The following is a 242632-nucleotide window of genomic DNA, read 5'->3' on the forward strand; positions in this document are numbered from 1 at the left end:
TGCTGTGTTTCCTCACTCCGTGTGTGCGGAGATGAGGGGATCATTATGGCCTGGGAGGGTCATTCCTCTCTTCCCCGTGCACGTGCAGGCCGCATGTCAGCGCAGAAAGTGGGGAAATGGAAGCGGGGTTGTGGATTACCATACAGTGAACAGATACTCCTGCAGCGGACAATTCTTCGCAGTGCCCCTCGAAAAAGGCGGGAACCGGTGCTAAATGCTCAGGAATTCTGCAGTTTCCCGCTTGAATGTCGCTAATGACGACACGACACCCAGGAATGGGCGCGAGCCCACTCGCTGTACGTGCTGGAGAGAGCGCACGCGGGCGCGCGCACTGTGCGTACGTGCACGCCCCCTCTCGCCTCGCAGTCCGTCGCGTGTCGCGTAGCTGAAGAGCGGGTCTCCAAAGTTGGTGGCGGCAGTTTCCTTCGCGGGGAGGGTGGGGGGGGAAGATATATTTTTTATTACTGAACTCACTATTCACGCTTTCACCTGGAATCATACATTTTATACGGGCCGCCTGAGGTGAGGCGACAGTTCCAGGTGCAGAAGAATAAACTACCTGACTGACGGACGTACGGAGTCACAGCGCTAGTCTGTTAGCAACCCGGCATGTCATTCAAACAAGCCAACCTGCCTCGCGCCACTACTGCTTTTATAGTTTTTGCACACCACTAACTTGTGATATTAATCTAAGTTAAAGTTTGAGGTAACTTCTTACTTTCTTTGAGAGCGTTCTGCATTAAACTTCAAAGGGAGTTTAACAGCTAAGTGAGGAGTAGGGAATCGTTCCGGGAGACCTGCCAGCCTGGCTGAAGGACTTCAGCGTGTCACTTCGGCGAAAAGGAGGTGAATGAACCGGCTGATGTTGAAGCAGCACCAGCCCAGCTCCAGCGGCAGGAAAGCTCTGAATGGGACTTCAGGCCCTGCAGTAATGTCTTCCATGGGCACCGGTACTAACGCCAGCAGAGTGACAGCAGGAAGGTAAGAGACCGCCGGTGTCGACTATCAGGAAAGCCCGGTGCTCTCTGAGGCTGGGCAGAGGCCTACCGGCCCGAGCCGGTAATGTAAGTGGGTGTGTCATGGAGGCGGGGCGTGGTTTTCTTGTTTGACGAATTGGAACAGTATCTTCTATGACGACCGGACATTCTAAGCCAATCCGATTCCTGAAACGTAGTGGCGTAACAGTGGTGAAACTGCATGATAACCTCGGTGCGCGAGAGCCGTTTTGATTGAAAGCTTCTACAAGCCAATAAGAAGAGAAGTTAATATAAGTAACAGAAATTTTGTCCAGTAGGATTTTTGGAGGAGGGTCTTGAATGGATTACCACGGTTTTTTTGTTGTTGTTTTTCGAACCCTCTGAAAGAATCGTGTTTTTGTGGCTGAAATGTTGTATGGCTAGTGAGCGACACGTAGAACGAGAGGGATGCAAACACCAAATAAGTATTTAACTTTTGTGTCTTCTCGTGCTTCTGGAATATCTTTCTGGTTGCCTTGCGTTTCTGTTGCTACTTATTTCTTGGTGCTGAGCTGCGCTGTGCTCGGACGGATGCTCGAATCCTGACTTGCATCTCAAAGGGAGTCTTGAAAGGCACAGTTGAAATTCTAGTGGTCAGTCTTTGTCGAAGATGCCCGAAGGCTTGCTTTAGCTCCACGGTGTTTCACACAGTGCCCATCCATTGCGACTATTAATAATGGATTTAACAGTGTAAGTAAAAATTATGTGATCATGTTTGGAGTGAGGTTTTAAGTGATGACAGCGGGTTGAGAGTAATCGCCGCGGGACCCATCGTAGCTGACCTTCTGCTTGTGGTAATGGAAAGCAGTTTTGGTTCTGGTTTGTTGCATTGGATTAGTTTTTCCACTTGTGGTTATTGTTCTCCATAAAGCTTCAGTCTAAAAAAAAAAAAAAAAAAAAAAAAAAACTTGATTATATAACATTGACTTTGGTGTGTGGTCTCCTTTTTGTGTGACAGTGTAACCCATTGTTGTGTGTACACCTAAGTGATTCAGTTCTTTGCTTCAGTCGTGATTTTTTTTATTAATTTCAGGAGCCGAAACTCAGTGAAACCGCCCTCCCAGGTGTCTCCGGTAAGTCACTGCTGGCCCTTCTGTTATTCGGTGTCATACAGTGCACTCTCTGGGGCAGTAAGAGGGAAAAGTCCTTTACCAAGAAAGGTACTTAACCTAAGCTCATTCAATAAAATATATATTCAGCCACTCAATGTGAGTTTGAAATGGTTGGGGCTTTTCAGATGAAAAGATTGCATTAGAAGTTTACAGCAGTACATACGACACATGACGGCAAGTCCTCCAGTCTTTTCAAGAGAATTTGCTCATACTAGCTTCAAAACGGAACATGTCACTTTGATGTGATGTAGTGGTGAAGGACATGTTTAGTTATTCCTCCCCCCCCCCCCCCCACCATTTCCCTTGAAAAAGGCAGGTTGTATGACTTGAAGTACCCTTTAGTTACAATGTTGTATAAATACATTTAACATCTATTGATTAAATAAATGAATAAATTTAAATGTAATTCCATGCTCATGCTGTGTGACAAAAATCAGTGTGAGTCCACAGACTACAGGTGCTGATCAGGGCTTGTCAAAGTGTTGGACAAAGACTGAAGTTTTGTACTGCAGTGAAGGCAAACATACTTAGAGTGTTCCAGATGGGTGCTTTTATTGTTGGTAATTAAAACCGCCAGGCTGATAACTAAGGCAACACAGTCTGTCATTTGTACCCCTAGAGTGTGTCAGCAAGCATTTGCCAGCTTGTATGCTCACTTATGTGTGGCGAATGTTCCAACTGAACAGTGACGTTTCCTGATGACTCGGCAGGTGTTTGATGGAGTCTACAACAACGCCAGGATGCTGCACTTCCTCACAGCTGTTGTGGTGAGTGACTTGTCACTCTTGTACCGTAGCCATACCATTCTCAAACCGTGACAGTTGGTTTGAATGTGTGAAATGAAGAATGGGTTGACAGGAGTCAAACACAATTATCCTCTGTGTAGTAGCTCCACATGTAGTGTATATGCATAAAGTCCCGTCATTTTTATGTCATTCAATATTATTATTTTGTTGATGAGGGGGGTGTGGTGGCACAGTGGGTTTGGCCAGGGCCAACTGTGTGGCAGGTCCGGGGGTTCGAGTCTTGCTTGGGGTGCCTTTTGGCAGATTGGTGTCCTGTCCGGGGTGTGTCCCCTTCCCCTCCAGCCTTGCGCCCTGTGTTGCCGGGTTAGGCTCCAGTTTGCCGTGACCCTGCTCGCAACCATCGGTTTCAGACTCTGTGTGTGTGTTCTTGATGACTGCATGGCTGCTTTGCTGACAAAGTGCAGTGTTCTGGAACAGCCCATGTAACACAAAGAATTAGTGCTTCCTCTTTAGTTTGGCTCCAGCAACAACATGACTCACCTGTGTATGCTGATGCCGGCAGGGCTCTACCTGCGACATCCGTGTGAAGAACGGAAGTGTTTACGAGGGCATCTTCAAGACCCTTAGCTCCAGGGTAACTCACATTGTTCTCAGTGGCTGTCCTTGTCCTTCATTCAACTTTATGCTTCTTGTTTCTGTGTGATTCTGGTGAAAGATTGATTCTGTGAACTTCTACCCTGCAGTGTGAGTTGGCTGTGGATGCAGTGCACCGCCGATGTGAGGAGAGTGGTGGGGACATTTCCTCAGGGCCGCCTCGGAGAGAGGAGATTACTGATACCATGGTGTTCAGCCCCTCTGACCTGGTGACTATGACCTGCAGAGATGTGGACTTGAACTTCGCCACACGAGGTACAACAACCTGACAGGCATAGAGCATCCAGCAGGGGGCATGTTAACTTAAAGTACTTTGGAAAAAATGTAACACCTGAGATCTGGTGTTAAATCCATGTATGTTTGTGTAGATTTGTTGTTACATCCATGTATGTTTGTGTTTATGGACGTATTTCAGTGCTCATAACCTTATTGTGTTTAGACTCCTTCACAGATTCCGCAATCAGCTCATCCCGAGTGAACGGTGAGCACAGAGAGAAGGTCCTGCAGCGGTGGGATGGCGGTGACAGCAATGGGGACAGCTACGAGCTGGAGGCTGACGCTGTGAGTGTTGTCAGTGTGCTGCGTGTTTGGTTCTGCCCGCTGCCACCCATCAGTCACACATCACATCTTTCTCTGCTCAGTCAAACGGTTGGGATGCCAACGAGATGTTCCGCTACAACGAGGAAAATTATGGCATCAAGTCAACATACGACTCCAGCCTCTCTATGTACACGTGAGTGTTTTTACTGACACAGGCATGTGACAGTGGTTAGGATCAACATCTACGCTTGACTATTGATCTCTTACTTGCTTCTTTGTCAGGATGCCTTTGGAGAAGGGCAACTCAGAAGGCTACCGCCAGCGGGAGGCCAGGGCCACCCGCATAGCCAATGAGATTGAGTCCAGCCCCCAGTACCGGCACCGCCTGGCTCTGGAAAACGAGGATGGCAAAACTGAGGAAGAGAAGTACAGTGCTGTAGTGCATGAGCGGGACAGCGGGGAGAGGGAGAGAGGCCAGGAGAGCCCCAACACAAGCAACAGCAGGTGAGCTGGCTGACTCAGTGAGAGGAGTCCTGTCTTCCTTCCTTCTTTTTCTGCCTTAATTCTGTTTCTAATTCCTGGTGGTTTTTAGCTGTCTGGATAACCAGCCTTTCCTTTACTCCCCCAGGGAGGGCAAGTATGTCCCCATACCCCAGCGTGTCAGAGACATGGGGATATCAGCAAGCAGTATGAGGACAGATCGCGAAAGGGAAAGGGCCAGTGGAGGAGGGCATCCTCCTGTCCCTAGTCGTGTAGGCGGTCCTCATACCAGTCGGCCCACTATACCAAACTCCACCTCCAAACATACTCCACCAAGCCCTGGCTGTCAGCCTGCAGCTCCTTCAGAACGGAATAGCCCCCACCAGAGGGGAGGTGCCAGTGCGGCTAGCCCTTTTGCTTCTACTTCTCAATCCCGATCCACAGAGGCCCCCATTGCTCCTGCTACCAGTCCCCCTGCCTCACATCCCCTTGTGAACCCAGAGCCGTTGTTCGAGTCACCCAGGCCTGTAAATGGATGTAAGTAAAGCTTAAGTCAGATACAGTTCAGCTTTCCACTCTTTATAGTGTGTGTATATGTGATTTTGTGTGTGTGTGAGACTCTCTTTGTCTCAGTGTCACCTAGAATGTCACCTAAAGCTCAGAGACCCACAGAAAACAGCAGGAACCTGAGGGCCTCTAGCACTCATGTGGCCTCTGCAGGTACCTCCTGCTCTTCTCTTAATTTCCCCTCTCATTCTGTTTGTGGAATGCTTGGATATTGAATAATACTCGTAAGTTACCAAGGAATGTTATATAATACCATGGGTGCATATTTAGCTGTTTAGATCGTATAAATGCATCAAATTCCAGTATTTATACTGAAAGTCGAATTAGTTTTAAACCCCTATATGTATACTTTCTTTTATTTAAATTCCTTAGCCTCTTTCTGCATACTGGTAGTACTAGCCTCACGATCTCCAAAATCCACTATCTCTTCTCAAGACTCCCCTCCTGCTCAGTCTTACCTGGACACCACGTCTGTCACCATGGCAACCGCAAAACCTTCTGGCCCAGCCCCTCTCTTCCCAGTGGATGGTGAGCGCTCAGCCCATATCTCCCCCTGCCAGTGCCTTTGCATTTTCTTTCTTCATCGAAACCTGCACGTTCTGAGAGTGTGCATATTTTCTGTTTTGTGTTTATTTAGTTGATTTTTACAATGTGTCCAAATCCCATCCCTCCCCCACAGTGAATGAGATCCTCAGCTCTGCAGGACAGGAGCGAACAGCAGAGTGTGCGACGAGCCCATCTGATGCCAAGAGCAATAAAGGTGTTTCTTTGCTCTCTCCCTCTTTCTCTCTGGGTGTGGTGTGTTCTGGAGAGACGTGCTGGACCGTAATGTGTGCTTTGTGTGTCTCTGTTCCTTCAGTTCAGCACAGATCCCAGATAGAAGAACTTCGGAAGTTTGGCAAAGAATTCAGAGTGAGTTCCACTTGCCCTCCGTCTGCGTGTGTGTCTGTGCTTTTGCTCCTTGTTCTATCATTGGAGTATAACCATGACTAATCCGTCTGGTGTGTCCATAGCATCATAGAAGTACTCTCAACTACCTTTTTTCATTTACTTTTTAAATACAAAGAGTGAAGGGGCCTGTGAGGTGTTATGTACCGAGCAGCATTAGGAAAGAGCTGCTTGCTTCTGCACACCTGTAAAAACCAGGTCTTTTGTTCCTGTACAGCTGCAGGCCAGTGGTGGGATCCCCTGTGATCCCAGCAGCAGTGCAGCCACACCCAGTGACACTGCCCCACTTGGCCCCGTTGACTCCACCTCAGCTACAGACTCCAAGCCAAGCGTACAGCCGGAGCCTCCTCACGCCCTGACTGTTGAGGAAGATGTTGCAGTGGGAAACGAGGAGACTGTGGTCGTGGCCTCAGCCTTAACACAGTCTGTTGTTGCAGACAGGCAGTCTCCATTGATGCTTCAGCCAATCAGGACCCCAGGTGGTGAAGAAGCTAGACAGGAAGTGGCAGAAAGGGCAGAGGAAGTGATAGAGTGAGTAGAGGAGGTTAACGATTGGAATTGGGCTCAGCAAGTTGTGCTCCTTTGTGAACAGTTATTTGAGAGCTGGTCTGGAGCTAACTGGTGTGTATCTGTGTGTTAGTCAAGTGAAGAGATCCACTCTGAACCCCAACGCCAAGGAGTTCAACCCCAGCAAGGTGTTGATGTCACTGGTGAGCTCATGTTTGTGTCACACGCTCAACTTTTATGTAATGGCTAACCATTAATGACGATTGCCATTCTGTGTCCTGATTGCACAGTTTAAGCCCACCTCAGCCCCGACGCCACCCCGGCACACCCCGAACAGCCCCTCAGTGTTGTTGCAGACTCAGCCAGGCCAGGGGGCAATATACAGCTCCCCATACCTGTCCTACATGTCCCCAATACAGATCCAGAGCCATTCTGTACAGGTACTGCCACTCGTAGCACGGTCACCTCTGTCACCTCTCCGATTCAGTGACTGTCAGTTATTTGTTATTTCTTTTGTATCTTTGATTTGTGGGAACATTGCGCTGTCTGTCTCAGGCCCCCCAGGTATACCATTACATGTCCACAGTGAGCCAAGGAAAATACCCCAGAGCCAAGGGTAAGTGCAGATGGGTCTGAGCCTGTGCTGTCTTTGCTCTTGTTTTCATTCATTTGCATTAATGTTGTTCCATCCTTCACGCTAGGCTCCGTGGTGACTCCACGTCCTGAGCACAGTTCCTCAGCGCCCCCTATGCTTCAGGCCGGCCCATCTCTGGTGGCTTCACCTTACCCGCAGTCCTACTTGCAGTACGGTCCCCAGCAGTATGGGCAGCAGGTGCTGCCAGCCATGGGTCACTATCCTGGGCAGGTAGGCTCTTCTAAGTGTTGTTAAGATGGGGGGGGGTGTGTGGGGGTGTGTGTTTGTGGCACTACGATTGTAAACTTGACAGTACATTCTCCCTTTCTCCCTAAAGCCCATGTACTCCATGCTGCAGAGTGGGACTCGCATGCTGGGCTCCGGTGGACACGCTCAGGCACTGGGCCCTGCTGGGCCTCCGTACCCAGGGCAGAGCGAGGGCCCCCCTGCACCACAGCCAGCTCTGTATGGTACGTTGCACTGTCAGATGTGTAGGGGTGGGGAGTTGTCCTCTGCGCCAGTGTCACTCTGCTGTGGATGTAATGTTCAGTGACTCAAGGTGACTCTTGTACCCCCGATTCTCTCTGCAGCTCCTCAGAGCTTCTCGCACCACCCACCACAGCCCTCCAGCACCCCAACAGGCAGCCAGCCCCCCCAGCACACAGGCCCTGCCCCTGGCCAGGTACATACCAGCAAGGTGGCTACAGAAGCTGTTGTTCAGCAGCTGAGACTGACAATTGATCACCGATGCAGCTGATGAGCACTTGGCATGCAGCTGTTAACACTGACGTTTGCCCTTCCCAGTCTGCGCAGGCTGGCCCCCAGGCCCAGTCGCTGTATGGGCCTCTTTCTGCACCCACCCCTCCCAACATGCCCCCAGGACACACTTCCCCCCAGGGTTCTTACCCCCTGCAGGGCTACAGTCTGCATGGACCTCAGCCCATCCATCACACATACCCCTCACTGGGGCAGCTGGCCCAGGTAAGGTCCTGTCCCGATGAACCGCTGAAGCCCTCTGCATGGCTTGCGTGACCTTTCTGTGAATCTGACAGATTACCCCCTCGCCTGGCAGGCTCATGTGCCTGGCACTTTGGCTGGTCCCCACCACTCGGGAACACACGGTGGAGTGATGCTGCTTCATGCTCCTTCAGCCCAGCAGGCCCCCAGCTCTGGCCCCCAACATCCGCAGCACGCCCCACCCCCACAGCAGGGAGCCCACCCTCACTACGCCTATATCGGACCCCCCTCAGGTACGACGCCCTCCTGCTGGGCTCATGCTGTTGTCAGGTGGTGGCAGGCGAAGATGAAAATGGAGGAATCGGTTCTTTCTGTGTTCCATTTCTAGCTGTGCAGGTGCAGGCCCATGCCCCGCAGCAGCTCCCTTTCCATCCCCCAGGGAACTGAAGCGCACAAGAGGGGGCATGAGACCATTGCGGAGGGACCAGAGTTCTCTCAGCAAGACCACCGACCACCCCACCCCCCACCCCCCATCCCGCGCCCCTGCCTTCCAGCGGCCTCAACATGTGTAGTTTCCAGGCTTGAGCCCAGCAGCTCTCAGATCAGCACAGTGTGTAAGCTTAGCATCACAAATCCCCAACATACACACACTCAGCCACATGCAGCTCGCTCTCATGTTCCTCTTGTTGCAGAGGGGAAAAGTGAGTGGAGGTAAAACTGAAATAAATAGGGTTTTTGTCTTTTAATCTGTTAATGTGTTTTTAATGGGCCAGAAGCAAACGGACAGGCTGCTGTCCAGTGTCCTTGTTGCTGAGAGGAGCGACCGTGTTTCAGTAAACAAGGTCCCATGTGGACAGGAGCAAACTGAACTGTGTTGTCTACATGTGAGAGGGGAAGGCCAAGGAATTGAAGAGAGATGAGTTTGTTTTGGGTTTTTTTTTTTTTTTTTTTCCCCCCCTCGCTTCCCAGTCCTCATTCTGTCTCTCCTTCTCCACAACTCTTTTTTTTCTTTCATTTTTCAAATAATAAAAATAAAGGTTTTAAACTACAGAACGCTGCTGCATTTGCTGTTGGAATTGGTCTTGAACCGTGTGTCTCAGTTCCTCACACTACATGGAGCCTTTAGTCCCTTGTGAGTGTATGTGGAGCCCTCTTGTGTTCAGAGTGACTTCATACCTGCTGATCGCCTTCAGTTGAGCTACAGAAAACCTTTCGTTTTACATTTAGTAATTTGACATTTCTCTCCGAAGCAACTTAACGCTGCTAAGCTTTTTACAGTGCTTATCCCATTTCCACGGAGGTGTAACTTTTACTGGAACAATTTGGGTAAGTACCTTGATCAGCGGCACTACAGGAGCAAGTGGTATTTGAACCTGGTTCTTTCAAGTGGAAGGCACCAGCTCTAACCAGTATGCTACTTGTTGATCCTATCATAGATTCGTGAGGCTGCTGGAGGAGCTGTATTACAGTAAGGCGCTGGCCAGGCAGACCACGAAGGTGGCTGGAGAAGACCGCATGTGTGTAACAGAGGAGCTCAGCTATCAGGTATAAAGACACAGGAACCAACAGGCGCAATGAAAATGTTTATTTAAAAATTCGAATGACATCCTAACAAAACAGTCCTAAAACCCAACCTGTGTTCAGTGTTCGTACCCTTGTGTGCTTTTCGACCGGAGCCAATCAGGGGTCATCGACACACCTCCCCGCGATACAAAGCCAGAGCTCCCAGCTTTGTACGCGTGCTTTTGAAACATATACGTATGCAACATGTTAATCCTGGAATGACATGATAATCGCATAAATACAAAGGAGCACTGGTAATGTAGGTAAAGGGCTCAAACCAGTCTGAACTTGAAAGTTATTTGACTCAGCGCAAGGGTATTTACATTTATAGCAAAAATGTTCTGTTGACATGGTACTAAACATTAAATAGAAAAAAGGTGAAAATGACCCATTGTAATAATCAAGTGACAAATCATAAAACATTCTCAGGACTCGTCAGCAATTCATGTGATTTAAAAATAAAAAGGGTAGTTGCCAGAAGCCTCTGTGTCAGCTGTGAAATGTACTGTTGTATTGGGAAAGGCTGCTTTGTTCTCGGTGAAACGTGGTCTCAGTGGTGACCCTTCCAAGGTATCTCAGGGCATCTTGCTGTGGTTCCAAACGCAACTCCGTTTGCCACCCTGCAGCCTGTGCGAGAAAAGCCTAAACACACCCCTACACTGTCATGCAGCTCGAGGCCCACCCCCCTCGCTCGCTCTCGTCTCAGCAGATGGAGGCGGGGACGTCGATGAACTGCAAGAGAAGAGTAAAGGGCTTGAAGCCGCAGTGCTGCTGCTGGTGCTGCCGCTGCAGGTGAAGGTTGTGTGGAAAACTACGTAAGAGCCAGGAAGAGACTGTGTTGCTTGTGTGAATCATCACATGCTGAACAAAGATCGCAGCTGGGGTGGACAGAGCCGCCTCGAGCCAGGGGTGGAAAACCACGTGGGAGGCTGCGTTTTGGGGAGGGGCAGGCACGCTGTGGGAACATTGCTTACCACGCTGGTGTTGACGTAGTCGGCGCTGGTGTTGCCCTCGCTGTCGATGCTTTCGTGCGACATCCCTGGGAGCGGCGGAGAGCAACAGTTAGCGACAGTGAGCCACTGCATCGGCATCCGGTAGCAGAGCGCTGCTATGCTGACGGATGGGCTGAGCCCTGGTGGGTGGGCACTACTGAACCAGGGAGGGGGCAAAGTTACCTGTCCATGGAAACAGCAACTGAGAGCGACCGGTGTCCGGACAGTGTCTACAAACTACTTAATGGCTCGTGTGTCTTATTCGTATCGAGCAGTTTCAGCTCTATCAGTTATCGATAACTGCTTGTCCAGGGCAGGAGCACAGTGCTCTGTGCACAGCACAGCCTCTCCTGCAAGCACAGGCTGTGTGGCTGAGTGCTCACTAGACAGGATGTTGCTACGTCGCAGGGCAATCTCTCTCTCTCACACTCGCACACACACGCAGTATAGGTACCTTGGAGGGACCAGTTCACCTGAGAAACATCTTTGGACTGTGGCAGGAAGCGTGAGCACAGGGAAGACCTTCGAACTCCACAGGGACTAAACCGCACTGAGACGTGCAGTAGCGGTACCCGCTGAGCCACCGTGCAGTCCATCATCATTCCGTAGAAGCAAACGCGTCTTAATTGCGCCCGACATTGTAGCATTGCAGCAGTCGAGTGTGCAGAGCAAAGTCCCGTGTTACATTATGTCTTTCCAGCAAATTCAAAAGTGTGAGTTCGCTCCCCTCCCCCTGCCCAGCTTAGACAACAGTTTCAGAAGCATCTAAATGTGGAAGCTGCACTTAAGTGGCGGGGGGTATTTTGACTGACCTGGTGTTAAGGCAGGGGCATTGCGGTCTGGCATGTTGATGTAGTTCTCGCTGTTGTTGTCTGCAGACACACAGCACAATCAGTGATGTAATAACAGCGCAAAGCTGGGCCCCCCCCCATGCCCACTCTGCTTTGTGGACACATGGGGCTGGAGCTCCTCACCGCGTGCCAAAGAATCCAGCGTGAAGCCACCGCTCATCACGCCTAGCATGTGGCGCGAGAGTGGAGCCCTTACCAGAGTTGTCATCCTGAACGTTCACGTAGTCCTCGTGACCTGTGGGACAGGCGAATGCAGCAAATGAACGATAAAACGAGCGTGTCCTGACACGGGTAAAACGGTGTGACGGCACACGTGCACCAGTAGCCTACCTGAGCTCTGCACGGACAGAATGCTGTTTTGCGAGAGACTGACGGAAACGATGGGCACCGAGTCCGGCAGCACCTCTCTGAGAGGAAACGCACACACACACAGGAGAACAAGTTTTTTTTAATTTTTTTATTTTTGAAATGTATATTTAGGTTCTCTTGTGACACTAAGGTGTGTGAACAAGACCAATTTTTTTTACATTTAGAATGAAGTTAATTGTGGTGATGTGTGGCCTGTTTTAGATGGACATACAGTCAGATAAAACTTAGTGAACTTTTATGGAACAAAAGTACACAGCACATTTACACTGAAACGCAACATGCTGGAGTCACGTGACCTGTGGGCGCGCTGTCTCGACACATGCTGACAGTCCTGTCCAGGGGACTCGCTGCATATGAAAGCTCGTTCTTATGGAACGGAGCTCATTTTGAGCCCAGTGTATTATGGCCGTTATTAGTATATTTATTCACGGACAGAGGAATGCGGTGTGGACTTTTCATACGAGTCCAAAAACTCACATGTAGTTGTCCGGGTTGTCGTCCGGGTTGTCGTCCGGGTCTTTGTTCACATAGTCATCTGTGTCAGGTGCACAAAGGAAGAAAAATAATTGGATCATTTTCAGTGTATGTGTTGAGGAATTCTGAGTCACTGCGCACCCTAACCCTCCACCCCGTTTCCTACAGGCGAACTTTGAACGCCCAACTCCGGGATGGACACGGTACCTTGATCGGAGCCAGGATTCTCGTAGCTGGGAATACTTTCTCCTGCAGGGAACAAGATCCACGTCAGCGAGCGAGTAAACAGCAGAAAATGAGGGAAAGGGACGGAGAGGACAGAGAGGGCAGCGAGGCGACGTGCCGGTGACTGACCGTCGTTCGTCGGCGTGAAGGAGGAGTGACGATTCGCCTGCAGTGGAGAGCTGAGACAGATGGTAAAAGCTGTTAGGACACAGGCTCGAACACTCGTGTAGCGTTTCGGTGTGTGCGCGGCAAAGGCGGGAGGGACCCACGTGGCGTACAGTTGGTTGGAGGACTGTCCAGACCCTGAGCTGCGGATGGGCGGCTGGTACATCACCGTGGCTGCGGGACACAAGAGCGGAGAGCGCTGTAACTCTTTGGGTCACATGTACAGCATCACACAAGCGCCCCCATTATTCACCACCGCTCATGAAAACTGAAGAAGGACGACTTCAGATAGTTACGTGCTGGTCGTACAACCCGGAATCCCGGCGTCGGCTGGTACCTGGTGGACAGGGAGAGGGGGGTTATGTGATTTCGGCGGGACCTTTGGCCGACCTTTAGGGGGCCCACTGAGAAACAAGGTGCTGCTTACTGTTCGTTCGCGTCTCCGTCACGCAGGTTTTGAGGGATGGAAGCTGGACGACGACAACAGCAACAACAACATTATTGAGCACAACGCACGGCGCGTCTCACCATCGGCCCCCAGTTTGCCCCCCTTCCCCCTCCCTCCCTCTCTCTCTCTCTCTCCCCGGCTCCCTCCTTACTGCGGTTCCAGGGGCCTCCGCAACGGATGCACAGGCCGGCCAGCATGGCCACAGACACGACGAGCAGGGCTCCGTTCATCAAGGCATTGAGGAGTGCTTCTTCCATCGCAGCAGGGGTCTGTGGGCCACGAGAGCAGAGGGCTGTGTCAGCGCTTTGACCTTTTTCACAGAGGCCAGAGTGACGTTCTTGCCCGAGCCTTAACCGCCTCCTTCGGATCCACTTGCGTGCGCTCTCTGAACGTGCGTCACCGTTAGCGTGATTCAGGATCCACTGTCTTTGTCTAAAGCTCTTCGTCGCTTGCTGATGCACTTCGGGACACTGCAGGCTGGAAGTCGTTTTTGGGAAAAGCGCCAGGTGCGTAAACGTAAATATGCTTTTTGCACAGGGCAGAGATACCATGTTCATATTCATAACCATGTTTCACACACAGGGTAAAGGGGCCCGTTCACATCTGAGCCTGACGCATGTTTCTTGGATCATTTCTTTCGAGTGCTCCAGTTCCGAAGACCCTGTCAGTGCATCACAAGCTGCTGTTTGACAGGATTTTTCCACGGTGAGATGTTTCTTCTGCTTGCTCTCTCTCTCTCTCTCTCGCTCGCTCTGTGCGGTTGAATTCAGTTCTGAATTGTCAGGAAACGGATTTCCTGTATTTTACAGCGAAATTAATCCAGGGCCTTTTCTCATATGTTGAACCCAAGAGCGCGCATAACAATACACACCATTTACACACATGTGCGAGCAGACACTGTGTTTCTGAGCCGGGCTGGACGCGTGCAGCTGTGTGCCGAGCTCCGCTGGCATCGCCGAGGCCACCTGAGAGGAGACGCACCGAATGCCGCGCAGCTACCGTTTCAGATCTTCTCGCTCCCCACACACTCGCAGAGATAAAACAGCACCTCGTAAACACTTCGAAATGGCGGTGCTGCCCTGCCGCCGGAGCACACACCCTAACGGGAGGTTCGAGTAACGTTTTAACCTGGAAGCCCACTACTTCTCCCAAAAATCCTCATTTCACACTCAGGGATTACATAGAGCCTGTAGGTGTGAGGACAGGGGACACTGGTGTGTGTTCTCCTCAGCTGTGCATACCTGTGTGTGTGTGTGTGTGTGTGTGTGTGTGTGTGTGTGTGTGCTGGGTGTCGCAGCTCCCTGCAATCCTCCATCTCATACTGCAGGTCAAGTGCAGAGGCCTCCAGGCCGCGAGTGCAGCGTGACTGTATTCCAAAGGTACATCGCAGGGTCTCCTGGGGTTCCTTTCTTTCTCCCCAAGGCTGTGTTCCACACCTAAGATGTGCGTGTGAAACAGGCGAAGACACAGCGGAGACGAGCAGGCATGGGGGCGGGAGGGGAAGAACAGTCACGCACACAGAGAGACCGTCCACAGTTAGGAGGAGCAGCCCTCGAAATGCCTCACCGCACCGACGAGGCTCGTGTCGAAAGGACACATTTATACGTGTTTTGTGCACCTTGAGATCATGAATTCAGAGCGATGTACGTCTTACTGTGTCAGTCGAGGGAAGTACCTTGATCATGGCTACCGCAGTAGTGAGCAGGGATTTGAACCCGCGACCTTTCCATTGCAAAAGTTCTAACTGTACACTTTACATACCAAAGACACCAGAGTAAAGTAGGACACACAGATCCTGAGAGAGTTGATATTGAGGCCAAAGTGACCCTCCTGCCCAGCGGAGACACGCGATGCCCGAAGATGAACCCCCAGCCCAAAGGGCGCGGAACCTACCAGCTGCTGGAGGCGCTGGTGCCGGCTCGTCGAGGTGTCGGCGGTACTCACGGGTTGCGCAGGTGGTGGCCGGTGGTGCTGGTGACAGCAGCTGGGAGCGGAGCAACGGCGGTGGCGGCAGTGGCGGTGGGATCGGGCGCTAGCCGTCCACACGGGCTCTCATAGCGCTGCGAGCGCACGGTCAGAACCTGAGCTCCGCCATCTTGGATGGCGCCAGCAGCGTTGACGGTGGGCCTCTCTGCTTCGCTCGTCCTTCTCTCTCCGTACACCTGGGCCCACGCCTCTCCCGTCTCGCATCCGAGCTGCTCTCCCTTGTCCTCGACTCTCCTCTCTGGGTGTCTTCTTGCTCCGACCACCTCCTGCCCGTCTCTCCGCCCTCGCATGTAGACGACTTCTGTCGTTTCCCCTCCCTCCCTCGCTTGCTCGCTCACTCGCTCCCACCGCCACTCTCTGCCTCTCTCTCTACCCTAAAACCGCTCCCTGGCTCCTTTATCGTGCCGATCACAGCAAGTTCTTTCAGCATCTCCGAGCTGTAACGTTTTCCCGAGCAGGCCGAGCCGCCAGCCTCCAGGAGCACCAGTCCGCCACCAAAAGGTGCTTTTTACACACGGATTTGGTGGGCTTTCATATTTCATAATGTGCAGAGAGACAACTTCTCACAGCTGCATTTAGTGTGTCCAAGTGTGTGTTTGGGGACAACAGGTAGCGTAGTGGTTAGAGCTGCTCCCTTTGGACCCAAAAGGTGACAGGTTCGCATCCCACCTCTTGTAGTGCCCGTGAGCAAGTACTTTCCCTAAATTACTCCAGTGAAACTTGACCATGCTGTACGAATGTGGAAATAATTATGAGGAGCTGGACTTTAAGTTGCTTTGGAGAAAAGTGTCAGATAAATGTGTCTGTGTGTGTTGACCTCTGGCCCCTTTTCAGGTATTACTTTTTTACTGTTACAGTGTTTTTCACCTTTACCTCTGTTCAGCAGAGCTGCTGACATGGTTTTATCATGTTTACCGCACTTGCGCTGGCTGCTGTGACCACAGTGGAAACTCCAGCGCAGTGCCGCAGCGCCGCAGCCCACCAAGGAGCAAATACCCCTTGACCGCGGGAAAAGGGCCACCTGCTCCACATAGACACCTCCTCCGCTACCATGGCTCCACCGCTTCTCACCGGGCCACAAACAGGAAGTGAGACACAGCGGAAGGAAGTGATCCGTTATCCCTCAAAGACAGAGCACAGGAAGCTCAGCAGAGAGACGACGCTCGAAACGGTGAGGTTCTCTCGGGCTGAGCAGCTTCTCCATTTCAGGGCAGGTTGTGTGCTCGGCCCATCCACAGAGGCATTGGACAGCATGGAGGGGATGGGGGCACCAGCTGTCTACACTCCATGCGCACAACACACACACACACACTGTTGGTGAGCAGGGGGTGCCAGGTGGATCGCAGGGTCTGCCCCCCCACAACAGCCACACTGTCGCCATGGTAGCGGCAACAAAACCACACCAAACAGCGTGAAAGAAGAGAAACCATCCAGGAACACTCTCGCCATTTATTGTGCATGTATATAAAACATTACATGTTAGGATTTAACAAGCATTGTAACAATCATTGACTATTGCTTCTCTCAAAATAATGCATGTGTTAGAATGTACAGTTAGTGTCCCTGCTGGAAAATGACGTGCGGTTTCTGCAGGTGTCGAATGTCACCGCAGATGGAGCCCAGAAGTGACGTGAGAATTGAGGGATATCGTCAAAATCATCCGATCCATTAGTTAGAGGAAACGGAGCTGCTTCCTAAAGCTGGGGGAGCAGCTCCACGTGACACGGGAAAAGCGAAGGCCCCCAACAAACTGCGAGCACATCGACGCTGCTAATGAAGAAACACTAGTGTTAAAGCAGGCATTACGATTATTCTCAAAACGTCGTTGAAACGTGACTAATGTATCGTACCAGTGTGAGCCAAACAAGTCTTAGTTCACAGTACGGTAAATGTGCAACACAGACTCTCTCTTCAAGCAGTGCGAAGCGGGACTCACCGCAGCGGCCCGGGCTCCCACTTCCACAGCGAGTGAGCCAAGACACCGCCGACGACCTAAGACCGTTAAACGAAGTTATGCCAAGAGGCCCTGAAGGCGGGAGATGCTCCCGGCCTTCCCCGAGCGGTATAGCGACAGTGTAAAACACGGCACTGGGTGGCACACGCCAGCACTCCTCCTCCTACAGAGTGAACGCTCAGGGCCGGGGGGCAGCGCTCCCTGCGGAAGTTCATCCGCCGCGTTCTTACACGTCTATGTGCCTCTGCAGGGGGCCGACGCCACTGGCTCTCACTCAGCGTGGTTTGGGGAGTCGAAACGGCATACAAGCCAGTGTGGAAAAACACTTCTCCGTACGTTGCTGGTCACACACGCTATGACAGTCGGCCCATCGTTCCCTACAGCTCAGGCTGACTCTGCGCAAAAATGTCAGTTAACAGTTCAGTTATCCAAGTGTCACCCGTTTCAAATCTGTTTTTCGCACTCAAGTTGAATTGGTCCAGCACACAAGGTTTATTAATAGTAATTGAAACAAGCGACCAAAGTACAATAACAATAAATAAAAATCTGGTCTACACAGAAAACCAAACAACCTTTGACTTCATACCAGCGTCACTGCCAAGAACTCGGCTCAACTCTTCACCAGTCGCGCACGCAGCAGCCAATGGAATACAGTTCTCCTGGAGGGGGCGGGGCATTCCCTCGTTCCTCTCGTCAAATCAGAACGCTCGACACCGGCACCTTCGTGGACCTGCCTCTCTTGGGCACGACTATTGGTTCATCACCTGACGAAGGAAGAAGAGGACGGATGTCCCAGTCAGCAGTCGCTTTCTGCTACATACTTGCAGGGAAAGAGTGAAAAATGAGTCTCGCGACATGTGACACGCTTGTTCCTCTGACCTTCTGCTCACACTTTTTATTAGGGAGGCAGCCAGCCAAATAATTCATGACCAGAGCTGCACGTCCTGACGGCCCAGGGACCCCGGCAGCGCTGCCAGAGAAGGAAGGCGTCACTCACCCGAGTGCGTGTACTGCTCAGCGAGGTCCCGGTCTTGCTCGATGAAGAGGGCGGTGGCTAAAAAGGAAGCGCCACCCAGTACCGCCACGAAGCAGCAGAGCAGGAGGGAGATCTGAAGGGAGCGGAACTGCCACAGGTACGACTCGGAGCGACGCAGGGCGTCAGACACCTGAGGGACCGCCGTGTTACTGCAGCACGTGGCAAATGAGCACCTGCCTTTTCAACATTTCCTTCAACACACACTGACATCGATCCACTTAGCAGATGCTTCTCTCCACAGCGACGTACATCTCAAAGTGAAACACTAAGAGCGCATCGCATCACATCACCTCCCCCTATGGACTGAGTGTGGTTGAGATTGAGGAGTCCTTTAACCACTGCGGTACCTTTTGTCCATCCTACATATGTGAGTGGCACGGCGGCACAGCGAGTAGCGCTGCTGTCTCAGCTCCTGGGTGGCACGAGAGGACGTGGCTTCGATCCCCGCTCGGTCTGTGTGGAGTTTGCATGTTCTCCCCGCGCCTGCGTGGGTTTCCTCCCACGGTCCAAAGACATGCTGTTAAGTTTCCCCATAGTGTGTGAGTGACAGAGAGAGAGAGTGTGTGTGTGTTCCACTGACGTATGGATGAGCGACCCAGTGTAAGCAGTGTATCTAGCAGTGTAAGTTACCGTGGTGAATAAGGTGTGCGGGCTGATAACACTACATAGATTTCATTGGAAGTCGCTTTGGAGGAAAGCGTCTGCTAAATGAATAAATGTAAATGTGAGTTACCACTTACCACTCCGATCAGATATGGGCTTCCCGCATCGCCAAACAGGTGGGAGAGAACGATCTGGAAGGCCTCCGCAGTGGACCGGCGCGTGGGGACAACTACATACTGAGAGAGACACTCATCTTAATCTCTCCGGGGCACTGAAATACGAATCACGAGGCATCACTTGTGTCTACGGCACCCCTTTCGTCCATCACCGCTGTCGTTCCAGTCCTGAACCTTAACTGTTTCACTCTATCCCATGGGATTACTAGAAAAGCAGCTCTCTCCCCAAATCCAACATGTGCCTCAGCAGAGAGCTCTGGCCTGTTACATGGGACACTCACCAGCAGGATATCAGCTACGATGGCCCAGTTCATGGACAGGAAAGTCTCTCCAAAGAATATGAACACCTGGAAGGAGGGGGAAGGGCGGCACGTTAAAGATTCGGCAACGTTTACCATTTCCTGCGAGCAAAACACTCTTAACCAAAGCGAAAGTAAAAGAGAAAGTAGGGAAAGTAGTAGGTGGAGAATGACAAATACTGGGGTTCACAGGCAATGCCCCCAATGTGCGGTGGATATTATTTTCATCCCCTTACAGGAAGGGAGGGAGAGCGTCTTACATAGGTGGCGATGATGCTGCCCTGGGCACAGATGATGGACAGGAAGAGGAAAGGAGCGGCCAGCAGGAGTCCAGCGGCACACACGAGGGGGTCTGCCCGTGGGTTCCGCTTCCTCAGCCACCCGCTGAGCGCCACGCCGCTGGCCACGCCCAAAAAACCCGTCACACAGGTGATCACGCCGAAGTACAGGCTGCCGGAGGGAGAGCACACGTGTGGCACAGCGCATCAGCATTTCACGAGTCGGTTACTGCAAGACGAAAGCACACGCACATCTCCCACACCAAAGGAGCTTCTCTACAGCCAACGTATGCCTCCCTGTGGCTTTGGCACCTTCTCGCCGCAGCTCACGTAATGAAGAAGTGACAGTTTGACAGGTCGCTCTCGCGGCCGTTTCTCGTCACCGACAACATTGCTTTCATGGTGTTTTTCAGCCCCAGCTTCAGCCACGTTAAGTTCTCACACGGCCTCCCACCTCTGCAGCTCCAGCAGAACTTCCAAGTTCTAGTGCCACACAAAGACGCTGGAAGCGCTACAGAGAGCAGGGTGTCTTTCGCCTTTTCTGTCCCTCTCCTTTTCCTGCCTCTTTTTGTTCTGCTGGTCCCGTTAGAGCGACACCAGTGGACTTGATCTCTTTCACTGGCTCGGGATACAGAGTGGCTGCGGGGCCTCTTTACTGGTACATTCGAGTGCTCCGTGTCCATAAGGATCAGCGTCAAGCCCCGAAAACGTGGCCAGTGTTCAGCGTGCAGAGGTGAGATACTCGGCTAAATTAAAAGGCAGTGATTGAAAGCCCATCTTTCCTCTGTCATTACTGGACGTACGCATGACGGGAGAGCTGACAACAAGGATGAGGACGCAGAACAAGTGCTGGGAATCTGCTATCACAAGCTTCACGGAGACCGGATCGACAGGCAGGTTTCAGACCGAAATCTCCAGTGTGACTCTCCGCCGCGTCAGTAAATTGAATAGACGACCGAGGAAGTGTGGCCCGGCGCTCAGAGTTGGCCTGCTCTCTCTGGAGGAAGTGGTACAGAGAAGGACCCTCGACAGAGAGCCACCTGACATCGTCACTGCCGACTGGCTCCAAAATGTGTCTCTCTCGCTGACGGGGTGGTACTGACCTCATGTTGTCCAGGGGGTACTGAGCTATTGCCTGCGCTCTCCTTTACCAGTTTAAATGTGATCTCCTGCAGTGTTGTAGGCGTGTGGCTCTAGCCTCGTGTCATTTACCTTCATTCATTCATCTGACGCGTCTCTCCACTGCACCTTGCCCTGTAGAGGTGCCTCCTTGCAATTGTTTACCCAGGAATTTTTCCTGAAGAGCTTCCAAGGAGCACCTTGCTCCTTGGAGTTGGAGTTGCGACCTTTCGGATAAAGCAATAGATGAGAACGTGATTTATAGAGACACGCACCTGTCCGAGTTGTCGCAATTCTCAGAGACACAGGGGGCCTTCTCTCTGGTGAAAACTGCCGCTCTCAGGAGGAAGGTGGGCGCCCAGAGGGCCAGCGAACCCGTGACGAAAGCCACAGCGGTGAAGCCCAGGGTTGACAGGATGAAGCTGCGACTGATAAGTGAGAAGCAGGACACGGTCACCACAGTAACACCCACAGTGCCAACGTGCCCGTTTCTGACGCCACGGAACCCACTTCTTGCCGAGGGCCTTGATATCCACCAGCCAGCTGGTCCTCTGCAGGCTGTGTTCGGGCCGCGCTTCGACAGCGCCGCGCTTGGGCTCCTTCACCACGATCAGCAGGAGCAGGACCGCCACCAGCCCCAGGGCTGGCGTCACCTAGTGGAGGGAGACACCAGGGCCCCGCTGAGTGAACAGAATAAGCGCTTCAGCAGGTGTGTGTGATCTTCTCCGACGGGTGCGAAGCCTACCCGGAGCGCCCAGTGCCAGTCCTGTTCAAGGTCGTCCACTTTGGAGCCCACGATGTAGCCCAGGCCACTGTAAAAGGCAGTGAAAGGGACAGCTGGTACCCTAGTGCTTAGTGCTACCACCGTTGGACCCAAAGGGCGCATGTTTGAATCCCAACTCCAGCTTTAGTCCCCCCAGAGCATGGTACTTGGCCTCAAAATTGCTCCAGTAAAGTCAGCCGGCAGTACAATTGGGTAAGCAACTGTATGTACATTAACACTGCGAGTCACTTCAATAAATGAAAGTGAAAGTGAAAGTTCCGTCTGCTCGACGCAAACATGGCGAGCGCCCCTCTGTGTCGGAGACTGCTTCTCACACCTGCCCACCGGGATGGCAAAGTAGAAGATGGACAGCATTTTCGTCCTTTTCTCGTTCACGAACAGGTCGGCTATGATGGTGGGGGCGATGGTGGAGTAGCTGGCCTCACCCACTCCCACCAGGCCTCGGGTCAACAGCAGGGCCCAGAAATACTGAACAGGGACAGATGGCAGGGGGTGGGGTGCAAAGGAACATCAGAGCTGCCGAGACATCGCAGCGCATCCCCGCCAGTAAGGAAATGTGGCCAAACACACGGGAGCTGTAGTTTAACGAGGCACTGCATTCACTTCTCGTTTGTGCGCAAACACACGGCAGAAGAGGAAGCGCAAGCGCCAAGTGCAGGGATACGACCGTGGGACGGGGCTTTCCGAGGCCGAGCCGCCGACAGCGACACGCCCACACGGATGGGGGACAGGGGGGACACAGGACGGCGGCACTCACATCTTTCGGGGTGTACGAGCTGGCAAGCGTGACCAGAGTCCAAAAGGTGATGCCCCCACACATGATGAACTTCCTGTTGTACCTGTCGCCCAGGTAGCCGAAAATCGGAGCCAGGAACATGTAACTGCAGATAAACACTGGAGAAGGAGGATAAGACGGTGGGGAAGGAATGAAAAAAGAAGCAAACCAACAGGGAGAAAAGCAACGTCCGTGGCCTTCCGTATCTGTCTTGACCTTTGCCCTTCGTTACATCCCCATCTATCGTTTGACTTTTCTCACAGATCGCTCTGAGCGTGGCTGCTGCGGACTTTGCTCAAAAGTCACATTTCAACGATTCTTTGTCCAAAACGGCGCGACGCCGGAGCCGACCCGCCGCGCAGACGTACCGGTCTGCAGCAGTCCCGACTGGCCGTCCGCGATGCCGAAAAACTGCTCGATGTCGGGGAGGACACCTAGGAGAGGGGACGGCGTGCGGAGAAGTTACGAGGAGCCACGCGTTCCTGTGACCCGTGACCTCCAGCACGGGTCGCCCAACACGTGAACGCGAAGGAGGGAGGAAGAGCAGCGCGGTACCTGCCACGGTAAACCTGTCCATGTAGTTGAGCAAGTTGATGTAGCAGAGCACGGCCACAATGAAGCCGGCTCTCCTCGGGCTCACTCCGCTGGGACACTCCCCCTCCGCCGCCCCTACCCCGTCCTCCTCCGCCGCCCTCCGCCGCCGGCCCCCCTCCGACTCCCCGGCGCCCTCGTCGTCATCGTCGTCGTCCGAGAAGAAGGGCGCCGAGTCGCAGCTGGGGTCCGCCAGTGACATCGCCGTGGAGCTGAAATGACAACGGGGTGGGGGTTGGTGGTGGGGGTGGGGGTCAGATGCCAGGGGACTTTACACACAGTGAGTGACAGCGGGGTCACTGCGCCACAAGGTCCCGGCCATGTGACACAAAGCAAAGAGGCTCCCAGTCACTGGAGCAGCAGCCAGGAACGAGAGGGAAGCGAAGCGGCGGCGCTGCGCACGAGGCTCCGGAGCCACCGACTCAGACTGCACTTGGATTAAGCTCAGAAAAACCACGTGACCGTCGTCGAATCCATCCGTGTAAACAGCAGGGTACCGGGCCCTCCGACACGCGCTCTTTTCTTTACCTCGCTCGCACGATCCGGATCCGGATCCGGTACCGATACCGTTCCTGTCTGCGCTCAGCCGCGCAGGACTCGGAGACGTTCGCTCAGCGTCTCCCCTTCGCTCCGCTTCGCACGAGCGGCGCCGCCGCCATCTTTGACGCTCCACTTCCGCCTCGCTCACGTGACCGCAGGCGCGTGGCGCTGATGTCAGAGTGCGCGTGCGTGTGTCCCCGCGGTGCCGTGAGCTGTCGAGCGTGTGCGTGACGCTCCGTCAGCGGCACGTGAGCGCCGCCTTCCACTTAGACACGGATCAAAGATGCATATTATTGATCCGCGGACTGATGTGCCGCGGGGACAGATCCGCGCTTGCGCCGCTGGGGGGCGCACTGGAGCCACGATCGCCGGAGTTGAAGTACAGTGTCTGTGCGCTCGGTGCGCTGAATGAAAGGGCTGCGTCGCTCCGGCGACGTTTGTGTTCGGAGCCCCTGAGAAGCTGAAAGAGCCCGAGAAAGAGGAAGAGAAAGAGCGGGGCGGAGGCACAGGGCACCGCCAGTCTCTGACCCCCCCCTCATGGACCCTCCAGGAGGAGGCAACACGACAGCTGGGTTCGAAGCGCAATCTGGCACCTGCATCGCCCGCCCCCACCTCCCCCCCCGCCCCATCTGCACCGTACAGCGCTTTTCGGACACCGAAGAAGGGTTCGGAGCAGCCGAGGGTGCAAAGGGACCGCGGTGCCTCCGCCTCCCATCACTTTTCTCCGTTGCACACCTCTGTCTTGTGTGTGTCGCGAGACGTCGCTAGTTTCTGCATCCGCGTGTTTATTTCACGCGCCGTACTAGCGTAGGCAATCAATGGCAGTGTGCGCGGGGTGCGCACCTTTCGGATGACTTCACCTGTCCGCGGTTCCATGAAATAGGTAATAAGGTGAGTTGGGGACACTTCTTCAGCGCTCATTCGGGCACTGCGTCGTGTGCGTTCCGTTCGTCTCTCACTGATCTTACTCCGTTTGTACCCGCTTACCCCCCCCCACCTTGTGAACACGTCGGCTCCGCATGTGCACGCGCGCGGATCCTTCAGGATCTCCATTGCGGGGTTCGGGCTCTGCTCCCCCCTCTCCCCCCCCCCCCCCGCTCTTTGTCTGAGCATCAGCAGCACGCGCGCGCGGGACGAGGTCTCTCACGCGGTTCGCCCGCCGCGACTCAGTATTGATGATGAGCGCGAGCCTTCGCGAACATTATCATTGTGAGTGTGTGCGGACGTACACGCGCTCTGTTCTGTTCCAGGTCACTCTGCGGCAAACACAGACGAGGCGACTTGTGCGGCCATCATGGCTCTGAACACCAACGGCACGCAGCCCCCCGCAGAGCCTCGCGCGCTCCCCACCACACTCGAGGGGGTCGAGCAGCCTCAGCAGGAACCGGGTCCAAACCTGCAGCAGGAGGAGGAGCCCCGCCCGTCCGTTGTCGCCTCCGAGCCAATGAGTGGGGAGCAGCAAGTCCCGCCCCCTGCACCTGGCCCCGCCCCCGCCCCGCAGAAGGAGATCTGGTCCGGCGAGCAAGTACTTGCGGTCAAGGAAAACATGGAAACCAGTAATCGTCCTTTTGAATGTTTCTCCAGTACTTCCGGTGCTTGGTTGTCTCGTTGCCCTGTGATTAAAGTGTGGCTGCGAAGCGTTTTCTCTCCTTTCGGCTTTTTGTTTGCGATGTCTGTTGCATCCGGTCGGGGGACGAATTCATCCTCTTGCTCCTCTCCGCAGGTAACGGCACGTGCCTGATACCTGCCGACTCCCCAACTCTATCGTCCTGCTCGTCTCCTCCAACGCGCCAGCAAGCCAAGTCTCAAACCCTCTCCCATGCTCACCTCCCCAACGGCGGGGCCAGAGGGGGCAGCCGGTCGGGGTCACTCAGTCACGTGACCACCTCGCCGCGCCCATCCCTCTCTCGGCACCCCAGCACGGCCACGGACTCCGGGCTCCCCGGGGCCAAACCCAGGGACTACCTGTTCCTGGCCATCCTGTCCTGCTTCTGTCCCGTCTGGCCTCTCAACATCGTGGCGCTGACTTTCTCCGTCATGGTGAGCCGGGCGTGCGTATGCCTGTGTGTGCGTGTGTGCGCGTGTGTGCACGCACCCATCAGTGACCCTCTCTCGGTCGGTCTCGTTCAGTCCCGGAACAGTCTGCAGCAGGGCAACGTGGATGGCGCTCGACGCCTCGGCCGAGTGGCCAAGCTGTTGTCTGTGGTCTCGCTGCTCAGTGGCATCGTCATCATCATCGCCTGCATCATCATCAACTGGGGAGGTGAGCGTCCCTTTGCTGTCGCCTGCGTTCTTTCTGCCGTGTTTGCCATGTGGCCTGTGTGTCGCCAGACTCCCGGATCATCGCTTTCTCGGCTAACGTTCGCCTCCTCCGTTTCAGTTATCCTGAAGTCCTGAGCGCCATGAGCACGAGGCCGACCGGTGGTCCCAGGCCGCTCCTCCGAAACTTCTCCAAAGCATTTTTCCATCAGAAACCCAACCACTGTGGATCACTGGGAGCCGCCACGTTCCACTCGTATCATCCGGTAAAAACACTTCTGTACAAAAGGTGCTCGGATTTCACACGCTCTCTGTCCGAGAAAGGTGAGAGCTTCTGAGTTGTGGCTCTTTCTCCATCCAGCAGTAAGAATCGCGTCGGTACCGATAGTCCACTGGCTCCTTTCTGCTCGCCCATTGAGACGAGGGTCTTTCACCGTACAAATCTGACTTTCCAACCATCTTCCACGCACCTCTGAGCGGAGACATGAACCGTTCCTCTCGTGTCACTTTGCACAGACCCGATTTTCCTTTAAAGACACTCTATATGTAACCTCGAGCATGGCATGAGTAAATAATCTCAATATACTGATATGAGGAGAAATTCGTCTTGCGGAGACCTATATAAGCTGGACGTTTCCAAGTTTTGGTCAGTTACAAACGTTGCATGAGGGGAAAAGAGAGCAAGGGGTGTGTGCACGAGGGCTGAGGACTGACTGACCTTAAATGACACATGAGGGGACAGTGTAGGGCAGCTCCAGCAGTGAAGGACAAGAAGGAGGTGACAGAGTTCATCCCGCTGGGGGAAGGACCCCACCTCCTGGAAAAGGGGACTGGTTTGTGGGAGGGGAGCGGAGGGTACACTCTCTGGCCCTCTGGATCGTGCGGGACTCCTCTCCTGAGACCGCACTCGCACAGATACGTTTCACTCCGCATCAGCACAAGCTCATCCACGAGAGCTGCGGTCAGGGAAAGGCGCGAGAGTGAAAGTGCTGCGCGGGGGGGTCCTGGACCATCTGCCGAGTAACCGCCGCTGCGTTTTTAAAGTCTTCCCACGAGCCGTCAGTGTGCGCGTGTGTATTTTGACGCCCCTCCGACACGGACGTCTTCTCCGCAAACTGCGCGAGCAGTGGCGCGCGGCAATATGTCGCTCTCTCGCCCAAGGTTGAATGTTTCTCTGAACGTCGCTGCAAGTTGTAAAAGTGCCGCGGCCTCGTTCACTAAAAATGAGCGGCGGAGAGATACTTTGGGGGCGTCCCTCTCGGTGGGGGGTCGCGGGCCCCACTCGCCCACCCGCGGAGGAGGAGGAGGAGGAGGAGGATGAAGAGAACTGCTGCACGCGACAGCAGGCAAAGACGTGCAACCCCTGTGAATGACAGCTTGTTTTTCCTTCCCCAACAGTATAAGGATCACTTATCATATGTAACTTGCCTGCACTGTCTTGTGTCCCAGACATGATGATGAAACAAAAAAGAGTGTTTGTATACTATATGTATATCCATGTTTAGAGCTGTTATGGGAGAATGACTCCGATCATTACCACTATATTATATACTACAGTAAACACAGTATACATTATGACACGGAGTAAGTAGGACGAATTTGTAGGAGCGGCGCTGTGCGCGTTTTTCCCGCCACGCGCGTCGCCACGTGTTGATCTGTCGGAGCGGCGCTTCCCGCGCGCGCTCCTTCACCCGACACTGAGCCCGTGTTCTTTGCGTTTCCGACAGAATCCGAAAATGGAACTTATTCTCGCACCACACACACACACACATTATTGGTGAGACTATATAGCTATGGCGGGAGTTAATTTCGCACCAAGCAGCTGTGCATGTCTGAGCTGAGTGCTGTAACGGAACGGAATGTGTTGTGGCCCGTTTCTCTGCACAGGACGGTCCGGGGTCCGAATTCAATTAGCGCTCGCAATAAAAAGCCAATGAAATTGAAAGCGCGCTTGTGGTGTCCATTGTGTGCATTTTTCTCCCGCTTTACATACGAGGTGTGTGTGTGTGTGTGTGTGTGGGGCAATTCGTTGCTTATCCTTACCATCATCTCTCATGCGCTCGTCTCGTGTCTGTGTGTGCAAGGGGTGTTTGTGCTGCAAAAAAAAAGAAACAAAAAAAACTATTGGCACAGAGAGACGAAGGGAAAGGAAAAGATTGCTGACTTTCGCTATTTAAAAACGCAGTTAATTTGAATCTTCAGTCTGCATTAATTATTGAGGCTCTTGGTGGCCCAGCCAAGGGGGGGAAAGAAAAAGCGCCGTTCTCTTCCCTGGACGACCCGCACATTGGCATACAGTGATGGTCACGTGCTGGATGGTTCATTGATCCATCCATTGATCCACTGAACATGTTCAACCAGTTTCACTGGGCTTCTGCTCAGTATGATGCAATTTCAGAAAGGGGGGTTGAGGTGGGACACACTCGTTCTTGGACGTCAGCAGGATGCCCACATACACATGTCCACTCACACAATTGTACCGTAGAATGAAAACAGCTCAATCCACTTGGGTTTGGGCCTGATCTCACATCCAGCTGGCAGTTCCCAAAATAAATGTCCCAGACAGCAATGGGGATGGACATTAATTGTCCCTCCTTTGTAGATATTGCAGAAAGGAAGGTGTAAAGGCCGGTAATTCAATTGAATTAATTAAGTTCTTGGTACCGTTGCCTGATCTCATTTTCTGTGGAGGATTTAATCTGAACACTTTAAATATGGCAATGAGCTTTACCTTTCATCTTAGCAGTTATTCATCAAAATTAAATCCCTTGTTTCAGGGAAGATGGCCATACACACTGACCCAGCTTACGCAAGACTATGGTAAATCAGCTCGTACTGTAGTTAGAGCTACTGCCTTTGGACTCAGAGGTCGCAGGTTCAACTCCCACCTCTGACTGCAGTACTCTTGAACAATTTACTTGCCCCGAATGGCTCCAGTAAATGAAAAAATGTAAATCAAGGTAATTTCCTACACGCAATAATTCACTGAACAGGAACATTTGTGGTAGGGTTGGAAAAAGTATAAACAAAAACGAAGAGGCAGACAAAGACTTCGGAGTGATACGTCCTAAGTGCTCATCGCTGGCATGGTGTTAGGCTCAGAGACTCACAGAGACGTATTGTTGGAGAAGTAGAAAAAGATCACTTCCGAAAGACAGACAGAGGCTCAATGTGTCCCCCGGGGCTCCAGTGAATGGCCTGCGTTACGAGATGGACGCTAAATCACGAACCAGCTGGCCCAGGGCGAGACAGTTAACCCTGGAGCTCTGTGCCAGAGCGGGCAGCAGTCCAACGGAAGGACTCTGTGTAAGAAAGCCTTTGGCTCCTTGCATTGAAAGACTGATTGAGAATTCCAAAATAACCCCTAAATACACAGTGAGAAAAATGGAAGGGAAAAGACTTTCTTATGAAGTACACAATTCCAGACACGTGTTTGTGTTCAAAGGAGGCTTTTACTAATATCATGGCAGGATAATTAACATAAACTACGGGAAAATTAATATACCCAGCCAGCCTTCACCGAAATGTGCCATATATATATATATATATTACTTTTAGTGAATACTGGGCATCTGATGACAATATGCCCGCGTTATATACATTCATGTTCATTACACGCACCTCAATTCGCATAAATAGAGGATGTTAAAGTATTTTAAAGGGTTAAAGGCTACATTCCTCCATCATCAATAACATGTTGCCAGAGCAGGTTCGCGGTGCTCCGGAGCCTATCCCACGAGCGCCTGGCCTGCACCTGGGACTTCCACCCCGGGGCTTCCACCTGGTCGAGACCGTTTCCATGACAACCTGGAGCGCTCGAGGAGCGTCATGCGGCTTTTTCTGCTCTGCGCAACTCATGATGAGGAAACTTGCCGTTTTAACAGCGAAAGTGGACTTCAACGTGTCAGAGTGAACAGAGATTTACACCGAGGCCGACATTACATTACATCTACATTTTTCTCCAATTCGAGAGCTTCGCACAGCGCCGCCGCTCCCGTCACGTGACTCGCGGCAGCGGAACGTCGGCTTCCTCCGTCCGCGGACACGCAGGAAGGGGCGGAGCTCCGCGAGGCTTCATTGTTCCGTCCGTGCATGCGGGCCTCGCCGTAGCGACTCAAAATGACTAAACTGCAGCTTTTAAACCAGTATCTGACGGAGCGCCTCATGGAGGCCGTGCGCGAGATCCTGGAGGTGGTGGGAGACATGATTTCCGAGTACCAGGAGGAGACGGCGCGCGCGCAGCGCGAGAACGAGAGTCTCCGCCGGAGGCTGCGGGAGGTCGTGTTCGTGGCCGAGGCGCCGTGGACCGGTGAGTGAGTGAGTGAGTGAGTGAGTGAGTGAGTGAATGGGCCGGCGTCCGGTGTCCGTCCGGTGTCCGCTGCGTTACTGCCTTACTTACTGTCACCTGTCCTGTTAGTGTCGCCACGCGTGTCCTTTTTTTCTTTATTGGCACCTGTTCTTTGTCACACTTCACTTCACTTGTCTTCTATTATTGTCAGCTGTCTTAGTGTCACCTGTCTTTTTTGTTGTCCTCTTATTATTGTCACCTGTCATTTATTAGTGTAACTTGTCCTTTCTATTGTCCCTGGTCTGTCCTTACTCCAGGTGACAGCGTTGTAGCCGTGGTATTCAGTTAGACACTGTAAATCAGTTATTCATACTGGAATTAGAAAAAGTGTGTTAGTAGTGATCACTGCGCTGCTTATTTGTAACTTTGTGAAAAGGGGAGCATCTTCATTCCTTGAATGACAGTGAAGTTCATCTTTAACACACTTAGCTTTGGACTGCGAAATACACTCAGATCAGTAGTCATGTCGTGCGATTGTACACATGGACGCGCACACACACACACACACACACGGGCTCAGGCTGGTGCTCACACTAACATGTGACACGCAGTGTGGCACAACGGCTGCATGTGTGGCCCGTGATGACTCCCTTCACATGTGAATAATTCACCTTTTGCAGTGTGTGTGAAGCGTGACTCAGCTGTGTGCCCTGTTGCCCCATAGAAACTCAAGAGCCGGCTGCCCCTCCTGTCCTCGGGGGCAGGTCTCCCGCCAGGCAGGAGGTCCCCGCGCTGGACTGGGACGCCCGACAGAAAGCGGACGTGGAGACGGCGGCCGGTGACGGGAAGCGGGAGCCCTGCAATCATCCGTGTGCGCTGGACAGGCTCCCGGCGGAGGAGGCGGCGCAAGAGGCTCCAACGCCGGGACTGAAAAAGCTGGCACTGGAAATAGCCTTGTCCGTCGTTTCGCCGTCGTCGAGCGTCAGCGCCGTTCACTTGGCCGAGGGCGTGGTCTCCGGGGCCACGCGGTCCGCCGCAGCTGCCGAGCCGGAGCCGCTGCCCGGCCTGAGGCCCGAGCTGGTCAAAAGCGAGCCGGGGGATGTGGACCCGAAGCCCGAGCGGCTCTCGGAAGCGCACGCGAATGACGGCGTGCAGGACAACCCCGGTGGCGCTCTGTGTGACGCCGGCGCGAGTGCGGCGTGTGACACGAAGGGCGCTTTGTTCGAGAGCGTCGAGCAAACCGGTAAACCGGATGAGGCGTGCGGCGACAGCTGCTTGGTGACCTTCGTGGGCGATAAACAGCACTGCTGTTTCCAGTGTGGCAAGTTCTTCAGCCAGCGCTTCAATCTGAAGACGCACCTGCAGATTCATTCCGGGGAGAGACCGTACAGCTGCAACTGGTGCGGCAGGTCCTTCACTCAGTCGGCGGACCTGCGGCGCCACCAGCGCATCCACACGGGCGAGAAGCCGCACCGCTGCACCTGGTGCGAGAAGAGCTTCACTCAGGTGGGAAACCTGAAGAGACACCTGCGCATCCACACGGGAGAGAGACCCTACTGCTGCAGCCTGTGCGGGAAGTCCTTCAACGACGGGGACACTCTGAAGAAGCACAAGCGAATCCACACGGGTGAGAGACCGTACTACTGTACGCACTGCTCCAAGACGTTCACGGCGGCGAGCAGTCTGCAGAACCACCTCCGAAACCACACGAGAGAGAGCAGGCAGCCGCTGTAAGGGGCTGCGTTACCGTACCGTGTTTCCGGTGCGACGAGTCGCTCGATTCGTGCGTACTTGTGTGTGTGGTATCTTCAGTGCTTGTCTTGGAATAATAAAATGTAATAAACACAATGATGTCATCCAGGTGGGTGAACAGAAGCGGCATCTCCTTACTGCACCATGCAAAGGTCCAGCTTCAGTTCCTTCCGCTTGCTGTGTAGTGTAAAAAAAAAAAAAGGAAAGAAAAAGCACACATTTACATGCATGTTTTACACAGACAGGTAAAAACTGTCAGGCCCAGGGGAAACTGCACACGGCTACAGCACTGTAAAGTACAGCAGCACGGTGACGGGGACACAAATAAGCGGAGAAAGTAACAAGTATTGCAGACAGTGCTGAAAGTTCCATAAAATGCATGGGGTGCGTTGAACAGTTGCGCAAGTCGTGGCTCGGCACCGCTCGGGTTTGCCTTCTGCTCTTTCTCCGATTTTCAAGCCGAAAGGAAGGCCAGTGAACGCGTCGCGTCGCCCCGGGGGCAGTCGGCGGGCCTGGGCTCAGATCCAACCCACCGCTGTGGCGTCTGTCTCTCGTGGGCCAGCGTGAGCACGCGTCCCTCGCCATCCTTGGCACGTAACTGCTGTGCCACCTTCCCTAAAGGAAGGAGACCCCTGCTGCGCTGGTCGTCACCTGCCGTTGGGATTTCGTCCCTTCTCGCGCCCGAAGAAACGCCCATCTTTCCCGAACACACTTGAGCTCCGGGCACGAATAAGGTGCTCCGCTTTTCTTTGTAGATGATCGCTGTGTTTCCTGTCCCTCTGCTCCAATAAACACACTCTTAAAACACCGCCTGCACGACTTGTTGTACAGCCGTCATCCCGGCTTCGGACACGTCGGTATTTTATTGCCGGCAGCCCGTCTTCAGTCAAGGTACTGTTGAGAGAGAGCGGTAAGAAAAGCGACCGAGCTTTGAAGGGAGACCGGAGAGACGGTTCACCTCCTTTAGAGAAAGACTCGAATGGAAAACGTTCACTTTTAATCCCAAGTTCAGGCCACTGTACTTAACTCCACCGAAGGCCTCAATTTGAGCAGGCCTCGACCCCACTCCCTAAAGGACACTCTCACATTACACTTAATTCTCCAACGTAAGGTGCGGAGGGGCCACTTTTGTGCATTACACGAATATCCTGAAATCTTAGGCTATTGAAAAGGCCGTTTCTAGGATCACTTGGAACTACTGACGTAGAAACGAGCTCGGACATCTTTACCGTAATACCTAGGGTACGGGACCCACATGAACTTCGTCAAGCTTACTTCAGTAGTAGAGTGTGTGATGCAGTGTTGGGATTAGTACACCTTTGGAAGTATTTTGTGGAATGACAAGTAAAACCCTTAACGGCGAATATTTAACAAGTAAGTATGACAATCTCTAGCGAGCACAGCGGTGACGGACAGGGAGTTTTATCCCGAAAGCTGGACGTTCAAGCAGCAATTTACTCTCTCGGATTTGCTCATCAATAATACCCAGCAATCCCCAAGTGTAACACTGAAATGGTGCGAGCCGTTCTGGATAAAAGCCGGCTGAACGAAGAATTTAAACACTGTTGTCGTATATAGTCAAGAAGAAAGTGTCGCCGATTCTCTGTTGATTACGGCAATCGTCAGTCGCGAGCTCTCCGTTGGACAGTCGCGCCACAAGGAAGCGGTAGTGCGGGCGCGCGCGCGCCAATGGGCTGAGCCCCCTTCTTCCTACGAGCTCCTGCATGAAGTAGCGACTGAAAACATGAAGAAATTGCAGCTTTTGAACGAATACCTGACGGAACGGCTCATGGTGACCGTGCGGGACATACTGGAGGTGGTGGGAGCCACGGTTATGGAGTATCGAGAGGAAACGGCCCGGACGCACCGGGAGAACGAGCTCCTGAGGCGGAGGCTGAGGGAAGCTGGACTGCGGGAGCCCGGCGGTGAGTGTGAGTGTGAGTGTGAGTGTGTGTGTGTGTGTGTGTGTGTGTGCGTGCGCGCGCGCGCGCGCGCTCGTCCTGCAGCACGAGCCCGACGGAGCACCGAACCGCCCGGGCCGTGACTCCTCTTGTGTGACCGTAGCGTAGTAGTTGCACGGTTTCGCGCGCGGCGTCCCGTGGCTCCCCCCCATGACCCGATCCACGCACGCCGGGACCGGCGTTATCATCATGTGTCCGATGGGAAGAAAGTTACTCGTAGGGACGCAGAGCCCTTCGCAGGGGGTCTGTCTATGTTGAGTAGGCGTGTGGGCGGTTCCGCTGAGCGATGATGAGCCCGTGTGACACACACACACACACACACACACACACACACACTTCAGTTCAACACTGTACCGCGGTTGCATCCCAAGGTCACTGCCAGTCTGAGTTCTACATAAGCCTTATGATAAGGAAGTGATGTCTGCGCCCGATGTTTCGTAGTCTAGCTGCTTTTAAACGATTTAAATAATAAACTTGTCGTGGCCCTTCGTTGACACAGGAAGAGTACAGGGTTAGTGGTGTGGAGAGCTGTGTTCTCGGTGACACTTCTCAGTGCGAGGCGACATCTTTAATGCCGGTCTCACTTTGCCAACACTTCAGTTGTATCTGAACACCAGACTCCAAAAGTCATTTCACTGATTGCTGCCTTCACTGATGAACTTGTCACCCACCTTTACATTTGTGGTGGTGGTGTGTGAGATGTTAGCAGTTCGGAAAGCGGCGCAGACAGCAGACGGCTTTGCGCGAGCATCACCTGTGTCCTCTGTTCCTATTCAGAAGCGGACCAGTCCATCTTGCCCCCTGTCCCTGGCACAGGGTCCCCCACGAGACGGGAGGCTGCCGGGCTGGATTGGAACTCCCTGCGGGAACAGGACACCGAGACGACACCTGTCGATGGAAAGCGAGACCTGCACGGTCACGTTATTCCTCTTGGAGTGACAACGAGGCGAGATTCACGAGAGCTGCCCGAGTCTGACTGGACAGCGGGACGCAGAAAGCTGACTTCTGGTGGTCCGGGATTCAGACCTGCCTGCCGTAAAAATGACCAAGGTCAGGATGCTGTTGAGCTCTCGGATCTTTTTAAGATAAAAATCATGAGTCCTGCAGAAGTGGACTCTCAGCCTAATGTGGAGTCAGGCCCGTTTAAAACGGAACCGAACGGAACGAACTTGAGTGGCGCCGATGAGTCTGGCAACCTGAGAAGCGCCGAAGAGCCGAACGTCAGCGAGGTCGTAGGTGAATGTACGTCGTGGACTGAAACCCAGTCGACTCGGGGCCGTCTGAGGCAGGTCAGGGCGAAGAGGTCGCACTCCTGCCCGCAGTGCGGGAAGACGTTCAGTCACGTGTCGCGCCTGAAGATACATTTACGCATTCACACGGGAGAAAAACCGTACAGCTGCACGCAGTGTGGGAAGTGTTTCAACAATGACGGCACACTCAAAAACCATCAGAGGGTTCACACAGAAGTGAGGCTGTTCAGCTGCGTCCAGTGCGGCATGAGTTTTAAGGACGCATATACCTGTAAGAAACACCAGAGAGTGCACACGGGGGCCCGGCTGTACTGCTGCTCCCTTTGCGGAGAGCAGTTGAATGATGCAGTCTGTCTGCAACATCACATTAGAACACACACTGAAGACACACCGTATTCCTGCACCTTGTGCGGAAAACATTTCACTGATGTCAGCAAACTCAATAAGCACTTCAGGAGTCATGCAAGAGAGGACACTTACAGCTGAATACCCTGAAAATCAGTCTGGAGCACACTCTCAGCTTCATAACAAGAATAGTAATAAGAATGAGCTTAGTCATCCTTCATACCAGATACCTAAGTTTAGTACGCTGATTGCTCACAAAGATACATTTATTTTTATTCTTAAAAAGGCTTTATTAATAATCATTTTTATAGTTGGAAAGAAGATGTCACATCCTGCAAGCGTTCTCTGTAAAGTCTTGCGGAACACACACGTACTCTACTTAAGGCGAAAAGGGGTGTAAGGCAAGTGCTGTTGTCATTTTTAAATCTTCAAACTACTCTGAATCAAACACACACTAACCTTTTACAGACTTTATTTTGTAATGATTATTAGCACCTGAATGTCTGATGAAAAGTCCAGTTTTGCTAATTATGAGGATAATTCGGATGCTGACAGTACTTGTAATTTATGTTGACGTTGATTTTTCAGATGTGTGACACTTAAATGTAGGTGGTCAAAAGGGAACTAATTATTACTTGTCAAAATTGTTGTTTTTGGCGAGGCAGGATGGGAATGTGTGGCAGCATTTGAAAAAATGTGATTTGGAAAATAGCTCCTTCTGTTTTCGAGGACAACTTATGTAAAAAAAATTTTCACATTAAATATGATTGGAATGTTGCTTGGAAGTAAGCTGCTGAATACCATTTAATAAATGGGTGTAAGATTTCAGTGCCTTGAAGACTGCGCATATATATTAAAGTGTTTTAAAGAAAATTCCTGATTAATATTCCACATGAAATGACCCGTGGGAAGCTGACTCTGATACTACCCTGCACTGATCTTTGAGCCACTTGCATGATCGATACCAGGGTCACAAAATGTGATTAAACTTAGTTTGGGTAGTTTTGGTCATCTTTAGTTCAGTTTTTTCCTGAGGCCCAACTATGATTCAGGCAGCACTGTTAATAAACAGCCTTGAGAATCCAAGACAAGCTGATATAGCACATACAAGCAGTCCAGCATGTACTTCTTTCTGCTGCTTGCTTTCAAAAATGTCATTTTTTTTTGCTTTTATTTCCTGTCACGACACCCTTTGTGCCTTCAGTAGTTTTTACAAAATACCAGCAAAGACCCAGTGGACAGCCATGCAATCGCTTTGCTCTGAAATCAGGGTGAACACCTCATGACCAGGAAAGAATAAACTTGTTCTTCTTCTCATTGCAATGTGATTTGAACCTTAATAATTTCACAAGGGATGAGAAGAAAAACCACTGGGGCCTCTGGAGAGTCATGTCAAAGGCGTTAATGTAATGAAATTATTCTGGCACTAAACCAGAATTTTCTTGCTTGTACTCAAAATAACCTATAAGATAACAACTGCAAGAAATTTAATGTATGGCCAAAACTGAACGGCATAGTTTTTTTGGGGCTCATGCTTGGTCAAACACTCATGTTGTCTGTTATTTTAGTTCTGTAATGTTTGCATTAAATACCTGTATGTACACAGTTACAAATATCTGGATCTGAATTTTTTCACAGAATGCTCTTCATGCCATATCACACTTCTGATGCCTTGTCTGTATTATTAATGGATAAAATGCAGCTTTCCTTGCTGTGTGCTCTGGACACTGTTTTCGAGCTCTGCTTTCCACTCATTCTTCCACCTGTCCTTCCCAAGCTGGCTGTGAGCGCTCTCTAGGCTTACAGTGAAAGAGCCAGTTGCGGTGAGCAGACGCTTCCACGGGCACCATGGCTTGCAGATGCTGCCGAAATCTTGGTATGTGCCTTTCAAAAATCTCTATATTAATTAATTAATTTTTGAGCATCAGCTAAACCTTGGCTCTGACAGTTAGGACATTTTTGAACTGCCAGAAAGTAAGAATTCTTGTGTATTTCCAAGCTTGTAAAGTACGGTGTAAGTAAGTACTTTTCACCACGAGGGGGCAGAAGTGTTTTCACCTGGAAAAAATACTTTTCGATGCTTTTTAATATGACTGCATGCTTGCGACGGACTGGCGTCCCGTCCTGGGTGTGTCCCCTCCCCCTCTGGCCTTACGCCCTGTGTTGCCGGGTAGGCTCCGGTTCCCCGTGACCCCGTATGGGACAAGCGGTTCTGAAAGTGTGTGTGTGTGTGTGTGTGTGTGTGTGTGTGTGTGTGTGTGCATGTTGAGACCCGAAGAATGCATTCTCTGTGAAGAAAATAGCTGACTCCAGAGCTCGATCAACACATTTAACTGAATAATTTTTCTCTTCAACATAAAATGCTCCCCTGAAAGCAGTGTTTTTGTTGACAGAACCCAGTGATGAACTGTTGAGCTTCACGTGGGGGTTGGATGACGCAAAGTGGCTCCTAAGCGTATTGCTTTCAGGCCCTTGTATGGAGTCATCCCACAGGCAGCTTTCTGCATCCATTTCTAAAGGACCCGTTTTCCCCACCTTTGAAAGGACCCTTTGGAAGTTGTGTTTTCCTGGAAAGCTGATGAAAGCCGCGGTACGTGAGTGTTTAAGTTGCGTGCTGAGGTTTGCTGTATGCACACAGGATTCCCCTGCTAGTGTAACTGCAAGAAGTGATGCAAAGAAACTCACTTGGTCCTGCATTCCAAATATACTTTATATATTCAACAATAGCATTCCAAATCCATTTATGTTTCATAAACACACACACACACACACAGATAGAAATATAAACATCACTGTCTTCCAGAATGGAAACCATAGCAGTATGAACAAAGAGGCATTTTCCGAGATTCACAGTCATACACGCAGTCAGCACTGAAATCACACACAGAATCACAGCAGGACCCAGTAATGCTGAAAATGCCCCCTTTCATGTGTCGCTCGACGACATAATGAGCACATGCTTTATTTAAAACATGAAGCTCTTGTTATGTCCTGTTATCATGGTAATCGGACGACTTAAACCAGTGTCAAGAAGCATCCCTCTCAACCTTTAAGAGCATCATAACCAGCAAGTGCAGCAGCACAACAAATGAAATACTGACCGGAATGTGGCAAATATCGAGAGTACACCGAGCATCAGGACAGGGATGGGGACCGGGTTAGTTAGTTCATTTTTACCACCGAGCAGAGGCAGTTTTCCGTACTTTACACGCACACGTCCACATGGAAGAACTGGCTGATATCCTTTTGATCGTTAGCGAACTATTGATGTACAGCATTTGATGTCTATTATTTGTGGTTTCTGGAAGCATTGCTGAACAGTCTTCACTCTTGGGGAGGAAAGGGTCGGTCAGGTAAACCGGAAGGTATCACTAATTAGTAGTGATAATATGGTATCTATGAAAACAGACCTGGAGCAGTGCAAAATACTGCAATGGTTGCATTAGTTTTGACTATTTTCGTAGCGAAATAAACATGACATAATGTGATAATGGAGCAAAAAAGAAGTACATTTTTGCCATTCCTTTGCTGCCAATAAATGAAAATTCCTCCTCCTTTTTCTTGGTGGCTATACATGAGGAGCGCATAGAAATGTGTAATTGTTTCATATTATTAAAATACTTGATTTCATATTTGTACAGCACAGGGGGTGGTGTTATAGACATTCATGATTATAATTTACATAACTGATTTGCTTGGGCCTGTCCTACATCAGGTTGATTGGTATTCATGCTACTGAACTGAGTAATCTGGGCAAAAGCAGTGAAAAATATTACAAAACCTTATTGCTGATGTGCTGTCAGTTTTGCTTCATCTTTAAAATTTCCATGATGTTGCCATTTTTAAAAAGGATTTGGGCGAAATCTGATTTGACTGCGTTGGATTCCCTCAAAATGTGGATTCGTCGTTGAGAGGCCAGTAAACGCAGTGTTACATCGTACCCTCATGTGACACGCACGCAGAGCACGCCGCCACTCAGTCATGAAAGGTGGATCCTGGGAGCTTGTTGGTGAGCGTGTGCCATCGCTCCACGCGGCCCCCTCTGCTTTTCAGGCAGTCGAGCCAGTGGCGGAGCGGCTCTCCCTGCGACTGGCAGCCCAGAGACACGCCACCTGCAGCACGACAAATGGGAGCCACGGTAAAGCGCTCTTTGCATCTAGAACATGAAAACGGTGCAAAGTGTGCGTCGCACCTGGTGTCTAGTACTAGTTTTTGCTCGTTCGTGATCTCTGGTTCTCACCAGTGGGGATGAAACCATCTCTGTAAGTGCCGATTGGTATCGATGGAAGCGCTGATTACACACTTAACCCTCATTGGACTAAAAAGAGGGAATGGAACAAGGGCTGTTGGAGAACGCATGTGTGGGAACTGTGTGATTGTGACATGGCCATTGAGGGCATTAACGCCTTTCCATGTCAAGAACAAGGTGCAGCACAGTCTCACCGATGAAGTCGTTGGATTTGCCCAGGTCGTAGTCCCACACCGTGATCTCCAGGGTCTTCTCGGACAGCTCCGCTAGAGAGATCTCGTAGAAAAACTCCTGGGAGGGATGCAGGAGGACGTGAGACGTACTGGTGAGGACACATGTTCATTTACTGACGCACAGGTAAATGAACGAAGTGAGGCACGAGCACACTTTGGTGTAGCTCCAAGCACACAGGTGTAGCTGTGCCCTAGTGGGGAGCTGGAGATGGTGCTCATTCACTGAGACCACCTACCTCGTTGTATTCTGGGTTCAGGGTCTTTTTCATGATGGCCGTTTTGTGCTTGGACTTCTTGTGCACGTCTGGCTTCAGGTAGCTGGGGAGGCGAAGGGTCAAAATGAAGCGAAGGGGTTACTCAGTTTTTCTGCCCTTCCTAAAGCGTACACACACTCCTTTTATGAGGGTTTTTCACGCGTTTCATGAGATTTTGATTATCTCCTTTGGACGACAGTAAACAGTGAGAGCAAACATATGCGCGCTCGCTCGCCCACCCACCCACATACCGAGGAGAGCACAAGATGGAGGGAGAGACAGTGAGAGACAGCCTCACTTAGAGGGTTTAAAGAGCAGGATCCCATGCACGTAAAATTATTATTTCCACTGACACTGTACCTTTTTACCTTTGTTTTTCAAAAAGAGCCTTGTGCTTTACTAGTTAGTTACTAGTTCGCCCTTCAGTCAACAACTTCCTTCTAAGTACTGAACCTCAGTAAGAGGCTTCTTTGTATTGTCAAAGTGACCTCCACTCGTGCATCTAGCCGGTTCCAGATGTAGCCCGCCCCATTACACTCCCACCACCTCACATCTTGACGTAGGGGTCCGAGAACCCGTTGACGTCCATAGCAGCCAGGTGGGCGCAGCGCACAATCCCTACGCGTAGCCCAGGGCGCCACCCCTCCGCCTCTTCTCCTGCCTCGCTGTCGCCCTCTCTGGACGGGGGCTGGAACTGCAGGGCTAGCAGCAGGCGACCACGCTCCTCCAGTACCCCCTGCTGCTCACTTTCCCCCTGAGGGCAAGGATAGAATGAGAGGGAGAGAGAGGATGACAGCAGGAGAGAAACACCCTTTGTGTTTTGGTCACAAAGCAAATGAGTGAAACATAAACCCGCTGGGTTCAGACACAGTATGGCAGAAGTCATCAGAGCAGCTGACAGGGAGTGACAGGGAGAGAGAGGAGGATCCCTAACGAGAGCCGCCATGGCGAAGGACTGACGTGTCAGTGGGCAGCAGTGATGCGGACGGACTTTACCACCACAGAAACCCGGGAGCGGCTGACAGCATGAGGTCACGCAGATTGTGAAGCCTTTCTCTGAATGCAGGTGTGTCCTTTTGGCATGTTGTGTGCATGCCATGTGGAGCGTGTGGGTGCCGCGAAAGGGATTGATCATGTGTCTCTGAGCACTCCGGCCTTTCTGCAGAGTCCGGCACGATGACATCCGGCTGCCCGTGATGGGACCAGGATGCTGCACGCTACCTCCGCCGCCAGTCCTGCACATGTCCCCAGCAAGGTGCCTGTAGAGTGGGGCGCCGCACACACAGGACACGTGGAGACGGAGCCGTGCTTTTCCTGCTTGCTGCTTTTCTGCCGTCTGCCTTATCGGCACTGCTGCTCAGTGCTGAGGGAATTCCCAGAAACATGCTGTGGGCCTTTAGCATCCCCATCAGAGCTTCTGCTTCTCGGTCCACTGAGGGCAAGTACAGAACGAGGCCCCTGTTCCTCCCTCACCTTCCACGACCAGGGGCAGCAACGTTAATTTGCGCGGTGACTGTGATCGCTCACGGCACAAAAAGACGTGACTCATTCGGTGTCGATTAGCAGTTCCTGGGCGGCTCTCCCCCATTTGCTCTCTCTGTGCTGTGTTGGCTATGCGATGCGTGACGGAGGTGACCTGCATTGTTGCCTGCGAGGTGCCCTGGAGAAGGGAGCCCACTCAGCCGCTTAATGACCCTGCTGAAAGTGCTATTAATCCTGTTGTTCAGCAGCGGTGCTGGGGAGCAGAGGGGGGCGGAGCAGGAGAGAGAAGGGGTGCGATAGAAGGAAGAGGAGCCACTCAGACACTCGGAGGAGGAGGGGCGGGCGAGAGCCTTGTGACGAGGGCTTACCTCGCGAAGGTAGCAGGAGATTCCCCGTAGGGCCGCGCTCATCGTGGTGGGTGACGAGAGCTGGACGAGTCAGGAAACAAGAAGAAGGAGACAGTACACGGAACTTGAGCTCTTCTTTTTTCTCTGTTCCAGGTGCAGCACGGAGAACCTGAAGGCTCCAGGTGAGCAGCAGCTCTTAGGGGGACACGGACATGTGAACGACAGCTGGAGGACAGTGGAACAGGCGTGTTGGGGAGCGATGCTCACGCTATTCTACAGTACAGGCACGTCAGCCTCCTCACAGACTAACACTGGGCTCATCAGCCAGCAGTCCTCTTCCCCCCAGCCCCATGCCCTGCCCTCTTACCGGGGGAGGGTGCTCCAGGCACACGTTGTAGTGCTTGGCCTGGTCTGGCTTCACCCGCCGCAGAGCCACCCGCACCTCTCCGATGAGCTCGTTGTGGGTCAGTCGGTCCTCATCACACACTGATATCCTGCCAGAGACAGAGGAGGGGGGTTGACAGGTGGGGACTGTGCTCCATTCTCTATGGAGTATGCTGGGACAGATCTGATTCAGTCTCTAAATGGCTCCTGCTGGGCAAAATTCCCCTCCGAGTGAAATGCCGAAGAGCTTTTAATCTGGCCAGCAGTAGCTGAGTGTGACCAAGTGTAACCGGGGTCTCGTAAATACAAGATGTATTTCTTTGAAAATACAGTGAATTTCCAAAGAAAACAGAGTATTCCGCCCTTGTTCTGCTCTCAACACAGGAACAAATGATAGTGAACAATTGAAGCCAATGGAAGTGTGACTGAGAAAAACAGGAAATGATGGAAAATTGTGAGCAAACATGATAGTGTCACTTACTCAGAGGATAATGTGCAATTGGCAGCAGGGTGTGTTGTGTGGGCACCAGAAAAGCGTGCTGTCAGTACAAGGCTTCCCAAAGTGACACCGTCCAAGACTGCAGCACGGTGGACACAGCAGGGCCTTTACTGCCTGTGTCTGTGTGACGCTGTCTTCTGGGGATACCTGTGGGCCCGCAGCGGTGCGCAAGAGCAGGACAGCAGGCCCACGACAGTTGATTACGGCGTTAAAGTGAGGACAGCAAGCGAATGCTGGCACGCTGTCGACACACCCGAGAGGGTGTCGGGACGAGAGATTTCGACAAAACAAAAAGGAATAAATAAACGGCAAGGAACGAAAAGAGAGGAGGGGCACGTGATCCGGTGGACAAGCGCTGGCGTGTAAGAGGCGTGATGTGAAACGCACATCACGCACATCAATAGCACTTGACCTTTAGGGAGCAGAGGAAGAACCGGAGACCCAGCGTGTGCACAAAAGCCCAGCACGAGACAGTGGTGTTTGCTGCCAAAAAGAAGGATGGACAGAAGGTAGGACAATGTCCCATGAGGCCATTTCAGAGTCCAGAGTTAAAGAGGATGTGAAGGGAGTCCCCTTTTGGAGTCCACAGACAGTCTGGTCCATACGTGGAGCCATCCAGAACAAGGGAAACGGGCAAAGTGCCATTCGCTCGCAGGAAAAATGTGCAAAACAAAGGAGATCCTTGAGCTGTTGCCCTGGGATACCATTCATTAGTATTTTAGGCACAGCTGCCCATCTCCTGGCATTGCCTTGTGAGCCCCGGCACAGCAGAGGTCTGAAGCAGGAAGACCGGAGCTTCCCGCACGCTGAGGGGTGTGGGGTGTGGGGTGTTGGGGGAGAGGTGACTGACTGAGCAACGGTGGAGCGCTCCGACACTGAGGATCCCAGCAGGGTGGAATGCGATCACACAGTGCCTTCTGAATGCTAACGTGCCAGAGGGAAAGGCAATGTAGACAAGGCTGGACATCTGTCTCTCTCTCCTTCTTTCTCTCTGTCTCTCTCACACACACACAGACAGACACACACACGCACACACATTTCACTTCACTTACAGGGCATTCCCAAGAGAAGAGCCCTGTACAGTGTGAACGAGGAGCAGGCATGTGGAAACACGAGCAGCAGGTGGGTGTGAAGCACCACACACACTTGGGAGAGGAAACAGCACTGTCTCTCATTGCGGATCTGAACGTTCAAGCCATGGGAATTTCGTAGGAGCTGCATCGCTTTTCCACACCAATGCAGTGCAGATGCCCTGGTGTTCATCATACCTCATATGATCATCAGCATGTGTGGAGTGCGCTTGGGGAGCCTCTCCTAAGCGATCCGAACGCACAAAGGCGCGGTGAACGCACAATCCCTGAACACCACTTCCGTACTTGGTACGCCCCTCGCGGCGCATTCGCACGCACAGGCAGTGGGGCTGCAGCGCGATCAGCTGCGACACCTACCTGAGGGTCCTCCTGTGCATGTCGTCCTCGGTGATGCCGCAGTAAGTGAGCGTCTCGTTCCACACCGGGTTCAGGCAGTTGCGCACAGTGCGCGTCTTCAGCTTGTTGGCCTGCAAGAGAGCGGCGGGCGCAGCTCCTGTAACGAGAAGTCCAGCACCCTCCCCAAACCCCTCCGCCGACCCCTGCTACTCTCCACGAATGGCGTCGACCTCACCTTGCAGGCCCCGGGGAGGAGGTGCAGCTTCACGTAGGGGTCCGCCAGGCCGTTGAAGTCCATCGGCTTGAGGCCCTGTCAGGGAAGAGCAGAGGCGATGAGCACCAGGCGCGTCACAGGGCTGTGCTGGAGGACCGCAGAGAGCACTTGCACTAGGGCTCCCCCTTTACGCCTGAACATGTTCTACAGGTTTTCCCATCACACAAACTCTTCTCGATGCTCTTGAAGAGATCGAGATGAGTCGTGAGGAACACTAGAGTTGAGAGCTTCGTTCTCATCCTTGCCACATCGATTCCTTAATTGCAGTCTTTCTTCCTCCCTTCGTCTAGTGGGAATTTAACTGCGCAGAGCAGGACCTTGTCAGCAAAGCCTGGAGGCAAACCTGACAGCAGATCTGTGTGAAATGAGGCCAGACATCTGCAGAGGAGACGGCTCCTTTCTCCGAGAGAGGGATTCTCGTGCTCATTAGGCTTTTGACGCTCCCCCTGTGGGGGCCGGCCACCTCGCTGTGCACATTACTGCGCATTTCAGCGCTCTTTGAGGGGATCTCATTTGGGGCGCCGTTGGGGGCCGTGACGCGCGCCGTCGTCTCGCACCCGAGTAGCACAAGAGCGATTGGCTGCGTCGGGGAACAGGAGAGCAGCTTCAGCAGACGAAGTGCAGGCAAAAGCGTGAGCGCCGGACCTCCCCGACTCCTGGCCTGCGCCACGGAGCGGGAGCCGTGGTGGAGACGAGTACCTTGGCTCTGAAGACGGTGCAGTGCAGGGAACTCGTAGACCTGTCGTAGAGCAGGCTGAACTCCAGGGTGCCCAGGGATGCTGAAAATCAATAGCAGGAGCTGCGATAAACAACACGCATCATGGTATGTTGCACAGTACGGGAGGTAAAGCAATGATGCTGCGCACGTGTGTGTATGTATGTGCGTGCGTGCACGCTCCTGTCCTCCCTGCTTTTTTGCATTGCTCTTTGGAGTCGGTCCCATGTGGACACGTCCAGACACACTGACCACCCATTTAATTGAGAGAGAGCCTCCGTGAATTGCCGCCATCTTTCCTGTGGCACCACTTGTCTGCCACTGTCTTACATGAAGTCATGAATCCCGGCCCAGATCCACTGAAACTGCGTGTGTGTCACCGTGTTTTTCTAGGGTGTTCTACGCCGGACACGGAGCGAATGTCTCACTGCTGTCGTCACTGTCGCAGCTCTCGACGTCCTTGGGCGTGTCCACCAGTGAAATGGTTCCGCCTCTGCTGGGGGCTCCTCCCATTGGGAACGACAGAAGGTTGCCGCCCTGCACCGCAGAGGCTCCGCATGCGGGACCGAGGGCCGACGGGAAACCGGCGGGGTTGGCTACACGGGGCTCCGAAACACAAGAGGCGGGTGAGAGGCGAGGGAAGTAGGCAGAAATTTGTCTGATGGGCCGGATGGGACCGGGGGACACGTCGATGGCCATGTGCTCCTGGATGGAGATGGTCAGTCGTCGTCCTTTGTGCTCCGACGGGGAGCTGGAAATGGGAGAGAGAGGAGCGCTGTGGAACACCAGGCATCAGGAATGCTCATTCATTGCATACAACACAGCGCGCATACACACACACACGTGAGAGGCCGAGATGCTGGTTGGTAATGAATATTTCTCTGGAAATGATTCAGTCCCGGCACATTTCCAGGTGGTGGTGGTGGTGGTGGTGGTGGTGGAGGGGGGGCAGCATCAGCTCAAGCTAATCCCTCATTTTAATGTCAACAGAGAGCTGTCAGCCCTCAAAGTGTTCACTTGAGGCATCTTTAATCCTATGACAACGGAGGCGATGAGAAAAACAAGGCGAGAAGAAAAGTAATAAATGTGAGCAACAGTGGCAGTCGGTGCTCAGACTGAGCTCTGCCTCAACGTCAAGGGCCTCCGTACCACAAGTTGGAGGACAGACAAGTTGTGCCACATTCGCTGTCTCGGTGAACACTGGTGTACGCACGCACGCACCCACGCGCACACACAAATACGCTCTCTTTCTTGCTCTCACGCTCTGTCCTGGTCCTCGTGCTCCTCCATCACCAGCTCCGGTCTCTGGAGATCAGCTCCCTCCCAGTGGCACCTCTCTCCATCCCTCTGCCAGTGTCTGTCTCACCGGCACCGGTGTTGCTGCTCACAGAGAGGAGTACCCGTTATGTTACCTGTGAAGCAGTCAGTCCGTTGGCTCGTGATCGTGCCTCACTGTCGTTCGCATTTTCGCTTCTTGATGTAAAGATGAAAAGAAGCCAGGAGAGGCGGCACAGGCAGACAGGGGTCTTTCATGCAACATTTCCAGCTGCAAAGTGATTATCATTTAAACCTGAGTCCCAGGTGACAGGTAAGGCAACGGAGCAGAAGAGGATAAACCCTTGTGCTCTAGCATCACACAGTCTGGCTGCTGTGCTTAGCTCTGAGATGCTCTGAGAAGCTCCAAGAACACCTGAGAAGCTCTGAGACACTGAGAATCCACGAGAAAAGCTGAGAAGCTCTGGGATGCTCTGAGACATTCTGAAAATCGCCCCAAAAAAACCTAAGGAGCTCTGAGAGGCTTCAAGATGGTCTGAGAAGCTCTGAGATGCTCTGAGACACAGTGAGATGCGCCGAGGGTCACATGCAAGTTGCAGACACAGATAGAGATAGAGGGAGAGACTGCAGGGAAGAGAGGGAAAGAGGAGGAGGGAGAGGTTTGGGTGTGGAAGGAGAACACTGATCGACTGAGAGAAAAGGTAGCAGAAAGATGACTAGAGATGCAAAAGGTATGAAACAGAGTAGAGCGAAGACAGCAGTAAAGGTGAACACAGAAAGGCTTCCGTGATCATTTAAACATCTCTTTCTTACCTGAGCGACAGGCGCAATGTGAAAAAGTCCGGTGAGAACGGATGGATCCTAGAGCAGGCGGAGCGCACTAACAGGTGGCTGAAAACACAGCGCAGCGCAAGAGGAGGTGGAGGAGGAGGAGGAAACGAAGAAGAAGAGAAGCAGAGCAGCTGTCAGAGAGTATGGAGAACTGAATGAAGGGGCCAAAAGACAAAGTTGCAATGGAGGCAGGAGAGACGGAGGACGGGAGATGAGGGACAACACAGGGACGGTCTTCTCAGAGGGGAGCAGCACAGTGTGAGATTTTTCCTCGAGAATCTGTTTTGTGTGTGTGTGTGTGTGTGTGTGTAAGAGAGCGAGGCAGTCTGCCTGCCCCCCCCTCCTCCCCCGCCCCTCTCACTCGCTCTCTCTCTGTCTCTTTCACAAACACAGCCCCTGCCCCCCACCCCCTGGCCCTCGCTCCCTCTCCTTTGCGGTTCGCACATTTCGCAATATCCTTTCGGCGCGCATGCATTAATCCTCACTGTCAGCGGTAATGAGCGGCCCTGGTCGAAGCGCACCTTTCTGTCACACAGCCCCTTCCTCCTTCCATTCCCACGGTGCCACGCGTAATGATGTCAGTATGCCGTACCACAGTCATCTTTTCTTCCACTTTGACCACTTTCTCCGTGTCATGAGGACTTGAGACACCTCTGTGCTGGAAGTGATCATGTTGCATCGAACCCTTGCGTAGGGGTGAGGTTGCCATTACGAGGGTCTCCTCTCCTCCACTTGTCTCCTCCTGTGCCGTGACAGCAGTCAGCGAGGGGACATCTACCAGTCACTGAGACGGTGGGGGCTTATTCCCTACTTCTGCATGCTCCAACTTCTCTCAGTTCTCATCCCCCCCCCCCCCCCCACATATGTGCATACGCACCTTCCCTCCCATTTCCGCAGGCTTTCGTCATGGTTTCTGGGGGCTTCTCTCTTTCTCACCCAACTCTCCTCACTGCGCCACCGCAAGACCTGGGAAGCGTTCGCTGCCCATCAACATCATGATTTCTCTCGAAATCACGCCAGGAATTTAAGTAGGCAACAAGAGGCTGATGCAACAGGAGCAATTTGAAGGGAGAGCAATGCATGAAAGTGGAAAGGGGCAGCTGGAGCTGTGGGGTCGCTGACTGGCCCGATCACGTGCGGCGTCTTGCCAGCACGCCAACTGACCGCAGAAATGGGCGCCGGGAGCAGGCGAAAGATGCCATTGTGAGAGCGTGAAGGCCCCGGCGAAGGTCCGGCACCCTGTTACGCACCCGCTCAGCTCTGTCTCGAGTGTTTGCCGAAGAGCCCACAGGAGAGGCCGTTGACAGAGTCCATGTGGGGCACAGTGCTGAGCTGTGAGGCGTCGCCACAGTGTGTTCCCGGTCCCCTCATACACACATGCAGTCGGAGCCTCCAAGACCTTAAGCAGGTGAAGAAAGGCAGAGAGCGCAATGCCGCCCATACACACACAGCCGTGACACCGCCGTGCTCCCTAGCTGTGTGTATGGCCCATTTCTATGGCCCATTTCTGTGCCCCCCCCCCGGGATGCAATCCATGCTGATCCCCATGCAGCAGCGCTCATGACTGACACCCAACGCCACGGAGCTGGTCCACACATCCCTGCACACCCACGACTGACCGAAAGTGGTCAATCTCTATGGTCTCTCAAGGAATTCTGTTGCTGGTTGCTAAGCAACAAGGGGAGCTTCGAAATCATTGGTAATATAATTGGGTTGGGTTGGGTTGTGGGGCTATAAAAGAATGAAGTCATTACCTAGAGGGGGGAATAAATGGATTACATGTAAAATGCCACGAAAATCTCTGATTGTGGCTATTGTGACTATCTGCTCTCTGTTTCACGTTTTGAATCTCTGATTGCTTGTAAGGATCAAATCACGTCGGACTGATTTTATTGTAACCCTTCGTTAAATACTCAATTTACAGTCTTTTTTTTAATTCAACTGTTAGCAATCAATGAACCTATATGACAGTGGCATTATTATTATTATTACTACTACTACTACTACAGTCATTCATATTAAATTCTGTCTTTGGCAAAATGTTTCTCAAAGTCATTTTGTAGCAACTTTGAATATGCGATGTGGGGAAGTGAGGCCTCAGAAAAGGTAAAACTTAAGTAGAAACTGACATTAAAACATGAGCATAAATGTTGTGCCGTTGCCGTGTTCTCTCACTCTTGGCTTCTCGGCTTGATCCAGAGGAACCAGAACTCCCCACCCATACCATGTCCCACCTTCAGCAATTTAAAAAAAAAAAAAAACAAAAAAAAGGACAATGTGGTAAAACAGGGTAAAGAATACAGGATGATCTCAGCCTTGTCCCCTTCTGATCTCTGATCTGTTCACTTCACCAGTCTTGTTCTTACCCATAATTCTCTCTGTCTCATCCTTTGGGTGGCTGCATACAGGGAATACAGCTTTCTCAACAGAAAATTCAGAGCAAGTTCATGGAGCAGTGAGGAGATCAGGGGAGAAGTGGCTCTGAAAAAGATGTATTGACTGTTGAAAGGGATTCAGCAGCTCTGAGGGACACGGAGCTCATTCCGCCACATTGTAGTCAAAAGTGAGAACCTACAGACTTTTATTTTGGACCCTTGTTCAGTGGATAGAGGATTGAATCCTGCAGGTTTCCGGGTTCAGATCCACTGATGGTCCTGTAGGCCGTAAGCACAGCGTCCAACATGATACGGTGAAAAACAGGAAGGAAATGGAGAGAGACGAGGAGGGGAGACGTGCGAATGCTTTGGTAGGTCAGACGCAGACACGGTATTGTGCATCGGTATAGGTTTGATGGCGGAGACTGGAAGGCCAGACGGGCCAGATGGTTTGGAGCAGGGCCGGCGTAAAGTGTGGCGTGAGGTCAGGGTGGATCCTGCGTCTCGTACCATGTTATCTGCAGGGCTGACTTGTGCCTTCGGTGTTTTGAGGGTCCTAGCTGTCATCGTGATTCCCGGGATCTCAGTCGATGAAGTAGAGGGATGGGTGAGTCGTCCACTTCAGCGAAGAGCTCAGGACATGTGCACAGACCAGCGGGGAGGCGAAGGAACTCGATCTCGGAGACACCGAGCTGTACGTGGTTGAAAAGTGCGAGGGGTGAGATGTTCTGCACATCAATGTAAAACGTGCTACCGGGTGCGTGTTGTGTGTGTTCTCAGATCATGTATATTTCTGTAACTGATTTGAAGGGGAGGTTTGTGTGTCCAACGCGCTCAGTTTCAGCTGGATGGTTGGTCAGAAAAGAACACAAATGCAGAAAACACACACACACACACACACACAGAGGTAGGTGTAAAGAGTGTTTATTTCAAAGTGAGCATGTATTTCACTGTAGTAAATGTGGGCTTGTTTTTGCCCATGACAAGCGCATCTCCTCCTCCTCCTCTTCTCATCTGTTACGCAGTCAGGTTGACGGTCCGGCTCTCGAGTCGCCGTCTCCACCTGCGCAGCGGTGTCGGCTCTTTGGGTCCAAACCCTCCAATCTGCCAGGCTCTTCACCCTGTTTCACCACGTCTCAATCTGATGGGCCTCTTCTGTAGTCTCCAGTCCGCATCTGCTCTCTGTCCATTTTGCGGTCCATCTCCAAGGCGGTTGTGGTCCTTTACCATGTTTGTCCGTCCGGGGTCATCTGGAATGCGGTAAAACGTGGTTTCAGAATGACGAGGGAACATTGACACTAGGAAAAACTTGAAGGCAGGTGGAATAATTGAGCTTTGGAAAGAAGAAGCGCGTGCGCGCGCACACACACCTTGGTGAGTCCCCCGCTCACTCTTTGCCCCTCTTCTCGGACCTCTGCAGCTTCTCCGTGATCTTGCGCTCGTGCCCCGCGGGACAGTGTCGGTTCGTGTTGCAGCTGGCCTCGCGTTTTGTGCGGCCCTTGCGGCTCGCGCCACCTGAGACGGCAAAGCCAGCACCGGGGTGAAAAAAGACACACACACACACACACACACACACACACACACACACACACACACACACACACACACACACACACACACACACAGAGTGTTTCCAGGCGACGTGACACTGTGCCATACATGAGAACACACTGTACTCAGTAGCCAGTACACTGGGGGAGGAGGGTACAGCAGGAGTAAGAGATGTGGTCTTACCGCAGTACCGCTCAGTCAGGTTGTAGTACTCGTACTGGTCGTAGTAGTTCTCCTCGAAGGTGGTGGGTTCTAGTTTTTTCACGTCCACAAAACTCATGGCTGGAAGACAGAGGCTCACAAAGCAGCAAAGACGATGACTGATGACCGAGGACTGATGACTGAGCACTGATTATATGCGCAGTGTGTTGTGTCTCTCCGACCGCACGCCTGCTCCCCGCTTCTGTTCCTGTTGTTTTCCAGTGCAGCTCGGCTCTCGCCTCATTTATAGTCCCGTCTCCATCCCCCCGTCACACCCCCCCACCCTTCCAAGGGCGGACTTTCACACTGTAAACAGTGAGTCAAAGTTGCATCAGCCCTGGTTACAGTGTGTCCAGCGGGCGGGACAGCGTGTGCAAACAAACACACGGCCTTCTCTCCGCTGCAGGACACTCTACACTTGTCTTTTTCCCCTCTCCTTTCTTTTTTTCTTTCTTTCTTTCTTTCGACAAGGATTCAGCAGCTCTGAGGGAACTTTCTCTTTTCTAAATTACTTCACATTTGCACTATGTGTGTGGACAAGCTATGTTTTGTTTCATGTTTGTCCTTCTCCTTTGTCCTTCCTCCTCTCCACTTATGATTAGATTACAGTCCACGTTTATCTTCGATGTGAAGGTGAATGTTCAGGAACACCTGATCAACGCTGGGCTTTTTCTCCCTCCGCACTCCAGGCTCCCAGCGTGTGAGGGGGACTTGAACCCTTGTTTCCCCTCGTTTCCCTCTCGTACCCTTCACTTGACCTTCGTTTGAGTGAATGTGAAACACATCAATATGTAAGTGAAGGAGGAAAGCTCTGTAATTTGGCCAGAGGAGTTAGTTCACATGATACATTATTTTGAGTTTCCATAAGTGTGTTTTTACAAACATGAGTAATTGCACCTTGAGAAGGATCCAAAATCTTGTAAACGTTGTTTAAAGGCTTTGCAGATGTCATCATTTGTCACGAATATGAAAGTATGTAGAGTCTGTAAGGCTTTTGAAGTACAGTAATGATTACATACTTTCATATTCGTGACAAATGATGACATCTGGAAAGAAGCAGAAGGTTCCAGAGAATTCCAGCTGTCACTGGGCAAACTGGCATATTTCAGATCTCTGTGTGTGTGTGTGTGTGTGTGTGTGTGTGTGTGTGTGTGTGTGTGTGTGTGTGTGTGTGTGTGTGTGAGAGAGAGAGAGAGAGAGAGAGAGAGAGAGAGAGAGAGAGAGAGAGAGAGAGAGAGAGAGACACGTTCCCCATGATCTGCTCAAACCAGGTTGTTGCCACGTGGCCACTGTTCTCATTACTTTGTTTTACTTTGTTTACTTTGGGTTCAATGCCCCTTTGTGGCCCGGCGTTTTGTTCCTCGCGGAGTGTCTGTGTTCAAACCCATTACCGATAATGAAATAAAAAGTAATAAAAAGGGAAAACAGATTTTATTTATTATTATCATGAAAAAAACGTTTAGCCCGCGTTCGAAACATTCACTAAAGAAGTACATAAACAATCACAAAGAACTTTCACTTAGTAGCGCTGAAAAGGGTTATTACATTCATCGTGTTATGACATTCTTATTTATGAAGCTGTTCGTATCACGTGACCCGAAAATGTTTTCTCACCTTCGTGTTTATCTCTCGTTTACCGTGCTCTTAAGAGAAGAAAAAGCAAACAATAATGAACAAAATGGGCTGCGGTTTCAAAGGCGCATTTTCGCTTTGTATGTGAAAGCATCCACACCTTTGCGTTGTTTATTTTTAAACCTTCGATAATAGGAACGCCAGATGTGTGGCGCTAACAACAAGCACGCGACGAGGGAGCGATCGGTCAGAAAACGCGTTTCCGAAAACGAGCGCTTCCTTGCAGTTCGCGGCACTGTTTGTCCCCCCGGGGAGCCCGTAGCGAGGAAGTGGAGCGAAAGAGAGAGAAACCGCGCACATCGGTGCGTTCGAGCTACTTTACTCAAGTGGTTACTGTTAAATTAACGGTAATGTGTGCCTTTCGTGCGCTTCGTTGTGAGTAAGATTGATATTGTGACGCACGATCGGTCGGTCTTGAGTCCGTGTGTAACGGGATGAAATAGAAGTTTAGAATGAGGGCGTGACGTGTGTGGGTAACTAACTCACAGTCACTGGATATAAATAAAAAACTGTGTGTGTGTGGATGTGTGGGGGGGGGGTACTGCACTGTGACTGTGTCATTCATAGTCAAGACAGGTGTACTTCACGTGGGCTCTTCGACACGAACCAAACCTGTCCTCACGCTGTCTCTGTCTCAGTGTCTGTGTGTCACTGTTTGTGCTTCACCTCAGAACACACACACCCCCCCCCCGGGCTCCTGCCTCTCCCCCCCCATGGCCCTGGTATCGGCAGACAGCCAGATTGCAGAATACCTCACCGAGCTGCACCAGCTCATTAAACAGACACAGGTGAGACATTGCGGGCCTCGATCACACATCCAACTGGCGTCCAGTCCACTGAGTGTGGAGCTCCACGTGGTGGGACACGCGTACACTTTGTTGACATCAGGTGAACATACGTTCTGCAGTAATGCACTGTGTGTGTGTGTGTGTGTGTGTGTGCGCATGCTACCAGGAGGAACGTTCTCGCAGTGAACACAACCTCCTCAACATCCAGAAGACCCACGAAAGGATGCAGACAGAGAACAAAAGTGAGTCTCCGTGCGTTCGAGTCTCTGTGCGGGGGGACCATTTCCATCGTTGCCGCTCTTGCTCACGTCTTCTGTCGTCTCTCGTCCGCAGCCTCTCCGTACTACAGAACCAAGTTACGCGGGCTGTACACCACGGCCAAAGCGGACGCAGAGGCAGAATGCAGGTGGGTTTTGCATCTCGTCCCGTTCGGTGTTTGTGCCCCAGTTCCACTTACAGTCGAACGCCCTCAGATTTGGTGTGACTCAATTTTAAAAGGAAAATAAAAGAGAAAGGCAGCAGTGGCGCTTCAGCTGAAGGGAATAATGACATTCCTCTAATTCCTGTCCTCATCAGCACGCAGTAGTATGATGCGCAGCAAAAGAAGTGTTGCTGTCAATGTGCACACTTGTGATGTGCTTCAATACTCATGTAGAAGTTCTTTTTACTTCCCACACTGCAGCCATGTCCTCTTAAGGAATCATGGCATTAAGTAGAAGAGCGAGCTTAAAAAGTCGCGCCTGTTCTCTTAACACCATCTCGGCATCACTGGGTGCGGTACAAACAGTGCTGTGATGAACGTGGTGTGTGTCGCTCCTCTTCCTTCAGCATCCTTCGTCACGCTCTGCAGAAGATTGCAGATATCAAGAAACTTCTGGAAGAGAGGCGCATTGGTAAGTGTGTGTTTTGTTTCTTACCCACGCTTGGTGTTTGTCTCAGTTGTGTGTGTGCGTAGCCCTGCAGCACCAGTGTGAATAACAGCGCTGTTGACAAAACGCCCTTCGTCTCATTTCCCCCTCTTCTCTGTGTTGCCGCTCAGCGGCAAAGATGGCGGGGGTGTACAGCGACAGTGACCCCCCGAGGAAGACCATGAGGAGAGGAGTGCTCATGACGCTCCTTCAGCAGTCTGCCATGACGCTGCCGCTGTGGATCGGCAAACCGGGAGACAGGTGATCAGTGACCTGCAGGAGGCGCTGTGCCAGGGAGTAGCGCTGGTCAGCAAAGAGTGTATGTTTACACTTACGGTGTGACATTTACACTTTTTTTCTCCAAAGTGACACACAGCTCAAGCGTAAACAAAGGAGCATCAACAACAGACAGAGCTCTAGACACAGACACAGGATTATGGACACACAGCTTGTGTGTGTGACACCACCATGTCGCTGGTTCACATCCCTCCAGTAGCTCCTCTAGAAGTGACATTCAAACAGCAAATGCACAGATAATCGTAGCAGTTGGTGATGGAGCTGTCAGGAGATCAGAGGAGAAGTGGCTCCCAAAGAGATGGGTTCAGGACCCTTCTTCAGTGTGGGAGAAGTTCAGGTACTGGAGAAACTCATTGCACCGTGTTGGAGCTAAAACTGAGAACCAGCAGGCTTGAGGTTTTGGACCTCTGTGTGCGACCTGGGTTCCACTTCCTTTAGAGGTCCACCGAGCAGCAGTGCAGCCCAAATCACCCCAGGTACCGTGATGTGTAAAAGTGTGGACGGATGCGGAGTGCTCAATAATAGCGAACGCTGAGCTGCCGGGACGTGTCGTTTCTGCTGTGTCGTGTTCGTGCCCTGACTCCACGCTCCCCCGCCAGCCCCCCTCCTCTGTGCGGAGCCATCCCGGCCAGCAGCGACTACGTAGCCAAGCCAGGGGACAAGGTGGCTGCCAGGGTGAAGGCGATGGACGGCGATGAGCAGTGGATCCTGGCGGAGGTGGTCAGCTACAACCACTCCACCAACAAGTAAGTGACCGGTTCTAGGGCCAACGGGTCCCCAGTGCGAACGGACAGCGCGTCAGCAGACATCCTTCTTGCGGAACATTTGCAAAACTGGTTGTTCATTTAGGGCATTCTTCCGTTGTCGAGAGATAGGAAAGCTTGAGACACGCACACAAGCGCACACACAGCAAAAGCTGGTTTGGAGAGCTGTGTGCTGGGCAGGAGGTGCAGAGGCAGCGGCAGCCAGATCAGCTTCAGAAGAGTCTCAGAGCAGATGGCAGCATGGTGAAGCGCAGGCTGTGCAACGGCACAAGTGAATTGGGCCGTTTGTCCCGTCAGTCTGTTTCCGCTGAGGTGCCAGGGCGGGGGGGGGGCTGCACACCAGCCTAACTGTGTGTTCAACCCAGCGAGTCGCTGAGGTAACGCTGGACAGGGTTACTGCGGAAGAGTGAGCTGCCGGTAAGGAAGGAGGAGTGCAACTTGGTTCCAAGGACCGAGGTCACTGCTGATTCTGTCCTGTGTCCTCAGGTACGAGGTGGACGACATCGACGAGGAGGGAAAGGAGTGAGTATCGCTGCTTCGTTGCCCATGTCTCTCTCGTGTGTGCGCGTGCGCTCCTTTGCGTGTGTTTGTTTACCTCGGAACTGCTGTAGATTAATGAATGGGTCGGGGATTTGGGGCAGGGGGGAGTATGGATCTGTTCATCTGACAGGCTGTGGGAACCCAGCACCATCTCAAAGTAATGCTCACATGCAGAACGGTTGTGAAAGGATCGGCTGGATTTGCGCGACTTCATCACTGGCAGCCGTGACTCTTTGGATACATGTGGACTGAGTGTTTCACAGAGAATATGTGTCACCCGCTGGACTGAAAAAGAAAGACGGAGCTTGGGAGAAAAAGCGCCATACTTTAGGTGAAGTCACTGGCTCTTGAATGGACAGCGGTATCTCGCCGACGTGCGTGAGCCGTTCGTTCCACACAGAGGTGCCCGACACTGAAGAAAAGGCCAGGAGGCCGTTCCTTCGCTTCCTCAGGGCTCGCATCACAACATCATGGTGTCGCCGAACATCCCAGAATGCCCAAATAATCGTGTCATTGGTCGGTGGGTCTTGGAGCGCTGCTCAGAGTGGTGCAGATGGCGTAACGAGTACCCCACCCCCCACCCAGCACACCGCTGTGTTTGTGTGAGTGTCACTCTGCGGAAAGGCAGCTGAGCGCAGTCATTAGGCAGCTCGCCGTACACGCACCTCGTGCAGCGTGTGCGCTACCTGTACTCCCTGTACTCACACGCCCCCCCTCCCCTCCTCAGGAGACACACGCTCAGCAGGAGGAGGATTATTCCGCTGCCGCAGTGGAAGGCCAACCCAGAAACGGACCCCGAGGCGCTGTTCAGCAAGGACCACCTGGTGCTGGCTCTGTACCCTCAGACCACCTGCTTCTACAGGGCTCTGATCCACACCCCCCCACAGCGGGTGAGGTTGCCAGCGTCCTCTCATCCGTGTCTCCTATGTGCCGTACAAGCAGGCGCAGACAGAGATTGTAATACGTGCAGGGTTTCTGCACACACTCAGCCTGTCTCGCTCAGAGTGTTTTGTCCCGTTCATGCAGACGCAGCTGACGCTTATGTGTTTTATGGTGTTCTGCATTACCCTGGCAGCCCCAGGATGACTATTCGGTGCTGTTTGAGGACACATCCTACGCCGATGGGTACTCCCCTCCCCTCAACGTAGCTCAGAGGTATGTGGTGGCCTGCAAGGAGAACAAGAAGAAGTGAAGAATCCACCCAGGAAGCAATGTGTGTATCACGTGTTCATGAGCTTCAAGTGACGGAGAACACTGGCAACGTTTCTGACCTCTTTGTGCATCCTAGTGCGAGTAATGTCGTGTCCTAATGTGCATCTGGGCTTTGTACCTTTGTCTTTGCATATTTTTTCTATCATGTTGTGTGTGTTAGTGTGTAAAACAGTGAAGTAAAACAGTGTTTTTGGCGATTTTCCTTCTCCCAGTTTCATGTTTTGCTGGCAGAAATGCATGAGAGACACGGAAAGCATCAGAGCAGAATTGGAAACATAAAGAAAAATTGCTGCAGAAATATACATTTTGAACTGATTTTAATAGATGAATAGGTTTTTTCGCATGTTAAAAAAACTAAAATGTAAGAAGCTCAACTACATCAAGCTGTTCTTGTTTCCCATATTTCTGAGGTTTTATATTTCAGCTTGAGCATGCCATATGGCGTTCATGACTTTGCCTCTCGAGGTGTACAAAAGGTACGCTCTACATATTGTAGTTAAGACATGTTCAAGGTCTCCGCATGAGTGGTGGGTCTTCCCAGACACGATGTAGTCCTCAGTCGCCAGGCAACTGCAGCGAGAACAAACACGTACATACTCCCCTCCTCTTGAAGACCCGGGGTGTGCAGGAGGCAGACACTGACAGCTGTACAGAGACATTGAGGTACAAAATATTCGGTATACAAGGAAAGAAGCTTAAAGGTTCCCACTGGCTAACAATTTGTCCTCTCTTATTGCAAACTAGTACAGCAGGCAGTAACCATATTGGGCATTTCTTTAACTGGACACTGCAGAGCAAAGATCACATAACGACTGTTGGAGTTACACGTAATACATATAAGTGTATGTAATGTCTTAGGTAAAATGTATGTTTCAGCTTCCATTGCTGTTTGTGGCTCCCTTGATGCTTTATAGTCACATTTTACATTCTCACCTTTGTTTCAGGGATCTCCATTTCAGAGATTCACGTATTAAATCCATTTCAAAACATTACATGTACTTGTTTCGCTGACACTTTTTGCCAAAGTGACTTACAATGTCAGGCTACCCGCAACTGTTTATCCATGTATAGAGCTGGGTAATTTTAACAATTTAGGGTAAGTACAATGCTCAAGGGTATTACAGTTGGTGGTGGGATTCAAATGTGCAACCTTTGGGTCCAAAAGGAGCAGCAGCTGTAATCACCGTGCTGCCAGCTGTCCCTATCCGTGTCAGTGTGGTCTTAAGCTTTTGCATAAAACTCTTTTAGTCATGTGCATTACTGATAGTGTAACTCATCATTAATGTGTCACTGTGCTTAGAGGGTCACCTACAGACTTCAATACCCAGCATGCACTAGTGAGCAACCGGAAAACTCATTGCGTTTTCCGCCTCTTTAAGCTAGTTGACCAATGAAAACCTACATCTGCCATAACGGACTTGTGTTTTCTCCAATAGCGACGGGCATAATTAAAAGTTACTTCATGACGTTTCATGATTCCGCGAAGGCAAGAATCTGAGCTTCCGGCGTCGTTCTGGAAAATCATGTCTGAACCTGTAAGTTATTCGTAACATGAAAAAACTAAATAAGTGTAAGTAAAGAAAGCGTGTTTGCATGCGAACGAAGCGGTTCCGTGTTCTTACACAGAGGTGTTAACTTAGAGCTGTGAAAAGAAGTGTGTGTTTATGTGGCACTAATTACGCGCCAAATTTGTGCTGAGTCTCTGTGACTGAGCGCAGTAAATAACTGAGTAGCTGCTGCTTGCATTCGATTCGAGTCCAGCGTCCGGTCGAAACGAAAGATTCTCACTTCGTGGGTGGAGCCGAAAAACTCGCAGTTTCTGTCTTTTATAAGGACTCCGGATTATGGTTTGAGGGGTCTCGCTTTCTCCGGTACTCACAGTCACTCCCTCTCTCTCTCGTCCTGCAGGAGACCGACAGTGACAGCGACTATGGCTCTAAGAGCCCTCACCTCCCACCCTCGAAAAGACGAAGAATCATCGATCCCTCAGCGGTGACAACAGTGCCCATCTACTCCAACAAGGTGTGTGTGTGTGCGCGCGCGCGTGCGTGGGTTTTTTTTTTTTTTTTTTTTTTTTTCTTTCTTCCCCCTCTCTGTCTATTATATTCGCGTAGCTGCGATTTAGGTGCGAAGCGATTGTCAACCGGAAGTCTCGTGCGTCGTAGTAGAAGTGTCCGCATCGCCACTAGAGGTCGCTGTATCCCAGGTTTACGTTACACCTTCTTAATACTGTATAGCATGTGAAACAAGTGCAATATAATGAATATTGTGCACTTACATGCACTGGACACACAGTGGACGTTGAAGTTTAGTAAAGAGGACCCATGTTTTTGCTCTTACTGGCATGGAGGCAGGAACAGTAGCTGAGCTGAAACATTGCTGTTTTCCATCAGCATGGCTCTTCTTTCAGTAGAGCAACACACCCCCAAGGAAAAAAAAAAAAAAACGGCAGCAGCGTATGGAAAAGGACCGGAGGCGGGTGCTAAGCGGAGCGGATTAGCGGCGGTCGACGGGCGTCGGGTCACGGACGGGACTCGTCCCCAGCGACGGTGACCTCGTTCGCTCTCCCTGGGTGCTTCGGTTCTCCGGGTGTCCTCTCGGCGAGGCGCTGCCGTCCTCCTCTGGCTTTCGTTAACTTCGACTAGCGAAGGAAGGGGCGTCGCGAGGTATCGTCCCGGTGGCCGCGCTCGCTGAGAAGCGCCTTCCTCGGCGCGTGTCTGCGCTTGGCTGCCGCGAAGTAGCTGCGCCGCAGGGTCAATGAAAAGTAAGCGCCGGTTAAAATCAAGCTAAATTATGTCACTTGTTGCTAATGAATCTCATGTAACTGGTTAGTATTGCAGTTTAGCTAAACCCCTGAAATAGTTTTAAACCTCAGTTGAGCGAATGACACAGCGATCGCCCCTACAGAGTGTGTTTGTGTGAACTTTACCTCACTTTACCTCACTTTACCTCACTTTACCTCACTTTACCTCACTTTACCTCTTTGCTCCAAAAGGTGTGTTTTCCGTGTTGCCGCGTTTCAGCTTGCATTGCGATCGTACGTGACGGCGTAGGGAGGTGACCCTATCAAATGAGAGAGGACGCGTGTTGGGAAGCTTGCGTCGCGCACTCAACTGCACTTTGCTCCTCTTCCTCAGGTCAGCACAAGTTTGCAGCTGAAGCCTTCCATCTTGCCCGACAGCTCAGGTAACGTACACGTTCGCACGTTCGCGCTCGCCGAGGTTTACGCGGCCACCTCAGCAAAACCGCATCCCGTCAAGTTATGCTCGTTCGTAACGGCATCTAAACGGACGCGTTCCGTCGGCGCGAGGTCCGAGCGACTCGCCTCGCCGCAGCCGGAGCGTAGGCTGGGCCGGGAGCAGCGCGAGTCCCGGGTTCGCTTCTCTTCTGGAGAGGCGACCGTGACGTCGGCTCTTCCGTCCGTCCGCACGGAGACGCGTGCCGCTCCTGCGTACGGCGCCGCGGAACCCGTCGCGTGTGCGGAGATGGGCCGGCTCGGCGGGGGCGTTGCGCGCCCACGCTGCCTTGGAGGCACGAGTCGTGCGGCCAGCTGGAAACGTAGCGATGAATCGTGGGTTTAGGAAAGTGAAGAGTGAGAAAGTGTCGTTTGCTTTTCAATGCAGCTGTGAAGTGAGATACTGCGGTATGTGCAACTGTAACAGTTGGACCAGGCGGGATTGTGGTGCTGTATCTAGGACGTGTGGGCCTTCAACATTTTCTTGCAGTCAGTGAAGATGCAGGTGAGCTCCCTCTCTGGCCTGAGTCACAGACTGCGCCCAGAGCGGAAACCAAATCCATCACGGTGGCCCTCTCGGACTCGGAGGAAGAGCCAGAAGAAAACGGAGTTCCGTGAGTAACGTAACTGTTTGCGTGCTCCGTCGCCAAAACTCAGCGCCGCAGTTGCACGGCTATAATGCGCAGAAGTCCGACTAGCGATTTAATGGAATGTTTTTGCTCCAAGTGGTCCATAAATGGATTAAACAAGTCAGCGCTTATTTTGATAAAAACAGAGCTAAAGATGTTACTGACAGTGAAACTTTTCAGGTCAAAGCTGTTCGCCAGCAGTCTGTGTTTTTTTCTTCTTAGAGAAACGATCCATTCGCCGTCTCCACCCCCACCACCCCGAAGACATATTGCTAAGACCACCAGACGAGCAAACCAAAAGATTAAGTGAGTTGATTTTTTAAAAAAAAAAAAAAAAATGTAAATCACATTGTTACTGTTAAAGAATTCATTAGTGCCACACAAATGTACTTTCACAATTTGCACACGTACACACTGACTGCAAGCTGCAATCTTTCCTTGCATTTCTAATAATACAGTAACATTCTGTGATAGTATCGTAAAACATAGTTCGCTCATGATTCTCATATCGTCTATCTCCATCTGTCCTTGTCTTTTGTCTTCCAGAGAGATCAACAGGAAATTAAATGCTATTGATTCGCTCCTGTCACCAGCACACGAATTCGGGGCAAGTGGTGATCACCGCAATGGCTCTGGTAACCATGACGATGACGACATCATTGTGGTGTCTGATGAGAGTCCTGTGTTGGCGCGCAACCGGGAGTCAAGGGACATACAGCTGAAGTTCCGCTGTCGCGCTAACTTGTACAAGATTCCCATGCAGTCAGTAAGAATATTACGTGTTTTATTTGCTAGATTTGACAGCAGTTTTTTTTTTTTATTTCCCAACTTTATTTAGTAAAGTTATCAATACAATACACAACCAAAAACAAAAAAAAGAAACAAAAAAATCCACGATTAACCAAACCCAAAACCATTTTTCCTACAGTTGGTCAACCAAACTTACTAAATAGCCATTACATAAAATACATTGTCAAGACAGTGACAAAGTCTTTCCCATAACAATCCCCCTTCCTGGCTTCAAAAATATATAACTGACCCATGTCTTCCCCTCACCAACATACCCACGAAAGGACTGAAAGGATTTGACGGCAGTTTTGAAGGCTGTTTTACCACGAGCCTTTGTGAGTAAGTGCACAGTCCCGGTCAGGGGTGGGGGGTTAATAACCTCCGTCCATTCCAGACCGCGCCCTTGAGGATGGCGGTGGACCAGCTTTCGGAGAAGTTAAGAGTGCCGCCTGCGCAGATACTGCTCTTAAGGAGGGACAGCGAGCTCCCCGTGGACAGGACTGCAAAGGAGCTTGGCTTGGGCATTGCGGACATCATCGGTGGGGCTTTCTCGAGAATCATTAATTAGTCAAAATGAGAAATCCCCCCCCCATCGTGCTGGAGGGTTTTCCTTTATGTATGTATGTAACTTTAACAACTGGTGTATTTTTCAATCACCACCAGATTTTAAGTTTATGTTGTCCTGTAAACTAATCGTAGACAGTTAGATAAATAGCTACATTTATATTTATCAGATGCTTTTCTCCAAAGCGACTTCCAATGAACTCTATGTAGTGTTATCAACCCACACACCTTATTCACCAGGGTGGCTTACAGTGCCAGATACACTACTTACACTGGGTCACTCATTCATACATCAGTGGAACACACACACACTAGGGGTGAACCTGAACAGCATGTTTTTGGAGTGTGGGAGGAAACCCACACGGACGCAGGGAGAACATACAAGCTCCACACAGACTGAGTTGGAATCGAACCTATGTCCTCTTACTCCACCCAGGCACTGTGAGACTGCAGTGCTACTCGCTGTGCCACCATCCGCTACACACATAAAACTTTATTTCTGAATGGACTACCAAGGCACCGAAAGTGTCCCGTAACACAATCTGTCACACAGGACAGGTAACAGGTATTGTCTATATTGATCACATGACTGCGATTCGCTTTGGAGTGAAGTGTCAGCTAAAAGAAAGATAGAAAGAATGAATGAATGAATGTAGAATATCCTGAGGAAAGTCCACTTGAATCAAGATCCAGCTGCTTTTGAGGTGCCTGTGTTGAAAGAGCACTGTAACATCCTGCTTTCAGATTGTGTGGTGATACAAGAGGAGGTGGAAAAAGGAGGGAAGAGGGACATGATCACTGTGCGACTACAGGGTAAAGAGAAGGGCTCCTCGCAGGACTACTCCCTTCACAAGGTGAGCGTTGAACACTCTTTGTCCCTTTTGCACCATGAACATTGTGGCCTTTGGGATGTCAAAGAGACTAAAATGTGCTGTGCCTCTCACAGCGGTAGACAATGAAATCCCCATCTGTGGTTAAGTGAGGAAGCCTCACCAGGTCTCCGTTTGCTCCCCAGGATGCCCCTCTCGGCTCGGTCCTCTCTCAGTATCTCTCTCGGATGACCACGGGCTCCAAAAGCAAAGTGCGCTTTCTGTTTGATGGGTCAAAGGTTGCTGAGAGCCAGACCCCATCACAACTGGACATGGAGGATGGCGACGTCATTGAAGTGTGGGCCTGACGGAGCCGAAGCCCTGAACGGGATTTCGTTTCACGCACCGGTTGCAGCAGATCGTTCTCAACAGATTTCAAGTAACGTTCTGCGCTCGGCAGCGCAGGACGTGTTGTTAGCGTGTTGTTTCTTCATACAATACACATACCCGTTTAATACATTTTAAACGATTTGTTCTGTTGCAAGAATTTTTTTGTATTTTCTCTTTGTATCTGTCCAGTATTAAAATGCGTTGGAGCCAACAAGCTTCACCAAGTAACACAACTTTGTGCTGGTAAATACAGTAGGTGACGCATCTGAAGGTTCTTCACGTCTTCTAGGCCTCGGACACCTTGAAGAATCCAGCTTGAGCGAAGCACCCCCTCCTCGAAAATGGAGGAAATACTGCAGTGAAAGGCCGTTCGTTACCTTTGCTCGGAATGACACCGTAGGCAGTTGCCCGTAGGCGGCGGGCGATGTGGTGCCTTTGGAGACGCACTTTATTTAAAGAAACTAGCAGCGCTGACGGACGCGTTCGCAGCGATTTAGACCGCGTGGTTGCCCGTCAGCGCCGAACACATACTGTACCCTGTGGTACTGTACTGCAGCCTCCATTTCCTGTCAGCAAATTAATAACATAAACATATTAGGAAAGAGAAACTTTGAAAAGCCGAAGAAGAGCTGTTACATCGTGGTACAGTCACGGTAAATTCACTGTTCGCGCTTTCTTTGCGCTCCCAAATAGTTCTAGTTCAACCTCTACTTATTACGTCATCGGACTGCTAATGGACAGGAGCGCGCGACTCGCCCTGTTCCTCTCCTAAGAAACACAGCGAGTTACTGTTGTACCGGTGTCGGTACTGTACTGTACTGCACTCTACTCCTGGATTATCCTGTCCTTCACTGAAGCGATTTGTGCGGTAAAGGTGTCAGAGACTCTTTCCAGGGCCGCACTCTGCTCTCTTTCTTTCCCCCCTCGGCCTTAAGTGCTTTAATCTGTTCTTTGATCATTTATTGTGTTTTCCGGGGCAGGAAAAAATTCCACATACTGCACCTGTCGCACTAACAACACTTTTCTCACAACAAATGAAAACGGAGCACCGCTCAGTCCAATAGGAGTGGAATTTAATTAGTTTTAAGTTAAGCTGCGATGGACTGGCGTCCCGCCCGGGGTGTAACGCCAAACCCTCCTGGATGGGCTCCGGACTGCCGCGACCCTGTCCGGGACAAGCGCTTTGAGAAAATGACAGAAGGTGAGTTTTAATTTAATTTAATTTAAACCCTGAGGTGCAACAAAACTTTTCAACTGTAGTTCCCAGGGGTGTGTCGTGTCGTGGTGAAGGTGCTGTGCTCTGGAGGTTCAGAGGTTTTAATTAAAAAATTTGAATTTTAAATTGGGCGGGGGGTCCATATTCACTTATGAATCATAACTCGCAGCGAAGGCAGCATGTTTGATGAAGCCACTGATGGATTATGCGTCGTTTAAATTTGTTTACATCCAGGTTGTTGAAGAACACCGCAAAATGAAATAAGTAAAAAAATAAGACAAGAAACTATAATTGAGGCATGTTTTAACTATTCCACATTTTGAGAAAAATATTGTTTTTAAACATAGTTAATTCATAACTTTTCACCCACAGGATTCATACAATATATTTTCGTTTAATTTCTCTACACTGTTCTCAATATTGCAGTATAACTGCGGACCAGAATCTGTTCATAACTCGATTTGTTTGTAAATCCAAACACTGCATCACAGTGAATGGAAACCTACAGAAATCTCTCCATAGCCACAAACCAGGGTCTGGAGAAAACCTCAGATAAAGTTAATGACAATGTTGAGATGATGTTACATTTTCATCAGCTAGCTGTCTAGAACCTGTCCTGGAAACATACGGCACGAGGCAGGAGACACCATGGACAGCAGGCATGCATGGGAAGCCAGACTGTAGAAGGACCTTCATTCTTCTGTATTGTCTCATATTAACCTTAAATAAATGTAAATGTAACTTGGAAACAACGCGTGCAACTTCTGTCAGCACGTGGCCGCTTTCAGTTTGCTTTATTAGCTACACAATCAAGAAAAGCAGGAGAGTAAATTGCTGGGAATTTTCTATGCAAGTCTTAGATATTATGATGCTTTTAAAAGCGGGGGTGCGGTGGCGCAGCGGGTTGGGCGGTGCCTGCCGCGGGGCGGGTCCGGGGTTCGAGTCCTGCCTTGCGATGAACTGCCTGAATCCCGGACCCCCCACACACACCGCCAATCATTATTGTATGCGAATTATTGGTTTCGTATTTATCTGCATTATTTCACTCCTAATATACATTTCGGTATTTCTCCTCACTCACTGCTGCAGTTCTTCGTAACGGGTGTGAGGTCCTGCAGCTCAGGTTCTAATCTCGTAGCAGCAACTGGTCAGCAGTGAAACCCAAAAGTCACTCAGTTTAAGCCCCGGATGGCAAATTGGGGTCATCAGTCGTAGTAGCAGTGGTTGTAGCAGTAGTGGTGGTGGTCATCATGGGGATATGTAGTGTGTACAACTGTGTACAGCTAACCAAACTAGTCCTTTTCCGAGTTATGAGCCTAGAATTAAGTTTCATGTTAATATTTTGTTTCTCGAGCCAGTATTTTATAAAGCGATTCTTTACTGCCTGGGTTAAACTGCAGTCCTGCTCTCCGGTGGGTCTGGGGTTCGAGTCCCGCTTGGGGTGCCTTGCGACGGACTGGCGTCCCGTCCTGGGTGTGTCCCTTCCCCCTCCGGCCTTACGCCCTGTGTTGCCGGGTAGGCTCCGGTTCCCCGTGACCCTGTATGGGACAAGCGGTTCTGAAAGTGTGTGTGTGTGTGTGTGTGTGTGTGTGTGTGTGTGTGTGTGTGTGTGTGTGTGTGAGTGTGTGTGAGAGATTCTTTACTGCCATCTTGCGGTAAAAGGAGTGAACGGCAACTTAAAAAAAAAAAAAAAAAAAAAAAAAAAAAAAAAACTCTATTAAAGAAAGTTATTATTAAATAAAATACACGACCTACACAATTTAAAAAAAAGTTCTCAACAAATTTGCAACCAGACACATTTAAAACTACATTTCCTACAGCTGGTCAACAAGGCTTACTAAAAAGCCATTACATAAAATACATTGTGAAGACAGTGACAAAGTCTTTCCCATAACAATCCCCCCTCCTGGCTTCAAAATATATAAGTGACCCACGTCTTCCCCACACCAACATACCCACGCAAGGACTGTCCCCCAATAGCAGCTTAACCCGAGTCATCGTATCATATACATGCATCTTCCAAAACACATAAACTACTGCTAAATTACAGTATAAAACTTTACCATCATACCCCCTAAAACGTAAAATCAGACTAAAAAAAAGCAGACATACACACATAATAAGTGAGTGATCGATATAAAAAACAGTTAAAAGTGCACAAACCTAATAAAACAAGACTACTAAAATCATGTGTGAATAAAATACTATACAGATAAAATCCACACAAATTCAAAGAAGAAATATAAAAATGAACGACAACTTTTTAAAGTGGACCAACTGAGTTGCGTTCATCGCGCGCACATGGATGGTTTATGTATTTTTGCCCATCATGTTTATGTACTTTTCCTCTTATCTTGGCCCTCCGGTAAGTTGTTACGACACTCCTTTCTGTGCACGATTGTTACATTTTACATCAGCCAAAAATTGTGTTCTTCACTCACATTTCATACAGAAGAGTGTTGTGTCTGAGAGAAGCGATGTCAGTGCCGTGAAGTACTGTGAGGTAAATCACAGTATATTAATAATTAAGTGTAGACAAGTCCTCGGCCTTCTACCACCGACTCATTTCAGCTGTTTCAGCTCTTGGGCAATTTACTGCGGTACATTGGAAGATGTGGAATGGAGAAGGAGAAGAGAACGTGTGATCATGTGTGAAATGTGCCGTTTCGGAGCGCCGAAGAAGGTCTCAGGTCAACGTGAGAAGATGTGGGGGGACACGGCCGTGAAGCTCAAGAAGATCTTCTGGGAAATACTAGACAAGAAGGGGTCAAGTGTGTGTGTCCGGATTCCGCGTGTCCTACTCATTTACCTTTGTATCGTTTCACTTACGTGGCTTTTTTGCGTGTGTCACTGTGTGTGAGGTGCAGCTCAAGGATCGGGAAACAAACAGGGTCAACAGATGGAAGAGTTCAAACCGAGGAAGGAGACGTTGTCGTCTCCCTCCCTCTGTGAACTTCGTGTTTTGTCTCCGCACTGCGGTGTATGAAAAAACAAAGCAAAACTCTCTCTCTCACACACACACACACACACACACACACTCTTTTGTTCTTCTCTCAGTGACTTTAGAATCCGACCCTGCCCCACCGTGATACCTTCCACTGGCGATACAAGTACCTCTTTTTTGTCCTTTTCCTTTATTAACGTCATCAACTAAAAAGGAAAAGATTACATAAATACATAGTTCATGGCCAACATACAACTCAATATACTCAAAAAACGAGCATGAAACACCAGCTGTGACATACAGATTAAAAAAAAAGTACCTGGGCACACCTCGCCAGTTTTCGAAACTCAGCGATGCGATGCGATGCGATGCGACGCCACGCGACGCGACTTTTGACTGAGAAAGAAGTTCCGACACACGCAGAGTCACGGTGCATCACACCGCAGTACCATCCCCCTCCGCTATTTCAGTGACCACGATCTATAGCTGCTCTTTGGTCCTTCCCTCACTGAGCCGGTTACGGTCCTTGACGTTCGGTAGTGATCGGGCTTGTGTCCCAGCAGCCAATCGGCGTACGACGTCGCGATACTTCAGTGTCAGTCATCCTAATGCATGACGTGTCAGAGATACGTCAAACTTAATATTCCGATACCAGGATACTTTGCGAAACACTTATTGGGTTAGTAAAAGCCACCATGAACGGGACAACTAGATGCAAACTATAAAGGAGTCCCCATGAGGCTGGGATGTCTGCCTCCCAGAGAATTTTGGAGACCTTTGGAGGTTTTAGGGGAGGTGAGACTTCCCCTGGTGCTCCAGAGGGAGGTGGCTCTTGTTAAAAGAGTCGTGGGAGAGGAACGCAAGTCAAGGGAGAAGGGGAGCAGCAAGGACCCCCCCCCCCAGAAGGGAGGGCACCAACTAGAGGAGCATCTACAGCGCTCCTATAAATACTCAAAAAAAATTTAGCTCTTGCTCTTCACTGCTTGAGCCCAGATTCCCCTCCCCCCCAGCACATGGTAGTTTCCCCCCTCCGGAGGGAGATTCCACCTCCAACCCTTTTTCCTCTCACCACCTTCACAAGTCTTTCTTTATCACCATTCTTAGGAGATGCCAACCAACACCGCACTCATTGTGGAGAACACAACCAAGCGCGCCGCTGTATAGTGTCTCCACAGGAGACTCCACTAACATCTCTCACATTCGGAGTAGGCTGCAGCTTCTTATTTATGTCCCTTCCAACGTATATATATTGTACTCATGGTAACCATGAAGAGCAGCTGCTAGCGCAAAGGTTTCTGGGATACACAATCTGTAACAACATAATTAGATGAATAGAAAAAGGGAGGAGTTAAACTGCGTGCTTTTTGTTCTTTGTATCCATCCGCGACAGTAAGAGCGCTTCTTCGCAAACTTGTGCTACCGAGTAGTATAGCGCGTCGGAGCCCCATCAGCGTGGTCCGCGTTGCCGTGTGTTTGAGCGGGAAAACGCAATAATTGTAATTGGTTAGATTTGAGTGACGTACGGGGAATTGTTTTTTTTTTTTCTCCCACGGATCAGAATGGATCACCAGCCCACCAAACGGTGTCTGGTTTCACATACTGTCCAAGTCGACAGGAAAAAATTTCTCCATTCAGCATTTACGACAATTAAAATCTTTATTCAAAAAATAGATTAATCCACGCTTGTACGCAATGACCGGGCTGCCGCACCTCTTATCGCCCGTTGGCCCGAACCGAGCTACGGACCGTTCGAGAGCCGTCGGAGGCGCGATTCTCCTCAAGTGCAGCGAGGCCCGAGGGCCCAAAATCTTGGTCAAAGTGGGAGAGTTTTTTTTCCCAGAAATATATAAACACAGAAAAGAAAAAATCTTGCACCGAAAGACATACATATGGTGGAGTTTTACATGTTGCTCATAATGATTTTTCAACGTACTGTGTTACGAAGAGAAAAACCGGTGATTTTAAAACACATGAGAAAGAAACAAATCGATGAATTAAAGCACAGCTACGTCACATTGTTTTCTTCAAACATATTTGTGTGGTGTAACAGGCAGCCACAGAAAGTTTCCTTCCTTCGTAATACTCTGTGTGTGTGTGTGTGTGTGTGTGTGTGTGTGTGTGTGTGTGTGTGTGTGTGTGTGCGCCTATGCAGGTAAATGCGGAGGCATCAACCAGAGGCTGCTACTGGGGGGCATCACATCACTTCTCCAAACGACGCTTAGACCGCCTCTGCAGTGCCAGCTCATGTACCGTGTGGACAGAAGGTTGGGTGCAGGTGAACAAAGCCAAGGTGAAGCAGCAAAGCCTGGATGTGGTGCCAGTACATAAAGGCTCAGGGAGCTGTCAAGGCATCCAGGCTGACATCAGCATGAGGGACAGGAGTGGTGAGGACACAGTAAGCAAGAGAGCTAGAGAGGGGGATTTGTTCGCTCCACCGGTGGTTCCGGAAGTAGCGGAGGGGGTCACTGACACCGAGGATCCAGGAACAGTAGAAGGAGCCGCTGAAGTTGAGGTGGATGTCGAAGGAGGGAGATCTGCCACGTTCTGTGCGATGAAGCTGTAGAAGTGGTATACTCTGTAGAAGACCTCCACCGAGGATGAGCTGGCCCTGCTGCTGTTGGAGATACCGATGGTGGTGCCGTTGATGTTCTCCATCATTACCACTGCAACCTGGAGCCAGGAACCGGCCTGCTGGCAAACCAAGGGGCCTCCTGCGAAGCCCTGTGTTGAGTGGGGAGAGCGAGGAGCAGGTTGAGAAGCTCCACTTGGGCAGCAGGAAAGACACCGAAACCTGAAACAAACACAGGAGCGAACAGAGTGCCAACCCTGCCGCTGGTGAACCTACCTGCCGGAGGTCCACAGCTGAGGTGCAGATGTTGTCCGCGGACGAGATGTTTCCGCAGGACACCGCGGTCGTCTGGATCTGCCGAAGAACCTGCCCCGCTGCGGGGGGTTCCAGGGGAAAGAGGTTTTGTTCAGTCCAGCTTGAACCCGAAACATGGGTACGTACAGTGTGTACGTTGTAAATGACATGATGAAGTCAATCAATCACTGTGTCTTTAGTAGTGCGACACGTTTCCATACTGTTAACATGTAATGTCTGACTGACACACACACACACACACACACACACACACTGTGGGGCACCTCTTCTTGTTGGTTCAGGAAACGGGGGTGGGGGGGGTCCTGCAGGTGCTCACCTGTCGAAGCAGTTGGCGGTGCTCATGACGACACTCCGCGAGATGAGGGAGCCCCCGCAGACGTGGACCCCGCCTCTCTGCAGGCTCACCTGCCATGGCCACGCCCCCTCAGTTGCCAGGTCACTGCTGCTGCTGTTGTTGTTCAGGGGGGCGTGGCCACAGACATACGCTGAAGGAGTGACGAAAACAGGAGAAACATTAATCAGCGCCCGAACATGCAACTCCCTGAGGATCCATTACTGTTCTGTAGTTCATCCTACACGCAGCAGTTTCAAAATCCAAGAATGATGAGAAAATATGCGTAACACTTAACAGTATAAATAGAAGAACATCGTATCTTATTACCCCTGAAAAAGAGAAAATCTCAACAGCCTGTGAGGCACCAGCGCTACTTACTGTTCCACCCACCAACAACAGAATCAAATGAGAAAATTCAAAGAGGAAAGAAGATGAACGATGAGAGAGAAGGAGAGAAATCATACATGAAAAAGGAGCACACGAAGGGGTCATGTGGAAGCAACTTTGAACGTGCGGCACTCACTGGAAGGTGGGGTGGTGGTAGACGCTTCGGGCTGAATGGTAGTCACTGGAGATGGTGTGTTTGTGGTGAGTGAGGTCAAGTGTGGTGTGGATGAGGTGGGGGATGGTGCAGTTGGGATGGAGGGTGGTGTAGTTGAGGAGGTTGAAATGGGGGATGAGGTGGTGGAGGATGGTGTTGATGAGGTGGTCGAGGTGGAGGGTGGTGTAGTTGAGGAGGTTGAAGTAGGGGATGAGGTGGTGGAGGATGGTGTTGATGAGGTGGTCGAGGTGGAGGGTGGTGTAGTTGAGGAAGCTGATGCAGTTGGGGTGGGGGGTGGTGCGGATGAGGAGGCTGGGGTGGGGTGGAAGAGGTTACTGGGGTGGTGGACGGTGCGGTTGAGGGGGATGGAGTGGTGGATAGTGCGGTTGGGGTGGAGGACGGTGTGGATGGGGAGGAAGGGGTGGAGGACGGTGCAGTAGAGGTGGATGAGGTGGGGGATGGTGTGGTGGAGGATGGTGTTGATGAGGTGGTTGAGGAAGAGGATGGTGCAGTTGAGGTGGAGGGTGGTGTAGTTGAGGAGGTTGGTGTAGTTGAGGAGGTTGAAGTGGGGGATGGTGCAGTCGGGGTGGGGGGTGGTGCGGATGAGGAGGCTGGGGTGGGGGGTGGGGTGGAAGAGGTTACTGGGGTGGTGGACGGTGCGGTTGAGGGGGATGGGGTGGAGGACGGTGTGGAAGACGGTGCGGATGGGGTGGAGGACAGTGTGGAGGACGGTGCGGTTGAGGGGGGTGGGGTGGAGGACGGTGTGGAGGACGGTGCGGATGGGGTGGAGGACGGTGCGGAGGCTGGGGTGGGGCGGAAGAGGTGGCTGAGGTGGAGGACGGTGCGGTGGAGGATGGTGTGGTTGTGGTGGGTGAGGTGGGGGAAGGTGAGGATGAGGTAGAGGATGTTGCAGTTGAGGTGGGGGATGGTGTGGATGAGGTGGGGGATGGTGTGGATGAGGTGGCTGAGGTGGGGGAGGGTGAGGATGAGGTGGCTGAGGGTGTGGATGACCTGAAGGATGTTGCAGCTGGGGTGGTTGAGGTGGAGGAGGGTGTGGTTGAGGTGGCGGAGGTGGGGGAGGGTGTGGTTGAGGTGGCGGAGGTGGAGGAGGGTGTGGTTGAGGTGGCTGAGGTGGGGGAGGGTGTGGTTGAGGTGGAGGATGTTGCAATTGGAGTGGTGGAGGTGGGGGATGGTGTGGATGAGGTGGAGGATGTTGCAGTTGAGGTGGCGGAGGTGGGGGAGGGTGTGGTTGAGGTGGAGGATGTTGCAATTGGAGTGGTGGAGGTGGGGGAGGGTGTGGTTGAGGTGGGGGAGGGTGAGGATGAGGTGGAGGATGTTGCAGTTGAGGTGGCGGAGGTGGGGGATGATGTGGTTGAGGTGGCTGAGGTGGGGGAGGGTGTGGATGATGTGGTTGAGCTAACTGGTAGTGTGGTTGAGGGGAAGGGTGGTGTGGGTGTGTTGGAGTTGATCCAGTCTCGATACGAGGACACCGCGGTGTACACTCCTGGCTGTTCCTGGGTGTTGCATCCACCGAACATAATCCCAGTTTGGACCCAGACCGAACCCTGTTTGACCACCAGCGGAGCTCCTTGTAACCCCTGCACATATGGAGACACATTTTCATCATGAGTAGGAAGAGTCAGACTGGAATTGAGCTCATGCGATCAATTTGGGTTACTCTCATTTTATACTGCTCCCTTTGGACTAAGGTTCCAGGTTCAAATCCAACATCTGAGTGTACAACTCTCGAAGAAGGTATTTATCCTAAATTACAGAGCTGTGTAAATGGGTGAAGAATTTTAAGTAGAAAAACATGATGCTTTGGAGAAAAGGTTCAGATAAATGAATAAATGTAAAGGTACCCTGCATGAGGTGTTGTTCCCTGGCAGCTGAGTGGTACAGAACTTGTTGTTCATGTTGAGATTAAAATTTTTATAGATGGAGAGACACACTTCGTTTCCCACCGCAGACATCTGAAACTGCAGCAGGTCGACGACGTCTGAAGAAGAGAGCAGCGAGGATTAACACGCTAAGATACGAGTGAGACGGAGATATAAAACGGTTCCACGTGATCCCATGTTGTCCGTATCCAGAGTCGAACCTCTATCCTTCCGTCATGATCCACGTTCCGTTCCCCCCTCGGCACCCGCACGTCTCTTTGCGCTAATTTCTTACCTTGGGAATCGATGGCCCCCCACCCGGTGACCCACATGTCGGTGCTGTTGTAGAAGGTGCTGCCGTTGGGCGCCAGACAGACGGGCTGGATGTAGTCGTTGAAGTTGACCGGGGAGGAGAGCTGGACCAGAGCTATAATGTTCTCATATGAATTGGTACGGAAATCCGGATGAAGGATGATCCTACTGAGGGTTCTGGACACCTCGTTTGGGTTGTTACCGCTCTGATTCTGTCGACCCAGATAAAAAAGCCAGTCGCCGGGGTTCGAGCTGCAGGAGACGGAAGGAGAGAGTGTCAGCGGGAGAAAACCAGCGTGTGTCTATGTTCCTGAGATCCGGCACTCTGGGAACACGTGTCACGCCGCACTCAAAGTTCATACAGTACCTGCCAAATACGAAGCAGTAGGCAGAAGTCAGGACCCACTGGTTGTTGATGAGGGACCCTTGACACGCGAAGTATCCCGTATCTGACATACTGACCACCCAGGGCCAGCTCCCCGGGGCGGCAACCGGCCCCGAGACCTTGCCAGTGTTCAGGGGGGCTTGACCGCATGCTGAGAGGGACGAGATGTGAGCAGGTGAACATGTGACTGACTGAAGAAGTGCAGAAGAAAAAGAAGAGAGCCGTGAACACGCTGACGCGCACGCACACACACGTTGGAGAAAATGCCGCTGCGCATAACCAAACTCCACTGCATAATTTCTAACTTTGCAGTTGGCTCTGATTTTTAATGCACTTTACAACAACGAGAAATATCATCCAGATGTAATAAAGGCGACACAGCTGGACACGTGCTCAGGATGACCTTTTCAGAATAATAAGTGTCACGCAAGTGTCGCCGATCCATTCCAAGTTATTAATGGAGAAAGTAAGACTCACCCTCAGCCAGAGCAGCCAGCAGAACCAGGGAGCAAAGACACTTGAGCAGAGCCATGGTGCGAGAGCTCCTGCCAGTGCGCGAGAGGTTCGTGCTACTTATACCTGGAGGCGCTTTCGGTTTCAGAAAACACCCATCACCCATTTATTACGAGGTTCGACACTAATAATGACAGCAAAGAATGTCCTTGTTGATGAGCTGCCACTCAAGTGACAAATCAGTTGTTGATCCACACCTTTTCTCCAAAGTAACTTCCAGTGTTAAACTACATACAGTTTTTGCCCATTCAAACAAAAAGGCATCACTCACTCACTCACTCACTCACTCACTCACTGGTTTAGGGTAAGTACCTTCCTCAAGGTGGGATTCAAACCCATGACCTTCTTGTGCCAGGGAAGCAGTTCCAAGCACTGCGCTACCAGAGCTCTCTACAGTTGTACCTGTGGTCACTAGACCACCGTTCTGTGTCCTTCTTGGGTCATCGTCGTCTCCTCTTATTTGGCCTTTTGACTATTTAATCAGAGGAGAAACAAGTTTCACAGAAAACTCTGGAAAAGGTCCTAATTCTCAAAAGTTCTGCTGTGTCGACAGGAATCCCGCCACACGACATTCATCAGTCACCTGCTATTGTCAGGAGTGCCGCTCAACAGCAGAACCTGTTTCTTCTGTGGAAAGAAGTGCGTCAAGACAGTAGAGCATCTCATCACTTGAGAACAATTACTATGTGACCCACATTTCTCACGGTGACGCCCGAGGGCCGCAGTTAAGTCCCGTAAGTTCCACACCTATTATCGCGTGAGAGAGACTGCTTCTTATTAAATTAAAATAAATGAAGACAAATAAAAACTTGCAGTCTGAATTATTGTGTGGTAAAGCTACAGGTCACAAGGACTTCACACACTTTGAAGCAGCACTACGGACACGTCACAGTTTCACACGGCAACCGGTAGCCACACATCTCGCAGGTGTCATGGCAAACAGGAGAGGTGGAGGAGGCTGGACCCAAGCGCAGGATCGTTTATTCACGATCGAAGGACGAGACGTGTTCTCCCGGTCGGGCGAACGCGACGCGGACGAGGGTCCGAAGTCGTGCAGGCGGTCGTTTACCGAAGAGCCGTGGAGCAGGACCGGGGAACCGCAAAGCAAGCTGCGTTCGAGACCACGGAAGGACCGCTTGTCTCCGGCAAGTGGGAAGAAGCTGAGAAGGGTTTTTACGGCCGAGGGCTCCGATCGAAAGCGGGTTCTGAATCGGAGCCAGGTGCTGCCGCTTGAGGTGCGGGCGCGGTCAAGACAGCGGCACGAGGCCAGAACACGCACCTTGGATAATTCTGGTAACTTCTAGAGTACGAGGGGCACAGTACGCAGGTCAAACCAGAAGAGACCTGTGTGTGGGTGTGTATGTGGTGTCAGTGCCCCTGCGATGCTGCCCTGGCTGTTGATGGTGCATCCACCCATCGGCTGGAAACCGTGAACGCACACGTAGTTTGGTGCTGCTCGGACAACCGGTGGGTGTAAACCGCACGTCTCCAACCCCCGCAGCCAGTGCCTCAGCCCTCAGCACCAGGCAGTCATGTCAACTGTGTTCTTAAGCGCTCTCCTGTGGCTGCTGCTCATCCTGGCTATCTGCCTGTACCTGCAGGCCCACCGCTGGATTTTTGAGCAACAGGAGACAATGTCCCTCACCGCTAGAGTCTCAGCAATGTGAGCTTCCCTCGTTATATTGCACTGCATAATCTGCACTTGTCAATGAATTTTTAATGGCACTCGTGAGGTTCCCCGCATTCTATTCCTGTAGTGACAGCTGCCCAGCCCTCCTGGGCATTCTAGATTAAAAAAGACTTTTAAATCAGTTTACAACTAATAATAACATGGTACATAGCAGTTAACTTGATGTCCCAGTTCACATAGATACATCTTGTTCATCATGAAACGTGGTCATCAGCGTCATTAGCACGGGGTGCTGGTTTCACAGCCGGCCGGCCACCTTATCATAAGGAAACAATACTCAGCAGGAAAGAAAGCTAGGAACTGATGACTTAATGAGATGATAAAGTTTTATACAGATAGAAAAAGCACAGTCAACAAGAATTTCACTTGTTATTGATATGTCTGGGGGGGCGCGGCAATGCAGCAGGGTTGGCCGGTGCCTGTTGCGTGGCAGGTCTGGGGTTCGAGTCCTGCTTGGGGTGCCTTGTGATGGACTGGCATCCCGTCCAAGGTGTTTCCCCTCCCCCTTCATCCTCGTGCCGTGTTTCTGGGATAGCTCCGGCTCACTGCGACCCCGCAAGGGACAAGCGGTTGTTGACATTGGTTGGTATTGATATGCCCAAGTGAACATGTAAGTCTAAAGCCTGGATTTAAAGGCTGAGACAGACGAGACATTCCTCACAGTAACTGGTAGACAATTCCACAGTTTAGGTGCTCTGTAACTAAAGCGGCACTCTCCTCTTGAGGTCTTATCGATCACAGGTACTTTAAGGTAACCCGCATCCAACGAACGAAGATTTCGTCCAGGGATATAAGAATCAACGATCTCACAAAGGTAAACCGGATCAATGCCATGTACTGCCTTATAGGTCAGAAGTAGGAGTTTACAAAAAACTCTAAATGTAACCACGAGCCAATGCAGAGATTGAAGTACCGGTGTTATATGGTCAAACTTGCTAGTTCTACTAGTGACAATTCTCGCAGCAGCATTTTGTACCAACTGTAGTGTGGATACAGTCTGGCATGGGCAACCCCGTAATAAAGCATAATAGTCCAGCCTGCTTGAAACAAAAACATGAACCAGTATTTCGGCATTCCGTCTACACGCAGGAATCGCAGTAATTTAGCTATGTTTCTTAACTGAAGAAAACACAGTCAGTTTTTTTTTCAAACTTTATCGAATAAAGTTATCAATAATACAGAACTAAAAGCTGCAGTTACTGCGCCATTGCGACATTGCTCTTCGCGCGGACTTCATTTTCGCTGTCCTTCGAAGTAACATTCCAGAGTGTCAAAAATGTATCTTTTTTCTGTCTCAGGGTTGAAAATTGTATAATTAAGACATGCTTCTTTTGGCATCTCAGGGGGACTCGTGGTAAACTGTCTGTCCTTTATAAAATATGCACTTTATTTTCAGTAGTAGTAGCTTGTAAGATTTTTCATGGGTCTTGTCCTTGACCAAGGTGTGTGTGTGTGTGTGTGTGTGTGGAGGTCTGGATCTTCCAACAAAATTTTATTTATATAATATAGGCCAGCTCTCTCTTTGCTGTCCTCTTCACTGTATTGCACTCATTGGCGCTGTTCTCAGGGTTTCGCAACTTTTCTCATTGCGAAGTGCAAGGAAAGCAAACAATTATGGCCTTTTTTTTTTTACTTTGATATGATTGTAATAGGCGTTTTTCTACAAGATAAATTATATTCAAAACTGTAAAAAAATTAATGAATTAATCCTAAAAACTGCCATGCCAATAATAAAATTTAAAATAAAACAAATTCAATACGACCAGCTAATGTAAAGACCGCACTGCAGAACCTTTAAAACGCTAAAGACAAACCCCACGTACGGGGAATATAAGGGGGTAATTGTGGCTCCCGGAGAGGAAAAAGAGGAGAAGCGCAGGGGCGCTAAGGAGGCTGGGAAGGCGGGTTTGAGGGGCATGGGCGTGAGGATAAGGGCTCCTCGGACCCGGAGCATTATTTCCCGTGTGTCGGTGCTCTAAAACACGTTCATTATGAACATTGTGTGTGTCTTTCTTCGTCCCACATATCCGAACCCAGATATGTATTTTGTGGAGGGGGCAATAAGACACAATATTTGTGCTTAAGGGGTGTGTGTGAGGAATTCCCTCACCTCATTCTACGAGTGCGGGATCTTTTTTTGAGACTAATAGCAGCATCAAGGCGAATGAGGGGGGAGAGAGAAGTGCCCCCGCCCCGCCCCGCCCCGCCCCGGAGCGTAACGCAATACTCCAACCGACTTTCACACCGAATACAGACTAAGCGCGAGAGGGTTTATTAATAAGCGCCGCAAAAGGCGACGTCGCGGTTTAAGTTGTGCTCTCAGCGTCACGTCGTTTCCTCGTTCGGGAAACAAATCGCTTGGAAATAATCGGATGATATTGAGGAGGCTTCGTATCATGTATGACTCCGACGAAGGAACCCAGTAAAGAGTGCAGATGGTAACTGTGCTTTTTGGAACAGAAGCCCGAGTTATTTTCACGACTATGTCCCGTGGTCCACACTTTTGAGATTGAACAAGTTAGAATACCTTAACAAGCAAAATGCAGAGATTTTCTCCCCAACACACTTTATTTCATGCCATAAGAATTAAAATACATTCAAAATGACAAAGACACACGAGTTTGTCATTGTAGCACCACTCCCTGCGTCACTAAATACTTTTGGTCAATAAGAACGAAAAACAAGTACTTTAAGAACCAAACCTCGAACGTTAAACTCCTTAATTTTCAAAGAAAAGGAGCGCAAGCCCCTAAAACACTGTACTCCACCCCAGCACTTAATACTGACAAAAAAAACACCCCGCGCCAGAAGTTCTTTAAACCACAGGACCGAAAAACTGAATAAAGCACCCACTATAATTCAGCACAAAACGCTGATACCCCCTAGCGGACCACCAGTGCGTTGTAAGCCGCACTAAATTCAATTTTTAGAGAGCAAAAATTAGGAGAAAGTGCGAAATTACTACTACAAGAAATTATGCAGTCGAGATTCCCACGTTTGGGGAATTCGCAGAGAACAACACAGCCAAAGTGCAATAGCTGAGCCTCCCCCTAAGGAAACTCCCTTTCTGATCATAGTATCTTCTCTGCCCGGTAAGTATAACTTGTCCGCGGTTCCCAGCGACACCTCCCTACAGGCCACATACACTCAAGTGACGGTGGGCCCGTCGGAGCCACGCCGCTGTGGACTGTTGTTCGCCCCCATTTCTTTCCAGTCACTCTTCGCTTTTTGCCGAACCTCCCGTTCGAGGTGCTGCGATAATTTCTATTCACAATCGTGTCGCTCCCATTTCCCGTGATGCCTCGGAGCTGCCACACCGATGGTGCTCATCGGACACGAGCACGTGCGCTGCGTGACGCGCACACACGTACCCCCGGTGAGCAGTAAACTGGCGTCAGAGTCAAAATGGGCGAGTAACGACGATAAGAAGAGGTTGCGGAGGCAAGTCCGCATGAACTGTGTGGCGTTTGAAGCGGACGGGAAAGGTGTCAAAACGGGCAAGACGCGGGTCGCACGAGTTTGTGAAAGGGCGCCCCCTGGTGCGGGCAGATGCGGGCCCTTTGCTCACGATATTATTGTCTTAAAACAAGTGTTCCCCTACCCTTTGAAACTTTTTAACGCAAAAGTATATAAGGAAGAACTCCCTCTTTCGCTTTCTGTTCTGCAGTATTGAAAAATGTCAAATAAAAAGCATAAAGACAAACCTGTGGCGGAGCTTCTCTTCCAAAGAAACTTACAGAACCACAGACTGAACAAAGGGAGCAGGAGCAATGAGGCACACGGTGGGAAGAGCCCTATGCACAGTGCTCCCATAATGCTTTGCATGTCTCTACACTTTTACTATATCTGCTACCGTATTACCACATGAGCCACGCAGCAGGCGGAGGCCCATTTGACCGCACAGGGACAATAACGAGCGATCATACACAGCTCACCTGGGCCCTTGCAGTTACCACAGGAATACCCTACAGCGCACACCGGTAAACCGTGCTCAAAAGCCTCGTGCTGTGGGATGAGGGACGGAACAAAGCCTGCAGAGCTCAGCAAACCGGTCATGTTTAAAATCTGCACTCAACTTCCCTTTCTAACGGAACGAGTGTGCGTGTGCGCACACCCACTTGGGTAGCATGTCAGTCTTACCTTTATTTATGTTCCTTACCACAGGTGCAGCATTGCAGTGTCAGTACTTGCGCCTTGTTTTACCCTTTGACAATGTATGAAAAGGCTCGGTGATTTACTCCTCTCAGAATGAGCTTGAGTATAAAATAAAATTTAAAAACAAAAAGTGACTCTCCCCCACCTCAGAATATTGAAGCTTGAAAACTTTATCTACACCAATTTGCAACCCTTCCGATATTTTGTTCGGGACAGCAAATTTGTTTCACAATAGCCAATATGGGGACAGCAGGTTTCTGTTGGTTACCAGTGCAGTTCATCTTCCCATGCTTGCTGAAGTTCAGAGTTTGTCCTAAAAATAAAGCTACCACCTTTGGTCAAACGTGAATTGTCATTTGAAACCATCCACACAGCCCAGAGTACATGGTTCAAAATGTAAAGGAAGCGATTTTATTCAACACTGGAGCATCTCCCGCTACTGGCATATGTACACATGAACTGAAGAAATAAATACACAAGAAAACTCAAGTAACATCCATTGTAAAAACACAGTTTCATCTCAGATGAGCAAGATGAAGAACAGGGCATTAATAAAATGGTTAAAATGTTGGAACAGTTCAGTATTAAGAAAGGGCACACATTGTCTCATGCACACACACACACACACACACACACACACACACACACACACACACACCTCTATCTTCCAATTGTGGAGAGTACATTGGCCTGTGAAGGAGAGAATGAGATTTAGAATTATGAAGTAAACTTTTTTCCAAATAAAGTATTCAAGACTGCGTGTTCCGACTGCGTACAGTAGAAAGTGGCTGCACACTGCTTTTGTGTAAAAACACTAAGTTTCACTGATGGAACCACACCTACCTTGAGGAAGGAGGAAAAACGCTTCACTGTAATTCCCTCTATGTTTTTCAAGTCTTCCACCTGGAGGATAGAGGAGTACAGTGAAGTGCTAAGTCACACCAGTTGTTTAGCAAAACACTGGCAGTTTCTCCTTCATCCACCGGACAGCGTACCTGAGAGAAGCTGCCGTGAACCTCCCTCCAGCCCATGATCAGCTTGGCCTTCTTGTCTCCGATGAGCTGCAGGGCTTTGAGCTCCTTCAGAGAACCACTGTTAAGCACCTCCAGGATGTGCTGTCGAGACTTTTCCAGGACCGCTGGTTCCAGCCGGGACTCCCAGTCGCGACCCAAAGCGCACTCATCCCCAGCCACGTTCTCCTTGCCACCCAAGGCCTGAGAGAGGAAAAACAAAGAGGAACAAAGACTACACAGAAGGTTCACACTCAAATGTCTGGCACTTTTCCATGTGAGCTACTGAAACACGGTACATTTAAAATTGACATTTTGACACAAAATGATAAGTCAATGATGTATTTTTAAGATATCTGTTTATGTAATGTACTCCATTGTTCTCTGATATGTACATCACTTTGGAGAAAAGCATCTGAAACACACACACACACACACACACAAACACACACACACACACACACACACACACACACACACACACACTTTCAGAACCGCTTGTCCCATACGGGGTCACGGGAAACCGGAGCCTACCCGGTAACACAGGGCATGAGGCCGGAAGGGGAGGGGGACACACCCAGGACGGGACGCCAGTCCACCGCAAGGCACCCCAAACGGGACTCGAACCCCAGACCCACCAGAGAGCAGGACTGCGGCCCAACCCACTGCGCCACCGCGCCCCCCCATCTGAAAACAAATAACTGTAAATGAGTGGTATGGAGTCATGACAAAGCCATTTGATGACCCTTAGTTTTTGGACTACGAACATACACACAAATATGCTGACCTCGCCATTCTGTTTACTCTTGACAGTCGAGCAGAGTACCGGCTTCTTCACCGCAGCAAGCTCCTGGGACACTGACACAGAAAGACAGCATGAGCATTAACTGTCCACTGTAAGTCTTAACACACACAACTTCAGATTGTCCCAGATGCTGCTTTCAGAGGGCGTGCATCACAACATGACAATTGCTCAGATTTCTGATGTTCTGGTATAGAGGGGAAAGCAGTTTTACCATGAGTGAGAGTGAGAGAGAGAGAGAGAGAGAGAGAGAGAGAGAGAGAGAGAGAGAGAGAGAGAGAGAGATGAGGGGTTGCATTTTGCCCTCCTGATGTGCAAATGTAGTGCTTCATGGCAGAGGCTCTGCAGTGGTGTCAGCATGAAGACGAGGCCCCCCCACCAGGGCACATCCACTGACCCAGCAGGGGGGACACCACAGCCTGTTGTTTCTTGGGCCTGGCTGCAGTAGACTGCTTCCTGTGGAGTTGGGGGAGGCTGTTCTTGAGCGCTGGGTCCTGTGGCTGTGGCCCTGCAATGCTGTTGGCCTCCCTCACCTGCAGTGCCCTGGATTCCAGCTCCTTTTGCTTCTCCTTCAGCTCCTGATGAGGGGGGAGAACAAACCAAAGACAGTGTGGTCACCAACCAGCACATAGTGCTCATTCCATTTCAGCCATGTCTACTAGTGCTACATGGTACTCATGCAGCTGTCATCCTGATGGAATCCACTGTGCGAGAGACAGAGCCTGGTCTTGGAGCAGACAACATTCCAGACTTGCTCCTTGATGGTTCTCACCTGGATCTCTTTGCGGGACTCAGCAACCGTCTTAAGGAGGTTGAGTCTTTCCCGCTCAGGAGTGCCCATCATTAGCTTCTCCAAGGCCAGCAGGCGATCCAGCACCGAAGACACAGGGGGGCTGAGAGCAAGAGGGTTACCACCAAAATAAGCACTACCACAGTGGGTCACAGGGCATTGGAGACACACAAACCTGCTTGGACGACTTCCCTCCTGTCCCTCTTTGTGTCCACCCTTCACTTTCTTATGGTGGGGCTCAGCTGTGCCTACAGATCCCTGCTCATCTCTGGGCCTCTTCCCTGGGACTAGAGGCAGGAGAGAGCAGGACACAAGTTTGCACGCATTGCCTGCTGAAATTGCACACAAGTAGCATGACAAGTGTGATGTCATGTTAGGAGGAGGCCTTTTCATTACTCACCACTACTGGACACTGTCTCCCTGACAAAGGGTCGGTTCACTATGAGTTTTGACTTGGCAGCAAAGTTGAGCGCCGTGAATGTGTCAAAGTAGTATTTGTACTCAGGTGCAATGTTCGTGATCATGACAGAGTGGGCGGAGCCCCCCAGGGAGTCCTGCAGCAGGCGAGTGAGCTTGCTGTCCCGGTAGGGGACACGGCAACCCCCGCCAGCATTCAGTGCGTCCACCACCTTGCTCAGTGTGAAGAGCGACAGGTTGATGGCTCCACTCTCTTTCAAACGCAGGCCCTGGTTGCCAGTACGCCGGTTGTCCTCTGAGCCAGCTAGGTCCACCAGGTACAGCTTGCCTGTCTGCTGTCGATGAGGAGGACTTTGCTGGGACCTCACCACCTGTGGGGAAGGGGGTTACAGGGTCCATTGAATATGGTAGTGCTGCAATACTTACTTTTATAGACACCCCTCGACTTGTGCAAATAGACTGTTCTTCAACCCCTTACATAAGTCAAAAGTTACATGTGTCAGATTCCCCCCTCCTCCGCAACCATTCAACACAGGCTAAGCTACCCTAAGCATTTGTTGCAAACACGGTATAAAAAAAATTACACAACAACTCTAGTAAATGTAAGACACATTAAGTATGGTAAGACATATCCTTCACCATTGTATTCGCAGTCAATACGGCTATACCAAGTTCCTATGCTAGAGAGCATAATCTGCCCACCTTCATACTTCCTTATTATTTTAAATTTCATCTCCAAATCGATTACTGTACACCTGCAAGATGGTTCTCGTTTTCCTTCAAGGGCACGTTTACCACCAGGCATTGTAAATATTGAAATAGGTTTTTAAAAAAAAAGTGCAAAAAAGCACAAGACTAACAAGAGGAGATGTGTTCACAGTTGAAATCACACAGGAACTGGCAAGATGCAGCTTCCTGCCTTGTCTGGCTACACCGACGTGCGCTTAACGTATTTCAGATGTCTTGGATAAAATAAAAGCGATATCCAAAAATGTGCGCCAGGAATTTTTTACGTAAATTCGGATTTAATAAATACATGGGAACGTAATCGTAAATACATGGGAACACGTCAGCAGGAGGAGAGGTTGGACGGTCTAAGCTATCACCACGGCCTGGATCAGGTGCTGCGTACAGTTTGTTGTGAGATAAGGGCAGATTTTGCAGGTGTATCTGCAAGACTGGGTTGCGGGTTCCGTATGTTGAGGACGACAGACTTGCGTCAATCATTACACCAAGCTTTTAATCAATGAAGTAGATGAAATGAAGGTTTGATAGACTTCAATAAGAGGAAGGACCAGCTGAGACATGAAGGATCTGGATGTTTTGGAGATGCCGAGTTGTAGGTGGTAGGCGATGACACATCCGGGCAGAGATGTCCGAGAGGCAAGCGGCAATGCGTGAGGAAATGTCTGTCACTCTGGGCGGAAAGAAGAGGAAGACCTGGGCATCATCAGCATGGCAGTGGTATAAGAAACCATGGGAGGCGATGACAGGGCCAAGTGAGGAAATGTAGATTGAGAACACCTCCCAGTTCTGAACTCTGCGGGTAATCGGGAGGCAGCCCCAGATCACTTCAGAGGACTTACACGATAAGTGGGACTCACACCATTTCAGTGCAGTTCCACTAATGCTAAGCTGTTCAAGAAGCAGCACCATGAGTGTAGTCACAGGCAGTGATAAACAGAATGGAAGTCAAAGCAGGACAGGACAGGTCAGGCAGGTATCTGGAAGGGGGAGCAGATCTGTACCTCCACCTCTGCCAGAGGGACAAGTGGTATGGGAGGAGCAGTAGTTTGTGGAGAGGGCTGCAGGTGTGCCTGTATTTCCTGTAGCTTCTGTCAGGGCCAAGAGGTACAGGGAGAAGTGGGACATGTAGGCCCAGAAGTAGTCAGCCTTCCTCACAGCAGACTGGCAGTTTCAGAGTCCCATGGAGAAGTTCAAACAGGATGGAGGGCTTAATGGATGAGGATACACCAGGTTGTTTTTGAGCACGAGCGCTTGGGTCTCTGATGAACATTTTGGTGCACGATCCCTCATACAACACGATGTGGACGGCTGAGCTCTAGTAGCAGCGGTGGCCTGCCTCGGTGGACTCTTACAGGTAGATTCTTGTCTTTGCACCCTGAGACTTCGCACCACAAGGCTGCTGCTATGCATCATCTGCTGTAATTGAAGCTGACCAGTTTATATCAGCTGAGAGCCAAAGCCAAAACTACCCTGTGATTTGAAGGAGAAAAAAAAAAAAGGGTACGATTATTCTAAACACCTGAATGACATGCAGTCTACAATACTATCGCAACACCCTGGTCTTTGCCATCCTGCTGTACCAATGAAAAAGGTGCAGTAAAAACGGCAACATCCTGGAAGTTATATTTGAGCAGAAATGTTTGTTTTATCATAATAATCATCAGACAGGGTGTGTTCAATATATGCAAGGAGCCATTACAGCTAATCTATACTCTCTACGAAGCTATGTTAGCCAGTGGGAGGCACCTTGATGAGCAGGATGGCGTGACTGCGGCTCGACCTCTGGTTGAGCTTGGTGGAGGCTGTAGTGCGGTTCAGGCTGGCTGGGAGGAACACCGTGTGGAAGTGGGAGAAGGATGTCAGTGGGGTGTGGGTCAGACCCGGAATGAAGATGTTCCTGTCCTTGTCCTCTCGGATGGGCAGGTCCTGCGAGCCAGGTGACAGTAGGTCCAGCACCTGGGGATGTTTGGGTAAAGAACGTGAAACACGACTGCGGCACCAAACCATTTCGACTTCTAACCGCTTTAAACCTAATGTAACAACTTGTCCCTAAAGTACTTTTAAATATTCTATTTCAGTTCTTGTGAAATTCTCTTGGTGGGCTACACACTTCAGCCGATGACAGAAACATTCTCAACCCAAGAGCGCACAGGGCAGGTAGAATACCTGGGATACTTTGGTATGGATGGCAGATGCGGAACCTAGCATAAACTCAAAAAACTGAGTACAAATAAGTAAAAAAATGTGAATTCTAACTCATATTTAACTCATAACTGGGTGTAATTATAAAACCTGCACTCTTGTCCAGGTACCTTCTCATTGTAGATCTCCAGGTAGGACATTCCTACACTGTACTCCCAGTCTTGTGACTCCTCCTCTCGCTCTCTCACCAGATGGAACACCTCTCTCACAGCCCGGGGAATGACCCCTGGCTGCTCTGAGCTGCCCAGCATTGTGTGCGTCTTCCCTGTGAATTAAGGGAACTTATTGATGGCTGCAGCCACTGACCCTCTGTAGGACATAACCTTCCAGCTGTTATTTTAAGAAACTTGAAAAATTACTCTCCATTGGACACCATCATTCCCTGTGCTGGGACAGACAAGGGATGCCAGGCCTGCTGCCGTACCTGCTCCGGTGGGCCCATAAGCAAATATGCTAGCGTTCTGTCCATTTAGCAGATGAGGGAGGACGGGCTTCACAGAGGAAAGGAATACCTCCTGCTGACTCGTCTGCTCTCCGTAAAACACATCAAACCTGGCACCGCAAAACACAAAACAACCCAACACATGCCATCACACACAGCCGGAAGCGAACTCACAAAAGTGCGCACACACGCAACCCAAATCATCAGAATTGTGAGGAGGATGAAAGAAAGAGCGAGGAACCAAGAGTGTGGTCTCTGCGCAGGTTCCAGCTGAAACACAGATCCAACCCGAAGTTGCAGAGACACGTTTACTTTCAGCATCCGCTACCAAATCCTCACCTACCTCACTGAGGCAAGGACCTGTTATGATGCTTTTGGCAGGAAAGAGCAAGAGGGGGCACAGAGTTTAAAACAGCAGCGCGGTTACACTGACTGGTAATGCAGGGTCTCCATGGCGTTCCTCCAATTGGTGATCTCCAGGCTCTGCGGTCCCAGGCCCCGGACGCACGGCCCCTCAGCCTTGTCATCGTGCGCCTCCATGTAGGGCCGCAGTCGCACGGCCACCCGCACCCGAGACACTCGTCTTGATGCGCCTCCTGTAGCTGCGTCGTTCACAGCCACACGCTGGGCCATGTCTGGGGAAAGCAGAGGCACAAATGCACCGACTCTTTGTGAAACGAACAACTTCTAACTTAAGAAGTGTCCCCAACCTCTCGAACCCACAACCCATAGGCTGGGGTCCCGACTTGTGCTGTTTAAAAAATGGGCTTTATTCATAATCTGTGAAGATATCATGTAAACCGCACGTCAATGAATGACGTCATTTAGTAAAGTAACAGCTTACTTAGTCTTCCAAGTACTTATAACATCAGTGATAGAACTAAAATATAACCTGACGCGGCGATGCGCAAAACAAGTCAAACCGTGCAGTTAGTTAACACACACAGCTGAGCTAGCAAAAATAATATAATAATAATTTACATAAGTAATATTTTTGCATAATAACACAGAAATGTCACACGCTTCCATTATTATTATAAGGAAAAAAAAAACTGAAAAGAGTCGTTTGAATATGAGTAGAGATACAAACATGCTTAACTTTTAGTTTTAATAACTCCGCGGAAGCCGCCGTGTGTGAAGCTCAGCTCAGCTGCTGGCGTTAAATCGCCTCCAACGAGTCCGAGCTTCACGAAACGAGTCTCGAGTCGAGGAACGAAAAGAAGAGTACACTGCAGCTTTCACCTGCGGACGAAACACTTACCTCTCAATGATATTCACACTAACACAGTCAAAATTTTAAACGAATTTCATGGGGATTTATCCGCAGTATCTTCCACACGTATAACTTTTGCGGCAGAGAGCTCCGCGAGCGTACGAACCGTTATCCAGGCGTCGCGCGACCACTTTCAAATGGCGGTATGAGAAACCGACCAATCAGAGCGCCTGACGTATATACGTCGCGACTGGACTTCCGGTGCCGACGCGACGCGACGCGTATGTCCGTGTCCATTCTTTTCGTGCTAAATGTGGAACAAGTAGAAACTTTAGTGTGAAGGGGAGCATTCGAGCGCTCGTTAGTATTCACAACAGTACTCTTTAAAGTATTGCTATGACTTAGGAATTGTAAACACAGGACGTTTGGCTGTATTGAAAATGGCGGGTTTCGGAACATGAAGCAGCCAGCTGTGTGTGTTGGGGGATCATGGGGGTGATTCTCTCTATAATTTAATTACAGCTGAACTACGTCTAGAAGAAAGAACTTCTCGTGAGAAGAACGCTTAGTTTTCCGCTTGTTTTGCGTTCAGACTGGTCACCTGATTTCGTAACGTTTATTTAAGTACTTGTTTCTGTGCATCCCAGGTGAATGCCTCCACGAGTCTGTGTCTGACTGTTTGCTCTCTGTCTGGTCTCCAGGTGATGCAGTTCGCAGAGGTCATCGACTCGTCCCTCAGAGAGGGCTTGGAGTCTCTGGGCACTGGAGACAAAGAGGCATCGGATACTGTGACCGAAAGCAAGGAGGACACGGTAGAGAAAGACAGAGGAGATCTGTGTGAAGAAGAGGCCAAAGCCAAGGAGGAGGAAGCAGAGGCTGAGGACGACGAGAAAGGTGGTGTGTTTGTGAAATAGTGGACAAATGGGAATAAAAGAAGAGCTTTAAATCCCATTTGTCCACTATTTCACTTGTAATACTCAGGATAGACTCATCCATGCTGTAGCAGATTTTTCCTCATACTGCTTTATTTCCCTTACTCTGATTTAGGCGTGGACAAGGAAGGCAGGGTGGCGGAGGACAGGCACGATGAAGAAATTAAGGAGGAAGGTACCAAGCAAGAGGAGCAAGAGTGGGAGGTTCCATACAGTGATGAAGAGATGGAGGATCCCAAAAACTGGACTCCACCACCAGCTGAGATCAAGCGCCTGTATGAGATCCTGGCAAAAGGGGAGACCCTGCAGCTTAACTGGGTCCCTCTTCCCCGCAGACCCCCCACCCCACAGTACACCCCCTCACCCGAGAGGGATGGGGCGGATTCCGAGGAGGAGCGAGAGGAGGAAAAGCACAAGTGAGTATCGGGTTTGGTTTGCCACATACTGCTGACACGTGCTCGTTTGGATATGGAAACTGTGGTGAATACACAGGGCCATTTGCCTCCGTGATGGAAGGCTTGTGCAGGACAGCAGCGTGACACCACAGCTCAGCTTTGATTCAAATGTCCACTGTGCAGAGGCCCGCTTTTGCATTGCACAAACCCGACGTATTCAAATGTCTTGATTTGCCTGGGGACTTGAGAGCGATGAAGGGAGACTGGGTGGTATGAGGGTAAAGGGTCAGAGAGGATGTTGGGACAACACATCTAGTAGGGTAGTGATTAGAGCTACTGCCTTTGGACCCAAAGGCTGCAGGTTTAACCCCCACCTCCAGTTGTAGTAACCTAGAGCAAGGTACTTACCCAAAATTTGCTCCAGTGAAATCACCCAGTTGTATAAATGGGTAAATAACTAAGTACCTTAATACTGTGAGTCGCTTTGGAGAAGAGTGTCAGCTAAGTGAATATGTAAGCAGCTTATTTCAAACTGTTTCTCTGGCTTTTTGGCTTCTCACTGCCACTCTGCTGTGTTGTGCAGTACCCCCACCCCTACGGAGTTCGACTTTGATGACGAGCCCGTGCTTGCTGCACCCAAAAACACGTACATTAATCGCCGTAGGACACCAGGTATGCTTTTGACACCACAACTGGTCCTATTTTTGTCCAGTGCAGTTCATTTTCAGACCAGTGCTCACATACAGACCACATGTTCACCTGCTCTCCCTTGTGGCCCAGGGTCCTCGGGCCGGCCTGCCGTGCGCAGGGAGGCCAGACTGGACAAGGTGCTCTCAGACATGAAGCGGCACCGCAAGATTGAAGAACAAATCCTGAGGACCGGCCGCGACCTCTTCAAGAGCGAAAGGCCCAGAGATGGAGAGGAGGTGCTCTCTCCCACGTCCCAGAAGGAGCGCGAGAAGGAAAGGGAGAGGGACAGTGACCCCAGCACCATCTTCTCCCCCAGACAAAGGCGCTACTGAGCGCTGTGTGAGGCCGCTGGTCTGACCTGACGTCTTTGCGAGGGCGCTGCAGCTGAGAAGTGAAATGGACCCAAAACTCTGCAGGAAGGGGTGCCCCCACCTTCACCCATAGCAGATGTTATGAGGCGGCTACAAGAGTTTATCTTGCAAATGGTTCGTCCCTGCAGCAGACACATATGCAAACATCAGCACATTAATTTGTATGGCTCAGAATCAGCTGCTTACTCTAGTCTGGAGGTAAATAAAATCTGATTCTGCCTCATTGTTTTTCAGCATGTAATCTGTGTAAGAAAGCGTCAACAGCCGAGTGTTGTTTTCTGCTGTTTCAGCCACCTCAGCTTGTACTTTTATACTTGTGAATAATTTATTTTTGTACAACTGTTTTCCTTTATTGTTGCTGTAATAAATTTATTTTGACATCACACAGCTGTTGGCAGACCTTTCAGCCTCTACATTGTGGGTGTTGCTTGATTTGGGTGTACAATGTACCTTAAGTATGAAATGTTAAAATGGAGCAGTAAGGCTGTGCAGATCATGCGATTTACTGAAAAGTCAAATCCTTGAACTAAAAGCACACATCTTTCTATGTAAATGAGAAAGATACAAATGCGAAGAGTACTGTGAGAGAGTGGGAATGTCGCTCCAGTGATCAGAGCTGTGACTTTCCACACACTCGGTGTGTTTAACATTTCACCTTGAGCGCAGGGTAGAATTACAGGACAGTACGCTCGCCCACCCACACACACACACAGGAAATCCGACCAAGGTCATTTAATTAGACACAGCAGAACACACATGGACTGTGCTCCCCTCCTCCCCGCTGTCTCCCTATTCCGACTGCTGCGCTGCAATGTCATGTACGGTTTTTAGGAGTGCACAATGGTAAACAATCACTTAAAGGCATGGTTTGCATTTGTTTTCCTTTGATCTCCCCCCCAACACATTCTTTCAGCAGGGAGTCTGAACATCATTCACACATTATACTGCCCGCTCAGTCTGCTTTGCCCTGCAGGTTACCCAGCAGCCCGTTGGCTGTGTTGAAAAGGTTGATGGGAGATGTCCCATCCGTGATCAGGGTGCACTTGAGACCCAGGGACTGCAGGAGCTTCACCTGTGGGAGAACACACATTTATTTACATTTACATTTGTTTAGCAGACCAAAGCTACTTCCAATGAATCCTATGTAGTGTTATCAGCCCACACACCTTATTCACCACGGTGACTTACACTGCTAGAGACCCTACTTACACTGGGTCACTCATCCATACATCACTGGAACACACACACACTCTTTGTTACTCACATACTATGGGTGAACGTGAACAGCAGGTCTTTAGACTGTGGGAAGAAACGGGAGGACCCAGAGGAAACCCACGCAGAGACAGGGAGAACATGCGAACTCCACAAAAACTGAGCGGTGATGGAACCCATGTCCTTTCGCACCACCCAGGCGCTGTGAGACAGCAGTGCTACTCGCTGTGCCACTGTGCCACCCCACACTCGGAGAAAGTTTAAACAGCAGACACACGGGTGTGCCGAGAGACATAGTGACAAGTGTGTTGTCCCTGCCTGTCCCTGTTACCTGCAGCTCGGGCCCCGCCCTCGCCATCTCCTTCAGGGTCTCGGCCCCCAGGCTCGCCACCATCTCCTTGAAGCGTTGCACCTCGATCTGCGCCAACTTCTGCTGTTTCTCCACCTCGAGCCGGTTCATCTCCTGCTTGTAGCCGACCTCCTGCTCCCGTGCCTTGGCCAAACGTGTGAGTTCTGCTTCCTGGGGAGGGATGGGGGAGAACGGGTGTCAAGCCATCTTTGCAGGCCCCTCAAAAGGCAGGGAGTGTACATTACATGGAAATACTCCAAGGAGTAGTGGGGGGGCAACACACCGCGTCTATCCGCAGAGCCTCGGCTTTCAGCTTAGCCTCGTTTACAGCCGCCTCGCCCTGGATGCGGGCTGCCTCGGCCCGGGACTGTGCCTCCGCCTTGGCTGCTCCGGTGCTCTCCACAGCAGCGCTAGCACACACACACACACACACACAGTAGGACACAGCTCCCCCAGCTGCTCATAGACTGAATTGGGTCCGAAAATGCTAAGCTGTGCTAACCCTGCACTACCTGAGGGCCTCCAGCTCCAGCAGCTCTTTGCGGGCTTTCTCTGCCTCAGCCTGGTCCATGATCCTCTGTCTCTCCAGGCGGCCCTTGGCCTCCTGTTCCAGCCGCTCAGCCTCGTGGCTGCAGAGAGGGAGTACGTGAGTGCGGATCATAAACCCCCAGTCCTGTTCAAGCATCTGAGGAAGGGTACAGGACAGGGGAAGGAGGGGAGCGAGAGGGCAAGAGAGAGAGCAACACAGAGCACTCTGTGGTTTCCCTGTCTCTCACCCCAAGCAGAGGGGTGGCCAGTGGTGAGCAGCAGCCTAGCAGAAGCCAGGACACCAATGTTAGGTTTGCAGGGAATTATTTTGCGCACGCAGCTGAAGCAGTTAGGGGGCTGATGGAAGGAGGTAAGGAAATGAGTCATGGGTGACACTGGGGGTCTTTGAAGGCCACAGGAAGCGAGTTTGTCAGCCATAGGACAAGAAGGAAGGTCTCACCGAGCAGCTGCCTCCTGCGAGTTGGTGGTGATCTCGATGGCCAGCTGCACGCTCTTCTGCAGCGCGTCACGTGTCCTCTGGTCCACGGGCTCCACGGACTGGATGTCCACACTACTGATGACCAGGCCGTTCTGGTCGAAGCGCAGGTTGGACCGCACAGCCAGCTTCTCGTCGAACCCGAACACGGCCGAGCAGATTATCCGGTTTGAGTTCTGGGGGAGAAGGGGTCAAACAGAGCACACACATCAAGCTTCAAAAAGTATCCAGCTGCCTAAGTGGGCAAACACAACAGCAGGCATCGCTTCACAACCCAGAGCATTTCAATATCATCCAGAACCCCGTTTCGTCACACACAGAGGGAGCGATTGAGGAGAGCGAGCACGACAAGCTGATGGGGAGGCACCTTGTGGAAGTCGTCAAACTGCACGGATGCCACGGCACCGCGGATCCTGGAGGCGATGGCCTTGCAGGCGTCGCCCACAAAGTCCGGCACAGAGAAGAGCGCGGCCGCCTGGATCGGGTCCGAGCGGGACTTCATGTCAAAGTGCCTGGGCGGGTGGGGGTGGACACCAACAGTCATTACAGGGTGCCAGGAGGCAGCCACATGATTTGAATTTGAGCCCATGGGACGATTGTACCAGTTGTAAGAGAGCTGCAGCTGTAGGCGGGCGTGATCAGCCGTCTCGATGGTGATGATGTCGGTGCAGAAGTCGGGCCCCAGCAGCAGGCAAATGGTCTTGATGATGTTGGCGCGTTTTGGCTTGTCCCCGGACAGCGAGAGGATGGTGAACTGCTCGTCCGGACCCAGCATGACGAGCTCAGGGCCAAAGAGCACCCTGAAGGGGTCACAGACAGATGTTTCATGGTGGGCCATGAACTGCAGCTAAGGTGGGGTGTTAAAGACGAGGTGCTGAGATGCACCACAAAGACGGAGGGAGACAGTGCATCACCTGGCCTTCTTCTCTCGGTAGTCGTACACCTGCACTGCAGCGTTGTGGGGGACCCTGTAGGTCACCACCTGCGTCTTGTCCCTCTCCCTCCTCTCCTGCTCGTCCCTGTCCCTGTCCCTTTGCGAGCGGTCAGCCAGGGGGTCTCGCATGGACGCCAGGAGCTTTTCCACATTGGGGGGTAGCTCCTTTTCCCACAGTTCCTCGTCTTGCGTCAGCATGTAGGTGTGGCCAATGACAGCGCGTACCTGGAAAACGCTCGATCAGCTGCATGCAGTCACGTTTTCTTTGTACTTCCTGCCACTCTGTCTGGTTTCCCTCCCATCTTACCTTCCCTGTCCTCATGTCTCTCACGTAGATTCCTTCATTTTCATCAAGCGGGATGGCATTTCGTCGCACCAACACCTCCACCGTAACTGGGGGCACGTATTCAACCGGTCCACGCAGCATCCAGCGGTCGCCTGGGTGACGGAGCACCCCTCCCCTTTTTCTGCTGTACCTCCTCTGCAGTCCCTCAGTGTCTTCCTCAGTGTCATCGTCACAGTCATCCTTAGGGTCATGCTAAGACGGAGAGTGAGGAAACACACTGAACGGGCAACCAGGACAAGTCACAACAAGGAACACCTTTTCTCCATTTTCTCCATTTTCTTCCCCTCACTGCCCTGTCACACCAACTCCCTCCTCGACTTGGTCTGACCTTTATTTCCCTTTCCAAGTAATCTCCTTCCTCCCCTCCTCTTCCTCTTACCACATCGGTGTCGATGAAAGCCTCCACAGCTCGGAGCACCAGCCCCTCCTCCTCAGAGAGGACGTACACATCCTGGATGCCCTGCTCCAGATGCTCTCCAGGTTGCAGGAAGAAGGACTTCTCGCCCTGAAAGGGACATGGGTTGGGATCGATCACAAGACAACACTGTATTGGTGAAGTGGGAAAGAGGCACAAGGTGACTGCCGTACCTTCACCACCCTCCTCTGGCCCAGCTGAGGCTTGCCGTCGGGGCCGACCGGGTCCAGGATCACGCAGTACTGGCGGCTGCTCAGTGTGGTCACGTCCACGACGCCCACCACCTCCTCAGCCACTGAGGGAATGTGAGCTTCGCGATCAGCCAAAGTCACGAGCCACTCCTCACCCGTGCGCCGGTCTCGGCTGCCCGCATCACGGAAGGGACACAGGGCACGCACGTGCAGGGCTTTCTGTGCAAAAGTACGAGCGCAAGTTCACACAACGAGCACACAGTTTGTCCCCTCAGCAGGTCCGCCTGCAAGCGGACGATACGAACACAAGGCAGAGGCGGCAGGGGCAGCGCTACCTTGTCGGTGAGAATGAAGGCGTTGACTATGTCGACGACCTCCTCGTAGACCCCGGGCAGGTAGGCGCCCACCTTGCTCACCAGCCATTCTTCCCCTGCGAGACACAGCAGCACAAGACGTTATTCAGCGCACGCACTCTCCGAGAAGAGCAGCTAAAACTGTGGCTCGGTCGCCCTCGCACCGGTGACCCTGCGAACTGCACTCCTGTCCAGCCCCTCCTTGCGGGCACGCAGGCGAATGGCCTGGTTCTCCTGGATCACCGTGGCTTTCACTGTCTCCAGCACCACCACCTCCTTCCTGGGGATGTAAGTCCCTGGAAGATGTTTTTACAGCACAACACTGATATTTAATGGCAAGTGATTCTTCCACAGACACATAATAATAATGACCCCCCCCCCACAAAATCACACACACACACTGCTCCGCCATAACACTACAGGCAAATCACACACTTACCCTCAGATGCCAACCGCTCTTTTACCGCAACATGTCATCCTGGCAACCCAACTCACCTGGGCCTTCAAAGAGCCACTCGTCCCCGGCCAGTCTCTTCTCCCCCCCCTCCTCCTCAAAGTCCAGCAGAGCCTGGAGCCGCAGGGCCGTGTTGGGGTACACGATCTGCAGGGTCGCCACGTCCTGCAGGCCACGCACAGTACAGAGGTTACACGCGTTCACACGGGGGCTACGGGAACCCTGAGCAACGCCGGAAGAGGCCGAGCAGGACCAACCTGCTGGATCTCCTCCCCCGGGTACAGGGGGAAAGGGTCCTGTGTGAGCCGGATCTCCAGGTCAGCGTGCCGCAGCTTGTACTGGCCCAGCTGGTCAAACTGTACCCGGCCCTCGTCGTCACGGCACACGGGGTTCAGCACCACGCAGTAGTGACGTGGCGGCACCATGATCATGCGCACAGGGGCAAACAGCACTCTGACGTGCGGATGTGAGGATGGGTCAAACACAAGCATTACACCTCACGGGACATTCTGAATACCACACAGCACTGTGAATACACTCGGTGACAACAGATGAGTGGCTTGTGCCCTCTGACCTCTCGTTGTCCTGACGGATGTAGGTGCGAGGACCGAGCTCCACTCTGGTGATATTGGTGTTCTGGTCCAGGACGTGAATGTAGTGATGCGGGGGGATGCGAATGATGGACTCCTCCACAACGGCACCCCCTCCGGGCATCCGTCGACCTCCGTGGTTCTGCGCTGACATGGCTGCCGGGGGCAGGAGGAGTAGCGGAGGGTCAATGCGGAGCGTGGAGGCCCAGTACCACCAGTGCACCTCGGGACGACTCGCAGAGGTGAAATTTAACTGCACCACACGAACACGGAGGGACTGCAATCGCCCAGTGGGCAGTACTGACCAGGGGCACAACGAGCGCAGCAAGACCACAGAAAGACCGTCGGCTCTTGTTTAACACTCGCAGGTGTGTCTCTCTCCTGGAACTGCTTTCTCGGCATCGTGTCTCATCTTTAACAGCAAGAGCCTCCGAGCACAAAGACATCTGTTCAATTTGCATTGGAGGAGTGTGGAAACACACATAGACACACACACACGCACGCACAGCACACATGTCCAGCAGCAGCGCAGGAATGGCTGGTCCAGACTCAACGATGTCTGAATAAGAGACGGAGAGTCACACACAGCACTGCAGTGTGACGGTGGACTAATCTCTGAACACACACTCACGTGAATGTATTTGACACACAGCGACCAACAGCCAGTCGCTTCCGAAGATAAAGGAGTGCAAATCCGCCTCCTGCAAACTAGTTTTTCTACTGTAAGTTCTTTCACAACAGCTGCAGGTAAACACAGGGGCACACGGACACACACATACACACTCTACAAACAGGGCTGGGTCCATGTGTCTCACACCCGTCACAGGCATCCAACCCTGTGAAGCGTTACAAACCAAACACTGTGTACACACACACACACAAAAATTTTCCATTTACAGCTACAAACACTTATTTTATTTAATCAAAATTTTTTACTTTCTGCAGTAGCAAAAACCACATTTTGCTTTTATTCATTTAGCAGTAATACGTCACAAGCGGTGCTGGCTCCACTACGTTACAGTATTTCAGGGCACACACTTTGGTTCGTACAACGCAAACAACTAGCACCATAGCGGTTAGAGTAACTGCCTTTGGACCCAAAGGTTGTGGGTTCAAGCCTTACCTCTGGCCAAGGACCCGTGAGCAAGGTACTAAATAATTATAACCTTAACATTGTAAGTTGCTTTGGAAAAAAGCATCAGCTAAATGTACCACCCTGGCAGCATAAATAAAAACACATTCAGAGGCAGTGTGTGACAGCCAGAGCAGCATGGGACCAATGTGAGGACACAAAGGCAGGGACAGTGCATTGTTCCCTGTATCAACTCCACCAGTGGGATGTGTACACCAGGCTTTTGGTGTGGTGCTCCTCACACCACTGACAGCTCTCACACAACAGCAAACACGCAGGCTGTTGTACGAATGGCTAATTTAATTAGGAGGTCATGTGGCCCATCTGGGCCCGCGGCCATGGCGGGGGGCAGTCAGTGCTGCGCTATCTGACGGAGTCCATCGACTCAGACGAAAGCAGAGTGGAGTAGCTGCTGGAAATCAATGAGCTACTGGGAGTGCCGCGATAAGGCCATGGACTCGCTCACTTTGAAACAGAACCTGGCACAAAGTGCAGCTGAGACAGCAGATTGCTGTCCAAGAGTCCAAGAGCGGGACAGACAGAGGATCTGTCAAGCCCCGCCCCCCAAGAGCTCCGCTAAGCCCCGCCCCCAAGAGCTCGCTCAGCCACGCCCCCAGCAAAACCATTCAACCACACACTGAGCGCTGTGTCATCACGCAATTTTACCGTGAAAGGTATGCGGTGTCTCTGAGGAACCGTGTGTTGTTAAGCTGCACTGTTTAATGTTTCCTGTTCAGTTCGAGCACTCTGAACGAGAAAGTCGGAACCGCTCGCTCGCTCACACACACTGACGAAGTGCGCGTCCGAAGGAAGTTGCCAGAAAGACTAAGAGCAGCTCTTCAGGAAGTGCTCGGCTGCCCTAACCGATGAGGCAAAAAGCCACTTTTGCGCGCACACTCACAGCTCAATTTGAGACGTGAATTCATGAGAAGAAGAAGAGAAGTAAGAAGTGCCCGCGAGGAGCACTACCTGCCTGGGCTCGAGTTGTAGCGCGCGCTGCCGCCGCTGTCCGTCTCTAACTTCCGCCTGAGGAAAAGAGGAGCAGCTGGTTCGTGAGGAAAAGACTTTCCGCTGAGAAACGCCTCCTCCTCGGTCCCCACTCCCACTCCCGCTCCCACTGCCACTCCATCGGCGCCACAGCTCTAGATCCGGATCAGTTCTCCGCACATTCAGTTTCCTTAGGAAACCGATACTGCAGCGAAACGACACCGATCCGGGATCGGCTCACCGTAGCGGTGCGCTGACTGCCGTGACGTCATGGTCACGTCATCAACCGGAACTAACCGAGAACCGCTCGTCAATCTCTTCAGTTTGCTTTATATTTGGATGAAATGTACCACGTTAACGCAGATCCGTGGTTTAAAGAGTGCCCTTACTTTCAGTGCTAAGTAGGGCGTGTTTAATGTCGACGAAGTGCTCAGACACGGTGCCAGTTCCCCCACACACGTTTATTCATGTCGCTGATACTTGTGAAGTTGTGTCTAGACCAAACTGCCTTTGCCGAAGGGAGCTATAATAAAGTTATAAGTCCCCACATTCACAGTGAGTGAGGTAACTGGGACCCATTTACGTTGCGTACGTTGGTCGACAGGAGGTGGGATTCAAGCCTGCAAGCTTCCTGGCCAAAGGCAGCGGCTCAGAAGGGGAGCGTGCGAATGAGAGCGACACAAAGCAGCGCAGCACCGCGTTTCTGAAAAATCATGAGCTGTGAGCTGCCCCAGGTGTACGGCGTTCCGACATTCTCTTACGTAAAGTCCCATTCGTCATCAGGAACGCGTTGAATAAATAAGCGGTGCGGGAGGGGGCCTCCTCTCCTGGGTCAGCGGTGCTGAGGCCTCCGGCTTCGTCGTCTCAAATATTAATAATTCCCTTTGCTTAACAGCCTAAATAAGGAAAACAGCCAAAAAGAAATCGGTGCGCAATACAGCTGAGCCCTCGCATAATGACCAGAACAAGTGCGAGGCCTTTCTCTGTGCTCCCCCCGCGGTCAGTGTGCGGGCCTCTGTGCTCGAGCGCTGCCGCATTGCCCCGTGGGAACTAACTCTCCTAGCGGCGTGCCTCGTGCGTGCAGAAGGAGCGCTCAGCACCGACGCGCACTTCTGTCCGTTACGCCGGAGCGCGTCGTTGCTCACTTGGTCATTGCTGTCAGAGACGGGGCAGCACAGGGGGTCGCCGCGTCGGCCCACCGGCACCTCTCGCTTCGGCTTACTTACGGTTGAGCTCCTTTCAGAAGGGCCCCTGCGCTCGGGTTCGAGCTACCAACAACATCCGCATTAAATATTGACCACCTTGGCAGATGCAGAGAAAACATTTTGGTGGGGTAGCCGCAGTGAGATTGCATGCAGTGTGTATTTGCACATTGTGCAGTGTGTGTGTGCGCGAGCACAGCTGGGACCTCCGCAAGGGCAGGACACTGGACAGGAGCTGGGTTCTGCTGGCCTGCAGCACAACGGAACCCATCGGGGGCTATGTGGACGGCACCAGTGGCCTACTGTGTGCGTGTGTGTGTTCGTGTGTCCAAAACGCTCCGAACGGGGCTCCTGCACCGAATAATGAGTTCACACAAGCAAGGAAAGAGAGGGCATCCGAGTATATTTTAGCCAAGAGAATATGATACGGTACAGCCTTTAGATAGCAGTCAACAGGGACAGAAGCCAAAACAGTATATATATCATTTATATATGTATAAATATGTACATTCTAAACCTCGAAAATAAATAGATAAATAACAAAAGAAAAGAGGTTATGGAAGATAACAGTACGCTTGTTTAAATACTTTTAATGACAACTGCCGGTACCATAGCATGTGCTAGAAGTGGGAAGATTTCTTCCCCTCAAATGAAAGGTACAATGCTCTCGTTGCTATCGTGCAGGAGTTACAATGTCAGTGGAGCGGGTACCGTGCGGCGGAGAGGGGCACGCGGCAGCACGTCGCTCCGCTCTCCTCGCTCGAGTCCCACAGAGCACGTGTCCGTCGACACGCCAGTGTTTCCCGCGGTACGGTATCGGAAGTACCGCTGCAGGCGTGTGGCCGCGAACGTGCTGCTGGACCGAGACACCGGGACCCCCGGACCCCGGAGACGCGGAACCGGGTAGGACACTTCCACACGGAAACAGGCCGGGAATCCAAGGGCCCGGACGGAGGGCGCGTGCTTGTCGAGTGAGTCGCTGCTGGACACACTCCGGCCTTTAAAGTATCTCGGTAGTTCTTGACCGTGCCGCCAGGCACTCGTGTCCGCACATTACGTACCGCACCTATTCACATCTCCTAAGCTACATAATACTGCGTCACGGCAGGGCGTGCGTGTCCCGACACTGGAGAGAAAAGGGGCGAAACACTCGCAACCACACCTGCGGTCGGCCGTCTGCCCCGTAGCTCATGCACGTCTAAGGAAGGAAGCCTAGTGGACATGCGCGGGGTGCTGGGAAGGACGGCGCTGGGTCTCGTGTGTCATTCTGCCTTATTTGTGGCATCCTGCGATGCCCTCTGCTCCCTCCCGCTCCCCCCGCACCCCCGCCACCGACGCACGCTAGCAGAAAACATCTGCGTCTAAAATTAAAAGAGACGACCTGTACTAAGAAAACGGAAATCACAGCTCATGAATAAATAAAAACAAATAAATACACTATGTCTACACTAAATGAGGTAATAAATTGTATCATTACATAAATGAGAACTAACACATGACTGACACTATTAAATAAAAGTACTTTTTGCTATTTACACTGGTCACACTGCGGCTCTGGAGAAACACTCCGTTGCCGTCCCCCATGCCTGTCTCTGTCCCTCTTCTGTTCCCAGTCCCTGTCCCCGCCAATCACTGTCCCTGCTGGAGGTGCACAAGGAGCACAGGTGAGGAGGCATAAGGCAGCATGACACAGTCCCAGGAAAACGCGGGCATCTTTTTCCTGAAGCAAACTCTTTGTGTGTGTGTGTGTGTGTGTGTGTGTGTGTGTGTGGGCGTGTGTGTGTGCGCGTGTGCGAGTGAGTGCACACGATACTCCTACAGCGCTACGGAGTCAGTGAAAGTCGCCACTCTGGAGTAAGAGCGCCAACAGCAGATCGACATCATGTCAAAAACAGCATGTTTTTCCTCTTCCTCTTCACTAACCCCGTACAGTATGGTACATTCTCACTCAGCGCTGCGCCACCTGTAACGGGGCCCAGTGAGAAGCTCTGCTCCTTTTGCCTGCACCACATCAGTGTGATCCCTCCAAGTGGCCCATGTCTCTCCGTCACTCGAAGGACGGGTTCCTTCCTGGTGGGAGGCGCCCTCATCCTGCGCATCTCGTCTCGCGTCGGCGCTCGCCCGCTCTAAAGCCGTGCGATGGGTCAGCGCTCAGCCGCCCAGAACCCCCGACAACCCCTCCCCCGAAACCCAGTCTCACGTGGTCTATCGTAACGGGCTGGTGAGAGACAGAGAGGAATCCAGCCCATCCCACGGTTCCCAAAGTTCAGCACATCTGCACGTCTCGTTTGTGGCGAGCTGAGAAACCGTCCTCCGCTGGTTCGGTATCAACTCAAAATAAATAAACATAAATAAACATAAATAAACAGACAAATGAACCAATAAATAAGATGAATTAAAAACAGTTTGGTACATTCCCCTGACTTCCTGTAGGTTCCTCCACAAACATCCAACCCCATCCCCCCAACCGCACCCCATCCCACCCATCCCCCCCTCAGTGTGTGTCCGTCTCTCTCTCCGATTCGCGGGGGCTGTAGCCGTTGGCGGGCGGGGACAGCGGGGCGTGGCCGGCGGACCCGGCTTTGACGGCGGGGGGTGCGGCGCGGCTCCGCGAGGATCCGGCGAAGAGGCGGAAGGCCCCGCGACAGATGAGGGAGAACCAGTAGACCTGGGGGGCCATGAGGAGGGCGGCGCCCAGGTTGCACTGCCAGGGCACTGAGAATGGCACCATGTAGAGCGGGATGGAGGCGTACCTGCAACACACGCAAAACACACCTCGCACACACGTGGGCCGAGATTCAACCTCGCATGAGCGCCGACGTACGGAGCAGAGCTCGTAGGTGCGCGCGCGTGTGTGTGTGTGAGCATGCTGAACTGCTGACGTGCAGAATTAAGTACAGTGCATTAGGGAAGTTCTGCAGCGTGCGATCAATGGGTCTCAGCAGGCCCAGTGCGGTGGGGGTGGAGCCTGCCCTCAGTCCCCAGCGAACCACCGACTCACCCCCACCCCCCACATCAATCCACTGAGGTCACACACCTCGCTGAAGACTGACCCCCCCCCCTGAGAAAGAAGGAGTGAGAGAGCCAGCGAGCAAGCGAGAGTGAGAGAGAGAGCGAGAGAGAGAGAGAGAGAGAGAGAGAGAGGAGGGGAGGGGAGGGTGTGAACGTACCTGCCGTAAGCGTAGTAGAGGTAGGGGAAGAGCAGGACTCGACAGATGAAGAAAGTGACCAGCATTACACATCCGTTTACTTTATGAAGGAGGGTGTGCTGCTGCTTGTACTGCGAGAGAGAGAGAGAGAGAGAGAGAGAGAGAGAGAGAGAGAGAGAGAGAGAGAAGGGTCAGAAACTGGGGATCGGGGCACAAGGAAGGCTGCTCATCATTAGTGGTGATTAACAGGAGGCGGAAACAGGACCAGAGTGTGAGAGCGCTGTGTCGGTGACAGGAAGTGTGATGGAGCTCCAACGACACCCAGATGTCAAGAAGAAAGGAAGCGACACTTAATAGACAATGACAGTGACAAATAGAAAGTGACACATTCCAGCTCCTGTTTTTAAAACACTGCTCTGTGCGTGTGTATGTGCGTGTGGCACAGAGAGGGCCACTCGTACCCAGAGCCCGGTAGCTCAGACTCACCCGAGGAACAGCCGCTCGCGTGCGGGTAAGAGGACGAGCGAAAGCCGAGAGCCGAGCGAGAACGACCCCCCCGCCCCAAAGCACAGCGTAACACAAGTGAGCTTCGGCCCGGGTGGGAGGGGGGTGGGGGGTAGCAGAGGGTCCCCAGGGAGCAGGGCTCCGCGACAGAGCGTTTACCGAGCTGTGACGCACCTGGGCAAACATGGTGTGCCCTTCTGAAGGCACGCAAGCACACAGACAGGTGTATGCGCGCACACACACTGGGGTGAACACGTGTTTACCGTGAGCAGAGTCAGTGATTACCTGGATGAGGATTTTTCCCAGGCAGACGGATGGAGTGCTGACTTCCGCCAGAAACATGACGCCCTGAAAGTAGTCGCCCCTCCCCTGCCGCCAGAACTGGGGGGAGAGGAGAGCGCAGTATTAGGACACACATAGACACATGCAGACACACAGAGACACACACACACACACACAGGGTACGAGGTACAAACACTGTATGGTGAGCAAAGGCCTGACTCCTGGAAAATGCCGTCTGTCCGCTACACGTGCCTTTCCCCTCCAGCTGGGGTGGGGGACGGGGACGGGGACGGGGACTGGGGGGGGTCAAAGGCCCTGTCCTAAGAGCAGCGAAATGTGGGAATCTGGGAATCACCAACCCTCTACTGTCTCTTCTCCATTTCTCCTCCTCCTCTCAATCCACATCAACACATGGAAACTGAGGAGATGCTGAAGCTGTGTTGCTAAGCAGCTCCTAACAGCGGCTGTTTCCATGGAGACGGGGAAGCAGGTGGTGGAAAAGCATTCCGCGACACGGCAGAAGGGGCAGCTGAAGGCCTTGTGGTGACGGCCGCTCGTGTAGGAGCCTGGGGGAGCCGCAGAGTGTGCGTTCGGTCGCCTAAAAAGTGACCAGCACCACCCCCACAACGTGACCCCCCCTCATTCCGACAGTCCACACACAGCTCTGTTAACCGACTCGTTTCAAGTGAACTCGTAAAACGCCATGGCGACAGTTACCACAGAGACAGGGAAGCAGACGGTGACCATGACAACGTGGTGCAGCACCATGAGGAACTCCCGGCGCAGGTAGCTGGTGAAGGCCACGCTCAGCGCCCTGGGGTTCGACTTGTCCTCGTGACCTTTGACCTGCAGCTTGTACCAGTAGCACATGAACATGGCGTAGATGTCGTAGACGAAGTACGGCACGGCGAAGAGGATGTAGGAGCTCGTGAGCCAGTGTCTGCAGGAGGGAGAGAGAGGGAGGAGAGCAGGTGATGGTCCGGGTCCCACGTGGATGCGGCAGAGATGTGAGACACGCCGTCTCACGCGAGGACTCCCTCTGCGCGGGGGGTGTGTCGAGCACGTGCCGCGGCACCCTGGGACCGCGTGTGTCAACCATCCCCGGGGGAATGAATTGGCCTGCAGTTGTGCGAAACGCTCCCCAACGCACAGCCCATGCCGGCTGCACGCACACACACACGCACACACACACGCACACACACATCCTGCCCTTGGACCCTTTTCGGGTGCAGCACAGTGTCCGGGTTCGAGTGTTTGCTTCCACAGCATCCTTAGAGCGACCGAGGAGTTCCCACAATGAATCCTTCGGAGGACTTTCCTGTGCTTCCTGCTAACACACTTCTGTCCACATGTCTCGTCGTCACCGTGACAGAAACCCTGGCATCCTGTTGGGTGTGTGTGTGTGTGTGTGTTCAGGTCTCCATTTCCAAAGTGAAACGCGAAGCAGAGAACCCCGAAGGTCATCGCTCCTCATGGGACACCTGCAAGGTTTCCACACCTATTTTGAGCTCTTCCTGCTAGGACTGAACGGCTGACCCTGCACCTTGGCGTGAGCCCTGGGACGAACACATACACACACACACACACACACACACACACACACACACTGCTCCCGCTCCCCCTCCACATGCCCTCTTAGGAACTGTGACAACACTTCCTGGATTTCCTGGATAGAAACTAATTAGGTTGAGATTTTAATTAGATTAACAAGGACGCGAGGTGAGCAAAGTGAGAAGACGGTGTCCTTTCATACAGGACACACACACACACACACACACAACAATCCAGCCTAAATCACATGGCCACATTCTGCTGCAGTATAACAGGAACATGTGAGTGTTTCATGAAAGTGAACCTTTCTGCATAGAAGGAAGCAAGGACTGACTGACTGACTGATTGACTGACTGATTGACTGATGGACAGACTGACACACAAACTGATGGACGGACTGACTCGCTGACCGACAGACGGACGGACCGACAGATGGGCCGTGACGCTCTAAACTGCTCGATCAACACAAACAGCCGAGTCCCTCTTCACCAGGCTCGGTGTGTGTCAGCGCTGGGACCTCCCTAGTGGCACATGGCCCCTTGCTGAGGGAATCTGGCTGTCCAACTGTCCCCTGGGGGAGGGGGGGTGACTGCGGTTCCCTGTCTCTGCCTACATCTCTACAGCCACACATGTGCTCTGCTTAGAGTGAGAGGCATAAAAACTCTCAAGGGTCCAGAATTGAAAGCCTGGATGTTCTCACTTTTCCCCCTAATATTGCATAACAAGCTCCCCGTGTCCCTCAGCTGAGCCCCTCCCACACTGGAGAAGGGTCTCAAACCGACATCTTTGAGGGTCACTTCTCTCCTGATCTCCTGAAAGCTCCATGAATGAGTCCAGCACCCTCTGCTACGATTATCTAGGGTTTTGCTATTTCAATGACACCCCTATAGGAGCTACTGGAGGGATGTGAACCAGCAACGTGGTGGTGTGAGACATACAAGCTGTGTGTCCACAGTCCTGTGACTGAGTGTAAAGCTCTTCGTCTGCGGCTGACGGCCTTCTCTTTACACTGAGCAAAAGAGTGTCTGTTCGCGGAATAAATGGAAATGTAACGAAAGGGGAAATAAAGGGGTAAAATGCAAAAACACCTGGTCTGCACACAGCGACATCGGACACGTCCATAACGGGTCTCGATCCTTCCTCCCCTCCACTTACTGGTCCTCAATGATGTCCTCACAGGAGGTGGCGATGATGTACCCGGCCGTAGAGGCCATGATGGCCTGGATGGACGAGACGAGCCTGAGAGGGCGAGAGACAGAGAAGCACGAGTTAGCAGAACTGTAAGTCCGAGAGCTTCGACCTTTGACCTCTGAACGCACTGAACCAATACAGATCCAACGTACGATGGGAGGGGAAAAACTGGAACGTGGTGAAGAATCATTTCACTCTTCAGGGCTGACAGAAGGTCCACCTCCCTTCCTTCCCCTGCTCTGCTTTTGCTAGGCAGCGATCCCACTCACCTGGCGGACACGATAACGGCGTCACCTTCGCTCCATCTCAGTCCGGGCGCGTGTTTCAGGCACCGCTTGGACAGCAGGAAGAGGCCCGGGAAGAAGATGGATCCGGCGACCAGAATCGTCAGCATGGTCCCTCGGGTTGGGTCTCGGCAGCGAAGAGGAGGAGCGGCGCGGCGGAGCCACGCTATAGAGCCGTCCCGCCCCGGCCCGAGCGGCGCAGAGCCCTGCGCTCGTCTCCTCCTCCGAGCCACCGAAGCTGCCTCGAGGGTGTGGGACTGGAACCCCCCGAGAACTGCCGCGCCTTCCTCAAATGACGAGACGACAGGCGGAAGGAGCGACGGGCCTATTGACGGACCGTCGGCATCGTCCTTCAGAGGGAGTCCAGCCGTCCTGGCGCGTCTCTAAATTACAGTGCTCTTGCACTGCGAGTCCACAGCGGAGGACACATTGTTGCACACGGCCGTGTGGCTTCAAGCGCGCCGTCTATTTGCCCGAAAGCGTGTGTGTGTGTGTGTGTGTGTGTGTGTGTGTGTGTGTGTGTGTGTGTGTGTGTGTGTGTAAGGAAGGGCGAGCGAGCCGTGCGTCCCTGGTGACCCTCCCACCCCCCACCCCGGCTCAGGAGCTCGTAATCCTGGCGATGATGTCCAAGAGCCTCGGTCTGCAGGATCTGCGGGAGACGGACAGGAGGAGAGAAGAGGAAGCGGAGGGTGAGACACATAGACTACACAGCCACCCCCCCGGGACCCCAGGTCTCCTGGAATTTGGGAAGCTCTCGACGAAGGCGGCCCCCCGCGGCGTTCGGACGCTCCCCGAGACTCCGTCCCGCTCTGTCCGCGGGAAGCCCTGCTGTCCAGCCGCTGGATTTGTGTGGGATTAGAGCGCCAGAGATTTCGGGAGATTACAGAGGGATGTCGGGAGCGCGCCGCACCGCACCGCCACGGACACAAAGTACAGGAGAGGACGAGCGGGAGCGCGCACGGCACGGCGACGGGTCGACAGCGAAGGGGTCCCGTTTCTAAGGGCGACACGGGCGTGCGAGCGTGTTGGCGAGGGGCGCGTGACCCGTCATAGGCCCACAGGTAGCTACAGTGACTGGAAATTTCTCTGGAAACATCAAACGTGTGCTATGTGTCATTGATAAAATCCTACAAATCATGGAGTATCAATATTCGCGTGAATGTGCTGCTGTGCCTGTAGCCCAGCTGACACACACACACGCGCACACAGGCACACGCAGGCGGGCGCGCGCATGAAAGGACGGACAATAGAGACTGTATATAATATTCATAGTGCGCCGTTCACGCCGCGGTCAATGAGCGCGCGGCGGCCCGGTTCTGACCCGGTTCTGACCCGCTTCCGGGGCTCCGCCGGGGGAAAATGCGCAGTGCGCTGCCCCGCTGGCGGCGAACAACGGAGAGGGAGACGGAGCGGAGCGCGAGCCGGAGTCTCCGTCCGTCCGTCCGTCCGTCCGTCGAGTGAGAATCGTCATGACATGATCATCATCAGCCCCAAATTATAACCCAGGCATGGCATGGTCATCACGGGCGAGCGCGCGCGCCCGTATTAATTAATATATATGGACACATCATGATCATGATATTACTAGTCAGTGACAGAGAGAGAGGCTGCACACCGAAGAGCGCGGGGCTCGTGCGCCTCCGCTGCCCGGGATTTCCTCCATTGTGACGATGACGATGATGACAACGCTGCTCGCGGCGATGATGCTGATGCTGCTCATGATGCTGGCGGTGTGATGAAGCCTGCTGGTGTCGACAGGACGGAGACAATGGACGCGGGTCCGGCGCTGCGCTATCATGTATGTGTCACCATGAGCCTGGGCCGCCAGCACCGCGAACGCGCACAAACACACGCACACCACCCCGTCCCCAGCGCTCTGCCGCGGTTCCGTTAATCGGGCTGCCGGCTCGCCCCCCTCGAGCCGCGTGGACGCGCAAATCCACACCGCACTGGCCGGGGGTTCGCCGTAGCCGTCCGCGGCCCGGCTCCCAGAGCGCGCTTCCGGAGGGGCATCGCGCCCCCCGGGATACGATGCACGTGTCTTATGACCGTCAGCATCGTTCTCGTGTCGCTCATCAGCGCTGTTGTCGCTCGCCTCTTATTATCGTTGCGGTTACCTTTGTTTGGGATCGACGCCTCCTGGTGCGCGCGCGCGCGCGCGGGCTGCTTCGCTCCTGCGCGTCCGCGATGCGCCTCTGTAGCACGGCGGTCCTCGCGCTGCTGCCTCCTCTCCCCTCCTCTCCTCTCCTCTCCTCTCCTCTCCCCTCCCCTCCCTTCTCTTCCTTTCCCTCCCCTGCCCTGCTGCCCCCCGGTCGGTCGTCCGTCGCGTGCTTATTCTGCGCTCAGGCTGCCGCCATCACCCCCCGCGGTGCGCGTGGCCCGGACTCCGCAGCCCTCCGCGGACACACTCATCTCAGCTGGCCGCCGACGGAGACATCTGCATAATCCCCCCCGCAGCCCGCCGTCGTGTGTGGAGCCGCTCGTGTGCGCGAGAACGAATGAATGACAGCAGCGGGTCCCGGCGCCTATCTCCGCCCCCCCCCGAGCGACAACACCGCCCCGCTCGCAAGTGAGGCGAGAGGCGGGGGGTGCGGGGGGTGCGGACGGAGGGAGGAGGGAAGAAAGAGGCGGGGAGACCGGAGGAACCGAGGGAGGGGGGGATAGCTGTCAGATTTGGCGCGAGCAGCGGGACCTTCAATGACACACATGATCTGCGCGCTTCTCCACATGTGATGTCACTCCTGGCCGCCGGTTCCTTTTCCCGGCTCCGCGCCAGAGCCGATCCAGAGAGCCTGAGCGGGAACGAGCGCCGCGTCCGTGGCCTCGTGGCCGAACGGCTTTTCCTCTCAACTGGACCGTTCGGGACTGGAACGCGTGGCCGCGCCGCGCCGCGCCACCCGAGTCATTCACACGCTTCTGTACCGGACGTGCACGTGGTGGACGCCGAATATAAAAAAAGACGCTTATGTTATTAAATGCCCCCAGCTTAGCGCCGCCTTACCCACATTTTCGGTCTCACTGTTATCTTATAAATTGGATTTATTTCGCGGTCAAAACTGCGCCGGCCCTCCTAGCAACCAGCCCCTGACAGGCTGCGCGTGACAGCCGCCGTGCACCGCTTTTTCCGATTGGCTTTCGCCATGGCTTTCAGAGGAGCCGTCCAATCAGAAGTGAACATGGGGTGACCTGATGTAGGTGGCCCTTCGGTGATTGGCTAACCGTGGACAGGCGGGGGAGGGACGTTGAGAACAATGTGGGGGAGCCCCGCCCTCGTGGAGGTTAATACGGTGTTTCGGAGGGGTAAAAGTGAGCAGGTACGTGCTCATGCAGAGGTTACCGTCAAATGAGAAATAAATGCGAAGATATTCGAAAACAGCTGAAATGAGACCCTCGTTGCAGGAGCAAGCCGTGTACACGTCTGTCACGAAGGACCAAGTGATCCGTTATTTGAAGTGGTGCCCAGAGAGGCTTCACAGAGACGAGTCTTGTCTTGTATTCTATGTAAATGTTCGTGTACCTTTTAAAAATTAAAAAAAAAAAAAAAATGTAAGAAGGTGATCAAAAATCGTCCACGCTGAGTTTTGTGCACCTACTCGTACGATGAACATCGGTGCATGAAGTGGAAAGAAACAAACTAGGTTTACTTAAGAAGCTCATGTCTGCACCCCTTTCTCTTTCTCCTAATGTAATGAACACATTTTATTTTCACCGAGATGTACGTCGCTTTGGAATAAAGCATCTGATAAATAAGTACATGTAAATATAAGTGACACATCCCCTCCTTCCTTTAAAATCTGCAAAATAAAAAGGCTCCTTCCTACAGTTGAGCATTTCCACTGGGTCGTAACACATTAAGCTTTAAGAAGTGCACTGGGTTCCAGCTCAAGTTTTGCTTCTCAACCTGCTGCAGTTTCACAGAAGTGTAATAAATGTAAATGTAAAGCGGGCCCAAAGAGCTAAGAGAAGAAAAAGGACGACGAGACGGAATCAAAAACGGGACAAAGGGACACTGAGCAACGTGGCAGGCGGCAAACAAGTTCAAAGTCAAGAGTTCCTGTAAAATATTTCAGTCTCACTCCCAGAGAAAGGTTCCTCAAACACTTGTCCAAATGGGAAAATTTCCAATTAAGTGCTTTAAAAACATTACATCCATACCAATTAATTGCCAGATGTTAAAACTACAGAGCAACTAGCAACAGTAAATAAATGTTCCCCTTCTTCCAAAGGGCATATACTGAATCTTGTCATTATGCAACATTACAGGTTTTGGTGTGTGTGTGGGGGTGTGTGAGAGCGCGCGCACGCACGCACACACAGACAGTAAAAAGGCAAAAGCACCAAACAGATCAATTAAGAAAGTGACACTGAAAAGCTCCACTCATTTACTTACCACTTCACTGCATTTTTTTTTTTTAAAGAAATTCAAGTATTCATTGATAAAACAGAAATAAATCATTGTTTACAATGGCAAGAACAAAAATTCCAAGAACAATAAAAACCAACAGTGCTCATTATCAGAATCTTAACACAACAATATCAGGAAACTGCTATAGGACAGAGAAGTAAGTGACATGTAGATTTTTTTCCATTCTATGCTTCACTTTATCACATCATTCCCTCATACTCTCTCTCATACACACAACATTACTAGAGGAAACAATAATAAACCACTTTCTCCCATCTAACACAACTAATATCAAAGCAGTAGAACCATTAAACTAAAAGCAGTCACATGTCCCACAAATACAAAATCTAAAAGCTCTACAAAAGGAAACAGTTTAAAAAAAAATGGTCAGAAATAATTAAAATCAAATCACATTCCATACACTGTTTCCCCAGAATCCACCTGTTTCGATCCCTTTCTGAGGAAGGCTGGCTGGCGTCAGGGTTGTGCATCTCTCTCTCTCTCTCTCTCTCACCTTAGCTGCAGCCCCCTCTGGTGGGCAGTGAAGGTCAGTGCGTGCCTTGGATGTACAACCAATTCATAGTGCCACAATTAAGTGTAGCCCTGCAGGCTTCGGTGCATTTAGAGTGGAGATTTCGGACCCGTGACAGTTAAGTTAGTCCGGCAGAGGCATGCGCGCACACACACATGTGTGTAAGCGGTGCCATGTGTGCAAAGGTGGGCCTGAGCCCTGCAGCAAGCCCTGAAGCCCACCTTAGAAAGGAGGAGGGGGTGGGGGAAAAAAAAAAAAAAAAAATCAGCAGCAATTACAGTACTCCCAGCTCCCCCCCATCACTCTGAACATGTGAGACAGAGGGGTTCTCAATGGAGAGTTACATTAGGGGAGAAAAGTGTTACAGTACAGAGTAAAACAGTGTCAAACAGTGCTACAGTACAATAGAGAGCAGTAGCGTGTAAACAAGCCAGTCTTGTGGAGGTCTGTCTTTCAATCCTGTCTTTGAGGTAACGAGAACATTGACAGCGGTTTTGCATTGTACACCCTTCAAGGTGCTCCCCCCACGCGCACGCACGCACACACGCACGCACACAGGGCATGACGGACACTTCAGCTCAGTAAAACGGGATATAGTGCCACAGGCACACCAGCAGTGCTTCTTCACGGTTTCTTTCGTCGATGTATAGATTTAATTGAACACAAACACCTGGCTGCTATCAAATGCTAATCAATCATATTTACCAACTACCCAACCAAATGGACTGTCTCAGGAGAAACATACTGTACACAACAGAGAGCATATTTAAAATTAAAATAAAATTAAAAAAAAAAAAAAAAAAATTAAGAAAGGGTGGAGGTGTCCCAGTTGACAAAGTGTGGTGAAGTGCGACAAAGCTGGTTCCGCAGCGCTGCTTGGACCCCAGTGGTCCACATGGCCTCTCTGGCAGGAACCCAATCCTCAGTGGCAATGGGGTCACTCTCAGGTTACCTATCCATTTATTCGCTCACTTAGATAAATACAGGTCTCGGTAAGCCAGAGGTCAGAGAGGGACAGGGGGCTGAGCGTCGGGGCAGCAAAAGCAGGGCCGTGTGTGAACAGAGGTATGACGGTGAACGGCGCGGCGTTGGGACACGGCAGCACATGAGGAACAGGGAGTCGTGCTCTCAACTCACACTGCAGGGGCTTCAGATCTATATCTAAAACAAAGCATTGGAATTTGTTCACGCGCTAACATGGAGCACCTCACCGTTCACAGTCTGTGTGCGTGTCTGTGTTTTCCTGCTCTTCCCTTGTTTGAAAAACACACTCAAGTTTACTGGTTCCAGCAGCGCTATGGGATGTGTCACTGCAATGTCTCATCGCAGTGCAGTCACTAAAGTTCTCCATCAGGAGGTTTTTTGCATCTCACTCCATTCACATCCGTTTCCTTGGAACGAACATGACCTCCTGCTGCGAAGGCTGAGACTCCGCCCACCTTCCTCATGTCTGCAGCGATGCTCTTCATCTCTCCTCTTTCCTGGACACTTTGGACGAATGCCAAGCCGTGGACCTGGGGGTCGTGGATAAGACACAGGGGTGAACGGGTACGAACCACAAGAGTCGATGGTCAAGTCAACAGTCGACGCGCAACAAGTGGGCCATGTTCTGGAACGTTCTCGCATAAAGCCGCTCACCTGATGAAGGTTTTGAAGGCAGCGCTCTGAGGGTTGATGCACAGTGGCACTCGTTTGCCCTGCTGGTGCTCCGTGATGAAGCGGTGGATGAGCTCTGCAGAGGGACATCAAGACAACCTGTTAGGTGGCGCTTCACGATACGTTATGCTGCGTTGCAGCGAATCTCAGCTTATCCGCAACTGGTTTCTTCTCTCCCTGCCACACAGAAGCCCATCTTAAGCTAAAACAGACACAAGGTGCACGAATCCCACAATGCCATGCGGCTCCCAGCAAGACGGCTGGCTACCTTTCCCCTGCCACACAGACAGCAGGCTCTGCTCGTAGCTGTGGCTGAAGGGTCGCTCGGCCTCAGGTTCAAAGTCCCGCGTGTACACCCTGCCACTGGGGACAGAGTAGCAGCACTGGCACATACACGTGTGGTAACGCAGGCGGCCCTCGTCCAGGTACGGGTGCAAGAGGGCGTCGCTGCCGGAGATGCGTTTGTTCTGCGGGCGGCAGCAAGGCAGTCAGTGCTCAGGGCTCTCAGGGTCCACGCCTCTCAAACCGGACAGGGCTGCACTACGGTACCAACGGCCACATCTTGCTTTACTCACAGGGTCGAAAACAAGCATTCGGCACAGCAGGTGAACGGCCTCGTGAGTCGCGCCTTCCGACAGCATGTACAACACCGACAGCGAAGGCTGGGGGGAACACAGGCACTGCTCTTGGCACACACGCCATCATTTCAACACGCACACTTGACTGAGCGCACACACGTGTAGCAGCTGTGCTGTAACTGAAGTTCAAGCCCAATTTGGGACTTGAGCCCACAGCTGTCAGGCCACAAGACCTTTCCCTTTACAATACACACAAGGGATGGCGTGAGACACAGCACATGTGGGAGGTGTGCAAAAGCGAAGTGTACCGGTTTGTGGGGTCCCCTCAGGATGTGGGCTCTTGCCCCCTCGCAGGCCGACACCATGGCTGACAGGGGCGGTGTACCCAGCAGGTCTGTGATCAGGTCCAGCTGCAGGAGGGAAGCGTCACAGAACCGGTTAGCCAGGTCACCGGGGTCACCTTCCCGCCAGCTCCGGCTGTCACACCAAAAGGCTCTTATGTGCACAAGCGCTACCTGCTGTATGGGGCTCTGTGCCTGGAACAGGATGCGGCGGCCCAACATCTCGGCGAAGATGCAGCCCACGGACCACACGTCGATGGCTGCCCCATAGTGCCGGCTTCCCATGAGCACCTCGGGGGCTCGGTAATACTGTGTCACCACCTCCTGGGTCATGTGCCGCGAGGGGTCCGGCTCCTCGACCCGCGCCAGCCCAAAGTCGCAGATCTGAGAGCAGAGATGATAGGGTGACGGTGGAACGCAACACTTCACGACACTCCAGCACGCTGCCTGCGTTCATTTGAGCGCGAGACCAGCGTGCCTTTCCGAACTCAAGTTCGACAGCTGTTCCCAACAACGTCCACTTAGCCCGAGAAGGACAGAGTGAAGATGGGATGCGACGTCGGGACACCTTGAGTAGGCAGTTGCTGTTGACCAGCAGGTTCCCAGGTTTGATGTCCCTGTGCAGGATGCCGGCCGAGTGAAGGTACTTCAGCCCTGCGTATGAGAACGAAGATGCCGTAAGCACTGAGACCCCGGCGCTGGACACATTGTTAGGCAGCGTGCAACATGACAGGTGCCATCAGCCCAAGCGCACATCTGAACAGGCGTTCACTTCCCACTGGTTGGTCCAGCTCCTTAAGTGTCACCTAGTACACATCTTTACACTTAAGACTGTTGTTTTTTTCTACTTCTATGCTCAAATTATTTACATATGCCAAAGTACAGTCTTAACTGTACTATTAGCAATATCACTATTTACTGTTGCTCATTTCCTTACTTTAATGATGTTGTCTTATGTGAAATGCATCTGCATGAGCATCAATCAAGTCCAACTCCCAAAAGTACTTGGCCAGTAAGCGTTACATTATGCATAGATGTTCGGAAGATGAGCTGAAGGTGACTTCACATGTGCCTATTCCCAGAAACAGTACAAAACGAGCATCCTTCCCACAAACAAGCACTTTTTACTGCCTGTCTGCTAAGGTCGGAAAACCATTTAGACACGGGGGGGGGGGGGGGGGGGGGGGGGTGTAATCTTTTTTTGACCTACTTTAGATTTATTTTTAACCCTGAACGAGACTGAACACCCAGACATGGACTTGACTGAAAGGCTTAGCAGAATTACAACAAGGCACAGTGACACTTTTTAACCCGACTCCGTGCGCACGTGTGAGTGTGCGAGTGTGCGCCTCACGTCTGCACTCACCTCTCAGAATCTGGTAAAGAAACACCTTGATGTGGTCCGTGGTGAGCGGCTGGGGGGACACAATGACCTTGTGGAGGTCACTCTGCATCAGCTCAGTGATGACATAGCTGCAAAGCTCAGGTGAAGGAAACACTACAGGGACACTCTCGGGAGAGGGCGGCAAACACCCGGCGGAACAGGTTATCTGAGCAGAGGCAGAGAGCAAACACAGAACTGAACAAACCCCTGAGGTTAAAAACAAAGGGTGAGTGACAGGCCCCTTGGTGGGAATGGACGAGTAAAATGGGGGGAAAGCGCAGAGAGCAAGAGCTTATCGACGAAGGATACATCTCTTCGAAGCAGTCGATCTGAGGAGGCTGAAGAATGTCCAGAGCCGACAAGACCTGGGGGGGGGGGGGGGGGGGGGGGCATGGGTCAGTGTCATACACCTCTCTGACAGCTACCACGCCACTTCCGATTGCCGCAGGAAGGCGTTACATGGACTTAAGTGGGAATGCGATCTTTCCCTCTTCATCCTCACACCCCTTTAATGTTACTACACTGTGACCATGTTCGGGGCTCCCCACGACCTCGAGCGTGGCTGTTCCACGGCCAAAGAGATACCCACGTTGTCATGCTTGAAGAAGCACAGCATCCGGAGCTCCCTGAAGACCCTCTTGCAGGACACCAGGTTCTGGAAGACATTGGGCATCTTCTTGAGAGCCACCTTCCTCCCATCGCGGGGGTCTGTCACAGACCTGGGGAGAGTCACTGTCACGTCACTGATGGATGGATGGATGGATGGATGGACGGACGGATGGAGGGTCCGGAGAGACACCCCTCCCCTCCCCTCCCCTCCGGGGCATTCATCTCCCGGCGGTGCTGCGTCCCACCCACAGCCGCGGAGCCCCTGGCTCACAATAACACTCAGCTGTTTAATTTTTTATGCCCAGCAAAGCACACGCAGCACTCACCAGACCACTCCGAAGGCCCCGTATCCGATCGGCCGGTCCGGTTCCATCTCCGCGGGGCTCGGCACCTCGCTGGCCGCGTTGCTGTGCGGCTGCGGAACGGCAGCTCCTCCGCCGGTGCCTCCGCCGAGCGCAGCCGGGTGACGCGGCGTCCCGGCCGGCGCAGCGGGTCCACTCGAGGTCGGGGCGGCGCTGAGGCCCGCGGGAGCCGCGCCAGTGGGCTCGGCGCAGAAGTACTTGTGGCCCAAGTCGGAGCCCGGGAAGAGACCGCCGCACACCGGCTGCCGCCCGGTACCGGCGTGATACGCCATTTCGTCCCAGGAGTTAACAACAGACGACACGCATGATACTGAGGCAGCAGCTCACTCTGCAGCTGCAGCAATCGTCATTACTGACGACGAATGAAATGCGCCTGTTTCGCCGTAGACGTGTAAAAGTAACCGTGGAGCGGAGGCTCGAGACAATAGCGCTGAGACTGAGGCTGAGGCGCTAACGACACAGCAGAGTTAGTCCCTGAGCCGAGGTAGCTAAACACCGGGTTCTCGAATCGTCCCACTATCTCCCACAAGCGCTGTCATTTCCAGCAACACGAAATGGCTAAAACGGCGTCCTCTGTCCGTATGTTCCCCACAGTCGGCTTGGCACAGCACCGGGCGCCGGCCGGCATCGCTACTAGCGGCGTAGTTGGCGAGCGGCGCCGGGGCGCAGCGAACAAAGCGCCCCAGGAGGAGCCGCTCGAGCGGCGGAGGGATACGAAGCGCACGCGCAGAGCCCTTAAATGGCGCTTTACGGCACGGTACCGCTACAACCGGTCAGAGGCAGTCCGGGAAGGGCTCACGCGGGCAGCCCGCGGCGGAGCGAGACGCTCAGCAGAGGAGCCCTTCGCCCGCTCGGGGTTTCAGTGTAAGAAGGGCGACCTGCGAGAGCAGTGAGGTTGAGGAGGTTTCGAGGACACGGTCATGTTGAGAGGAGCGCGTTTTACTCCGGTGTCTGTCTGTCTGTCTGTCTGTCTGTGTGTGTGTGTGTGTGAGAGAGAGAGTGAGTGAGTGAGTAAGTAAGAGAGCGACAGGACTCGGAGATGGATGGATGATGACGGACGAAAGCCGGGGGGGGTCTCTCTCTGGGAACAATGGAGGATCGCGGCTGAGCGCTGCCTCTTCACACACTTCCCTCCACTCACGTGCAACTGCCCGTGGCTCCTTACGGTGCGCTCCCTCCCTGGCCTCGAACCAACAACCTGCAGGTGAAGAGCGCCCGTCCGCTGGTCACAGTGTACAGATGCAGCGGGACACCGAGAGCAGTGGAAATCCAGTTATTATTGGTGCCGGGTGCATATACAGGGATTAATATAATATTACAGGAACACAAACACGGGGCTGCCATTAAACAAGCTTTAACACCTACAAGTGAACAGTGAAGGTCTCACACTCACACACACATCCTGACACACGTTCACAATTAATGTCACTTTTCCACTCTTTTAAACTTCTTCAAAGGAACAAGTGAACACCCAGTGGACAGGAATCGCAGGAGGAGTTCTGACTTTGAACAGTCCCAGTGTGAGTGAACACAGAAGCGTGGGGCCCGCTCTCCTTCCGGAACGTTCCAGTGGCTCCCCAGGACACACTGGAACCTTTGGGTCAGTAAGGCCTGGAGCGGCCGAAACGCTCCAGTTGCAGAGTCGCGCTCGCTCGCTCGCTCTCTCTCGCTCTCTCTCTCTCTCATCACACGCAGTTATTCAAACGAAAACTCGTTCCCAGTCGCGGGGTTAAAACCACTTGTTTTTTGCAGTTGGCATCAACTGCACCCTTTACAGAAATCAGTTCTTCCCAGTCCCCCCCCCCCCGACCCCAAATTAATTCATTGTACATTATCATGTTGAGGCAGTAAAACTCAGGCATCCACCCACTTCCCAGAACATAATTAGTGCAAGAATTTAAATAAATCCTGACACTACATTAAAATGTACACATTTTATATATGTATCTATATATAAATAAAATCAAAGCAACGACACTGAAATAACCACAGCTCAGTCCCTGCTGTCCAGCGGTTGGCGTTGCTCCCTTTCGGCGAGATGAGGACCAAGCGTATCTCCGATTACCAAAGTATCGTGAGCCCAGCAACCTTTAGTCCTTTCCGTTCGTGGCTGAAGCGGAAGAGCCGAGAAGACCTACATTACTTACCAAACGTGGGCAAAAAAGAAAGAAAAAGAGGAAACGCTCTAATGATCCCGCACCCCATGAGTCTCGCACCCGTTTGGAGCATGTGGCCTTTGAAGCCGCGTCGTCCTTCGCAGTGTCCCGGCGAGCGGCGCTCGTACGCTCGGTCCTCTGCGAGGGTTCGTCGCCCCGGTCCCCTCAGACCCCGGACGCGTCGCTGCTAACCCCCCCTTCCCTCGCTGCAGTTGGTCAGCACAGCCCACCGAGGGCCGCTGGTGCATCGAACCCTGGTTCTCGCCCTCGCCAATGGAAGGGCCGCCCCGCTGTGCCCAACGCGCCATTTTCACCTTCATTTTCCACCTGCGCGGCTCTACAGCGACCGAGTGCACAGCGAGAAACGAAACAGCACGGTAAATAACATCGACTTGCAGTCATCATCACAAGCGCTTCCACGCCGGCCAAACTGCCGCTCTGAGCCTTTCCTTTTGGCACTGTCAGGTCCTGCGCGCACACACAGACATGCTCACACACAGTACCGACTACCCGATGTCTCCCTCGCTCCCCCGCTGTGCTGCCCACCCCGTGACTCAAACCCTCACGCCGCTTCCCCCACCGCCCCTCCTGCTAGCTGTGGGACTGGGGTGCGATGCCCGAGCAGTCCGAAACGAGCAGTCCGACTGCCCCGGCGCCGCCACCACTGCCACCACCGCCGCATGTGCTGCTGGACACGGAGGTGGTGGGGCTGGGGCTGGGGCTGGGGCTACCCTGGGGAGCACTGTGTGTGCCCATGTGGCCCTGCAGCTGGGTTGGGGTCTTGCACTGCACGCCGCACAGCTGGCACAGCAGGACCCCCCCGGCGCCAGTGCCCCCGAAGCCGCCCCTCTGGCCCTCGCTCTCCTTCCACTCCTGGCCGTGGTGCTTCTGGGCGTGAACCCGCAGGTACGTGAGCGTGGTGAAGGCTGCGGGGCGACAGCGGGCAGCACGCCGTGAGCGAACAAAAATGCACACGCGTGTGCGTGCGTATTTGGGGAGGGGCACGAGGGAAGACTCACTGCGGTTGCAGAGGTGGCAGGCGTGATGCTGAGACTGGTTGTGCACCCTCATGTGGTCCGTGATGTACGCAGCTGACAGCAGCTTCCCACAGATGTGACACGGCACCTTCTCCTCGTGCCGGATCATGTGAGCACGCAGCCGGTCCCGGGTGGCGAACGCCGACTCGCAAGTCTGCACCGGGGCCGTGTTCAAACAGCACAAACTCACACACTTGCTCAGAGATGCTCCAACGGCCACATCCCAGCTTACGGGCATCGCCACTAGTGACCGTTAGCGACACGCGTTCCCCGCAACCGTACCTCGCACTTGAAGGGCCTCTCGGTCGAGTGCACCTGCCTCACGTGGCTGTTGAGGTGGTCCGGCCTGCGGCACAACACAAAAGCGCGTTAGAAAGCAACGGTGGAAACGCGGTCCCCTCCCCACGTGCACACTGCGCTCCACCGTACCGTGAAAAGCCCTTGGCGCAGTGGGGGCACACGTAGGGCTTCTCCACGCCGCCCTGGTGCGAGCGCACGTGGTAGCTCATGCGGTCCTTGCGCTTGAAGCGCTGCTGGCAGATGGGGCACGAGTAGGGCTTCTCATCAGAGTGGGAGAGCCGGTGCCGGTTCAGGTGGTACACGTCTCGGAAGGCCTTGCCACAGGCCTCGCACGCGTGGTTCTTGCGCACTGGGTTCGGGTTCGGCAGGCGCTGAGAGACACAAAGCACAGTGACTGATGCTACAGTAAGAGAGGTTGGCTGAGCATCGGCACAGCACTATCGCTACGGTAACTGAGCTCCGGAGGAAGACCGCGTGCGTGACGCTCACCAGGACTGTGGTCAAGGTGCTAGACAAACCTGTGCCATGGCCCCCGCAACCATGACCGCAGAGGAAAGAGCAGCAGGGGCAGTCATGGTTACTGTCGCTGTGCCCATGGAGACGGGAACGGACGCGACATCCTGGTTTCCGAGAGCGGGCGGGTGAGGAGCAGGCTCCGTGGCGGGATGGGGGACCGACAGATGCAGCGGGGAAAGAGGGACCGTTGTCCTGTCCACGGTCACTCCGGTGGCTGCTGCTGCGTCTTTCACACCTTCCTCCCTCTCCCTCATCGCCCGGTCCTTCATGCGGATCCCAGTGTGGACCGACTGGTGGCGCCGCAGGTTGTAGCTGTTCTTGAACTGCTTGTTGCACAGGGGGCAGATATGGGATGCTCGGTTTGGCCGAGACATGGGTTTCACTGAGAGTGAGCGAGAGAAACGGGGAGGGGTTACCACACAGTGGGAGACGGGCACACTCCCCTTCCCTCCCCACTTCTGCTCACCGGGTACAGGCTCCTCATTCAGAGCAGCAGTGTCCACCGTGGATGGGGGAGTGGCTATGTGCTCTGTGGGCGGGGCTTCCACAGAGCCCGTGAGGTCTGGGAGGAGATCTGATTGGAGAGTTGCCTCTGCTTGGGTCTGGGTGGGCGGAGTCTGGGGGGGGAAAAGAAGGGGACAAACAAACGTGTGACGACGAAAGGACGGCGGGCACCTGGCGAGGTGCGCGACAAGTCGTGGGGTCGCGCGGGCGGACACACACACACACAGAGAGAGAGAGAGAGAGAGAGAGAGAGATGCTCCTTGTCTCTCCGGCCACTGGGCGGTCGCTCTGCGAGACCACGGTCACACTACTGACCTGTCCCGCCAAGGTGAGGGCCACTTGGCCTGTGCAACACCAACACCTGCAGCTGCACCTGCACCACTCACCTGAAACAGGAAGTTGCTCCAGGCAGCATCCATGGCGGCGCGAGAGGGACCCCCCGGGGTGCGCTAGCTGCACATACAGGGCGGCCTGTGGGCCCAGCACGTCCCCCGCCGTCTCGCTCCTCGCCGATCACTCGTCTCGCATTAAAAACACATGCTCATTACACGGTAGCACAGGAGTAAAAGCGAGGGAAACGGACAGTCAGCAGCTCCTTCGTGCTCTTCTTTCATTATTAAGGCCGCGAGAAGAGCGCGCACCCCCCGCACACACGTTTATGTCCTTCTTTCATGTTGCCGCGGCTCGAGCCGAGACACAAACAGCGGGCGGCGACACTCGAGTCGAGTGTCAGTGACTCCGCCGGCGCTCAGTTAGCTTAGCAGCAACACAGTACGGAGCCGTGCAGTCGGCCGCCCTGCTGCAGTGCACAAAGCCGCAGAACTGCGCGAGAGCTGTCCGCCGCCGATGCTGCCGCGACAAGAACGTCGCCTGCTTTATTCGGCTCGATCTGTATTTGGCCGCAGGGCCCAGCGCGGCTCTCGGAGCCTCGGTCTCTCCTTGTGTGGCGGCCCCGGCTAAAGCGCTCCCCTCCGGCCGCCACCCGTCACTCCGCCTGGGGCGCGCGGCTGCGAAGATGACATCTTTCTTTTTTTTTTTTTTTCCCTATCTCTCTCTCTCGCTCCCTCCCTCCCTTTTTTTGCTTTTCTTTTTTTATCGCTTCTTCTCTCCCCCCTCGGTGTCTCCCCGGCCGCGATGGCCCCCGTCTTTTTAAAGGCGAGTATCTTCTCGGCGCACCCCTTCCCGCTTAAAGGGAACGCGTGTCTTCAGCCCTCCTCCTTAAAGGGAAAGCGCCCCCTTTGGGCCTCTTTTCCCCACGAGGCCCCGCCCCTTTTCCACTGTCATTTTGTCCGACGGAAATTTTCGAAATGGAGCAGCGCATGAGCTGGAGAAACAAACCATTTCTTTTCTCCTTGTCACGCACCGTAACATATGCCGTTTTTCTGTTTTACTCATTAAACCTGAGCTACATTATCGCCCCCCTGTGAAGAAGAAATGGAGCATCCTGTATGAAGACCTCGGAACAGGTGACATGATTGTCACAGGGTTCCGCAGCGCCAGCGGCCGCGCGCTAAAGAGAAAGAGGCGAACAGTGGAAACACGTGGACACCGTTTATTTCAACTGCAGGGGGTACAGAAAGAAACAGACATCATGTATACAACAGGCACTGCAAACACTCAGCACACGTGCAAGTCACCTTCGCACCAGTGCCGATATTAATGTAAGAGCAGAAGTTGGACTGCAGGGTACAGCAGGGTACAGCAGGGTACAGCGGAGCGCAGCCCCATCTGACCATCAAGAGAAGACTGCCGGAGAAAACTTGACACGGGCCTCAATGGCACCTTTGCTGCAGGATGAAAGCAACGCCATGGACTGTCCTGCTCCCGCTGAAATGTGTTTCAGGGAAAGAAACTGAACCAAACACCACAGCATCACGACCCTGTGCATTAAGGACGTGTGCTGCAGGAAAATCAAACAAGGGCAGCAATGCAACAGGTGCATCTGTGTGTGTGTGTGTGTGTGTGTGTGTGTGTGATAGAGAGATCCTGAAATAAGAATTCATGTTTCACAAGAAACATCTCAGAACATCACACTACTATGAAGAAATATGAGCATACATATGTATACACTGTACAAGCTAATATATACCTATCCTCTGTTGAAAACTCATTTAAATAAATACAAACATGATAAAATTGACTGTACTTATAGCCAAGACAAAAATATACAAATTCACACACATCTCGCTGACATTTGTTCCTCTTTTCCGGAAAGACCCCCGGGCATTTACTCTGCACCCCCCACCTGTACATGGACTGATCAACAGCTGCTTGTGCACCCATTCAATTCCCCCCGCTTTCTCCCTGTCCATGAGCTCCACATCTAGATAAGTGTAATATACAGCCTGACAGCTACTCACTCACTCACTCACTCTCTCTCACACACACACACCCACCCACCCTTTTTCTTGCTGTCTGAGAAAACCACAGGTAAACAGGTTATAGACTCTCTCACTAACTCACTCACTCTTCCCCCTCTGCTTCTCCCTGTCTGCGAGATCCACAGCTGCCATGTTGTTGGCAGCAGTGACCAGGTGAAGAACGCTGATCCCAGACTTGAGCACGCAGACCACCCCGCAGACTCCCAGCAGGCACTGCAGCAGGACTGCGGCATCCAGGACATTGTGTTTCAATATGAAGTGGAGAACGAGAGAGGAGGGAGGGACAAATAAGAACGGAGCGGGGCGTGCGGGGTTACAGACGCACAACGAGCACAGAAGCGTCGGGAACGCGGAGGAAAACACTCACGGTGCGGCTCCTCGACGAAGTGCAGCATGTAGAGGAGGCAGAAGAAGAGCTCGTTGCCCATGCACATGAAGAAGAGCACCGGCTGGGGCAGCAGGAGACATCAGTGAGCACTGTGGCGATGACCACAGGGTCGCAGCCCTCGCTCTCACATCCCCGAGTGACCTCAGGCTCAGTGTGTATGTGCGTGTGCCACACGTACCCGAGAGGTGTAGTACAGCCGCAGGATGGGGTTTCCCGAAAGGTCGATGGTCTTGTGACTGGACGCTCCCTTCATCATGGAGCTGAGAGGGAGCAGGACAGACACGAGCCGCGGCCCCTGACACAAGAGTGTGGCCCAGCGCTGAGAGCGCAGCACGACCCCCACCGCCACCCCCCACCCCTACCTACCTACCTGTGCAGGTGCAGCCAGTGGCTGGCGATGTCTAGGCTCATGCTGAGCTGGAAGAAGAACACGTACGAGGGGTAGAGCAGCGCCAGGTTCACCAGCAGGCACATGGTGGCGCAGCGGTCAGTCAGCATGTCCAGCATGGCTCCGAACTTGGTCCCTGTGGCATCGGGGGAACGGACGAACGTACGCTTTTGTTGCTATTACTACTAGTTAGGGTTATTACTCACATTTACTTGCATATCATTCATACTTACTGTACCTTTGCCCAAAGCCTCTTACAGTTACTGCCCCATTTTCCAGAGGCCCGGGGCCCTGACTTTGACTGCAGCCACTGAGGAGTAAGTACAGGAGGAGCAGGTACCCCGCTACTGCAGAGTTTCCACACCTGGAGGTGGGACTCGAACCTGCGACCGTTGACTCCAAACGCAGTGAAGCTGACTGTAAGCGTTACCTTGGTTGAGCGCGCGGGCCGCGTGTCCGTCGAAGGCGTCCAGGAGCGCGCTGAGCAGGTAGAGCAGCAGGGCGGCCGCGGGGCAGCAGGGCATCAGGTAGAAGGCGAGCAGCGCCAGGACGATGCGGCTGTAGCCTGGGGGCGGTGGGAAGCGCAGCAGCTCATCATTGTCCGCGTAGTCACGTCGCGGAGCTCGTGAACGGCCGCCCTAACTCGTACTCACCGATCAGATTGGGAACAAACAGGAAAATGTTCTCCTCCGCCATGATAGCAGCACGCGAAGCTCCGTCCGCTTTCCGGTCGTCTCCGCTCTTGCTCCCCTTCGCGCGCTCCCCCTTCCGCCTCAGCCGAAAGGTCCACGCACTTCCGCTCGCGCGATGACGCAAGCGACCCTCCCCTTTAATTATGCCGACAGGTAGCGGGCGGGCGGGTCTCCATTTTGACGCGCTGAGGAACGAGCGGCCGCTGTTCGTCGCAGCCCCTTCGAGACCCGGTTACTTGTTTTTTTGTTTTGGAATGCAAAAGTAAGAAGGAATTGTGTTTTAAACGGGTAAAAGAACAGCGGTGGCAGTAGGACTTGGGACACGCGGCTCTCTCTCACACTGGCCAGCAACAGCCGCGTGTCCATCAATGAATTATGTTCCATTTCAGCATGATGTTTTCCTATTAATAATGCACTTACTTTCTACTCTGCTCCCTTGGTAAGGCGTACATTCCTGCTTCGTCATAAGCACAGTGAACCTGTGGGTTTACTCCAGTTTCCTTCCCTGCCACCAGTGTGAATAAACACTAAACACACGTCTGTTCACTTTTTTTAATTTGTTAATTATGCTTCTGTACAATGAACTCCATGTGGAGCCCTCTCCTCAATCCTGAGGCCAAACAGCCTGGCTTCCCGCTTTCTGCACGGCCCCCTTCCCAGCGGTCCCGTCGGGCTGCCCTCTTTGTTGAACAAGTACGGACAGCTTCGGCCCCACGGCAGGCCCGCTCCCGCAGAGCTCCAGTGCCCATGCTTCGCTGGGACTGGTGCAAGGCTCTCCTCCGTCTCCGTCCCCAGGTCCACAGCACTCCCAACTTGAGCACGTTTAAATTTACTCCAGTCCGCAGGACTTGCGCCAGCAGCTTCGAAGACCTGGATCAAGGACCGCGGGTTCCCAGCTTGGACGGTTGAGGCCGGGGACCGGAGCACAGAGACAAGGTCCTCCTTTCAACTGCTCACAAAACAAAAATCTCAACTTGTTCAGAATTCCCCAATCCCCTTTATTTTAGCGTTAAACAAAAATGCCATTACATGTAGGAGAATGAGAAAATACGACTCAAAACTTGCCCAATTGTAGGTGTGCCACTGAGGATACTGTACTGTACTCTATAAATATATATATATGTGTGTGTGTGTGTGTGTGTATATATATATATATACACACACACACACACACACACACACAGCTAAGATTCAAACTGTCCTGTACACAATTAATACTTTCTCTAATATACTACAGCCCTGAACATTCACTGCCCATAGACTCCTACCTTAGGGCTTCATGGGGAATTCTGGGTTAGGTAGTCCTATTTAAAAAAAAAAAATAATAATAATAATTACAGTATTATAATTATTATTATTTCAGAAGTCTCTGTCACAGTAACATTTCTCAAACTCCCCACCTAGTGGTCAGTATCGGCAAAAACTTTAAAAAAAGAAACGGTAAAAATAACAATTAGTGCACAAAGGTTTCAACAACTGCAGTAGTAGTAATAATAATAATAGTAATACTTAATGAAAAACTTCCAACTTGGCTTTTCTCAATACTATTATCAACATATCAAAATTATTATTATTATTATTATTACTGTATAAAAGTGTTTACAGTTAGTGCCTTATATACACATATTTAAGTACAATATAGATCAAAAGTGTGGGACAGTGAACAATCTTTCCTGTCAATAAACCTTTGACTAACAAGTATTATTTATATTTTATATATATATATAAATGTACTGTTACGTATACAAATGCTGTCTGTACATTAATTCCATGCACTGAAAGGTAACAATGTAACTGCCATACACGCACCGTATTTACATACTCAGTATGCCTGTTATGGAATGCAGGAAGCGATCCTTTCCATATTCACACACACGCACGACTTCTGTCCTGTCAGAACACCAGATCGTGTGTGTGCGCGCGCGAGCAGAAACGGAATAGATCACCTTGCAGGCAGTCTAGTATTGTAACACCAGTAAGTAACACAGGCCATTTTTTGTCGGCCCGTATAAATTAGCGCCATGGTATCCCTTTAAGTGGTCTTAAAGGCAGTGGGGCCGATTGCAGTAGACGTCCTGGGCCACTGGATGGCAGTGTAGTGTAATATTACTGTAAGGTCACGTAACAGCTTATTTCTGCAGATGAGGGGCCTCTCTCTCCCTCTTCTTACTACACCTGTTGCTCCGGATCATTTTGTTCACCGCATGATCCACACTTGTACTCGCTTCCTTTCAAATGCACTATTTACAGCATTAAGAGTTATAGCCAAGGTACTTGGCCTTGTCTTATTCTCAGCCATTTGTTTTCCGCTATTCCTCACCCTTTCAATCTGTAAACAGCAACCACACAGATGTAGTCATCACCACCTCCTTCTCTTCCTCCTCCTCAAAGAAGTTAGCAGACAAGCAGCCTCAAACATCCCCCCCCCAGAGCTAGCACCACAACCTGCCATCTACCCCCTACGAATAGGACAGGTGAGACCCGTTGGAAATGTGGGAAGTGACAGAGGTGCTTCGGCTCAGGCCGCCCTCTCCTCCCCCAGCACCAGGTCCCCCCCCCGAGGCCGTTCTCCGCAGAGGCTGGGGGCTGTTCCTCAGGGCCATCAGACTGGGGCCCCTCACCACCAGGCTGCTCCCACCACCGCTGCCCCCGTATCCCCCCTGAGAGGAAGATGAGGAGGAGGACGAGGGCGGGGAGGAGGATGACAGGGATATGGGGGGTGGGGGCGGTGGCGGGGGAAGGAGGGCCAGGGACTGGGAGGAGGAATGGGAGGACAAGTGGTGGGAGCGGCCATGGGACAGGTGGCTCCCTCCACTCCCCCACTCCCGCTCCCTATACAGGTGCGGGGTGCTCTGGTGGTGGTGCTGCTGCGGGAGGTGGTGGTGATGGCGGTGGGAAGCGGAGGAAGACAAGGAGGAGTGTGAGGAAGAGGCAGCCCCTTCCCGGGCCGAACCGTGGGAGGAGGAAACAGAGACCGACTCGGCCCTGCCGAACAGTGCCCCGCCCCCCTCCACACAGCTGTTCTGGCTGCGCCACGAGTGTGGAGCGCCCGAGTTCTGTGGGTGCACGCCGTGGGTCCAGTGGCTGCCGGAGCGTGGCACGGGGCGGGACGGCCAGCCCCCCGAGGCGGCAGCGGGCGGGTTCGGGTAGCCCTGGCTGAAGGCCTCCGCAGGGATGCCCGTCAGCGCCATGTTACTGAAACCCAGGCGCATGCTCTCCGAGTCAAAGGCCTCAATCTCACGGGCTTGGCGTTCCAGCAAGGTTCTGATGCGCTCCGAGCGCTCGTTCTGCAGGGCCAGCATCTCCTCCTCGATCTGGCAGGGACACGGGAGGGAGAGGGTGTGAGAGAGCCTCCTCGTGTGTGCGGCGGCCCACCCCCGAAAGCTCCGGCCGCTCCTCACCCTCTGCTCCAGCAGCGCCCTGCGGATGGACACTCTCTGCTCAAGCTCCTTGGCCTCGCGCTCGTGCTGCGAGTCCGTGTGCATCTTGATCTTGCTCTGGTAAGCGTTGAGCAGCTCCAGCTCCTGCTGCAGCTGCATGCGCAGCACTTGATACTCAGCCTCCTGGGTCTCATCCAGTCGCAGCTGCGGGGGTCACAGAGGGGTGAGGGAGTTTACAGCGAATCAGCACGGGGCAGAGCGGAACACTGGCAAAAAGCCTCCTGTGCCTTTGCACTTTAACCCTTTGATGCGAGAAGCAGCGGTGAAAACATGAAGTTGTGCGCACCTCGGCAACCGAGCAGACCAACGGCGTCTGCGCTTGCCTTACTCACAGCCTGTGTGGAGAGCATGTCGTTGATGGAGTGGTCGTACTGCTCAGCCAGGATGGCCAGCTTGCGCGTCTGCTCCTCCTTCAGCCTCTTGAGCATGGCCTTGTGGTCTGCCTTGGGCGTGCTCTCCAGCAGGTGGTTGCGCAGCGCCTTGTACTGCCGGGTCTGAATCTTACATGTGTCCTGGAACTGCCGTTTAATCTGCAGCTCTTTTGACTACGAGGATGCAGAGCCGGAGAGAACCAGCATCACCAACCGCCTCTTGTTCAGACCCCCGCAAATCCCAGTTCAGACCATCCTAGCCCCTTCCACGAGTCTCCACCCCCAGCCCTTCCCACGACAGTCCTTAGTTCCAGTCTCCGTCGCAGCCCCTCCTACACAATAGTCCTCAGCCCCTACCCCATCACACTGCACAAAGCAGCACCTCCTGCAGGAATGAACCAGGGAGCACACATACCTTGAGGCTCTTTGGCTGCTGCCGCACCTCCATGGCATGTTTCTGCCGCAGCTCCTGCTCGCGCCGCTTGTTGTACTCGAGCTGGTTGGTGAGCTCCGTCTGGTGCTGCGTGCGGATCAGTTCAGCCCGCATGCGCTGCACGGATCCCAGCTGACGGAATTCCAACTCCTGCGTCGACTCGTGGTGCCGCAGCAGCATGGCGCACTCGAGGTCCTTCTGCGTCTGCCGCTTGTTCAGCTCCTTTTGGTTCAGAGGAAAACAGAGGGCCGATCTACGTAAGAGACACCCGAACAGTAGAACCCCGAAGCTCTCCTTTCACAAGCCCAGCTCCTCAAGCAGCTGCGCACCTCTCTCAGGAGGTCCTGCTCCAGGTTGTGGCGGGCCAGCAACATCTTCCGCTTGTACTGGCGACACTGCAGCTCGTAGTACTGTCTCTGCCTGCGCAGGAGCCCTGCCTCCTCCTCCGCTTGCACCTGCTGCAGGCTTTCTTTCTGCCGCACCAGCCATTCCTGCTTCTCCCGCTTCGGTGTCGACTGGTTCTCGCTGAGCTCCTACACACACACACACACACACACACACACACACACACACACACACGGTGCCGGGTGGCTGTCAGGGTCATGCCTGCTCTGCACAAGCACACAGGACCAAAGAGCACACAGAGGCAGTACCTCTTTGAGCTGCTCCTTGCGCTGCCGGTACTGCCGCTTCTGGGAGTCCAGCAAGGTAGTAAGCTCTTTCTTCTGCTGGCCTAGGATGTGCTGCTGGAACTTCTTCTCCTCGGCCAGGGCAGCTTTCGTCTGTAGAAACAGACCCACCAATCGCACCTGATTGGAAATTCTCCTTTTCTTTCTCACACACACCCACAACCAGTGCCCTGAACAGACCTCCTTTAGCTGCAGAACAGCTTTTGAGACACTGGTCAGTGCAGAGCGCAAGGGCCTCTCACCTCCTTCTCCAGGATGGCCTGGTGCTTCTTGCTGAGCTTGTCTGCCTCGGCAGCAAAGCTGTTTCTCTGGGTCTCCAGCTCCTTGTCGAGTCTCAGCTGGTGCTCGTCCATTTCGGCCTTCAGCTTGTTCTCAAGCGCCATCAGCTGCTTCTGATGCTGCCGCCGCATGCGCTTGTAGCCAGACATCTGCTCCCGCAGCGCCGAGCCTTGCTCATGCTCCTGGATTTGACGGGTCACCTGGGAACCAGGGAAGAAGGGGTTTCCTTATAGGTTCCCCAGGCATTCCAGTGGACACACTGCTCCCATACAATTCAAAGGTCAGAAGAGCACTTCTGAGAGAATTTCCCCCATTTATTCTCCTTAACAAGCAAATTTAGGAACCTTTATAACCAACTTCATACTTCCTGGACATAACCAGGAACCTCAATGATACCTAACAGGCTAACAGGGTGGCCGTGATGTCACGCCGATACAGGCGAGCGCTAGGTCGAGGCTATGTGTCCGTGGCTACCAGAGAGGCCGTGCGGATGGTGGCGAAGTGGTCTCGGTTCCTGTAATATGCACGGCGGCGGGCGGCAGACGAGGGCTGCTGCTGCTGGGCATCCATCTCGGGCTGGTATGGGTCATCGTAGATGTTGTCGTGGCCCTGAGGAGCAGGAGGAGGACTTATTAAGCACCATCAGCACCAGGCTCAACCTGCTGGTGCCCCACATGCCCATGCCAGCACCGACCGTGGGCCGATGAATGATGGAGCTGTTGGAGGTGACTGTGTGCTCGCCCTCCTGCATCATGGCCATCTCTCCGCTGTCATCAGAGCCGTCGGCCAGGCTGTTGACGGAGCTGCTTTGGGAGCTGGCGCTGATGGACATGGAAGGCACCGAGTGGGAGCTCTCCATGCTGTTCACCGTGCCTGTCCTGAGCAAGTACTGTTCCACCTCCTGGCAAAGGCAAACACAAAACCAGAGAGAAACACAGCGTAAGAAATGCAGGCCCAAGGCCAGGGCGTAGGCCCACTGACCTGTAGCACTTGCTATTCCACATGGTGACAGGGGCAAAGCAAGTCACAATGGCCTAAGAACATCACTTCACACACGCAACGGGCCACAAGACAGCACCTCCTCCTCCTCCACGCCCTCGGGGGCCGGGCCATTGTGTGTCTCCTGGAAGAGGATCTTCTTCATCTTGCGATACTGCAGATTGTCCAGCTCTCTCACCGCATCCTTGGTCCTCGCAATCAGCTCCAGCACAACTGACATGGGGCGCTCCCTGCACAGGAACCGGTGCTGGAAGAGCAGGAAAGTAGGAAAAGCTTGGGAACCAGAAGCACGCAGACACACGCACTAGAGCAAGTACAGGGACACACCTTGAGCAAGGTTTCGGAGGTAGGCCTGTCCTGGGGGATCTTCTGTAAACAGGAGTCCACAAAGTTCCGAAAGTATTCTGACCTGAGAGGGAGAGGAAGAACACGGTGCCTTTTTTCACAGAGCCTGACCTGAGAGAGGCGGAGGTGGCAGGAAACCAGGGCAGAGCCGAGGGGCGTGGCCCAGGCAGTGAGCCACTCACCAGTGATTGGACTGCAGCACAGGGCTCTCGTTCTGGGCAATGTGGTACAAGGCGCTCATGGCATTCATGTTAAACAGTGGCGGCTTCCTCTCCGCTGGGATGAAAACATATATTAGCTTAGAGCCCAAAGCCGCTTAAGGCCAGAACACAAATCCCCGCAGACTAACAGGAACATGATGGGGACTTCCATTAGCATGCACCATCTTGTTAACACACCAAGCGAGGTGGTCAGACAAGCACACACAGCACTGAGGAAGGAGAGGCCCTACCCAGCTCTATGGATGTGATGCCAAGCGACCACACATCCACCTTCCCATCGTACTGGCCTTCATCCATAGCGAGGATTACCTCGGGAGCCATCCTGGACCAAAGACATGGGGCCAGAAAGTTACAAACACGCAGAGCAAGTATGGCCATGCCGTGCTCCTGCAGGTGCCAAGGGAAAACACACACTGCTCTGCACTGCGGTTTCACCCTGTTGCAGAGAGCAGCTCAGATGGTAGGCCGGAGGGTGCCAATCCAGGCAACCTTCAGCAGGACCCTTAATCACCTGTTTCAAAGGGATTAGCAGAACCTCCTGCTGCCCATTTAAGAAGGCTGCAAGGAGGTGAAAGTTAGGATAGGTGCCATGAAATCACTCCCTCACCTTCATCTCCACAATCTGCAACTCAAAGCATCTAAGCCGCACTACAGTCCAGTCTAACAGCCACTGCGGAACAGCATGCTGGCTCACCAGTACGGGGTGCCCACAAAGGAGTTGGCAGGGGCAACGATGGAGGCGGAGCCAAAGTCACCAAGCTTCACCTGGCCAGGTTCTGTCAGCAAGATGTTACCTGCCTTCACATCCCTGGACAGATGATGGAGGGAGAGTCAGACATGGTCATCATGCAGCTTTTCACACAATTACTGCATCACTGCTGCTGGGAGGAAGGCAACAGCTCACCTGTGAATCATGTTGTGTGAGTGGAGGTATGCCAAGCCCTGCAGTGCACCATGGGTAATAGCAGCTATTTCTACTTCCTGTAGAGGCTTCTTGTGAACTGCACAGAATGCAAACATGACAAAATGTGCATGTCTTACTGACTGACCAGGCACAATAATGTATAACATTCATGACTAATAAAAAAATATGCTAACCTTCAAGAAGGTCTGAGGCAGAACCCAAGCAGTACTCCATCACCAGCTGAGACAGGAAGAGTATGTGGGTTACATACATGAAATTCCCCTGAACAGCTTTTACCAAGTCCTGCACAACAAGGTTCTTGTTGAGGAAAGCTTTCAGCAAGATCAGTATGGTACAAGAGAGGCACAGCATGCTAATCCAGCAGGCTTTGGAAAGGTTAAGGAAGGCACAGTCTGGGTTGTACAGCAAGCTTCCGCACTGCAGCCAGAGGCCCGAGAGTTCTGGGGAAGGGTCTCACGGTCCAGAAGTCGTATGTTTCTACCACACTCGCAGCTCACAGAAATGGAAACAGACAATTCACTGCAACAAGGCTGTGCACCACAGCCCCAGAGGCATCACCTACCCAGGCAGTGTGCTCCCTTAAGTAGCATCCCTTATATTCAATGGTATTGGGGTGGCGCAACTTCTGAAGGAACTTGACTTCCTTGATGATGTCCTGCCATTTCTATGACAACACATCCAAGAAAGAAAGAAAGACTTCAAATATAACACGCAGCAGGGCACAAAAAACTAATTAAAAACTGAGAGGTTGGGGGCTCACCTCATTGGACTGCTTGCCGCTGTAGGACATCTTCTTGATGGCCACGACCTCATTGTTCCGAACATCACGAGCCTGACAGCAGAAACAGTGGATTAGGAGTTCCTGCTCCTGCTGCACTTTCTATTATCTTACATATGCTATTGCACCACAGGCAGCTACACGTACATCAAGGAGTTCTGCAAAAACACACAGGCTTCTCCCACTTGGCAACTCTACGAGTAATCATAAGACTAGAGACCCCAGCCCCCTGAAGCCTACTCTCCGGTCTTACAAAGTAGACGGCTCCGAAGCTGCCATGGCCAATCTCTCGTAGGTCCGTGAACAATTTTTCGGGGTCATCCCTGTAGAAGAGCTCCGCCACCTCGGGGTCCTTGAGGCTCCCGGCTCTGGAGCTTCCGCTAGATGGCATGGCCAGCTCTGCAAAGACACCACTGATGTCGTTGCTGGCCCAGCTCTTGGCAGAACATTTACTACTCATGACAGTATCTGCTATCACTGCTGTTACTAGTCCACAATGACCTGTGGAGAACTGCCTGCACTTCACCCATTCCTGTAATTGGATTCGCACTGAAGACTTTCAGACTGAGATCCAAGCTGGGCCAAAGTCTCAGGAAACAAAACTTCTGGATGAAATGCATTAGAGATAAAATGGTTAAAACAGGTGTTAAACGCTTTTTGTTATTCTATTTGTGCTCAGTACCTTTGCAATCCATTTCTGTGCCACCAATGTTTTTTTTTTTAAGCTGTGAATATCACCCTGCCAACTCTTCTGGCCATGCACACAGGCCAGACGTGCAGACGTGTGCAGCCTACGCAAAAACGGCTGCTGCCGTCGACTCAGTCAATAGGCCGGAAAGCAACAGGGTGATGAACTGCCCTGCTCCTCCTGGTTACATCTGCCCCTGGTGCCCAAAACACTGTGTGACGCTCCTTAGCTCTGTCCAAAGAATAACTCCTTCCGGAACATCTCAAGTCATTACTGATCACCAGCATTCACAAGCACCAGGCATAAGCTGTAAATACTGTGGAAGGGAGCTGAATGGAGGCAGCCTCACATTTTTATATTGTGTGTGTTTTTTACTGCCCGCGAATAAGGGATCAAGGAATCCCAGGTTGCTTTGACTCAAACAGACACACGTTTTAGAAAATAAATTATTTGATTTATAAGTGATTTTATAGATATGGCTGTGTTTCTGCATCAGTGTTTCATAAAATTATATTATGAAGTGTTGAAATTTTTGTTCTTTGGTTATTTGTGACATGCGACGACATTTAAATATATGATCTGTTATGCGAATTACAACATGTGACATCATGGTCAACGGTGTAACACAGGGATGGCAAATTGTAGCATTCTTGTCAAAGCTACAAATAAATTCTTTGAATACATATTTGTCCTGGAGTTTTTCCTGTATACTAGTGTACAGGAAATTTTTCCCAAAGTAGTTCCAGCGGTGCAAGATGTGAATCACTGAAAAGGGGAAAAAAAAAAAAAAAAAATCACAGCATTTGCCGGAATGTTGTCTTTTCAGGCACACAAGGTGTAGGCGGGAGGCTATCTTCCCTGGAAGCCCTTCAGTGAGACACAGACACAGTTTCCATGGACATGCACCATTACATGAAACCTGGGTGCACTTACAGGAAAGGAGCAAGAGCTGGTTAAACAACAAAGTGAGCACTTGATGTGTGAGTAAACAAGTAAACACAATCAGGACACGGGACAATGGAAAAATAGTACATGGGGTTAAGGGATCATTCTCACAAGTGGCAAAGTCAGCAGCATGCTTTCCCAGCCTGGGTCATAAAAATTCATTAATGCACTGAAGTATACACTTTATGACCTTTTCACACATATCTGTAAACAGTCTTAGTAAGTGAAAATACAGCAAGTGGATGGCACTACAGCACATGAGAAAAATGAGTCAAAGCAATAGTTGACTAATCAGTTCAATGAGCACAGCCACACATACTCCCCAAAGGAAGGAAGGTGCTGAGGAATACAAACAGCGTCAACGGCCAGACAGCCAGATTCAGACACACACTCTTCGGGTTCTCTACCATGCCATGGTCAAGGGCACCACAAGAAAACAGTTTACAATCATTGTAATTACAGTCAAATGATTAAAGCATGGAGAAATACAGAGAACAAAATTCATATTTTTGCTAGAAATGACACTGGTATGTCATATATTAATTTTTAAACAGTCCGTGTCAAGAATACAAGTCAAGTGTTCTTAATACAAAAGCATAAATAATACAAAGAAACTTCAGGTGATCAAACATAAAACGAAGGAATGCCACTGCTGACTGATGCAGAAACACCTGAAATACTACTTAGCATACAGAGCTCTGAGGACAAGACCTAAAGATTGACAAAATCACAGCTATGAAGCAGACAGAAGTATGGATGGTTCAACTCTACGATCGACAGCAGGACAGACAGAGAGAGAGAGAGAGAGAGAGAGAGAATGTGGATCCCAACCTCTAACAATCAACAACAGGACACATTGAAAGTGGATCCAAACCTAGAGCCTCTAGTCTAGTGAAAAGAACACGTTGCGGTCGTAGTACTACTAGGACTGCTTCATCCACAGCTCAGCTGTCAATCCCAAATTCAATATCCAGCAAGTTTATTCCACTATGATGTGTGACTGCTGTCCGCTCTCTCACAAGCACTTCTCGCGTTTCAGCACAAACCCCTGTGTTTCGGTACCGGGACAATTCGTGTGAACTAGTAGCAACGCAGCGGCCGGCGACAGTGACTGGGACTTAGTCTTACCACAGCGAAACGATCCCTCCTAGTCCTCCTAGGACCTAGGAACAAACGGCCTCTCTCTTCCAATCAATGAATGTCTCCGGCGTCTCCCGTCCTCTTCGGTCCAAAGACTCAGTGTTTATTCACCGGCATATTCAGTTTTTCTTCTACTCGCTCTCGCCGGTCCCTCCCTTCGAAGCAACTCTCGGTCCCGCAGTCGAGTACACGACTAACCGTCTCTCTCCAGCTAGCGCCTCAAAGGGCTAACTAAGGCAGCCTCCCTCCCTTCCCTTCCCTTCCCTTCCCTTCCCTTCCCTTCCCTTCCCTCACGTCGCGAGCCTCGGCCCGTGTTCCCTGTCGCCTAATACTCTTTCTATCATACTTTGCCGTTACATCGTGTCAGTTTATAACATCCATGTGCTTTATTTCAGTTGTTTGCCACCATTCCTCCGTGTGCCTTTCTGGCTCACCCTTTTTTTTTTTGTTCAGAAATGTAAGATGGCTACGCGGGGCGGGAGCCGACCGGAAACCGGAAGTACAGTTCATGGTCATCATGGAAGTGCTTCCGGAAGGTCAACTCCCACGGGGGGAGTTAGTTAGTGTTCGCGATGCGCTATTAATTAATAAACTCAAAAATGCTTATTTATGCGGGAATATTTCACTGTATATAAAATGCAGAATTAAGTATGGTACAAGTTGAATGCCTCATAGCTACAGAGTTCTAAGAAACAACGCTATTTTAATAATCATGAGTTTATTTTCTGCTACACACACAAGCATGGATGTTTTATTCTCGCAAATAATTTTTCCGAGAAGACAAATTTTTAAGTACACTGTTAATGTGGTGACCATAACACCCGGAGAAAAGCTGTTATAAATTAAAGTTAAAAAATAAGCGCAGAAACGCTAACTCTGGCTGCCCGAGCCGTCCACCACTGACCCAGTACTTGGACGAAAACAAAAACGTCAAAGTGCGACACGAGCAAAACCCCTTTCTCGGACCCAGAAGACACACAGCCCCCTCTAAATCCCACTATGCAGTACACAATGACACTGCACTGAAGAAAGCACGAGAATGAGATACAGCGGACGTGATTGAAGGCACGCGCACGCGCACGCGCCTACATCCTGCCGGTAGAGTATAAAAATGATGGAATGCGGTCCACGTAAAGACTGGAATAAACAAACAGGCCGACGGTAACGTTCAATTGGTAAAGTTATGTGAGGTAACTAAAGAAACACCTGGAGGAAATGAGCTCAGCAGCACCTCTCCTGCCACAGTAAAGCGGTAGAACTCCAATGTACTGAACTCGCTTCATTGTTTTTACGTGGCACTCCCTGTGGAGGCTGCGGAGGACCAGCGTGTCCTCACACATCATGCACACCTTCTACGGGGCGCCACTGAGAGCATTCTGCCCAGCCGTGTCACTGCGTGGTGTGGGAACTGCAGCGTCTGTGGCCGCAAAGCGCATAGTGACTACAGCCGGGAGGATCGCTGGTACCCCGCTGCCCTCCCTACAGGACATCGGCCGTGCCCGCAAGGCCTCCAGGATTGTGGGCGACCCCGCACGCCCCTCCCGCAGCCTCTTCGGCCTCCTGCCAACTGGGAAGAGATGCAGGAGATTGGAGGCGGATCCACCAGACTGTGCAACAGCTTTTTCCCTCAAGCTATGAGGATCCTGAACTCCCTGCAGCACTCTAATCCTGAACTCTGACCACCAGAACCAGCCCCCCGATCCAGAAGGACGCCAGCCACTGTTATATGGTCTGCAGAGATTGTCCTCTCGGGTCCCTGACAGTCTCTGCTGAAACCTCACTGAAGCTGATGTCCTTCCCAAGTATAAGTGCTGTATTTCTTTAGTACATTCCACACCGACCTACCCCTCTTTTCCAACTATTATTGCACAAAAACTCACTTTCTTTGCACTAGCACTTTTAAATCTGTGCACATTTCTATTTATTGAACCGACCACACCACTGCACTTCATTCCAGTATTTTCACTTTAGTAGTTAGTTATTGTGAACTCTACTGAAGCAGTAGCAGTATATGCTGTAAACTGTACGTTGTCCTTCATGTGGCACCGTGGTCCAATGTATGTTCTAAACATTTTGTGGAAGTGACAATAAAGTTCACTTTGACTTTTCACTTGCCTTCATTTAGTAGTTGATGCTTTTCTTCATCAGAACAACTCGCACTCTGTTCAGAGATGTATAATTCTCACACACACACACACACACACACACACACACACACACACGTATCCCATACAGGGTTGCAGGGAGCCAAACCCTAACCTGGCAACACACGGCTGGACGGGGACACACCCAGGACGGGACGCCAGTCCGGCGCAAGGCACCCCAAGAGGGGCTCGAACCCCAAACCCAAACCCACCAGAGAGCAGGACCCGGTTCAACCCACTGCGCCCTCAAATGTGTAATTATTTACACACATTCAGGCTGCTGGGTATTTTTCCCTGCAGTAACTAACTAACCAACCTTAACGTTAAGGTAAGTACTTCACTCAAGGCTACGACGGCTGGAAGTGAGACTCGAACCTACGACCTTCGCTGTACCCGCTACGTCGTCCACCGCAACTACCGCAGCTTTTTCTCCCCGGTTTCTACTCATCTGCTTTTTTTTCCACCACGGAAACTATTTGCGAAGGCGGCCGTTGACACCGTCAGTGAGCCGGTCTTTCGGCACTGAAGTAGAAATTCGCACCGCGTGGGTGTGGAAGAAAACTCCCGCGCTGACCAATGAACGATCGTGGAACGCACGCGACCTCCACAGACGAGCTGCCCTCGTGCGCGCGTCCACAGCACCGTTCCGTGACGCGCACTAGAGTTTCACAGCCGCGTAACGGTGACAACAGCACTTTCTCACGCGTGGTGGTTATTAGTTCGATGCCTTGCGCTGCCGGGATGGACTCCGGAGCACCACGACCCTGCCTCTGGATCTCTTTTATTTTTTTCCCTGTATAACCACCCCAGTGAGTGATCTATAGCCCTCGAGTGGCTGCAGCCCTTTTCTTCTATCACTGCATCCAAGTGTCTCTTTCTCCTAATGTAATGAACACGTTGTATTTTCTATGGGATGTATGTCGCTTTGGAGAAAAGTGTCTGACTGATAAATGAATACATGATCATCGTCATGTATTCATGTAAAATTCATGTAATATATCAAATTAAATGTACATGTACATGTTCATGTAATGGACATGTACATGTGAATATAGACGTACATGTAAATGTATATGTAAATGTGCATGCTAGTTAAATGGGAATGTAAAAAGGATAAGTAAAAATAAATGTACACGTTAATGCAGCATAATATACTGTACATGGAGGCGCAAAGGCTCCGCTCCGAGCTCCACGTGTTCCGTCTGTCTCGATTAGAATCGGAAGAGGACATATCGCTCGTACGTATGGGGGGGTCATCGGCACAGTAAGAGAGACACGACACCACGCAGACGTGCCCACGAAGGGCGTCAGGCAACACGCGCCGCAACGGGACAGGTGAGCGGACAGGTGAGCGGACAGGTGAGCAGGGGTGAGCGCGCGCGCTCTCTTGTCTCTTTGTGAGCGCCTTCTCTCCTGGACACGGACGCGGATGCGGACTCGCAAGGCTTTCCCTCTGAAAGCAAAGTTCTGGAAGAGGATGACTCCGTGGAGGACTTTATTGGATGTGATGGTGGCAGTTACCATGGCAACAGGTAGGCTTTACCAAGTCAGCGATGCCTGAATATAAAGAGTACGGAGTCGAAGAGCGAAGTCACTTTGACGAGCGAACGCAGTGCGGCTTTAAGTGACCACGAGGGTCACACGATCATGACCGTGGCACACAGCACCAGTGAGCGCGTCCGCATTGCAGTCCACCTGTAAACTCGAGTGGACTTTTCCACTTTCCACTTTGAAACGAGTTAAAAGGAAAAATCATGTACAAACTTTGACTTGTTGTTGTTGGCAAATCAAATGTACTGAGCCTGATCACGTCCAACAACATCGATCGTGTCCTCCGCATTCCGTTTTCTCCCTCGCGAACATTTTTGAGGCGAGACACGGCAGAAAAAACGCGGAAACTAACTTAGTATTACAGTAAAACCGCAGCCGGAGGAACCGGATTTCGTTCGCTCACGGAGACGCGCTCGAAGCGCTCGGCAGTGCGGGACACGGACACACACACACACACACACACACACACACACACACACACACACACTGCGCACAGTCAGTGCTGTACACGAATCATTGCTTCGGAGTATGAAAATGAGGTGCGTTCCCATGGCCACACACAGTCACAGTGTGTACACACACGGACACGGATACACACCCAGACAAACACTATATATATTATATATATACACATATATATATATATATATGATGCCCCCTGCAGACACACGCGGTCCTGATCTCTATTTCTTCTCTCCCACTTTCCAGAATCACACTCCCAGCTCCATGGCAAGTGTCCGTGTTGGTTACTCACTATTACTCCCTGTTCCGCTTCCTTCGGACAGGAACAGTTCATCATGGGCTCTCACCAAAAAGGAAAAAGCTGCACTGAGTATCATCTACAAACACAGTATTCTGCTACTACTAATGTACACATGTCATGTGTTTGTACAGCAATTTCTTTACAAGATTTTGAAACCACTGGAAAATCAAACCCTTATCTCTTCATCCCATCCATCCATCCATCCATCCAATTGAAATAAGTGCCTGTCCCGAGCAGGGTCGTGGCGAACCGGAATCCAACCTGGAGGTGTATGGTGCAAGAATGGAGGGGGGGTACATCCTGGATGGGATCCCAGGTCATTGCAGATCTTTCCATTCCCCTCACAAAAAAGAATAAATTGTAACATGGACCAAAATGTACAAACGATAAGCTGTTATGTTTGGTCATAGATATATGTATTTTGTCACGTCACAGCTCCCTGGCACTGGGTTCGAATCCCCCCTCAGTCTGTGTGGAGTTTGCATGTACTCCTCATGTTCTTCATGTGCTTCAGGTAGATTGGTGACTCTAAACTGTTATGTGTGTGTGTGTGTGACTGCCCAGTGATGGACCACTGTGTCCCACCTGGGGTTTGTCCAGCCTCACACGCTATACTTCCAAGACAGACTGTGGACTACAGTGACCCTGCCTAGTGCAGACAGTTACCAATAATAAATTAACATGTATGTGTTATAAAATTACATTAATTTAAATAATTAAGACACACACACACTAGCAGTTGCACAATTGTGCTTTTTGAACCCAGAAAATAAGGTGTCAGTATGCCAGTTCGCTTGCCCACCTGCTCACATGTCGTCTCCCTTCAGCATGTGGCCGAGCCCCCTTGAACACCAAGATCGTTGGAGGGCAGAATGCTGCCCCGGGCAGTTGGCCCTGGCAAGTCAGTATGCGCTACCAGGGAAGTCACGTGTGCGGAGGGTCCCTCATCAACAACCGGTGGGTCCTGTCCGCTGCCCACTGCTTCGCACTCATCAGGTATGAATTACAGGATGCGACAATGAAGAGGTGGAGCAGTGTTACGTGTGTCACGTACCATGTTTTGCGGTATGATGTGTTTCACCCCTGATATCATCTTAAACTGCACTCTGTCACGTCTTCTGCTGTAGCACAAATCCAAGCAGGTGGACTATGGTTCTGGGCCTGCAGACCCAGCAGGGAACCAACCCAAACTCTGTGTCCGTATCAGTCAGCAAAATCACCGTGAACCCAAATTACAATGGAAACACCAACAACAACGACCTCGCTCTAGTCCAGCTGTCCTCCACTATCAACTTCAGTGACTACATCCAGCCCATCTGCCTGGCAGCCACTGGCAGCACCTTCTACAACGGCACTGAGACCTGGGTCAGCGGCTGGGGAAACATCCAGTCAGGAGGCGAGTGCGTTCGTCCTGAGGGCCAGCAGGTGGTGGCATGGTTAGGGAACAGGAGCTGTAAGTGACTGATTGGAGTTTCCTTTCCAACGATGCCTGTTCTTTTGTACAGAAAATATGGTAAATAGTAAATATGCTCGACATGCAAACTTTCCGATGCTCAAACCTGGCTTTATAAGTGACACAGCGACACTGAAAAGCACTTAAGATGCTACTCGGGAAAGTGACACCATCGCCGGATGCAGCACAGGTCAAAGAGCCTGGGAAAATACAGGGAGGAGGCCATTACTTTGCTGCCTGATACTTTGTTCTTCTGCCAAAGTCATGTTCGAGAGACTTTGACCACCCCAGACAATACAGGCATCCCTAGATGTACTAAATGAATCCGATGCCGAAAACGGTGCGGATGCCGCAAGCCTGTTTCCCATTGTTCTAAGTCATTTTAAATAACAACGCTCATCGTTTTCCCACCAGCCGAGCACCACTGTGCTGTGCAAAAGGCTGCAGTGTACTTCTTGCCAGCTCTTCTCCTGACTTACCAGCATCTTAACATCTTTTTTAAGGAATTATCTCAACTTTGGCCTTTCTGTCACTACTTATGCTCCTTGCTTCATGGTGTTCCGCGCACTCTGAGCTCTTCTGCCTCTTGACTTTCGGTACAAATGCGTTCTTATCTGCAATGCCCTAACAGACCGTTTCCTTTAAGACTTGGATGCATGGTCTATGCATGTAGGTTGGTGCTGGATGACTCCGTTGCGTACTGAAGAAGCACCGCACTGAGTTTCCTTCTGGCCCGTAAGGAAATGACTTTTGGATACAGTGAGCTTTCACCCCCCGTGACATTTCCTATCTCCTTCAGATCTCCTTATGAGACCTCAACACCCCATCTTGGAAATCTGGTTCGTTGAGCTACTGCTTGCTGACTAGCCTTGTTGGCACAAACCTCAGTTTTATGTCTGTTGAAGTGTCTCAGCCTCGACATCTCCAAACCTCGCCTCCGAACCCCTCGCTCGTACTTTCTGTGGTACCAATGTTTCCGTCTCGTTACTCCAATGACATATAGAGTGTTCACGAAAAAACAAACACGTACTCTCCAGCCAGAGAGCTTTACCCAGAGTTTTAGACAGTAGCATATGGCTCTATATGGCTACGCTTATACCACAATTTAGAAAAAGACACGTTTGTATAAAATAATACCAGTGTATGAGTACCGCATGAGTTAAACACAACGTAAAGAACAAACCTTTCGGAATTGCTACAGTGGTACGGTCAGACGAGCCTGCTGGTGCGTGATCAACCATTTGTGTTAGCTGAGTGTTGGGGCAGTCCGTCTCTCGCCGCACTGCCACTTTGACTAGTGACACTGTGTTAATCCTCATTGTCCTCTTTCCACAGTGTCCCTCCCTTCACCCGGGACTCTACAGGAAATGCAGGTTCCTGTGGTGGGAAACGGGAAGTGTAACTGTCTCTATGGACCGGGGTCCATCACGGACAACATGCTGTGTGCTGGTCTGCTGGCGGGGGGCAAGGACTCCTGTCAGGTACCGCAGCTACCACAGCCTCCTGAGTCAACGTCTGTCTCAGAGAGCTCTCCACATATCCACAGCGAGTCCAGTGTGACCGTTCCCACTCACACCAGAAATGCGTTTCCACCTGTGCAGGGGGACTCAGGAGGTCCACTGGTGGTCAAACGGGGTTCCGTCTGGGTCCAGGCCGGGATCGTGAGCTTTGGTAACGGATGTGCTGAACCCAGTTACCCAGGAGTCTACACCAGGGTGTCCCGGTATCAGTCCTGGATCAGCTCAGTCATCACCTCCAACCTACCAGGATTTGTCACATACTTCTCCAGTGGGACAAACAGTGATGTCACCTGCTACAAGTCCAGTCACTTAAATTCTGGCCGGACCCTCTTCTTTCCTTCTGTCCTCCTCTCTCTCCTTCCTTCACTGCTGCTCCTTGGAAGTCAGTTTTAAATGCAACACGTCACTTTTACTATCATTTTACTCATTTTTATTCATTTAGAATTAATAAACATACCTGTGAACAGCAATGCATTTAATTCAATTCATTTCTACAACCCTCCAAAGCAGGCTGCCACACAGCTTTTAAGACTGAGTGCAAAAATATAGAAGAGGAAGCAATCCTTAACATCAATAACAAAAAAACAATTAAAATGAATAAAAAGTGTTGAAGGAGAAGACTGCAGGGCAGGAGACAGAACTGCCAAAGATGTTAGAGGATGTATTCAGTGCGTAAAGTGGTATGAGGAACTGACATACCAAATTCACTCACAACATTTACAGTCAGCGTCATTATGTTTATTCAGGTTATCGTCAGAAGATTTTAAAACACAGAGCAGCTTTCAACTTCAGCACAAATCACACTTTATTCGCTATTCTCACGTTTGGTTTATTACTAACTGGTTTGTAAAGCAATGAAAAGATGTGCATTTTCAGCAAGTCCATATTTAGTATGTATTCATATCTCTCGTGAGAGAGAGTTGCAGTTAGAACAACTGATAGATTCCAGTAATGTGTGAACCTTCGACTTTTAAAGGACATTCCGTGTTTACACTGCTGCACTTGGACACTGTGCTGCGCTTCACCTATGGAAATATCAGGGTAAATTGAACAAATGAATGAATGAATGAATGAATGAATGCGTAGAGACACCCATGTAGTAGCTATTCCCACAAACACTGCTACTGCATTTCTACTCAGCACACAAACAGTGACACTGCAGTCTTATACCACATTCTTACATACTGTAGGTACGACTGCTGTCATAACGCGTCACTTGTCTGGAAAATGATATTGTACAAAAGGTAATCTGTGCAATCACGCCGGTGCCAAAATAATCTTATGTCACTCTTGTTTCTGTTCCTCTACTAAAAAGAAAAAAAAAAAAATCAAGGTAAAAAAGGAATCTCAAGAAAACTAAGACTCTCTGATTCTTTGAAATGTATTCACTAACTGGACTGTAGTTTACTGTTATTGATTCACAGCTCTGGGCTTCTTTAAAATCATGATAAAATGGTAAAATAGAGTAAGTGCACTGTGCATTTTTGGTGGCCAAAAGCACCCCAGAGAACAGTCATGGTGCACTACCGTATCCTCCTCGTCTCACTGGGACAGCTGAGAATCGTCACTGCAATGGATGGAATCTTGCTTGACAGGTTCGTCTCACCTAATGGCTTCGTGGGATTCTCTCTCGATCCCCAGTCTCTCTCTGTAGGTGTTGCTCAGGGCTCAGCGCTGGGACACTAACTCTTCTCCATCTCTTCTGTTTCTCTTGCCAGATAACATGCGCAGCTCTCTGTCTCCTTTCCTCCAGTCAACACACATTCATTCACACACATCGTTGGACTTCGGAGCACAACAGAGGTGAGGCGAAGTGTTGCTTGAACCCACAACCCAAGCCCAGCCACGCGGTACCCGCTGTCCACTGCACCAAAAAGAGGAAAAAGAGAAGATCATGGTCAGAACAGTTCTGAGGAAATGGCAATAGAAAGGGAGCACTGACGTGTCATGTGAAGCGGTTTTCAGTTATTGGGTTATGACAGTAGTTTCTGAAGCAGAGCTACGGAACTTCCTATGACTTTCTGTGGCTCAGGAAAGTCACGTGACTGTGCCGAGCGTGAAGGTGACCACACTGCCACACTTTGTTTTATGGCAATTCACTTGAGGGGGATCAACTACGCCTCCCTTCGCGCTCGTGCACCTGTTTGTTCGCGCTCCCTCGGCTGCTGTCACACCTGTACGAGCGCACATTACACGGACATGCTCTGCGAATGAGGACGCGTCACGTCGCGTCTCCTGTTTATTAATGAATTACATTACCATATATTATTTATGTATTACTTCAACCACCGCCTTTGAGGATGGAAGCAAAACTCTGTGTGAAGTCAGAGGGAATCTGGAAGGACCTGAGAGGCATGTTTCACACTCAGTTTTCTTTGTGGAAAAATGTCGGTTGTGTGTTTGCGCACACACGCACACGCAAGCATTCACGGCGTACTGGAAGTACGGGCGCTGACGGTTAACAGTGAGGAGACTCAACTTTCCGGCTGAGGAACCTGATTGTTACTTCGCTCACAGCTGGCGTCTTGCACGAGATGTTCTTTGAAGTGCATGCCAGTGCTGCACGTAACACAAGTGTGATTCGTTTCCATGAATCTTCTTCAGTTTGGAGCGGCTCTCAATCACAATGCAAGCCTATACAGTGAAAAAAGCACACTCTGTTCACAGTGCCACTCAAGTGACGTGTTGCTCACCATCCCTGTGGCGCAGTATGAAGTAGAACACACACACACACACACACACACGTCGCTGAGGTGTAGCGATGGCAATTGTGCGCAGCAGCGATCGACTTCTACACGCTCGTGTTTAGAATGAGACTGGATACAGTTCGTTAATATGAACATAAACAGAAACAACGGAACTGCAGTGATGATGTTTGTTTGTGGTACGTACAGCATGAGGAATTATTACTAACTACGTAACTACTCCTCTCTCTGGATTTCATCTAGTACCTCAGAACCATAGTAGTTCAGAACCTCAGTATCACTACCTCTGAACCCAAGTACCTCAGTAACAGTACCTATTACTCCAGTATCAATACCTCAGTGTCAGTACCATTACCACAGTAGCTCAGTATCAGTATCTTATTGCCTCATTGCCTGTGTCAGTACCTCAAGATTTATACCTCAGTACCTCAGAATCAGTACCTCAGTAACAGTACCTCATTACCCCAGTATCAATACCTCAGTATCATTACTTCAGTACCTCAGAATCAGTACCTCAGTACCCCAACATCAGTACTTTGTTACCTCAGTATTAATACCTCAGTACCTCAGTGTCAGTACTTAATTACTCAGTATCAGTACCTCAGTATTAATGCCTCAGTATCAATACCTCATTACCTCAGCATCAATACCCCAGTACCTAGTATCAAAACATCAGTACCTCAGTACCCCAATATCAGTACCTTGTTACCTCAGTATTAATACCTCAATACCTTAGTATCCCAGTATCAGTACTTTGTTACCTCAGTATCAGCACCTCAGTATTAATACCTCAGTACCTCAGTATCAGTATTTAATTACTTCAGAATCAGTACATCAGTATTAATACCTCAGTACCACAGTACCTAAGAATCTCAAGATCTCAGTACCACAGTACCTAAGAATGTCAGAATGAGGAATTTCTCGTGTGACACACACGTTGACATCATGCGTTCACACGAAAGGCGGCAACTGATCTGCAGCATAAAAAGCGCAGGCGAGTAGAGAGTAGAGCAAAGCGAACATCCGTCGTGCGAAGAGCACACGGCTCGTCTCCGCCCGGTAACACCGGCACACGTGTCACCCTAAACCTTTTACAAAGAAGCAGCGAGAAATAATCAGACAACGAAGAGGACGATGACTCTGTGGACGGCTCTCTTCACTGTGGTGGCAGTAATTGCCATGGCAACAGGTAGGATTTATTCCACATAGCATATGGCAGACACGATGATGGAGATAAAGAAATAAAGATTGCGGGGCAAGAGCCAGGACTGACGAGCCAGGCCAGTCTGTGTTCATACACACTCTGTAATTATTGGAACAATGAAAGTCAGCACGAAACTGTGACTAAATGACCAAAGTTGAAGAGAGAAAAGTTTGTCACCGGATGTTCTTTCCTTCTGTGACGTACGACTCGTGTCAAACGGCGTCATTTATTAAATGATCAGAAATTAACGTGACGTGGGATATGTGGGCTTGAACGCGCAAAAACGTCCTCCAGGAGACCGAAGGGACCAAGTGCGAGAGGGAAAACGACGACACGGCGAGTACAGAGTAAGGGCACGTTCGTACAGTACCCATAAAATAAGAATGTTTCACCCTGGGCTGTTTCTTACACCATTCAAAGTGAGGAAAAGTTTGCAGTCTAACAACCTGAGGAATGTGTGACTTGAGGGAAAAATGAGTGTTTGGGCAATAATAGATCCCTACAGCACAGGCTCTGCAGTTTTCAAGGACTGAAATGGTGCTGCAGAAAGTGCCGCGTGTCGTCGTAACACACATTTTGGGAAAAGTTGACAAACGTGCCAAACACATTCCATGTTTCCCGTCCTCAGAGTCGACTCGCCTCCCCCTTATACACTTTCATAACTTTACTGTCCTGCCGGAGACCGAACTTCGTTTCCGGAACGTTTCCTACTCAAGATCTCACTGACTTGTTCTTCTCTTCTTCTGCCTTCCAGAATCACACGCCCAGAAGCCAAGTAAGTGCTCAATGCCGCTGTTACTCTTGTGTCGCGTGTTTGTCACACAGCAGTGCGGCCACAGGTTCGTGTTCAGTGTCAGCGCCAGAGCGGTCAGTCCAACAGCAGCTGGCCATCATCACTGAAATAGAAGGAAACACTCCAGTTCGGGTTAAGGGCTCAAAACTGGACAGAAAATATAATCAGAATGTAAGTAGAGAAGTAAGAGTTTGATCCGGTGTCAAGGTCGAGATCTTCCCAGATCCCGGATCTTCATGCCTGCTGCTCGGAGCGGCGCAGTTCATGTCGCTGGGCCCTCTTGGGCTATGAGCTCCGCATGGGTGTGAAGCAGTTATGCAGCACTAGCTTTCTTATATCGCACATAATATCATGCCAAGTAAAAGAAGCTGTGACGTGTCAAGAACATCCGTGTTCACATGTCGTCCCCCTTCAGTGTGTGGTCAAGCCCCCCTGAACACCAGGATCGTTGGGGGGCAGAATGCTGCCCCGGGCAGTTGGCCCTGGCAAGTCAGTATGCGCTACCAGGGAAGTCACATGTGCGGAGGGTCCCTCATCAACAACCGGTGGATCCTGTCCGCTGCCCACTGCTTCACACTGATCAGGTATTAATTACAGGATGTGACAATGAAGAGGTGGAGCAGTGTTACGTGTGTCATGTACCATGTTTTGCGGTATGATGTTTCACCCCTGATATCGTCTTAAACTGCACTCTCTCACATTCTCTCCTCCAGTGCGAATCCAAGCAGGTGGACTATGGTTCTGGGCCTGCAGACCCAGCAGGGTACCAACCCGAACGCAGTGTCTGTATCAGTCAGCAAAATCACCGTGAACCCAAATTACAACGGAAACACCCATGACAACGACCTCGCTCTGGTCCAGCTGTCCTCTACTGTCAACTTCAACAACTACATCCAGCCCGTCTGCCTGGCAGCCGCTGGCAGCACCTTCTACAACGGCACCAAGACCTGGGTCACCGGCTGGGGATACATCCAGTCAGGAGGTGAGTGTGTTCGTCCTGAGGACCAGCAGGTGGAGGCGTAAATAGGGAACAGAAGCTACAAGTGAATTTTTTGCAGATACTGAGACGCTGCTGCCCACGATGCAGTGCTCTCTGTCCTTCTGGCACCTCAAACTGCATATCGGAACAAATTTGTCATTTACGAAATCAGAGCTAAATCACGACTGCAGGCTGCTGTTTTGCAGTTAGTCCACCTGATTACAGCCTTGGGAGCTGCAACCAGTTGCTGTCCTCTTCCCTCAGTGTTCCTCCCTCCACCGGGGATTCTGCAGGAAGTCGAGGTGCCTGTCATTGGAAACGGGAAGTGTAACTGTCTCTATGGACCGGGGTCCATCACCAAGAACATGCTGTGTGCTGGGCTGCTGGCGGGGGGCAAGGACTCCTGTCAGGTACCGCAGCTACCACAGCCTCCTGAGTCAACGTCTGTCTCAGAGAGCTCTCCACATATCCACAGCGAGTCCAGTGTGACCGTTCCCACTCACGCCAGAAATGTGTTTCCACCTGTGCAGGGGGACTCAGGAGGTCCACTGGTGGTCAAACAGGGTTCCGTCTGGGTCCAGGCCGGGATCGTGAGCTTTGGTAACGGATGTGCTGAACCCAATTACCCAGGAGTCTACACCAGGGTGTCCCCGTATCAGTCCTGGATTAGCTCAGTCATCACCTCCAACCTACCAGGATTCGTCACGTACTCCTCCAGTGGGACAAACCGTGACGTCACCTGCTCCGCTTTTGGGAAATGAAATAAATAAATGTGAATGTCCTCTTTTCCTCTATCCCCCTCTTTCTGTTTCCTTCACTGTTGCTCACTGGCACCCTGTTCTAATTCTCACACTGATAATTTTATTATTTTCATCCAGTTGTAATCTGAACAGTTGATTAAATTCATTTTCATTTGGTTCCCTTACCAACCAGGTTCTTAAGATCAAGCGTAAAAAATCCAGAGAGATTTTTTCTCAGCTGCACTACAGATAACAGAGGCCTGGAGATAACAGGAGCATCATTGGAGAACCCATGAGGGTTGCATTCAGACCCAAACAAACAGAATGGAACCAAAGTTTTAAGAACAATGGCACTGAAATGTGTCCAGATGAGAACTTCACTTTGTGGAACAAAGTAGAAGAAGATTTGACCTTGCTACAGCCATACAAACATAACTAGAGAGATATTTTTATCTTTGGTGAGGAAAGCTAAACTCTCCTCATACAGATGTGTGTATAGGAGGCACCGTTTAATACTCTTGGATGAACTCAGTCATCACCTCCACCACATCAGGATTCGTCAAGTACACCTCTAGCAGACTAAAGCCTGACATCCCCTGCTAAACAACTGAATCCTCTCCTTCGTCCCAGATCTCCTCTCTACCCTGTGCTGCTGTCATGGCGGCGGGCTGAGAGGAGACAGACATGTAAGGACCCAGTTGCGGGTTGGTTTTTATTCGTAAACGAGGTTCGAAGGACAAGGCAAGATCACAGTCAGGGACAGGTGAAGGTCTTCGAGGTGCGAACGTCACAACAAGGGCAAGACAGACTCAGTGGTCGAGGAACAGGCAATGGTCAGGAAACAGGAACAGGAGTCGTAGGCACAAGGCAAGAAACCGCTGATACTGCAAAACCACAAGGGCGTTTGCAAGAATCCGAGTTGTGTCATGGTCACGGAGCTCCTTTTATCCCGGGTTCCCATTGATTAGTCGCCAATGTTGGCGATCCGCTTGTTCCACGGGGTGTGACAGCTGCTGTAGGTTTCCTGCACTGCTGGTATTTAGCAGTCAGTTTTACTAAAAAGAATTACATTGATAATTTCTCCAGGTTTCATTTATCTGTTATTAATATTGACAATAGTATTCTGGTTAGAAAGAAAACACATCTTATAACCTAGTAAATCAATAGTTCACAAGCTAACTACACAGCAGGAGAAGAGCAACAACTTACTGCCACCACCTTTTTTTTTTAGTTTCATTGTGGAGTTTATGTATATTGATAGGCAGAGGCAACAACGCATGAAGGTAGACCTGTGACAGGTGTAACCAGAAAGACTGGGGTCGACGTGGACATCATAAGCACACACTGAGATTGAGGCCCCAGATTTTCATTCTAAACCGAGGTGCTCCGCAGCTATTCCATGGCTCTCGATCCAGGGGGGAACTGAGACTAACAGCTGATGGGACTTGGCCGACGGCACCCACAGCAGAAGACAGCTACAGCAAGGAGGTCTAGCTAATTATTTACAGTAAGTTGCTTATTGGATTTAAGGAGAGAAAATAAAAACATTAAAATGCCACAAAACTGACAATAATGACAAAAGGGTGTTAGAAATGCAATGGAGTAAAAGCACATATCTATTCTAATACAGGATCACTTTTTAGTCCTCACTCAACTCCCTTTCAGAGGTTGGGAAGAAGTAAAGCTCCTTCATGAGAGCCTGAGAGGGAATATCTGGGTAAAAAGAGTGAAATAGTAGAACACGGCAAGGGTACACGTCGCTGTCTGCTGCCTGGTAGACTACATGGTTCTGAGAGAGACAACCTGGACCACACGCTTTGGGATGAGAAGGGAATTATCAGCATCAGAAAGGTGAGAAAACATCATTCAATTTCCCTGTTGCACCTTTTGAAATATGTGGTCATTTTCTGAGAGCACTGCAGGGAAGCAGCAGGTGGCGCTGTTGCCTCACTGCACCTGGGCTGTTCAAGAGCGAGTCTGGACCCTGCTCAGTCCGTGTGGAGTCTGTATGTTTTCCCCGCATCCACATGGGTTTTCTCCAGGTGCTCTGGTTTCCTCCCACAGTCCAAAGACACACATTTCATTCACATGAACTGGTATCTCTCAGTTTCCCCAAAGCGTGCGACAGTGTGTGGCCACCCTGCCACGGACCGACGTCCCATCCAGGAGTAAAGGAACCGGATCTGGACCTTTGGCAACTCGGACTTGGACAAGGAATTAAAAGGACGAGCGAGTTAGCGAGTGGTCATCTTCTATCTGACAATAAAGACCCCACCGAGAGCAGAGTGGCGTCTGGCTTTTTCCGAATATTGACGGCTACGCGAGGCATAAATGCACTGCTGACGACAAGCCCTCTTACTCACCTTGTCAAATGCCGAACTGCTTGGAGATGCGCAGCAGAAGTACCCTCCACTTGGGAGATCAGTACTGCTCAGGTAAAGAGAATAGTGACGCTGACACCTGTGGAGGTGGAACACGGATCCGCTGATGCGAGGCTCTTCTGAGAAGCTCTCCTCTGGTGCTATTCAATGGTGTCGGAGGGAACAGCTCCAGCACCTGGGACAGCAGGGGACACGCTGAGGAAGGACTGCGGCCCAAACACACCGGTGCTATAGCATCGCCTCTGTGTTCGCGCTGAATAAAACGTACATACGTATAGTTGCAGCCTTATAACACTTCATTTCACTTTTCCGTGGGCTTCATCACCCGCTGTAACAGTTTCTCCTGCCTTTTAACGAGCACCTATTTAACCTTCCGCAAATGTTAACAAAGCGTTAGTATCCTGCGTCGAAATACCTTCATTTTGGATTTTTAAGTTTTTTTTTTTTAGGGCACACTTTCCTTCGAAGAACCTACTGTGAGAATAACGGTAGTCTGATGGCAGTCGGAGGCTCTCATGTCAGGAACTCTTCCGATGGGGTTGTTTTATGCGAGGAATGGAGGGCGTTACGCCAGGGATGGTTCTGTTCCGCTGCTGTGGTCCCTCGACACAAACGCGCTCCACAAAGTGTCCAACTTGCTCCTCCTGTCAACGACGGTAACAGTAAATAGCGGCGCTGACACGAAGGAATGAGCTGCTGCGCTGTGCGCCACCTACACATTGTGACATTTCACCTTCTCTTCTGTAAGGCGCAAGGGAAGGCGCAAGGAAGGCGCAAGCCAGGCGTTGACCCGTTCGGCCTGTTTTGCATTCACTCCACCTCGGTAGCACCTTCCTTCCTGGCAGTAAATGGGCAAAGCGCCTCCTCGTGCCAAACTCACATGACCGCACGATGCGAGCGAAAAGACGTTTTGCGCGCTCCTCCCGCAGCACGGACAGAAGGGACGGGACGGACGGAACGGACACCACACAGTCTTTTAGACCGAGATCGGAACGACCTGCGACTCCGAACACATGGCTCTCTGGAGGAGCGCGCTCACTGTGGCGGCGATCGTCACCGCGGCAAAAGGTAGGATTTACTACGCGGGAAAAACGTGAGAAAAACGTGAGAATCACGCCAAGGTAGAGAGTGCGGGCGCGAGCCGCCACTGACCAGCAGCGCGTGCACGTTCACGCACACGTCACGCTTCTTGCTGGGAGAGCGAACAGCGGCGCGTCGGTGGCTCCGCTAAACTTTAGTATCGCTGACATGATGATTGATGGAGTGGAACGAGTTGGACGCTTTAGTTTATGTTCCGAAAGATTCAAACGTCACGGCTGTTCCTGAAGGAAGCCGCTCGCGCCCGACATACTACTGCTGGACGTGACGAGTTTCAACGTGAGTAAATGCGGGACACGTGCCCTTGAACGCGGCCCACGACCCACGACCCACGACCCACGCACTCTTCAGCACACTTTTCTTTTAGTGAAGATCACCCAGAAGCGGTGCGTGTCAGGAGGAAGGACCAGTCGCCAGTGTCACCGACCCACCGACCGACAGCGAGAGCTCGACAGCGTGACGTCTTTACACCGTTAGGGTGAGAATTAGGATTAGGATTAGGAGTGAGGGGTTAGGGTTAGGGTTAGGGTTAGTGCATGCGACTCCTTTGCTCTGCATGATGTGGAGCCACTTCTTTTAAGGGCATTCACAGTACCATGCAGGCACACTCATTAAAACACAGTAAAACATAGTAACACTCAGCCCTTGGTGATGAGGAGGACAAAGTAAAAACTGCGCTGGAAGAACGTGATCATCGAAAGTGACCTTTTCAGGAATTTCCTTCGGGGGCCCAGCATGTAGAGAAGGCTAAACAAGGGTTACGTCCAACATGCATGTTTATGCGATGTGATCATGCATAATTTAAAAACCCGGAAGATACACATCTGATCCGGGGTCACATTTGTCACTAAATATTCAGTGTTTTCCCCAATTGTAAATGTTTACCAAGCAGAAGTTGTTGCTAGAACGAGCGACTCGCTCCCTTACAGAGCACACGCTGCCTACGAACCATGTTTAGTGTGTGTGTGTGTCATACAATCCGTATAGCAAATTTGTCACTGGTCACACTTGTACACGACACGATCCTGTTTCAACAAAATGACGCTTTTTTTTTTTCTCTCCCGCTTCTCAGAATCACAGTCGCAAGCAAACGGTAAGTTTTGCTAGTAGTTTTACACTATTGTGGGTCTGTGCTTTCTACACATTCGTCTGTTATTACACACGTTGTCACTCAGAATTCATCAGTTTTTCAAACTCGTATCATTTACAATAATGCGCTACATGTTTTAAGTTCTTTGTGTGTATGCACTGCATTTGTAGTCCCTAGAGAAAGATGGAAACACAAAACTGAAATTGGCAAAACTCAACATCCTCACTGCTGTAGAAAAACGTGTAACATGACGAAGACATGTACAGATACACGAAAACTATGTTTTATAAAAACATAGGTTATACAACAACCTCACATCTGACCATTAAATTTCACCTGCTCGCATGTCATCCCCCTTTCAGTGTGTGGTCAAGCCCCCCTGAACACCAAGATCGTTGGGGGGCAGAATGCTGCCCCGGGCAGTTGGCCCTGGCAAGTCAGTATGCGCTACCAGGGAAGTCACGTGTGCGGAGGGTCCCTCATCAACAACCAGTGGATCCTGTCCGCTGCCCACTGCTTCGCACTCATCAGGTATGAATTACAGGATGCGACAATGAAGAGGTGGAGCAGTGTTACGTGTGTCATGTACCATGTTTTGCGGTATGATGTGTTTCACCACTGATATCATCTTAAACTGCACTCTCTCACATTTTCTCCTGTAGCGCGGATCCAAGCGGTTGGACTATGGTTCTGGGCCTGCAGACCCAGCAGGGAACCAACCCAAACTCTGTGTCCGTATCAGTCAGCAGCATCACCGTGAACCCAAATTACAATGGAAACACCAACGACAACGATCTCGCTCTGGTCCAGCTCTCCTCCACTGTCAGCTTCAGTGACTACATCCAGCCCATCTGCCTGGCAGCCTCTGGCAGCACCTTCTACAACGGCACCGAGACCTGGGTCACCGGCTGGGGAAACATCCAGTCAGGAGGTGAGTGTGTTCGTCCTGAGGGCCAGCAGATGAAGATGTGGTTAAGGAACGGGAGCTGTAAGTGTTTGATTCACACTGTTCACATGGCAATGAGCGAGTTCACCTAAATGTCCTTGACTTATGAGATTTTGCCTCACAAACTTTTAGAGATACAAACTTGGCTTTATGTCCAGTATCGAATTGATGTTCATAAGTTCAAGCCCCGTCACCACATAAGGCTTCCGTAAGAATCCCAGCATTGCCATTGTTCACTAGCATTGTTCCTATCCACACAGCTGAAATGATCGTTTCAGTGTTATCGTAGTGGTTCTTCTGGGTTTTGTTGTGCGTACAAACCCAGCCCTGTGACTGACATTGCGGACAGCACTAGATGGACGGTCGGTACCCTATTACTATCAGAAATTGAAATATGAATTTACTCTGGTAAGGTTGCTGACTTCAGATCTACAACTAGTGAGTCTGTGCTAATTCTAAGTCCTTTACCCTCAGTGTCCCTCCCTTCACCCGGGACTCTACAGGAAGTGCAGGTTCCTGTGGTGGGAAACGGGAAGTGTAACTGTCTCTATGGACCGGGGTCCATCACGGACAACATGCTGTGTGCTGGTCTGCTGGCGGGGGGCAAGGACTCCTGTCAGGTACCGCAGCTACCACAGCCTCCTGAGTCAACGTCTGTCTCAGAGAGCACTCCACATGTCCACAGCGAGTCAAGTGTGACCGTTCCCACTCACGCCAGAAATGTGTTTCCACCTGTGCAGGGGGACTCAGGAGGTCCACTGGTGGTCAAACAGGGTTCCGTCTGGGTCCAGGCCGGGATCGTGAGCTTTGGTAACGGATGTGCTGAACCCAATTACCCAGGAGTCTACACCAGGGTGTCCCAGTATCAGTCCTGGATCAGCTCAGTCATCACCTCCAACCTGCCAGGATTTGTCACGTACTTCTCCAGTGGGACAAACAGTGACGTCACCTGCACCGCAACAGCCGCAGTCATCTCTTCCATGAATGTCCTCTTTTCCTCTATCCCCCTCTTTCTGTTTCCTTCACTGCTGCTCATTGACACCCTCTTCTAAGTCTCATGCTGAAAATTTTCTTATTTTCATCCAGTTGTAATCCAAACAGTTGATTAAATTCATTTTCATTTGGCTCCCTTACCAACCAGGTTCTTAAGATCAAGGGTAAAAAATACAGAGAGATTAGCAACTGTGATTACCATAAATAATAAAGGAAATGTAATAAGTTAAAATAAGTGAGGGGTGTAACCAGAAGACAAAGCAGAAGGATGGTATAGGAACTATGTAAACCAGAATGAAAAGCTGACATAAATTTAAAAACAATATACAGTTAACATAAAAGATATGCATATTTGCATGTAACTGTAGAAAACATCAATTTATGAAGGCAACAGTTTTTAAAGTAGTAGCTCTTCTCCTCTAATTTCCAGGTTGAAAATAAGTGGGTCTCCTTCTTACCTCTTAGATTATTACTCCTCGATATATAGGGAATAACTGATAAAATGCAACTGCATTTTCATAGTTATATTAGTGATTGATTCATGATTAGTCACCGCATAACCAATACAGGGTTTCGGACATACACACATATGTATTCTTTAGATCCTTCAGCTTTACGGCTTCCATTAAACGTGAGATCTCAAATGCAGAGTTCAGACAGAAATACCACGAAGGAAATTGCGTGTTTATACCAGCTTACTGCTGTACAAAGAGCACGTTGGACTTTGTAGCGCTTAGAGTGAAATGAAGGCACCAAAGAAGGTGAGCTTCTACATTCCTGTGTCACCTTCTCATGTACTCATGAGTAGGTTCCTCACATGGACAAAGTGACATGTCTCATAACTCCTGCAGGATTGATCTAGAGTCCCGTCAGAGCTTAGAACAAAAGGCAAACTTGGTTTGTTCACAAGGTTTCATTTCTTTTTCTTTGAATCACTGCATGTGTTGTGATAATAATCACAATAATAATCACTGTAACCTCTCAGGGCGTTCGGGTTTCATGTCAACATCATCTAACCTCAACATTTCGTTCTCTTTTCATAAAGGGTAAATAAAAGGAAATAAATAAATAAATCTCTGGCTGTGTGCACTCATTTCAAAGTACTGCTGCCAGCTGTTACCGATTTACAGCAACAGACTCTCTAACTCATGGCAACGCAAAGTTGGCAGAAACGTAAGGAATCTCTTGCATTGTCCTGTCTGAAATGCATCAGCGATAACAGAAGCAGCCTGTTTTTCTTGAGATTCTTGACTAGCTGGGTCATGACTGCATCCTAAATAATGCAGGAAGGAGCAATGAAAGATGGGCCCACTTGATAATGAGACAAGGTTTGAAACCATGACCTTCTCCATCATCACCTTCAAATCATGCTTATGGGCAGGTAAAGCTAGCCACCCCAGCCACTAGGAGGGATATCTACCAAGAGTCTTCATACACAGAATGACCAGCTTAAGCACCCTATTGTTACATTATAAAAGGTAACAACTCTCTCAAAACACACAACACTGAATGACGATCACACCTTGCCCAGGTGCAGCGATGGCAATTGTGCGCAGCAGCGATCGACTTCTACACGCTCGTGTTTAGAATGAGACTGGATACAGTTCGTTAATATGAACATAAACAGAAATAACGGAACTGCAGTGATGATGTTGTTTTGTGGTACGTGCAGCATGAGGAATTATTACTAACTACGTAACTACTCCTCTCTCTGGATTTCATCTAGTACCGCAGAACCTCAGTACCAATACCTCAGAACCCAAGTACCTCAATATCAGTACCTCAGCACCTCAGTATTAATACCTCATTATCCCAGTTTCAGTACCTCAGTACCTCATAATCTCAGTATCAATACCCCAATATCAGTACCTTTACCTCAGTACCAGTATCTTAGTATTAATACCTCAGTATCAGTACCTCAGTAACCCAGTGTTAGTACTTCGTTACCACAGTATCAGTACATATTAATACCTCAGTATCTCAGTAACAGTACCTCATTACCCCAGTATCAATACCTCAGTACCATTACTTCAGTACCTCAGAATCAGTACCTCAGTACCCCAATATCAGTACTTTGTTACCTCAGCGTCAATACCCCAGTACCTCAGTATCAAAACATCAGTACCTCAGTACCCCAGTGTTAGTACTTCGTTACCACAGTATCAGTACATATTAATACCTCAGTACCTCAGTATCGGAGGGGGGTGCAGTGGGTTGGACCGGGTCCTGCTCTCCTGTGGGTCTGGGGTTCGAGTCCCGCTTGGGGTGCCTTGCGACGGACTGGCGTCCCATCCTGGGTGTGTCCCCTCTCCTTCCAGCCTTATGCCCTGAGTTGCTGGGTGAGGCTCCGGTTCCCCGTGACCCCGTATGGGACAAGCGGTTCTGAAAATGTGTGTATCTCAGTATCAGTACTTTGTTACTTCAGTACCACAATACCTAAGGATCTCAGTACCACAGTACCTAAGAATGTCAGAATCTTGGTACCTCCCTCTCGATGAGCAGCATATGAGCATGAGGAATTTCTCGTGTGACACACACGTTGACATCATGCGTTCACACGAAAGGCGGCAACTGATCTGCAGCATAAAAAGCGCAGGCGAGTAGAGAGTAGAGCAAAGCGAACATCCGTCGTGCGAAGAGCACACGGCTCGTCTCCGCCCGGTAACACCGGCACACGTGTCACCCTAAACCTTTTACAAAGAAGCAGCGAGAAATAATCAGACAACGAAGAGGACGATGACTCTGTGGACGGCTCTCTTCACTGTGGTGGCAGTAATTGCCATGGCAACAGGTAGGATTTATTCCACATAGCATATGGCAGACACGATGATGGAGATAAAGAAATAAAGATTGCGGGGCAAGAGCCAGGACTGACGAGCCAGGCCAGTCTGTGTTCATACACACTCTGTAATTATTGGAACAATGAAAGTCAGCACGAAACTGTGACTAAATGACCAAAGTTGAAGAGAGAAAAGTTTGTCACCGGATGTTCTTTCCTTCTGTGTCGTACGACTCGTGTCAAACGGCGTCATTTATTAAATGATCAGAAATTAACGTGACGTGGGATATGTGGGCTTGAACGCGCAAAAACGTCCTCCAGGAGACCGAAGGGACCAAGTGCGAGAGGGAAAACGACGACACGGCGAGTACAGAGTAAGGGCACGTTCGTACAGTACCCATAAAATAAGAATGTTTCACCCTGGGCTGTTTCTTACACCATTCAAAGTGAGGAAAAGTTTGCAGTCTAACAACCTGAGGAATGTGTGACTTGAGGGAAAAATGAGTGTTTGGGCAATAATAGATCCCTACAGCACAGGCTCTGCAGTTTTCAAGGACTGAAATGGTGCTGCAGAAAGTGCCGCGTGTCGTCGTAACACACATTTTGGGAAAAGTTGACAAACGTGCCAAACACATTCCATGTTTCCCGTCCTCAGAGTCGACTCGCCTCCCCCTTATACACTTTCATAACTTTACTGTCCTGCCGGAGACCGAACTTCGTTTCCGGAACGTTTCCTACTCAAGATCTCACTGACTTGTTCTTCTCTTCTTCTGCCTTCCAGAATCACACGCCCAGAAGCCAAGTAAGTGCTCAATGCCGCTGTTACTCTTGTGTCGCGTGTTTGTCACACAGCAGTGCGGCCACAGGTTCGTGTTCAGTGTCAGTGCCAGAGTGGTCAGTCCAACAGCAGCTGGCCATCATCACTGAAATAGAAGGAAACACTCCAGTTCGGGTTAAGGGCTCAAAACTGGACAGAAAATATAATCAGAATGTAAGTAGAGAAGTAAGAGTTTGATCCGGTGTCAAGGTCGAGATCTTCCCAGATCCCGGATCTTCATGCCTGCTGCTCGGAGCGGCGCAGTTCATGTCGCTGGGCCCTCTTGGGCTATGAGCTCCGAATGGGTGTGAAGCAGTTATGCAGCACTAGCTTTCTTATATCGCACATAATATCATGCCAAGTAAAAGAAGCTGTGACGTGTCAAGAACATCCGTGTTCACATGTCGTCCCCCTTCAGTGTGTGGTCAAGCCCCCCTGAACACCAGGATCGTTGGGGGGCAGAATGCTGCCCCGGGCAGTTGGCCCTGGCAAGTCAGTATGCGCTACCAGGGAAGTCACGTGTGCGGAGGGTCCCTCATCAACAACCGGTGGATCCTGTCCGCTGCCCACTGCTTCACACTGATCAGGTATTAATTACAGGATGTGACAATGAAGAGGTGGAGCAGTGTTACGTGTGTCATGTACCATGTTTTGCGGTATGATGTTTCACCCCTGATATCGTCTTAAACTGCACTCTCTCACATTCTCTCCTGCAGTGCGAATCCAAGCGGTTGGACTATGGTTCTGGGCCTGCAGACCCAGCAGGGTACCAACCCACATGCAGTGTACAGAGCAGTGAGAAGAATCATTGTTCATCCAAGGTACAATGGAAACACCAACAACAACGACCTCGCTCTAGTCCAGCTGTCCTCCACTATCAATTTCAGTGACTACATCCAGCCCATCTGCCTGGCAGCCGCTGGCAGCACCTTATACAACGGCACCGAGACCTGGGTCACCGGCTGGGGATACATCCAGTCAGGAGGTGAGTGTGTTCGTCCTGAGGACCAGCAGGTGGAGGCGTAAATAGGGAACAGAAGCTACAAGTGAATTTTTTGCAGGTTAACATCCCTGGTCAGCTGGGAAACTGAGTGAGATGAGCTGAATAACCTGAACTTAGACACTTAAAGAGGTACAAACCTGGCAACAAATTCCCAGAATTAAGCTTAACTGTAAGGGGACCCGCGTCATTAGAGAAGGCCTTCTCCAGCATTCCCGCTGGTGCTGCTGCCACTCTAGCATTCCGTCCCTCAAGGTGCTTTTCTCCAGTTCTTTTCCTTTCCGTTCTTCACAAACACACATACAAAAAACAGTGGATGAAGAGAAGTCCATACTGCCGCTGAAGGGCGGTACTGAGACGCTGCTGCCCACGATGCAGTGCTCTCTGTCCTCCTGGCACCTCAAACTGCATATCAGAACAAATTTGTCATTTACGAAATCAGAACTAAATCACGACTGCAGGCTGCTGTTTTGCAGTTAGTCCACCTGATTACAGCCTTGGGAGCTGCAACCAGTTGCTGTCCTCTTCCCTCAGTGTCCCTCCCTCCACCGGGGATTCTGCAGGAAGTCGAGGTGCCTGTCATTGGAAACGGGAAGTGTAACTGTCTCTATGGACCGGGGTCCATCACCAAGAACATGCTGTGTGCTGGGCTGCTGGCGGGGGGCAAGGACTCCTGTCAGGTACCGCAGCTCCCACAGCCTCCTGAGTCAACGTCTGTCTCAGAGAGCTCTCCACATATCCACAGCGAGTCCAGTGTGACCGTTCCCACTCACGCCAGAAATGTGTTTCCACCTGTGCAGGGGGACTCAGGAGGTCCACTGGTGGTCAAACAGGGTTCCGTCTGGGTCCAGGCCGGGATCGTGAGCTTTGGTAACGGATGTGCTGAACCCAAATACCCAGGAGTCTACACCAGGGTGTCCCAGTATCAGTCCTGGATCAGCTCAGTAATCACCTCCAACCTGCCAGGATTTGTCACGTACTTCTCCAGTGGGAGAAACCGTGACGTCACCTGCTCTGCAACAATCGCAGTCACCAGTAACAGTATATTGCTTACATAACATATATGTGTATTTGCATATAACTACAGAAAACATATCAATTTATGAAGGCAACAGTTTTTAAAGTAGTAGCTCTTCTCCTCTAATTTCCAGGTTGAAAATAAGTGGGTCTCCTTCTTACCTCTTAGATTATTACTCCTCGATATATAGGGAATAACTGATAAAATGCAACTGCATTTTCATAGTTATATTAGTGATTGATTCATGATTAGGGGGGTGCGGTGGCGCAGTGGGTTGGACCACGGTCCTGCTGTCCGGTGGGTCTGGGGTTCGAGTCCCGCTTAGGGTGCCTTGTGACGGACTGGCGTCCCGTCCTGGGTGTGTCCCCTTCCCCCTCCGGCCTTACGCCCTGTGTTGCCGGGTAGGCTCCGGTTCCCCGTGACCCCGTATGGGACAAGCGGTTCTGAAAATGTGTGTGTGTGTGTGATTCATGATTAGTCACCGCATAACCAATACAGGGTTTCGGACATACACACATATGTATTCTTTAGATCCTTCAGCTTTACGGCTTCCATTAAACGTGAGATCTCAAATGCAGAGTTCAGACAGAAATACCACGAAGGAAATTGCATGTTTATACCAGCTTACTGCTGTACAAAGAGCACGTTGGACTTTGTAGCGCTTAGAGTGAAATGAAGGCACCAAAGAAGGTGAGCTTCTACATTCCTGTGTCACCTTCTCATGTACTCATGAGTAGGTTCCTCACATGGACAAAGTGACATGTCTCATAACTCCTGCAGGATTAATCTAGAGTCCCGTCAGAGCTTAGAACAAAAGGCAAACTTGGTTTGTTCACAAGGTTTCATTTCTTTTTCTTTGAATCACTGCATGTGTTGTGATAATAATCACAATAATAATCACTGTAACCTCTCAGGGCGTTCGGGTTTCATGTCAACATTATCTAACCTCAACATTTCGTTCTCTTTTCATAAAGGGTAAATAAAAGGAAATAAATAAATAAATCTCTGGCTGTGTGCACTCATTTCAAAGTACTGCTGCCAACTGTTACCGATTTACAGCAATAGACTCTCTAACTCATGGCAACGCAAAGTTGGCAGAAATGTAAGGAATCTCTTGCATTGTCCTGTCTGAAATGCATCAGCGATAACAGAAGCAGCCTGTTTTTCTTCAGATTCTTGACTAGCTGGGTCATGACTGCATCCTAAATAATGCAGGAAGGAACAATGAAAGATGGGCCCACTTGATAATGAGACAAGGTTTGAAAGCACAACCACAGAAAGTTCCCAAATTTATATCAACAATGATCTTAAACCAAAAACAAGCAGGAACACCAATTTACTCCGCTGCACCTGGGTAAACATAGCTATGTACACGTCGAGGAGGACTTCTGCAGGAAAGCACAACTATTGATAGTTATTATTATTTCAGCAGATTTCTGTCCTATTCTAGGCATATCATAAGCGGTAACTGCAGTAATATTTCGGGTTCATTTCGTTTTTGCTCAAGTTGAACATCAGTCGTTTATTCATTATCCTCACAGCCTTCACAGAAAAGTTGAAGAGCCTTGGTGCCCCAAAAGAGGGTTGAGACACCAGAAACTAGATGGGTGATACAGCCATTGCCACAGCATACATATTCCAGAAGACAGCTACAGAAGAGACAGACAGAAACATGAAAACAGGTGGATGAAAAATGACAGGTGGAGAAGCAGCTCACCGACAATGTTTGCTAAAGTCTTTGCTAAACAATAAATGTAAATGTAAGGCTCAAGATGAAATGGGGCACCAAGACATTGACCACATAGTCCCTAGAATGTGGCTGTTTTTTCCATCCATTCATGCAAGCAGTCACTGTGCGTTATGAGCCCGGACAGAGTCAAGAACTTCTTCCCAGATGTTGACCCTCTTGTTGCTGGGCGACTGTTTAACTTGCACATCTCACACGCTCCTTTTGCTACGCTGTAGCCTACTTTCAAGGGTTTTAAACTCATGGCTCATAGGTTTTATAACATGTTGCAGGAAGGCCGAAGGATTTGCAGAACGACGACTCACTGGATTGTGCTCCATCAACAGCATGACCACAAGACTTGCAAAGAGAAGGAGCAAATCCCTCCTTCTCCATCATCACCTTTAAATCACCCTTACGGGCAGGTAAAGCTCTTCCCCCCAACCTCTAGGACAGATATCCAGCAAGGGTCTTCATGCACAGAATGACCAGCTTAAGCACCCTACCCTTCGACAATAGTAGGTGAACAAAGCGTCCTGTGGTCACCTCTAAACATGCTCTGTTTGGTGCTTGAGGGCTCATAGCGCCACCCCATTGAATACCCACCTGAACTCCAGCAACAGGAGCCTAAGAACTCTGTGACACAAGATGCTGTATGCCGCAGGTGCGTGCTCTTGTCCGCTTTATTTCTCTCTTGAAAGAGACAGGGGATCGGGTCATGTGGAAGGGAGGAAAGGGGGTAACCGGGAAGTGGGACAGCGAGAGGGGGTCTTGAGGTGCGGTTGGGGTTGGGCGAGGACATCTTTGTCTCCTGCTCTGAGTGTGTGCATCTGGCTTCCGTCTCCCTCTCCATCTCCCTCGCTCACTGTCAGGCACAGGGTTTGAAATAGAGGTTTTTATTAGCTGCAGGTATGGCGAATCCTTCCCCCTCCCCCCGCCTCCGTCCACCCAGGCATGCCACAAAGTCTTTCAACCAGAAATCGGGGGGATGTCCAACTCGTGAAATGTCCTGCCGGATGCTCGCGCTGTTCTTATGGACCGATGGAATGGACCAAAGCAACAGCATTGCTGCGTGACTCAAACAGCTAAAAATGTCTACGCATGGAGCAAACTGTGCTAATAAATTCAGTGATGGCGAAAGTGACTGTTCAGCCCTCTCTCTTCCTGCTTTTGTGTTGTGCATCGTTATTTTGTGTACTGTACTAGAAAATGCTTAATCATTTTAAAAGTAATGTGGTCAAACCAGTAGGAGACCATACTGCAGAATTTGCACAGATAGGGTGAAGCTGTCATTTCATTTATGTGTCATTTTCTCCCCTGCTGTATAAAAGGAGGGGGCCCTTAACCATCCAACATCATTGAGCTGATGGTAGAACACCACACTTTCCATCGAAGAAGTTTCACATAACCCTTACACATGTCCATCTTCTCTAGACAAGTTTTATACTACAACCACACACACACACACACACACACACATTTTCAGAACCGCTTGTCCCATACGGGGTCACGGGAAACCGGAGCCTACCCGGCAACACAGGGCATAAGGCCGGAGGGGGAGGGGACACACCCAGGATGGGATGCCAGTCCGTCACAAGGCACCCCAAGCGGGACTCGAACCCCAGACCCACCGGAGAGCAGGACTGTGGTCCAACCCACTGCACCACTGCATACTACAACCAGAATAACTCAAAGTCCATTAACCACTTGCTGTCTTCTGATCAGTTGAAAACCTTTCTGAGACAGCTGTCAACACATATTTGGAAAAATAAAATTTTGCAGAGAAATAATCTGAGACACTGAGGATGACGACTCAAAGAATATGTTTACTGTGCTGACAGTAATTACCAGCCCATAATATGCATTAAATATGAAAAGAAGGACTGACAGAAAAGAACGAACCACACAGTGGAGTACATATTCATACGAGCTCCCTCATTATTGTTGTAATATCAGTCAATACATCAAAATTGTAACTACCGAATTTTTATGGAAAGAAGCCGTACAACAAAGAGGAGATTTAGATCTTTTTTTACATATATAGTTTCTTATTTAGTACTAAAATAGGAGTAAGTGGGTTGGAAAGTGCAGAATGACTGAAACAACACATTTTATACTGTATTTATATTACATTAAAATTCTTGTGGGGATGAGTGTGGACTGTTACAGATTCTGAGCTGTCAAAGACTGAAACCATTAAACAAAGCCAAGTCAGTTGTGGATTTCTTCAGAAAGGTATTTTCTCTTGGCTCTTTAACTCTATGTAGGATTGACATGACAGTATGAATGAATGAACGAGCGAGCGTTATCGCAAAGTATGTTTACACATACAAGGAATTTGTCCTGGTGACAGGAACTTCCACAACACAGACAGAATGACAGTGACAAGACACAGAGAATAAAAGTAGAGTGGGCTGATAAAAGATAAAAAAAAAAAAATAGAGTATAAAGTACCCAATATACAAAAAAGACACTAGACATTATATGTTTGTACAGGTATGTTGTATACAATGCAAGGGAAAGTAAATAGGAGATGTGAAAATAAATATAAATAGCGTTGTTTATAGCACGGGGGGGTGCAGTGGCACAGTGGGTTGGACCCAGGTCCTGATTTCCAGTGGTTCTGGGGTTCAAGTCCTGCTTGGGGTGTCTTGCGACGGACTGGTGTCCTGTCCTGGGTGTGTCCCCTCTGGCCTTACGCCCTGTGTTAGGGGGTAGGCTCTGGTTCCCTGCGACCCTGTATGGGACAAGCGGTTCTGGAAATGTGTGCGTGTGTGTGTTTATAGCACCAGTTTACTCCCTAGGAGGCATTTAGCTGTTCATGAGGTAGATGGCCTGAGGGGGGAAGGAAAGAAAAGAAAAGGAAAAAAAAAAAAAAAAAAAAAAAAAACTTTTCCCGTGCCTGGCTGTCCTGGTGCTCAGTGCTGTGTAGCGCTGACCAGACGGCAAAAGTTCAAAGAGGAAGTGGCCCGGGTGCGAAGGGTCTAGGATGATTTTGCCTTTTTCTCACTATTGACAGTGGGCTGGTGTCCCATCTTGTACACTTGTAGCTGGGCTCTTGTTTAAAAACACAGAAACCATCACTTGGAGTTAAACAATGTAGCAATATAAACAAGAAGGTGGGAGAACCTGATTTTTTGTGATGGCAACTACACTGTGTCTATGGATGGGGATTCTGGAGCTCAGTGTGACAGTGAAACCACAGAAGGGGACACATCCAGAAGGGCTGGTTTGTCGCGCCTGACTGTGTCACCATTTCAGAGAACTTGTACACAGTATGTTCCTAATAATCAGAAGATGCTCAACTTTATATGAAGATGAAATTAACATCTTAGGTGCTCTAATCCCCCTCAAATACACAAAATTAGGATGAAACGGAAGAGCACACAATTTACATAGAAATTCTCGGTTTTTAGCTTTCCTGACCCAGGTTAAGGTTTCAGCAAAACACCTTCATCTCTGGGTAACAGGCCAGGTGGGACATGTATATAGTTCAGAGACCATGTGATGACATCAAATACGATGTGACAGTACACTTCTATAATAAACGAAGATTTTACGGCGGGTTTACACAATTGTTATACAACACACATAAAAATCTGTTACTGCGCTGCTTCCAAGCTCTGAATACCTGAAAAACTCAGACCACAACAACCCAAACTCTTCACACCTTAGAGAAATATTTCAGATGAACAAAAAAAAGTACAAATTGGCAACACGTTTTATAAAAGCTGGCATTTCTCAGCACTGAGACATCTGAAAAATCTCACCTGCTCACATCTCATCTCCTCATCAGTGTAGCAGAGTGCTGATTGATTGATTTTTGATTTTTTTTCTTGGATGCCATCCATGGAGGTTGATGTTACGCAATGTCCTTCGCACCGTCTCAGCTGTCGCAGAAATTCCGATTTCCATCGATAACCCCTGTGCCAAGTCTGAAGCGCATGACTGGTCTGTTTTTTAGAGCTAGATTGTGCCAGTAGCACGCTCTCTGCGGTGTCACGTTAGGACAACGATCACTGTGGCTCTGATTAATGGTACTATGGCTCGTTCTATACCTCCAGCTTACTGCTGCAATTGCGTTGGAACTGATTTTCAGTCGGTTGCATATCCTTCTGTGTCCTGTTCCATCTTCTTCAAGTCACACAATCAGATTTTTCCAGTTCAATTCTTTGACATGCGCATAGACACAACCCCTAAACCCAAAAGTGAGAAAGTTCTAGTGTTCACAGTTCATTTTGTAACAATGTTAAACCAATTAGGCTAATTTTAAATCACAGGTCTACTCAGTGATGTTTCAATGATCACACACTTTCTTAAGTCGGATGTCAGTGATCACAGATGAATTCCCTTTTGACCCATGGAGCTTCGAACGATGGGCCTGTATTTTCAATATAGTCTTTCCAAAATATTTGTTTTTGATTGTTCATAAAAGGAAATACTCTACTTGCATTATTTCTACATTGACAATTATTGAGAGGTGATAAAATTTTGAATCATTTGAGTGATATTGCACAGGGATGTACTCACTTCTGGGATATATTTTATGAGACACTTTGTATCCGACGTTCTCATCTTAGGTTCACAGGGTCCGGGACCATCCCCCAGCCTGACTTCAGGACTCGGTCAGACTCCGCACATGAAAACTGTTCCACAACGCAACACAAAGGCGTCAGGATACAAACTTCAAGCTGCATGTGCAATTATGGGACAGAAAATGAGAAAAGCAGCCCAGACCTGGTTGGAACATTCTCTTTCTCTCACATCAGACGACAAATACACTGTCATATGGCCTTGTGACTCCAGAGAGTCTGAAATTCCTGATGTCCCAGCAGTCAAAATCACCAGTCAAACAAAAAAGCAGCTTAGGGAATGTTTAATGTACAAAGAGCACTTTCAGGCAATTACATTCATATAAAATTCTTTAACATGTCACACAAAAGCATAGAAAAATATCCATAGGTATAAATGATGAGAAACTCATCGTGGCACATAAAAGAACCCCTGCTTGACACGGAGAGAAATGCTGCTGAACGACCTCACTCGCTCTCTCCGCCATCGGTGATGATCCCTTGCAGATTGCTCCAGTCGGGCTGGACGTCCTCCTCGCTGTCCGAATCGGAGCCCAGCGCCCGTTTGTAAGGGGGTTCTGGGCAAGCAGAGGCCTGAGCCGGTGGCCACTGCGACGCTGTCCTCCTGCGGGTGCGACCTGAAAGGACAAGAGAGATGAGAGTGGAGACGACTGTTCGACGTACCAGAACCCTTGTAAAACAATGAACCTGTCTTCCCCAAGAAACAGCGACATTAAAAAGTGTAAAAACAGATTATTCAGTATTACATTAATGATGTTACATTCACAGATACTTGTCATGGCAGAATGTTGAGTTTCACTGTTAGTGGAACAGAGCCAACAATTACCAGAATGACAATAGCAACACCTGTAGATACCCTGCTGTTGCGCTACACTCGGTGACCTTTCTCACAATGCCCGAAGAGTGAGATGAATGTCTAAACCTCGCGTTTCACTCAGCAGCTGCCACTACAATAGATTATTCATAAATGCAGAAGACAAAGCAGGAGAAACATTTCAGCGGTCAACAACACCTGACAGGTGGAATCTGAAAGGACTTATCTGTGACAGCACAACAAAAGGTACCCTACCCTACCCTACCCTACCCCACCCTTCAGCGCTCAGTGTACTTCACTCTTGCAGCTTGGACCAATGTTTTCAGAAGAGAAGAGCAGAACAAAAAAACAAAGACAAAGGAGAACTTCTCAATAAGAGTGTGGATCAAAGCTGAGTCTATCAGCTGCGCAGGAACACATTTTGCTTTCCTTCAAAAGGATTACAATACATTCTTCAGAAGAATGCAAAACATGACACTATTCGATCAACTTGTGCTTGAAGAAACAGGTTCTCCGTGTTAGCACAATTCTTTGGTATAGTATAGTACATGAGTACCGTACTGGCTCTTGTAAAACTTGCTCAACTTCTCAAGTGCAGCGGCGATGCAGTCAATCAAGGTACTCGCGTAGAACGAGCAACTACAATCTCACACGCCGATCTGCTCAATGAATACTGTTCAGCGTAATACTGTCAGCGGTGCCGAATGGCGGAGCTGCAGCTCCACACTTCTCACATTTGGCTGTGAGGGCACCTGGGCCAGCCTGCCCCCCATGCGATGTTACCTTGTGTGGTTATGATATTGGCGACGTCCAGCTCGGCCAGCTCCTCAGCCTCCTCCCTCTTCAGCCGGGCCTTCTTACACTTCTCCACAGACGGCTGCCCTGGAAAAGCAGCCCTTCCACTCAACAATCCAGGACCTGCTACCGGAGCATCCGCCAAACTAAAGGTTTCGCTCACGGAGCTCTTTAACTCAGAAACTCGGACTTCGGAGCGTGGCCCCCAGCTGTTCTAACTGACCTACAACCCCAAGCTCCTCCAGCTCCCTCTTCAGCACAGCGACCTGCGACTTCACAGAGCGACAGCCATCGAGGAGCTTCTTGTAGTTCCGCCTGACGCCACAGAGGGTGATGTAGCGCTTCAGTTTGGACACCATCCTGTTCTCTTCAGCCTGGAGGGGGTCACACAAGGCCCATGAACAGCTGTCCCCACCACCCTGAAAATACTGTACACCCATTCCTCAAGTAACAGCCTTAATTTGTTCCAAGGATTCAAATTCATGTTGCCAGTGGTTTCAATTAATATTCATTTGCTGAAAAAGTATGACACCAAATCACTGGGGCAGTTCTTGTTGTATGGGACAACTATGTGTGCGCAAATTTTTTTTTAAAACCACATAGAAATGGCTATTTCTCAGATGGCCCAGCAGGGTAAATACGTAAAAGCAAAATGAAAGCACCGGATGCTGTAACTGGAACAATTAGCTAGCAGCTGAAAGCATGGACACGCTGTTCCACGCCGGAATGTGTGTTGAGTGGCGCACAGATCCATGTGAAAATGGATTACCTTCCTTTCCCTCACGCAACCTGTGCCCTCCAGCGCTTTCATCTTCTTTTTTACTTGTTGTGACTTAGCTGTGCCCCTGACTCCCTCCTCAAACGACGGAAGGGAAGAGGAGTCCGAGAGGCCTCCTGGACCCACCTTGGTCTCCTCCTCAGCCCTCACTTCTGCTCTTCCAGGAAGGAGAAAAATGCGTCAGAAGAAACAAACAGATTTCCAACAGCGACATAAAATGCAGAACACCAGGCAGCCCCACACCATACACACTGTGCAGCGTCCTTCCCATAACCTCTGGCTGAACCGGCACACCGACCTTTGCGACGGCCTCCTTCGCCTTTCTGGACCGAAAAGAATGGCAACATTCTCCACCGGTGGCTCGTACCTACAGTTTGTGGTGCGCTGCCCCTTCCTCCATTCTCCCCGGCTCCTCCTGAACCTTCTATCTCAGTGTTGAAGTCACCGCCACGTCCTGAACTTGATCTTGGGCACCTCGGCAGGCCGCTTCCTTTATTCTTCATTTCCGGATGATTCTCCTCCTCTTCGCTCTCCAGCTGAGTGCTCCCCCAGTTCGACTTCCCCCTTTTCTTTTCTGTCTGTTCTTCTTTGTCCGAATCTTCCGAGGTGTGCTCTGTAGCGTCCTCATCCTCACTGTCTACCACCACCACTCTCTGTTTCTTCACACTTGGTTTCTTCCACACATCCTCTTCGCTGTCAACGACCACCTCGTCAAGCCTCCGTTTGGTGACCTTGCGTCTGCGCTGGGCTACGACACGCTTCACCGTACTCTTGCTGGCTTCTGCCTGCCGTTCTGTTTTAGCCACCATTGATGACTCCTCTTCATCACTTTCCGTATCAGCGGGAGCCTCCTCTTTAACGCTCGTTGCCTTTCTGACTCTTTCTGTTCCAGAATCTGGAGAGTCTGAAGAAACCAAAAAAGGACAAATATGCAAGAACGACCGTTAGAGACTGAAAGAAAACCAGTCCAACAGCCGAGGGCTCAGCGAGACAGGCCGAGGGAAGCGTCCCACACAGCACCTGGGTCTTTTCTGTTGACTCGCAACCTCTTCTTCCCCACATCCTCCACACGCCTTCCAGCTGCCTTTTCCTCTACCTCGCACTTCCTTTTCAGGTTCCTGGAGCACATGGAAATGGGCTTCTCAGAGAGTGGTTCATCATCACTGCTGTCGCCATCCTGTAGTTGGAAATAAAACACTCAGCTTCCACTTTTCATGTTTGCACCGACAGCGTTCCAGTGGAACCGCACTGCACAACTGGACCAAGTTCGGCAGGAGAGGGGAAAAACGGTATTCATAAGGTGCGATAATGAAGCGTTGCGCAACAAAGGAGGAGGAAGGAATTCTTTCTATTTTATACATTTTTTTTTTTTTTTTAAAAAAAAAAAGAAAAAGAAAGAAAGAAAGAAAGAAGCACATTTCCATCGGCCGCGCGCGTTGCTCAGACGGGACAGCACTAGAGGGCACTAGAGAGCACGTGTTGGCCCCGCCCCTGCTGGCCCCGCCCCCGCCAGGCCCCGCCCCCTACCTCCACCTTCAGCAGCTCCTCCTCCACGATTCGCTTCAGCAGTTGCGTGTCTTCGTGGCTGAGCGAATCAACGCGGCGATGCGCCGAGTACAGCTCCCTAATCTTCCGCTGGGTCAGTGTACTTTAGAAGAGAAACAAGAAGGATTACACACAGTGCAGAGTGTCGACGAAAAGCACGTCCTCTACAGCCCACAGAGCAGAGGCCGGCTGCGGGAGGTCCCCCCTCCCCCCAACATATATTAGAACACAGGAAAATAATGCTCTTGGTCCAGCTAAGGATCCCTTTCCTCAATGACTCACTGTCCTGCGCACCAAGCGCTTCGTCCCAGCCTACTTAACACCCCCAAGAGTAGACTTCCCAGTGGGCGGGCTCAGACTCTGAGCACAAACACACACTTTTCGCCACACACCCGCGTGACTCTGTGAGCGAAGCGAAAAGATACGCACTCGTTGGAACCACGGCACGGTGGACCACGCTGCCACAAAAAGAAAAGAAGAAGAAAAAAAATTAAAATAAAATAAAATAAAATAAAATAAAATAAAACCCGCTACTTCACCTGAGATCCGGACACTCGCACAGCTGCTTCACTACGAAGCTCCTCATGCGCAGCGCCTCGGACACCATAGCGGCGCGCGGCCTTCCGCTCCTGCGCAGCTCGTGTAGCCCTCGCTCCCGCGTTCGCGCACGTGCTGTGGGTGGAGTCTGCGTCCGCGCCAGACGCGGGAGAGCGCGCAAAGGGCGCGTTTGTGTTTTTCTTCAGCTTGCATCGCATGTCGTGGCAGGTGCAGCAATAGGCGAGAGAAGCGAAGGGAGAAACAGAGCCTCTGTACTTAAAAAAGCGCTTTATTGTTTTATTAGGAAAGCTCGGGACCAGTGTCTCAGGCGGAGGACGGTTCTGGTTCCGGTTCCGGTCAGGAAAACCGGAAGGCGTACAGTCTCCAACACAGTGCCCTAAACACGGGTGCCAATGGGTGGCGCAGTCGCTATTGCGCCCGTCCCCTCCATTAATGGAAACGTGTCCGTATAAAAAGAATACAGCACTGGAGAACATCCAGCATACAAACAATATCTCCCCCTGTACTGGAAAACAATAATTTATTTAAAAAATAAACACTGAATAATAAATAATCAACATAATAAATTAATTTAAAAAAGTACAGAAAGACATTTACATACATACATACATACATACACAAAGCTTTTAAATGAACCGTGAGGGTGTGCCCAGGTTTCAAATGGGAATGTTTCTGCTCTGGTCCCTATGTAGCCCCCCCCCCTTCCCAGTGAAGCGCAGTGTTAACAACTCCCACCCCCCTGCCCCCAGCAAGCAGTGCGTGTGGTTTTGACCCCCACACCCACTACCAGTTGGTGTGTTGACCACTGCAGCCGGCACCTTCCTCGTCACACCGCATTCTGCCATGTGACCCACGCCCATCGACCACTCCTTCATCCTCAGTCCTTATAGACTGTCTGCAGACCATGTCCACGTTCGTCATGCATGATGTGCCGCCTGACATGGATGCGCCGTACCCTGCGGTCGCCTCCTCCCACACCGGCACCCTCCTCCTCCGATTGGCCGGCACCCGGCAAGGACCCCGCTCCTCCGGATTCCAGCAAAGCCAGGCTGCCAGGCCCAGACCCTCTGCCGTTCTCGTAAATCAAGATGTTGAGGGTCTCCTCGAAGATGCGGGCCTCTGGGAACTCCACCTGAGGTCAGAAACATTTCTCACATACATGCCAGCTGCGTGTGAATGCATGTGACTCTAGTAAGAAGACGGTACAGGACACTGCAGCACTGAGATGGAACAGAGAGCTCCACGTGAGCGCCTACTTTGGTCTGCTTCTTCTCCGTGGCATAAACGATGGAGGTGCAGCACACCTCGGCGATCTTCCTGCCCTCGCCGTAGAAAGACCAACAGCAGATCTCGTCACCCAGCACGTCCTTGACAAAGAGCACACGACCGTTGAAGCGCAGGCCCAGCTTGTCGAAGAGCTCGATGTTCTTCAGCAGGTTGTCGTCCGAGTTGCTGCCGGTATGAAACAGATGGGAGCAGAAACACCGTCGCAAATCGTACAGTCGCATAAATAGCGCCCCGCTTCCTTGAATGCACAGGTTATATGTGTCTTTAATAAGTCATCATCCTTGACGAACTGAGACAGCAAGAGCTGCCGGTCATTAAAGCAGCCTGCTAAACAAGTGTGCCCACGTGTGATGAGGTAAGATGACATACGGTGCCGCAGGCAACATGGCTGAGTGCAGTACCTGGTGTATGAGTACTTGTTGTTTCCCCTGTTGTTCTGCAGTTTCACCACAGGCTGAAAGACAGAATCATCATTACGAATGACAGTGTTGCTTCTCCACGAACCTCTCACCTCGCAGCTCAGCAACACGTCACGTGGACAAACACGTTCGTGACATCTCGCGCTCCCACATCTTTCTGCGCCTTTCCCCTCTGCCTTGAGCAGCACCCTCTTCGTGTCTACTTGAGCTCATCAGTGGAGATACTCATCTTTCCTGACCATCCCGCTGCACTCCCTCGCTCACCTTGCGGCAAGAGGCGATCATCCTCTGCTCCTCCTTGGCCGACGTGATCATAGGAATGCGACAAGAGCCCTGAAAGCCCTCGCGCAGTTTCTGAAAGGGAGGAGAGGCACCACAAAACCCCAGTAAAGCACAACTTTACTGTGAATGATCTGGCTTAACCTTCGCCAAAGAAAAGCCATCTCCAGACACAGGTACTGCCTGCTCAGCCTCACCACACTGCATTCTGTTTTTTTTTCTTCCCCCCCCCGTGTTTTCATTAGTCCTATGAACAGCACTGGCTCCCAGCACCTTGCAGGCAGAAAGCACACACCGACACACTGCAAACAGCGCACATACACAGAGCAGGCGCTCGAGATCAGAGGGTTACACCCTTTCGCAGGTGAGAGCACATACATAGCACCCTCTGATGAGTTCCAGAAGAGTCTATAGACATTCCAGAGTTCCAGTGAGCTGTCCTGCACATCAAACATGCACTTTTCAAGCAGCACAAAATTAAACACTCTGGTCATCTACACATTCACAGAGAGAGTTTCCAGAGTAGATCACTGCAGTAAAATACTACTTCTTGCTAAGCAAATACTTCGTTTCTTCCTTGGAAAGTGGTCACATCATTCTGCTGCTGTATCTTACTCTGGACTTCGCTTCCATGGCCACAAGTTCACACATTTGCACCCTAACACGTCTAACCTTCAGAGCAGCAAAGCAATGCTGGATGAGCCCCTGCACCCGGTAGTACTGCGCCTCTGCCAGAACCTCCTCCAGCTCCCTCTGGGACTCGGGCAGGGGCACGTATCCATCGCGTAGGAAGTTCAGGATTAGACTGAAATGGCGGCCGCTGCGGTCCAGCACCACCCAACCTGAAAAAAAAAAAAGAGAGCAATACAGCACGTGCGGACCATGGAGGGACGAGCAAACACGGCAGCGCCCGCCCGCTCGGCCACCGTCTCTCACCCTCGGGGTCAATGGTGACCTCAGCGGCGCCGGTGCACATGCGGCTCAGCAGGCTGTCCTCCTTGCTCAGCGTCTGCACGGTGGTGTAGTGCAGCGATCCTCCCACATTGAGCTTCACGTATTTGCTGCCTGCCAGGCCGCCACCACCGCCTCCCTTATCCTCACTCAGCCCATCGGGGGGCCCTGCCGCAGCAAGAAGCAGCTCCGACGCCACGCTTCCAGCGGAGGCTTCGGCCGACATTGGGGGTGGGAAGTGAGCTGCGGAGGAAACACGGAAAGGTGAAGGGCACAGGGTTCGCCACATCGCTCCACGCAGGGGTGCGAAAACGACAACTCTTGCACCATCGCATCACGCTGCGCTCGCGCTCACGCTCACACCCCCCCCCCCCCAGCTTTGGAGGGGTCCACTTTCGGTTATCGACCGCTCCAGTTGAGCTGTCAGTGCTGCTTTTTGTTGCCTTTTTTTTGCTTATTTCTTAATTCACGGTTTGTTAATGTTGTGCTTGTCTGGGTCTGTGTTCACCTGTTGCTGTGTCAGCATCTTGTGTGTGTGTGTTGCTTGCTGTACCTGTCAAAAGATCAACAATGAATGTTTTCAGCCATCGATTGCCATCCGTCTCGAGCTGCAGCGCACTACGGACAGCAGCAGAGACTCTCACTTGTCCCAAACCCATCCGGTTCGGCTACAATCTCCTTTTTCCCAGCGATTCCAGCCACCCACTGCACCGCTGGCACTTCCAGCACGACGTTCACCCCTCCCTCAGACACGGCGCCGCTCAACTTCCCAGAATGAGCTGCGCCGACTCACTCCTGACAAGCTGCTGTTTAGCAGACAAGCCCATTCCAAAGCATTAAAACGTCCTGTCGCCCTATCTGACAGGTAAACAGGGTAAACACTGAGTACTACACTCACTCACTCACTCACTCACTCACTCACTCACTCACTGTCACTTTCCAACGGCTAAGGCTGAGGCTGAGTTACTAGCTACTCAACTACTAGCGGGCTAGCCACTCACCGTGAAGCGGGCCCAGACGGGTATGTACGCGCCGCTACTTTTTCACTTGCGGTATATATGTTGACAAGAGCAACAGGAGCACGAAGAAATCAGCTTACAAAATAAAAAGAAAAATAAAGTGCTGTTACGAGGTCATTGCGGCCGCAGACCCGTCTTCCTCTTTCTGCACTTGAAACAATCACAATGGCCTCCCTGTCGTCGTTGAAACCGAGGCAGGTGATTGGCTAAGAGGACTGTCTATCACGCGTTCCGTTTCGCAATTATTGGATAAAAAATGGCTGTGAAACACTGTAGTAGCCGGTGATTGGAGAAAGGAACGCCTAACGATGACATACCTTCAACATTGAATGGATAAAAGCCTTGTCTATCAAGCAGTGCGGTGATCCGTGATTCGTGCAGTGTCCAAAATGGGCGGCAACTCTGTTTTCCTCTGGTTTCACGAAATGCAGAGGATTCGCTGAGCGCCGCTGATGTTTGCGTTTTGGCGCGTAATGCCTTCGTCAGACACTCGGCTGCTACGAAGTAGCTTGTTTTTTTGTCATTTGTTCGCCAACACGTTTAGAATGTTCCACGGTCGTGCTTATTTGCACAAGAATACTGTAATTATTGCAGTTTATTGAAAGCCTAGAGCAGGTATTGAAAGTTGGCCACATCATCATGATCATCATGTCATAACGTGTAACACGCGTGTAACACGCGTGTGTATCGACACGCGGCATCGCCGTGGTGTGTGGCCGTCTCGCTCGGCTTACTAATGTTCTTGTGTGTCCGATGTCGTCGTACACATGTCGGCTGCGTTCCGGAACATTCCCGCGTGCCCGGGGCCTCTAAACATCCTTCCTTCTTCTATGCAGGTTGCACATTTCAGCATTTTGAAGAAAAACGCCGTTGTTCGGGTTCCGGCATACCGGCACTTTACGCCCTGCGGTGACCACGAACGGGCGGATTCTGCAGTCCTTCGCAAGTCCAGGTCCACCGGCGGTTCCGGAAGCGCGGGCCGCGCTCGTTCACGCAGGACAACACGCACCAAACATATGGCACACGCCGCACCATCCAACAGAGAAATGTTTATTTCATCGTCAATCTCAGCAAAGTCGTTAACAGTTGCCGCTGACGGCAAAACAATGAAAATAAATAATAGCAATAATACCATGAGAATGAGGTCAAACCCTCGTTGGTACAGTGAGAGCGACGCAGCTCAACAGAACTTAAAGGAACCATAATTTGATTAAAAGAATACTTTTTTCAATAGTGCATCACAGCAAGCAACCAGTTTTATAGTATTTTCAACATTGTGCATACACAACACCAACAGCATTAATAACAATAATAATCATTGTTAATTATAACTGTAATAACATGGTTCAGCAGAAGCAACAGAGAATACAATCACTGCGTGCCTTGAAAGCGATGATGTCCTGCTGCTCTCCCGCCACTTGTCCTTCACAGTATAAAGATGACGCATTCGTACAAACCGCTAAGAACAAAACACTATCCTTGTATTTTACAGATGGAAGATGCAGAAGGTACTAAGACTACGAAGTTCAGATGCTCAGGGATGTCACATTGATGGGAAGTCTTGTTTTGGCACAGATTCAGTACATATACATGTAAGCCTCGATCAAAATATTTACATTCACTCTGTTGCTGTTGTGTGTGTGTGTGTGTGTGTGTGTGTGTGTGTGTGCGCGCGCGCGTCTGCCTCTCTGCCAACCTGTGAGTCTCTGTACAGCTGCCGCCTGCTGTCCCCATTCACCATCCCTCTCAACACCCCCCCCTCTCTAAGGCACCAGTCCTAATTATAGACTGAAAACAACAAAACTGCGAGACTGTTGTGCACAAGACAGCAGATGAGGTGACACCGAGGCTCAGGAGAACAGGACCGACGGATGAACACTGACACGGATGGACGGACCGCATGTTACACACAGACTTATGCTAATGGACAGAGGTGTGTTTCTGTACAGACATCGGGTGGAAAGGGGGGCGAGGCGGGAGGGACAAGACGATGGCAGTAATGAAGGTAGCCGACAGGAGGAGACTGCAAAGCGTCCCCCTCTCCTTCCCACCAAACCTCTGTCCTCTCAGCCACATCGCTCCGCTGTGTCTCCTTCTTCAGATGGACACTTCGTATTCCCTCGTGTCCTGGGGAAATCAGCCATTGCAGGCGTGCGGTGAGACACTTGGACGCGCATATTTTTCAGTTACAGGCTGCACAAGGATGCAGGTCTTACCCCGGCCTCGTACAAAGGATTGTTGAAGTCCGACTCCACGGTGATCGGGCTGTAGGAGTGTGTGTGTGAGAGAGATTTCCAGAAGAGCGGTTTCCACTGGAACCTACACATACTAAGGGAAGAACACACAGTTGATGCACATGACGCACAAGAGAGGAGGGGACAGCACGAGCCGGACCCCAAATGGACACGTGTGGCTGAGAAAAACTTGGCCGAAAGCCCTGCTTACTTGGTGTAATACATGTAGATTCCTCCAATCAGGAAGATGACGAGGATAATGGGCAGGAAAATGGCCAAGGCGATGTTCTCGCCATCCATCTGGTGCGAGGGGTCAGTTGTCCTTGAGACTAGGAAATTAAAACGTGATTATCATCGCACCAGGTAATATTATTATATTATTATCGACTGTCACGAATGATGCCTGACAGTCGTGACGAGCGAGAGCCGTGTTTTCTACCTTCAAGCTTGTGGTCGTCCAGCAGCTCCTCGTAAGCGACTGTGATTGGAAAAACGGATAACGGGTGAGAAGGTCGTGCAATAACAGAAAGTATAATCAAAATAAAAGGGACCTCTAAAGGTCCATCTCCTTCAGGTGTCCTCGCTCTCACCTTTGCAGAAGGGAGGTGGGCTGTTCCACTGGGATGGGTGTCCAGGGACACAATTGATGGTGACCTCCCCTATGAGCTCGTAGCCCTCGTAGCAGAAGAAGCGCAGGGATTCGCCCGCCTGGTAGCTGTGCTTGTACAGCGTCTGGTAGCCGTTGTCGGGCACGCCTGGGTTTGGACATGGGTCGTATTTTACTAGAGAGGGGCGAGGAGGAGAGGGCAGTCAGTCACACGGAGCAGCGTGTAAATGACACTGACAGCGGGAGCAGCGCTAATGGCCTCTCAGGCGCTGCAGCACGGAACGGAAGACGCTGCAGATGGAAGAACCAGTGCTTTCGGCATGTTAGCGACGCTCAGTCATGTCAACAGGTCATTTTACACACATCTGCGTCAAGCACATCCAGCTAAGTGTTTGGAGAAGAACGGGAGTCAAATATGGAGTCATTACAGAGGACTCAGTCAAATGTAGAGTCAATAGGGAGGAGTCAAAGTGAAACATGCCGCCGCTGGGGAGGCGTCGGTGTCATTTCTGGGGACCTTAAGGAGCCAAAATGTCTGAGTCTTCACCGACACTTGTAAGGTGTCAAATTTCAATACTTTACAATTTATTGAAGCCAAATGTTATAAACATGTTGCTTATGGCAGTATGGCTACTGTCTCCAAAACGGTCACGGAATGGTCATCAAATGGTAACCATGGTCAGAATGAGACCGGTGTGCCGACAGGAATGCAGTCACAATGGACTCACAGACACACTTGGGGCTCCTGTCACTCCATTTGGGGGTCCCAGTGTCGCGTCCGTGGCATGAGACTTGGCTGGGGCCCTCCAGCTGGTATCCCTGGTTACAGGAGAAGCGCACGACCGTGCCCACAGCAAAGCCAGGCTCGGGATGTACTGACCGTGCTCCGTTGACCACCTCCCCGGGGTCAGAGCACTGCTGAACTGGGGAGCACAGGTGGAGCTTACAGTCGGAAGATGAATGGATGCCACCTCATTTACACGTTTTCTCCACCTACTGCAGCTTACCTTTCTGACAAGTGGGGGGGCTGTTACTCCAAGATAAATCCCACTGGCAAGTGATGATGTCAGAGCCGATTATGTCATAGCCAGGCTGACACTGATATGTCATCACGCTGCCCCTCACCATTGACGGGTGGGAGGAGCTTCTCCAGCCAAACTCAATTGGTGGGAGCGGAGGACAGGTGTCGTTGCGCTCCACCTCTGATTGGCGACAACAGTTCATTTCGACATTAATAACAGCGAGTTAAATAACCCCAAGCTCATCATTTCACCGACCACTGACCGAGAACACGAAACCCCAGAGGTAATTTTCACCCCTTACCACGGTAATTAATAAGGAACCCCTGGCTGAGGATGAAGGTAGAATCGTCTGGATCGCTCTGGAACTGAATGGTGACCTCCGATCCTCCCGAAACGACCCGGAAACGCTCCCGCGAGCCCAAGTACTGGCCGATCACGTGCGACGTGAAGTCGTGCCCGTCGAATATGGTGAGGACATCGTTGTGGCGGATGTTCAGGCTTAAGAAAGAGGAGCAAAATGGGAGAAGGATGCTGTGAATGGATACTCAGAAGAGAGATCAGCAAACTGTTGAGTCCTTCCCAGACAGTGAGCAGAAACACAACTCAACAGCACCACAGCGTAGAACCTGAGCCGTTAAAGGAGCCGCTACTCACATGCGGATGTCCAGCTCGATGCGTTTGTCCTCGTTGACGTGGATCTGCCAAACGCAGTCCTGGCCCTTGGAGTAACTCTGGGGCCAGTCGGGTGACAGGACAGTCCCCGAAGGGTCGCTCAGCTCCCCCCCACAAAGGGCTGCGAGGAGAAGGAGACGTTGGCACGAAAACGGGAAGGGGGATGGAGAACGGTCAGTTTGGCCTCCTGCACACCGAGGCGTTATGATGTGTTGCACCGCACGGCACAGGCACCTCTGCATACTGGCTCGCTCTCGTTCCAGTGCGGGTCGCTGGGGTCCACGCACTCGATGACCCCCGAGCCCTGCTCCATGACAAAGCCCGGTGAGCAGGAGAAGGAGACAGTGGTGCCCAACGCGAAGCTGATGTCGCTGCTGCTGAAGTTGCCATGGGCCAGGTAGGGCTCGTAGCAGTGCTCCGCGTCGAAGGCTGAGGGCGCAGAGGAAGGGAGGCGTGAGCACGGTTTCGGCACAGGTGCGAGGAAGCACGAGCGCGAGGAGACGTCGCTTCCGCTGACCCTCGTAGCGCAGCGCCAGCAGCAGGGGGATGGTGGACGAGTCCGCTGTGAGCTCCAGGTATAGCGCCGAGCCCTCGCTTACAATGCCCCGCTCCGGGACGTCGTCCAGGTCCGAGTCAAACTGCAGCGGCGCGAGGGAGTTGTTGCCACTGCGCACGATCAGCCTGCGAGGAACACAGCAAACAGTTTTTACAATTATAATATAATTACATCTTTACCAAGGCCACTTACAGTGCTGAGGTGCTCACTCTCATTTACCCTTTCACACAGCAGGACAATTTTTACTTCAACAATTCAGGAAATAGTATATGGGTAATACAGCAGGAGGTGGGATTCAAACCTGAAACCTCAGAGTACAAGGCAGCACCTTTAAGCACTACCCCACCTGCTTGCCTTTTTAGTGCATTAACTTTGTCGAGGTTTGTTAACAAAACCACCCTGACAGTCCTGCAGGGCAGCCACTGCTGTACCTTGGAACCAAGGTAACCTAGAGCTAGAATTTCAGGAAAAGCTGAGCTATATAAATAGCTCCATTTTTTGTTCACACCAACAGACAAAGAAAGAAATAAGAGCAGATTTAGGTAGGAGCATCTGGCAGGAAAATAAATTAAAAAAAAAAAAAAAAAAAAAAAAAAACAACAAATTCATAAGTTTTGGCCTAGGGGTTAAACCACCGCTCTCCACTCAAAAGAGCTGGGTTTGAATGCCATTGCTCATTGTAGTAGCCTTGATCAGTACTGTCACTAACCCTCAGCTGATAGAGTAAAAATGACTCTGCTGTATGAATGGGTAAATCAGTGTCAATGGCTCCATGCACAAGGCTGGCTCTGAGAGTCGCTTTGGAGAAAGGGTTCAGCTCAATTAATAAACTCCTTCATAAGGAGAATCATTTAGGGTGACATGGGGTGAGCGTCACTCACCTGTCATCGTCTTCATCCAGGGCCATCCTCTCAAAGTGGAGGTGGAGCCTGTGTCCCTCGCGGGCCTCCAGCAGCCAGTGGCAGCTCAGGTTACTGCTGCTGCTATGGTTACTGGCAGAGGGTGGCGGAGGGGACAGGATTCGACCCACGGTGGCGTTTCTGATCCACCCTCCACATGACACAGCTGGGACGAGGACAGACGGGTCGAAAGTAATCTCGTGCCGGCAGCCTGGAACACTCTCTTTTTATATCACGGATCTTGCATACATTATTAATTCATCCTCTGGCGATACCGCAGACAGATTCAGAGGGAAGTATCTGGAGGATGTTCCAGATGTCTGATGGCTCAGACGGGCACCGGGACTCTCGCCCCGGTACCGCTGAAGCCGACAGCTCGACAATGACAGCATTAAGAGCTTCGTAACGAGACACACCCCCGGCTCAATGGGGGCAGAGATGGGAGGGATAAGGAGGCAGCAGGAGGAAGCAGCATGCAGGGCAGACAGGAAACCATGGCAACCTGCAGTCAGCGGACACAAGGACAAGGACGGGGCAGCGCAGAGACCAGAGGGCACGGGGCACTGACCAACACACTGAGGTTCGGGCGAGCTCCAGTGGGGCCGCGTGGAGTTGAGGCACGTGGCCACCTCGTGACCTCTAACCTGGAAGCCTGGGTCGCAGTGGAAGTGAGCCTGACCCCCCGGGTGCAGGTCTGTGACGGTGACGCCCCCGCCCTCGGGCGAGCGAGGGAACGGGCAGGACAGGAGGAAGGCTGAGAGCGACAGACAGACAGACAAAGAGGAGCGCTGGAGTCTCGCGGGGACAGAAACGTTGAGTGTTTAAAGTCACCCTGCAGATGGATGAGTGTCAACGCCACGATGCACCTGACACCCCGGCCTGGACGCGTCTCCGGTGACGCAGCCTGAGGTCCCGGGGTGTGGCGCGTCCTTCAACATACACCCGTTCCGTACACACTGGGGATAAGTCGTTGCGTGAAATCAGCCCTTTAGGCAAATTCCCGCTGCGTGGGGACCAGATTACCACCGTTTGTTACGGGAAAAGGAGTCGGTGGTTCCCCGTCAAAAAATAGCTCTCTAGAAACTAATTAAAGTACCAAAATGGAAAGGATTTTTATGCATGACAATGACATACAGACAACTTTTTTACCATTATTGTTTGTATTTATATATTTTATAGAAATATATATGTTTTAAATGTAATTATACAACACACGTATTATACGTGTATCGTATATAAGTCATGGGTGGAGAAAGTAAAGTTGTTAAAAGCAGCTTTGAGCTTTTCTGCTGTCCTGGTTCACCTATTCTGGTCCAAATGTCTATATATAATATATATTTTTTTTTTCATCTCTTCTGTTTACTTTGAAGCTCTACATTCAATAAATAATGAACCATTCGTACATTAAATTCCATATAGTTCAACCCTTTTGTTAAACCCACAAATGTATGTGCTGCATGACGTGCCGAGAAAGAAATTAAAAACCATACCCACACACACGTTCTAAAATACTTGCAACAAATGCTTCTTCCTAGATTGTCTTTTAATGTTGTACATTCGTTCATCTGCCCTTTACCAATAACTGCTTGTCCAATGCAGAGCTGCAGAGGTCCAGAGTACATCCAGGACGCACAGAGCATGAAACACGGTACACGGTACACAGTACATGGTACACTGGACAAAGACTCTGCTCACACTTGTTTATGATGTTAAAGAAATAAATCTCAGAAGCCCACTGCCCCTCTCTTTCACTGTGCAGCTTCATTACCAAATGTCTGAACCAGGTACTTATCCTGTACAGTACTGGTACAGTAAAAATGGCCCTGCTGTATAAATGGGTAAATCACTGAGAGAAAAGGGTCAATACATGACTTAATAAAAGAAATAGTAATAACTGTAGTAGCGGTACCGGTATTGAAAGAGCTGTTTCAGTTGTGATATTAGATTTACCTCGACTGAAGGATGTGATTGGTCGAGACTGACAAGACGGAAGGAAGCAGGAAATAAAGACAACAGTCAGCTTTGTGAAGCACAGCATCGGTGCGTAAGCATAAGCCCGTTATACGAGAAAGGACAAACGCCTTCATAAGTTGCTGTAAAATGAATTTGTTGCATTGGACCCCACTATGTGAGTACCGAGTGTGTGTTGTTTTACCCTGGTAAAGCACACTGCAACGGCAATGCTCAGCCATACCTTGGTAGTGGAGGCTGAAGATGCCGTGGTTGGTCGCCTGGAGGCTGCGGTAATGAACTTGCACCTGGTTGGTGGAGCTGCGGATCACCTGACCCTCGCTCATCAGGGTCTCGTTGGCCAGGAGCTCGGGGCCGACACCCCCTAGCCCAAGGATGGTGAGCGATTCCTCTTTGGAGAGGTTCACCTTCTTCACCTGGGGACGGTGGGGCGGGTGACAACAGAGCTGAAAGAGAGCCCTAGACTTGGGCCGAATGCCACACGGGAGACACACGCCAAACCACAGTACCTGAATCTCCACGCCATAACCGCGGTAAACACTGATGGTGTAGGTACACTCCAGGGGTCCGTACAGAGGGGATGAGGAGGAGTGCGTATCCGGAGACTCGACAATTCCTTCCACCCCCGACAGACTGGCATTACACTGGACTGGAAAGGGCAAAACCCGCGGTGTTCCCAGTTCTCACCGTATTACATGACATGACATAATGTATAGTGCACCAGAGGCCAAAGGCATTTTGTGGTAAATCTCATCAAAACACAGACTTTGTCACCATGCTATATGCACATGATAGTCAGTAGAAAAGTTTTGCACAGATGCTACTGGCAGAGTGATCACCTGGTGTGTGCACTGTAGTTATGGTTGTCGTGGTAATCAAAGTTGTTGTGGTCTCTTCCTGCGAGGGCGATGACGTCACTACGCCCCACGCTCGCGGTTGCCCCGACGACGTCGCGGCTGTGGTGAGTATTCCAGGTGACATCATGGTGGACGAAGGCCCTGACTGACGCACGGGAGGGACTGCCTGCGTGGGACTGGTAGTTGTTCCTAAAACAGGTGAACAGTATTTTATGTTTTACTGAGGACAAGGTCATCTGTGCACAGCCAATATGCAAATATGCTCATGATGACACCGTTCCTACCAGCAGAGCTCGGCGTTTGCCCGAGGTACTCTTTGCTGAGAAGCGCAGCATGAATGAGTTCCCCGAGGGATTGTGGGGTAGCACTGGAGCGCCGAGAGAACTGCTCCTCCGGGGGGTCGGGGGTCTCGTGAATGATATCATCCCCAAGTTCGCCTAGTCCCAAGGTCTGGCCTTAAAGTGGGGGAGGGGCAAACTGAATCAATGACAGCGCATTTTACACACACCCCAGTAAAATTAGCGGTGAAGACTGTAAGCGTGTACACGCACACATTGACACACACTGGTTACCTGTGGACAGGTGTAGCAGGGTGACACAGAGTGTCACAGCTAGCAGTGTGGACACCATGTCTTGAGAGAGTCGGTGCACCTGAGAGGACAGAGAGAGCGCAGGTGACACAGGAAGGAGGGAAAGCAGGGCCGGAACTCAACTGGAGCGGCTCTGGCTCTGAGGCGTCGCCATGGTGACGAGGCAAAAACACCCACAGAAAGGGAACTTGATGCACTTAAAGGTGGAGTGACCATAAGTGCGTCACGTGCCCCTCGCAGCAGTGACACAGGAGCACCATCAGCGTGTTTCCGCGTGTCCACCTCCACACCAGGCTGCAGGTGTGTGACAGTGTAGTCGGTGTGGGGGGAGGGGGTGCGCGCTGGCTCACATCCCATTATAAAAAGGACTCCCGGCGCCTCCAGCACATCTGCATTCCAGTCCAGCTTTAATGACGCGGCTCAGAGTCACAGACACGGCACTCAAAGGACGGAGGGACCGCACTAAACATTCACATTCACACTGTATCGGCCGTGGCGGGGGGGGGACGTTGCAGTAGCAGTCTGCGCTGATCCTGTGCAGGTTTCGCTGCTCGGTCTGCTCTTGCTGCCATGATGACTGGGGGGGACTGGGGGGAACGGGGGGGGCGCCGTGATTTGCGTCACGCAGACGATGCGGCGGCGGCCGGCGGGATGAGGCGCACTGAGCGCGCGGGCTCTTTATTCTAAGGCGGTAGGGCGCGCGCAGACACGGGCCTGGTTCGGTTCGGTTCGGTTCCGCTCCGCCCCGCTCCTCCATCCATCGAGCGATCACCCCTCCATCGTCGCACCCCCCCACCCCACCCTTCCGCCATCGTTTCTCCGCTCCGCTCCTTCAGTAACACCGTTTTTCGCCGCTCCTCTTACGGCCCCACCGAACGCCCCCCCACCGCCACCCGCGACAATGTTTCCAGATTCACTGCACGCGCACGAAGTGTTCGGTCAAATGAACATATGAAACGACGGCTCGCGCTGCGAACGATGCTGCTCAAGGTTAGACCCCCCCCTCCCCCGCCCAGCGAACCGTACCTGTGTAAAGCAGCTCGGGCTCGTGCCGCGGGCCTGCGGATCCTGCTGCGATTGAGAGCCCCTGTGTGATGCGCGCTCCCGCGTCTCTCCTAGAGAACAGGTGCAGAAAAACACGCGTTAAATGTCATCAAAGAGCCCCCTCCCCGCCCCCGCCCCCGCCCCCGGAGCGCCTCCCTCGCGCGCCCTACCAGCGTCAGTCATCAGTCATCGAGCGCCAGTCATCAGTGCGCCACGGCGCAGGAGAGCGCTTCGCTCGGTCTGTGCCTGCAGGCCCACGGCGGACGAGCAGGTGGGGGGTTCGAGTCCCGCAGCTTCCTTTCGAATGCTCGACGCGTCCACAGCCTTGGAGTGAGCGCCCCTTGCTGCCCCCAGGCGGCCGCGCCGAGCCACTGCGCTCCGCTTAGCGAGCGAGCGAGCGAGCGAGCGAGCGGGCGGGAGGGAGGAGGGAGGAGGAGAGGGGGGCGGGTGGTTGGCGCTGTTCGCGGTGCTGAAAGCGCGAGAGCCGCTCGAGAGCCGCACGGGAAACACGTCGGCACGGGCGCTGTCCGCGCTGGGCCGCAGCGAAGGAGCTCGCGGCGCGGAAGAGGCGCTCGAGACGCAGAGGCTCAGCGGCCACGCGGGCACGCGCACGGACACGGACACGGAGCAGCGCGGCGGTGAGTCCTCCGTCGCCCGGTGTTTCCCTCGCGCGTCCGCGGCTCCGCCCGTCAAATCGTGGCTCCTCATCGGGAGCGCGCTGTGAACGCGCTGTGAACGCGCTGCGACCATGCAGGCAGGGGCTGTGCGGAGGAAAGGCCTCCTGTAAACACAACTCGATGTACGAGGTCCAGTGCGGAGAACAGGGGGTATAGATGTGTGCTCAGGCTTGTTCTTGGACATGGCTACTCGGGTTGAGGACCTGTGAGGCTGTGTCACTGGAGCTTCGGTGTCTCCCGCAGGAAACGGGAGTGAGGGTGCATTCTAGTTGAAGCCTATAATTAAGCTATAATTAACCTGTGGTTAAACTCTTGAAACGATGGTTGGACCACGGGCAGCGATGGTCTTTTTTTTCCCACTCACTGACCGCGCAGCGAGTCCGTGTCCTCCCGGCCGATTTACCCAGAGAGGAGCGCCACGTCCGGGAGCCGACCTTTTTCGATTCCCCCTGTTTCTGCAGCGTTTTGACCGGAGACCTGGTCGGATGTTCTTCTCAGTTCTAGTTGTGCGTGAATGGAGCCTGAGAGAGGGAAACAGTGGCACCAGGCCTCCGTTCAGGTCATCTACTTGGTGTGGAAGGTAATGAAATGTTCAGCCTGGAGTGTGAAAAAGTAGCTCCACCCTCACAGTCGATAACTGGTTGACCACCTGTAGCCGCAATGACCGTAACCGAACCCTTCCTGTAGTTGTTGACCAGAGTCGCCTCACATCACCGTGGAGGAGTTTTCACCCACTGCTGCATGCAGAACTGCTTTAGCTCAGCCTTATCTGCAAGTTTTAGAGCATGAGCAGCTCTTTTCAGGTCTTGGTAAAACATCTCAGTCAGATTCATCTGAGAACTTTGAGCAGGCTGCTCCACAACTTTAATCTACCATTCGGATGTCAAACTTCTTGTATGTTGGAAGTCATTGTCTTGCTACGTGACTCACATGAGCTTCAGCTTCAATTCATGGGTGGATAGCTTCACACTGTGCTGTAGGATATTCTGATGAAGACAGCAATTCAAGATAGCAAGGAACCCAAGTACTGTGGCAGCAAAACTACCCCGGCCCATCACACTGCCACCACCACAGTTGACTGCTAGTAGGAGGTTCTTATTGTAAAATGCCGTATTTGGTTTTCACCAGGTATAACATGGCCCATATCGTGCAAAAAGTTATACTTTTGATTACACAGAACACTGTACCAGAAGTCGTGAGAGATCTCCAGGTGCTTTCTGCTGATGTGTAGAGGGGCCTCCATGTCCCTTTCGGTGAGCAGTGGTTTCCATGGTGCCGCTCTCCCACGCGTCTCATTTTTACACAGTGTTTCTCTTACTATGTGGTCATGAACACTGACTGGAGGTCAGGTCAGAGGTCTGCAGTCCCCTGGATGCTGATGTATCATCTTCTGAGGTTCATTTATGATTTTACACTTTGATGCTGGAGAGATTTTGGTACGACTGCCACTCCTACTTTCATTCACCACTGTTTCAAACTTTCTCTGAGTGCTGCTTTGATCGTGTTTTGACTGAGGTTTAGAGCCTGAGAAATGGCTGTGTGAGAGCCTCCCCAGACTGATAGACTTCAGCAACTTTTCTCCAAAGGTCTTCAGAAATGTCCTTTGGCTGTGGCACGATATGCCTCCATGAATTGCTTGTAAGGGTTGAAGTCGATGACAATGATATTGAGCAGCGCTGCCTGAATCGGGCCTGACTGTATTCAGACAGTAGACTAATTAGCCACTTAATTAGGTTGATTGGGAGGACAATCTTTTCTCACACCTATGGTTGTACATTTCATCATCTCCCTCGTCAGGGAATGACATAAAAACAACACTGGTGTCACCGTTTCCCTTCGGGCTTCATTCATATTCTGCCGGAACTGACAAAATCTGATTGAATTTAACGCCAAAAAAATCCAGAAATTGGGGCAAATACTTTCTCCGCAGCACTGTAGGAGTCCTTTGCTTTGGCAACTCTGTGTGTGTGTGTGTGTGTGTGTGTCTGTGTGGAGGAGGGTCCATCTGAGAACAATTCTGTCCCCCGTCTCCAGTTGTCCAGCCAGTCTTCCCAGTCCAGGATGCAGTGGACGTTGGACTTCTTCCCGATACCACCGTGTGCGGAGCTGGGAGCGCAGCCCCTCAGTGGCCTCCTCTGGACGCTACTCGTTCTCTTCCTGTGGTACTGCTATCGGGTCGGCTCAGACCCCCCTGGGACGGGACGCACCCACCCAGGCAAGTTGAAATCGGGATCGGCGCGGTCCGGCCGCATGTTGCGGTCCAGCATCAGTGCCCGCGGCAGCAATGTAGCGGCTAGCGGGGTAAACTTGTCCAAGGCCGCCGCCAGCGACAGAGTGACCCCCTGCATTGTCATGGAAACGGGGGAGGAGGAGGAAGAAGAGGATGCAGAGATGGGGCGTCACCGTGGTTACCTCACACCAGTCCTGGGACACACCCTGTTCCCAAATCAGGCTCCGGCGGCCAGCAAGAAGCTGTACGGTGCCCTGCAGGAGTACGCAAAGCGCTACAGCTGGGTAGGGATGGGCCGCATCCACAAAGGCCTGAGGGAACAGGCAAGTCACGGAGCCTCAACTCGGACCGTGTGCTGACCGCGGCCAGGCGGCGGTCACTCCCACTCACTCTCTCCCTTATGTCTTTCAGGCCAGACTTAGCGAACGCTCGTCCATCCAGAAACCCCACCTCTTCTTCCTCCCTGATGTTCCCAGCATTCCCTTCTTCCCACGCGACGCTCACCGCCATGACATCGAAGTCCTGGAGGCCAGTTATCCCATCATCCTTGCTGAGTTCCAGGCCGTCTACCAGAGGGGTGTCGATGCAAAGCTCGGCTGGACCTGCCAGAGCCCCAAGGTGCGTAGCAGCCTGCCTGTTTCCCTCTGTACTCCTAGAAAATGAATAATTACTGTATGCAAAGTATGGGGGCGCGGTGGTGCAGTGGGTTGGACCGGGTCCTGCTCTCCAGTGGGTCTGGGGTTCGAGTCCTGCTTGGGGTGCATTGCGACAGACTGGCGTCCCGTCCTGGGTGTGTCCTCTCCGGCCTTATGCCCTGTGTTGCCGGGTAGGCTCCGGGTCCCCGCGACCTCGTCTGGGACAAGCGGTTCAGAAAATGTGTGTGTGTGTGTGTGTGTGTGTGTGTGTGTGTGTATGCAAAGTCTGGAGAACAGAGTTACCAACATTTGAGTTCTGAATTTTCAAAGACGCAAACATTTTTCATTTTCCTTCTTGATTGCATTTTCTTCGCTTGTCTGTCGTTAAAATTTGTTTTTTGAAATTTTGTTGAAAACAAAAGCCACCTGCATTTCCACATCCAGCCACTAGTGGGCAGTGAAATGCACCCAAACAGAAAAGGGAGCAAATTCATTTCAAGTGTCTGTCTGTTTCACGGTGTTTACAGCTCTTTACAAACATATCCTTTTAACAGCTCTCAGAACCTGAGCTCAGTGAAAGGAATTCTGCACGATAAAGCCGTTCCTGACTCTGACGTGCCGGTCGCATTCAGGAGCAAACGCAGTTACAAACAGGTTCCGGTCGCAAGCTGAGGGCCCAGAGCGAAGCGACAGCGGCACATTACATCGAGTGTGTGCTGGAGCTCTGTGTTTTCCCTCACCCTCCCTCTTTCTGTGCGTCTCGCTGACAAGTACGAAAAGGTTCTACTGAAAGTCACCCAGAACGCCGTTTTGTCACCCCTCCCCCAGGGGCAGGCCGTGTTCCCGCTGTACAGCGCAGGGGTCTGCGTCGCCGCCAACTGCCGCTCGTGTCCCCACAGCTACCGCACCCTCCTGTCGCTACGCACCTTCATCAGCAGCAACTCGCTGGGCTCCGCCGGCTTCTGGGTGCTGGGCCCCGGGGCCACGCTGGGCGGCTGCTACGGCCCCACCAACGCTCGCCTGCGCTGCCACCTGGGTGAGAGCGAGGGGCGGGGCTTGTCGGGGGTGGAATGAGCCGGCGAGCGCTTTCTCCGCTCCGTCTCACGTGACGCGCATCGCCTCCCGCAGGGCTGCAGACGCCGCCCCAGTGCGAACTGGTCGTAGGAGGAGAGCCGCAGTGCTGGTCGGAGGGACACTGCCTCCTGGTGGACGACTCCTTCCTGCACACGGTCTCGCACAACGGTGAGTGACCTCCGCGACTCCGTCCGTCACCGTTCGGCGTTCTCGACACACCCCGACAACTTGTACCGTTTGCAGGCACGGCGGAGGACGGCCCCAGGGTGATATTCAGCGTGGACCTCTGGCACCCAAATGTGGCCGCAGCTGAGAGACAGGCCTTGGACTACATCTTTTCCCCCGAGCAGTAGGCTGCGGCTCCCAGAGCGCTCCGGTTCTACTGCCTCGACTGTACTAATAAAGGGGAAGCGGCGCGTGCGTGCGCGTGCGTGCGCCTGCGCGCGTGTCAGATATGCTGTGCTGTTGAATAGACGTCGTACCAACTTGTTCTCCTCGGTATTCCGGCCACTGCTATTCTCGAGCATCGCGCCCCGAGAATCCGCCCGCTTCTTCTCTGTGCGAGAAGGCGTGGACTCGGCCCACGACACTGTGACACACGGAGGTGCGCACGCCTGTCGGGATGCGCCGCTTTCCTCGCTGCACCTTCTTCTCTCGTGTCGTGCCTGAAATGTTTTATTTTCTCCAACTCTGACATACTGTGATATCTTCCTCGAGTGCTCGTTTCAGTCTGTATTTAACACACCCAGCGACTATGCTTTGTGTACCTTAGTTGTGTAAAAAAAAAGTTTTAACTTTAAGCTATATTGACAGAAAAACATATGAAAAAAATGCACGTGTACATGTGTTGGAATGTTGATAAAAAATCAAGATTATTTCCGTGTCTCCTCTGTGACTGTGCGATTACAACCAAGAACGACTCTGTTCTCTTGTTTCGTAGTAATTGCATAGATGTCACTATTTATTCGTGTCCATATTTTTACATTACTGTGCCTCCGGTCGGCTGTTAATGGCAAATTATCTCTCTTCTAGAAAGAGGAACACAGACCACACACACACACACACACACACACACACACACTTTCTGAGCTGCTTGTCCCATACGGGTCGCAGGGAGCCAGAGCCTAACCCAGCAACTCAGGGCGTAAGGCTGGAGGGGGAGGGAACACACCCATGATGGAACGCCAGTCCGTCACAAGGCACCCCAAACGGGACTTGAACCCCAGACCCACCGGAAAGCAGGAACTGGTCCAACCCACTGCGCCACTGTGCCACTGCACCCCCTGAACACAGACCAGCCTTTTCTTATCTTATTTTTCGTGTTTCCGCAGTAAACCAAACGTCTTTCGGTCCACGCTTTGGCGAAAAACTCTGTTCAGTTCCGTTTTTACAGCTTCTACAAGGTGCAGCCCAACTGTCAACGGCGCAGCGACGCAGAAGTCGCCTTTGAGCATCATTTCCACGCATCATTTCAGGACACGCCCACGCAGACGTGTGATTGGCCGGTTCCACGTGAGGGCGGGGCTGCGAGGTCCCCACCGTCAGCTCTTAAGAGAGCTCTTCCTACTCACACGCTCCGATCCCCGTGATGAACCGGCCACACGGACGCGGGAAAGAACGCGTGTGAAAATACGTGAACGTGGCCCGATCCTCCCTCCCAGCACTGTGATCGATGGCGCGCCGCGCCGCCACACGGTCGCTAGTTGAAGATCCTCCTGCTCAGCCGAGTCAGAGTTGGACCCCCACGTTAATCCACTCTAGGTGATCTGTCTTCCATCTGCTGGGAAACATAAGGACCAAATCTAACAGTAAGCTGTAACCACACCTTTTCATACCTGTGTGTGTGTGTGTGTGTGTGTGTGTGTGTGTGTGTGTGTGTGTGGGCGCGCGCACGTAGTGTCCCACTGATCTCCTTTCCCGGGAGCCTTTCTGCTCTCCTGCTGAGCACGCAGGGGCAGCGGTGTCGGTCACCGCTGTACCGGGCCTACAGTCAGGGGTCACAGCATATGAAATCCGCCCCGTGGGACCGCGGGGTTCAGCTGCCGCTCGGAGGCTCTTCCCGACACTGATGCGCTGCTCCTAAAAGTTCGCACACGACCGCTGGTCCACATGTCCTCAGCTCCACGCTTGTTCTCCTATTTCGCACGCTGCGCCCTCATCACGTCAGTCCCAAAATAAACAGTCGTTACATAAAAACAAGAAAATGTTACATTTTATCATATAATCCCTTCACATCTGTCTCCTCCGTTTCCATCCCGTTGCTGACAGTGCGACCCCCCCCCCCCGGCCTTCCTCTCTTCTTCCTCACCCATCTCCATCGGCGTGCAGCGCTATGCCCACAATGAGCCCGTGAGCCCACCGTGGAGGAGATGTGTGTTTCTGTCCATAATCTGCGTTCCTCTAATTCCCTCAGGTCCAGAACGACAGATTAAAGTCCTTATGTAAACAGATTAGAGAACTGGGGGGGGGGGGGATTTACATAAGTCATGGAAAGAAAGAGCCTTTTTGCAGTATATTCTGCTCATCATCATCATCATCATCATCTGGTTTCTGCAGAGCATAATGCAAGAGCAGATCTGCACAGATGTAACCGTTGTGTGTGTTTTGTATGTTGGTGAGACAAGGCGTGTGTGTCTGTGTGTGTGTGTGATGTGCGCATAATCAAGTGGTTATGGAGCTAATAATGAATGATAATGGGTGATGTATGAGAGCGCAGCGACGGAGCTCAGCAGGACACAGGCCGCCACCCCCCCCCGCCCCCGAACACACACACACACACGAGCGCGCACACACACACACGCACGCGCACAGATGCTGCTCCGAGCACGAGGAACACGCAGACGGTGTGAGACAAAGTGAGGAGAGCACAGCGAGAAGAGAAAAGCGTCCAGGGAAGAAGGGATTCGGCGCATCTCCTCGAACCCGGATCGAGAGTAGCATGAAGGAAAGAAGGTCAGTGGTGAAAGTGGCTCACAGACCAGAACGGAGGACATTAATTACCGTATTAAGGACTCCAGTGTCAGTAGCGCTCTGCACAGAGGGAAGAAAACCTGCACACTTGTGTCCCGTGTGTGTTTTTTAAGAGCTTTCAATCTCTTTCTCTGACACTTTTCTCCAAAGTGACTTAAAATGTTAGTTTACCTACAATTATTTACCTGCTTGTACATCTGGGTCATTTTACTTGAGCAGCTCAGGATAAGTACCGTGCTCCATGCTACTGCAGCTGGAGGTGGGATTCAAACCCGCAGTCTCTGGATTCAAAGGCAGCAGCACTAACTAGTAGGGTACCAGCTGCCCCGACACGCTGTGCTCAGCGGGTGTCCAGCGGTGATCCGCTGACACTCATTTACTCACTTACCCAGCAGGGTCATGTGTACCGTACCAGTGCAGGGGAAGTGCCTTGAGCAAGGGAACTGCAGCAGGAAGGGGGATTCGAACCTCGATCCTTGGAGCGCTCAGTAGAATGTGCCGTGTGATGAGAGTTGCAACGCCCCGCTCGGGCGCACCGTGGACGTGCAGCACATGGACGCTGTCGCCACTGCTCCCGCAGGCACGGGGTCGCGCACCGCTCCACGGCAGTGAAATAAAGAGGCGACAGCGCGCCGGAGAGACCGTCTCGCACAGCGGCGTCCCGCACTGGACAGCGCCCCCCACGGGCCGCCATGAGCCTGGGCCCAGCGTGCATCTTCCTCAGAGGAGGCAAGAACATCGTAGGTGTCTTGGCCGGGGGAGGGTGAGAAAAGCTCGAACCCTGAACCGCGCAGGAAATGGTTTGGGTTCGGACCCTGAAAATTAAGAACAACAAATATCTGTGTGTCTCTGCAGTGAAGAACATAGCACACGTGCAGCTATATTTATTTTTCTGATGTCCTCACTCTGACAGCATGTGTGTGTGTGTGTGTGTGTCTGTGTCACTCCTTCCCAGCCAGATCCTGACACCCATCCCACCAAACCCAATCCCATCACCCCCCCGTAACCCCAACCAGTGCCCCCACCTCGGCTCCTCCCCCTTCTCCTAACCCTAAACCAAGTGACGGTTTCCTTCCGCACACTCGGGTAAAAGGAGGGTAAAGGAGGGTAAAGGACGGAAGGTTTGCGGCGATGCCATAAACCGACTTCTGTTTTTTTTTTGCTTCTTACTGCGGATGAAACTGGGCCAAAGTGACCCTGCAGTCGTACGCAGTACTTATACTGTAACTGCAGCCTCACTTTCACACTCATAATCACAGTGAACGTGTTAAACCATCAGCTTCTCCACCAGTGTGACTTGAGGCAGGAAGAGAGCCTCGGGAGTACTGGTCGCACACACACACAGTTGCGGTGTGAATTCTCACACACCCTCACTGCTCTGCATTGTGTTGCAGGAACGATCTCTGCTGACCGATGATGAAATCGAGGGTAAAAGAAAATACCGCCATTAATAATAATCCCTCCATCTCATACCATCACCGCTCGTGTCACCCCGCGTCTTGATTTTGTGGCGTCGGTCCCAGTTCGTACCTGCGGCCCCCGTGTCGAACCCTCGCGCTTTCCCGGGCCCACTGGAGCGCCTCCCCTCACCTCACCTGGGCGCCGGCGTCACGTGGTGCTGAGCGCCTCCCTCTGACTGTGTGCCGGCAGAGCTGCGCGAGGCCTTCCAGGAATTCGACAAGGACAAGGACGGCCTCATCAGCTGCAAGGACCTGGGCAACCTGATGCGCACCATGGGCTTCATGCCAACGGAGATGGAGCTCATCGAGCTGAGCCAGAACATCAACATGAACCGTGAGCATCCGGCGGTGGCAGCGGCGCGCACACACACACACACACACACACACACACGTGTCACACCTGGACCTGGGGTTCTGTAGAAGGGCAGCACCCCACGCAGCACGTCCCTGGACACACCTAGAGTGCTGAGCACAACTATCTGCCCCCTTTCAATTCCCTCCGTTTCTTTGCACGTGAAATGTGACGAGATGCTGGTTTTCCAGCTCAGGACCCCGACAGGCCGTCCCGTAACTCGGCAAAGGGGGCGTCAACGACTAGGCTCTACGAGCCATAACCCTACGCTCTTCTGGCTGTTGGTGATAAGCAAGCACCGATGTCCCTCTCCTGTCCCTCTCCTTTGTGCCATCGTGCAGTTGGGGGACGGGTGGACTTCGAGGACTTTGTGGAGCTGATGGCACCAAAGCTGCTGGCGGAGACAGCCGGGATGATCGGCCTCAAAGAGCTGAAAGACGCCTTTAAAGAGGTGAGGTTTGAGGTCTCGCTGCAGCAGCCAGGCTCCCAAGCGACTCCTCTTCCTTCGCTCACGTCGCCGTCCCACTCGTGCCACCAGTTCGATATGGACGGCGACGGAGCCATCACCACGGAGGAGCTGCGGCTGGCCATGAACAAGCTGCTGGGGGAGCAGATGAGCAGGAGGGAGATCGATGACGTCGTCCGGGAGGTGGACAACAACAAGGACGGCACCGTCGACTTTGAGGGTGAGCACCGGGGACACGCGCGCAGCGGAGCTTCGCTCGGAGGTCCAGCCTCTGGTGCCTTTGGTCCCGCTCGCTGCCTGGAGGGTGGTAGCTCTTTGAGATCAGTGCCGCAGTGCGCACGGGGAACCGCAAGGGCACGGGCTGGTGGTTCCTCCTGGACGAGGCGCCACAGGGGGGTCTCCCGGTGAGAGATCTCTTAAAGGAAACACAACTGCTTTGATGGCTCAGCGGATCTAGGGCTTCCTCTAGGATCCATCACTTGGTCACACGTTGGTCTGCTGACCTACCTCCTCCTGCCCCTCCATGGGGGGAGATGTCTGAGTGTGGAGCGCATGAGCCTCAGCAGGTGCTCACGTGCTCTCGCTATCACCTTTCTCTTCTCGTCCCCTGCAGAATTTGTCAAGATGATGTCCCGTGACTGACGGCGCCAAAGAGAGGGAAAGTACGACGGGGTCCTACTGACCTGAGACAGACGCCGTAACCAACTGGCCGCCTTTGGGCAACAGACACTCATGAAGGAAACTGACGTGTTGGAGAGTCACACACCCAGACCCCCTTGGGCACATTCATACAGTTCTGGTTTATCATTCCTGTCCTTTTCTCTGAGGGTCTTCAGGTGGGTTCACCCCCCCCCTTCTGTTACAAACTTTTTTATATTTCTACAGCTTCATACTGCAGTGACTGTGCACACAGAGGAAAACAGTACTCCAGCATTAATAAAGCTTGGTGTGACCCCAACTCAAACTGTGTCAAGTCTGAATGATCAAACGAGTCCGTCCTACGGTACCACCGGCCTGGTACAGTAAAGGTACGCGCATTAAAAACCTGACGCGTACAAGTCACAGTGACTACAGTTAGTGCAGCAAAATGCAGACACAAAGCGATCGTGGAACAAAGTCAGAAAAAGGAAAGTTGAACGTGAAAAGGAACCAGGAAACACTGGATGCAAATATGGATGAATATGAAATCAATGTGCCGAGAGCCGCGGTTTGGAGAGCGGTGAGGTGACACCCAGGTGCAGATTTATGAATGAAATCTTTCTATATCAACAACACAGAGATTAATAGAATGGCCATAATCCCTGCCATCGAGTTTGAGACAAACAGATGGTGGAGGAATAAAATCTCCTCCGGAGAGAGGAGGAAAGAAAAAAAGCCTCTCATTCCCGGATTAACGGAGATCAAGAAGCCAGTGTGACCTGATGGGGGCGCGGCCTGCTGGGGGTGAGGGGGTATGGCTGTCCGTACATTTTCACTCCTTTTTATTAAATTGCCATCTCTATTTTCTACAAACATGCTACGACTATACCGCGGTAAACTGATGACAGAGCAGTGTCGGGACCCGGGACTGTAGGTATTTGACGCCCGAGTGTTGGACACATCCGTGGGTCTGGAGGTGTGCCCAGCGACCCCTACTAATCCGCCTGGCAGTGCCCCACTGGGGAGCGGGAACGTGAGGTGTGTGCACATGGCGTGACAGACTCGGCGTCTCGGTGAACCAGCAGGAAAACGGGGATTTGTCCCAAATCAGCATCTAATCCGTGATGCTGCGAGTCATTGGCCAAACATCCCTCCTCACACTCCCCTTGCTGAGGTCAGCGCATCGGCCGTCCGTCCGCTTCTTCGACGGCGGCTGCTGCCGAATCGTGCCCTCCTGTCCGTCCAGTGCCAGGTACCAATCCTGACGCAAACGCAGCCGTCACACCACATCCAGCACATCGCATCGTGACTAAAGCCTCATTAGAACCCAACGTTGCTCTCCGGCACGGTTCCGTTCAGTTCATTTTTTACAGAGAGTTCTCGTCACCGAGATGAGACAGAGCACTGGACAAAGTTCCAGGGTGAGACACAGCACAGAAAAACAGAGTGTAGCCACGTGTGAGGATGAGGCAACTGAAGAGAGGAAAACAAAAAACCCCCCCAGCGCAAAAAGGTGGAGAAAAACAGTTACAGGAAGGTGGACAGGCTGTTTGCCGGCAAAGTGACACCACGAGGACTCCTGAAACATTGGAACCGCAATAACTCCACTAATCCAAACCAGATCACGTTCACACGAAGATCATCAGAGCATGAGAAGACTGCCTCCTTACACATGGTGGTGCACCCCTGACGAAAACCACACGTGCGGGTCAAACCCCAGTCACAATGTCAAAGACAAAAGTAACGGGAGTGGGCAAGTCATCGTTCTGAGGAACTGCTGAAAGCCTGGACTGAAATAACCGGTTATGGGGGAGACCGCTTGACCTCAGCGCTCCCACACAACGTAACAGAGCATTATGCACATAAACATCATCAGACAAGTATCAACTGTGAAATTTGCTCTGGCAGCATTTATTCAACATCAAGAGATGTCAAGATCTTCATTAAAGGCAAGAGAGGCAGCAGGTGGGCCTGGAGCGCCGGAGCCTTTGCGGAGTTACGTAACTCCTCTGGCTGGTACTGGAGAGCACCGGGTTCGAGGACAGACAGTGAAGTGTATATGGCTGTAAAAGGTTACAGCCTGTAATGTGGATGCTTTCTAATGATGGATGATGTAATTAATGTGTTCTAATCCAGATCCCCTTCCCATCTGGAGGGGTACCTTTTGTCATTCCCAGTTAATCTGCCCAACTGTCCCCACTGTCTGCAAATACAGCTTCTTTACAAAAAAAAAAAAAAAAAAGAAAACAAAAACTGCAGTCCATTCTCCACATTTAAGTTTTAAAAGTACATTGTTTAATTGCAAACAAATAAATTTTAACAGCAACCAAGGGGTTTGAGCTGCTGCCTGTAGACCCAAAGGCTGCAAGTTCAAATCCCAGCTCCAGTACTTTTGAGCAAGGTACTTTGCTTGAAACTGTTCTGGTAAGAACTACAATAGCTGGAGGCAGCGTACCATTTTAAGTCGCTTTGGAAAAAATGTCAAATAGAGGTGAATCAGCAAGAGCAGACTCTAGAAATGAAGGACAGAAACATCACCAAAAGCAGATGTGTGGTTAAATCTGGGAAGAGCTGCTGGTCTTTTTTTTTTCCTTTTTTGCACTCCTAAATTGCAGTTGTTGACACTTGTCAAAAAGTGGTATTTGATCCTGTGTAATTCCAACACCTTCTCCTCCCACATTGCTGCAAGTCATACAGTTTCCTTTGGGACTAAATCTTTACCTGTCACATTCCTCTAAAATACTTTCATAATGCAATTCCTGAATAAATATTTCCAAACCCCATTTTTAAATGTTAGATTCTGAATGATCTCTTCAAGACATACTTAAAGAATATATTCAAAGATGAAACATCTCAAGGCATTAGCATGAGATTTTACTGACTGCCAACTCAGCACAGCCACAAACAGTTTTAATAATCCCACGAAAACGGTTTCCTTCTCAGCAGTCTGTTCATACCTTTATCAAGCATTCACCTGTTAGCTTAAACTCAACACCAAAGTGATCCTGAAGCTCATTACAGGGCCACAGATGCTGACCGCAAGGAAGAAACTGCAGCAGCAAACCTGCCTTCCAGCGGCCAGTTTCATTGTGACTGGATTGGGAAAACACAGCAGTGGTTCTCATGTCACTGACATACACAACAGCTCCTTAACCAATGGGAGGGATCTATGAAGAGCTGGGTGCAGGGCATGCAGTAATAAGCTGCTAAAACTGTGTGGTGTCAATTTCTTGTGTGCCTGCAGGACATCGGTACAGGTTCTCACCAGGCTGCAGATCTACGGTGTGTGGAAAAAGTCAAAGCTCCATCTGCCAGGTATGACTACTCTCCCATATAAGTTCATCTTCTGGAGGTTTCTGACCAACCTGTGCTGCTTTCCTGATCATTCTGGCACACAGTTGCATGGATGATGGATATTAAAGGCTGAAATGAGAACTACCTGCCGTCTCAGCACTGGACCTTGGAACCCTGAAACTGCCTGGTGGCTATAAATGGAACACAGATAACAAAAAGACATCATTCAGGAATTTCATGATAATCAAGGTGTTTATTGTAAATCATACTTTCTAAATGTTCTCTATAACCAACCCAGCCACAACAAGCCAAGGCAAAACATATGCTGTTTCAGACAAACAAGGAGCTTCTCACTGATTACATGTAGTTAAAACTGTACATTACAGGTGTATTACACTGGAGGACTAGAGAACATTGGGGAGAAGGAAAAGCCTCATGCCCACAATTCAATGTTTTCAGCTGAGAAAACAGCACATGACAGTCTTTAAAATTAAACCACATCATTCCACCTAGTTATTAATGTCATCAGTACATTGAAGCACTTAAAATGAATTGTGAAATTCATCACATCTTTTTTTTTTTTTTTTTTTTTAAAACACAGGCTGGGTTGAGAGAATCATTGGCACACTACCTTGCAGTAACAACTCAGGAGTTGCAAAATGTGCAAAAAAAAAAAAACCAGGTAAAAACAATAATAAAACTGAAATGTAATTTCTCAATGTGTTTCAGTAAAACCCCAGGAATTTGGCAGCAACAGAAGCAGCTGGGATGTGTCCAGTCCAGGTCATTTTATACATCTCCCTCAGTGGTGGAATAATGAGACATTATCCAGGTCAATCATGTCAAACTGGTCACTGAATTAATACAAACAAACACTGACAAAAGGATGAATAAAGCAACAGATCCGGAGCAGGTCTCTCGAGGGCTAGGTGCTTGCATGCTTTGCGTAGATTATGAAAACAGACAGAGGAATGACACAGACACGCACGCACGCTTACAAAGATGGTCTTGTCTTGAATGAGGGATGACAGCTTCCTGTTGTGAAGCGCTTGTGATGTGCACATTCTTGCTGGATTGAGGAGGAAGGGCGGCGCATGGGACTCTGAGGTAAAGTCATGGTTCGGCAAACACCGTCCCGTTTCGCTCCCTGCCCTCTAGTCCTCTCCTGCCTTCATCCCTCGAACTGATCCCTCGTTGCGCATCTGAGGAAAGACAGGAAGTAGCAGTTAGATACGTCAAACACTGCCACGAACACACTGAAGATGCTCATTAACACATCAGCACAAGGCTTCAGTGGTGAGAGATGCAGTGCTATGCTACCTTGTCCAGCTCCCTCTGTGTCTCCTCCTCCATCCTCCTGATGTCATCCATGGTCAAGTCCACCCAGCGGTCCAGCCAACAGAAAAGCTGGCGGTGGAAATTGGTGAAGAGCCGCTTCTCCTGCTGCTCAGGGGAGGCAGGGTGGGACAGAGGGGGCTATTACTACACGGCCAAACTGGTTAGTTGGAGAGCAACCAGGCAGAGGACAAATCAGGACCGTGGTCTCTTCGGCTTTGTGCTCCAGGACTTCAGCGTCACGCTTCCTCAGAGAGTTCAAGTCGGAGTATAATTTCAACTTAACCAGGTAATAATTGAAATTTAAAATGCTGCAGACTGGAGTATTTGAAATAATTTGTGCAATATGTATTTACAAAGTATGAATTCCATGCAGACTGCAAATGATATGATTACGAAAAATTACTCAGTTCCGCATGGTAAATGAGGAATATACAACATCAGAAAAGCACAGCACCTCCTGCCACTGAATTTTACCTTATGAATGAATTTCTCCACCCGGCTTTGCAACCCCCACCAACGGAAGTGAACTGTGACCAGCTTATAGGCAGTCATGTAGGGACAGTTGCCATTGTGCAGCTCTTTCTGTGTGGGGAGGCAGTGAGAGAGCAAGAGACAGATAAAGCTACGTCCCTGTAACACCGGGGAACCATAAAGAGCCTGAAAAAGCAAAAACGAGTAGCTGTACAAGTAGCAATGACCAGGGGCAACCAAAACGGCGCTTTGTCACAACAATGAATAGAGAGGCATTAGAGGAGCATGGGGTACCTTCCAGCCTGGCCCCAGTGGACCCCGTCCTGTCTTCTCTGAGTGAAAGATGGCTGGATCCTCCTCTGGCTTGTAGTCCTGTTTGGACAAAGTGAGGGAAAAGACAAATGTATTATTACAACACTATCACCAAAGAGAGTATTAACAACATCTCAAATGTGGTGCGTGGAAGCATTGAGCGCTGTATGGCCACAAGCGGATACGTCCTCAAACGTACTCACAATATCGTCCACCTGCGATCGGTCCGCAATGTCAATGGGCACCACCTCCGTTTCCTCCCACTCCTCCGGAGGTAAGCCGTGAGGCTTCAGAGACACACACATACATCAAGAGGCTGCTATCAGTACTGTACACAAGTGCATTAAGATGAATTAAGAAGAAAACACTCATTGCGAAAACACACATTGTTACTTGTTCCCATGTCTGGTTTGTGCCAGGTCTCAATCTTAATGAAGAAGTCATCCTTCATGTATTCATTCTGCAAAACATCATCAGCAACGGCATCGTTATCCTCTGCTGTGCCAACACCCTCAACAGAATGAGAAAATCATCAATGTTCGCAACTCTTCTGTACTTACGGTCACAACTGCAGGTTTCCCAAACATCCAGGAGCGATGGAAAGTGAAGTGCAAGAAAGAAAGGACAGTGTTACTGGCTTTACCAATCAGTCAGAAGCTGGCAACCAGCTGCTGCTGGTGTTTTCATGAGGTCCAGGGATACTAACTGGTACGGCAGTAGGGGTAGGCATTCCACGCCTTCTCATGGAACACCAGCGCTCCCTCTGGGGCAAACATCTGGATGAAGCTGGGCACTTTGCTGCAGGACGGCAAGGAGCAGAGCACAGACTACGTATTCACATTGTTTTACCGTGCACCTGCCTCCCAGACTTGACATTTATTCAGTCGTACAAGTACTTTAAGCGTTCATAAAGCCGGGTAACTTTTACTGCTTCAATTTAGGGCAAATGCCTCCATCAAGAGTACCACGGCAACAAGTGAAACTTAAACTGAAGCAACAAATGTTTCAGCTGTCATCATCAGTTGAAATTCAAGAGTTTTTCTTGACTTTATAACATTCAGCTGTGCAAGTAGCAGAACACAGTACCATAGCAGCAAGTCAGCGAGCGTGAGGGCACCCACCTGTGTATGTGGTAGATCTTGTGGGTGTACTGGCCCCTCTCACCATCCTTCTCGTAGGGCTCGTTCCGCAGAACCTCAATGCCCTCTCCGCCACCAGTATTGTTCTTGCTGGCCTCTGCCACGGAGAACAGCTGGCCCACCTGGTACTGGGAAGAACAGCAGCGAAGGACTCTGTGTGTGTCTGTGTGTGTGTGTGTGTGTGTGTGTGTGTGGAAGCGCTGAGTGTGTGTGTGTCACGTGTGTGCGCGCGATAAGTGGACAGAACCAACACCAAGAAAAAGAAAGCAGTGGGGTTACGGTAACTTAAAGCAGCTTTCAGCACGTGCTTCCTTACCTCTTCTACGGAACATGGCAGCAGCACTTGGCTACGGGAAAGAGAAGAAAAGCGCGTTTTCACTACACACTCTGCCGCGGCGGCAAAAAGAAAAGCGTCCACACAACCGCCAGCTGACAGTGAGTGAGTGACAGTCAGTGTGACTCAACAAAGAAACCGGCCACAAAACTCGACACACACTCATTCGCCACGGAAATACATAAGGAGGAATCCCTCTCGTCTCACGTTCCATTCGTCCGCTCCTCGTGTAGAATTATTAGTATTAAAACGAAAAGAACAACAACAAGCTGAAGCTGTCAGTGCTGGAGCGGCTAACGGAACACACGCACGCAGGCGCACGGACGACTAGCTAAATGAAGCCGCACACTACCTACGCCGCGTGTTCCACGGTAGCACCCACTCGCCCCCACAGCACAAACATTCAACATTTACCTCATTTATACGCACATGAACGCATGTTTCGTGTTCAAAGCAAAACATGTACTCACTATTCCTTAACGAGGACCATCCCGAACTGTCCGGAGCGGTACGGTGCACAGCGTAATCCGCTCGCCGGAAGTAGACGCAATACGGCCTGTGCGTAATTAATTGCCGGAAGTTGGGTCTGTACGTCCTTGTGCGTCATTAGTCGCCGGAAGTAGGTCCTTACGTCCTGTGCGTCATAATGAGCGTGCAGCGCTTTGAAGTGTATCGTTGTGCGCGCGGTGACCTGAAAAAGGGGAAACGCTGAGAAGCGCCGCTGCTTTGAGCCCCGACATCGATTTCCAGATATTTGTCAAATATGTGTTACGGGTCGAGCGAAGTGAACGCACACAAAACCGTGTGTAGATCATTTTGCTCTTCTCAGTGACAGCAGAGCGCTGCTACTGCAGCCTGACGGCTCGGAGGAAACAAAATATTAATCGCGTGCAACGTTTTCAGTAGAGCCTTAATAAAAGGGTTTCCATTTGGTTCAGGTTGAGCTTTAAACACGCAAACCTTGTGGAACAGCTCGAGAATACGGTGAACACAGTGCCTCTTTTGACCCCTCACCGGTTTACAAAAATGAGAAGAGAGTTATTTTAAGAACTGATCATAATTTAATAGTTGAGCCTGAACGAAACACATCGTGTAGAAGCTGCATTGACAGTATATCTTACTGCTCATAAATAGTGCCAATTTTTGCATTCTTCACAAACTGAGCCATGTTTAACAAGTTTCATTTCAGACATGATCAGGGGAAAAAAAAAATCTTAATTACATAATTATTGTAGATATTAATTCATGACAGTAATGTTTGAGGCTCAAACTCTTATACATTCTTGGACATGTATTCTGTACACAATATTTTCATATTTTACATATATACACACACATTACAGCACAGAAATCATCCCACGGGTTAGTGAGCACAGCAGCACTTTTTCTTGCCAGCTGAGTGACAGTCGGAGAAACGTGTTTCTCTGCCCTGAACAAACTTTCATTTGTAGCTCCGCATTCTCCATAACCAAACTATTTTCATGTTCATACTGCAAGTCATCTAATTTTGTCACTATGTGTGCCTTTAGTTGCAAAATACAGTTATTTCACACATCCACTGAACAAAAATAAAATTAATTAAACATACAAAAAGCTATGACAAAAGAATGAAATTGTGGATGTAAGCACCGACAGGCACTGAATTAAATGCGACCAGCGGTTTAATTAGAAATGTCCCGAGCAACATGGGACTCTGGGAATTAACTGAAAGGTGGAGCTGGATGTTAAATTTTTACTGGCAGCAAGGCTACACAACAGCAGAAGCGTCATTCCGGCGTATTCCACGTGTTCCCACATGAAACTTTGGGATATTAATTTCAACAGGATACTTCAAACCAAACCTGTTTTTTTCACATTCTGTCCTGGACTGAGTTATTTACATGCAGCTGGGTGGAGGTGGTTTCTCAGAGTGCCGACTTTAGTCCCAGCCGTTGTCTTTGATCATGTGGGAGAGCTCGATGATGAACTTGCCTTCCTTGTACTTCTGACTCTGCTCATATGCCTGTTCCTGTAGCAAGTGATTGTGGGCAATCACGGTTAGCACATGGCGGCAGCTGACCCATGCTACTGCTCTTCATGTTCGTCCATCTTACTTACATATTTCCAGCCCAGGGTGGTGTGGCAACTCTCGCAGTAGATGTCCGCCACGGCGTGCAGACCTGTCAGCAGAACCCGCTCCTCTGCCGGTCCGCAGCCCACGTTAACCCTGAGAAGGACACACGTGCCAACGTGAAGGACAGCAATGGCCAGAGGAGCCAACACACCCGGGACTGGGCCACCAGACTGAAACACCCCACCGTCAGCTGTGTCGCGACTGTGCGCAGTACGGGACCACACAGTAAGAGAGGAGGAACTTACACAGAGTTGAACAGGTAGGCGCGTCCTTGACTGCCCTGGAAAGACTGCAAGAGAGACACATGCACAACTTTATAGAGGGCAATTCACCACCTTCAAGCTTCAGCAGCAGCAAAATACATTCCCTGTGTGAGAACTGTTGAATGTAAAGTACAGCACCAGCGCAGTGAAACACACTGGTGAGGCATGAGGCACATTCCCAGCCTTAAGCTACAAACCCCACGCTTCATAGTTAACAGGGAACATATCCACTACTGGAAGTGGTGGTGGAGAACACACCTTGGAGATGAGGTCGTCATGGCTGGCCAGGTGAGCACGGCAGTGCACGCAGCTGTACCTGCGATGGCACGAGTCCAGATATGCCTGGAAGGTTTTGGCCTTGGACTGTTTCACCATGTCTGAAAGAGGCAGGTTTGCAGTGAATGTGCAGCTCGCAGCTCCCTGCCAAAATAGTAGTGTACAAGAACCCAGCTGGCCCCTTCCTTGCAAAAAAAAAAAAAAAAGGGACTGAGAGTTGGTTCATTACTCAAAAAGTTATTAAGTCAAATGTGGCCTGGTGCAGGGCCTCGTCATCAGTTCTCTTATGCAGCTGCTCGTGTAACGTACACTGGCAAAAACGGTGGGTTTGGACTAAGTTACTGTTGCTGATTGTTGTCGACGCACTTTCGGTGACGCTCAAGCGTACGTCGTTTGGAGAGAAACTGCCAGCTGAATACATATAGATGCGAAGAACCCAGACAATTTCGCGAGGAGGGAGGAAACGGCGGGACTTTATGGCTAGGAACGGAGCAGCCGACGGTTTCCGTCTCTGTCCCGGCCGGGAGATTGCGGACAGCACTCGGGCAGACGGTCCCGGCGGCGAACGGTGAGCCAGGACACCTGGCGCGTGTGCCTGCGCGTTACTTAGTCCCCTGGCAGCAGTGTTTATAGACACAGTGTCAATAAGAAAGCACAATAAATAGGCGTGCCCAGAGATACACTGGGGGTTGGTGTTTACCTGCGGCTCTTTCGCCCCACACGTCAGACCAAATGCACTAAAACCTAATGCAAGCACAATATGGAATGGAGCTAATTACAAGAAATAGAAAAACTGTAAGTTGTATGTTATTTACCTTAAAGTGCAGACAAAAACAGAGCCAGGGGTATTACACCAGGATGGAGGATGACGAAGAGGCAGCGCTTCACTGACAGCTCAAATCTGGTAGATCATCTACTGCTTGTTCACCTTGTCTTTGTTTCTCATCCACCTTTTCCACTCTTTTGAAAAACTTAGGCCAGTTTGCAATTACCATGTTTTAGTGTATCTCCTGATGCCTTGGTGTGCAATGTAAATTACTATGCTTCTTTCTTTTATGGAAAAATAAAGAGTAAATGCTTCCCAAAACAATCCTGTCAATGAAAAGCTCATTACCCAAAATTTTATATCAAGAACCAACTGTATTCCCCTAAGAACAGTATTACAGTTGAAGAAGCACCAAGTGCAAAGTAGGAGTAATGTCAGTCGAACACACAGTTTCTCTTGGTGAGGATGTGGATGGTAAACAGAAAGTAAAGAGAACTGCCCTTCCTGCTCCAAGAAGCATAACAGGAAAACAGCTGTGACCCAAATCATAAGCCAGATCTCTCTTTCTTCAAGAGTTACCATGGCAGAAAATGCCATATAATGAACATCGCGGGTGTATGACAGCATATAGGGATTAAGAGTGATTGAGCCACATCGAGGAACTCCCAGCCCTCTATTTCCGTCCACAGAAACCTATTTGTTCCATAACCGCTGGCGGAAGCGCAAGCAGCCAAGCGAGAGGAGGTACTAGTGAACCCCTTCACGGTTTCACATGATCAAACACACAAAATTACTGCACACCACACTGTGAAAGGCACAAAATAGCTCCGCTGTTCTCACCTGAAACGAGGAGAAAAGAGCAAATCGCGCAGCAGAGCGACTCGAAGCGACGCAATCGAGAAAAAAGAGCGTCGTTCAAAGACATGCAAATGAAATGCAAATAAAGACAAAGAGCGCCGCGAAACGCAGCTCACAGATTGTGCCTCCGAAGAGCAACGCAATGTCGTACAACTGTCTGCCTGTTTAACTTTCTTATACTTCTGTCTTTCCGTCGAAAGGAAAACTGTCGTGTTTGTTTACAGTGTGGCGGTGAGTCTCGAGCGCGTCACGCACTGCGAAAACAAACCCGCCGCGAGCCAATCAGAGTCGAGCGAGCTCACTGCGGACCAATCAGAGAACGCGGGCGACTGGGAAATGTAGGTCAACCAATGAGGTTCGCCGAGAGCTGTGGCTTTTACTGTATTTGTTCACGTTTGAGGGCGAAGCCCTTTTATAGCTGAACACACACACACACACACACACACACACACACACACAGTGCTGTATGATAGAGGATTTGTTTCTGCTGGGTGGACTACAGCTATTAAAGATTTGCTCACAAGAACAACACAGTTTCACTGCGACTTGTTCAGCTGACACTTCCCCCCCCAAGAAGAACCTCCAGTGCTGAGATACAATGAGATACAATTATTTACTCGTTTACGCAGCATTTGCTGTATCCGCTCAGAGTGAGAACCCTCCTGGAGGTCACTACAGCAGGTGGGAGTCGAAACCTGGGTCTGAAATTCTAGAGGCAGAGATGCTTCGTGCGTTATTCTCTTCAAAAGAGCAGGAAGTGTTGCCAAAGATGAGCACACACTGTATAGAAGAAATGCGGGCTGTAAGGGTGTTCATATTACTGTTGCGTGGCAGAAGTGGGTGTGTGTGTGTGAGAGAGAGAGAGCGAGAGACTGGGGAGAAATGACGACAGAAGGCTTTATTGTAAACAGGCTAAACAGACTAAGGGGACACAAAGAGTGTGTTGTAGCCCAGCCTGTCAGACATTTATCATGGAAGGGGGCAGAGAGACGCGTCACGCCGGTCAGCCTGGTCAACACGGGGCTCCCGGTGCCTCAGTGACCAGGCGGCTCCACGCAAGGCACCGCCTTCGGGGGATGAGAGCGGAGGTATTCCGACAGAAGGCTGGGGTAGTCGGTCATGACCCCCGTGGCTCCGAAAGCGAAGGCCGCCTCGATGTCTTCCGTGTTGTTACAGACAAAAAGGTGAACCTGGAGAGAAGACAGGGAGAGGCTGATGGACATGGACACGGACATGCACAATGTGGACCCTGTTCGAGCGGAACTGTTGCGGCACGAGGATGACAGTTTACCTGAATGCCGCGTTTAGCCAAGTGCCTAAAGAGGCTTCTCCTCATGGTCAGCCTGGAACAAAAGGACACGTCCGTCTCATTTTCCCCACCGTAACCCTTCCTGGCGCGGCAATAACTCTGTTCCGCAGTAATGGCCCCACCGCACCAGTGGATGCACTCAAACTCACTTTTGCATTAGGAAGATGATGAATCTGTTCCTCAGAATCCAGGAGTCAGGGATGTAATTTCTGAAAAGAAAAACCAATGACTGGGCAGAATACACACATTTTTGCCCCTGCTCAAGGGAAGCGGTCACGTTACGTCGGCTACATCGCGACGCTATCGTTCGACCGCTGCACGCAAGTGAGAAGACGATTTGCCGAAGGCCTGGGGAGGAGCGAGGGGCGCATTTCCGAGTCCCGCTACGTTTGCTGTCCCTGTGGCCCAGCTGAAGTGGCCGCAGGTGGCGAGCGCCACCCAGAATCCCTTGCTCACCTGTTGTACACCTGCGGTAGGTAGAACTGCAGGAAGCTCTCCCCCAGGGGCAGGAATGGCAGCAGGCCACAGTAGTAGAAGAGGAGCAGCTGCAGTCCCCGTCTCACCGTGAACATGTAGGGCATCTCTGGGTTCTGTACACACATTATCACAAGAAACACAACGGTAGGACCAAGTACGCTGTCCCAGGAGAGGAGTCACTCTGCGCAGGTACCAGTACAAGGACACACCTCTTTCCGGCATTTGTCCATGATGAGAGATTTCACACTGGCCCACACGGTGATTTTCTCTCTGTCATACTCTTTTACAAGCGAGGACACCTGCGGCGGACACAGTGTGAGCACAAGCAAATCCAGACACAGCACGCACTCTATTCTGTCCCAGAATGGCAAGGGTCAGTTCTTCCGTACTGGTCTGAATCAACACTCAGCATGCAGACATCCAAGGGTTAATCAGCGCTCAAAGAAATATTCTCTCCCCCCGCATGGTGCCACCTAGTGGCCAAGTTCCCCGGAAGCACAGTACGCACTTCGTCCAGCAGGTGGCAGCATGCACCGAAAAGAGTTTACCACCATTCTTATTAAAAAAAAAATACTACTAGTTCCAACAAAACAAATTATCTGACTTGACATTTGGATCACTCAAGTTTCACAGTAAATGCTACTGTTAATTTAGCAGCTGCAGACAAATGTCAATTGCGAATGTAGTCACATCCCCTTTGGGTGCACTGTAAGCGCTGCACTTTGTCCAGTTGTCGCAGTGCTCTTCACCTTCTTGATGAGCTCATCGTTGTCTTCTTTGATCTCAATGTTGATGGGAACCTTTGGGAAGGCCCGGAACACATCTTCCAGCAGTGCAAACTTCCTGTCGGTGCCCGTGCTGAAGTGTCCTGCAAAGCAGACATGGCACGCACCTGACAAGTAGAGCTACAGCTCCCTGGGATCAGACCCAGAAACCTACTTGCCACACGCACTGGGCCACATACCATCGTGAAAGGTGACCTCCAGCCTTTCTTTGTATAGCGGCAGCTCCTGAAACATCACGTCAGATTAGAAACGGAATGAAACACCAACGTGAACGTGCTATTCTAAATTTCTTCCTAGAAAGCTCTGGAGTAATTTGCGAATGGCTCGTGACCTCAAAGTTCACCGATGAGATGTTGACGTCGACACCGGTCTGCCGCAGCAGGTTCTCATCGTGCGACACGATGACGTAGCCGTCCTTTGTCATGTGGCAGTCAAGCTCCAGCATCTCTGTGCCGGCCTCCACCGCGCTGGAACAATCAGAGAACGGGACTGCGGGCAGCCGGCTACGCCTTCGTATACCAGCATGCACCTGGGAGATGGTTAGAGGTCCTGCCTTCGGACTCAGTGTATAAATGGGTAAATAACTAAGTCACTTTGGAGAAAAGCATCAGCTAAATGAACAACTAGATGTGTGTACCTGTACACACCTGTGTACACTCGAACCAGGCCTGCGGTTCGCCAAGGGTGCCTGCCGCTGTACTCACTGTGTAAACGCTTCCATTGTGCTCTCGATCCTCTCCCCGCTCCCTGTTGTAGAACAAGACACCTTTTCACTGCGCTGCGGGTGACTGTCCAAACTTAAACCGCATCAGCGTTTGTCTGCTGATGTGGAGGAACGTGGCGTCATCGCTTACACACCCCCTCTGTGTGAGATGTGCCTGCAACGGAACGCCACACACTTCTTCCCGTGCAGCACCTGTGGGTTCTTGAGCAGGTACAGCGACGTGAGGGTGTAGCCCCCGAGGGCAGGTAGCACGTAGTACAGGTAGCTGGACATGACACCCTGCGGGGAACAAACAGCCTCCTCTGATCCTCCTGACACAGCGACAAACGGGTAACCTGACAGTTCTCGAAGGCGTCCCAACAGTCAAGTCCTATGTTTCCAAGGACACAGACACCATTTTTTCCACCGTTTCCCTCATGTGCCCATATCTGAAAATCTGTCTGCGGCAGAACAAATGCGACTTGTTTTTAATCCTCCAAGTAGATAGATGGCAGAAAAGAGCACCGAAAAAAAAACTGGAATGCAGGTGTAACTTACCACTTCCACCGTATTAGCAGTTCACATCTGGTGTTGGTGCTTGTTGTAGCAAGAGTAAAAGACAGTTTCCATGGAGATCAAAGTAAACAAAATGTGGCAAAAAAAAAAAAAAAAAACCAACCAAATGCTCCAGATAAACATGTGGAGACTAAGTATAATTTCAATACGGATGGAATTCAGTAAAAGTATGTATGTATCGTTGCTGTATCTGTTATGTAGCCTTTTTTTGCTGTGAGTTAGTGGTAAAATGAACTTTGAAAATATAAAGAAGTTAGAATTCTGGTCCCAGCTTTGGTTGTAAGGCGAGCCAGTGCACCTTGGGGGAGGGGGAAATCAACATACCTCTGCAGTACAGCTGTACTCAAAAACAGACAGGAAAGGGAAGTTCAGTTGTGCAACAAAAAAAGTCACGACTTAAATCTCAGATAACAGAACTCAACTCCCGAAAAACAAACTGTTGACCGCCTACAGGTGCTCCAAAGTGCCCCACCTGCCCCGTTACCTTCACTTGGCCCTTCCCCTCCCATCCCCTCCCTGTGAGGAATGCGCTAGGACAGGAATTTCATGAGGCACGAGGCCAGATGGACTTGAAGAGACACGTTGTCCAAGTGGGGCCTCGTGCTGCTGCAGCTCCTGTCCTGGAGGTGATGCCTCAGGAGAGACGAGCCGAAACGCTGTCTGCCTGGACCCCATCCTGCGCTGGCCGCTCACCTTACTCCCAACGAAAGTAGCAGAAACACCCGGGGAGGAAGCAACGACGCTCAGGTGGTGGGGGGGGGTGACCCAGCCCCCCTGGTGGACGATGAGTGCTAAACCCAATGAACACCCCTGCGCTTCCTGCTGGGGGGATTTGGGGCAGTAGTGCCCATGAACAGCAGTGCTGAGTTGCAGAATGTGAGAACAATGTGGGCAAATAGCACAGCGAAACCCCACCCCCCACTGCATCCTCCTCCTGTACCTCGTGCCTCTTTTGAAAGGTGCGAGTGTGGGATGGAGCAGGTTAGACAGGCAGCGGCGGAGGAGCTCCGGGTGAAACGCAACACTTCTCACCTACAGGAAAGGACCACCTCGTTCACTGTAACAGGCCAGTTTTTATTACCATGCAGTTCAGTGCTCCAAAATACACTTGCATCATCATATACCATTTCTTGTAATATTTAATACCTTTATTCCATTAAAGATCTATGAAAAAGTAATGCCTTTTCACAACCCCAAGCAAAAAGCTATTAAAAAAAAAAAAAAAAAAAAAACATTTTTTCAAATGCTGCTCCCTTTGACAAGACAGAATCCACCTCTGCAATAACAGTCTTAGTAATAAAGATTAAAATAATAAAAAGCAGTAAAAGCAGCAGGCAGAAGACACGGCTCAGTGCCCCAACATCCCAAAGACCTGCAGGTTAAACGCAGCTTGGCGTGTTCAGCTCAGTTAGGGGTAAAAATGGCTCAGCAGTTCACACCAAAAGCTGGGAAACTAGACTCACCCAAGAGCAGTTGAGTTCCAGCAGGAGGAAGTCCGATCGCCGTTCACAAGCACACACACGTCACACTCCACTCCTGTTTGCTTTCCAGTGGCCTTTCCCTGACTGTCACCAAGCTCACGCCTCTCCCTCGCTCACTTTGCTCCCTCTCTCTCCCTCTGTGTGAGTGGGTGTGTGTGTCTGCACAGGTTAGTTGCCCTGCTGTTACACTGCTGAACTCAGTGGCGCAACATTAAGAATGGAGAGGCACGCGTACATTCTCTGTTGAAACAAAGCTAGACCAGTGTACGAGCGAAACGGTCTCTAATAGGTGTCCTGACTGCAGCTGAGGAGTGCCTGGTGTGTGGACACATTGGGCACTCGCAGGAACAATAAACTGGACTAAATAAGTCTCGTCTCGTACTGCATCGGAGGAAACGGTGCAGGTAAGGTGCGAGCTTTGTGCGTCCGTGACAACAGGGGGACCTCAGAGACACAAGAACATCAACTTAGAAACAGCAGCATTTTCCTTGAAAACCTTTAACCACCAGATCAATTTCCCTAAGGGCGAAAGAAAGCACATGCACATCGCCCTAAAGCGGACTCCAAAGGAGCATCTCCGAGAAAGGCAACGCTAGAGGGTGGGGGCGGGGCTCTGCCACGCTGCCAAAACATGTGACACTCCAACAGTCACCAAGCCAACGAAAAGCAGAAAGGTGTTTTCAAAGAGTAAAACCAGTAGCACATGAAAGAGAACCTCAAATATAAAATGTCTGTGTAAAATGTGAAATGTCTGAAAAACGTGAGCCTGAGGTTACAACGGAAACATTCCGAGTTCCTGACGGGACCCCTTCCTGAGCACGGAGGGGAACAGACAAGGTGCAGGAAGCAGTAAAGGGTCTTTTACACCCCATCCCCCCCTAAGTAAGAAAGGAAAACAGAACATGATAATAAAGAAGAAAACTAAATTATAACCTGCAATGATTTAAAAGGCAGACAAAGCCCAACATACACATCTGCAGCAGACATATACTGCGATACACATGTTTCTTCACTTCTGAACACCCTGGTCGTATAAATGTTTGAAGTGTTAACATCTGCTTGGTGACGTCTGTCTGCTGTCCACCACCGGGTGCTCCTCAGTCACCTCTCCTCCTGAGCTGAAAGGTATAAAATGGTGTGAGACGCACCGTTTGACACAAATGAATGTGCACGCACTGCTGGATACAGCAAGCCCATTATCCCATTTAAGTGGTCAACTCAAGTGTGCCCAGCTCTTTCTCTACCATTACTTGCAGTGCTGCCACCCATACGTGACAAAAGGACTGGACACGTTGAAGACAGCACACTAACGAGCCCAAGTGTGTGCGTCAAAGAGGCCAACGCCTCACCTGTCCCATTGCCCAGCAGCTCAGGAGCCTTGGTAGGTGGCCTGGAAGCGGGCTGTCTCCTCATAGATTAGCTCCTTCAGCCTCTCTTTGGGAAGGTCATCCAGCTCCATGTCGAACGTGAAGGGTTCCTCTGCTACAGGCTGCTCACACACACACATGCACGCAGATTTAATGAGAAAACACACATGTGGAATAGAGAGAAAGGCACAGCAGCTCCAAACGGGCAGGGCGGAGGCAGAGCGCACCTCATCTGTGGGGTCGTAGTACTGCTCCAGGTAAGGGTGGGCGAGGGCCTCCTCGACAGTGATTCGCTTATAGGGGTTAAAGGTCAACATGCGATCCAGCAGGCTCAGAGCTGACAGAGGGAGCAGTAATCAGTGTCTGTGCATGTGCGAAAGAGGCAAGTGCTTATGGTCCAACACACAACACACCTTTGGGATCAGCATTGGGGAACAGCTTGTTCCAGGGGATCTTGGGTTTCTGAAGCAGCGACTGCAGGTAGTTCCTCGCCTTCATATTGATGATGCAGTTCAAGTCTTCCTGAGAAGGAGAGCCCAGGATGTCTGCAGCCAGAGAGACGTACAGTGTAAAACAAGGTGAAACACTGAACGACTAGGTAACCTGCAGCTGCCTGGCCCATGCGATACCCAAGATGTGGTTCAGTTGGTCCAAGTAGTGCTTCCCAGGGAAGATGGGCCTGTTGGAGATCATCTCAGCCAGGATGCATCCCACAGACCAGATGTCAATGGACTTGGTGTAGCCCTGGGGGGGGGCATAGGAGATGGCAAAGCACAATTAGTGATGAGGACACAACTCTCCCAGGTCTTCACTTCAGCCTGACTATAAATGAAGCAACCGCTAACAGTTGGCCTTCGCACGACATGATACCTTGGAGTTGAGCATGATCTCGGGGGCGCGGTACCAGCGCGTGGCCACGTATTCGGTGAGGAAGCCCGTGTGGTCGTGCTCAGGGTCGGCTATTCGAGCCAGACCAAAGTCACAGATCTAGCAAGAGGAGAAGAGATGGGTAGAGCTCTGCCCCCACAGTGTGTTCAACCAAGCCCTGGGCGAGAAACCGTTAGGCTCTCTTAGGGAGCAGGAGCACCACACATACTCCGCAGGCAGGTTTTGGCAACGGTCGTCAACAACGGCGGTCCAGTCGGGACACGTTCTGTCCGAGCACGCGGGAAAACCAAGTAAACTGACACCCTGCTGGCATGTCAGAAGGTCACAAGGACTTGTCCTGAAGCGACTCTGCTCTTTGGATGTGGGAGAAAGAGACCCACCTTGAGGTCACAGGTGGTGTTGATAAGGAGGTTGGACGGCTTCAGGTCCCTGTGCAGCACGTTGGCAGAGTGGATGTACTTGAGGCCCCTCAGGATCTGGTATAGGAAGTAGCAGATGTGGTCGTTGCTCAGCTGCTGGGTCTTGAGCAACTTGTACAGGTCGGTCTCCATCAGGTCCTGTACAATGTAGCTGGGGGAGGAGGTTAAGGGGCTGGAGACGACAGGGCAGCAGCAACCCCAACTTGTAACTACCTGGGCAACATGGTGCAGGGTTGTGGTCACTGTGCATGCGGTCAGGAAGGATACACATCCCTCATGTGCTGGATGTCTCGTGCCCTCAGGATATCATTGATGCCGATGATGTTCTCGTGTTTGAAGCGCAGCAAGATTTTGATCTCGCGCAGAGTTCGCTGGCAGTACGTCTGGTGCTCAAAGGGACTGATCTTCTTGATGGCCACACGCAGATTGTTGACGTTGTCATATGCTGAGCTGGCGACACACACACACACACACACACACACACACACACACACACAAAGCGACACAGTTATGGCACACGTACCTACACGAGCTGATTGTGGAACAACAGACAACTTCACAGATGGAACCGTCAGCCAGGTGACTCCTACTTTGAATATAAAAATGAAAAAGAAAAATTAAGGTGAAGGGGGGGGGAGCACCAAAAAATTTTGTTTGTTTTGCATTCGGTGTGGTGAAGGACTAGCAGCCTGGTCTCATAAGAGCGTGGTGTGCACGGTGACGCCGATGGCGAGCTGCGCCATAGACACGAGCCGACTCTTTGGACTGCTGATATGCGCAGTGAAGGTAGAACAGCAGGGCCCCCTCTCAGCCCAGCCCGCAGTCACGGTTACTTGCCGCCACCTTTAAGGAGCCTGAAGGAAGCTCCTAACACAGTAGGTAGAGCTGCTGCCTTTGAATCAAAAAGGCTGTCAGTTCAAGTCATGCTTACTCCTGTAGTACCTTGAAGCAAGGTACTTACCCTAACTTGCGCCAGTAAAGGTGTCGAGTTGTACAAATGGCTAAATGGCTGTAAGTTGCTTTGGAGAAAAGAGTCAGATAAATGAATAACTGTAAGAGCACTTCAACACTCTGAAGACCATAAGGACTCTTGTACAGAGTGCAGTAAGAACAGCGCATGTCCACTAAACTGTTCACCGTGCTGTACACCAGCGAGAAACATGTCATCGGCTCCATTCACTCGCCAGCCTGGTGCAGGCGACCAGTAGAAAGTGAAAGTAAAGAGAAAACAGCAGTCCTACAGCATGAAACAGGGAGCCTGTTACTGTACCGTGGTGTACTGGGAGCAGCCGTCACGCCCTCCACACACAGGAACCCAAATGTCCATCAGTTCCACAAGAGACAGACCCTTTTTAACACATGCGTGAAACCAAAACAGGGTGTCTTTCTTTGGAAGCTGTGCAGCTCCTCTGTTGGCTGCAACACACACGCCTGCCTTTACCTGGACTAAGGGAACAGAGGCAGGAGCCCGAGCCCACCAGGGGCCCTCATGGCAAGTGTGTGTGTGTGTGTGCGCGCGCGCGCGCCTCGCTCCGGGATCTCACCACACCATGCCGTAGGCCCCCTCCCCGATGTACTGCAACTCCGTGTACCGCGGTCCCACGTCGAAGTTCTGTCCCTTCACGGACTCCACGCCCGCTTTGGCGGCGGCGGGCTGCGCGCCCCCGACGGCGACGGCTTGTCCGCCAGTCGCTCCCCGACTCCCCGGATCAGCCATGAGCGCGCGCGGCACACTGACTGGGCCCTGGGGGACCCCGCGTCACCGTGAAAACTGGTCTTCGTGCCTTTTGCAGCGAACTTGTGTGCGCGCCCGCGCACGGGAACGCGCAGAGAGGTGACTACGGTGTGCGAGCGTGCGTGTGCTGAGGGCGTCTCCGTATACAGAACTAAAACACCGTCTAGCGTAGCGCACACGTCTGGCATCCGTTCAGGTAACAAAGTTAGAACTGAGGGCCGGAGGAACGAGCGCACGGGTCGGAGTGACAAGTCAACAAGCGAAGTGAAGTGAAGTGAATTAAATTAAATAAATTCGCCCAAATTCTTTTCACCGTCTCTCACTTGCGCGGAACACCATGAGGTAAACTTCACGCCGTGTTTAACAGGTATATGGACGGTTTTCACTTTAAAGTTTAAACATCAATATAAGTAAAACTTCATAGGCGCGTCAAGCTGCCTCGTCTCCGCCTTCCTTTTCCACTCTGAGGTGCTCGACAAAGGCGGAACTCCCTGTCGAACAGTTCTCATCGCGCGGACGTTGCCTGACGTGCTTGCGTCGTGACGTCACTGACGCACCACTTCCGTATTTCCGCAGAGCGCTGCCGTGCAGCTCGGTCTGTGATGCTGGTGGCGCGCGCGGCTTGGGCGCTGTCGATCCCTCTGACGATCGGCGCCCTGCTCGTGCCGCAGTGCCCGCGCGCTCCTGCCACGTGCAGGTAAACAAAGAGCGGCGCCGGTGCGGTGGAACAGGGCCGTGGGGTTCGTGGCCGTGGGGTTCTGAGTGTAGCTGCAGAGTGAGTGAGTCGGTGTACGTACGCCGCCGGTAATGATTGTGAATAAATGCAAATGCCATGGTGGTCAAATGGCCAAATCAAATGATATGATTCGAACAGACACACGGCGGTTTGGAAACGTCTCGTGTGTTCAGCAGGACCTCGTCGCGCGGCCTAAGTTCCTCTGTCTGTGTCTAAAAGGGTACGACCGTACGTCTTCCAGTCTCTGAAAATGGTGCTCAGGACTCAGCTGACAACACACACCTGCCTGGTTGCTAGGTGACGTGGTTCTCAGGGAAACACGAGTGACACAGCGTTGTGGAAGTTGTGAACAAGGTGTGTGTGTGTGTACAGGGCCACTGCGGTGGCACCAGGCTGCTGTATTGATCGCCGTGTTGATGACCCATCCCCCGTCTTTCCAGTCTCCTGCTCTCCTGCCTCACTTCCTCGCCATCGGGCGGCGGGACCGTCGGAAACAGATCCCCCGGTCTCTGCTCGTCCGCCGCTCGTTCTGCCTCCATGGCGTCCGGAGCGCACGTCAAGGCCCGGTGCCCCGTGTATCCCGGCTCGCAGACTCGCAGGTTCCCGGTTCCGGACGACAAAGTGAGCTGGGAGACGGAATGGCCCGAGTACCTCCCCCCGAGCTACACGGCGCCCTCCGTGCTGGCCAGACCGGCGTGGGCGGACCCGGATATCAGGTCAGCGAGGGAGCGAGCTGGGAGCCGTCTGAGCGACACTGATCAGTCTGTCCTGGTCTGAAACATGCGTGCCTGTCGCCCCGCAGCTCCTTCTCACCATACTTCAATGCGCTGGATGGAACTGTGGACCGGACGAGCCACGAGGGGGAGTACAGGGTAGAGGACGGCAAGCCGCTGTGAGTCTCCGCCTCTCCACCTTGCAATTGTACACGGCCCCCTTTCCGGACTGGTCAGCAGCCCTTTTGTTTCCCTCTTGCAGAAACCCTCACGGCCGTACTGGCTTGACGGAGAGAGGCCTGCTGGGACGCTGGGGCCCGAACCACGCAGCAGATCCTATCGTGACCAGGTAGTGCTGTGCTTATGCCACATGCTTATGCCCTGTGACCGCGTGATGCAGGACCTTCACTCCCTCTTCATGGCAGGTGGAAGAGAGATGGCGCCGGGCACTCGGTGATCCACTCAGAGTCACACTTGCCGGTGCTGCAGTTTGTCGCCATCATGAGGAAGGACTGCGGAGAGTGGGCTATCCCAGGGGTGGGTCTCGCCTTCCTGCTGTCGTCCTCCTGTCGCTCCTCTGCGCTCTTCTAATCGGCCATCTCTTCCAGGGCATGGTGGACCCGGGGGAGCGCGTGTCGCTCACTCTGCAGCGGGAATTCTCTGAGGAGGCGCTGAACTTGTTGGCCGTTAACCCGGAGGAGAGGGCTTGGCTCCGCGATCGCATCGCGAGTCTCTTCGCGTCTCCTGGCTTCCAGGTGGTGGTGGGGGCGGTGGCAAGGCTCAGCCGTGTGCATTTTCCGCCACTTGGGGATGTCTCACCTTTGAACGCAGCACACTCCTTGTTCATGCTGTCCTGCTGCTCTTCAGGTGTACGAGGGCTACGTGGATGACCCCAGAAACACGGACAACGCTTGGATGGAAACGGTGGCCGTCAACTTCCACGACCAGTCAGGTTACTTTCTGTTTCCCTCATTTACCACGTCCCATTATTCCACGCTGTGCTCCAGATGCCACAGTCTTGACATGTGTGAAGTACCGGCGTTCTATGGTCACATAAATGGAAAAAATTCTCTTATCCTCATGCTTGTACGGTGCTCCGGTGTTGTTTTCCCCCAGGGGACAGTGTAAGTGAGCTGCCGCTGCAAGCAGGAGATGATGCAGGACAAGTCAGCTGGATGGATATCGATTCCACTCTTTCCTACTACGCCAATCACTCCCTTTTCCTTGAGATGGTTGCCAAGGAGAGACATGCGCACTGGTAGATAAATAGCCACTGCAGACATCGAGAGGAGTTAATGAACTAAAACTCTCTGCGAGGCGACACGTTCCCCAGGACACATACTGCGGACGTGTGACGGACACAGGCCAGGTCCTCGGCTCTCTACAGCTTCTCCTCGCTGCAGTTTCACCCAGAGTTTTCTTTCCTAACATTCTGTATTTTGGCAACGTAGAACGAGAAAACAAAATCCTCAGCGTTGTACACCTTCTGCGTTGAAGGAGGACCAGTATCTCAGTTCTAACAGCAACTAACCCCGTATGGGACAAGCGGTTCCAAAAAAAAAAATAATTACTGTATGTATAGATAGATGTGTTGCATGTGTCCATCACAGTGGAATACAGCCTTTCAAATGTTGTGATGCTTCTTTTGTTGACTTTGACAAAGACCTTTTTGCTGTATGGATTATAATGCACTTCATACATAAGCATTGGATGGAAACTGTACAAGTATGAATATAATAAAGATTGTTTCCAACATTCATTGCAGTCAAATTCTGAGAAGCAGTCAGAATAGTTTCTTGTGGCGTCATGCGTGTGCTGCTTTTCACCCTCACTGAAGGAAAAGAGAAAGGACAAAGGCGAAATTTCCCTTTCCTACGGGAAAAGCCATTTTGTGTGACGGTTGACAAAAATACAAAATCGTAAACACTTGCTGTTTTGCTAATGCGTGAATAAAGATGCTTCCACCCCCTTTGTTCCTCCTCTTTGAATGAGTTTCATGCCTGTGAAGTAATGAATATCAGTTTATTACATTTTGTTTTACTTCCATTAGAATCCTCGACACCGACTAGTCACACTGAAAGCATAGAGATTAAAAAAAATATATACATGTGGTACTTCATGATCCCATTTGTGTCCAGGACAGGTCAAAGCAGCTCATCCCTTCAGTCAGACAGAGGTGGAAGCAAAGCTCTTTGTTCCCTTTCCAAAAAGGGCACAAAACCTGCAACTGACAAAGCGAACCAGAGAAAAACTCCAATCTAAAGTCTCATTCACAGAGCTGTCAATGTTTGTGTTCCAATGGAAGGGACACAGTGAGTTGCGCGCACATGCATGTGAGGGGAGGCACTACGAAGGACACGGGGATGGAGCTACACGGGGATCAAAGGTGAGGAGGCCAAATTGCATGCTCGGGGATAAGGGAGAGTGAAGACGGACACAAGTACACCTCTCTGGCACAAGCAACTGCAGGAAGCAGCGTGAGGAAACAGTGACGGAGCCATTTGCGGGCTGCGGGATGGAGCGCTCGCAGAGCGAGGTATCGTAGCAGCGCAACATCACAAGAAGTCGTGTGCCACTGGCTTGTTGGAGGGTATGCCCCTCATCTCCTGCGCGGCAGCTTCAAAGATGAACTCCTTCTGCAGGTGCTCGTCCAGTTCCAGTATCGTGGCCATATTGGCACAGCTGGAAGAGATGAGGACAGAGACACGGACCGACGGCTGGCTTGAAAGTCAGCCACAGAACTGCAGAAAATAGCCCCGGGTGATTCAGCCCAGTTCAGCTGCAATAAATCGCCCTCTTTCCCACATTTCGGACCGGCAAAAACTGCGGGGTTTTACTGCACAGGGTCCAAATCCACTGGGAGAAGAACACCGTCACTTTATTATATGACACACACAGTCATTTCATAAGACATGTCACCTTTATGTACACTGTATTAAATGGTTGTTAGCTTTCAAACCGCCTCTTGCCAGTAACTGCAAAATTAATATTAATCATGCAAAACGAGCGGTGTGTAGGTGGCACACAGGAAGTGCGCTGTCAGTGACAGCAACTGACATGAGCAAGACACTTCCATCACCGCGAGCAGAAGTAGTTGTGGACAAAGAATGAGAGCGGGCTGGACAATGCGATGCCCAGGCTGTCCCCCACGCTGGCTGCTGCCATGGCAAACTCCCGCTCCCTGGCTCCTGTCTGTGGGTGCGAGAGAAACGGAGTGGGGTGTAAAGATGTGCCATTACGCACATGACAGCGTGACCAGAGATACACCGACCTCCTTGCTGATAAAGTGAAAGGTGTTGATGTAAGCAGCCCCGCCGAGCAGTCCCTCGTAGAAGATGATCACAAAGACTGTGAAAACATTGGGCAGGAAGTGGAACTGCACAGCGACGCAGAGCAGCACGGCGTTGACACACTGAGGGAGAGGACAGAGGGAGAGAAAGAAGGAAGGTAGGTCACTCATTCACCTTTAATAAGATCAGCCTGCAAGAGGCCCATGGGCTCCTAATCTCACCTGAAGTACAGACATAATCCACACCCTGCGGATCTTCACGCAGAAGAGAGATGAGCGAGACACAAAGACGCCGATCTGATACAGAGTCTGGTACCTGGAGGGAGAAGGAGACTGCTGCTGATGACGACCTCGAGGCACCCAGGAGCTCTCACGATACAGACATACGGCACTCACCAGCGGTATTGCTCAGCGTGAGACAGGAAGGAAGCTGGGAAGAACAGCAACTCGAGCTGGAAGAGGACAGAAAGGGGTCTTTTCTTCTGGTCACCAGGCCCGTGTGGACGCTGGCACACATTCTCTCTTTGCAAAAGCATGGGATGGGGACTCACCAGGCCCTGGTTGATGAAATACTCGGCGAAGTACACTAGTCCCAGAGGAACGATGAACTTCACCAGGCCCTGGATACGAGAGCCGAGGCCCCGAAGGCAGCAGCAGACAGACAGGAGCCAGTAGCCCGTTAGGGTCTGGTACTTAGCGCAGTGCATGCGAACACCTTGGACTGAACTAGAGCGTACAGAACAGAACTTACTCGTATGACAGTAACTTTGTCTGGGAAGGTGAGTGGCTCAAGGAACCGTTCATCTGCCGGGCAGGAAGAAAACACAGGTCAGAAGATGATCTTTCCTCCTTCTCTACAATCACAGGTGTCCTCCCTTTTCGTTCTGCACAAACTCACCTGGCTTTTCTTCATCCTCTGCTGCTTCCTTCTCCTCTTCCTCCTCCATCAGGGGACGTCTCTCCTGGTTGTTCCTGACTGGCCCCTCCTCCATGCACTGCCATTGTGAGAAAGCAGGTGGGAACACCAGAAGGAAGTAGTAGCTAATGGAGAATGGAGGAAAGCACGTGAAACAACAAGCAAACTCCGATAGTTACATCGGCTCAACCAAGTGACATTAATTCAAACAGCCCAAAGGCATGTAGAAAGTGCTTAATTCCTCTAAGACGTCTGCAAATGGAGATTTTTTTATCTTTTTTTTTTTTTTTTTTTTTTTTTAAAAACAGGAGGTCAAAGACCATTTCGTAGGTCAACAGCAGAATCCCATTTGGATCCTGAATGTGTAACCATTCACAGGTCCAGTTTCTGAAATCACCACACTGTAGTACTGTGAAAGTAGTTCACCTGATCGTCATGACAACAGGCACTACAAGCATGATGAGCAGCGTTGTCCGCGGCGACAGGCCAGCCTGCGTGAAAGCCGAGTACAGGAAGGCTCCGATCACCCCGGCCCCGCCGGTACCTGACCCCCACCCTCCCAACACGGACCTGAAGAAGAAATGGGAGGGGTTAACTATAGCGTTGATGGAGGAGAAACACATTGTGTTTGCGGTGCTGCGGAGAGAGCAAAAACGCACCCATCGAAAAAGACTGTGAGCGAGAGGAAGGAGAGCTCTCCCAAGCCAGAGCTCATACTGGCAAAGATCACCCCTGAAAGAGAGACCATGTGCTGTCGTTTCATACATGTTTACAGGATATGGCGGTGAGCCGACCCCGCTGTTAACTGATTTTTTTCCTCCCAACTTTAATAAATTCTAATAAAGTATTTAAAATCACCAATGCACTTCCAAAAAACAAGCCACTTCAACACACATTAGTCAAAACTAATGAAGGATTCAATCCTTACAACAAATGAACAAGAGAGAACAAGAATACTGTATCAATAAAAAATCTCACACCTCATGAAAAACGAGCGTGATGACACACGCTTATAAAAAGGACTTGTGTAAAAGCACATCTGAAGCGTAAAACCAAATCTCACCATTCTCAACAGAAAATTAAGCACTGAAACCCTTAAAATCAATACAATCAATATGTATTTAAAACCACAACAGGGACCTGAGTCTTAGAGTTGGCAAAACTTCACAGCAATTTCTTTGAATTTAAAAAAAATGTAAACGTAAACTATTTCTTAAAACAACATTAAAAGCATGATGGCAATAACAGAAACATCAGTACCCAGAATGCTCATTCCCACCGTGGAAGAGAAGGATACCAGCAGGAAGCTGGCGGTTGCTGTGGCTACACACGTCAACACACGGCACCTGTGCGACACAGTGAAACAAAGCATTGAGAACATGGTAGCGTTAACAGCCTTCAGTAAGTCACAAAGGCAACAATAAATAAATGTGATACCCGTAAGGGAATTTGTGGATGAAGAAGGGTGCAACAGCTTTGATGACGAGAGTGGGGAGGATATCTGCCAGCAGAACAGCCTGAAAGACATGAGAAGTAAAAGCAAACCCTGAGGATGAGGACATCTCAGCGTCGCCCTGTCAGTGGGGGAGGGGAGGGCGTTCACTCACCGCAGTGGAAACAGGGTTGCAGTCGTACAAACTGCTGTTGCCGTTGCTGCCGTTCCCTCCTCCTCCTCCTCCTCCTCCCCCTCCCAGCGGCCTCTGCAAGCGGGCAGCGGAAACGTGGGATTAACCACTCTGTGCGTTCCACACATGGACCGTGGGACGACCGGCCAATCAGGTGACCGCAGCACGGCGCTGCTGGTTGAGATGCTCACCGGGGACGTGCTGTTGTGGGACTCCTGCTGGTGCAGGATGTCGTGCGCCGCACTCAACATCACCACGTAGGCAAAGTTGTTGCACAGTCCCAGCAACCTGCAGGGAGAGCATAAAGTCTCAGCGTGTCTATGTCACGTGGAGTCTCGGGGGGCAACTGCACACACAGGGCTCGGAGGGAGGAGGAGAGAGAGACTGTGGGAGACACTGACAGAGCCCGCAAGGGACACTGACTGACACAGGCAGGGAAAGAGACACACACACACTCACTCACCAAAAGCCGCTGAGGTTCCTCCAGAAGGACCAGCGACCTTTGCAGCGGAACACAGACACCCGTTATAAGATCTCCGACTCCGAGTCCACATTCATGGTGCATGAACTGAATGAAACTACTGCGACTCACCCCTTGGTTCCGGGTCCGAGTTGAGACTAGTCTGCGCGCGCTCCATTGATCTTCCTGGGGGGAAACAAGAGGAGGGCGACGAATATATATAGCGCGCCAATCCTAACGTGTCGGAAACGCTAAATCTAATCAGTTCCTTTCACATGATTCACATCCAAAACAGAACCCGTGACTTGTCTCCTCTTCCCGTTTCACTCGTCCCGAGTTTCCAATACAACAAACGACAGAAAACTTCCGGGCGGAAGCGGAAGTTACGGTGCAACACTCAAACAAGTCCGTAAGAAACCGGAACCCGCGCTGATGGTAAATGAGCCTCGCGGAAGTACCGCACACAGCGCTGTGATTACGCTCATTTACTTGCTTGGCGCAAGGGTGATCATAGGTACATGATTAAACACAGACGACGCGATTAAATACAATGTACGGAGCTTATTGTTTACCCTTTAGTGTTTTTAGTAAGGAGTACGCTGCCCACATTGCACTATACCACTTTACCAGAACATGGCCGCGCCTTATGATTTACACACACGTGACATTTTGCTGACGCTTTTCTCCAAAGTTACAGTTATCTCCCACTTTGTAGAGGTAGACAATCTCAGTGGAGCAGTTCTAGAATAAGTGCCTTGCTGCAGGGCACCACAGCTGGAGGTGAGACTTGAACCCACACCCTTCTGCCCCCATGCTGCAGCTCTAACCACCCTGACGCAGCACCGCTAGCTGCACAGGGACGATGGACACGGCCGACGGAGGTTCTTTCCTCACTCAGCCTCTTCTTAATGGCCAGAAAATGCCAAAGGTGTGCAATACGACCTCAGGAGTAACCGCACTCTCTTGGCCGCTCCGGATCCACCCCGTCAGAAACCGCTCTCTCGGAGTCCTCTTTCTTGTGCTCATCTGACCGTGCTACTCGTGGACGCATTTTAAACTCGTCTCAGGCTGATTTTTTCATCACAAAGGGATCACGCCGTTATCCATCGAGCAGAGTTACTCGCACATGTATTCTAATTACGATCAGAAATTGTTTACTGCTTATTGAGTTGGACTGGGTCCTGCTCTGGTGGGTCCGGGGCTCGAGTCCCGCTTGGGATGCCTTGTGGCGGACCGGCGTCCCGGCCTCCCATCCCGGGTGGGGCCCTGTGGGTCACCTCCCCTCCAGCCTTTCGCCGTGTGCTGCCCGGTTACGCTCCAGCTCAGGCTCCCCGCGGTTTCAGATGATGTGTGTGTGGGTAGGCACACATGCATCTAATATTAAAATGCAATCAAGAATTTTCTCGTACCGTGTACGGCACACTATTTTAAGGGACCGGGAGGTTCCGTTTGCCTACGGGGAAATGATTCATTACGCAAAACGCATAGGACAGCCGACAGTATATTTTATTTTCTGTTTCCAGTGTACAGTATATTCATACAGGAACATGCAGCACAACACCTTCCACAATAGCTCTCTGGGCTAGAGAAGGCAATACATGTTGTAGGACATACATGTGCAGAGTACACGTGATGCCATTTGACTGACACACACACACAGGGAGAGGTGGTAGCTCTCCAACACACAAGGGTCCACGCTGCCCTCTTCCTCGCCGCATGGCAGGCGCATCCCTCTGGTGACCTCACACATGTAGAAAGGGGCTGCTGGGAGAAGGGCGGAGCAACAGGCCCTGGAAATGGAGGGAGCTGAGCAGGTGGTGAGTGAGGTGTGGAGGTGGAGCAGAAGCACTTTGGTGGGCGGAGTCCTAGCTCAGTAGGCGTGGTTCGCCACAAACAGAGACTCTCCGGCAGCGGTGCCTTTGTCCCCCGTGGACACGTACTTGCCGAGGGCCGCTTGGCTGTTGTTCTACGAGGGGAGCAAGAGAACAGGACAGTTAGCGGACGGGAGGCGAGCCAGGGAGTGTGGCCTCAACCGTGGGAAACTCGCTGACGCCGTACCAGGGCCCGCTTGATATACTCCTCCTGGCACGCCTTGCCGTTCTCCTTCTTCCCGCCCCAGGCTTTGAGAGCGGAGGCCTGCAGGGCACGTCCATACGAGAAGGTGAGCGCCCAGGGCTTGTGCAGCGGGCAGTTGTTGATGGCGTTCAGGTTGATGGTGGCCTCCTCCTCGCTCTGCCCTCCGGACAGGAAGGTGACGCCTGGGAATCGGGGGGCAAAGGCAGCGCAAGAGAGAGTTAACAACAGAACCCCAGGACTGCGTGTACACGCATGGTCCTGTGCGCACACGGCCGCGACTCACCGGGAACGGCTGGAGGCACGGTGCGGCGCAGGGCGGTGACGGTGGCCATGGCAATCTCCTGGGCCGCGTACTTCTGCGGGCACGAGTGACCGGCCGTCACCATGTTGGGCTTCAGGAGGGTGCCCTCCAGGTACACGTGGTGGTCCGAGAGCGCCTTGTACACGGCAGCCAGCACCTTCTCTGTGACGTACTGGCAGCGTTGCAGGTCGTGGTCCCCGTCAGGCAGGATCTCGGGCTCCACGATGGGCACGATGCCGTGCTGCGGGCGCAGAGCACACGGCAACGCTCGTCAGCATGGTCACGTGATGACGCACACATGCACACACACCTCCCTGGATGTACAGAGCACAGCAGCCACTCACCATCTGGCAGATGCTGGCGTATCGGGCGAGCACGTTGGCGTTCTCCATGATGGCCAGGCTGGACGGCGTGGTCGGCGTAATCTTGAGAACGCAGCGCCACTTGGCAAAGTCGGCACCGTCCTTCTTGTACTGTGCGCAGCGCTCGTAGAGCCCGTCGAGGCCTGCGAGGCGACACCTTTCATCAGCTCACGTGACCTGCAGAGCACCGCCACGCGAGCAGTCTGCACCGCTACCGCACTCCACAACTGCAGAATATCTACGGCCCATCGTTCCTCCCTCACCCTGGGTCGTGGTTTCCCCATTGGTGCCCGCCAGCGGCACCACGCCTTTGTCCACCTTGATGCCCACCACGATGCCCTTGTCCTTGATCAGCTGGGGGAAGGGCTTGCCGCTATCATCCTTCTGATACAGGGTCTCATGGAAGAAGATGACTCCGCCGATGCACGGCTTGATGCGGTCGTCTGCCGCGAAGAGCAGCTGCCGGTACAGGCGCCGATTCTCCTCCGTGTTCTCGGCGTTGATGCTCTGGAAGCGCTTGGCGATACTGCCTGCGGGAAAGACACGACACCACACCACGGTTACATTACCATCACGTCACATGCAGCACCTGCGTTAAGATCCAAAGCACCGTTCTTTCACAGCATAGTCCCCCCCCCCTTGAGAGGGGTGTGTCCTGAGTACTTCGCGCTGTACAGCGGCGCAACAGATGCTGCCGCCTCCGGGTGGGCCTTTACCTGTGGACTCATCGGCCGCGAGGATGCCCTTCCCAGGGGCCACGATCCTCTGCGCGATGTCACTGAGCTCCTTCTTCTGCTCAGTGGTCAGGAAGGGGTGTGCGTGCGTCATCGTGACTCTGCAGGGGCGGAACAGCGCGCGCGCGCGCGCGCACACACACACACACACACACACACACGGGGTGAGACGGGCCCCCACAGCTGCAGGTTTCAACGACGTCCCGCTATGACGTCACACTGATGCTCCGGCACCTCCACGTGCTGTAATAAGACTTCCGCTACGTGTCCATCCCGACGATTGCCTCAAAATCTACACTTTCTCAGTTGGGGAAACGGCCCGGACTCTGAATACTAAACATAAATAACACATCCTGATCCTGTGCACCGGCAGTTAAACACAGCCTATTATTTCAACAAAATTACCAATATCTTTTCACAGTGAGTTACGTCTTCTCAAGCGCGCGCCAACGCGTATCCACGTCGCAGCCGAATGAGAGAGTTAGAAGCGCTCTGTCTGTTCAATTAAAATCCTGCTTTTAGAGAAGGAGCGCGCGCTCTCGGTGAGTCAGGAAGGCCGCGTGCCCTTGGCGGCGCATCATCGTGACCTTCCTTGTCCCTTGGCAAAAAATCCACTCTGCAAACGTCCCGCGAGCCCGCCTCGAGAACACAAAGACACGCAGGCGTACAGAGAGCGAGTCGACCAGCGAAAACTCACCGGTAACGGAACGGAGAAGAAACGAGAGGTGCGGTTCGACGGCGCGCTCTGTCAGGAAGCAAGATGCTCTAATACCACTCAACTGCGCGTCCGTGGACCAGAAACGGAGGCGTGGCGGAAGGTGGAGGCGGGGCTTTACGACTTCCTCCAAATCTGATTGGTCGTCGAAACCGCCCTTCACCTACTCTTTCCAACCACGTAGCGAATTTTTCACGACCGCCGTGTGTGACGCTACGTGCGGTGGCGCAAGGCGGGCGGTGCCGATGGCATAGAGGGGCGTGGCCTAAAGATTGACAGCGGGAAGTGGGTTTTCCTTTCAGTGACGACATGGGGAGCACGTGATAGTGCGCACGCGTGCCGTACGTGCGGCTCGTGCGGGAACGATGCGGAGAAATGGATACTCGTTACTCGCTTTTCGTGGAAAACTTTCTTAAATCCGAGGTTACTACACTGAACAGTACTGAAACAATACTGTCTTAATACGCGCCACCAGTATCCATAGGACATTTAGGATCTTTTTCACATTCTTATAAAAGTGGCTTAATTTCAGTGCTCTTAGTGTTACATTCAAGTTTGAACCAATGACATTCTGATGATATGAATATGCAATAGTTAGTAGGTGGTATCTATAGGATGTGTTGCGATCCACTGTATGAGAGGCCACACCGAGATTTTTCTCACGCAGCCCTTGGTGCTTCGTGGCTCATCATCTTCATCTTCATCATGGCAGCTGCACACCTGGGCGTTTTTCCACTCCTTTTGCCGTAACGGCTGAGTTCCAAGCTCTGGAGCCCTTTCTGGATCGTGGACCTTTCGTACGGTGACACACCTGTGAAATACAGTATTGTGACGCGAGGCAGGGGACGGCGGCGAAGTGTGGGAGCGGGACGGGGGGGACAGCGAGGCGGTGATGCTCTGTCAGAGCGAGGGGAGCGGCACACGGAGACGGACTGAGCCGCGCTGAAAGGGCTAGGTACAGTGACCGACCGCACGAGGACAGCCGCCCCGGTGGCCCTCCCTGTCAAATGTCCGCGAGAATATTGCCTCAGGTCAACGGCAGCCGGAGGCGACGATTCAGGGTGACTCGGGGTGTTTTTGGAGAGAGCCTTCGCAGCGCTGCCCCAAAAGCACTTTGGGTAGCATGTTGTTCCACAGCTTCCTTTGCGTCACGGAGACACACTGTGGACATACGGTACATCCTTCCTCATCTGCGCTGCCTCGCACAGTAGACGAGGCCTTCACACACACAGACACACGGACACACGGACACACGCTCTCACTCCGCCCTCGTGTGTCACGTCTCACCTGTTGGCCAAGCAGCGAGACACACGCTCGACGCTGCAGGAAGGGCCCCGACTTGCTCTCGTAGAGGTAACCTGTGCGGGAGACGCTCTGGCTTGGGACGCAGCCCTGTCCTCGTGCCACGGATTCCTGGAAGCGTCGCGCTCTTCTCGGGCTGCTTGTGCGGACCTCAGCCGCACCGTTTTGCCATTTGCAAATAGCCCTTCCGTATTACACCACATTACACCTTCCTGCCCTTTTCTCGGTGCCCCTGAGCGGGTGGGTCCTTCTAAACCCTACTTATTGGCTCACAGAAAAATATTAAGCTCTGGCTTCATTTCACAGCAAATCATCCATCCATCCATCCATCTTCCTGCACTTATCCGGGACCAGGGCGCGGGGGCAGTAGTCCGAGCAGAGCCCCCCAGACTTCCCTCTCCCCGCACACCTCCTCCAGTTCCTCTGGGGGAACCCCAAGGTGTTCCCGGGCCAGCTGGGAGACATAGTCTCTCCAACGTGTCCTGGGTCTGCCCCGAGGCCTCCTCCCAGTGGGACATGCCCGGAACACCTCACCAGGGAGGCGTCCAGGAGGCATCCGGAACAGATGCTCGAGCCACCTCAACTGGCTCCTCTCGATGCGGAGGAGCAGCGGCTCTACTCCGAGCTCCTCCCGGGTGACTGAGCTCCTCACCCTATCCCTAAGAGTGCGCCCAGCCACTCTGCGGAGGAAACTCATTTCTGCCGCTTGTATCCGTGATCTCATTCTTTCGGTCATGATCCAGAGCTCATGACCATAGGTGAGGGTAGGAACGTAGATCGACCGGTAAATTGAGAGCTTCAGCTTACGACTCAGCTCCTTCTTCACCACAACAGACCGGTACAATGACCGCATTACTGCGGACGTCGTACCGATCCGTCCGTCAAACTGCCGCTCCATTTTTCCCTCACTCGTGAACAAGACCCCGAGATACTTAAACTCCTCCACTTGAGGGAGCAACTCCCCCCTAACCCGGAGGGGGCGATCCACCTTTTTCCGACTGAGAAACATGGCCTCGGATTTGGAGGTGCTGATTCTCATCCCCGCCGCTTCGCACTCGGCTGCAAACCTCTCCAGCGCACGCTGCAAGTCTTGATTCGATGAAGCCAACAGGACCACATCGTCCGCAAAAAGCAGAGACGAGATCCTGCGGCCACCAAAACAGACACCCTCCGTTCCCTGGCTGCGCCTAGAAATTCTGTCCATAAAGATAATGAACAGAATCGGTGACAAAGGGCAGCCCTGGCAGAGTCCAACATGCACCGGGAACAGGTCTGACTTACTGCCGGCAATGCGAACCAAGCTCCTGCTCCGGTCATACAGGGAACGAACAGCCCGTAGCAGCGAGCCCCGAACCCCATAATCCCGAAGTACCCCCCACAGGATGCCGCGAGGGACACGGTCGAATGCCTTCTCCAGGTCCACAAAACACATATGGACTGGTTGGGCAAACTCCCATGAACCCTCCAGCACCCTAGTGAGGGTATAGAGCTGGTCCAGTGTTCCACGGCCAGGGCGAAAACCGCATTGCTCCTTCTGGATCCGAGGTTCGACTGTCGGTCGGATTCTCCTCTCCAGTACCCTGGCATAGACTTTCCCAGGGAGGCTAAGGAGTGTGATCCCCCTGTAGTTGGAACACAATCTCCGGTCCCCCTTCTTAAAAAGAGGGACCACCACCCCGGTCTGCCAGTCCAGAGGCACCGTTCCCGAGCTCCACGCAATGCTGCAGAGGCGTGTCATTTCACAGCAAATCATTTTATTAAAAACACACGGCATATTGTACATAGCACAGGGCAGCAGGCAGAACAGTGATGAGAGCTGCTGCCTTTTCACCCAAAGGACTCAAGTTCACATCCCACCTCCTGTACTGCCCCTGATCAGAGTACTTACCCTCAACTGACCTTGTAAAAATTACCCAGCTGTACAAAAGGCCACAAAATCTGAACAGCACCAGACAGCGGAATAAACAGAAATGTAAATGAAAAATTTGTAGCTTTTCAGCTCCACTAGAAAACAGCACTGGGGGGTTTCAACAGTTCAGGATGACGAGTCTTTTGCAAACAAAGAACATAATTTCTTTGGTTGTCGTCCCTTTGAAGCGCGAGGTGACATGTGCAGTTGGCAGAACAGATACTCCAAAAATGCAAGGTGTGCATTATCGCTAGTATTTCAATTTTTTTTTTTTAAACATCGTCAGTTTTACAAGCCGGAGAACAAGTGTGTTTAAGAGGTGGTTTGTCAAACACAATCAGGTAATGCAGGAAAGAGAGGTGAAACAAAGTGATGTCTCAAGAAAGACCTGTAAACACAGAGAACTATACTTTATTTTAAAAAAACTTGCAATTGTATTTCTTACAAAAGTACACTTGGAGGGTAATGCAAAGTAGCTAAATACATAAAAGTAGAATGCAAGAGTAGAGTTGCACAGCACCGCGTTTTGGAGGGGATTCACTCTGAAACCGCACATTCTAGCTGCACATGCTGCTTCATCAATCAATCACTGCACTTCTTCAAAGCTACACGGTCACTTCATGAACAAGAAAAGACAGCAACGATAAAACTGACGTTGGAGAAACAGGTCCAGCGAAGTGCCCCCTGTCTCAGTTCTGCTGTGGATCCACAGGAACGCAGAAGGACCATTTTCAGACTTTATACTCGCATTACGATGGTTTTGGCTACATTACCTCTGCGCCGTGGATGCCAAAAAGAACGAAAAAGGGCACCAACTCACGAGCTGCGACACTCTGCATCCAACATCCAAACGCACACGAGGCACTGAAACAAGCGGACTCACTTTTCCAGTTTAACACAAAGTCTGCATGGAAGGTGCGAGTAAGAAACCTGCTCTTGATACAGTATATTACACACACACCTTGAAGGCAGGTGTCTGAAGCTCTCCAGCCTATGCGCACAGGTGTGTGTCTTTGTGTGAGGGTTGCTGCTCCTCTTCTCTTTACCTGAACTTGATCTCGAAGCAGAGGCAGTTGATTGAGTCGCAGTCGGGGGCCTGGCAGGTACACGCGCAGTCCCACATGGCACACTGCGGGGGAGAGGGCCTCTGTAAGCCTGGCTACCAGGGTAACAGCGCTGCCACACAAATACCGACGCGGTGCGAGCAGGAGAAAGGGAACAACGGCCGACTCACAGAAGGGGAGGGGCACGTTCGGTCGAGGCACGAGCGCAGCGAGGGCAGGCGCCAGTCACACGACTCGGCACACACCAGACAGCGGTCGCACGGGGTGGCGTCGGCACAGCAGCCACTGCTGCTGCTGCACTGCGGTGAACACCGGGCCTGCAGGAGAGAGGTTCACATGTGATCGTGTGTGTGTGTGTGTGTGTGTGTGTGTGTGTGTGTGGGGGGGGGGGGGGGGGTACAGGCAGCACAGCTGCAGACACAACAGTGACAGGCACTTGGAAGTGTCAGAGCAGTGAGTGTTGGCAGTGAGGGTGGGCAGTCGTTGATACTGTACCAATAGGAGCTGTCGGCACCACAGCGCCCCCACCAGGAGCAGCACGTACACACAGAGCGCGATGAGCAGCACAGCTGGGAGCGGGAGAGAGAGGGACCAAGGGGGCGGGACCTGGAGCGCGCGTGCGCGCGCACACACACAAACACAAACAAACAACGTTTACCTATGCCTTATCCCTCTTTATTCCAGTAAAAACCAGCCTTTTCGTTGTAATGAACTTTGCTGTTACACAGGACCGACACACACGTGACACAGACAGACAGGGACGGCGGTATCACGGTTACTTGACTGTTGACAGAACTTAGCGCGCGGGACTCAATCGCTGCTCATGACATGATGATTTTAACCGTCGCTTCTTACCGTCATTGTTCCATCCCACGGAACTGCCACGCAACCCCGACACACCACCGGGTGGCGCCAGCCCGCGAGGCTACTTCTTCTTCTTGTTCTTCTCCCCAGTGAGTGACTGACTGTGGGGCCTCGCGCCCTGCTCAGCCACATCGAACGAAACAGCTAACACTTCTTTTCTTTACACTCCATCTTGTGGAAAGCCTTTATGTGTCCGAGATTAAAGAAAGACTTAATTTAATGTCTGTACGTCTCGACTCTCAAACGTTCCGCCTTTCGAACGACCGTGTTGTCATGGAGACGCGATCCGTGCGGCGACAAATACGAAACAGGAAGCGGAACAACAATCATTTCTAGGCAGCAACGCATTTTGGGAGTTGTGGTTTTATTATTATTTATTTTTATTTTCATTTTAATTTTATGAGCAGTTGAAACACACAAACATTAAGAACGGCTAAACGCAGCCAAGGGAACGTATGTAACAACAGAAAATAAAAAAAATTAATAAATACATTAAAAATAAAACAAACTACAAGTTGCTCGATGTTCGCAGACGACACCACACTCATTGGCCTCACCCAGGATGGTGACGAGTCTCCTTACAGACAGGAGGTCCAAGAGCTGGCTGTCTGGTGCAGTCATAACAACCTGGAGCTGAACACGCTCAAAACAGCTGGAGATGATCGTAGACTTCAGGAGAAACACCTCAGCGTTATCCCCACTCACCATCATGAACAGCACTGTGGCAACAGTGGAGTCATTCAGGTTCCTGGGCACCACCATCTCACAGGACCTGAAGTGGGAGCCCCACATAGACTCCATTGTGAAGAAGGCCCAGCAGAGGTTGTACTTCCTTCGCCAGCTGAGGAAGTTCAACCTGCCACAGGAGCTACTGATGCAATTCTACTCCGCAGTCATCGAGTCCGTCCTCCGCACCTCTATAACTGTCTGGTTCGGCTCAGCTACGAAGTCAGACATCAGAAGACTGCAGCGGATAGTTCGGACTGCTGGAAGAATCATCGGCGCGCACATCCCCCCACTGTCCAAGAATTGTACTCGTCCAGAGTCAGTAAAAGGGCGAGCAAAATCATTGTAGACCCCTCACATCCAGGCCACTTCCTCTTCGAACCCTTGCCATCTGGCCGGCGCTACAGAGCACTGAGCACCAGGACAGCCAGGCATAAGAAAAGTTTCTTTCCTCAGGCCGTCTACCTCACGAACACCTAAATCTCTCCCCTAGAGAGTAAACTAGTGCAATACATAATGCTGTTTATATTTATATTTATAACTATTTATCACATCATATCTCTTACTCACATTCCCTTGCATTTGTATAGAACATACCTGTACATACATACAATGTCTAATGACTATTTTTGTATATTGGGTGCTTTATATTTTTATATATTTTTTATCCTTCATTCACATACTCTGTCTTCTCATCTATCTTGTCACTGTCATTCTGTCTGTGCTGTGGAAGCTTCTGTCACCAAGACAAATTCCTTGTATGTGTGAACATACTTGGCAATAAAGCTCGTTCTGATTCTGATTCTGATGTTGCATGTTATTATTACATAAAACCTTGAAATACAGTATCACACTGCTTTGCTGTCTTAAACAGCCTTATTGTTAATACACGCTTTAACAGCTTTTATGTACTTGTCAGAGTCCTGGTGAAGGACAGAGAAAACAGGCTTTTTATTTGCAAATTTACATTTTATATTTATTTAAAAATGTAAAAGCAGCTGCTAAATAAATGAATGTAAATGTAAATTTCTTTAGCAGATGCTTTTGTCCAAAGCGACTTCCACTGAACTCTATGTAGTGTTATCAGCCCACACACCTTATTCAGCAAGGTGAACTAGAGAACAACCAAGTACAAGAATTCACAAAGTACAAAGAGAACGACGCGTATCTCTGCTTTGTTTCTCCATCTTCGAAGAAAATGCTTTACAGGCTCCATTCTGTGTACGCTACACTTTTAAAAGGGATTTCCTTCGTCTCGGTTGCTCAAAAGTGTTTGTGAAGCAGAAGGCAGACTTTCTCCTGTAGGTTGGTAGCAACAAAGCTACTATAAGAAACAGTGTCACGGTTAAATGCTACTGCCTTGAGAATCGAAGGTTCAAGTCTCACCTGTTGTAGTAACCTATCCTTCAGCATTATATTACACACACACACACACACACACACACACATTTTCAGAACCGCTTGTCCCATACGGGGTCACGGGGGAACCGGAGCCTACCCGGTAACACAGGCCGTAAGGCCGGAGGGGGAGGGGACACACCCAGGACAGGACACCAGTCTGTCGCAAGGCACCCCAAGCGGGACTCGAACCCCAGACCCACCGGACAGCAGGACCGTGGGCCAACCCACTGCGCCACCGCACCCCCCATTATATTACACACACACACACACACACACATTTTCAGAACCGCTTGTCCCATACGGGGTCACGGGGAACCGGAGCCTAACCCGGCAACTCAGGGCGTAAGGCCGGAGGGGGAGGGGACACACCCAGGACGGGACGCCAGTCCGTCGCAAGGCACCCCAAGCGGGACTCGAACCCCAGACCCACCGGAGAGCAGGACTGTGGTCCAACCCACTGCGCCACCGCACCCCCCATTATATTACATTTATTCATTTATCAGACACTTTTAGGAGAAAGAGAGACATAGTTGCAGATGTGTGATTCTTAAGTAAACCTAATTTATTACTTTACACTTTATGCACCGATCTTCATTGCTTGAGTAGGTGCATAAAACTCAGGATCGACTAATCCTGATCACCTTCCTTCAATTTTTTTTTAAAGGTATGCAAATCTTTCAGATACAATACAGGAGTAGCGGCTGTGTAAAGCCTTATCTGAGGATGATTATAAAGTTATGGTGCATGTACATTTACACCATACATGAGCTGGAGAGATCTTGGGCGAAATGGGTCCAGAAAAGGTGAGCTTTCAGACCCTCGTTGAATGTAGACAAGAGTTTCCGCAGTTCTGAGTGAGAGGGGGGAAGTCATTTCACCGCAACGGAGCCAGAACCGAAAACCGCCACGCTTTATTTTTGTGCTCGGGACCACCAAGCCAGCAGAAGTACATGAGTGAAGGGGTTTAGTTGGGGTATAGTGGTCGATCAAGTCTTGTAAATATCTGGGAACAGTTCTATTGATGCATTTGTAAGCAATGTACTTTACCTAAAATTACACAGCTGTGGGGGGTGCGGTGGCACAGTGGGTTTGACTGGGTCCTGCTCTCCAGTGGGTCTGGGGTTTGAGTCCTGCTTGGGGTGCCTTGCACTGGACTGGCGTCCCATCCTAGGTGTGTCCCCTCCCCCTCTGGCCTCATGCCCTGTGCTGCCGGGTAGGCTCCGGCTTGCCGCAACCCTGTATTGGACAAGCGGTTCCGAAAATGTGTGTGTGTGTGTGTGTTACGCATATTTTCTTATCATTCTTGGATTTTGAAACTGCTGCGTGTAGGATGAACTACAGAACAGTAATGGATCCTCAGGGAGTTGCATGTTCGGGCGCTGATTAATGTTTCTCCTGTTTTCGTCACTCCTTCAGCGTATGTCTGTGGCCACGCCCCCCTGAACAACAACAGACCTGTGTGTGGGTGTGTATGTGGTGTCAGTGCCCCTGCGATGCTGCCCTGGCTGTTGATGGTGCATCCACCCATCGGCTGGAAACCGTGAACGCACACGTAGTTTGGTGCTGCTCGGACAACCGGTGGGTGTAAACCGCACGTCTCCAACCTCCGCAGCCAGTGCCTCAGCCCTCAGCACCAGGCAGTCATGTCAACTGTGTTCTTAAGCGCTCTCCTGTGGCTGCTGCTCATCCTGGCTATCTGCCTGTACCTGCAGGCCCACCGCTGGATTTTTGAGCAACAGGAGACAATGTCCCTCACCGCTAGAGTCTCAGCAATGTGAGCTTCCCTCGTTATATTGCACTGCATAATCTGCACTTGTCAATGAATTTTTAATGGCACTCGTGAGGTTCCCCGCATTCTATTCCTGTAGTGACAGCTGCCCAGCCCTCCTGGGCATTCTAGATTAAAAAAGACTTTTAAATCAGTTTACAACTAATAATAACATGGTACATAGCAGTTAACTTGATGTCCCAGTTCACATAGATACATCTTGTTCATCATGAAACGTGGTCATCAGCGTCATTAGCACGGGGTGCTGGTTTCACAGCCGGCCGGCCACCTTATCATAAGGAAACAGTACTCAGCAGGAAAGAAAGCTAGGAACTGATGACTTAATGAGATGATAAAGTTTTATACAGATAGAAAAAGCACAGTCAACAAGAATTTCACTTGTTATTGATATGTCTGGGGGGGCGCGGCAATGCAGCAGGGTTGGCCGGTGCCTGTTGCGTGGCAGGTCTGGGGTTCGAGTCCTGCTTGGGGTGCCTTGTGATGGACTGGCATCCCGTCCAAGGTGTTTCCCCTCCCCCTTCATCCTCGTGCCGTGTTTCTGGGATAGCTCCGGCTCACTGCGACCCCGCAAGGGACAAGCGGTTGTTGACATTGGTTGGTATTGATATGCCCAAGTGAACATGTAAGTCTAAAGCCTGGATTTAAAGGCTGAGACAGACGAGACATTCCTCACAGTAACTGGTAGACAATTCCACAGTTTAGGTGCTCTGTAACTAAAGCGGCACTCTCCTCTTGAGGTCTTATCGATCACAGGTACTTTAAGGTAACCCGCATCCAACGAACGAAGATTTCGTCCAGGGATATAAGAATCAACGATCTCACAAAGGTAAACCGGATCAATGCCATGTACTGCCTTATAGGTCAGAAGTAGGAGTTTACAAAAAACTCTAAATGTAACCACGAGCCAATGCAGAGATTGAAGTACCGGTGTTATATGGTCAAACTTGCTAGTTCTACTAGTGACAATTCTCGCAGCAGCATTTTGTACCAACTGTAGTGTGGATACAGTCTGGCATGGGCAACCCCGTAATAAAGCATAATAGTCCAGCCTGCTTGAAACAAAAACATGAACCAGTTTTTCGGCATTCCGTCTACACGCAGGAATCGCAGTAATTTAGCTATGTTTCTTAACTGAAGAAAACAGTCAGTTTTTTTTTGTTTTTTTTTTCAAACTTTATCAAATAAAGTTATCAATAAATACACAACTAAAACAATACATTAAAATCCACAATCAAACAAACCCAACACCATTTTCCTATAGTTGGTCAACAAAGTGACTAAACAACCATTACATCAAATACATTGTCAAGACAAAGTCTTTCCCATAACAATCCCTTTCTGGCTTCAAAATATATAACTGACCCATGTCTTCCCCACACCAACATACCCAAAAGGACTGTCCCCCAGTAGCAGCTCAACTGAAGTCACCATCATAATACATGCTTCCTTCAAAACACATGAAATACTTCTAAATTACAACATAAAACTTGATCATACCCCTAAAAACAGACAAATAAATAAAAAAACAGACATACACATGAGTAATCATCAGTATAAAAACTCAAAGTGCACAGAATCACCTGATAAAACAAGGCCATTAAAAAAATCTATAGATAAAACACTATACAAATAAAACCCACACAACACAAGTTAAAAATGTTCGTTAAAAGTGCACAAACCCTAAACTACTAAAAATCTGTGAATAAATACTACAGAAGTAAAAACCACACAAACAAATGTAAAGGAATAAATATACAAAGGGGTAAGATACAAGAAGGTACAATATGTTTTAAAAGAATGCAGTTCCATAAAGCAGACGTCCATCCTCAGAGCTTCAGACACATTTAATAAATCCACGAGGTCTTTTCCATCTGTCTTTTGCCTCGTGGTAGCCCCAGGCAGTCAGATCCCGCTTTATTCTGAACTTCAGTTCAGCTCGAATCTTCAGAAAGGCACCATAACTTAAGCTCCCATTTTCAACCCTTTCGGACAAGGTTAATGCGTGCACTGCACAATTCTTTCTTTGTCAAACTCACAATCAACCAAATCCTACCAGAGGTTGCTTTACTTGGGGGACAGTCCATCCATACATCCATCCATCCATCTTCCTCCGCTTATCCGGGACCGGGTCGCGGGGGCAGTAGTCTAAGCAGAGCCCCCCAGACTTCCCTCTCCCCGCACACCTCCTCCAGCTCCTCTGGGGGAACCCCAAGGCATTCCCAGGCCAGCCGGGAGACGTAGTCTCTCCAACGTGTCCTGGGTCTGCCCCGAGGCCTCCTCCCAGTGGGACATGCCCGGAACACCTCACCAGGGAGGCGTCCAGGAGGCATCCGGAACAGGTGCCCGAGCCACCTCAACTGGCTCCTCTCGATGCGGAGGAGCAGCGGCTCTGCTCCGAGCTCCTCCCGGGTGACTGAACTCCTCACCCTATCCCTAAGAGTGCGCCCAGCCACTCTGCGGAGGAAACTCATTTCTGCCACTTGTATCCGCGATCTCATTCTTTCGGTCATGATCCAGAGTTCATGACCATAGGTGAGGGTAGGAACGTAGATCGACCGGTAAATTGAGAGCTTCGCCTTACGACTCAGCTCCTTCTTCACCACAACAGACCGGTACAATGACCGCATTACTGCGGACTCCGCACCGATCCGTCTGTCAA

General features: G+C 51.2%; 34 protein-coding genes and 1 non-coding gene across 55 annotated transcripts; 12 read left to right on the plus strand and 23 right to left on the minus strand.

Moving 5' to 3' along the window:
- The first annotated feature begins 360 nt into the window (after nucleotides 1-360).
- On the plus strand, nucleotides 361-9145 carry atxn2l (ataxin 2-like). Of its 4 annotated transcripts, none has more exons than XM_018764588.2 (23): nucleotides 361-981; nucleotides 2050-2089; nucleotides 2839-2895; nucleotides 3437-3508; nucleotides 3618-3783; nucleotides 3968-4089; nucleotides 4170-4261; nucleotides 4351-4572; nucleotides 4697-5085; nucleotides 5182-5268; nucleotides 5488-5643; nucleotides 5795-5875; nucleotides 5975-6027; nucleotides 6281-6594; nucleotides 6704-6773; nucleotides 6861-7010; nucleotides 7126-7186; nucleotides 7272-7435; nucleotides 7542-7674; nucleotides 7795-7886; nucleotides 8009-8185; nucleotides 8277-8454; nucleotides 8550-9145. In XM_018764588.2, the coding sequence occupies exons 1-23, from the start codon at nucleotides 851-853 to the stop codon at nucleotides 8606-8608; spliced, it is 3066 nt and encodes a 1021-aa protein (XP_018620104.1). In that variant the 5' UTR covers nucleotides 361-850; the 3' UTR covers nucleotides 8609-9145. The 4 variants fall into 4 exon arrangements, with proteins under 4 accessions (XP_018620104.1, XP_018620105.1, XP_018620107.1 ...); XM_018764589.2 differs by having other exon boundaries at nucleotides 5551-5643; XM_018764591.2 differs by having other exon boundaries at nucleotides 954-981; nucleotides 2815-2895.
- A 586-nt stretch (nucleotides 9146-9731) lies between these two features.
- On the minus strand, nucleotides 9732-15547 carry lat (linker for activation of T cells). Of its 2 annotated transcripts, none has more exons than XM_029254481.1 (13): nucleotides 15193-15547; nucleotides 13400-13517; nucleotides 13228-13270; nucleotides 13097-13137; nucleotides 12914-12974; nucleotides 12765-12814; nucleotides 12618-12659; nucleotides 12414-12471; nucleotides 11898-11974; nucleotides 11764-11802; nucleotides 11529-11588; nucleotides 10699-10763; nucleotides 9732-10456 (listed from the first exon to the last, which is right to left on the minus strand). In XM_029254481.1, exons 2-13 carry the CDS (start codon nucleotides 13503-13505, stop codon nucleotides 10427-10429), a joined length of 672 nt encoding a protein of 223 aa, XP_029110314.1. In that variant the 5' UTR covers nucleotides 13506-13517; nucleotides 15193-15547; the 3' UTR covers nucleotides 9732-10426. The 2 variants fall into 2 exon arrangements, with proteins under 2 accessions (XP_029110314.1, XP_018620109.1); XM_018764593.2 differs by having other exon boundaries at nucleotides 12905-12974; nucleotides 15193-15546.
- A 1122-nt stretch (nucleotides 15548-16669) lies between these two features.
- On the minus strand, nucleotides 16670-23561 carry spns1 (SPNS lysolipid transporter 1, lysophospholipid). Its single transcript, XM_018764592.2, has 13 exons — nucleotides 23378-23561; nucleotides 22814-23061; nucleotides 22627-22692; nucleotides 22241-22377; nucleotides 21800-21951; nucleotides 21445-21511; nucleotides 21210-21352; nucleotides 20975-21127; nucleotides 19563-19752; nucleotides 19285-19350; nucleotides 18965-19063; nucleotides 18186-18354; nucleotides 16670-17952 (listed from the first exon to the last, which is right to left on the minus strand). Exons 2-13 carry the CDS (start codon nucleotides 23049-23051, stop codon nucleotides 17882-17884), a joined length of 1551 nt encoding a protein of 516 aa, XP_018620108.2. The 5' UTR covers nucleotides 23052-23061; nucleotides 23378-23561; the 3' UTR covers nucleotides 16670-17881.
- Nucleotides 23562-23569: 8 nt separating this feature from the next.
- LOC108941532 (proline-rich transmembrane protein 2) lies at nucleotides 23570-27592 on the plus strand. The gene is made up of 5 exons (XM_018764268.2): nucleotides 23570-24280; nucleotides 24640-24945; nucleotides 25113-25429; nucleotides 25520-25652; nucleotides 25770-27592. The coding sequence occupies exons 2-5, from the start codon at nucleotides 24684-24686 to the stop codon at nucleotides 25784-25786; spliced, it is 729 nt and encodes a 242-aa protein (XP_018619784.2). The 5' UTR covers nucleotides 23570-24280; nucleotides 24640-24683; the 3' UTR covers nucleotides 25787-27592.
- A 2117-nt stretch (nucleotides 27593-29709) lies between these two features.
- On the plus strand, nucleotides 29710-32319 carry LOC108941614 (zinc finger protein 696-like). The gene is made up of 2 exons (XM_029253940.1): nucleotides 29710-29957; nucleotides 30661-32319. Exons 1-2 carry the CDS (start codon nucleotides 29768-29770, stop codon nucleotides 31668-31670), a joined length of 1200 nt encoding a protein of 399 aa, XP_029109773.1. The 5' UTR covers nucleotides 29710-29767; the 3' UTR covers nucleotides 31671-32319.
- Nucleotides 32320-33352: 1033 nt separating this feature from the next.
- On the plus strand, nucleotides 33353-36842 carry LOC108941531 (zinc finger protein 501). Its single transcript, XM_018764267.1, has 2 exons — nucleotides 33353-33613; nucleotides 34427-36842. The coding sequence occupies exons 1-2, from the start codon at nucleotides 33433-33435 to the stop codon at nucleotides 35383-35385; spliced, it is 1140 nt and encodes a 379-aa protein (XP_018619783.1). The 5' UTR covers nucleotides 33353-33432; the 3' UTR covers nucleotides 35386-36842.
- Nucleotides 36843-38015: 1173 nt separating this feature from the next.
- Nucleotides 38016-46547, minus strand: doc2a (double C2-like domains, alpha). The gene is made up of 11 exons (XM_018764329.1): nucleotides 46370-46547; nucleotides 45537-45859; nucleotides 45093-45172; nucleotides 44355-44429; nucleotides 44141-44250; nucleotides 42177-42303; nucleotides 41831-41890; nucleotides 40532-40734; nucleotides 39963-40044; nucleotides 39688-39784; nucleotides 38016-39356 (listed from the first exon to the last, which is right to left on the minus strand). The coding sequence occupies exons 1-11, from the start codon at nucleotides 46396-46398 to the stop codon at nucleotides 39220-39222; spliced, it is 1323 nt and encodes a 440-aa protein (XP_018619845.1). The 5' UTR covers nucleotides 46399-46547; the 3' UTR covers nucleotides 38016-39219.
- Nucleotides 46548-50496: 3949 nt separating this feature from the next.
- nupr1b (nuclear protein 1b) lies at nucleotides 50497-51573 on the minus strand. The gene is made up of 3 exons (XM_018764297.2): nucleotides 51324-51573; nucleotides 50960-51104; nucleotides 50497-50839 (listed from the first exon to the last, which is right to left on the minus strand). The coding sequence occupies exons 1-2, from the start codon at nucleotides 51418-51420 to the stop codon at nucleotides 50977-50979; spliced, it is 225 nt and encodes a 74-aa protein (XP_018619813.1). The 5' UTR covers nucleotides 51421-51573; the 3' UTR covers nucleotides 50497-50839; nucleotides 50960-50976.
- A 1647-nt stretch (nucleotides 51574-53220) lies between these two features.
- On the plus strand, nucleotides 53221-57679 carry sgf29 (SAGA complex associated factor 29). 3 transcript variants are annotated; one of them, XM_018764295.2, is made up of 10 exons: nucleotides 53221-53320; nucleotides 53645-53761; nucleotides 53928-54003; nucleotides 54095-54167; nucleotides 54590-54654; nucleotides 54801-54930; nucleotides 55566-55712; nucleotides 56217-56252; nucleotides 56998-57160; nucleotides 57346-57679. In XM_018764295.2, the coding sequence occupies exons 2-10, from the start codon at nucleotides 53687-53689 to the stop codon at nucleotides 57460-57462; spliced, it is 882 nt and encodes a 293-aa protein (XP_018619811.1). In that variant the 5' UTR covers nucleotides 53221-53320; nucleotides 53645-53686; the 3' UTR covers nucleotides 57463-57679. The 3 variants fall into 3 exon arrangements, with proteins under 3 accessions (XP_018619811.1, XP_018619810.2, XP_018619812.1); XM_018764296.2 differs by having other exon boundaries at nucleotides 53237-53320; nucleotides 53612-53761; XM_018764294.2 differs by having other exon boundaries at nucleotides 53222-53761.
- Nucleotides 57680-58916: 1237 nt separating this feature from the next.
- nfatc2ip (nuclear factor of activated T cells 2 interacting protein) lies at nucleotides 58917-65505 on the plus strand. The gene is made up of 9 exons (XM_018764317.2): nucleotides 58917-59017; nucleotides 59391-59504; nucleotides 60620-60668; nucleotides 61208-61331; nucleotides 61569-61652; nucleotides 61893-62112; nucleotides 62530-62674; nucleotides 63444-63553; nucleotides 63715-65505. Exons 1-9 carry the CDS (start codon nucleotides 58955-58957, stop codon nucleotides 63874-63876), a joined length of 1071 nt encoding a protein of 356 aa, XP_018619833.1. The 5' UTR covers nucleotides 58917-58954; the 3' UTR covers nucleotides 63877-65505.
- A 4240-nt stretch (nucleotides 65506-69745) lies between these two features.
- On the minus strand, nucleotides 69746-72133 carry LOC114911091 (putative protein TPRXL; the record flags this gene model as incomplete). Its single annotated transcript, XM_029254341.1, has 4 exons — nucleotides 69746-70779; nucleotides 70904-71001; nucleotides 71259-71427; nucleotides 71800-72133. Coding segments are annotated over 4 exons (990 nt in total), but the record flags the coding sequence as incomplete, so codon positions are not given.
- A 5-nt stretch (nucleotides 72134-72138) lies between these two features.
- On the minus strand, nucleotides 72139-75267 carry LOC108941615 (mucin-2-like; the record flags this gene model as incomplete). The annotated part of the gene is made up of 6 exons (XM_029254342.1): nucleotides 74872-75267; nucleotides 74377-74545; nucleotides 73993-74261; nucleotides 73680-73816; nucleotides 72611-73415; nucleotides 72139-72428 (listed from the first exon to the last, which is right to left on the minus strand). Coding segments are annotated over exons 1-6 (1812 nt in total), but the record flags the coding sequence as incomplete, so codon positions are not given.
- Nucleotides 75268-79541: 4274 nt separating this feature from the next.
- LOC114911118 (U1 spliceosomal RNA) lies at nucleotides 79542-79697 on the minus strand. Its single transcript, XR_003797897.1, has one exon. It is a non-coding gene; the product is annotated as a U1 spliceosomal RNA (small nuclear RNA).
- Nucleotides 79698-81178: 1481 nt separating this feature from the next.
- On the minus strand, nucleotides 81179-88553 carry kif22 (kinesin family member 22). 2 transcript variants are annotated; one of them, XM_018764653.2, is made up of 13 exons: nucleotides 88424-88553; nucleotides 87596-87797; nucleotides 87145-87272; nucleotides 86831-86985; nucleotides 86265-86474; nucleotides 83755-84142; nucleotides 83530-83641; nucleotides 83337-83457; nucleotides 82962-83142; nucleotides 82550-82620; nucleotides 81748-81966; nucleotides 81596-81655; nucleotides 81413-81442 (listed from the first exon to the last, which is right to left on the minus strand). In XM_018764653.2, exons 2-13 carry the CDS (start codon nucleotides 87793-87795, stop codon nucleotides 81413-81415), a joined length of 1875 nt encoding a protein of 624 aa, XP_018620169.2. In that variant the 5' UTR covers nucleotides 87796-87797; nucleotides 88424-88553. The 2 variants fall into 2 exon arrangements, with proteins under 2 accessions (XP_018620168.2, XP_018620169.2); XM_018764652.2 differs by having other exon boundaries at nucleotides 81179-81442; nucleotides 83337-83641.
- A 51-nt stretch (nucleotides 88554-88604) lies between these two features.
- On the plus strand, nucleotides 88605-91197 carry pagr1 (PAXIP1 associated glutamate-rich protein 1). Of its 2 annotated transcripts, none has more exons than XM_018764655.1 (5): nucleotides 88605-88656; nucleotides 89077-89269; nucleotides 89423-89723; nucleotides 90286-90374; nucleotides 90483-91197. In XM_018764655.1, the coding sequence occupies exons 2-5, from the start codon at nucleotides 89080-89082 to the stop codon at nucleotides 90722-90724; spliced, it is 822 nt and encodes a 273-aa protein (XP_018620171.1). In that variant the 5' UTR covers nucleotides 88605-88656; nucleotides 89077-89079; the 3' UTR covers nucleotides 90725-91197. The 2 variants fall into 2 exon arrangements, with proteins under 2 accessions (XP_018620171.1, XP_018620170.1); XM_018764654.1 differs by having other exon boundaries at nucleotides 88637-88735.
- A 283-nt stretch (nucleotides 91198-91480) lies between these two features.
- On the minus strand, nucleotides 91481-98996 carry mvp (major vault protein). 2 transcript variants are annotated; one of them, XM_018764650.2, is made up of 17 exons: nucleotides 98737-98996; nucleotides 96616-96787; nucleotides 96299-96494; nucleotides 96083-96206; nucleotides 95752-95883; nucleotides 95570-95664; nucleotides 95217-95453; nucleotides 95008-95133; nucleotides 94590-94820; nucleotides 94263-94507; nucleotides 93951-94148; nucleotides 93716-93860; nucleotides 93313-93524; nucleotides 92837-92953; nucleotides 92608-92734; nucleotides 92307-92495; nucleotides 91481-91835 (listed from the first exon to the last, which is right to left on the minus strand). In XM_018764650.2, the coding sequence occupies exons 2-17, from the start codon at nucleotides 96783-96785 to the stop codon at nucleotides 91716-91718; spliced, it is 2664 nt and encodes an 887-aa protein (XP_018620166.1). In that variant the 5' UTR covers nucleotides 96786-96787; nucleotides 98737-98996; the 3' UTR covers nucleotides 91481-91715. The 2 variants fall into 2 exon arrangements, with proteins under 2 accessions (XP_018620166.1, XP_018620167.1); XM_018764651.2 differs by having other exon boundaries at nucleotides 98733-98996.
- Nucleotides 98997-100348: 1352 nt separating this feature from the next.
- tlcd3ba (TLC domain containing 3Ba) lies at nucleotides 100349-109460 on the minus strand. 2 transcript variants are annotated; one of them, XM_029253935.1, is made up of 7 exons: nucleotides 109031-109460; nucleotides 106899-107562; nucleotides 106594-106677; nucleotides 104605-104827; nucleotides 103891-103986; nucleotides 103123-103232; nucleotides 102295-102705 (listed from the first exon to the last, which is right to left on the minus strand). In XM_029253935.1, the coding sequence occupies exons 2-7, from the start codon at nucleotides 107021-107023 to the stop codon at nucleotides 102447-102449; spliced, it is 897 nt and encodes a 298-aa protein (XP_029109768.1). In that variant the 5' UTR covers nucleotides 107024-107562; nucleotides 109031-109460; the 3' UTR covers nucleotides 102295-102446. The 2 variants fall into 2 exon arrangements, with proteins under 2 accessions (XP_029109767.1, XP_029109768.1); XM_029253934.1 differs by lacking the exon at nucleotides 103123-103232 and having other exon boundaries at nucleotides 100349-102705.
- A 1965-nt stretch (nucleotides 109461-111425) lies between these two features.
- On the minus strand, nucleotides 111426-117969 carry nlk1 (nemo-like kinase, type 1). The gene is made up of 11 exons (XM_029253910.1): nucleotides 116745-117969; nucleotides 116399-116528; nucleotides 116119-116174; nucleotides 115792-115898; nucleotides 114994-115079; nucleotides 114600-114809; nucleotides 114393-114494; nucleotides 114082-114168; nucleotides 113775-113973; nucleotides 113489-113582; nucleotides 111426-113364 (listed from the first exon to the last, which is right to left on the minus strand). Exons 1-11 carry the CDS (start codon nucleotides 117050-117052, stop codon nucleotides 113316-113318), a joined length of 1428 nt encoding a protein of 475 aa, XP_029109743.1. The 5' UTR covers nucleotides 117053-117969; the 3' UTR covers nucleotides 111426-113315.
- A 69-nt stretch (nucleotides 117970-118038) lies between these two features.
- On the minus strand, nucleotides 118039-122291 carry LOC108941618 (myc-associated zinc finger protein-like). 2 transcript variants are annotated; one of them, XM_029253909.1, is made up of 7 exons: nucleotides 121680-122291; nucleotides 121256-121406; nucleotides 120792-121171; nucleotides 120403-120644; nucleotides 120256-120319; nucleotides 119956-120127; nucleotides 118039-119862 (listed from the first exon to the last, which is right to left on the minus strand). In XM_029253909.1, the coding sequence occupies exons 1-7, from the start codon at nucleotides 121710-121712 to the stop codon at nucleotides 119528-119530; spliced, it is 1377 nt and encodes a 458-aa protein (XP_029109742.1). In that variant the 5' UTR covers nucleotides 121713-122291; the 3' UTR covers nucleotides 118039-119527. The 2 variants fall into 2 exon arrangements, with proteins under 2 accessions (XP_029109742.1, XP_029109741.1); XM_029253908.1 differs by having other exon boundaries at nucleotides 120792-121406.
- Nucleotides 122292-122366: 75 nt separating this feature from the next.
- On the minus strand, nucleotides 122367-125238 carry cdipt (CDP-diacylglycerol--inositol 3-phosphatidyltransferase (phosphatidylinositol synthase)). Its single transcript, XM_018764463.2, has 6 exons — nucleotides 125104-125238; nucleotides 124881-125015; nucleotides 124433-124586; nucleotides 124241-124322; nucleotides 124042-124123; nucleotides 122367-123898 (listed from the first exon to the last, which is right to left on the minus strand). The coding sequence occupies exons 1-6, from the start codon at nucleotides 125144-125146 to the stop codon at nucleotides 123753-123755; spliced, it is 642 nt and encodes a 213-aa protein (XP_018619979.1). The 5' UTR covers nucleotides 125147-125238; the 3' UTR covers nucleotides 122367-123752.
- Nucleotides 125239-125680: 442 nt separating this feature from the next.
- taok2a (TAO kinase 2a) lies at nucleotides 125681-136912 on the minus strand. 6 transcript variants are annotated; one of them, XR_003797850.1, is made up of 22 exons: nucleotides 136384-136912; nucleotides 133876-134021; nucleotides 133605-133676; nucleotides 133407-133508; nucleotides 133018-133063; nucleotides 132824-132920; nucleotides 132614-132727; nucleotides 132150-132241; nucleotides 131881-131974; nucleotides 131681-131762; nucleotides 131433-131600; nucleotides 131049-131255; nucleotides 130829-130963; nucleotides 130318-130554; nucleotides 130040-130168; nucleotides 129716-129919; nucleotides 129369-129608; nucleotides 128915-129127; nucleotides 128544-128726; nucleotides 126952-128456; nucleotides 126411-126446; nucleotides 125681-126091 (listed from the first exon to the last, which is right to left on the minus strand). XR_003797850.1 is itself a non-coding variant. In XM_029253888.1 (20 exons), the coding sequence occupies exons 2-20, from the start codon at nucleotides 134011-134013 to the stop codon at nucleotides 127602-127604; spliced, it is 3408 nt and encodes a 1135-aa protein (XP_029109721.1). In that variant the 5' UTR covers nucleotides 134014-134021; nucleotides 136384-136912; the 3' UTR covers nucleotides 126781-127601. The 6 variants fall into 6 exon arrangements, 2 of the variants coding, with proteins under 2 accessions (XP_029109721.1, XP_029109722.1); XR_003797852.1 differs by lacking the exon at nucleotides 126411-126446 and having other exon boundaries at nucleotides 126965-128456; XR_003797851.1 differs by lacking the exon at nucleotides 126411-126446.
- A 2276-nt stretch (nucleotides 136913-139188) lies between these two features.
- Nucleotides 139189-157824, plus strand: LOC108925907 (transmembrane protease serine 9-like). The gene is made up of 20 exons (XM_018764448.2): nucleotides 139189-139348; nucleotides 139755-140071; nucleotides 140799-140959; nucleotides 141091-141169; nucleotides 141681-141849; nucleotides 141981-142306; nucleotides 143642-143787; nucleotides 143908-144208; nucleotides 147631-147720; nucleotides 148490-148510; nucleotides 148944-149112; nucleotides 149242-149510; nucleotides 149772-149917; nucleotides 150038-150265; nucleotides 153609-153696; nucleotides 154799-154819; nucleotides 155179-155347; nucleotides 155479-155747; nucleotides 156237-156382; nucleotides 156503-157824. Exons 2-20 carry the CDS (start codon nucleotides 139969-139971, stop codon nucleotides 156812-156814), a joined length of 3213 nt encoding a protein of 1070 aa, XP_018619964.2. The 5' UTR covers nucleotides 139189-139348; nucleotides 139755-139968; the 3' UTR covers nucleotides 156815-157824.
- A 1500-nt stretch (nucleotides 157825-159324) lies between these two features.
- LOC108941621 (serine protease 27-like) lies at nucleotides 159325-162677 on the plus strand. The gene is made up of 6 exons (XM_029253920.1): nucleotides 159325-159546; nucleotides 160316-160336; nucleotides 160770-160938; nucleotides 161068-161336; nucleotides 161886-162031; nucleotides 162152-162677. The coding sequence occupies exons 1-6, from the start codon at nucleotides 159492-159494 to the stop codon at nucleotides 162407-162409; spliced, it is 918 nt and encodes a 305-aa protein (XP_029109753.1). The 5' UTR covers nucleotides 159325-159491; the 3' UTR covers nucleotides 162410-162677.
- A 6279-nt stretch (nucleotides 162678-168956) lies between these two features.
- hirip3 (HIRA interacting protein 3) lies at nucleotides 168957-173295 on the minus strand. Its single transcript, XM_029253907.1, has 8 exons — nucleotides 173159-173295; nucleotides 172602-172722; nucleotides 172095-172251; nucleotides 171442-171978; nucleotides 171066-171226; nucleotides 170520-170670; nucleotides 170285-170383; nucleotides 168957-169304 (listed from the first exon to the last, which is right to left on the minus strand). The coding sequence occupies exons 1-8, from the start codon at nucleotides 173224-173226 to the stop codon at nucleotides 169135-169137; spliced, it is 1464 nt and encodes a 487-aa protein (XP_029109740.1). The 5' UTR covers nucleotides 173227-173295; the 3' UTR covers nucleotides 168957-169134.
- A 48-nt stretch (nucleotides 173296-173343) lies between these two features.
- On the minus strand, nucleotides 173344-177312 carry kctd13 (potassium channel tetramerization domain containing 13). The gene is made up of 7 exons (XM_018764440.1): nucleotides 177115-177312; nucleotides 176099-176356; nucleotides 175835-176004; nucleotides 175148-175237; nucleotides 174866-174918; nucleotides 174434-174629; nucleotides 173344-174309 (listed from the first exon to the last, which is right to left on the minus strand). Exons 2-7 carry the CDS (start codon nucleotides 176337-176339, stop codon nucleotides 174055-174057), a joined length of 1005 nt encoding a protein of 334 aa, XP_018619956.1. The 5' UTR covers nucleotides 176340-176356; nucleotides 177115-177312; the 3' UTR covers nucleotides 173344-174054.
- An 850-nt stretch (nucleotides 177313-178162) lies between these two features.
- Nucleotides 178163-187969, minus strand: sez6l2 (seizure related 6 homolog (mouse)-like 2). Of its 2 annotated transcripts, XM_029253898.1 has the most exons (20): nucleotides 187755-187969; nucleotides 187567-187655; nucleotides 186523-186601; nucleotides 186235-186405; nucleotides 185933-186139; nucleotides 185603-185742; nucleotides 185317-185509; nucleotides 183691-183876; nucleotides 183105-183288; nucleotides 182185-182348; nucleotides 181902-182096; nucleotides 181650-181788; nucleotides 181297-181493; nucleotides 180981-181175; nucleotides 180702-180896; nucleotides 179957-180148; nucleotides 179806-179844; nucleotides 179578-179695; nucleotides 179349-179460; nucleotides 178163-179259 (listed from the first exon to the last, which is right to left on the minus strand). In XM_029253898.1, the coding sequence occupies exons 1-20, from the start codon at nucleotides 187765-187767 to the stop codon at nucleotides 179230-179232; spliced, it is 2838 nt and encodes a 945-aa protein (XP_029109731.1). In that variant the 5' UTR covers nucleotides 187768-187969; the 3' UTR covers nucleotides 178163-179229. The 2 variants fall into 2 exon arrangements, with proteins under 2 accessions (XP_029109731.1, XP_029109732.1); XM_029253899.1 differs by lacking the exon at nucleotides 183691-183876.
- Nucleotides 187970-188062: 93 nt separating this feature from the next.
- Nucleotides 188063-193033, plus strand: asphd1 (aspartate beta-hydroxylase domain containing 1). The gene is made up of 6 exons (XM_029253930.1): nucleotides 188063-188222; nucleotides 190296-190814; nucleotides 190903-191109; nucleotides 191955-192162; nucleotides 192255-192368; nucleotides 192444-193033. The coding sequence occupies exons 2-6, from the start codon at nucleotides 190323-190325 to the stop codon at nucleotides 192551-192553; spliced, it is 1131 nt and encodes a 376-aa protein (XP_029109763.1). The 5' UTR covers nucleotides 188063-188222; nucleotides 190296-190322; the 3' UTR covers nucleotides 192554-193033.
- Nucleotides 193034-195862: 2829 nt separating this feature from the next.
- Nucleotides 195863-198090, plus strand: cabp5b (calcium binding protein 5b). The gene is made up of 6 exons (XM_018764467.1): nucleotides 195863-195910; nucleotides 196565-196598; nucleotides 196821-196964; nucleotides 197324-197433; nucleotides 197521-197668; nucleotides 198062-198090. Exons 1-6 carry the CDS (start codon nucleotides 195863-195865, stop codon nucleotides 198088-198090), a joined length of 513 nt encoding a protein of 170 aa, XP_018619983.1.
- A 3513-nt stretch (nucleotides 198091-201603) lies between these two features.
- pitpnbl (phosphatidylinositol transfer protein, beta, like) lies at nucleotides 201604-205590 on the minus strand. The gene is made up of 11 exons (XM_018764458.2): nucleotides 205446-205590; nucleotides 204958-204988; nucleotides 204624-204769; nucleotides 204209-204300; nucleotides 204063-204070; nucleotides 203888-203962; nucleotides 203706-203789; nucleotides 203485-203562; nucleotides 203194-203301; nucleotides 202702-202824; nucleotides 201604-202583 (listed from the first exon to the last, which is right to left on the minus strand). Exons 1-11 carry the CDS (start codon nucleotides 205580-205582, stop codon nucleotides 202536-202538), a joined length of 930 nt encoding a protein of 309 aa, XP_018619974.2. The 5' UTR covers nucleotides 205583-205590; the 3' UTR covers nucleotides 201604-202535.
- A 400-nt stretch (nucleotides 205591-205990) lies between these two features.
- On the minus strand, nucleotides 205991-209492 carry LOC108941681 (protein yippee-like 3). The gene is made up of 5 exons (XM_018764466.2): nucleotides 209234-209492; nucleotides 207610-207728; nucleotides 207334-207377; nucleotides 207073-207181; nucleotides 205991-206983 (listed from the first exon to the last, which is right to left on the minus strand). Exons 1-5 carry the CDS (start codon nucleotides 209316-209318, stop codon nucleotides 206894-206896), a joined length of 447 nt encoding a protein of 148 aa, XP_018619982.1. The 5' UTR covers nucleotides 209319-209492; the 3' UTR covers nucleotides 205991-206893.
- A 565-nt stretch (nucleotides 209493-210057) lies between these two features.
- Nucleotides 210058-214642, minus strand: LOC108941665 (lysophospholipase D GDPD3-like). 2 transcript variants are annotated; one of them, XM_018764444.1, is made up of 11 exons: nucleotides 214565-214642; nucleotides 212681-212825; nucleotides 212527-212569; nucleotides 212154-212289; nucleotides 212002-212047; nucleotides 211787-211905; nucleotides 211247-211336; nucleotides 211017-211150; nucleotides 210710-210769; nucleotides 210543-210594; nucleotides 210058-210441 (listed from the first exon to the last, which is right to left on the minus strand). In XM_018764444.1, exons 2-11 carry the CDS (start codon nucleotides 212817-212819, stop codon nucleotides 210286-210288), a joined length of 975 nt encoding a protein of 324 aa, XP_018619960.1. In that variant the 5' UTR covers nucleotides 212820-212825; nucleotides 214565-214642; the 3' UTR covers nucleotides 210058-210285. The 2 variants fall into 2 exon arrangements, with proteins under 2 accessions (XP_018619960.1, XP_018619961.1); XM_018764445.2 differs by lacking the exon at nucleotides 214565-214642 and adding an exon at nucleotides 213084-214034.
- Nucleotides 214228-219485, minus strand: mapk3 (mitogen-activated protein kinase 3). 2 transcript variants are annotated; one of them, XM_018764443.2, is made up of 9 exons: nucleotides 218801-219485; nucleotides 217524-217706; nucleotides 217218-217407; nucleotides 216820-216936; nucleotides 216579-216693; nucleotides 216363-216494; nucleotides 216177-216286; nucleotides 215932-216071; nucleotides 214228-215695 (listed from the first exon to the last, which is right to left on the minus strand). In XM_018764443.2, exons 1-8 carry the CDS (start codon nucleotides 218971-218973, stop codon nucleotides 215952-215954), a joined length of 1140 nt encoding a protein of 379 aa, XP_018619959.2. In that variant the 5' UTR covers nucleotides 218974-219485; the 3' UTR covers nucleotides 214228-215695; nucleotides 215932-215951. The 2 variants fall into 2 exon arrangements, with proteins under 2 accessions (XP_018619959.2, XP_018619958.2); XM_018764442.2 differs by having other exon boundaries at nucleotides 214228-215700; nucleotides 218801-219484.
- A 71-nt stretch (nucleotides 219486-219556) lies between these two features.
- nudt9 (nudix (nucleoside diphosphate linked moiety X)-type motif 9) lies at nucleotides 219557-222427 on the plus strand. 2 transcript variants are annotated; one of them, XM_018764438.2, is made up of 8 exons: nucleotides 219557-219688; nucleotides 220168-220443; nucleotides 220530-220619; nucleotides 220703-220789; nucleotides 220866-220977; nucleotides 221049-221195; nucleotides 221308-221392; nucleotides 221557-222427. In XM_018764438.2, exons 1-8 carry the CDS (start codon nucleotides 219594-219596, stop codon nucleotides 221700-221702), a joined length of 1038 nt encoding a protein of 345 aa, XP_018619954.1. In that variant the 5' UTR covers nucleotides 219557-219593; the 3' UTR covers nucleotides 221703-222427. The 2 variants fall into 2 exon arrangements, with proteins under 2 accessions (XP_018619954.1, XP_018619955.1); XM_018764439.2 differs by lacking the exon at nucleotides 219557-219688 and adding an exon at nucleotides 219778-220081.
- A 127-nt stretch (nucleotides 222428-222554) lies between these two features.
- Nucleotides 222555-227092, minus strand: cln3 (CLN3 lysosomal/endosomal transmembrane protein, battenin). Its single transcript, XM_018764428.2, has 15 exons — nucleotides 226863-227092; nucleotides 226734-226770; nucleotides 226462-226558; nucleotides 226253-226345; nucleotides 226083-226162; nucleotides 225906-225991; nucleotides 225305-225377; nucleotides 225072-225215; nucleotides 224628-224770; nucleotides 224481-224533; nucleotides 224281-224349; nucleotides 224126-224181; nucleotides 223952-224045; nucleotides 223712-223852; nucleotides 222555-223632 (listed from the first exon to the last, which is right to left on the minus strand). Exons 1-15 carry the CDS (start codon nucleotides 226906-226908, stop codon nucleotides 223516-223518), a joined length of 1329 nt encoding a protein of 442 aa, XP_018619944.1. The 5' UTR covers nucleotides 226909-227092; the 3' UTR covers nucleotides 222555-223515.
- A 1126-nt stretch (nucleotides 227093-228218) lies between these two features.
- LOC108941658 (fructose-bisphosphate aldolase A) lies at nucleotides 228219-230997 on the minus strand. The gene is made up of 7 exons (XM_018764434.2): nucleotides 230901-230997; nucleotides 230186-230304; nucleotides 229733-229999; nucleotides 229452-229612; nucleotides 229090-229348; nucleotides 228789-228988; nucleotides 228219-228696 (listed from the first exon to the last, which is right to left on the minus strand). The coding sequence occupies exons 2-7, from the start codon at nucleotides 230295-230297 to the stop codon at nucleotides 228601-228603; spliced, it is 1095 nt and encodes a 364-aa protein (XP_018619950.1). The 5' UTR covers nucleotides 230298-230304; nucleotides 230901-230997; the 3' UTR covers nucleotides 228219-228600.
- Between the last annotated feature and the right edge of the window lie 11635 nt (nucleotides 230998-242632).

Source organism: Scleropages formosus, chromosome 8 (genome assembly GCF_900964775.1).
Source record: "Scleropages formosus chromosome 8, fSclFor1.1, whole genome shotgun sequence".
NCBI lineage: Eukaryota > Metazoa > Chordata > Actinopteri > Osteoglossiformes > Osteoglossidae > Scleropages > Scleropages formosus.

What these genes read in the sequence shown, in the direction of transcription:
- tlcd3ba (XM_029253934.1), bottom strand. Translation starts at nt 107,023, where the DNA reads ATGCTGACGATTCTGGTCGCCGGATCCATCTTCTTCCCGGGCCTCTTC. An exon ending in GAGGACATCATTGAGGACCA is followed by an intron (nt 104,828 to 106,593) that starts GTAAGTGGAGGG and finishes TCCCTCCTGCAG; the next exon opens with ACACTGGCTCACGAGCTCCT. An exon ending in TCTGCTTCCCTGTCTCTGTG is followed by an intron (nt 103,987 to 104,604) that starts GTAACTGTCGCC and finishes CTCTCCCCCCAG; the next exon opens with TTCTGGCGGCAGGGGAGGGG.
- cdipt (XM_018764463.2), bottom strand. Translation starts at nt 125,146, where the DNA reads ATGGCGGAGGAGAACATTTTCCTGTTTGTTCCCAATCTGATCG. An exon ending in GGCCCGCGCGCTCAACCAAG is followed by an intron (nt 124,587 to 124,880) that starts GTAACGCTTACA and finishes CCGATGCCACAG; the next exon opens with GGACCAAGTTCGGAGCCATG. An exon ending in CACTGGCTGCACCTGCACAG is followed by an intron (nt 124,323 to 124,432) that starts GTAGGTAGGTAG and finishes GCTCCCTCTCAG; the next exon opens with CTCCATGATGAAGGGAGCGT.
- nudt9 (XM_018764438.2), top strand. Translation starts at nt 219,594, where the DNA reads ATGCTGGTGGCGCGCGCGGCTTGGGCGCTGTCGATCCCTCTGACGATC. An exon ending in TGGGCGGACCCGGATATCAG is followed by an intron (nt 220,444 to 220,529) that starts GTCAGCGAGGGA and finishes GTCGCCCCGCAG; the next exon opens with CTCCTTCTCACCATACTTCA. An exon ending in TCGCGTCTCCTGGCTTCCAG is followed by an intron (nt 221,196 to 221,307) that starts GTGGTGGTGGGG and finishes GCTGCTCTTCAG; the next exon opens with GTGTACGAGGGCTACGTGGA.
- sez6l2 (XM_029253898.1), bottom strand. An exon ending in CTGGATGAAGACGATGACAG is followed by an intron (nt 182,349 to 183,104) that starts GTGAGTGACGCT and finishes TGTTCCTCGCAG; the next exon opens with GCTGATCGTGCGCAGTGGCA. An exon ending in GCTGGCGCTGCGCTACGAGG is followed by an intron (nt 182,097 to 182,184) that starts GTCAGCGGAAGC and finishes CTGCGCCCTCAG; the next exon opens with CCTTCGACGCGGAGCACTGC.
- taok2a (XM_029253888.1), bottom strand. Translation starts at nt 134,013, where the DNA reads ATGCCATCTAGCGGAAGCTCCAGAGCCGGGAGCCTCAAGGACCCCGAG. An exon ending in GCTTCGGAGCCGTCTACTTT is followed by an intron (nt 133,677 to 133,875) that starts GTAAGACCGGAG and finishes TTCTGCTGTCAG; the next exon opens with GCTCGTGATGTTCGGAACAA. An exon ending in TTTGTGGGCACCCCGTACTG is followed by an intron (nt 132,242 to 132,613) that starts GTGAGCCAGCAT and finishes TCTTTGGTCCAG; the next exon opens with GATGGCTCCCGAGGTAATCC.
- asphd1 (XM_029253930.1), top strand. Translation starts at nt 190,323, where the DNA reads ATGCAGTGGACGTTGGACTTCTTCCCGATACCACCGTGTGCGGAGCTG. An exon ending in ACAAAGGCCTGAGGGAACAG is followed by an intron (nt 190,815 to 190,902) that starts GCAAGTCACGGA and finishes TATGTCTTTCAG; the next exon opens with GCCAGACTTAGCGAACGCTC. An exon ending in GCACACGGTCTCGCACAACG is followed by an intron (nt 192,369 to 192,443) that starts GTGAGTGACCTC and finishes TACCGTTTGCAG; the next exon opens with GCACGGCGGAGGACGGCCCC.
- atxn2l (XM_018764588.2), top strand. Translation starts at nt 851, where the DNA reads ATGAACCGGCTGATGTTGAAGCAGCACCAGCCCAGCTCCAGCGGCAGG. An exon ending in TGATGCCAAGAGCAATAAAG is followed by an intron (nt 5,876 to 5,974) that starts GTGTTTCTTTGC and finishes CTGTTCCTTCAG; the next exon opens with TTCAGCACAGATCCCAGATA. An exon ending in CTATATCGGACCCCCCTCAG is followed by an intron (nt 8,455 to 8,549) that starts GTACGACGCCCT and finishes TTCCATTTCTAG; the next exon opens with CTGTGCAGGTGCAGGCCCAT.
- mvp (XM_018764650.2), bottom strand. Translation starts at nt 96,785, where the DNA reads ATGTCAGCGCAGAACCACGGAGGTCGACGGATGCCCGGAGGGGGTGCC. An exon ending in GTGGCTCTTTGAAGGCCCAG is followed by an intron (nt 95,884 to 96,082) that starts GTGAGTTGGGTT and finishes AACATCTTCCAG; the next exon opens with GGACTTACATCCCCAGGAAG. An exon ending in TCGCAGGAGGCAGCTGCTCG is followed by an intron (nt 92,954 to 93,312) that starts GTGAGACCTTCC and finishes CCCTCTCTGCAG; the next exon opens with CCACGAGGCTGAGCGGCTGG.
- hirip3 (XM_029253907.1), bottom strand. Translation starts at nt 173,226, where the DNA reads ATGGTGTCCGAGGCGCTGCGCATGAGGAGCTTCGTAGTGAAGCAGCTG. An exon ending in CAGCGCACCACAAACTGTAG is followed by an intron (nt 171,227 to 171,441) that starts GTACGAGCCACC and finishes CTGGAAGAGCAG; the next exon opens with AAGTGAGGGCTGAGGAGGAG. An exon ending in GGAGGAGCTTGGGGTTGTAG is followed by an intron (nt 170,384 to 170,519) that starts GTCAGTTAGAAC and finishes CTGCTTTTCCAG; the next exon opens with GGCAGCCGTCTGTGGAGAAG.
- LOC108925907 (XM_018764448.2), top strand. Translation starts at nt 139,969, where the DNA reads ATGCGGACTCGCAAGGCTTTCCCTCTGAAAGCAAAGTTCTGGAAGAGG. An exon ending in CACTGCTTCGCACTCATCAG is followed by an intron (nt 141,850 to 141,980) that starts GTATGAATTACA and finishes CTTCTGCTGTAG; the next exon opens with CACAAATCCAAGCAGGTGGA. An exon ending in ATCACAGTCGCAAGCAAACG is followed by an intron (nt 154,820 to 155,178) that starts GTAAGTTTTGCT and finishes TCCCCCTTTCAG; the next exon opens with TGTGTGGTCAAGCCCCCCTG.
- LOC108941681 (XM_018764466.2), bottom strand. Translation starts at nt 209,318, where the DNA reads ATGTCTTTGAACGACGCTCTTTTTTCTCGATTGCGTCGCTTCGAGTCG. An exon ending in ATGACGACCTCATCTCCAAG is followed by an intron (nt 207,378 to 207,609) that starts GTGTGTTCTCCA and finishes TCTCTCTTGCAG; the next exon opens with TCTTTCCAGGGCAGTCAAGG. An exon ending in CCACCCTGGGCTGGAAATAT is followed by an intron (nt 206,984 to 207,072) that starts GTAAGTAAGATG and finishes CACTTGCTACAG; the next exon opens with GAACAGGCATATGAGCAGAG.
- LOC108941532 (XM_018764268.2), top strand. Translation starts at nt 24,684, where the DNA reads ATGGCTCTGAACACCAACGGCACGCAGCCCCCCGCAGAGCCTCGCGCG. An exon ending in CAAGGAAAACATGGAAACCA is followed by an intron (nt 24,946 to 25,112) that starts GTAATCGTCCTT and finishes TCCTCTCCGCAG; the next exon opens with GTAACGGCACGTGCCTGATA. An exon ending in CGCTGACTTTCTCCGTCATG is followed by an intron (nt 25,430 to 25,519) that starts GTGAGCCGGGCG and finishes GGTCTCGTTCAG; the next exon opens with TCCCGGAACAGTCTGCAGCA.
- kif22 (XM_018764652.2), bottom strand. Translation starts at nt 87,795, where the DNA reads ATGGCCCAGCGTGTGGCTGTGAACGACGCAGCTACAGGAGGCGCATCA. An exon ending in GGAGACAGTGTCCAGTAGTG is followed by an intron (nt 83,642 to 83,754) that starts GTGAGTAATGAA and finishes TCCTGCCTCTAG; the next exon opens with TCCCAGGGAAGAGGCCCAGA. An exon ending in AGAGTAAACAGAATGGCGAG is followed by an intron (nt 81,967 to 82,549) that starts GTCAGCATATTT and finishes TTCCTCTCTCAG; the next exon opens with GCCTTGGGTGGCAAGGAGAA.
- nupr1b (XM_018764297.2), bottom strand. Translation starts at nt 51,420, where the DNA reads ATGAGTTTTGTGGACGTGAAAAAACTAGAACCCACCACCTTCGAGGAG. An exon ending in CCTGACTGAGCGGTACTGCG is followed by an intron (nt 51,105 to 51,323) that starts GTAAGACCACAT and finishes TTGCCGTCTCAG; the next exon opens with GTGGCGCGAGCCGCAAGGGC.
- cln3 (XM_018764428.2), bottom strand. Translation starts at nt 226,908, where the DNA reads ATGGAGCGCGCGCAGACTAGTCTCAACTCGGACCCGGAACCAAGGG. An exon ending in CCTGTTGTCATGACGATCAG is followed by an intron (nt 224,771 to 225,071) that starts GTGAACTACTTT and finishes ATTCTCCATTAG; the next exon opens with CTACTACTTCCTTCTGGTGT. An exon ending in AGAGGATGAAGAAAAGCCAG is followed by an intron (nt 224,534 to 224,627) that starts GTGAGTTTGTGC and finishes CCTGCCCGGCAG; the next exon opens with ATGAACGGTTCCTTGAGCCA.
- nlk1 (XM_029253910.1), bottom strand. Translation starts at nt 117,052, where the DNA reads ATGGCGTATCACGCCGGTACCGGGCGGCAGCCGGTGTGCGGCGGTCTC. An exon ending in GGGGCCTTCGGAGTGGTCTG is followed by an intron (nt 116,529 to 116,744) that starts GTGAGTGCTGCG and finishes GACTCTCCCCAG; the next exon opens with GTCTGTGACAGACCCCCGCG. An exon ending in GTCTGTGTGGCAGGGGAAAG is followed by an intron (nt 113,583 to 113,774) that starts GTAGCCAGCCGT and finishes GTCCCTCTGCAG; the next exon opens with AGCTCATCCACCGCTTCATC.
- kctd13 (XM_018764440.1), bottom strand. Translation starts at nt 176,339, where the DNA reads ATGTCGGCCGAAGCCTCCGCTGGAAGCGTGGCGTCGGAGCTGCTTCTT. An exon ending in ATTGCTTTGCTGCTCTGAAG is followed by an intron (nt 175,238 to 175,834) that starts GTTAGACGTGTT and finishes CCTCCCTTTCAG; the next exon opens with AAACTGCGCGAGGGCTTTCA. An exon ending in CGGAGAAGAAGCAGACCAAA is followed by an intron (nt 174,310 to 174,433) that starts GTAGGCGCTCAC and finishes TTCTGACCTCAG; the next exon opens with GTGGAGTTCCCAGAGGCCCG.
- doc2a (XM_018764329.1), bottom strand. Translation starts at nt 46,398, where the DNA reads ATGGAGGAGCACGAGGACCAGGACAGAGC. An exon ending in TCGGACCCCTACGTCAAGAT is followed by an intron (nt 40,045 to 40,531) that starts GTGAGGTGGTGG and finishes TCGCCTCCCCAG; the next exon opens with CTACCTGAAGCCAGACGTGC. An exon ending in TGAACCCAGAATACAACGAG is followed by an intron (nt 39,785 to 39,962) that starts GTAGGTGGTCTC and finishes CATCCCTCCCAG; the next exon opens with GAGTTTTTCTACGAGATCTC.
- mapk3 (XM_018764443.2), bottom strand. Translation starts at nt 218,973, where the DNA reads ATGGCTGATCCGGGGAGTCGGGGAGCGACTGGCGGACAAGCCGTCGCC. An exon ending in ATCCAGCACATGAGGGATGT is followed by an intron (nt 217,408 to 217,523) that starts GTATCCTTCCTG and finishes CTCCTCCCCCAG; the next exon opens with CTACATTGTACAGGACCTGA. An exon ending in CCCCAATGCTGATCCCAAAG is followed by an intron (nt 216,287 to 216,362) that starts GTGTGTTGTGTG and finishes TCCCTCTGTCAG; the next exon opens with CTCTGAGCCTGCTGGATCGC.
- LOC108941618 (XM_029253908.1), bottom strand. Translation starts at nt 121,712, where the DNA reads ATGGATGCTGCCTGGAGCAACTTCCTGTTTCAG. An exon ending in GGAGCAACTTCCTGTTTCAG is followed by an intron (nt 121,407 to 121,679) that starts GTGAGTGGTGCA and finishes TTCCCCCCCCAG; the next exon opens with ACTCCGCCCACCCAGACCCA. An exon ending in TTGCGGGGGCCATGGCACAG is followed by an intron (nt 120,645 to 120,791) that starts GTTTGTCTAGCA and finishes TGTGTCTCTCAG; the next exon opens with CGCCTGCCGAACCCGAACCC.
- LOC108941531 (XM_018764267.1), top strand. Translation starts at nt 33,433, where the DNA reads ATGAAGAAATTGCAGCTTTTGAACGAATACCTGACGGAACGGCTCATG. An exon ending in TGGACTGCGGGAGCCCGGCG is followed by an intron (nt 33,614 to 34,426) that starts GTGAGTGTGAGT and finishes GTTCCTATTCAG; the next exon opens with AAGCGGACCAGTCCATCTTG.
- LOC108941665 (XM_018764444.1), bottom strand. Translation starts at nt 212,819, where the DNA reads ATGTCCAGCTACCTGTACTACGTGCTACCTGCCCTCGGGGGCTACACC. An exon ending in TCTCATCGGTGAACTTTGAG is followed by an intron (nt 212,048 to 212,153) that starts GTCACGAGCCAT and finishes GTGATGTTTCAG; the next exon opens with GAGCTGCCGCTATACAAAGA. An exon ending in TGGACAAATGCCGGAAAGAG is followed by an intron (nt 211,151 to 211,246) that starts GTGTGTCCTTGT and finishes ATGTGTGTACAG; the next exon opens with AACCCAGAGATGCCCTACAT.
- LOC108941658 (XM_018764434.2), bottom strand. Translation starts at nt 230,297, where the DNA reads ATGACGCACGCACACCCCTTCCTGACCACTGAGCAGAAGAAGGAGCTC. An exon ending in ACGCCAGCATCTGCCAGATG is followed by an intron (nt 229,349 to 229,451) that starts GTGAGTGGCTGC and finishes CTGCGCCCGCAG; the next exon opens with CACGGCATCGTGCCCATCGT. An exon ending in CGTGCCTCCAGCCGTTCCCG is followed by an intron (nt 228,989 to 229,089) that starts GTGAGTCGCGGC and finishes CCCGATTCCCAG; the next exon opens with GCGTCACCTTCCTGTCCGGA.
- pagr1 (XM_018764655.1), top strand. Translation starts at nt 89,080, where the DNA reads ATGCAGTTCGCAGAGGTCATCGACTCGTCCCTCAGAGAGGGCTTGGAG. An exon ending in GGCTGAGGACGACGAGAAAG is followed by an intron (nt 89,270 to 89,422) that starts GTGGTGTGTTTG and finishes ACTCTGATTTAG; the next exon opens with GCGTGGACAAGGAAGGCAGG. An exon ending in CGAGAGGAGGAAAAGCACAA is followed by an intron (nt 89,724 to 90,285) that starts GTGAGTATCGGG and finishes TGTGTTGTGCAG; the next exon opens with TACCCCCACCCCTACGGAGT.
- pitpnbl (XM_018764458.2), bottom strand. Translation starts at nt 205,582, where the DNA reads ATGACGCACAAGGACGTACAGACCCAACTTCCGGCAATTAATTACGCA. An exon ending in AAGATCTACCACATACACAG is followed by an intron (nt 204,301 to 204,623) that starts GTGGGTGCCCTC and finishes GCCGTCCTGCAG; the next exon opens with CAAAGTGCCCAGCTTCATCC. An exon ending in GATCGCAGGTGGACGATATT is followed by an intron (nt 203,563 to 203,705) that starts GTGAGTACGTTT and finishes TTGTCCAAACAG; the next exon opens with GACTACAAGCCAGAGGAGGA.
- LOC108941614 (XM_029253940.1), top strand. Translation starts at nt 29,768, where the DNA reads ATGACTAAACTGCAGCTTTTAAACCAGTATCTGACGGAGCGCCTCATG. An exon ending in GGCCGAGGCGCCGTGGACCG is followed by an intron (nt 29,958 to 30,660) that starts GTGAGTGAGTGA and finishes GTTGCCCCATAG; the next exon opens with AAACTCAAGAGCCGGCTGCC.
- spns1 (XM_018764592.2), bottom strand. Translation starts at nt 23,051, where the DNA reads ATGTCACTGGCGGACCCCAGCTGCGACTCGGCGCCCTTCTTCTCGGAC. An exon ending in TTTGCCATCCCGGTGGGCAG is followed by an intron (nt 21,512 to 21,799) that starts GTGTGAGAAGCA and finishes TGCCTTTTACAG; the next exon opens with TGGCCTGGGCTACATCGTGG. An exon ending in ACTGGCACTGGGCGCTCCGG is followed by an intron (nt 21,353 to 21,444) that starts GTAGGCTTCGCA and finishes TCCCTCCACTAG; the next exon opens with GTGACGCCAGCCCTGGGGCT.
- cabp5b (XM_018764467.1), top strand. Translation starts at nt 195,863, where the DNA reads ATGAGCCTGGGCCCAGCGTGCATCTTCCTCAGAGGAGGCAAGAACATC. An exon ending in TCAGAGGAGGCAAGAACATC is followed by an intron (nt 195,911 to 196,564) that starts GTAGGTGTCTTG and finishes ATTGTGTTGCAG; the next exon opens with GAACGATCTCTGCTGACCGA. An exon ending in CCAGAACATCAACATGAACC is followed by an intron (nt 196,965 to 197,323) that starts GTGAGCATCCGG and finishes GCCATCGTGCAG; the next exon opens with TTGGGGGACGGGTGGACTTC.
- nfatc2ip (XM_018764317.2), top strand. Translation starts at nt 58,955, where the DNA reads ATGATTCCGCGAAGGCAAGAATCTGAGCTTCCGGCGTCGTTCTGGAAA. An exon ending in GGAAAATCATGTCTGAACCT is followed by an intron (nt 59,018 to 59,390) that starts GTAAGTTATTCG and finishes CTCGTCCTGCAG; the next exon opens with GAGACCGACAGTGACAGCGA. An exon ending in CCAGAAGAAAACGGAGTTCC is followed by an intron (nt 61,332 to 61,568) that starts GTGAGTAACGTA and finishes TTTTCTTCTTAG; the next exon opens with AGAAACGATCCATTCGCCGT.
- sgf29 (XM_018764295.2), top strand. Translation starts at nt 53,687, where the DNA reads ATGGCCCTGGTATCGGCAGACAGCCAGATTGCAGAATACCTCACCGAG. An exon ending in GATGCAGACAGAGAACAAAA is followed by an intron (nt 54,004 to 54,094) that starts GTGAGTCTCCGT and finishes TCTCGTCCGCAG; the next exon opens with CCTCTCCGTACTACAGAACC. An exon ending in ATCGGCAAACCGGGAGACAG is followed by an intron (nt 54,931 to 55,565) that starts GTGATCAGTGAC and finishes CTCCCCCGCCAG; the next exon opens with CCCCCCTCCTCTGTGCGGAG.
- LOC108941621 (XM_029253920.1), top strand. Translation starts at nt 159,492, where the DNA reads ATGACTCTGTGGACGGCTCTCTTCACTGTGGTGGCAGTAATTGCCATG. An exon ending in AGTAATTGCCATGGCAACAG is followed by an intron (nt 159,547 to 160,315) that starts GTAGGATTTATT and finishes TCTGCCTTCCAG; the next exon opens with AATCACACGCCCAGAAGCCA. An exon ending in CACTGCTTCACACTGATCAG is followed by an intron (nt 160,939 to 161,067) that starts GTATTAATTACA and finishes TCTCTCCTGCAG; the next exon opens with TGCGAATCCAAGCGGTTGGA.
- lat (XM_018764593.2), bottom strand. Translation starts at nt 13,505, where the DNA reads ATGGAAGAAGCACTCCTCAATGCCTTGATGAACGGAGCCCTGCTCGTC. An exon ending in CCGGGTTGTACGACCAGCAC is followed by an intron (nt 12,975 to 13,096) that starts GTAACTATCTGA and finishes TGTGTCCCGCAG; the next exon opens with CCACGGTGATGTACCAGCCG. An exon ending in CTTCACGCCGACGAACGACG is followed by an intron (nt 12,660 to 12,764) that starts GTCAGTCACCGG and finishes TGTTCCCTGCAG; the next exon opens with GAGAAAGTATTCCCAGCTAC.